Source organism: Lissotriton vulgaris, chromosome 3_1, assembly GCF_964263255.1.
Source record: "Lissotriton vulgaris chromosome 3_1, aLisVul1.2, whole genome shotgun sequence".
NCBI classification, from domain to species: Eukaryota; Metazoa; Chordata; class Amphibia; order Caudata; family Salamandridae; genus Lissotriton; species Lissotriton vulgaris.
In genome coordinates, this window is record NC_141689.1 from 1,205,998,635 (window position 1) to 1,206,286,992 (window position 288,358).

Here is a 288,358-nt window from a genome sequence, read left to right on the forward strand (position 1 = left end):
GGTGTGACTCAGGTCCATGGGAACTGTTTAAAAAGGAAAAAATGTTTTAACAAACGGGGTCCTCAAGCCAAATTAATGTTTAAAATGTACGCATCATAGGATGCGGCATACCTTGTGTAATTCTTGCCCAAGGATGCACTTGCTTAATGGAATCGTCTATGCCGTGGAAATGAACTGCAACAGAGTGAAGCCTGGGTCAAACAACGTTATGGCGGGAGCAGAAAATTACTCGCCTAGGTCGTTGTGCGGGAAGGGAAAAAGGTATTACCTTTACTCTTCATGATCCGGCGGCGGGTCTGCCGTGGTCCGGATAAAATATTTCTTTGTGGACCGGGTTACATCTCTAAAAAAAGTACTTATCAAAATTGAGGATTAGTGTAAGTCCGCTATCCTATTGAAACTGGTGTGTGTGCACGGTGGAAGGACTTACTTGTGTCAGGGTCTGCCGGCGCGGGAAAAATATCGCTCCGGTGTTGTAATGGTTTCTTTCTGTGTGAAACAGAAAAACAAGGGGAAGAGAATCACTCGGCTGATAATTTTCTTGTGGAGTTGCGTGAAATGAGCCGTGTTTTAGTTCCGAGGCTTACCGTTCAGCTGCTCGGTTGTCACCACTCGTCAATGTCACTGCATCACGGCGCACTGTGATTGTAGGTGTCCGCGGCAGTTCCGGTTGATAAATACATATATCATGTGATTTTTGTGTGGCCAATCAGGGCCTCCGTGACCACGATTACGTTGTGGTGTGTTAGACGGACCTGGAGGGTCGGCCGAGGGTAGAAGGAGAGGTCTCCGGGGAGAGCCGTCTCCAGCGATCGTACAGACAAGTAACTTCCCCCCCCCACAGACGTACACCACACAAGGATAAGGTTCAACGTTACTTTATAGGCGATTCTTTAAGTACGGTGGAATGGTACAAGGAGGTCTGGACTCAGGGGTCCCCTCTATTCTAGTCTCTTGGTCGGGTAAGGGGGTAGCGGGACAGTCTTGTTACCAATTGGTTGGATGAAGTAGCTCTCAATCCTCGAGCTCGGCGTTCTAGTTGTTCGGGCCGCGGCCGAGCCAGCAGGTCCCGAGATGGTTGAAGGCGACGGTCCGCGGCGGAGCCAGCTGGTCCCGATGAAGGTAGTGGTTACAAACGGTCCGCGGCCACGCCAGCAGGTCCCGACGACGATGACGGTTTCAGAAAGTTGCGGCAGCGCCAGCAGGCAGGACGGTAGTTCACAAGGCAGGGCTACGGCAGCGCCAGTAGTCCGTCAAGGATGAGTTCTTCACTGCGTCTCTCGACTCCAGGATACAACTGCCCTCCTGCTCTGGAGCTGCCCCAGTTATAGGTCTGGTGCCCTCTGATGTCCGGACCCTCGCACTTGGGGGTCGGAAGGTCCGGGATGTGGGAGGCCAGACACCCAGCAGGGGGGTGGAGCCAGCGCCCGGGGGAGCTGGGGTTGATCGGCCCTTGGCGGGGGATAGCCATCGACACCTCTTTCTCCCATTGACCTGCCAAGTAGTCCGCTCACCTCCTAGGTGGATGGTGGTGCCGGGATGTCGGGGCCTGGCCAGGCCCAGGGTTAGGGTCGATCGGAGGCCACGCGGCCTCGTGGTGCTGTGTCCAAGATGGCGCCCAGGTCGGGCGAGCAGGCCGGTAGGAGATCGGGCCCACGAGGTCGAGATGTTCGAAGGCAGGGGTCCCAGAGGGGACGGAAAACGAGTAGTGGTGGCGGGTAACACTTGGGGGACCGGGCTCGGGCCTGGTCGTGCGGGGAGGGAGCGAGCCCTTCATGTGGCCTGTCCAACATGCGTCCCCCCCAGCTGAAGGCGGGGAGAGTCACCCATCCTCTTGGGGACTCTCCTCGTCGAGGCGGAAAAAGCGTGACAGGCCATCTGCGTTGGCGTGGTCTTGCCCAGGTCGATGTTCCACAGTGAAGTCCATCCCCTGCAGGGAGATGGACCAACGTAGTAGTTTCGGGTTTTCCCCCCGCATCTGCATTAGCCACTGCAGGGGCCGATGATCGGTCTGTACCCGGAAGTGGGTGCCGAAGAGGTAGGGCCGGAGCTTTTTGAGGGCCCATACCACGGCGAAGGCCTCCCTCTCGATGGTGCTCCAGCGTTGTTCTCGGGCCAGGAGTCGCCGGCTGATAAAAGCCACAGGCTGGTCAAGTCCTTCCGGGTTCAACTGGGAAAGGACTGCCCCAATGCCATGGTCGGAGGCGTCCGTCTGGACGATAAATTCGCGACTGTAGTCGGGGGCCTGGAGGACCGGGGCGGAGCACATGGCGGCCTTCAGCTTCTCGAAGGCCGTTTGACAGTCTGGGGTCCAGTTGACCTTCTTTGGGTGGTTTTTGGATGTGAGTTCCGTGAGGGGCCCCACAATACTGCCATAGTCTCTCACGAACCGCCGGTAGTAGCCTGTGAGTCCCAAGAAGGCGCGTACCTCGGTCTGGGTGATGGGGGGCTGCCAAGATTGGATGGCAGCGATCTTGAGTTGCAGAGGGGCCACCAGACCGCTTCCCACCTGGTGTCCGAGATAGGTCACGGACCCCTGGCCAATTTGGCATTTGCTGGCCTTGATCGTGAGGCCGGCTCGTTGAAGGGCCTGTAGTACCTCCCGGAGGTGGTGGAGGTGGTCGGACCAGTGGTGGCTGTATACAGCGATATCGTCCAGGTAGGCGGCACTGAATTCTTCAAGCCCTGTCAGGACTTGATTAACTAGCCGCTGAAACGTTGCTGGGGCATTCTTCATGCCGAATGGCATGACCTTGAAGTGATAGTGCCCATCAGGAGTGGAAAAGGCAGACCGTTCTTGGGCCCGGGGTGTGAGGCCGATCTGCCAGTAGCCCGCCGTCAGGTCGAAGATACTGAGGTAGCGGGCAGCTCCCATGCGGTCGATTAGTTCATCTGCCCGAGGAATGGGGTGGGCGTCTGTTCTGGTGACCGCATTCAAGCCCCGGTAGTCGACGCAGAACCGGAGTTCTGGGGTGGCGCCGGGGGCGGCCGCTTTGGGGACCAGTACTACTGGGCTGGCCCAGGGGCTGTCGGAGGGCTCGATGACCCCGAGCATGAGCATCCGGGCCACCTCCTCTTGGATACAGGCCCGTACCCGATCTGGTACGCGGTAGGCCCGGTGGCGGATAGGGGGACTGTCTCCAGTGTCCACGTTGTGTACGCACCAGGGGGTGATCCCTGGGGTGAGGGAGAACAGGCTGGCGAACTGTAGCAGGAGGTCTTGGCATCCCTGGCGTTGTTCCAGGGTGAGGGCCTCCGAGAGTCGGACCCCATCCACGGAGCCGTCCTTCTCCCGAGTCCGTAGGAGGTCAGGGAGGGGTTCGGATTCCTCCTCGGCTCCATTGTCTGTCGCCATCAGGAGGCTGAGTTCTGAGCGCACAAAATGGGGTTTCAGTCTATTAGCGTGGAGGACCCGGAGAGGGTTCCGTGAAGATTCCATATCGATGAGATAGGTGACAGGGCCCTTGCGCTCGATCACTTTGAAGGGCCCCGTCCATTTGTCTTGCAGGGGGCATGGTTCGGTGGGGGACATTACCCATACTTGTTGTCCGGGTTCAAATTCGATGGAGGAGGCATTTTGGTCGTACCACCTTTTCATGTCCTCCTGACTGGCCTCCAAGTTTGCCTTTGCCATCTCTCTGAATCGTCGGGTCTGGTTGCGGAGAGTTAGGAGGTATTTGAAAACATCGGGAGGGTTCTTCAGAGGGGGCATTTCCCAGCCTTCTTTGACTAGGCTGAGCGGCCCTCGTACCGGGTGTCCATACAAGAGTTCAAACGGGCTGAAGCCGAGGGACTTCTGGGGGACTTCTCGGTAGGCAAAGAGAAGGCACGGCAGTAGCACGTCCCATTGGCGACGGAGGGGCTCTTCCAACCCCCCGATCATCCCTTTGAGCGTGCGGTTGAACCGCTCAACGAGTCCGTTTCCTTGAGGGTGATAGGAGGTCGTGAATCGGTAGGTGACCCCACACTGTTGCCAGAGGGACTTCATGTATTTTGAAATAAAGTTTGTGCCCCGGTCACTGACGACTTCTCGGGGGAAGCCCACACGGGAGAAGATCCCCATCAGGGCCCGGCCGACTACCGGAGCTGTCACAGTTCGCAGGGGAACAGCCTCAGGGTAGCGGGTGGCGTGGTCCACCAGTACCAGGATGAACCGATGTCCTTGTGCTGTACGGGGGTCGAGGGGCCCCACAATGTCTATCCCCACCCTCTCGAACGGGGTGTTGATCACTGGAAATGGTTGCAGGGGGGCCTTTAGCTTGCGGCCGCTCTTCCCACTGGCTTGGCACGTGGGGCAAGACCGGCAGTGCTGGAGTACATCGTTCCTCATTTTAGGCCAGAAAAAGTGGGTCACCAGGCGACTGTAAGTTTTATCTTGACCCAGGTGGCCAGCCAGGGGGACATCGTGGGCCAGGTTCAGCAAGAAGTCTCTAAAGCGGAGGGGCACCACTAGCACTCGACTGGCCCCTAACTCCGCGATTCTCTGTTCGCTGTACAACAGGTCATTGTCCCAATAGACCCAATGTGTCCCGGAAGTATCCCCTGCGCTCTGAGCGAGGGCTTGTTGGCGGAGTCCCTCGAGGGAGGGACAGGTCTTCTGTTCTTGGCGAAACTGTTCCTGGGTGGGCCCCCCCTCCTGATGCCACTGATCCAGGCCGGAGAGGTCCTGAGGCTGAACGGGCCCCTCGGGAGTTTGTTCTGGGGGGACGGCCCGGTCGGCGCCTTCTACTGGAGCAACCGGGGGAGGAGGTGCTGGCCATTCAGGTTCTTCGGGTCGGGGGATGGCACGGGCGGCCATGGACCGGGTGGTGACGCACGCCCAGTCCGGGATGCCCAACATCCCCAGGTGCTCTCTCCTTTCGAAGGCGGCCCACGGGGAGCTTTCCAGGTCATTCCCCAGGAGACAGTCTACGGGGGCGTCATCTCGGACCGTTACTTTCAACATGCCGGAGACTCCTCCCCACTCGAAGGGGACGCAAGCCATCCGACATAGACTCCCCGAATTGTCGGCTGAACGGACAGGGCAGAGAATGTTCGGCAGGATCTGTTCTGGGGTTACCAGGTGACAGCGGACGGCTGTTACACTGGCCCCGGTGTCACGTAGGGCTTCGGCCCGGCGTCCATTAATGCTCACCCATTGACTGTACTTCCGGGTGTTGGCGGGCAGGGGGACCCGCGGGACCATGTCTCTTCCCCCTAAGCATGCTAGAGCCATGGCGGCTGGCTCCAATTCTTGGTGTTCTTGCTCATATTCTTCATGTTCCTCGGAGATTTGTTCTTCCCCCAGGGCGGCGGCAGCCATCTGGCGGGGCCTCGGAGTCTGGCTCTGTGGACAATTTGGGTCGTTTGCGTAGTGGCCGACTCGCTGGCATCGGTGACACGTGACATTGGCTCTGTATCCCGGCCGCGCCGGGGTGTTGCCCCGGTTGGCCGGGGGTGGGGTGCTGGTAGCGGGGGCGGCCGGGGTGTTGTCCTTTCCTCGCCCTTGGCCCCCTCCTCCTTCTCGGGGACGGTGCTGACCGTGGTGGTTCCGGTTCTGCTCATAGGACCCATTCCGGCCCACTCGGGTGATTTCCCACCGGTCAGCCTCGGCGGCGAGCTGCCGTGGATCAGTCAATTTGCTGTCGAGGAGGTGCTGCCTGAGCTCGATGAAGCAGTTGTTTGACAGATGTTCCCATACCATGAGATTGAAGAGTTGTTCGTAGGTCGTTACGTGGCTTCCCTTGATCCAACCCTCGAAGGCTCGGCTGAAATAGTTCACGTATTCCACCCACGTTGTACCCGGGATCCGGGTGCAGTCTCGGAACCTCTGGCGGTACATTTCAGGTGTGAGCCCATAGCGGGTGAGGAGGGCAGCTTTCATGTGGTCATATGATGTCATCAGATGGTCTGGGAGCTGTAGCAGGGCATCGCGGCCCTCATTGAGGAACCTCCCCCATAGTCCGGCTCCCCAGTCGCTTCGATCGATCCGGTGGGAGGTCATCGCGATCTCGTAGGCCTTGAACCATTGCTGGATGTCGTCCTCTCGAAAATATTCTCGAACGACATCCTTGGGAATGTGTACCTTTTTCTCTGTTGCCCCTGGGGTGCGAGGTTGCTCGGGCACCCCTAATTCTTGGTTCTGCTTGCGTAAGTCTATCTCAGCTAATTTGCGCTCATGTTCATACGCCAGTCTCTTTTCCTCGAGCTCTCTTTGTCTCTGCTTCTCTTCCCGTTCTTCTCGGAGCCGCAGATGTTCTAGGTTTAGTTTCTGTTCGGCTAACTTGAGTTCACCATCCATTTTGAGCCGGGCCATTTCTAGTTCATGTAGTCGGGTTTTCTCTCGTTCTTGGATCTCATCTTGCGAGAGACCCGTTCTTTGTTCCTCGGAAGCCGTGGAGTTTTTCTCTGCTGCTGCGACGTTTTGGTCCGGGGGTCTGACGGCCCCGGTTTCTGCCCAGGACTCAAGGGCGTGCTTGAAATCGTCTTTAGTACTTAGACCGGTGGTAGCGATACTTAGTTCAATGCAGAATTGTTTCAACTCACGATGGCTATATTCTTCCAGTTTCTCCATCTGGAATTTCTCGGTGGATCCGCTTTCTTTGGTTGTCATGGTGATTTTGTCGTGGGGTGAGCTACTCTCTGTACGATTATGCGGTGATTCGGATCCCGCCGCTGCCACCAATGTTAGACGGACCTGGAGGGTCGGCCGAGGATAGAAGGAGAGGTCTCCGGGGAGAGCCGTCTCCAGCGATCGTACAGACAAGTAACTTCCCCCCCACAGACGTACACCACACAAGGATAAGGTTCAACGTTACTTTATAGGCGATTCTTTAAGTACGGTGGAATGGTACAAGGAGGTCTGGACTCAGGGGTCCCCTCTATTCTAGTCTCTTGGTCGGGTAAGGGGGTAGCTGGACAGTCTTGTTACCAATTGGTTGGATGAAGTAGCTCTCAATCCTCAAGCTCGGCGTTCTAGTTGTTCGGGCCGCGGCCGAGCCAGCAGGTCCCGAGATGGTTGAAGGCGACGGTCCGCGGCGGAGCCAGCTGGTCCCGATGAAGGTAGTGGTTACAAACGGTCCGCGGCCACGCCAGCAGGTCCCGACGACGATGAAGGTTTCAGAAAGTTGCGGCAGCACCAGCAGGCAGGACGGTAGTTCACAAGGCAGGGCTACGGCAGCGCCAGTAGTCCGTCAAGGATGAGTTCTTCACTGCGTCTCTCGACTCCAGGATACAACTGCCCTCCTGCTCTGGAGCTGCCCCAGTTATAGGTCTGGTGCCCTCTGATGTCCGGACCCTCGCACTTGGGGGTCGGAAGATCCGGGATGTGGGAGGCCAGACACCCAGCAGGGGGGTGGAGCCAGCGCCCGGGGGAGCTGGGGTTGATCGGCCCTTGGCGGGGGATAGCCATCGACACCTCTTTCTCCCATTGACCTGCCAAGTAGTCCGCTCACCTCCTAGGTGGATGGTGGTGCCGGGATGTCGGGGCCTGGCCAGGCCCAGGGTTTGGGTCGATCGGAGGCCACGCGGCCTCGTGGTGCTGTGTCCAAGATGGCGCCCAGGTCGGGCGAGCAGGCCGGTAGAAGATCGGGCCCACGAGGTCGAGATGTTCGAAGGCAGGGGTCCCAGAGGGGACGGAAAACGAGTAGTGGTGGCGGGTAACACTTGGGGGGCCGGGCTCGGGCCTGGTCGTGCGGGGAGGGAGCGAGCCCTTCATGTGGCCTGTCCAACATGGTGTCTTCTGGGATTTGTTGTGCTATGCGTGAACCTTTGATTCTCAAGCCCTGTTGATTTCCTTAAACAATTTAGGCCCTTATTGACACTGTCGAATTTCAGAATAAGATATGCCTCTTTGCGCAATAACATGGAGTCGACATCAGACTGATGTTTAGAATCTATCCAGACCAATGTTGTCCATTTAAAATCATTTTCACTGTGGTTATTATTCACGAAATGTTCAACCATTGGTGCGGACAATACTCTTTTCTTTATTCGCGAACGATGTTGGGTTATTCTTGCATTAATGGGTTGGCTTGTCTTGCCAATGTACACTCTGTTGCACGGACAGACCACGGCATAGACCAAATTTCTGGTCTTGCAATTTGTGAATGCTTCATGTTTCCATTTAACTCCATTGTGGATAAACACATTGCCTTCTAGTGTTGTTGAACACGATACACAATTGCCACATTTATGGTGCCCACATATGGGTTTCAAATTCCACTGTGCTATCAGGTCCCTTTTTTGTTGCGGAATGTAACTGTCTGCTTTTATAAGCTGTTGCCCTATACTTGTGTTCTTCCGCATGGCAAAAATTGGTTTTGATAGGGGGTACTCTAGCGTGTCCAGTAGATACCAGTTTTTTAAGATGATACGTTTGAAGACACTAGAAGGCAATGTGTTTATCCACAATGGAGTTAAATGGAAACATGAAGCATTCACAAATTGCAAGACCAGAAATGTGGTCTATGCCGTGGTCTGTCCGTGCAACAGAGTGTACATTGGCAAGACAAGCCAACCCATTAATGCAAGAATAACCCAACACCGTTCGCGAATAAAGAAAAGAGTATTGTCCGCACCAATGGTTGAACATTTCGCGAATAATAACCACAGTGAAAATGATTTTAAATGGACAACATTGGTCTAGATAGATTCTAAACATCAGTCTGATGTCGACACCATGTTATTGCGCAAAAAGGCATACCTTATTCTGAAATTCGACAGTGTCAATAAGGGCTTAAATTGTTTAAGTGAAGTCAACAGGGCTTGAGAATCAAAGGTTCACGCATAGCACAACAAATCCCAGAAGAAACCACAACGTAATCGTGGTCACGGAGGCCCTGATTGGCCACACGAAAATCACATGATATATGTATTTATCAACCGGCACTGCCGCGGACACCTACAATCACAGTGCGCCGTGATGCAGTGACGTTGACGAGTGGTGACAACCGAGCAGCTGAACGGTAAGCCTCGGAACTAAAACACGCCTCATTTCAACCAACTCCGCAAGAAAATTATCAGCCGAGTGATTCTCTTCCCCTTGTTTTTCTGTTTCACACAGAAAGAAACCATTACAACACCGGAGCGATATTTTTCCCGCGCCGGCAGACCCTGACACAAGTAAGTCCTTCCACCGTGCGCACACACCAGTTTCAATAGGATAGCTGACTTACACTAATCCTCAATTTTGATAAATACATTTTTTAGAGATGTAACACGGTCCACAAAGAAATATTTCATCCGGACCACGGCAGACCCGCCGCCGGATCACGAAGAGTAAAGGTAATACCTTTTTCCCTTCCCGTACAACGACCTAGGCGAGTAATTTTCTGCTCCCGCCATAACGTTGTTTGACCCAGGCTTCACTCTGTTGCAGTTCATTTCCACGGCATAGACGATTCCATTAAGCAAGTGCATCCTTGGGCAAGAATTACACAAGGTATGCCACATCCTGTGATGCGTATATTTTAAACATTATTTTGGCTTGAGGACCCCGTTTGTTAAAACATTTTTTCTTTTTAAACAGTTCCCATGGACCTGAGTCACACCGCCCTGATGAGAATCCTGTAAATCACTTAACGGGATTCGAAACGCGTCTGCATTTCTCCCTTTCTTGACATTCAATGCCAATGATACTGGTGCAGAAATGGGCATTCTTTCCTGAGTTGTACTAATTCATTTTTTCTCAGGTTTTGGGGTTTGATTTTGAAAAGTCTTTTACTCCCCTGGTTGTACATTGACTATTGTGATTCTTTCAAAGTTTATGATCAATTTGTCCATGTTATGAACACACTATTGATGTATATGTATTCACAAGTTCACTGTTGTGTTTTCTCACTGTAAATATTCACAATTTGTTTTTCAAACTGTATATGGCCATACATGAAGTTGATGGCGATCTTTGTTTTGTGTGAAAAAAAGAAAAAAACAATTTGATAACTGAGTAAAAAGCAAAAGACATAAATCATTGTCGGGGTAAACTAATAAAGTTTCGTTTATCCTCTAACTAGCATCCATTGTTTCAATCAACACTTGAGGTTTAGATAAATCCCCAAAGTTCACATTATACTGTGGCCCTACCTACCCTCTGTCCCACTGGGCCCAACCACCCTTGTTTTTTTGAACCGCATAGGCGCCACACTGTGCCCGCTTTCTCTCTTAACCAGGGAGGAAGTTGACTGAAGGGTAACAGCCCCAGTCTGTACTTCATGAAAGCAATTTTTATGTTCTTCTCATACCCCAGATTGAAATAGGCTTGGGCGGCCGAGTCCGTATATGTCTTTAATGTGATCCAGCCATGGGCCCTTTTTGTCAATGTGGCCTTGTCCTCCAACATGGAAAGATGTTTCACTGTTTTCCACACTAGTTTTTAGGTTTCGCTGGTGAGCGGAGCTAGGCTCCGCCTCCAGAGAAATCTAATGAGTATAGTAAGCACTATGGAAGACGCCCCCCCGTCCGATTGGCTAGCTCCATAAACGGAGCCTAGCCATTGGACGAGGGGCCTGTCCGTCAATGCCGGACCAGACACGGGGGCGTTCCCGACATTCTTTGGCTTTTGCCGACGTCACGGGACGCCGGGAACGCCCCCGTGTCTGGTCCGGCCGGCCGTGCTTGCTGCTGTCCTCCCTCCTCCCGCCGTCCCCACGTTTCCCTCCTCCCTCCCGACGTCCGTGTCCTTTCCCGCCCCCCTCGTCCTCTCCCGCCCGCCCCCCCCCCCTGTCCTCACAAATTGTGGTATCCCGCAGCTGCTCGGCACCTTGGCCGAGGCACGAAGGGGCTGCGACCGCATTGGTGGCTTTTTGGAGGCTCGTCGGCAGAGGCGCGCTCTGATTGGCCGCTCGCCGTCCGTTCCGCCCCCCTCCCCGTGTGAAAGGGATTTGTTTCTGTAGCTCGGCTCGGGTCCATTCCCGCCCCCTCCCGCCCCCCCCCCTGTCCTGTGCCCGTTCCCGCCACCCTCCCTCCCTGTGCTCGTGGTGCTTGTTATATCCATGAAAGACGTGCCTGCAGTAGCTTCACTAGCGTCTTACTATCAAATTGTACGAGTTTCTGGGTTGATTGACGGCAACACACTGGGCCTTCGTGCTGTGACTCCCGTCGGCAGAGGCGCGCTCTAATTGGCCGCTGCAGTGGGCCTGTCCCCGTGAGCTGCGCCGCCGTTGGTTGGAGCCTCGCCGCGTCATCAGGATGTGTCCGTTCCGCCCCCCTCCCCGTGTGAAAGGGATTTGTTTCTGTAGCTCGGCTCGGGTCCATTCCCGCCCCCCCCCCTGTCCTGTGCCCGTTCCCGCCACCCTCCCTCCCTGTGCTCGTGGTGCTTGTTATATCCATGAAAGACGTGCCTGCAGTAGCTTCACTAGCGTCTTACTATCAAATTGTACGAGTTTCTGGGTTGATTGACGGCAACACACTGGGCCTTCGTGCTGTGACTCCCCCTCCTGGGACTTCCGAGGCAGAGATGCAGGTAAGTGCGAATCGATTCTTTTTATGTTTGGTGCATGCGTGTATATTTGAATTTTTGGGAAGGAGTGTTGTGAATGATGTGTGTGTGTGCACGTGTGTAAATGTATGGGTGTGAATGAGTGTATGTGTGCGTGTGTGTCCCGTCCACCCTCCTCTCTGCTAAAACCCTCCCTGGTCCCTGATCTAAATACTGGCTAGGGAGTGTAGTAGGGAAGACTGTTGCCCTAGGCTGTTGTAGAATCCTATTTGGACCTGAAAGCAAGCGGTGTGCTTGACACTTCAAGGCACTAGTCCATAGCTGCACGCCTTCGAGCGGAATTCAGGACGGCGCCTGTCTATTGGGATAGGAATTTACATGAATAATTCTGTCTCACTGACTCCGCCTCTCATCATTCACTACACGCCTGCTTACAAGCTGCAGCGACTCAGCCTCTCATCATTCACTACACGCCTGCTTACAAGCTGCAGCGACTCAGCCTCTCATCATTCATACACACCTGCTTACATGCTGCAGCGACTCAGCCTCTCATCATTCACTACACACAACGCACAACTTGCACTACGCTCAGCATCTCTGGCACTTAACAGTAGGAAACGGGAAGTATGGTACAGGACGTGGCGTTGTGGCCCGAGCTATCGCCGCGGGAGCCAGGATCAAATTAGAGGGGGAGGGGGGGGGGGGTGACCTTGTGTTATGTAACTTATGCTCTCCGATACCTGCGAGCCTCGCCGCGTCATCAGGATGTGTCCGTTCCGCCCCCCTCCCCGTGTGAAAGGGATTTGTTTCTGGAGCTCGGCTCGGGTCCATTCCCGCCCCCCTCCCCCCCCCTCCCCCTGTCCTGTGCCCGTTCCCGCCACCCTCCCTCCCTGTGCTCGTGGTGCTTGTTATATCCATGAAAGACGTGCCTGCAGTAGCTTCACTAGCGTCTTACTATCAAATTGTACGAGTTTCTGGGTTGATTGACGGCAACACACTGGGCCTTCGTGCTGTGACTCCCCCTCCTGGGACTTCCGAGGCAGAGAGATGCAGGTAAGTGCGAATCGATTCTTTTTATGTTTGGTGCATGCGTGTATATTTGAATTTTTGGGAAGGAGTGTTGTGAATGATGTGTGTGTGTGCACGTGTGTAAATGTATGGGTGTGAATGAGTGTATGTGTGCGTGTGTGTCCCGTCCACCCTCCTCTCTGCTAAAACCCTCCCTGGTCCCTGATATTAATAATTCTGTCTCACTGACTCCGCCTCTCATCATTCACTACACGCCTGCTTACAAGCTGCAGCGACTCAGCCTCTCATCATTCACTACACGCCTGCTTACAAGCTGCAGCGACTCAGCCTCTCATCATTCATACACACCTGCTTACATGCTGCAGCGACTCAGCCTCTCATCATTCACTACACACAACGCACAACTTGCACTACGCTCAGCGGTGCGTGTTTGCTGCTTTAATGAAGTTAGTAAAGTATGATTTGTGTTGTGCGCACAACTGTTTATTTCACACATCGCTCCCCGCGCTAAAGTGTTGCTGGTTTCTTAGCGACACTTTTTTTGTTATTTGGTTTAGAATAATGCCAGCGGTGTAACTCCCACGCACGTTTATCGATTTTATCATGATATTTGACATTTCTTTCCTCTGAATTGTTAATTGTGTTGTGTACTTTCTGTGCTGCTGTATACGGACGTTTGGCCGGACAAACAGCACACTTACCGTGTCTGTGTTGTCCTTATGCCTCTTGTGCGGCACGCGCTGATGCCCTTGCAACTTTGAATGAGAGAGCATCTCTGGCACTTAACAGTAGGAAACGGGAAGTATGGTACAGGACGTGGCGTTGTGGCCCGAGCTATCGCCGCGGGAGCCAGGATCGAATTAGAGGGGGAGGGGGAGGGGGAGGGGGGGGTGTGACCTTGTGTTATGTAACTTATGCTCTCCGATACCTGCGGGTCGAGCTCGCGCTATGTGCCTTCTCTGCTGCATGCCATCGCTGAACACTCGTTGCCCTCTCTGCCATTTCTGTTCACAAACTGCCCCCGTTCATACACTGCCTCTCTTCTGGGCCCCATCTGAAGACTTAATGCTGTCTCCACTCGCAACCACTCACACACTGCCCTCACAGCTCCCTGTCCCTTCTCCTCACACACTACCCCTTCTCCTGTGCTCCTTTTTGTCTCTGATCAATCACTGCCCTCGCAGCTTCTTGACCCTTTAGTTCACACACTGCCCTGCCCCTCGCTTCCTTAGCTCCAGGCTATATTTCAAAAACATTAAAACCAGCATGGCATTTAGATGTGGGAAAAGTATTTTCCATTCATAAATATCACACCACTATTCAGCTAGGGTGACAGATTTTCCAATGTTGTGAATATTAGTTATAGCCTAGGTTTGGATAATTTTAGCATGATCTACCTACCCCCCACAAATAGACGAATACTTGCAAACATGTAGGCTTGTATATTTTTAGATTTCTTCAGCATGTGGGCTTGCACACAGTGCATTAACACAGGGTTACTCTAGTGACAGATACAGGTGACTTTCTTGGGTGAATGGAAGACGCTTGTCTCTAACAGAGGCGTAGGTGAAGCGCTTTTCCCTGGGGAACCATATTCTTTCTATGGAAAAAGAACAATTGTTACATTTACAATTTCACATGATATTCTCTTGTTTTCCACCTCCTGGAAAGTCTGCACGAGTGAGTTGTGCAGGTTTGAGCTTTAAAGAAATCTATGATGGATTTTATGGAGCGATTTACGGAATTTGTGGTGGGAGAAATAATCCACTAATTTGCCATATGGGTGAAAGCTGACCATTTTTCAAATCACTGACATGCAAAGCAAAATTACGGTATAAAAAATGCATAAATTGACTGCAAGTAAACCTTGAGAAGCAGGCAGAATTCAGGTGTTTTGGGCAGCTCATGTATTTTATTGTGGGTCTTCCTGGCAGCAGGATCATGGAGACTCACGCAAACAGCACATCTTTTACAAACTGCCCACAGAATAGGCACTTGTTTGCAGTCTCAGACCTTAATTTGTACCTATGGCAGGCATACAAATATCAGCACGGTGTGATCCGGAAAAAATGTCTGGCCTTAACCACTTTTCCTATTCTTTGTATAGTGTCAATAAATATTGCTGTGCTCCTGCCCTTGCTGTTCATGCTTTGCCTGTTACTGAAGCTCGTTGAAACATTTTCAGTATACTAAAGTCAAATGCCTGATGAGAATGAAATAATGTACTCCAGTGAAACTGATGGACAAGGTTTTAATTTAGTATTACATGTGGCTCAAGCAGTAACCAAATTGGTAATGGAGTGGACCATTTTGTAACATTTAAAAACAGAGCAACACAGTGATTGTATGGCACAGGTGACTACTTAAGGTATTGATTGCTGTACTTTTCAGTCCACATTTACAATGTTAAAAACACAAGTTCCGCAATACGAAATGCTGCTACATGAAAAGCCAGCACTGCCTGAAGGCAGGGAATCTCACAATAGGCCATGTGATAACTTTGTTACAAAGTATTAGAAACACGTTTCAGTTTGTGACTTTAGGCCTTTATTCTTGAAAGCAATCAATTATCGAAGTGGGAAACAGGCATAGATTAAAATTCTAGTGTAAGTCTTGATAAAACATTACTTCCTAATGCACTGAGACCCTCTTGGGTTCTGACTAATGTTATATAGCGCATCCTGCAAATTCTCCGCTCATGTACTTACGCTGCAGAGAAGCAGCAACTGACCGACTCCGAGCAGAATACAGCAATCATGTATGAAGTTTCGTTCCTTAGCAGTTCCCAAGCCTTTAATGTGCTTTCAACTGCTGCAAAGTGGAGCTAATCAGCTGAAATATTGATTGGGCCCCACAGAAGTTGGCGCCCATGTTCAGGGCATGCACACATTTATCTTTACACATGACCAGGTGACTCCGGGCCTTTATTGGGGTTACTTGAATGGGTGTATTTCTATGCAGTTCTTGTTTTGGGCTGCTGTATAACCACCATGTGTTTCTGTTCTGTATACTGCTGGAGTATGCTGTTCTGTTTGCGAGGGTTTACCTTCTCTGAGTGAGTTCTGATGTACATACTGTAGTTCTTCATACAGACTTCATCTTTGTAAACCGCTTGAACCCACTCTTATGTTTTAGCATTTGCGCTTTTGGCATAGCAAGCTGTTTGGTATACCTTATTTGCTGTTTTGTCGTTGATTTCTCCCTGCTCTGTGTCACTTTTTTCTTCTTTACACAGCAGACTGGTAAATGTCATCGTACCACAACATTATAGATCTTGTGTGAATGGTAATAGATTTTACTGCATATTTGTGGCTTGGTGAGCACCAAGCTTCGGTGCTATGAGCATAAAAAAAATCATTACTAGAACACCATGGTTTGTAGTAGTATGAGTGGAGGAAGTGTTTGCGTTCATGCTTTTGTACATGTACATGTATGCACACGTTAGTGACGCCATGAGTTGTTGTGGTGCCAGGGTATGTACCTGTGGAGTTACATGTTCAGTCTGGGCATCCACTTTTTTGTTTTGACGTAGCAATTATATTTATTCCCCATGTTTACATGCTTTTTACTAAACTCATTTTCCTGCAAGCTTGTCTGTGAACACCCTCAATAAGACAGTGGTAGTGCTCTTCGGAAAGGATTCTCCACTCTGTCCCCAGCCTGCTTATCTGAACTTGGACCCATCCCGTGCTGCTAGGCCAGGAACCTGGGAATCATTGTAGTCAACAAACCAATGTCCAGTCACCTGATTACCTCTTCCTACTTCCACAAGACTTCCCTCAACACCCGTATCCAAATCTTCAGATGCTTTCCTTCTACACCCAGGCACCCAACCAGATTACCATCCAGGCGCTCAACAGCAATCTAGTCTAAAGAAACACGCTGTATGTCAGATTCTCCACCCAGCTGACCAAACTGCTCCAGATCATTCAGAATGCAGCAGCCAGGCTCACTCAACCACACTCCACTCGCCTCAATGACCTCAGCTGGCTTTCCATGCACACTAGTGCACTGTTCAAATTACACACACATATAAAGCACTGCATAATCTAGACTCCTCTTACCTGAATAGCCACAGCAGCTTCCACACCGCCTCTAGACACATCTGCTCAGACAACCTTCTACTTGTTGCTGTCTCGCATCCGACGAGCTAGAATCGGCGGTCCGCCCTTCTGGTACCTGGCTCCTAAAGCCTGGAACAAACTCCCACCTTCATATTAGGGCTGCTAGCTCAGTCCTTGAATTCAGGAAGAAACTGAAAACATGAATCTTCACGTAGGCCCTGTTAGACCTGGCACCATTGGCCTGGGTCTTCCTTCCATTTTTGTTGTTGCCCCATGTATTTTTGCTGGTATTAGATGCTTTGGGCACTGTGCCACTGCTATTCAGTGCCACAGTGAAAGTGCTCCCTATTGTAAGTTGATGTACTAATCGGTGGTTCCATGTTTGGCTATTTGGTTTACTTGTAAGACCCCAGTCTAGTGCACGGAGTGCCCAGGGTGTGTAAATCCAAATGCTGCTGGTGGGCTTGCAGCACTGGTTGTGCCACCCACGGAAGCAGCCTTGTAAAATGTGTCTGAGGTCTGCCATTGCAGAGCCTTCGTGCAGGCTGGTACTGTCATGCTGACTGGGCAAGTGCACCCACTTGCCAGTCCCTAAACCTTCCCTTTTCTTCATATCAGTCACCCATATGGTAGGCCCAAGGGCAGGGTGCATTGTAAGTATAAGGTAGGACAAGCCCTGCTGTGTGTTGCTCTGTTTGTGTGGCTCTGTGTGTGTGGCTCTGTGTGTGTGTGGCTCTGTGTGTGTGTGGCTCTGGGTGTGTGTGTGGCTCTGGGTGTGTGTGTGTGGCTCTGTGTGTGTGTGTGTGTGGCTCTGTGTGTGTGTGTGTGTGGCTCTGTGTGTGTGTGTGTGGCTCTGGGTGTGTGTGTGGCTCTGGGTGTGTGTGTGGCTCTGGGTGTGTGTGTGGCTCTGGGTGTGTGTGTGTGTGTGTCTCTGGGTGTGTGTGTGTGTAGCTCTGGGTGTGTGTGTGTGTGTGTGGCTCTGGGTGTGTGTGTGTGGCTCTGGGTGTGTGTGTGTGGCTCTGGGTGGGTGTGTGTGTGGCTCTGGGTGTGTGTGTGTGTGTGTGTGTGGCCCTGGGTATGTGTGGCTCTGGGTGTGGCTCGGTGTGTGTGTGTGTGTGTGTGTGTGGCTCTGGGTGTGGCTCGGTGTGTGCGTGTGGCTCTGGGTGTGTGTGGCTCTGGCTGTGTGTGGCTCTGGGTGTGTGTGGCTCTGGGTGTGTGTGTGTGTGGCTCTGGGTGTGTGTGTGTGTGGCTCTGGGTGTGTGTGTGTGTGTGTGTGTGTGTGGCTGGCTCTGGGTGTGTGTGTGTGTGGTAGTAATTGCTGTCTGCTGAGCTCGTCAGTAGGGTACAATAGGTCTCACATTTGCGACAGATTAAGCTAATGGCAATGTAAATGACAATGCCACTAATTTATCTGTTTTCAAAACCAACACATAAATACAAAATTTGTCATTTACAATGCCAATAGCTCTAACTTTTCCAAAGGCGAAACCATTGCATTGTAAATGCTTGTTTGAAAATAGTGGTAGTTGTTGGTGCTTCCCACTTGGATGGGCTCATCTGACTTCCTCCAGTCGCAAAAGGATTCTTATTTTTATGGGGCCATGTGTTTCAAACACATGGCCCCATAAAAACAAGCTCCGCGGTGAGTTTATTTTTGCATTTGGCTTTAACTTTAAAGTGAAAGCAAGATGAAAAAATAAACCATGGCTGCCTGGCGAGCAATTGTTTGTTTCTTATTTCCAGGGACAAGTAAAAGGGATCAACCCGTCCTAATCAGTTTCAAGGTTACACTATTAGAGCACACCGCTAACTATGTACTATTAAGGCCGCACCGCCAAGAGGCTGGAGGAAATTGGAACTGGCTATCCTCCATATTAACAACTTCAACTCATTCCTAACACGAGTGAAGCAGTAATAACAGCACAGACAGAAAGAAGACACCTGAAGGTTATCTTCTGGAAAGTTGCTGTTCTAAAACATTTTTTGAACAGACCGATGATGTAAAAAATGTAACAACCAGGAGACCCTCTGCTTACAAGAGACAAGTCTGACTATTACGTGCAACATTCCGTTTTATCAGTTCATGCTCTTTATCACCATCTCCCAGTCTCACCATGTTAGGCTCAGTAACACGCTCAAACATAACCTGCTTCAGTTTAACCAGTGCATGCCTGGTTATGCCACCGGTTACATCTTGCCTCTGGTCGGGTCTGGGAGCGCTTTGCTGTAGTGAGTGCTGTCCTAGCCACCACCTCCTTCCGATTGAGTGCGGCCACCAACCGGCCATTGCCTGGTGGCTGGCAAGGAGGGGAGGGGAGGGGGCAAGGCTCCTGGGTATACTCCCACCCATCGTGCCTTAAAGTCGGTACTGAGGCTCGGGTAGGTTTTTATGGGTTGCATGGTGTATTATGAGCACGGACATAAGAGAGCTAGAGGTGGACTTGCCAGCCATTCTGTGGAGCGCAAACCGGACCAGATTCATGCCGGCCGCCTCCGTGCTGCACTGCCCACGCACAACCCTCCCTAGTCCACAGTGTTCCCAGGTCGCTGTGTGTCCGCCACAGGGTCACTACATTCTGTATTCTGCGCCTGGTAGCTCCTCAAACCCCGCCTCACCTCCGTGCTGCCTGCTACCTCCAACTTGCCGCCCTGGTTGTTGCCATATTTTGTGGCCATCCCAGGTGCTGGTTTTACCCCCCTTCTCCTCAGCAGTGGGGTGGGCTCAGCAGGCAGCCGTTGAGTTGGAAAGGGGGAGCTTGCATGCAGCAGGCTTACCTCATCTTGGAATGGTGGGGGCAGCACACCATGCTGCTGTTGCGGGTCCCCAAGCCCAGTTTGTGCCTCTGCGACCCTAAGTGCTGTGGCACACCAGGGCTTACTGGCGCGGCCGAATTTAAGCAGCAACCATCGTCATAGGAGCTGAAATAAGGCAATTAAGTAAAGGTGAAGGGACGTCGCCTTATGGCTAGAGCTGGCAACTTTGGAGCTAAGGAACCGGGTTCGAGCCTCAGTGTCTTCTCAGCATCCAGTGATGCTGGGCAAATCCCTAAAATTTCCATGCACTCACCATAAAAACAACTATTTGCAGGGCAATATGTCGCCCTTCTACCCAGTTTGCACATTTTCAAGGGTTGCTTATTTTCCCTCAGGCAACCAACATCCATTGACAAATACAATAGGCTGGCGCGCTGTGATACTTTGCAGGATGCCCGTGGTCCCTGCAGGGGACCCCATAGGAGGGCAAGCCCCATAGTATCGCCGAGGGCAGCAGACAAACAGCCCATCCTGGGGGGGCGGCGCGAGGGACAGAGTTGGTGGCGGGGCTATGGGTATATAGGGGTGGCCCCTCCTCCCTCACGGTCTCTTTGCCTGCTGCCCCTTCTCCCGCCAGGTCGCAGCCTTGACTGCTACCAGGCCCTTTCAGCCGCTGCGGCTGTAGTCAGTCCCCGTCCAGGTCCCTTAGATCCCCCTTTGTCATCTCCTCTCTGTCGAGCACCGCCGGGATCGAGGTAAGCGGTGACACTCTTCGCCTCCCCCCTGGCCCCGCCCTTGGGCAAAACCCAAGTTGTACAGGGCTCCATGGTCAGAGACCACGGGGAGGTGGAGGCGTCCGTGGAGGGGGCGAGTGGCAATGGGTTCGTGCGGGGGGGCTGGCATTGAGAAGGGGTATTTAAGAGTGGGTACATGGGCAGGCTGAGGCCACGCGGCACTGTGCGCGTTAACAATGTGCGTCGCAGTTCAGGTGGAGTAGGCCATTAGATGTGGGGGTATATTCTGCAGCATGCTGTTCTCGCCCTCTGTAACAGAGCCGAAGAAGTACTGTCCTCGCGCACGTTGGTCAATGATTGGGCTCCTAGCAACCGAGACATCTAGGAAGCCACAAGGGCTCAGCTTTGGGGAAGTGCCACTAGTTGATTTCAAATCATCGTAATTAAACAACGACGGCCGCCATTCCAAAAAGCCGGCGCGCAGGCCACGAGTGCGAGAACTGCGCTGATCGCGGGCCCCTTTCGCGCTACAAGCATCTGACCAAATCCAGCCCGTCTGATTTGCAAAGTTAACACGGTCTTTTCGACCCCCCCCCAGCCTCACACCTTGCACCAAGCACTTGTTGAGTATTATAACATAATTCTTTCAAGCGTTTCTCTAAAGCCAATCTTCCAAAGTGCGGGCTGCCTGGTGAATGGATGAGGCATCCCTCATTAGTGATTTACCACTCATTTTCTACGGGACAGCATTGGGTACATAAAAGTTCAGGAAAATGTTGTCGTAGACTGTAAAATGTAGATCACAACATGCACATATGGGCCCAACGGCGCCCAAGTCTTCTTACCGATTAATTTAAATCGACTCATGCTGCTGTTGGAGAGTCGTACAAAAGGGGGTGATGATGGACGGAGCATCTGAATAAATCAAACCCTCACACCCAGTCAAACGATCTGGATTTAATCCATCACCGTTCTTTAGCCCACTCTGCCACCCCAGTTCAGACATGGCCATATGCAAATCAGTCTGACTCTGTGCCTCCTGAGAACAGCCCGGCCCGAACTGCCAAGCCATGTCTTCCCTGGACCGGAAACAAGCTTCCGAGGACCTGTTTCTGGCATTCCAGCTGTCTTCAGCCTGGCTTGCTTGAATCCAGTGGCAAAGTGAGCAAGGGACTAATGTCTGAGCATACCCTGCCACACTTATGGCGGCCAAAAGCGGAGGCACCATGCTGATGTCCAGATAGAGGGAGAAGAACCGATCACTAAAAGTTCTGTCTTGCTCCCATTGAGGCGGAGGCACTTGCTCTTCATCCAGCCAGCGAGTGCCACAAGACAAGGGGAGAAATTATTTGCTGTCTCAACTGGGTTGTGAAATAGAGTAACCCCCAGTTGGGTGTCATCAGCATATGACACAATATCCACCCCATAGGATTCCACCAATCTTGCCATGGACTCCATATACAGATTAAACAACGTAGGGCTCAATATAGAGCCCTGAGGAACCACTTGTCTAAGAGACCGCGCCGTGGATTTAAAAGGGGGGCAGTGTACTTGAAATTTCCTATCCGCCAGAAAAGAGCCCATCCATTCATAGGCTGAGCCGGCTATCCCCGTCTCGCTCAAGCGGGCAAGGAGTCTGGAGTGCGATGCGGTATCAAAAGCTGCACTCAAGTCCAGCAATATCAAGGCAGCTGTATGACCCTCGTCAACTTTCTTACGAAGCAGTTCTGTGGAGAAAAGAAAGGCGGTCTCCGTAGAGTGTTTCGCCCTAAAACCAGATTGGGAAAAGTGTAGAAGATGATTATCCTCCACAAATTTAACCAGCTGGTTATTAACCAATTTCTCCACAACTTTGGCACAGAAAGGCAGGAGGGAGATGGGGCGAAGATTATCCAGCTGGGTAATACTCAAATTGGCCTTTTTCTTTATAGGAACCATCTGGGCAAGTTTCCATTCCTCAAGCACCTGACTTTCTTGGTAGGATAGGGCGGCCAGATTACCTATATAGTTGCTCAGAAGGGGTAGATGGCTTCTGAGAATCTTAGCAGGGGCGACGTCCGTAGGGGATCCAGAATGGATGCCCGTAATTAATTTTATCAACTCCTCCCTCAGAGGGACCTCGAACTCCATGAGACATGTATCCTTAATAAGCCTTTGGCCCGTTTCCCCAGCGGGATGTCGTCGGCTGGACTCTGCTGAAAAGACATATATATCTTATCCACTTTGCTCACAAAGTGGTCAGCAATGGATTTGCATATCTCGATAGAAGAGAGGTCTTTGGTCACTGTTGTCGTAAGTGACGTTAGCTCCTTATAGATTAAGAACAGCTCTTTGGAGGAATTTTCGGATAATTCAACCTTCTCATTAAAGAAATTCTTTTTAGCCTCAGGCTGTTCCTGTATGACTCTTTTCGGGCCAGATCATAGTCTTTGCGCCAGAGGCGTTCCAGGCCCTTGCATTTAGCTTTGGCTGTGCGCAAATCCTCATTATACCATGGGGCTGACCTAGTCCTCCGTACTGAGGCTTTTTGAGTCCACGGGGCCACCTTATCTAACGCCTTCGATACCCATTCCTCGTAGTCCTTCCGAGCTACCATAAGAGACTTACTAAGCGGGGGGGGGGGTATCCTGATTTAGTGCAGATTCGAATGCCCCATGGCTGAATTTTTTCCAATTCCTGCGCTTGGGTAGGAGAGGTCTCTTGGGAGTTTCCCCTCTGGGCATCACTGTAACAATGAATGGAATAAGATAATGGTCAGACCACAGGATTCTGATGGGATGGAGCACCTTAATATTGTCCCAATTAGAAAAGATGGGATCCATAAGATGTGCAGCTTGGTGTGTTGGCATCCTACCAGAGAGTCTAAACGTCAGGGATTTCAAAGCGGGAATTACTGATTGATCTTCTGCACAGTTAACATCCTCAAAATGTAGGTGAATATCACCAACTATAAGGAATTTACTATACCGTAAGGCCGGCTGAGTCACCGTTTCCAGAAGGCTCTCAACAAAATGTGTGCAAACCCCTGGGGGGCGATAGATAAGATAGCCCTTGATAGTACACTCAGGGGAGATTTTGATAGAAAATAATCCTGCATCACAGTTACTGATTTCTATTTGCTCCAAGGAGCACTCGAGCTCCATTTTATACACCATAGCAATGCCACCTCCTCTTTGGATTTCCCTATCAATTCTTAGAAGGCCGTAGGCCGGTGGGAGGGCCTCTAAAATCTCTGGAGCAGAGGCCTCATCCAGCCAAGTCTCCGTTAAAAACAACAGATCCGGCCGATAATCAATAAGAATATCATAGATGCCCAATCTGTGTTTTTTGAATGAACGACAGTCATGGCGAGCTGGTCCGCTCTCCTCACGTTCTCCGGGGCGGTCACAGGGTTAAAGTGACATACCCTGCACTTTTGGGGCATATATTCCGGCTGCATACTGTGTTTACAGGCTGCACTGGGAGTAGGGGGGAGAAGAGTAAGCTCTTCACACGAATATCATAGGTCTTTTACCATCTCACTGGGGTCCGGAACAGGGGTACTGGCCCCTGGCCACGTCCAGTCACGGACAGGCGCAGACGGGCTTGCCTTGTGCGCGCCTTAGGAAAACTAGAGCGCTAACACGAGCCCTGATGAGGCAGGAAGTGTTGGGTTCCTCACCCTCCGCTCAAACGCCCACAATGGGCACGGCGGACCGGGGCGGGAACACGAAGTAGCTAGGAGATCGCAAGTTAAACAAGCATTGGAAATGCAATAAGGCTCGCATTAGGAAAGTTTGAGCTTTTGGTATAATAAATGAAATTTATTTTATTTCTGCGTTATTTTTTTAAAATAGCTAAATTAATAGCTTTGTCATTTACAATGCCAATCGTTATAACTTTCGCAAATGTGACACCTATAGCATTTGTAATGCAATATGTGTTGTATTAACGTGAATTAGATGTATTGATATTACAAATAACAATGGCTTTTAATTGTTTTAAATAATTAATACTTAAATAATGAATTTAATGTGTAATGGCAATAGATTAAACTTTTGTAAATAACTTTTGTGAAGATTATGCTCAGTGTTTTTTATTGTGACGAAAATCCAAGAACAGAAGTGAAATATTAACATCTTTATGTGATTTGTAATAAAGCTTGAAACAATGACAGAACAGATGTGAACCAGTGCTGCTGAGTGGTGCTGCAGAGTGGTGCTGCTGAGTGGTGGTGCTGTGGCGGTGCTGAGGTGATGCTGAGTGGTGCTGTGGTGGTGCTGTGGTGGTGCTGTGGTGGTGCTGAGTGATGCTGTGGTGATGCTGAGTGGTGCTGTGGTGGTGCTGAGTGGTGCTGTGGTGGTGCTGAGTGGTGCTGTGGTGGTGCTGAGTGATGTGGTGGTGCTGAGTGATAATGTGGTGGTGCTGAGTGATAATGTGGTGGTGCTGAGGGAGTGAGAGTGTGTGAGAGGGTGAGAGAGTGAGTGAGGGTGTGTGAGGGTGGGGGGTGTGAGGTGAGTGAGGGTGAGAGGGTATGTTAGGGTGAGAGGGTGTGTGACGGTGAGCGGGTGTCTGAATGGTGAGCGGGTGTCTGAATGGTGAGCAGGTGTCTGAGAGTGAGCGGGTGTCTGAGGGCGAGCCGGTGTCTGAGGGTGAGCGGGTAAGTGAGGGTGAGTGGGTAAGTGAGGGTGAGCGGGTAAGTGAGGGTGAGCGGGTAAGTGAGGGTGAGCGGGTAAGTGAGGGTGGGAGGGTAAGTGAGGGTGAGAGGGTGGGTGGGGGTAAGTGAGGGTGAGAGGGTGGGTGAGGGTCAGGGGTGCGAGGGGGGGTGAGGGGGTGTGCGAGGGTGCTGAGTGCTGCTGTGGTGGTGCTGAGTGGTGATGAGTGATAATGTGGTGGTGCTGAGTGATAATGTAGTGGTGCTGAGGGGGTGAGAGTGTGTGAGAGGGTGAGTGAGGGTGTGTGAGGGTGGGGGGTGTGAGAGTAAGGGTGAGGGAGGGTTAGGGAGGGTGAGGGGTGTGTGAGGGGGTGAGGGGGTTTGAGGGTGAGGGTGTGTGAGGGGGTGAGGGGGTGTGAGGGTGAGGGGGGGAGAGGGTGTGTGAGGGTGAGGGGGTGAGAGGGTGTGTGGGGGTGAGAGGGTGTGTGAGTGTGAGGGTGTGTGAGGGCGAGCGGGTGTTTGAGGGTGAGCGGGTGTCTGAGGGTGAGTGGGTGTCTGAGGGTGAGTGGGTAAGTGAGGGTGAGCAGGTAAGTGAGGGTGAGCGGGTAAGTGAGGGTGAGTGGGTAAATGAGGATGAACGGGTAAGTGAGGGTGAGAGTGTAAGTGAGGGTGAGAGGGTGGGTGGGGGTAAGTGAGGGTGAGAGGGTGGGTGAGGGTCAGGGGTGCGAGGGTGGGTGAGGGGGCGTGCGAGGGTGCTGAGTGGTGCTGTGGTGGTGCTGAGTGGTGCTGAGTGATAATGTGGTGGTACTGAGTGATAATGTGGTGGTGCTGAGTGATAATGTGGTGGTGCTGAGGGGGTGAGAGTGTGTGTGAGGGTAAGAGGGTGAGTGAGGGTGTGTGAGGGTGAGGGTGTGAGGGTAAGGGTGAGGGAGGGTGAGGGGGTGTGTGAGGGGGTGTGGGGGTGTGAGGGTGAGGGTATGTGAGGATGGGGGTGAGGTTGAGAGGGTTTGAGGGTCAGGGGGTTTGAGGGTGAGGGTATGTGAGAGTGGGGTGTATGAGGGTGAGTGAGGGTGTGTGAGGGGGGGTGAGGGAGAGTGAGGGTGTGTGAGGGTGAGGGGGTGAGAGGGTGTGTGAGGGTGAGAGGGTGTGTGAGGGTGAGAGGGTGTGTGAGTGTGTCTGAGGGTGACCGGTGTCTGAGGGTGAGCAGGTGTCTGAGGGTGAGCGGTGTCTGAGGTTGAGCGGGTGTCCGAGGGTGAGCGGGTAAGTGAGGGTGAGCGGGTAAGTGAGGGTGAGCGGGTAAGTGAGGGTGAGCGGGTAAGTGAGAGTGAGCGGGTAAGTGAGGGTGAGCGGGTAAGTGAGGGTGAGAGGGTGGGTGAGGGTCAGGGGTGCGAGGGTGGGTGAGGGGGGGTGTGAGGGGGTGTGTGAGGGTGCTGAGTGGTGCTCTGGTGGTGCTGAGTGGTGCTGAGTGATAATGTGGTGGTGCTGAGTGATATTGTGGTTGTGCTGAGTGATAATGTGGTGGTGCTGAGGGGGTGAGAGTGTGTGTTAGGGTGAGAGGGTGAGTGAGGGTGTGTGAGGGTGGGGGGTGTGAGGGTAAGGGTGAGGGAGGGTTAGGGCGGGTTAGGGAGGGTGAGGGAGTGTGTGAGGGGGTGTGAGGGTGAGGGTATGTGAGGATGAGGGGGGGTGAGGTTGAGGGGGTTTGAGGGTGAGGGTTTGTGAGAGTGGGGTGTGTGAGGGTGAGTGAGGGTGTGTGAGGGGGGTGAGGGTGAGTGAGGGTGTGTGAGGGTGAGGGGGTGAGAGGGTGTGTGAGGGTGAGGGGGTGAGAGAGTGTGTGAGGGTGAGGGGGTGAGAGGGTGTGTGAGGGTGTGTGAGGGTGAGAGGGTGTGTGAGTGTGAGGGTGTGTGAGGGTGAGCGGGTGTGAGGGGGTGAGAGGGTGGGTGGGGGTAAGTGAGGGTGAGAGGGTGGGTGGGGGTAAGTGAGGGTGAGAGGGTGGCAGAGGGTCATGGGTGCGAGGGTGTGTGACGGTGAGGGTGTGTGTGAGGGTGAGAGGGGGTGTGAGGGTGAGGGGGGTGAGAAGGGGTGTAAGGGTGAGAGGGGGTGTGAGGGTGAGTGAGGGTGTTTGAGGGTGAGTGAGGGTTGTGCACAGTGGAGACGAGTAGGGTGAAAAACTGAGCCATTGCTGGGACTTTTCTGGTAAAATACTTGATGAGAACCCAGGCCAGTATAATGCTGTCTTCTGCGTGCAATTCTGTGAAGTCATGGTGTATTCGGCAGTGGTGCAAGTACGGTGAAAAACTGAGCCATTGCTGGGACTTTTCTGCTCGTAACTCCCAAAAAAAAAACTCTCGGCATTGCTGTGGCGGGGGGGGGGGGGGGGGGGGTGAGCTGCAGCCTTTGAAGACTGATGCCTAGTGCTAGGCAGACAAATGGTGGTGCGCGAAATGCACGTGGGGGAATACCAGAAACTAACCACTGAAATCTCATTCAAAGAATGAAGCAGTGTGCACAAATAAGAGTGAGCAACCCTGCAGCAGGCAGTTTGACATGGAAGCAAATTGCTGTAGTGTGAAAATATTTCTTGTGAAGAATCATGCTGTTTCCCCTAGTTATTTGAGAAATTGACTATAATAACATACTGCTTATTAATTTATAAAATGAAGTTAGAATATTGTAAACTAGGTGTTATGAGTTTGTATTAGTTTAGGTTGTGTTCCGGAGTTTTTAACAAATATACATAAAACTAAATAATAAAGCAACATGTGCATTGTTGTCGCCGCTAATTAGCTCCTGCTGCTAAAAAACTATTTCCCGCTTTCATTACCATTTTATAAACTTGCTATTCAGAGCGCACTTCCAATGAATGAAATGTATATGTTCACATTGCAAGCCTTTAGGCTATTGCTATTCTAAGTGAATACATAAGTGAATACACTGAGCATCACTGTTTCATCATGTGAAAGTGAAGCATCAGTGGCAACAGATCGCCAGCTGTTTTCCACATAACGCAGAGTCAAGGGGCTGGAATCAGTCTAGTGTGTTTTAAGTAGCCGTTTCGTTCTGCATGGTTGTTTGTGTTTCAGAAATAGTCTGCGAGATGAAATACTGCAGACTGGCGGTTCATTTCAAGGAGATGGGATTACACATGGAACGAAAACATCCTGCCTTCAATGGCTGCGTGCTGATTTCCTTTCTCATGGCATGGGCGGCAGTTTTGGGTCAGATTCGCTATCCTATTTTGGAGAAAATTGAGACAAGCAAAACAAAATGAATATAGCGACAATCAGAAGCTAAAGCCAACATGTAGGCACTCTGTTACATCAATGACTGCAAGCAACAACTGACTAGGGTGAAATAAAACAAGTTAAAAAAAATTACACTGGGGGAGGAGAAATGCGAGACACTGCATCAGAGAGCATAAAAGGTGACACGGCCTAGCGGCCGTGAAACGGAAAGTACGGCCGACCGGCCGTGAATAATTAGGGGGTGAGAAATGTGCTGGGAGGGCTGCCTTTGATGTGGTAATGCGAGGCAGGCAGGCAGGCGGCTGGTGGCATTGTGCACGCGCTTTTTAGGGCTTGCTCTTGCGCAATGACCTAAAAAGCACATGCACTGCATGGAATCGCCAGTGGAATCGCCAGGGTTAAACTCTGGATAAGCTACAATAGAGCTTCGCCAGCTATGTGCAAGCGCATCAGCAGGCGAGCCCTAAAAACAAACGAGCTAGCATCAATATACAATTTAAAAAGAACAATAGACTTTTAGCAGCAATGTCTTTAAAAACGTGCCCAAATCGCACCGTGAGCCTCCCCTTCACACCCCACTCCGTGACTGTCCCCGAAGTTCTCAAAGGATGTGTCTGTCACTGCCACTGACAGCCTAAAATCCGCAACATGTGGGTCAACATGTAATGTTGACTGTCCCGAAAAAGACTGCTTAGAATGCCTGTTCCACAAGAAATGTAATTCGCATGTACCCTCAAAAACGGCATCCGTTTGTCTGTACTCAGTTTTTGCCTGAGATTCCTTTGCTGCAGTGGGGACTGAGCATGGGGACTGAGCACGCATGCGCTAAGCGAATCCATGGCTGCCTCCACGTGAACGTCTTGCATGGCCGCTTGACCTCTTCTTCTTATTTTCATCTGCTTCTAATCTTGAATTGTCTGTCTGAACTGTTTTATTAGACACTGCCGGGGTCACTCAAAACACAACCCGATGTCCCGCTCACATAGCAGATGTCACCAATAGCCCAAATAGACACTGAGTTCTCCCATCAGCAAGGGCGCTCGAGGCAAGTATGTCCCGCCCCGTTTGGGAACACGAAAAGTTTTGTAAGCTTCGGTAGTCACCAGGGGCGGATTGGCAAGGCGGGCATTCCGGAATGGGCCGAAGGGCCGGTGCCTCAGTGCCCTCTGTGGGCCGTTTTTTTCTCCCCTGTCCCAGTCCACAGAGAGTGGACTAGGAAAGGGGAGAAAAAAAACGGCCCACAGAGTGCACGGAGACAGACAGAGAAAATTAAAGCAGTCTCGCTGTGCGGCCGGACAGCGATTGTCAGCTGTGGCCTCTCCTTCACCCCTGCCCTGCCAAGCAATCAAGCTGAGGCTGGGCTGGGGAGGGGTGATTGTTAGCAAGAATTGGCCTCCCTGGGGGCCAGGTGTTTCTCAGGCCTTTGAGCCATTTTCACCTCGGGCCTCCTGGGGCCCATGCAGCCCAGAAACGGTGTTAGTCTTAGCACCGCGCCCACAGCCCTTCACATTCAGGGCATAGTGGACGAGGAAGAATGGGTCTTGCTGTGGGGGCAATGTTTGGAATGTTTTTTATTTTATTTATTTATTTATGCGATTTTATATAGCGCAGACTTTACCCGAAGGTGTCAGAGCGCTTCACACAAGGAACAGCAATAATACATGAGGAGAAAAATTACAAGTGGACAAATTACAAAAGCAAACGTTAAGTTACATGAATCAAAAGTGACGATAGTGAGCAACCAAAATACATGAGGTAGCAATCGGTACATTACAGGAGGAAAAAGTGATATGTGTGCAGGTTACAAAAGCGTACAAAGTACAAGTAGAGGTATAATACTGCAATAAATGGCAGACACTCCAACACAAGAACAAACGTTACATAGGCAATGGTGGCACTTGTGCAAGTATCTAAAGCAAACAAACGTGAGAGGTAGCATACAGTGTGATACCAGAGAAAAGTGACGTGTGCAAGTTACAAAAGGGTACCATACACAGGTACAAGGGTAATACTACAGTAAATGGTAAACACTCAAACTGCCAGAAAACACTGGGAAGGCACTTCCCATGCACCAGCTTCACCTCAGCCTCCCCCTGGCTACCTGGCTACCTTGGATGATCCAGAAAGTTGTGTTTTGTGCTCCCCTGCCAGGACATTTTCGCGAGGCCTGGAGGGCTGAATAATTTACTAATTGCAGGGGCCTTACCTGTTCATGTGCTCCTGAGCTAAAGGTCTGGGGAGGGCTAAGTAGGTTAGTAATAACAGGGGCTTTGCTGCTTTTCAGGTGCTCCGGTGCTAGAGGGCTGGAATAATTTTGTGACAGAAAGGGGCCTTGCTATTTTTTTTTAGTTGCTCAGCATGTAGGCCATTGGCACCTTTGCCCTGTGTCCTGTGCAAGAACAGTATCCTCCCACTTTCATTCCTTGTCTGTGCAAATAGTGTTTCATGAAAGGGCACGCCCATTGAATGTGGGCCACGCCCCTTAAATATGGGCCACGCCTCTTGAATGTGGGCCCCTTTTTTCGTCAGTGCCCGGGCCGAATTGTGATCCCAATCCGACCCTGGTAGTCACAAACATCTACGCAATCTAAAATACTTGAAACAGTTGATGACTTATTCACTTCCTGAGTAAGATGGGATTAAAAAACATTCAAAAAACAAGGACAGTGACTGCCCGAAAGATTCCTTCATGGGCAACAACATATGTTGCTCATGGAGAATTAAAAATAACTAAATGGGAAATGTAATTCACGTTACTACCCTTTCACATGCACGGCTGTGCACCATTGATGGTGCAGTCTGCAGAACAGTAACTGCGTAACTATAATTGGGAATTTACACAACTTTGCCAGGGGTACTCTTGGAAACGATGATGGATTTTACAGCAGTATTCTTTGAAACATTTTTAAATCCTAAAACTTAGTAGATCTGTCCGCATTATACGGTGCAAAACTGCAGGTGCAGCTTCACAAATTGTTTGTGAAACATGCTCCGTAAAGCGCCCAGCACAACAGCGCCTTGTGAGATGCTTATTATTCCACAGAGCAGAAACTATCCAGACAACCTGGCATTCTGACTCGAAAAGTGAGTTGTTAGTACACATCTTCACATTTACCAATGTGGGTCATTTAATGCTAAAGAAGGTGATGGCTTAAGTTCACTTTTAACCCTGCAGACAGTCCGGAGGAATGGATGAGGGGCATGCGCCTGGGACACTGACGTGCAGAGCTTTGTTATGTTAATGCAGTGAGGTCATTGTAGGCAGAAACCTGCGGGGAAGGGGTTTTCACATGTTTTTCTGATGTCGCGGGCCCTCAGTGCTGGTGTTATTTCAGAAGTTCCTTTTGCATTCCAAACACATGGACGCTAAAGGGTTAACATCCTCCGTGCCTATGTGTCATGACCCACAGCGCTAGTTTTGGAATTTTAGAAATGTATGTTTTGACGTAACGTGAGAGCTTGGAGACGCAAAAACTACTTGTTGTACCTACCAGTGCGCTGCAGGCTCTGGTGATGTGTGGCTTGGTATGTATTTTTATATGACAACAAACCCGAAATTCGCAACGCTAGTGTTTCTGCGTCAAAGACAATTGGGACAAACAAGATATGTTTAATATTGAAAACAACTAAAAAAAATCAGCTGGATTATCCATAGGAATAAATATAACAGTGTCAGGAAATAATATGATATATTAAAAAACAGTGGAACACCTCAAACATAAGAGCGGGTTTTCCTACCCACACAACATCCTGAATTCACCTGCTCCCAATTACACAAGCTCCTGCACCTCCTAGGTCATCTTTTTAGGTCTCGTCTGCATGGGCTGCGCACATGCGGAGTCTGGCTGGCGATATTTTATGTTTTTTAGGAGCTTTCAGTAACGGGCTTTAAGCCCTGCCCCTCTTTCGCACTGGCCGGCATCACCGTTTATGCTAAACGGTGGGCAGCCATTGGGAAAGCGGTTTGTATGAAGTTGACTTTTATCTTTGTCAGACTACCCACTTGGATGGTATATAAGTGGTATACGTTAATTTGCATAGTTAATTAAAACTGTTGCAAAAATGCCATTATCAAAAGATAAAAAACACAATTTATATACATTTACAACCCATTCCTTCATAATTATTAATTTTAAAAGCTTCTTAAAAATAAAACAGAATGAAATTTCCAATATGAAGCAGCTTTAACAGCAAAATGTATAATTTCAGTCCAGTTGCTGCCACCGCATTCCACACTATCCAGCCAAACTTTTTGCTGACCATTAACAAGCCCTTCTGACCTTGGCGAAACAATCTTTCTTTTCCATATACCATGCCCTCAGGTACTGTACTGTCCGATCTCCGTGTACTGCAGATGTAGATGTTGATTTCTTTGAGTGGAATTTTCTTGAGTACGCCTTGGAACGTTTGCCCATGTCTTCCCCTACAAAAATTCCTTAGGTCTCTATTTCAGGCATTTTACTATCGCACAATTTCAGATACTTCACCAGGCTGCAATTCAATTGTGGATCGTTCGGTGCAAAGCATGCCAGTAGAGCTTGCCTCCTGGTCGAATCCCTTGCGGATTAAAGTGTCGCCTCAACAGTTGTTTATTTTCTTTAACCGCATCGCTGCGGCGGCTTTTCCCGCTGTGTGCAGCAATTTACGAAAAGCCGCGTTACGTGACGAGCTCAGCTCGTCATCCGCACACGACTACCTTGGCTGATGACGAGCTGAGCTCGTCATTAGCAGCGAAGGGGTTAAGCAGTTTTTTTACAGGAGCACAGTAAATTCAGAAGATCTTCCGATGCTGAACCGCATAGGCGGCACACTGTGCCCGCTTTCTCTCTTAAAAAGGGATGAAGATGTTGACTGCAGGGTAACAGCCCCAGTCTGTACTTCATGAAAGCAATTTTTATGTTCTTCTCATACCCCAGATTGAAATAGGCTTGGGCGGCCGAGTCCGTATATGTCTTTAATGTCATCCAGCCATGGGCCCTTTTTGTCAATGTGGCCTTGTCCTCCAACAAGGAAAGATGTTTCACTGTTTTCCACACTAGTTTTTTAAAAATAGTGGTAGTTGTTGGTGCTTCCCACTTGGATGGGCTCATCTGACTTCCTCCAGTCGCAAAAGGAGTCTTATTTTCATGGGGCCATGTGTTTCAAACACATGGCCCCATAAAGACAAGCCCCGCGGTGTGTTTATTTTTGCATTGGGCTTTAACGTTAAAGTGAAAGCAAGATGAAAAAATAAACCATGGCTGCCAGGCGAGCAATTGTTTGTTTCTTATTTCTAGGGACAAGTAAAAGGGATCAACCCTTCCTAATCAGTTTCAAGGTTACACTATTAGAGCACACCGCTAACTATGTACTATTAAGGCCGCACCGCCAAGAGGCCGGAGGAAATTGGAACTGGCTATCCTCCATATTAACAACTTCAACTCATTCCTAACACGAGTGAAGCAGTAATAACAGCACAGACAGAAAGAAGACACCTGAAGGTTATCTTCTGGAAAGTTGCTGTTCTAAAACATTTCTTGAACAGACCGATGATGTAAAAAACTGTAACAACCAGGAGACCGTCTGCTTACAAGAGACAAGTCTGACTATTGCATGCAACATTCCGTTTTATCAGTTCATGCTCCTTATCCCCATCTCCCAGTTTCACCATTTTAGGCTCAGTAACACGCTCAAACATAACCTGCTGCAGTTTAACCAGTGCATGCCTGGTTATGCCACCGGTTACATCTTGCCTCTGGTCGGGTCTGGGAGCGCTTTGCTGCGGTGAGTGCTGTCCTAGCCACCACCTCCTTCTGATGGAGTGCGGCCACCAACCGGTCATTGCCTGGGGGCTGGCAAGGAGGGGAGGGGAGGGGGCAAGGCTCCTGGGTATATTCCCACCCATCGTGCCTTAAAGTCGGTACTGAGGCTCGGGTACGTTTTTATGGGCTGCATGGTGTATTATGAGCATGACCAATTACAAAGGAAAGAGGAGCACTCAAATTTATACTACAATCGTACGTTATAGGGTAAACCAAGGGTGCAGGCTGCTAAACTATGTTGGCTACATAATGTGAAAACAACAAGAAAATATGCAAGCAAAGCCTACATGCAGGATGCACTGATCCTAGGAGAATGCAAATTCTCACGATTTAAAATGATTAACAGACTCTATTAAATCAGTAGTCTTGAAATTTATATTGCAGGCATTGATTTTATTTTACAATGTTGCTATTCCAGAACAATACTATGTTCTTAAATTATTTTTTTAAATCATACACCGAGAACATTTCGTATGCCTGTATTATTCCTGGCATTAGAGGAAATCAAATTTATACATATATACATGTAACTCGCTGTGCTGCGTAGTTATTCATTTAAAACATTAACAATGTGTATGGTCAATTGATGTCGCCCAATGCATTTCGGGAAGCCCTGTTCCCTTCTTCAGGGGCGAAAACCTAAACAAATATAATACAAAAAAGTGTATATATCAGGATTATAGTCCAACGGTTAATAAATGATAGTTAGACACAAGGAGGAAGATACATATCAATATCATAGTTACCAGAAGGTAAACTGAGAAATGTATAAACAAAACACATGTGCTTCATGATAAAATCACTATACATAGCACCTACGTGGATTAACAAAAAGCAACTCTCATGGTGATTTAGTACCTTCATACATAGGAACACGGGTTATAGATGGGATGTTCAAAATTGTACATAGTCATGAAACCTGAGGCATTCTTAGGGATGAGTACAATGTGAAACAATAACATCTATATATTAATAGTCAGTCCAGAAGGAGAAAGACTGAAGTTAGGCAAAACACATGCTTAATAGTGGTAACAGTATCGGACACATAATGTTGTAGAACTGTAGAAATATTCTAGAATTAAAAAACGAAGTAATGCACCAACTTGTATACATATAACCACGCAGAGGCTTGCTTATATAGATGTATACAATTGGCCGGTGCGCTGTTAGTTTAAGATACTTTGGGGGCGGCACTATGCTTACTGGTGTAAGACTGTTGCGGGCCTGGGAGGGTCTCTCGCATCTTCCCATGATGTATCTGGATGCAAGGAAGGAAACAGCCAATTACAAATTCTGCGGCACACTAGTCAAAGCACAGTAGGGAAAGCATTGGATAGCGTAGAGGTAAACATTTCTCTTCCCTCTCCAGAGAGTGCAACAGTAGTTAAAGTTTTGGATAGCGTAGGGGTAAAAATTACTATTCCCACTCCAGAGAGTGCAACAGTAGGGAAAGTGTTGGATAGCATAGGGGTAAAAATGACTATTCCCACTCCAGAGAGTGCAACAGTAGAGAAAACGTTGGATAGCGTAGGGGTACAAATTACTATTCCCACTCCAGTAAGTGCAACAGTACGGAAAACATTGGATAGCGTAGGGGTAAAAATTACTATTACCACTCCAGAGGGGGCAACAGTAGGGAAAGCGTTGGATAGCGTAGGGGTAAAAATTACTATTCTCACTCCAGGGAGTGCAACAGTAGGGAAAGCGTTGGATAGCGTAGGGGTGAAAATTACTATTTCCACTCCTGAGAGTGCAACAGTAGGGAAAGCGTTGGATAGCGTAGGGGTAAAAATTACTATTCCCACTCCAGAGAGTGCAACAGTAGGGAAAACGTTGGATAGCGTAGGGGTAAAATTACTATTCCAACTCCAGTGAGTGCAACAGTAGGGAAAGGATTGGATAGTGTAGGGGTAAAAATTACTATTCCCACTCCAGAGAGTGCAACAGTAGCAAAGCGTTGGATAGCGTAGGGGTAAAAATTACTATTCCCACTCCAGAGAGTGCAACAGTAGGGAAAAAGTTTGGATAGCGTAGAGGTAAAATTTACTACTCCCACTCCAGAGAGTGCAACAGTAGGGAAAGCGTTGGATAGCGTAGGGGTAAAAATTACTATTCCCACTCCAGAGAGTGCAACAGTAGGGAAAGTAGGGAAAGCGTTGGATAGCATAGGGGTAAATTTTACTATTCCCACTCTAGTGAAAATAAATTAATATAATTCACATAATTATCAATTAATCAATTAATAAAAAATTATTATCAATTAAGAATTAATTATTTATCAATTAAAAATTAATTAACAATGTATTCAAAATAAATACCAATTAATTAATTAACATATTTAATTAATCATAATTAAATTACTTCCCACCCTATTCCCCTATAAACCCACAACCCGCTACAGAATTAAATTACGCAAAAATTAAATAACATAAAATTAATTACTTAAACTAAATTACAAAAATATATAAACATTTTCACACATATACTAACATACAAAACACTTTAAAAAATTCAATATTATTAAAAATTCGATATTTTTAATAAACTATATTATGTACTTCGATATTTTGACTTTCTATATTTTTAAAATCGATATTACATTACTTACCTTCAAAACGATATTTTTGATGTCTATATTCTGTCCATTGGATATTTTGTCCATTCTATATTTTGGAGTCGATATTTAGGTTAGTCTATTTTTTGGAATCAATATTTTGACCATTTACTGTTGCGATCTTATGCGTTGGTAAAGGGGGGCCCAAATATCTGTCCGTCAATACCAGATGACACTAATAATGTCCAGTAATCATATGGTGGCTATACATGAGCTATAAATTATATTGAGGGAGGAGAAAATGTTTTATTTAAATTATTATCCAGGTGTCCCATTATAGAAGAGCATTGGGCCAAGGGCACTCTTCATTGAGGCCGTTTTTGACCGAATTAAACATAAAAATCCAGAAGACCTCTCTCTTCTTGTGCAAGCAGGTGAGGTCCACTCCAGCCTACGCTAAGTGGGCTCCCATCTGAAGCCCTGAGCAAAATATCTCTTACCGGTGTAAACATCACTATATTTGTTCTATAGGCCTCCATTGAGCGATCCTCAATTTCTGACCGCTGGTGCTATCCCATTGAGGAAAGACCCCTATGATTCCGAGTAACCCACAATATCAGAGCCTTGACACACAAAGCTATTAAGCAAATGCGATATATATGACGGTATCTATTATCAAATGTATGCTTCTTTTTATTTACACTATTTTAATGGTAAAAAATCTTTTATCTGCAGCTTGTGAGCCCCCAACCCCATGGAACATCTTCGCCCTGAAGAAGGTGTGGCCTGAATAGGCCTCACACCGAAACGTGCGTTGGCGTGGTGCCTGTGGATGGCAGAAGTTTAGCCATTGTTAACAATTTTTTCCAACGTATTTTGCCACCACAGTCTCATTTGTGCTTACGCAGATATATTTCATCTTTACTGCAGGCCTGGCTGTACCAGTATGAGTTTAATGTATAAATGTTTGTGGAAGTGATTGGTCTTATTAGTGTGAAAGTGAGTGTGACTCTAGCATGGTTGCCTGGGAGTGTGTGGGACATGTATGTACTTTGTAAATTTATACTATGAGAGGTATTTCTTTCCTCTTCTTAATAAATATATCATAGGGATCAGACTGTGACCCATGCTACTTGAAAATATTTAAACAGAATAACAAATAAACAAGAAACAACAAAATGAATATTGTGTGATGTGTACTTGGCTCTGATATTTATTTGTCACCTTTTATTTCAAGTGAAGGATCCCTTATGGGACCGTGATATACGCTCTGGCAGGGTGGCTGCTGATTCCATTGTACTGTTATACACCCTTTTTTGTCTGCCAGCATCCTGAATCCCAACGGGGAACTCCCTTCTATTTTGTTGTTTCTGTACCTACATGCCATGAACAATTCAATTTGAAGGTGCTCCTCGTGATCTCGTTTGGCTTGCGAAATCTCTTTTTTATACTCAGCACAAAGAAATGTAACCTCACTATTTACATTATATGCACTTTGTGATCTGCGTGGTACAAGTTCTTTGCAGCAGGCATATTAACCTTCCTAAGCTACCTTAGAAGAGAAACTTCCGTTAGACAAACATCCGGTCTTTCTTTCTCGAAGAACAACATTAATCACAGGAGTTATCTTCACTTTTAGCATTGTTGCCTGAAAACGGCTGGAGGCCAGGACCAGGGGCAGCAGGTACTTTTCGAACCATAATATACTTGCAAACATGAGGCCCCCACCCAAAGTCCGCGCCCGGTGTTGTCGAACAGGTCGCACTGCTCTAGAGCCAGCCCTCTCGCTCGCCAAAGTTTCTGATTGGCTTTGCCAAATTACACCGTACAACCCTGCGCCTCTTTAAATAGCACTTTTTCTCAGACTACACCTCCTCTTTCCCCCTCCGCTGGCCATCACCAAAATAGAATCTGACATCGGCTGCTACTGCACCCATCCATATTTTAACGAGGCATCAGGACATTTTTCTTTGGTGTAAACATGCCTCTTGAGTTTGAACTGTGCCCTGGGCGCTCCATTGGCGGCGACCATCCCTGCTTCGTCATCGCTGAAATCGGGCAGAATCACCAGGGGGACCTGGAGACAGCCAAGAAAATGATCCGGATGGCGAAGGTAATGAGCGGGGACAAATTCATGATAAAGTGCAGTCGGAAAATCTGACAATTTGTTGATTAACGTGCCTACATCCCTTTCGCCTGCATATTGTCCACCAAGTGTCGCTCTCCCTCCACAATTATGAGTTGCTTCCTTACTTCAAAACTCTTAATCTGGCCCCGCCGCTTTTGGGGTCCTGGGGATATGTCGAGGATGGAGGAATAAGGATAATCTTTGGAAATGGGGCCAAGCAAAAGAACTACAAGTCGATGTGAAACTGCTCGTAAAAATGTTTATTTGTGCCCTTGCCGAATTGATGTTTTTTTTTTAATCAACAGCAGCTCCTTTGAGGAACGGGCTACTTGAAAAACAAACGTTTTCCGTTTGGAAATGCCAATAGGGGCATGATGGTCTGCTGTTCATCGCAGCCCCATCAGCCCCTGAGTGTGTATCCATTCACAGGGGAGTGCAAATTGCAAACTGCTAATTAATATTAATTAGGTAGGTCGCTCTGTCAAAGTCTGTTCACAAAAAGTCGATGCGCAATTTCTGACCACTTTTTCAAGAGATTTATTTAAAGTTTGTCCGACGGGATTCTCAGTCACAAATGTGATGGATAGCAGCCTTAATGCCATTGTCATAAGATAGTTCTCACATGGATGGGACCTATTGGCTTTGGCAATGCTTGTTTTCAGTTTGAAAAACTCATGTATTATCTAGATCACTTCTCAACCATCTTGCCACGCACACAGGACACTCTGCAGGCTGTGTTAACCTAATGAGTTTTCAAACTGAAAACAAGCATTGCCAAAGCCAATAGGTCCCACCTATGCGAGAACTATTCGATCTGCCAACGTCTTTTGGCCATGTTGCAGTGTAGCATGACTAAAAGTTATACCAGAAAACCTTTGCACGCCTTCGTTTTTCCTCCCCGCTTCATAGCGGTTTATATTAATAACGTGTATGCCGTTTTCTAAATAACTTTTAGTCATGCTGCACAGCAGTCACGCCAATCTACGACAAAGCTGAAACACGATGGCAAAAGCCAGTAGCTCTCACATAGGCGAAGCAGCTTTGCCAATGCTTGTTTTCCCTGCGTACAGCGCACAGCATCCTCCAAATCGCTTCAAACTTGTTTTGTATATAATTATCGTGAGCGAAAAGAGAATCATCCTGCCGAACCAGTCCCGTTAAACTCTGAGGAATGCTGTAGGGGGGACCTCTAGGTGCAAGCGTCAGTCTGAGGCGAGCCCACACCCACTCGATTGATTCTCCATAGAACCAGTCAGTCGTGTATCTCCTAAAAGACAGTTATTCCCTTCGGGCGCTGTGCTGTCTGTCTAACAGTTCGATTACAGGGAACGACCAAACACACCCAAGCATACTTCTCTGGGTTCATATTAAGAATTTTAGCCAGCCGAGTAAGATGGTTATGGCTGCAAACAATGCACGCCCATTTGGTGGCGTATTTTTCAAGGGGCAGTGCAGTCGCAGCCGCCCCTGCTGGTAAACAACATTTCGCTTTTCGTTTGGGAATAATACGACAAACTAGCTTGTATAGGGTACACTGGACTGGCTAGGTTGTGGCGAGTGTTATTAGAAATCACCCCAGGGCAGGGTACGAGTGGGGGGCTACACACGGGGTAAACACGAGTGGACGGCGTCCACCCACTTTTTTCACCGGTTGAACGCCGTCTTCCCAGCTAAAAATTTGGGCCCCACTGAATATTGGGCTGAACTCGTCCTGATGTAAACACAGTACACTTTCAGCAGCGCCCCCCACGTTGTCTGCTTTCCATCTGCAACAAGCAACCATGTGCAGTCCGGAAGAGGCTTTCTTATTTAAGCCTTCTGCTAGGCTCATAACAAAGGCAGAATTGGAGGTGTCATCAGGACTCCTTTTGTTCCAGGCTCTTGGCTGGGAGCAGTCAGGAGCCTCACACCTGATGTAAATGAAGCAGAGGGGAAACAATGGCTCACAACTTGTTAGCACTTCACACATACTTAAGAGAGGCAGCTTTTCACTTTGTTCATTCCCTTTTTAGGAGATAGGCATGCACTGTAAGAATATCAGTTGTGTTCGTCTTTCCAAGTATTTACACGAAGCAAATTGCATTTATATAGAGCTTACTTCACTGAGGAGGCATTGAAATAATTTAAGTACCACTATTTTTTCTTGTGAGGCCCTACTCATTCCAATGCTGGGCGTCAGAGTGCTTTACATCAACATGTGCATATTACATGTACAATAAAATATATAATTTTGAGAATTAATGTACATGATGTGTTACATAAAACTGGGGGATTGCAAGGTGTAGAAGTTACGTATCATCTTCCATAGCTCACTGTGCTATTATCCTTGCAATGCGCTCAAACGTACACATGAAAGACCTGCTAAACATATATGTGAGGGCTTTAGATCTGTTATTACTTCTTGTGATGCCACTTCCTGTAAAGTCGCGGCTTGTGATACCACTTTCTATGATGTAAATTCCTGTGATGCCATGTGTGATGTCATGCGCCATGATGTTGTGTGCCCTGATGTCATGCGCCGTGATGTCACTTGCCGGGCTGTCACTTGCATACTGCCTAACTAGGTTAGACCCCCCCCACTTCTTTTTTTAGGACTTGTGCTCTGGCACAGGGGTGTTATTTTCAAATGATTAGGACAGAATCACCCCAACAATGCAAATAGAAATTGTAGAATGTTTAATACAGCCATCAACAGCCTCCTGTAGCACCACAATCACCTCTGGCAAGCCAATATAGAAAACCAAAAGAAAGTGAAATGCGTTGCTGTGCTTAAGCGCTGAGTTCCTGGCTTGTAAATCAAGGCATGCGCCATGATAAGGGATTTTTTTCAGCTGTGGTGTTTCACCTTCTGGCGAAATGTAAACGATTCAGTGAGCGTAATAAAATGTTCATTTAATAGTCACTAAATATATTCCTGAAGCCGACACCGCCAACAGCTAGAACATTTGTGGGACAGCTCGTGACCAACGCCAGGACGTCCGTGAATTCTTCATGTCCATGTGGCTTCAGAGACAATCTTCACCTCATCGCCTGTTTGCACCCGACATCGCCTGGTTCCATCCTGGTTCCACGGTAGTCACTGGCTAGTGACTTTGAACATTGTCCCCTCTGCTTTCAGGTCTTCACCACTTCAGATCCACCCTTGGATCCACCGGAACTCTTCTCGTCTCGACGCCTGCAGCATCTTCAGCTCCAAGCACCATCGACCTGTGTGACGAAACCCAACACTACTTCGCACCTGTGCACCCGCTTCCTGTGGGTAAGGTAACTCAGCAACGCCAGTGTTCCTACACTGGTACACACCTCTAGTGCCTAGTTCTAAAGTTTTGTCCTTCTAGGTCAGCCCGAAGGATCCTTAATCACTAACTTTGTAAATTTTACGCACCATTGACTTTACATTGGTATATGCGTGCACTTTCCGCACTGCACCCGAGTCCCGCGGGCCTTTCCCGACTTCTTCACTGTTAGTCCCGAACAGCTCCAGCGATTCCCCAGGCCCATGGCCTACTTCCTTTCAGCTAGGTGGTTCTTATACCACTATTTTAGTATATGGTTTAGGTGGCCCCTAGGGCTCATCCATATTGTGCAACTTTGTATATTTAAACTGTGTTTTGTTTTAACGCATTTGCTTCTGTGCTCATACAGAGTATAGGGGATTTTGTAGTAAATAAATATATATATTTTCAATATATATCTGTGTGGTGTCCTTTCATTTGGTATTCAAGGGGATTGTGTATGGTAAAACAGCTTGCTTCACATGCCTTTACAGAGTTTAGCCTAAGACTGCTTTGTCCCTCTAGGATAGCTGGTCTATAAGGTTGGCTTACAACCAATCATCATAAGGGTTGCTTGGCATGGTACAAGGTGATCACTAGAATTAGTGAGCATCACATATTAGGCCAACTTCTCACAACTTGGAATTCCGTTGCTGATACTGTGTGCATGTGTCTTTGTATGCTCCTCTCTTTCAGATGGTCTCTTCACAAGTGTGACCCTTTCCTAAGCAGTGTTTATTTGTTATGGTGTTTAGTTTGGACGGTTGCTGTCGAAAGGCACATTAACTATCCTTTTCAAGTATAAAATGGAAAGAAAACGTTTTACCTGATTTTAAGATGCCACTTCTAAAAACTACTGTGTTTTAATGGAAATTGAGCGCCTTTGCAAAAGTTTAAACTATTAGTTTTGTAAATGACAATGCCTTTTAATATCATAAAAGGCATTGCCATTTACAATGCCAATAGCTCAAAATCAAGTAATTGCAAGACCTATTGCATTGTAAATGCTTGTTAGCATTAGGTGTAAAGGCACAGCCTTAGAGAGTGCAGTAGCTTACAGAAAAAGAACACGTGAAACAGCAAGGCTACAACAGACTCTCCACTGTCAATCACCTGTACGGATAAGTCACCATGACGTGCCACATACAGAAAGAAGGGTGGTTATAGTAAGCAAGGATCAATTAAGGAATAGGGACGTCATTCTTAAATAAAAATCTGCGCACAGGAGGATTATTTAAGAATGACGGTCCTATTCCTTAATTGCTGAAGCCCCCACTGAAACACGACTATCATTCCTCGAATTCACACCACCCGGGCATTCCAGAGTTTCGGCTCCTACTTAGTCGGACCTTTGGCTATACAATCTTTATAATTTATGATACTTACGTGCGCTGGATATTTAATGCTAAACAGGTGGTTCATATCCTTATTTACAATAAATTTTTTCACAGTCACGAATTCTATGACTTGTTGTATGTCATTGTATATTGTTTATAAAAGGACAGGCACAATTTCCTTGTGACCTGTTGTCAGTCGTGGCCAGCATGACTTGTGGGCGGGGGTTCGGGGGTCGCGCATGGAGGGAGTCGTGCAAAGGGTTAGTTAAAAAAAAAAACATTTTTAAAATGTGACTTACCTTCGTGGCCTTCTCTGGTCTGGTCCCGCGTCCTTTACACACAGGAAGCAGGCAGCCTCCCTCCCCTTCCCTAAGCCAATCACAATGCTCCAATGGCAGCGTTGTGATTTGCTGGGACTCTGACGGCACAGGGGTCTATGGGGAGGCCGTTTTCTCCAAGTAGGCTGTATGCAGCCTGCATGTAGTCTACATGAAGAAAACAGAGAGTGTGCATGACTGGTTTGGTCCGCCATGGGGCCGAACAAAGAGTCAGCACACACAACAGTGGGCAAGCCACTCCTCCCTTGCCTGGAGCAAGACCGCCCCCAACCAAACCTTTTTTATTTCTCGCAGTGAAAGCGCCACTCTCAGAAGTATTCACCTTCTTTAGCCTAAATTGCAGATCATTTCCCAAACATAAGGAAGGTATGCATGACCTCTTATGGAACACACAGCCCAACGCCATTTTCCTTACGGAAACATGGCTAAATGAGAGTTCAGGACCAGATGTGGCAATCGCCCTACCCCCCAACAATACAATCATCAGAAAGGACCATATAGATAACATCGGAGGGGGAATTACACTTATTTGAAAAACACTTACACTTGTAAATGGGATGACCTATCCTTCATAGGCTGTGAAGCCAGTTCCTTTAAGCTCTCGCTTACATCTCAATTTACATTCTCTGGGATCCTGATTTATTGACCGCCGGGTCCTGCTGGACCATGGGCATTGATGCTCCCTGAATTCATTGCCCCTCTGTTAATGGAAGCTACGAACTTCACTATTTTAGGAGACTTAAACATTCATTTTAATGACCCTACATGCACTATCAGCTCCACTTTGACTGCTGATTTAGCAACCATGAATGTTCTACTTCATAACTCAGGTCCCACTCACAAGGCTGGATATTTGCTAGACCGTATATTTTCCAATTTAGCTAGCATTGTATGCCAGGCAGCCCTCCCCATTATCTGGTCAGATCACTTTTTGGTTGGTTTTAGGGTGAAATTGGAGATGCAGTGCAAAAACTCGTCTACATTTTCTTCCAAAGTGAGGTTTAGAAATTGGAAGAATCTAGATGTTGAACGATTTAATCAACATCTCTTAAACAACATTCCTGCCCCCCCCCCCCCCCCCCCCCCCCCCAACAAAGATAGCGGATGCGGGCAACGTTCAAGCCTATTTAATGGAATTTATTGATGCATGTCTACCTATGTCTAACAAAAAAGTGAACAATCATCGTTCTCCTTCCCCATGGTTCTCTGATAAATAAAAAATAGTAAAAACCAAATTTAAAGTTCTAGAAAGACGGTGGAGGAAGGACTATGCACCAGAGTCAAAACTTACTTATAAACGGGCAAAAAAGGATTATCATTAACTATGTAAAGCTGCTCATGCTGAGCATGCAAATAACACCAGTTACTATTTAAAGTTGTGAAAAAGTTGTCAGGCGCATCCTGCCAACCCACGCCACCGGAGTTAACCACAGCGCAATGTGTAAACCTGGCTGAGTTCTTCATTGAAAAAATTGAAAAAATGTATACAGAATTTAATATCATAACTACTAATGCAGAGTTGCACTTAAAGCTCATTGAACCTACATCGGACTGTACCACTTCTTCTACGACACAGGCCACCACTGCAACCCCTGGTAAGGCACTGGAAAACTGTCTGCCTCTAGATATACAAGTCAAGTCAAGTCAATAGATTTATATAGCGCGCTACACACCCAGAGGGTCTCAAGGCGCTTGAAGAAGGGTGGGAATTACTTGTCAAATATCCACGTTTTAAGTTGCTTTCTGAATGCTAGGTGGTTCTGAGTAAGGCGAAGGTGAGTGGGAAGTGAGTTCCAGGTTTTAGCTGCCAGGTAGGAGAAGGATCTGCTTCCCATGGTGGTTTTGTTGATGCGAGGTACAGTGGCAAGGGCTTGGTTGGAGGATCGTAGCTGGCGGGAGGGGGTGTAGAAGGACAGTCGTGTGTTGAGGCATTCGGGTCCGCTTTCGTAGAGTGCTTTGTGTGCGTGGGTTAGGAGGCGGAAAGTAATCCTCTTATTGACGGGGAGCCAGTGGAGGTTTTTCAGGTGGTCAGAGATGTGTTCTTTACACGGGATGTCTAATATGAGCCTGGCTGAAGCGTTCTGGATGCGTTGGAGTTTTTTCTGGAGTTTTGCGGTGGTACCGGCGTAGAGGGTGTTTCCGTAGTCCAGTCGGCTCGTGACCAGTGCGTGGGTGACCGCATCCTAACCAGTCTTAGTTCTGGCTCCCCCAAGGACCCTCTCCCCATTCTTCAAAAATTAAAATTACAGCTACTTAAAGGTATTATGGACATGCTTATTTCATCGCTACGTGAAGCAATAAGACCAGCAGCGTGGAAACATGCTATGGTTCTACCCCTGCTGAAAAAAGGGAATGCTAATCCAGCTGAACTTTCTAATTTCTGCCCTATTTCCTTACTTCCAGCCTTTTCTAAAATCTTGGAGAAACATGTCAATCAGCAGTTGTCACAGTTTGCGGACTCCCAAAAAATCCTCCACTCATCACAATTAGAATTTAAAGCCGGCTTCTCTACAGAACCCACACTCTTGGGTGTCACAGAAACCCTTCGCAAACGTCTGGACATGGGAGAAATGATGGCACTCATACTGCTTGAGTTGAGTGCTGCTTTCGATACAGTGTCTCATACTGACCTTCTACAAGCTTTACATTCTTGGGGTATTGTCGGATCAGCACTTAAGTGGCTGTCTAGCTTTCTGTCTGACTGGATTTTTCATGTCTTCTCCTCTTCCGCTAGCTCTAAGGCCCATGATTACCCGTACGGAGTACCACAGGGATCTATACTATGCCTGTTACTCTTCAACATTTATGTTAGCCCCCTGGCCACAATTGCTGAAGAAGCTGGGCTAACCATTTTATCTTATGCAGATGTTACCCAGCTTATCTTCCCCTTGTCCACCAAGGAGACATCCAATGTGTCATCTCTCCAGGTAGGGCTGCAAAAGATAGCTTGCTGGATGCATACCAACTGGCTGAAACTAAACGATGGGAAAACTGACGTTCTCCTCTTCGGCAGAAACAAAGATCTCTGGGGTCCCCAACATTGGCCGCCTCAAATGGGTGATCTCCCCAACCATCTCAATCAGTCCGTAATCTTGGTATAATCATAGATGACCAACTTTCTATGAGGCAGCAAGCGGATAAGGTTGCCTTGACCTGTTTTACAATCCTAAGATGGCTAAAAAAAATGTGGATGTTGCCTAGGTCTACTCAAAGAATAGTTATACAGGCCCTGAATGTGTCTGGGCTGGACTATGGCAACGTCCTATATTTGGGAGCCAACAAAGAGGTGGTTCGTAAGCTGCAAGTCGTCCAGAATTCCACTGCCAGATTACTTTGCCAATTACCTAGAAAGGCCTCCATCCCAGGATTCCTCCGTGACCTTCATTTGCTCAGGGTGGAAAATCGCACTAAAATAAAAGCCCTATACTACATGCATAGGATTAAATCAGGTGCAGGGCCACAGTACCTCAGTGCTCTGGTACACCCGTACCTTCCTACGCGCCTTCTTCGATCCTCTTCTCATGAAGTTCCCGGGGGGAATATATAGCTCTTTTGGTTGAATGTTTGAGCAACATTTTGGGATACCCTCTCTTGGCCATTTCATTACAGAACACTTCAGCGTGCTCTTCAAAAACAATGTTCAAAGAACAATTGCGTTTAAATCTTAATAGTTGCCCATTAAATCCAACAGTGGTTACGTTATATTGACGAGGTCTGGTGCCTATGGCAGGGGTCTCCAGACGAGTTAGTAGCGTTCGATGAATGGCTTAATACACGTCATGAAGAAATTAAGTTTCTGTTGATTACAGTAAAACTTTATTGACCTTCTTAGAGGTTGAGATCTTCCCGATTGAGAATGTGCTTAAGACGTCGCTTTATCGAAAAAAAGACAGACAAGAACACAATTTTACACCACACACGTGCTCATCCGAAAAGTCTCCCAGAAAACTTGCCCTATGGCCAACTAATAAGAATGAAACGCAATTGTTCTTTGAACATTGATTTTTAAGAGCATGCTGAAGTGTTCTGTAATGAAATGGCCAAGAGAGGGTATCCCAAAAGGTTGCTCAAACCAAAAGAGCTAGATATACCCCCCCCCGGAAGTTCTCTTACAGACTAAAGAAAAACCTGCATTTGAAAAACTGGTCTGTGTGTCTACATTTACTCCAGATACTAACAAATTCAAGCAGATCATTCTGAAAAACTGGCATTTGCTAGAAAATCTAGAATGTCCTTTTCAAAAACCCCTTTTCGCGATGAAGAAAAATAAGAGCATAGGCCAACAAATCGTTCGAGAGGACAGTTCATTTCCAAAAAAGAAGAATGATTTCACATCGCATTGGAATTTAAAACCAGTCAGAGGCCACCGTAACTGTGGGAACTGTGTGGCTTGCACCACAACAATTGAAGCTACTGAGTTTATTCACAATACGATCAAATGGAAACACACAAACTTTACCAACTGTAAAACGAAAAATGTAATTTATGCAATTGTTTGCCCGTGGCCAAAAGATCTCTACAGGGAAGACAAACCAACAAATCAACACAAGAGTTACACAACACTGGTCTACAATTAAGAAGAAAATCATAACTGCTCCCATGGTTGATCATTTTGTTGAAAAATTGCATAATGAATACCATTTCAAATGGACTGTATTGGCATATTTCAATACTTCACAGTGAGTGTTTGATATTGAAAATGCTTTGCTTCAAAAAGAGGCTTACTTGATTCTTAAAATGTAATAGTGTACTGACTGGTTTGAATAGCATGACTGAGCTGTTGCAAATTTAATGATTACCATTTTAGAACTGCATATATCAGAATGCACTATGTATACTGAATAGTGCTGATCAGTCATTGGAATCATTGAATTGTTGATTTCTTGACCTTACCTCCCAAACATGCTGCACAGAGCTGATGTCGTACAATGTTTCCACTCAAGTGAAAAGGCTTACCATCACAATAAATTATAAACATCACTATGCACCACTTTCGGTGAGACGAACCACTAAGATATTAAAACGATTCAATAGGCTGAACTGGTTTGCGCTTTAGTGTCCCTAATGGCTTGAACAGTATGATTGAGCTGTTGTGAGTCCAATATTTAAAAATTAAAAACTATATAGACTGGAATGTACTATCATGATTGTAGAATGTGTGTTGGACATCCAATTGGACAACCCTCACGCGCATACTTAAAAACACCTTAGAGAACAAATTTAGTAGAATGCGTCGATTCGCGCTTAAAGGGTAATAATCATAATAGACTGCGTACATCACAATGCATTGTCTTGGCTGTGGGAAACCACTATGAGGTTTGAATGATCTTATTGGCTAACCCGCTTGTACTACAATCCCCAAGTACACCTTCACAATGCCACATTAGCGCCGCCATTCTGTGATTTATATTGGAAGGAAGCTTTGTTGCATCGCAAAATAATACATGAGCAGGTAGCAGCCCACATAGGGTTATCGCACAAAACTTTATTTAAAAATATCTCGAACTTTGGTCACAAACATCAATCGCATTTTCATGCTTATTTCTTCCCAGCAGTTCCGTAAAAATGTGTGAAAGGCTAATTTAATAAGGAAGCTACACGTCGCATCGAGTGCGCGTCCCGCTAGCAAAAGGTATGTTTGCCTTTTCATTTAGCGGGGTGTTCTCTTGAACGAGCATTAATAGTTATCATCCTCTTTAGGATTAAAACACAAGCCCAGCTAATTAGACGCTATTACACATTTATTTGTACAGCGTGTTCTAGAGGCTACAGCCCCGCTGCAAGGGGGAGAAGGCTATTAAACAACACAGGCGGAGGGAGCCAACGCCTAACCGCCAGGTATGTCGCTTCCCATAAAGTGTATGAAGATCATTCGAGTCCTCACTACGTTGAAAACATATGAGTATAATACAGTCTATTTTGTAGGTCCACTAATGCACTGCACCCCCATTAAAACGAGACTTCTTCACCTCTAAAAGTGAAAAAGGTAGGCTATATGGCATTTTGTGCTCTTACAAATATGCGGAGTATAATAACCAAAACGCTAACAAACGAGTTGATTCTGTTCCCAACAGAATCTGCTGTACGGACTCCCCATCTGAAAACTGCGTGGAAGCATTGGCCACTAGCCCTCTATAGTGGGTAACATATACATTTAATATATTTTTAGAACCTTTAGTGGGGCGGGATCCCTCATATTGACTGACTCATAATCTATTTTTTATATTTGTTTGGTACAGACAACATCATCTATTTAAAATTAAGAAGCCCTGATGAGAGCCCCTGTACTTAATGCCCGGGACTCGAAATGCGTTCACAATTCGTCAAACATTGCGGAGTATTGCATTATTTTCCTTTTCTTTTGAGGGTGCTACCATAATTAGATACACCACTTGACCAGGATCTTTTAGGAATGTCCCAATGTTTTCCCTAAACACCTAGTATTTGTTTGCTTAAGGTGTAGTAGGAGTAATAAAGGTTAGTGTGTAAGACACAGTATTATGCAAAACTGCGACACATTCCAAAAGAAAGTGATGTTTCTTTTTCTGTCATTATTTGTTTTTGTCTTTGAAAGTTTTTGTCAAATGTGATATTTGTATTGTCAAGTATAAAGAATTTGATATGGTTTAGATTTTATTGTTAGTGAATGTGCTTTGATCGCATTGTGTCCTTTTTTGTGACTTGTTAAAAAAAGTTTTGAACCTTTTTCAAAAGAAAATTAAATTAAAAATATCATACATCAGTAAATTATTGTTTGATCCTAGCTGTAATTCAAGATACGGATCAAAATTGTTACGACAGTTGGGTTCCACATATGTGTACAAATCTTTCTATAAGTTGCATTTATAAAATTGTAATGATAAATGTAACTTTACCATTAAAGAGGATTTATCATTACAATGTCACAGGTACTAAACATGGCAGCTCTACCTCCTTCCAAATGGGAATAACAACTTATTAGATATAACAAAGAAACCTCAATGTCAACCTATGGGAGGGATAGGCATCACAGTAGTTAAAACAGATTTGGGAGATTTTCGCTTCTAGGACATGTAAAGCATAAAAGTAAATGTCCTACATTTTAATTACACAACCTATGGGCAACCTAGAGCTTACCTAAGGAGTGACTTATATGTAAAAAAAAGGGAGTTTAAGCTTGGCAGGGGGGTTTCAATGCCAAGTCGACATGGCACGGTAAACTGCACACACACAGGCTCTGCAGTGGCAGGCCTGAAACATGTTTAAAGTGCTACTTAAGTGGGTGGCACAATCAGTGCTGCAGGCCCACTAGCAACATTTAATTTACAGGCCCTGGGCACATGTAGTGCATTTTACTAGGGACTTTTAAGTAAATTAAATATGCAAATTGCGGACAAGTCAATCAAACGTTTTTTTCAGGGGGAGAGAGAACACGCACTTTAACACTGGTTAGCAATGGTAATGCTCAGAGTCCTAAAGCCAACAAAAACAAGGTCAAACGAGGATTGGCCTACCCAATGGGTCTTGCTTTTGGGGCCTTCTAAATAGTTAGTTATGCAGCACAATATCCTTGGTGCAAGAACATTAACTTTTGCGTGGCTAAACACTTATAAGGTCCCAAAGGCGAGACCTATTGGCTATGCCAGTGCTTGTTATTTTTTGTTCTTGGGGGAAACCGGGCTAGTGCCAGGAGGGTCAAGGGTGAGTGGCAGGGAGGTGAGGAGTGAATGCCAGGTGGGAAAAGAGTGACTGTCAGGCCATGGGGGTGAAGGGTGAGTGCCAGAGAGGTGAGGAGTGAGTGGCAGGGAGATGAGACGTAAGAGTCAGGAGGGTCAAGGGTGAGTGCCAGGGAGAGGAAGGGTGAGTGCCGAGAAGGGAAAGTATGAGTGCCAGGAGTGAGGGGTAGCTGCCAGGCCAGGGCAGTGAAGGTCTACTGCCACAGAGGTCCAGGTTGAGTGCCAGGTCAGGGGGATGAAGGGTGAGTGCCAGGGAGATGAAGGTTGAGTGCCATGCAGGTTGAGATGTAAGAGTCAGGAGGGTTAAGGGTGAGTGCCAGGTAGGGGAAGGGTGAGTGCAATTATTATTATTATTATTATTATTGCATTTATTGAGCGCACAGCTACCCGGAGGTTTCCCGGCGCTTGCCTTGGGAACCCGTCCTGGCTTTTTTTTTCCTGTGAGATAGCCCCTACAGGGCATCCCCAAGGTGAAAGCCAGGCATCCCGCCGCAGGGGGGCCATTGTGGAGATTAAGCAAGCTTAATGCCCAGAGTTGCAGAGTGAGAACCCATGATTAGAGCAGGCACCGAAGCGAGAATTATCGAGTCCGTGGACATTTTGAGCTCAAGACCCTGCCGCGTCGGGAATTGTACCCTGGTCCCGGGTCTGACCTCAGCTTCCGGGTCTGCCTGCTCTACACCGTGAGCCACACTTCTCCAAGGGGTGAAGGGTAGCTGCAGGCCAGGAGGATGAAGGCCTAGTGCCATGGAGGTGAAGGGTGAGTGCCAAGGGGGCAAGTAGTGAATGCCAGGAGGGACATGGGTGAGTGTCAGGGAGGTGAAGGATTTGTGCCAGGGAGGGGAAGTATGAGTACCCGGAGGGTCGAGGGTGAGTGTCGCGGAGGTGACAGTTGAGTGTCATGGAGAGTCAATGCTGAGTGCCAGAGAGGGAGAAGGGTGAGTGCCAGGTGTTAGGAGTAACTGCCAGGCCTGAAGGGTGAAGGGTGAGGGACAGGGAGGGGAGGGGTGAGTGACACACTGCAAACAGTAGTGAGCTGGGGTCTAGAAGGAGGTGTGGAGATCATCACCCGGTGTGTGCCAGGCTGGGAGGCACCAGTGCCGGGTCAGACTTGGATGGATGCAATAACCTCTGAAAGGCGGGTGCCAGGTCATTCGTAACCTTAGTACAGGAGTGGGGTGCGCAGGAGAGAGTAACATCTTCAAACAAGAAACTATTCAAAATCCTGAAAACTCCACTTTATGGTCTTACAACCTTATGTGGAAAATAATAAGCAAATGAATGGGCTTACGTAGCGGACTTGCAGCTTGTTACAGCAACTTATTGAAATAAAGATTGCATTGCAAATAAGCCAAAGCTAACACAATTTGAATTAGCAACAGTAAGATTCGTAATGAACTAGAGACAAGTAAAAAAAGCACCCCAGAATTGAAACCGAGGATACAGAATAATAAAATTGGGGGCAATATTGGTCTCCTTTTCACAGCTGACAGCCAAAGAAACAGGGTGTTGTGGAGGACTCGAATTCTGGTGGAATCAGAATTTTTAAAAGAGTCAATTTTTCATAAAACTTTTTTTTTAACAACTCTTTTGGACACACTAGCGTGTAATGCCATGCGAGTGCCACTGCCCTTCTCCTAAGACACAACCTCTGGTTGTGTGTGTGGTTGTGTGTGGTTGTAGGTGTGTGATTGTGGGTGTGGTTGTGGGTGTGGTTGTGTCTGTGGGTGTGGTTGTATGTATGGTTGTGTGGCTGGTTGTGGTTGTGTGTGTGTGGTTGTGTGTGTGGTTGTGTGGTTGTGGTTGTGTGTGTGTTTGGTTGTGTGTGGTTATGGGTGTGTGGTTGTGGGTGTGTGGTTGAGGGTGTGGTTGTGTTTGTGGGTGTGGTTGTGTGTGTGGTTGTGTGCCTGGGTGTGTGGTTGTGTGTGGTTGTGAGTGTGGTTGTGGGTCTGGTTGTGGTTGTGGGTGTGGTTGTGTGTGGTGTGTGTGTGGTTGTGTGTGTGGGTATGTGTGGTTGGGTATGTGTGTGGGGTTGTGTGTGTGGTTATGTGTGGTTGTGTGTGTGGTTGTGGTTGTGTATATATGTGTGGTTGTGTGTGTGTGGTTGGTTGTGTGTGGTTGTGGGTGTGGTTGTGTGTGTGTGTGTGTGGTTGTTTGTATGTGTATGTGTGTGGTTGTGTTTGGTTGGGGTTGTGTGTGTAGTTGTGTGTGTGTGCAGTTGTGTGTGTGGTTGTGTTTGGTTGTATGTATGGTTGTGGTTCTGTGTGTTTGGTTGCATGTGTGTGGTTGTGTGTATGTGTGTGGTTGTGTGCATGTGTGTGGTGATGTGTGTATGTGTCAGGTGTGTGGTTGTGTGTGTGTATGTTCTTGTGTGTGTCATTGTGGTTATGTGTAGTTGTGGTTGTGTGTGTGGTTGTGTGTGTGTGTGTGGTTGTGTGTGTGTGTGGTTGTTTGTGGTAGTGAGTGGTTGTGGTTGTGTGTGTGGTTGCGCGTGGTTTGTGTGGTTGTGGTTGTGTGTGTGTGTGGTTGTGGGTGTGTGTGTGTGAAGTTGTGTGTGTGTGTGTGGTTGTGGTTGTGTGAGTGGTAGTGATTGTATGTGGTTGTGGTTGGTTCTGTGTGTTGTTGTGTGTACTTAAGTGTGTTTGTTGGAGTGTGGTTTTGGGTGTGGGTGTGTGTGTGGTTGTGTGTGTGGGTTTGGGTGTGTTTGTCTGTATGGTTGTGTGGTTGTGTGGGTGGTTGTGGTTGTGTGTGTGTGTGGTTGCAGTTGTGTGTGTGGTTGTGTGTGTGTGGTTGGGTGTGGGTGTGGGTGTGGTTGTGTTTGTGGGTGTCATTGTGTGTGTGGTTGTGTGCCTGGGTGTGTGGTTGTGTGTGTGTGTGGTTGGATGTATGTGGGTGTGTGTGTAGTTGGTTGTGTGTCTTTGTGGGTATGGTTGTGGGTGTATCGTTGTGTGTGTAGGTGTGGTTGTCGGTGTGGTTGTGTGTGTGGTTGGGTGGTTGAGTGTGTGGTTATGTGTGGTTGTGGTTTGTGTTCAGTTGTGGTTGTGTGTGTGGTTTTAGTTGGTTGTGTGTGGTTGTGTGTGGTTGGTTGTGGTTGCTTGTGTGTGGTTGTGTGTGTGGTTTTGTGGGTGCATGGGGTTCTGTGTGTGTGGTTGTATGTGTGTGTGTTGGTGTGGCTGTGTGTGATTTTGTGTGGTTGTGTGTGGTTGTGGGTGTTGTTGTGCGTGTGGTTGTGGGTGTGATAGTGGTTGTGTGTGTGGTTGTGGGGATGTGTGGTTGTGTTTGTGCTTGTGGATGTGTGTAGTTGTGTGTTATTTTGTGTGGTTGTGTGTGTGTGGTCGTGTGTGGTTGTATGTGTGTGGATGTGGGTGTGGTTGTGTGTGTGGTTGGGTGTGATTTTGTGTGGTTGTGGGTGTGATTGTGTGTGTGGTTGTGTGTGTGGTTGTTGGTGTGGTTGTGTGTGTGTGTGGTTCATTGTGTGCGGTTGTGTGTGTTTGTGGGTGTGGTTGTGGGTGTATGGTTGTGTGTGTAAGTGTGGTTGTGGGTGTGGTTGTGTGTGTGGTTGTGTGGTTGGGTGTGTGGTTATGTGTGTGGTTGTGGTTTGTGTGCGGTTGTGGTTGTGTGTGTGGTTGCGGCTGGTTGTGTGTAGTTGTGTGTGGTTGGTTGTGGTTGGTTGTGTGTGGTTGTGTGTGTGGTTTTGTGGGTGTGTGTGGGTGCATGCGGTTCTGTGTGTGTGGTTGTATGTGTGTGTGTGTGTGTTGGTGTGGCTGTGTGTGGTTGTGTGTGATTTTGTGCGGTTGTGTGTGGTTGTGGGTGTGGTTGTGCATGTGGTTGTGGGTGTGATTGTGGTTGCGTGTGTCATTGTGTGTGTGTGTGTGTTTGTGGGGGTGTGTGGTTGTGGTTGTGCTTGTGGATGTGTGTGGTTGTGTGTGGTTTTGTGTGGTTGTGTGTGCGTGATTGTGTGTGTGGTTGTGTGTGTGGTTGTGTGTGATTTTGTGTGGTTGTGGGTGTGATTGTGTGTGTGGTTGTGTGTGTGGTTGTTGGTGTGGTTGTGTGTGTGGTTGTGGGTGTGTGTGTGGTTGTGTGTGTGCAGTGTGTGTGGTTTTGTGTGGTTGTGTGTGTGTGTGCTTCTGTGTGTGTGGTTTTGTGTGTGGTTGTGTGTTTGGTTGTGTGTGATTTTGAGGGGTTGTGTGTGGTTGTGGGTGTGATTGTGTGTGTGGTTGTGGGTGTGGGTGGTTGTGTGTGTGGTTGTGTGTGTGGTTTTGTGTGGTTGTGCTTGTGTGTGGTTGTGTGTGGTTGTGGCTGTAGTTGTTTATTGTTGTAGCTGTGGTTGTGTGTGTGGTTGTGGGTGTGATTGTGGTTGCGTGTGTCATTGTGTGTGTGTGTGTGTTTGTGGGGGTGTGTGGTTGTGCTTGTGCTTGTGGATGTGTGTGGTTGTGTGTGGTTTTGTGTGGTTGTGTGTGCGTGATTGTGTGTGTGGTTGTGTGTGTGGTTGTGTGTGATTTTGTGTGGTTGTGGGTGTGATTGTGTGTGTGGTTGTGTGTGTGGTTGTTGGTGTGGTTGTGTGTGTGGTTGTGGGTGTGTGTGTGGTTGTGTGTGTGCAGTGTGTGTGGTTTTGTGTGGTTGTGTGTGTGTGTGGTTTTGTGTGTGGTTGTGTGTTTGGTTGTGTGTGATTTTGAGGGGTTGTGTGTGGTTGTGGGTGTGATTGTGTGTGTGGTTGTGGGTGTGGGTGGTTGTGTGTGTGGTTGTGTGTGTGGTTTTGTGTGGTTGTGCTTGTGTGTGGTTGTGTGTGGTTGTGGCTGTAGTTGTTTATTGTTGTAGCTGTGGTTGTGTGTGTGGTTGTGTGTGGTGTGTGTGTGTGGTTGAGTATGTGGTTGTGTGTGTGGTTGTGTGTGTGGATGTGTGGGTGTGTGTGGTTGTGTGTGGATTGTATGTGTGTGTGGTTGTGTGTGTGGTTGTGTGCTTGTGTGTGTGTGCATGTGTGTGTGGTTGTGCATGTGTTTTTGTGGTTTATTTGGTTGTTAGTGGTTGTGTGTGTGGTTGTGTGTGATTGTGCGTGGTTGTGTGTGGTTGTGGGTGTGGTTTTGTGTGTGTTTGTGGGTGTGGTTGTGGATGTGGTTGTGTGTGTGGTTGTGTGTGTGTGTGTGTGTGGTTGTGTGTGTGGTTTTGTTCGGTTGTAGTGGTGTGTGGTTGTGGGTATGGTTGTGTGTGTGGTTGTGTGTATGTGTTTGTGTGTGTGATTGTGGTTGTGTGTGGTTTTGTTTTTGTGATTGTGGAGTGTGTGTGGTTATGTGTGGTTGTGGGTGTGTGGTTGTGTGTGTGGGTTTGTATGGTTGTGGTTGTGTGTGTGGTTGTGGTTCTTTGTGTTTGAGGTTGTTTGTGTGGTTGTGGTTGGGTATGTGTGGTTGTGTGTGGTTGTGTGTGTGTGGTTGTGTGTGTGGTTGTATGTGGTTGTGTGGTTGTGTGTGTGTGTGTGTGGTTGTGTGTGTGGTTTTATGTGGTTGTGTGTGGTTGTGGGTGTGAATGTGGGTGTGGCTGTGGTTGTGTGTGGTTCTGTGTGTGTGTGGTTATGTGTGTGTGTGGCTGTGGTTGTGTGTGTGGTTGTGTGGGAATTTTTGTGTTTTTGTGTGGTTTTGGGTGTGGTTTTTTTTGTCCTCATATGCCAAAGATATATCCAGAGTCCACTTTGTCCGTGCAACCCTCTATCCGACAGGTGTATACCTTCACCTATCGTGGACTCTGAAGATCTTAATGGATGCACTTTGCGCAGATACCCTCTGACATGGTCAGTTCAGTTCTTCTAACTTATCAGCCATGGGACTGATCCAGCGGGTAAAATTAAACTGCAAAAAGGCATAATCATTGGACAAAACTTGGTCATTTCTGTCTCAGCTTATCCAGCCAGGCGATGCAGGGCAGCCAAAAATGCATTTTTTCCTTTCCAGTTTGTCCTATCTAGATTCATTGTATATTTAATTGCATTTATCCAATCTAAGTAGGATTGTGCAGTATCTTTTAGCCAAGTTTTGCAAATTTCTCTTCGAACAAGTATGATCAAATATAGCGAGAGTTTGTTGACATCTCGAGGAAGAAACTCATAGTTTGGAAAAATGCCAAAGATAATTAAAATTACGCTCACCTGAATTTCAAAATTAAACATGCCTTCCATACCTTGACAGACCGCACCCCAGAAGTTATGTAAGACAGGGCACCTTAAAAACATATGGAGGTCATCCGCTTTTTCCTGCTGGGCAGCCGGGAGTAGCACCTTTTGAAAATTTTGAAAGCTTAGTTGGGGACCAATACACTCTGTGAAGAGAAAACAAATGATTTCTTTTATAAATTGGCAGGAGTTACTGTAGTATGTAGTAAATCATAAGATACTTGCCATAGCTCTTCTGTGTCCTTTTCCGGCAAGTGATCTCCCGAGAGCTGAGCAGGCAAAATGAAATTTCCGTCTTCGACTTCCAAGATAGTCCAGTACAAAGTTGCTGTCTTTACCTTGCTGCTCTTTCCCTGCAGCATTTTCTCCAGATCATTTGTTACTCCGACCACTGAGCCCACACCCTGGCTCCAACTATTGATTTGAAGATATTTGAACTTAGATAAATTCTTCTCTGTCACAATGGTAACTGCGTCCCGTGGTATCAATAAACCCTCAGGCATTAGCTGGGACCAATACTTTATATCTGCATCCAGCAATGGTTTTGAAAGGGCAACCTTAGTCCACTCTGGAGACCCCGGTGAGTCCTAGATAGGAGCCAGAGCACTGTAGTATCCGATGTTTAGAGCTTTCCTTATCCTTGCCCAGGTGAAAGCCATATCTTTCAGCAGCTTTAGAAGAACCTTTTTGAAAAAACGCGGGTCTCCAAACTTGTACAGAAAACATTGGTTTCCTCTTTTGATCTCTCGTAACATTTCCTTAAACATTACGCCCACCTCTGATCCATCAGGCTGGTCCAAAAGCATTTTTCCTGCCTTAAGTAATAGTGTCCAGGCATACAACTTCAAATCTGGGGCTCATAGGTCCCCTTTGCTTTTTTTTCTGCAGTTTCTTCCAGGAGATCCTTATACCCTTTGAAGCCCAAACAAACGAATACATTTTAGCTTGAATTTTTCTTAGCTTCTCTTCCTTAAATGCTAAAGGAATATTCTGAAATACGAATTTTAATTTAGGCAGGAGCATCATTTTCACAATGTTAACTCTTCCTATTAGCGTAGGGGGAAGGAGCGACTAGCCCTTTAAGGAGTCTGCAATTTCTTTATCTATCTTATCCAAATTTCGGTCCGTCATCTGTTGGATGCCCTGTGTGATTTGGATTCCCAAATACCTTATCTCCCATTTCACGATGGAGAAATGAGCATTTATGTTCCAAACCATGCACTCTGACTTCGCCTGATTAATCTCATAGCCAGAGATCTGCCCAAACTGTGAGGCTGCGCTATAAATTAATGGATTTGCTCGTATTGGGTCAGAGGTATAGATCATCATGTCGTCGGCAAGGAGAGATACTTTTTTTCCCAATTTCTAAATTTAAAGGGGGAATATTCATATCCTGCCTTATTTTCTCCGCCAACTGCTCGACAGATAGATTATAAAGTAGAGGTGAGAGGGGACATCCCTGCCTCGTCCCTTTTTTAATGGCTAATGGTGCAGAGAGGTTTCCATTTACCAATACTCCAGCTATGGGGTGGTAGTAGAAGGATGAAATACCTCTACAGAAGTTCTCACCCAAATTGCATCTTTCCAATACTCGCGCTAAATAGGCCCAATTTACTGGATCGAACGCCTTAGTGGCGTCAAGTGTGATAAAGGCCATTGGCAATTTATACAGAGTTGCTAGATCTATAGCGCCCACTAATGTATGAGTCAGGTCTTGTATGCTGCGTCCTTTGATGAACCTCTTCTGATTGCAATGTAATAGATTCCCTACTACTCCATTCAATCTCTCTGCTAAAATCTTGGCAAAGATTTTATAGTTAAGATTAAGCAGAGAGATTGGCCTGTAGGAGTCACATTGCCCTGGTGGTTTAAATGGCTTAAGGATAAGGACCACAGTTGCCTCATTCCATGACGAGGGTATTTTCCCTCCCTCCTCAAAGATGAAAGAAAATAACCTTTGGATCACGGGGACAATAACTGGTGCTAAAACCTTATATAATTCGGCTGGCAGCCCATCTGGGCCAGGCGCTTTGCCTCTCTTGCCCGACTCTGTTGCAGTGGCCCCCTCATTTAGGCTGATGTTTCGGTTTAAATTGTCGGATGCCTCATCCTCAATTCTCAGCAGAGCATATTGCCTAAGCCATTCTTGTATCAAGCTGTCTTGTGGAGATAAATCTTCCTTATATACCTGCTCAAAATGTTTAAAAAAAGCTTCCTCAATATCGCTAGTATTCTCTGAGATCTCACCCAAAGTTCCAGACAGAACTCCTTTAATCCTGTTCCTACTTTGCTCCTTTTTAGTCTTGCAGGCTAGGAGCTTCCCTCTAGATTCCCCATATTCAAAATGTGCGAGAGTGCTAGCCTTTCACCGTTTTCTACCTCTATCATCCAATACCTCTGCTAGTTGTAATTTACGAGCAGAGAGCTCCGTCTGAATGTCTGCCTTGGACAACTGGTTCTGAGCTAAAAGATCATATTCTAGCACACAAATTGTTTCCTCAAATTCGGCTATTGTGGCCCTAAAGTTATTTTGTCTCATAGATTTTTTTAGCAGTGATTATCCCCCTGAGGTAGGCTATGTAAAAGTCCCAAACAAGTTTAATAGACGAGGTTCCTAGATTCATCTCAAAGAACCTCTCCGACTCGTCTAATAGCTTGTTTACCACTTCCTCGTCCAGCAAAATAGTTCGGTCCAAGGTCCATCTTTTAGTGCCCGGTTCCTTAGACAGCTTTAAAGCTAAAGAGACAGCCGAATGATCTGACAGTTGCCCCCCTAAGAGCTTGACATGCACCAGAGCGCTCACTAATTCTTCAGCAATCAAGAAAAAATCTAGTCTGGATTTATGGCCCAGCTTCTTATTATGGAAAGTGTATCCCTTTTAAGATCCCCATTTTTTCCTCCATACATCCGACCAACTCATTTGGTGTATTGCATTTAGTAAGAGAGATCTCATTTTACAATTATGTGGGGATCTGTCCTTATAAGTTTTATCGTTTAAGGGATCTAAAACCACATTGAAGTCTTGAGCCAAGATTAACGGATCTTTAAAGACTAACAATTCTTCCAGCAGCTCTGTTAGAGGGGCCGTATCGTCCAGGTTTGGCCCATAATATCCAGCAACCGTAAAGTTATAAGTATGGTATCTAATCTTCGCTATGGTCCACCTGCCCTTATTATCCACCTTAGAGTCTTCCACTATTTATTTATTTATTTATTTATTTTCTGACATTTATAAAGCGCGAACAATTACCCTTGGGTGTCTCGGCGCTGGACTGCAGTAATGTCATTCCCTAGAGGTAAGGATGCGGCTGGTGTGCTACTTTTATTGGTTAAATAACCACGTCTTCAGCTTTTTCCTAAACTGTAGGAGCGATGGACTGGTTTTAATGTGATATGGTAAGGTGTTCCAGATCTTGGGGGCCGCAACTAGGAAACGGCGGTCACCCCAAGTCACAGTTCTGGTACGTGGGACCACTAATTGGTTAAGTGCTGAGGATCGTAGCTTTCTAGCCGGACTGTAGGGTATTAGGTGATCTTTAAGGAAGCGAGGCCCCTGATCCTGCATTACTTTGTAAATTATGCACATCGCTTTAAACTTTATCCTGTTTTGAATGGACAACCAGTGGTAGGACCTTAGAGTATCTGAGATGGGTGCGAATTTTGGTTTTTTGGACAGCAAGCGTGCTGCCGCATTTTGGACCATCTGCAACTTCTTTGTGACTCTAGATTGTACATTCAGAAAGAGTCCGTTGCAGTAGTCTAGTGAACTTAGAACCAATGACGTGACCAGGGTCTTGGCGGCTGTGTCAGGCAGAAAAGGCAAGATTTTCCTAATTATTCTAAGTTTAAAATGGGCCGTGGACGCTACCTTATTGGCATGAGCCATGAAGTTCAGCTGATTGTCAAAGGTGACTCCCAGATTCCTCACCTCACTACTAGAGCTGCATTGGTTTTAACCAAAAGAGTAACCCCCTTATAGTTACTTGCTGAGTGGTGCATACTATATCCTGTATCCACTTTTCCCTGTTACAAAACTCCCTCAACTCTTTTTCTGTAAGATGGGTCTCTTGTAGGATAAAAATTTGCTCCGGGGCATCTTTAAGATATTGAAATATTCTCTCCCTTCTATGTTTTACCCTCAAACCATTTAGATTCCACGTTAACACCCTCAAGTATATATCCTGAACTGATCTAGCTTGTGACATTGTTGTCTAGATACAAAGTATGTTACTTTAAATGAACTAATTTGGCGAATCGGATATATACTTTTCTTTTTTTCCCATATGCTTCCCAACCAGTGGCCACCACCCTCCATTGACCCTCCCTAGTGCTCCCCTGGAGAACCCCCCTTATTTTTCCTATGGCCCCACTCTGGCCTTGAGGCTCCCCTCCCGGTATCCGGACGGTGTGTATTAGATTCTATATATGTCATTTCTTTTTTTTTCTTGAGTACACTGCATGACATGACAGACAGGGTAGGCGGATAAAGAAAGAATAAAGATTAGGATGACAAGAAAAAAAAAAGCAAATGGAGGAGAGACATTACCCCACTTTTACCCCTCAACCTGCTTCAGGAATCAATTGTAAGTAGGCTTCTGTCTTCTCCACTCTCTTGAAGACCCTCATTTTATTATTGTACATTACTTTTAAGGATGCAGGGAATTTCAATTGTGTTGTTGTGCCCACCTGTCTGAAGGGGTCCAAACGTTTCCCTAGCTCCCACTGTCTAGATGTTGTTATTGAGAAGATGTCTGACCTGATCTGAAAGGTGATCCCCTCAGCAGTTAAGGAGCTGCTTTTTAGAGCCCTATTAAGAATATCGTCCTTTAAGGTGTAAGTTAAGAAATGTATCAAAATCTTCCTCAGTCTGGTTTTGTTTGGATTTAATCTAAGCAGGTCACTATGAACTCCTTGTATGTCCCTGATAAGTTCTTGCTCGGAGGGCTCTATTGCAGTTGCTTGTTTGATGAGTTTAGCTATAAATTCTTTAATATTGCTCCCTTCGGACCCTTCCGGGATTTTCAAAAGGCGAAGATTGTTTTTTCTCTGAGAGTTTTCAATATATTCTATTTTCTCCTGAAAGCCCTGCCCGCGTTCCCTTAGATTATTAATTTTCATTGTGTGTTGTAGAGCCACGGTTTTCAGATCTGTGACTGTTGTTTCTAGGGCTGTGGTCCTAGCCGCTAATAAATCAAATGTTTCTTCTAATTTTTCACTGAATGACTTTATCTCCTTCTGATTCTTCAGTTGTGTGTGGTTGTGGGTGTGGTTGTGGTTTTGTGTGTGGTTGAGTGTGTGTGTGTTTGTGTGTATGGTTTTGTGTGTGGTTGTGGGTGTAGTTGTTGGTTTGTGTGGTTGTGTGTGTGGTTTTGTGTGGTTGTGGGTGTAGTTGTGGGTGTGGTTGTGTGTGTGTGGTTGTGTGTGTGGTTTTGTGTGGTTGTGTGTGGTTGTGTGTGGTTGTGGGTGTGGATGTGTGTGTGGTTGTGGGTGTGGTTGTGGTTGTGTTTGTGGTTGTGTGTGTGGTTGTGTGTGTATGTGTGGTTGTGTGTGTGTGGTTGTGTAGCTCTACGTTGGCAATCATTGAAAGTATTAGCGAGGTTGCTGTTGTTATCTAAGCGCAGCTAGTGTGGATCGTCGGAGGAGGCATGGAAGCGAGAGAAAAGTGAGAGAGGAGGGGGGAAGGGCAGAGGCAGGGAGCAAGTGAGAGGAAAGACAGATGGCATGGAAAGCTGGTGGTTCAAGCTCTAGGCCAGCCAGCAGCACTTTCAAAACTCCCCTACTAAATGTCTCTCCGAGCAGCTCATGGGCTGGCTCAGCGAGACCTAAAAACCGGGAGGAGGTAGGCAAAAGGTTTGGGGGGACCCTGCATAAAAGGCCATTTCCAAACACCTCTCTTTGTAAAAACCAAATGTTCATTCTCTCACAGACATTTTTGCTTCTGAACACATTTGTATCTCCTCTCACTTGCTGTTTGTGGATTTAAAAAAGGCAATGCATTGGTACCAAGATGAGAGAGGTGATGGCGATGCAAGTTTTTTGCGATGGGTTCAGTCCATGCAGCTGTGGTGATGCATCTGTTCTGCTCGGGATGCACTGCTCAGCTAAGGATATGCACTGGTTCTGCTTGGGGGTGCATCTCACAGCAAGGGAGATGTGTTGGTTCTGCTGCAACTGTCATATAAATAAATAAATAAAATCAATGGCATTGGAAACAGTGAATTTCCTGTGTTTATTTTGGAAAAGTTAAGAGTGAAAGAGTAGATATGGAGATGAGTACAATGGATTGAAGAACAAACTAGACGAAATATATTGGATAAAAATGAGAAATAACAAAGGATTGAGTACGAATTTGATTCATTGAATTCATTAATAATAGGTTGTCGCGGCAATGGGTACCGGAAATTGGTCCGCCTTGTGTTCTTACTATGTTGCAGCGCAAAATGGGCAGAGCGCCGAGATGCCAGCACACCGACAGAGTCTAAAACAATTGAGTACAACGCACGAGAGCGCATTGGTTAAAATAACGTGTTAAATAGGTGTGCGTCTCACCTATACTGTTTTTTCATGAATTGAACTCTGCCCTAATGGAGAGACAGCACCCGAAACGAAGCCCAGAGAGTACAATGAGCAATTTTCATGAGCATGAGTATTTTGGACGCAGGATACCTGTTTCCCGGTCAGATTTTTATGGATAAAATGACTCATGAACAATGATTTGATTTAAAGCACAAAATACGGGAACCGTTGGTTAGATTATCATTTTTAACTCTGTTACTGCACTAGATGACACAGGTTCATTTGTCGAGGGAAATGTACTTGTCGAAATCGTTCTGTAATATTAGCAGTTGCATTCTGGTTAATTAAGCACAATAATAATGTGGATTACGGTATGCTAGCAATCCAGTGCTGAGTTTAGAGTGAGTTTTACACCACGTGACATCACAGGTGAAGGGCACTGATTTAAAATGAACAACTGCTAGCACGGGCTGGTTGATGTTTTGCTGCTTTGTTCACGAGAGGAGTGGGAAAGGGAAAACAGCTCCCTAACGTGAAAATGAAAGTTTAAAAGAGAAATGTTTCAGATGCTGGGGTAACTGCTTGGCTAAGTTTTATTCTGTTTGGTGTAACGTGACAGAAAAAATAGGGCTTAAGAAAAGTGTGGGAGGCAGCAATATGCATATAGTACAGGATGTTTAGATAAAAGAGGGGTTTTAAAGTCCTCACGTCGAGACAGGGAGAAGGGAGATTCACAATTGAGTTATAGGTGAAACGAGCGCACTTTATTGCACCAATGGTTTGTTTGAAAATGTAAAGTTGAATTTTTATGAATCTTTATGGTTTTGAGCTTGCTGGAACATGGCTATTAAATATGTTGTGTTCTTTTTGCATTGTAGAAACCCCTGAAGAAGGGTTGTACCCGAAATGCATTGGGTTTCCAATAAAATCAATGGCATTGGAAACAGTGAATTTCCTGTGTTTATTTTGGAAAAGTTAAGAGTGAAAGAGTAAATATGGAGTACAATGGATTGAAGAACAAACTAGACAAAATATATTGGATAAAAATGAGAAATAACAAAGGATTGAGTACGAATTTGATTAATTGAATTCATTAATAATAGGTTGTCGCAGCAATGGGTACCGGAAATTGGTCCTCCTTGTGTTCTTGCAACTGTCATAGGCCCACTTCAAAGGGCCCATGACTGGAGTGGCACCAATTGGCAGCATAGACAGATGGCAGAGTCTAGGCGTCACCATCCCATAGACATAAGGAATGTGCACTGTAGTAGTAAATTTATATTTACAAATATGTAATTAAGTAATCTAAATCAAAGACCTACGTACTATAACTAAACATGTAGCCTTCCAAACTTTCTAGTTATATAATGCACAGTGATGAAAAATGTAAGTCATGTGTGTTTAAAATGTGCTGCTATGTCAGTGAAGAAGTGTGGCACATTACAAGCCGCCTGTATGTTGAGAAAGTGGTGACTTTTATGATGTCTATAAATGTTGGAGGCTTGGCAAATTAGGATTTTGGCTTCATCCACGCATCCAACAACAATTAGAAAATCATGAATAGTATAAAAATCTACCTTTGTAGAATTTAAAAGCATAGGGAGTGCTATGGAAAAATATGTACATTTAATCTTTCCAACATAACATTTAGAAAATTGCAGATTATTCATAAAAAGCAGATTTTCCTAACTCGATCATTAAAGGTAATCCCTTATGTTATTAAAGACACGGTGGCGAATATTATTCCACCACAGAATCTTATAAAATATGCTTTTTTGCCCTAGTTCCCTATTACTACATGTGTATATGTTTTCTAATTTTATCTCCAATCATCTCCACTGTTTTCTCGTGGATGAGTTTCTTTCTCGTTCTCCACATCTTCTAATTTGATGTAGCTCAGGAAGAAAAGACATTGTTTGATGGTGCTGGTTCACCCACTTCACTTGTCTTGCAGTCCTTACCTAAGTGCTGCTGGACTCTGTAGTGGCTAATCTAACCCTGCCTGCCATGAAAAAGTTGCACGATTGGGAAGCATATTTGCCTCTGTGTCTTTATTATAATTATTTATTTCCTGTGTACTGGGGCACAGACAAGAATTCTGCTTCTTTCATAGGAGTTGAAATTCCTTTGTCAGCATCTCTTTAAAACCAAAGGTTTGAAACGTGAAGGGACGTATTTGTGGCATTGTCAAGGACAGGAATCTCTATCAAGAGGACATTTTAAGACGTGTATTAACGCTTTTGAATGAAACCTTATGTAATTGGAGTATTACATTTTTTTTCAGGATTGTGGTGCAGACTGTGCCAAGTTCCAGAAGAGTGAGCTTGAACACAGGTTCATAAAAAAGGCCTTGGAGAGACCATACACATCCAAACACTCTTGGGGGAAGACATATGGAGATCACAAGCGTCACCTAGAGTTCAGCCATGATCAGTACAGGGAGCTGCAGAAATATGCCAATGAGATTGGGATTTACTTCACAGCTTCTGGAATGGATGAGGTGAGTTATTGAGATTGTATTTGCATGCTATCACTGAATTCTACGTGACAATCTTTCTGAAAAGGCCTACTGGAGTAAGGTTCCTGTCTGTGACAGAATCTGGCTGCATTCTAAGGGGGATATTTATGAGCCCCTGTGTCACTTTTGCACCAATTCTGCGTCACTTTTTGTGACGCACCAGTGACGTAAAAAATGTGCCATGTTGCGCCATATCTACGAAGTGATGCATCTAGGTAGATGAGTCACATCGTAAACCCCTCTGCTGCATTATACCTACCCCAGGTATAATGTATGCAGGGTGGGTGTACCCCCGCAAGAAAGGGTCGTAGGAGTGGCGCAGCATAATGTATGACATTTTGCTGCACCACTTCTAGGACGCCAATGAATCAAAACCTTACGCCTGCCGCATGGCAGGCGTAAGAACATTGCTGGAGTTGTGTCAAGCTTCAGATACAACTCCAGTAATGCGCCACTTTTTGCTCTGACAGATACGTCAGTTATACTGAAGTATCTGTCCTTCCTTGCGACATGATGTGTCATATTATAAATATGACGCATCATTGGTGTCGCAAGGAGGGCGCACTAAGAAGTGGCGCATCGTTGCTTTCATGCAGCGATGCGCCACTTCTCGTAAATGAGACCGTATGTACTCACTAAGGACCTTCACTTGAAAAGGTACATACAACATTTTGAACACATCTTAAGCAGCAAAATCACATGTAGATAAGCCCCATGTGCAAGGTCCAATGCTCTACAATGCACGCAAATCAACCTTCAGGGCAGAACACACTCTGGGGCTTTTTTACAAGTTCCGTGCGCCACTGTACGTCACTTTTTTCCATATTAAACGTGTCGCCCAGGCAGTGCAAGGTGCTTGTAAATAAGCCCATCTGTTCTCTCGAAAAGGCCTTAAAGCTGAACTGCTTAGGCAAGCCTTTAAAAGGGTGCAAACGCTACAAGGCATAGGCCATCGGATCATAGCATGAGCAAGCAACATCCGCATGAAACCACAGGGTAAACTAATCTCCTCACAAGCATCAGAGTCAAGCCATAGCAAACAGAACCTATGGAAAAGAACAGGTTGAGCATTTGATCAATTGACCTGTGGATTGCAGCGCATGTTGTGGCATCCACTAGGCTGACAAGAAAAATATGGCTTCTGGCCTACATTTGTATCCTAACCACTGCAACTTTTAAATATGCAGTTATACCTGTCAAAGTATTCCTTTTTGAAATGAGAGAAACCTACTTTAGAATATTAAGTAAGTCGTCCGTCAGTATGCCTTGCAGTCCATAGGATGGGGTGCCTACTATTTAACCATGGAGCATGTAAGAATTTAAGGTTGGTATTTTTCTGCGGTGTCTTGTCCCAAAAGCTATTTTTACTGTATGAATGTAGTGGCTTTTTCACAGAAACACTAACAGGCACATGCATCAAGCTAGGATTTTGCGAGTCCTTAATTGCGATTATTAAGGATTCGCAAAAGCCTATGCATGTAGGAATCGCTATAAAAATAGCGATTCCTACATATTCCTTACTTGCGAGTCTCAAATTGCGATTTTCAAATAAGGAATGGCTTCCCATTCATTCCTATGGGCCTGGAGGTCCAGAGGAATGAATGGGAAATTGCGCATGCAATTTCAAGTGTGCAAGGGTGTCAAAAGGACACCCTGTTGCACCCCTGAAACTGATCTGTGCACAAATGTTGCGCACACATATGTCCCAAGGACATGTGTGTGTGTAACCTACAACTTTGAAAAATGCACTTTAGGCATTTTTCAAAGTTTTTGCAAATTACCATGAAGTTCTAAATCGCTACGTAAAAGTGGTTCTTGCATTGCATTTAAGGAATCACCAGTATGGGTGTTTCCGGTCCAGGGAAGACATGGCTTGGCAGTTTGGGTTGGACTGTTCCCATGAGGCATAGGGTCAGACTAATTTGCATATAGCCATGTCTGAACTGGGGTGGCGGAGTGCGCTAAAGAATGATGATGGATTAAACCCAGATCAGTTGACTGGTGGTGAGTGCTTGCAATGTTCAACACTCCGTCCATCATCCCCTTTGGGTTTGCCCTAATTAAAAGGTTAGAAATGTATTTATAAGTTTTCCATGTCCTGGTAGTGAAAAAATTCCAAATTAGTTTTTCACTACTGTAAGGACTACCCCTCTAGTAGGATAATATTGGAGATCACATTTTATGTTTAGTAAGGTGTGATTCCTAATTGGGATCCAGTAGATATGTCACGTTTGGTACCTATGAAATGGCAATGATGAACCATCTTTATTGGTAGAGTCAGATTCCTCATTACAATTTAAAAAATGCTACTTTTAGAAAGTTGCCATTTTCCTGCCCTTTGTGCCTGCAGCCTGTCTTCGGGAACATGACTGGGTGCAGCTGACAGCCTCTGTGAGTGTCTCCCAGACAGTCACACAATAGAGGGATTAGCTGTTACTCAATAGGCCATCTGCTGGCAGGATGGGGGTTGGGGGCAGAGTGAAGCACAGACCAACGTTCGGCCGAATAGCCTGTGCTCGGTCTTCACACAAAGGGCATAACAACCCTTTATTGTCAGTGCAGCCAGCTTGGAGCCAGGGCAGGGGAGTCAGGAAATTCCTTGCACTTTAAAGAACCTTTCCAGAAGCTTCTTCTTCCTCCCAGAACACCAGGGTTTTAAAAATGTGACATTCAGACTCACTCTTCCGCTCACTGCTGGGCTGGCGGAGAACTCTCAGAGGACTGCCTGCTGCTGTGACTTGCTGTGTGCTCATCCAGACTGCAGGGGTACCTGGAAGGACTACTTTGCTGCCTGGATTCTGCCTTGAACCATCAGAGGCCAGCCCTTCCGTTGAGCCCTGCATTTTCACCTGCACCAAGGATTACCAGAAGTACCTCTGCGATCTAGTTTGATGGCCTCCTGTTCAGAGCTGCAGGGACATAAAAGACTCCAACCTTCTTGAACCCTCACCTGGACCCGGTCTGAGTGAGCCTTGGACCCCCAAGAGGTGTCACACCAACCCTGGACCCCTGGTTCTAGTGCTAAAGGTGCACAGATGGTCAATTTCAAAAACTGAGGACAAACAAAACTTGGCCAGAAAGTGCTGTGACAACTTTGAAGGTACTGGGACAAACCTGCTCTTCTATCCTCCCGAGGTGTATCGCCGGTTGGATTGACTTTGCAGCTTCCACTGCTATTTTCTTCTTCACTATTAATAATGGGGCTCCCCTGTGTTCCTCAGAGCCTGGGTATACCATTTATAGAGCTACAGTGAGGTCTGTTGGGAAACACAATTTATTAACGTAATTATGGTGATAATGTTATACACCTACATATGGTCAAACAAATGATCAAAATAACAGCTACAATTCAGGGCTTGTGCTGATTGACTTTGAAAAAGATCAGTTAATGATATGCCACAACACACAAAAGACTGCAATTACTCAGTATATTCATAATCATAGATCCAAGTTATACACAAGATAGAGAATTGTAGACTCATATGTGGCTGTTATACAAAGTTAAATGAACAAGTGACTTTGTGACAAGGTGAAACAAAGTGAACAAATAAATCTAACAACAAAAATCAACAAATGACCTACACAAGTGTAAAAGAAATAAAGATGTTCTGGAAAAATTTCAGTTTTTTCAATCTAATCAGCTGAACACGATAAAGTCTACTGTAATAATAGCACTTTCTTGAGGCTTGTTGGCCAAGGGTAGGGATCCTTTCTTTTAAATTTATTTATGACATTTTCAATCAAACATACAGTCGAGAGGAGAGAACATTGGAGAGACATTGCATATTACATATTGAAAGAGGACTAAAAAGGTCAAATCATAATATGCATAGACACATTCGTCTGCTGGTTATGAATTGGCCCAAGTTTCAGTATATTACACATAATGTAAAGCGAAATCGTAAGTTAGCATTGATTTCTACTGGATCAAACACAGTACACATATCCTTGACTTTTATGTCTAATAATACATGTAACACAAGTCAGTGGGGGAGGTTTCATCTGCCCCATGCCCATCTCGCCTTTTATAGCAGCTCATTCCCCAGTATGTATGCATACGTGTTCACAGCTAAATATGACATCATTCAGTAGTGTCCTTTAAGTAGTCCATTAATGACTCCCAAATGTCTCTAGGACAGGATGACAATGAGCAGGAGGTCAGCATATGTCGTTAGTTGGTCTCTGCAGTATACAAAGTCGGAGAGACATTCCTTAACCCCTTCGGCGCTGCACACATTTTCGCCCTGTGCAGGCGATTTAAATAGTGGGGAGGATTCGGACGGCCCCTGGCCATCCTCCGCACATGCCCACCGTGACACATGAAAGCCGGGGCAGTCATGCACACTGAAGGCGTTAAACGTGGGGGCTCGCCCCCTTCCCCACCTGCACACGTCAAGTCAATATCCCACTCTTCTCTGGCGCCGTGAATCGTTTGTCGCCTTTCAGTCAATGCAGTTTGGTAAATATGGGAAACAGCATGTGCCGGCCTCAACATTTTCAACGCCGAGTGAGGACTTCCAGTGTGAGCGGTTCTATTAGGCAGCCAGGGACATTGGCCCAAATCTCGTGTTTGAGCCTTATATATAGAAACACTTCCAAGGGAGTAGTCCTTACCTACACTAGCAGTTTCTGCTGGGTTTGAAATCGCCCCTCACGGTATAGGTGCCCCCATACAGTAAGATTTTTCTTCCTGAACATTTCCCGGCATGCAGCTTCCTGGGTGACCGGTGCGATGTGCAAGTCCGGGAGTGGCAACAATGGGGAGTATAGTACGGATTATTTTGGACAATCTCTTCAATGCAAGGTTGGTGCAGCTAACAGTAAAGTGAGTGACCCACTCGCCCGGAACTGTGTATCCCAAGAAGAAGTTTAGAGGTGTGGGCCACATGTACCCCTGCTCAATAGCCAGATGCAGCATGTAAGGGGGGGATAAAGCCAATAAGTAGCGTAATGGGCCTGAGTGCCAAGAAAATACAGCTCCATGTCCGGATCCTCAAAAATCCCACTAGAGAATGGTTGTCTCAGGACTTTCTATCCCACTATTGGTTGCTTTCCACCCCATGCGAGTTTAATGAGCAAGGATTGGATAGTATTGAAAAAGGGATGGTCAGGATTATAGGGAATGTTGACGAGCAAGTATAATAAATTGTGTGAGATGTTCATTTTCATTAGCGCCACCCTTCCTGCCAGGGAGAGTGGCAGCGTGACCTACCTATCTATCCATGATCGAATAGTCTCAATCGCTGTACCATAATTGGCTCGGAGGGTTGTTTAACTATCTCTGGTGATGACGACACCTAAGTATTTTATTTACTGATCGCACCAGCTCAGCAGGAAATCAGGGGTAAATTGTACAGTGGTGGGAGTGAGTGGAAATATTTGAGATTTATTCCAGTTCTGTCTTATACCCGAAATGTTGCCAAACCTTATAAATTCCTGAAGAATTGGGTTAAGGCTGATGCTGGGATCCCCTAGATATAGGGTGATGTCAAAGGGGAAGGACCCTTACTGTTAATATCGCCAATGTTACGGCCCGAAGGTATGTGTTTCTGTAAATCATCACAATGGATATTCTTCAGGACTATAAGTGTGTTAAGAACTCTGTTTAATGAAAAATATTCAGAGTCAGACTGTGTGTAATGTTAACTATATGTGAAAATCACAGGAGAGCACAAATGGGACTCACCTGGCTAAAGAACAGCCTATTAATTGATGTTTAGAAGGAAATTGACCCCTCCTGGTCTGGATGGAGTCAGCAAAATGGATCAAACTTATCCACAGTCCTGCATGGGAAATATTATTCAAACAGTTCAATGTAACTTAATGAGGAAAGCAAAAAGCTCTAGTGGAAAGCGCTCTTACCTATCCAAGACTGCTTGAATGTAAGTCATAAGAATATAGATGCATGGAGATTACCAAGAGTGCAAAGTTCCAAAATGAAACTCAAAGGGATGCCCTGTTAAAAGATTAATTAAATAAAAAATGTGCACATTCCGTGATCCAGAAGTTGTATACAAGTCACATACAAGGAAATTAGACATGTTGCTCACCTTAACATGCAGCTGCCAATGTTCCTTGTTTCTAAAATGAAACCTGTTACGAGGGCAAAGTTTCATCACAATCCAAAAGGGATTCACTAAGGAATAAAATAAATAAATATATTTGTTTTAGAAAAATTATTTTGTTAGACTAAGCATGAATTCCAAAAGTGAGAGCAACTCAAGTAGCTCACCTCCAGGGTTGCTAGCTGCAGAGTTTTCTTCCTTTCACGTTTCAGAAGCAAATGTAGAAGGGACTACATCATCAATAAAGGCGGGAATGAACTGACGGCTGTGTGAGCCTGTCTACAAATTTACTTTAAGATGGCCGCACAGTGATTACTGGTATAGTTGGGAAAAGTTCTTCGTAAACAATGAGGATACATAGTAATCTTGTCTGATCCATCCAGGCCGGGACGTCATATGAAAACCCTCAAAGGGGCTGAGAGATACAAAGGTTTCAAAGTGTGTATCATGCGGTGTCATAAATCAACAGTGAACCATTTAATAAAACTGTCGACGGTCAAGTGTGCTGGTTTGGAAATGCCCTACAAGGAAAGTGGTGTCATGTATACGAGTCCTTGTAGCAAACAATGGATACAAGATGAAAAGCTGTGAGGAGGTGATCAAGGTGCGGGCCGTCATGTAGGAGCCGTCAAGTATCAAACGTGTTGTGCCTAAAATCAATAAAGTTGGTGGATTTAGAAAAAGATACCTCAAGGACTGGTGTGACAGCAATGCACCTACCTGAAAGATACAGTGTATCGGAAAGCTTTGCCGGTGTCGGAGACCGCACATGTGAAGCAAGGCGCACAGCAGTAGGATTTGATTTCCAAAAGTCAAATTAAAGATAGAAAAGCAGCACAAGGTCGGTGCTTGAATGTTTTTCAATAATTGGTCACCCTGGGGTCCAGGGTCTTGTGAGTGTAGAGCGCCTGAAGCGGGCAGTCGTGGTAAAAGTCAGATGTGAGATGTAACACGTGTATTATAGAAACGGTTTACTCAAAAACTTAGACATATCATACTTGAAGCATAATGCTGCTTATAAATTAAAACTGAATCATCAAGATTGCATCATATATTGTATACCCCACGTATAACATACTCAAAGTCAGTATTTGTACTACTTGCGGTGTCTGAGAGGTATTACAGCACCTGAATATATGTATCCATCCAGTAAACCGCTCATTGTAGCTGGTCATTTATTTAACACCTTGGGTGCTAAGGGTTTTCCCCCTCCGGTGCTGATTATTTACGAACCCCATTGTTTGTGACAAGGTCAACTCGTCATAAGCACAGGGCAGGTAAAGCCCATGACGAGTTGACCTTGTCACTAGCATGGAAGTGGTTAAACATGGTTAATATCTGGTTTGGAAGCTAACTTATATTAGCTAGCTTCTGCCATTATTTTCAAAGCTTAATAATGTATCAAATGAGGAATATGCCTAATCAGATTACAGCGTTCATTTTAAAAGTTTTTATATACATATCGGTACCTACACCTTAAAAGACAATGACCCATACAATAAAGATTAACCATTGTTCAGTATGGCTGCTTGTCTGTTGATCTCCTCAAACTCATTGAGACCATGATTTACAGTATCAAGTGAAGGTATCCATTTATAATACCTTAAGCTCAGAGTGGATAAAGGTTACCACCCCTGGGATTGCGGATTAATTTTTCTAGGGCCTAACATCTCAGATTTTCGGCCTGGTGTTCCATGGCATTAAAGTGCCCAACCAAGGGGGTACCCTGTTCCATGCATTTTATATTGTTATAATGCTGGAGGATCCTGGCCCTTCACTTCTGGCATGTCTGACCCACATACAGTCTGTCACATGGACACTTAATTACATAAACCACATTAGAGCTTTTGCAGTTTGTGTGGTGCTTCAATGTGTACCTGTGATTGGCGTGGGTTAAGGCTTTTCTCTCTATGGAGAGTTCACAGGCCTTACAGTGTCCACACTTATAATGTCCCAATACTGGCGGTAGGCTCAAATGCTCTTTCAAGTGAGGGGCCCGTGGGTTCTCAAGAGAGGACCGAGGACATATTCTCTGACATTCCTTCCTCCTTTGAAAACTAAGAGTGGTTTCTCATCCGAGTCCACTTCGTCTGCTACCAAATCTCAATACTTATTGATCACCTTTTTAATCTTGAGACTTCTCATGCAGAATGTGGTGACACAGACTAGTCTACTCTTAGTGGCATCTGTTCTCTCATGTATCTCAAAAAGGGCATCATGGGGCAGTACCATGCTCTCTTTCTTGCTCTGTGCAATAGCCCTTTGGGGTACCCTCTCTCTCTCAGTCTACCAATCAGTAGATCAGTGTCCCTGAATAAATCCTTTCTTGGGTGCAATTTCTACAGAGCCTGAGAAATTGTCCATATGATAGGTTGTCAGGTAAGTTCCGCGGTTGGTGGCTACTGTATCTGAGGAGTCTGTTACATTCAATTCGTTTTATAGTACAAAGTGGTTTACAATTGCATGCAGTCTACTTTTAGGTTCAGGACAAGGAAACTGATCTCTCCCTTGCTATGTGTGCTGGTAAATTTTATATCTGGGGATCTTCCATTCAACCACACAAAGATATCTGTGAGTCTTTCCTCATTGCTGGGCCAGATCATTGGTGCATCATCAATGTTACATTTCCACATTGTGATGTTGTCAAAAAAAAGGTTGACCAGATTGTGTATGTGGGCACCTTCATACCTGTCCATGCAGTGATTAGCCAAGTCTGGAGTACACCAGGCCCCCATTGCTACTACTTTTGTCTGGAAGAAGGATCCACTGCGGAATACAAAATCATTTTTATTCATGGCAATATTTAGTAGCTCCAATATGATGTCTGTGGGGACCCATATAGGGTTTGCGCTCTTGTTAAGAACTTCACCTACGACCTCTAGTGCCTGATCTTGTGGTATGCTAGTGTACAGAGAAGTCACTTTGAGGGTTAGCACAAGTTGGCTTGCGGGATCAAATGGTTGATGTTCTATCATCTGAATGATATCCATGGTATCCCTCATATATGATTTTGTTTCAAGTGCCCATGACTTAAGGAAAATGATTATATATTTCCAAAGAGGCTCAAGTATAGAGCCTCAGCCAGACACCATTGGTCTTCCAGGTGCATGTTCAAGCTTTTTATATACTTTGGGGAGGGTGTAGATCATAAGTATTCTAGCACTTTTCTTGTTCAGCAAGTAATTCTCCCTGTTTTTCATAAGGTCCATTACATCCCTTAGTACCACTTGTTCAAAAGCCAATATCTTGTGTGACATAAAATGGACAAGAGGCGTGAATGTGAATGGGGGTCTTAGGTCAGTTGCAGTGTTTGCCTGTGATTGTGAAGGTTTAGGGTTCTTTGTGAAAAAAATATTTCAGGTGTACCTTTTAAAAAATTGCTGTATTTCAACCTTAATATTGAAACTATTGGGTGGTGAGGTAGGCACACATGACAGCCCTTTTGCTAAAATATCCTGTTCACCCTTAATGCGCATGTAGTTTGAAAGTTTAATGATTGGATTTTTTAAGTCGGTGAGTGAGGTCAGCATCTGTAAACCTGTCTCCAGGTGTGTATCACCCGTGGATCACCCGTGGATCACCTGGGGGAAGAATCTGAAACCCCTCCTCCCTCTATGCATCTTTCTCCCTCTGTTCCAACCCCTGTCTCTGCCCCTGCCCCGTCCTTTGGACCCTATTGTACATTTGTCCCCCTGTGCTAGTACTTGGTTCCTCTGTGTCACTTTCTGAACCACTTGCTCTTTATGTACTCGAGGGCCATTTCAACCCCCAGAATTATTCAATGTGCAGGGTAGTTATTCGTACCAAAACTAAAAACCTCAGGGAACCTGGGATCATCGCCAAAGATTGCAGATGTGTTTCTAATGTGGATGCCTATAGGAATGATATTGGATTTTAAGTATTTAGTTAATAAGTGTCCATGTAGCCTAGTTTGTACCAATTGTTTCTCAAGTTTTAACAATTTCTCTTTTAGAGTAGTGCCCAAGGGTGCAGTTGTGGAACCTAGAAAACAGAGTTTCCCCCGGCCCTATATGAGTTTATTAATGTATTCTTCACTATACGCTAAATCTTCTTTTCTGACGCATCTCAATTGGATATATGGCAATACAAACGTGGAGACAGGTTTACAGATGGGAACCTCACTCACCAACCTAAACAATCCAGTCACCAGTCTTTCAAACTACATACTCACTAAGGGTGAACATGATACTTTGGCCATAGGGCTGTAATATGTGCCTATCTTGCAATCCAATAGTTTCAATTTTAAGGTTGAAAAACAGCAATTTTTACTAAGGTACACCTGAGGTACATTTTCACCAAGATCCCCAACCCTTCACTACAAATGACCTAAAATCCGCATCCATGTTCACAACCCCTGCCCATCTCATGTAACACAAGATATTGGGTTTTGAACATGTGATACTCCGGGATGTAATGGACCTTATGAAGAACACGGAGTACAATAAGTACAATATCAGTAAGGATGAACGACAGAGTTAGGAATCTCTTAAAAGAAATGCTGATATTGATATAAAGGCTGCGGTACAAGGGTGGAGCAATAGTCATACAAAACACTCAGAATTACACCAAAGAAATATTAACCTAACTTGGTGTACATGAGAGGTATTGCAAGGTACAGCGGGATCCCACACATGACGTCACAAAGTTAATCTCACAACTGGCACAAGAGGGACTGTTTGAGGGTTATCTCAGTTAACATGATTATGAATTTCTGAAAAAGAAATCTCTAGCATACCTATGATCTACACCCTCCCCAAGGTACATAAATACCTTGAACAACCACCTAGAAGAACATAGTGTCTGGTTGTGGCACTATACTTGAGGCTCTTTGTAAATATATCAATATTTTCCTCAAACCATGGGTACTCGAAACAAAATCATATGTGGGGGATACAATGGATATCACTCAGATGATAGAAAAAAAACAATTGATCCAGCAAGCCAACTCTTGGTGAACCTAGATGTGGCTTCACTGTACACCAGCATACCACAAGATGAAGAACTAAAAGTCATACATGAAGTACTTAACAAAGAGAGCCAACTCTATGTGGGTCCCTACAGACTTCATAGTGGAGCTAATAAACATTGCCATGAGTAAAAACTAATTTGTATTATGCTATGAATTTTTATTCCAGACAAAAGGATTAGTGATCTATAGACTGGGTCCCACAAAAACACATTCAATACCAATACTCATTCAAGATTCCAAAGATACATACATACACAGGCATCACTAGACAATCAAGCACATGCAGGCAGAAAATACAAATTCATACATTCACAGAACAATCAAAAATCCGATACAGCCAGATGATGTAGGCATGGGGGGCTCTTGCGGAATTTTCCCAGTTGTAGATAGTAGTAGAATCCAAATACACCAGGTTAATTCGGCGCCAACGCAAGTTTCGGTGTATGACCCAATGTGGGCTACACCTTCCTCAGGGCAGCACAGATATATAGTGTGGGACTCACAGGACAACAACCTGATGAGGTGGGGGCAAGGGGAGGTAAATGAAAAATAGACACACAGTCAATATAAATATTGTATAAAATTACAGTCAACATGTCCAATACAAATTATAAAGGGTATACGGTATACATTGTTTTTAGATAACATACGTTTTCAACACATAGTGCCTCAAAGAGGTGCATATGTCAGCCACATGAATGCCTGTAATAATAAATATGGTAAGGATTAGAGATACATTTTCAACAAAATGAGTTGGGAGAGAGTGCACCAACATGAACAATCGAACCAGAAGAATAATAAAAGAGTAAGATAATGCCAACATTAAAGAAAGAAAGAGCCCAAGATGTTGTGTGAAGACCCTAAAATCACATACAGTGGTGACCATGCAACCGAGAAAAAAATATATACATATGTACATGTGAACAAAATCTACTGTAATGTAGGTTATCCCGTTAATTAGGAGAACACCATGTTGAGTCCAGCTCAACAACAGATAACTATCAGAATAGATGTAGATATCAATCAGAATACTTGTGAGGGGACCAGGGGTCTAGTTATAATGGTAGTCCAACTGAGGACCTTACCTGGGAATTGATACAGAAACAGAGTTTCTCAGCACAAATAAAGATCAAGCTGCGGAGAAAGCAAGCTGATATTCATATCCAAGGTCCGAGGGTCATAGGGTTTTTCAGCGAATACTACAGGATTTCCAAAAGGATCTACTACGTCAAACGGGGGAGAGGGGTCATAATACATCACAGAAAATTAACAGACAAAGGGATACAGACAAAAGAAATGAACAGGTCAAAGCAGTGACACACATTAGGCCTCAACCTAATTACAAGACTGATAGCCTATGATTACTCTACCACGAAGGACAATGACCTGAATAGGGGATGAGGTTAAATATGTAGCATGGATAAACCGCTAGCTGGGAAAGGATATAACTGCTCAGAATGTCGATTCCAAGAGGGAATCGTGAAAGTCCTGCATAGCGGCTATCTGAAGTTGGAAAAGATGCCGTCCATGGAACACTTGGGATGTCATAAATAAGTCCACTAATAGAATACATAGGGACATGGGGGTATTTACAGGGACGGACTAGTCAGGGAAGTGCTCACTTGCACAACAGGAGAGTAAAACCATGCAAAAATGCGTCAGGGCCAACATAGGCATTCATAAACTCACCGAGAAACATGAGGATGCCAAAATATATAATCTAGACAACACGTTTCTTGACAACACGCACTGTGGAAATGTTACGTTGATGATGTACTAATGATCTGGACTGGCAATGAAGAAAGACTCACAGATTTCTTTGTGTGGTTGAATAAGAGTTCCCCAGATATAAAATTTACCATCACACATAGCAAGGAAGAGATCAGTTTCCTTGACCTTACCCTCAAAGTAGAAAGCATAAAATTGTACACCATTCAGTACTGAAAGCCAAGTGAATGCAGCAAGCTTCTCAGATATAATAGCCACAACCTGAGAAACGTACAGGACAAACTACTGTATGAACAATTTCTCAGGCTCGATAGAAATTGCTCCCAGAGAATAGAGTTCTTCAGGGAAACTGATCTACTGATTGGTAGACTGAGAAAGAGAGGGTGCCACAAAGAGCTATTGCATAGAGCAAGAAAGAGAGCATGGTACTGCCCCATGTTGTCCTGCTTGAGATACGTGAGAGAACAGATGCCACTGAGAGTAGACTAGTCTGTGTCATCACATTCTGCATGAGAAGTCACAAGATTTAAAAGGTGACCAAGAAGTATTGGGCATTGGTAGCAGATGAAGTGGACTCGGATGAGAAAAGACTCTTAGCTTTCAAAAGGGGATTGAATGTCAGAGACTATGTGGTCAGTCCTCTCCTGAGAACCCTGTGAGCTCCTCACTTGAGAGCACAATTGAGCCTACCACAACTGTTGGGACACTATAAGTGTGAACACTGCTAGGCCTGTTAACTCTACATAGAGACAAAAAACGTTACCCACTCCAATCACAAGTACACATTGAAGCACCACACAAACTGCAACATCTCTGATTTGATTTATGTAATTTAAAGTTTCAAAATATCTTTAGTTCGGTTAAAACAGGAACCATAAAAGATATACATACAATTAAAAAAAACAATGAAGTTGCATGATTCAATTTCCAATTCCGTACCCATATTATCCACAGTTCATTATTGCCAATTGATAATCAATCAGGGGCTTCGGTGATTTTAAAACCATAAATAAAATGTTAAATATAAGAACATGTACGACTCATTGAGAAATGTGCAACCAAAGCATTACAATTGATTTTGTTTAACAGAATTTAATATCAGTGGTAATGCTACTTTTTCCTAGGTAATAAAAAGGAGACTTACTAATTAAAAGTTTTGGGCAGTGATGACACGAGCTCAAGGTTCCCCATCCCATCTCCAGCTGTTTTATTGAATCAACTGAAAATCTAGCCATATGTCATTAAAGCTTAAGACCCCTTCTCCTTCTAACTATCTCCACAGAAAAGAGATATCTGCTTACACTGAAAACAATGGATTGGGTTGTTTCAGTTCTTAAAATTCTTTCTGCCTCACTGAACCATCTAAAGCCCAAGAGGTGGCAAATAGGTTTTATCCCCTTTTTCCTAAGATGTGTGTAAGCAGAACAAAAAAAATAATACATGCGCCTCATCTTCTTTGGCACTGATACTGCACAATTCACATTTAACCAGATCTTCCTTTCCTTCATTATCATCATTGCACACCCATCTCGCAGTATTTACTTTGCTTTGTAGTATGCCATATCGAAAGTTTAAGTACAATGTTTAAGCTAGAGTTTGTAAGATCTCATCCATAAAAGATTCGTATCTGCTCACTGTCTTCATGACAAAATATCCTAGAGTTAAAGTCCCCAGTTCCGGATTATGCAATTTTGAGTTTAGGACAAATTCCCAGTATCTTTCTTTTAACAACTTTTTACAACTCAAAGTGAGAGACTCAGAGTCTGCCCAGAAGTGACTTTGCGAACCAATCCTCGATATGGTTCAACCATACCAACCTTGATCCATTTTTTATTTTAATAATTTCTTTTATGGCTTCTCGATAGTATACTAGTTCAACTGTTGACCACACGCGAATCCAATACAACAAAGGTCGTAAAGCCACGTGGTCATCAGTGCGATGTATATCCAGATCCATTGTAAGTGGAAGTAAGGGGGTGCACCTTGGAATTACTAATATTTTCCTAAGAAAGGCTTTCTCTAGTGTGATAAATGCACATTTAGCAGCATAGCCCCATAGTTCGGCACCATAAAGTGAGGCTGATTGGGCTTTGTATTTATATAACTCTAATGCTGGGGAGACAGCTCTAATATAGCTACTCTTATGGCGTCTCGCTACTGGAGCTAGATTCTGGGTGAGGGTCGTTTTACTTTTAAATATTTCAGTTTTACAAACCATTTTAGTGTCAAAAGTAATACCCAAATAATTAAAAATTTGCACATGTTCTATCATTTCATTATTAACAGTCAGTGTTTTTCTAAAACCTCTATAGGGATTAATCGCCATGTACTTAGTCTTGGATGAATTAATCTCTAAACATTTATTGTCACAGTAAACCTGAAAGGTATCTAATAGTCCTTTTGATGTCTGATTTATGTAATTAAGTGTCTGTGTTACAGACTGTATTTGAGTCAAATCTGCCAGAAGGTGAAGGCCAGGGTCCTCCAGAACTGTAGCAGGATAAAACGTGGGGTACAGGGTGCTTCCCAAAAATCTGAGATGGTGAAGCCTGTAGAAAGTAGTCCGCAATCCCAGGGGTGGGAACCTTTTATCCACTCTGAGTTTAAGGGAATAAAAATGGATGTATACACTGGATACTGTAAATCATGGTCTCAACAAGTTTGAGGAGATCAACAGACAGGCAGACATACTGAACAATGGTTAATCTTTATGGTATGGGTCATTGTCCTTTGAAGTGTGGGTATATGTATATAAGTGAAAGTCAAAAGGGCTATCCCTGGAAAGAATTGTAGACAAAGGAACTATTACCACAACTCTTATAGCATTCACTCACCACAAGCACTAAATGTGTCAACTAAATCACTGGTCACAAACTAGGTCATAACGTTTACAGTCTATTTTATTAAAATATATTCGTTAAAAATTCTGTAAGAATTCAGTTTGAATCTACTGAATACATCAATTTAGAGACATCTCATAGTATAAAAGAATTACTTTTTTTTTTAAAACAGAAGAAAACATAATACAGTTTCATATGTAGAATATAAAAAGGAGACAATGCATATATATAACACATTAAAAATAGAGAACAAAATACATTTTCTTAGTCCACAAGAGTAATCTTACAGTATATCACAAATCAATAAAGAAGAACAAACAACATAACCCCTTAATTTCAATAAAGCACTTAATATTGCTATGGATTAGTCAATTCAAAAACCTTTACATAAATATTTGGGGGACTTCCAGTATAGTACGATAAGAGTATCTCTAGGATCCCCTAGGTTAGTTTGAATTCTGTGTGGAAAAGTGCGTCGACGCGTTTCGGTGTTGTAGCCCGTAGATGTGGTCACACCTTCATCAGGACAGTTTTTTATTAGGGGTCATCAAATTCAAACGACTGTTTCCTCTCTGTATATTAGAATAGAATCAGTAAGTGCATGTATGCAGTTACATATCAACACCCTGATATAATACACCATTCCCTGATCTCATAGACAATTATCTATTTTCACATAAACGATTCTTGATTTGCGGCTATATCTCTGTAACATATCGCTTGTATTTCTCCTACATATTCGTCCCAATGCATTTTATGAATTCACAGTGCTCGCAAATTCCATCGTCTCTGTAGTCTAGTCCCTCCATTATGTTGTAGTAAGTGACCAGCTTTACTATATCACTCGGGCCAAGTGTATATATATATATACTGACCTCTAGAGAGTGTCGTATGGTTTCCTTATGTTCAACAGATCTCACATTTCAATATACGTAGTAGGCAAATGGTCCTGTTGTGTATGAGATTTAATATTAATTCTAATAGATAGCCACGGTTTTATTTTTTACGATTTAAGTATAAGCAGGTAGATGTATATCACCTTTACTTTTCGGCAGAAAAAGACTGTATATGCAGTTCTTTATTACTTTGCTCTTAACGGCTACTGGTTCAATAATCCAGTTTGTTTGTCAATTATATTTCATGTGGATTCCTATTTGAAATATATAAAGAAAAGGAACTGGTTTTATTTCTTATTCCAGGTATTACTGCTATCTCATGGGACCTTTCCCCTCCTTTCTCCCTTACCTTCAAATATTAGAGGCACCTCGTTCCCCGTGGTAAAACTGTCTTTCCGGACCGCCAATCACGCCCTGGTGCAGATTTATTGAACTCGATGGTTTCTACAGTGGGGAAATAATGTGTACCACTATCTGTAAAATATATATTGTATTCGCCTATTATACTTCGACTTTCTGTCTGTCCTTTTCTACTATATTTCCCATTTTAGGATTTACCGGACTCAGATTCTGTATCTGATCGGTTATGTTAACTCCGATACGAGAATAACTATTCTTAGTAGTATCATGGAACTTGTATATATCTTTCACAGATTGTAATACCCGCCATGTTATCGCTGCTTGTTAGACCTATGCAAGCATATAACGGAGATACTCAAATCAACTCTCCCTCCCCTTCTTTTGAGCCTTAACTTCCCCGTTGGTTGTCATAGTAGGCATATTGCGGGGGTACATAATTTGCCTCTCTCTGTCTACGTGTGGCAGAGATTCCCCCCCCCCCCCCACCCCCTCGGGACGGAGTAAGTAGCGCCCTTGGTGAATCCCTTCCCGCTATCACGCTCCCCTCTTATTTCATCGGTTCTTCACTCCCACGGGTACATCACGTCTCTCTTCATCTATTTTGTATGGACGTGTCCCTCTTCTATTTATATTGCACTTGCCTAATTGTTCGCAGCTGAAGTATTGGGCTAATGCTCTCCACTCACGCACGCGTAGAGGACATTGCTTTTCCTCTGTTACGTGGCGGCCATTTTAACACTATGTTTCTCTTTGTTTAAAATAGCATTGAATAAGAATAGTAATCACTTTTAGACCTAATATTAGTGGCCTTTGTTCAGCCGTAACCACGAAATATCCCCGGGACATATCCCTGCAGATTAAAGTATTTAAAAAACACAATCGGTTTCTATATCATCGTGGTAGGTACGATACTATGCCTACTGACGCATGCCTCACGCCTCATGTATATTTTAGTTGTCTTATTATATTTTTAGCAGGTAAGTCTTCCCATATCCTAAATAGTCTTAAGGCATTCCGTTTCCTTTATTGCGTCAATTACGCGGCGGTCCTCCTGACAACGTATATTTTTTTAATTTAAATCGCATATATTACTAAAAATAATAGAATTAGATCAAAGTAACTATGGCTAAAGTGTTGCTCTATCTTCAGGATATTTAAGGGCAATACCCCTACGATTTACGCTCTTATAATATTTAAGAGACCCCATCTATTTCTATACACACATAGACAGTGTGTCAGTTAGTATCCTAACGCTTGCCTCGTGCCTCTTGTGGGTGTCGCAAAGGGCCTGTTAGGATGAGAGATTTTAGTCACTGTATGTCCGAAATCTATTTAAGGGTACCATAACATTATCTCTATAACTTATTGAAAGTCTTTTTAAAGATACTGTAACCTGTTCTTCATAACTGATTTAAAGGCTATTCCTATTATACGGATTATTCAGTTATTCATCGACTTCCTTAGATAAGGGCATCCCAATCTTCCCTTGTGTTTAGCCCATTTTTTATCGTGTTGAACTTTATCATAAACCATTGTTCTTGTTGCTTACGTCTCTTCATGCTATTGCCCATTCTCGTCTGTTCTTTAATCTTTTCTAGGATTACCCATTTTATATCTAACTCACTATGTTGTTTCTCTTGCCAATGCTTTACTAGAGGTGCATTTCTTTTTTAAGTCTGATGGCAGATTTATGCTCTCCTAATCTCACAGAATTCAAACTAACCTAGGGGATCCTAGAGATACTCTTATCATACTATACTGGAAGTCCCCCAATAATTTATGTAAAGGTTTTTGAATCGACTAATCCGTAGCAATATTAAGTGCTTTATTGAAATTAAGGGGTTATGTTGCTTGTTCTTCTTTATTGATTTGTGATATACTGTAAGATTACTCTTGTGGACTAAGAAAATGTATTTTGTTCTCTATTTTTAATGTGTTATATATATGCATTGTCTCCTTTTTATATTCTACATATGAAACTGTATTATGTTTTCTTCTGTTTTAAAAAAAAGTAATTCTTTTATACTATGAGATGTCTCTAAATTGATGTATTCAGTAGATTCAAACTGAATTCTTACTGAATTTTTAACGAATATATTTTAATAAAATAGACTGTAAACGTTATGACCTAGTTTGTGACCAGTGATTTAGTTGACACATTTAGTGCCTGTGGTGAGTGAATGCTATAAGAGTTGTGGTAATAGTTCCTTTGTCTACAATTCTTTCCAGGGATAGCCCTTTTGACTTTCAGTGTTACAAGTACCCTGTTCCCTGGAACCAGTGGTGTCTTCTCTCTTAAGTTTTTTCACTTATATGTATATAAGACCTTTTAAAATGAATGCTGTAATCTGAATATGCATACTCATCTTTTGATACATTATTAAGCTTTAGAAATAATGGTAGACACTAGCTAAGATCAGTTAGCTTCCAAACCAGGGTTAAACCATGTTTAAACAAATGACAAGCGACAGTGAGTATTTTACTGGATGTACATATGTCTTGGCCACAAATGCAGGTTCTCTAATTCCTCTCAGACACTGCTAGTACACAAATACTGACTTTGAGAATGTTATACATGGTGAATACAACATATGATGTAATCCTGATGATTCATTTGTGATTTATACGCAGCATTATTCTCCAAGTATGATTTGTCTATGTTTTTGTTGAAACCATTTCTATAATACACATGTTACATTTTCACATGTGACATTTATCATGCCCGTCAGCTTCAGGCATTCTACACAGACAGGACCCCTTACCCCAGGGCAGCCTGTTATTAGCAAACATTCAAGCACCCCACCTTGTGCTGCTTTACTAGCTTTATTTTTTTGTTTTGAAAATCACATTTGAATGATGTGCACTTTGATTAACACATATGGTCTCTGGCCCTGGCAAGTCTTTTGCATACACTGTATCTTTCGGGTAGGTGCATTGCTGTCACACCCATTTTTCTTTATCCAAATCAGTCACCAATATTGATTTACGACGCAGTATGTTTGACACTTTTCTGGTTCCGTAAGGGTTTCCGCATGAATTCCTGCACCTTGATCACCTCGGCATAGCTTGTCGAATTGTCTCCCTTTTTTGCCACAGGAATGTGTGTACATTACACATCGCCCACCGAAAGTTTTATTAAATGTTTCACTGTTGATTTATGACACCACACATTTATCTGTTTTTATACTTTTATATCTCTTGGCTCTTTTGAGGACTTTCATATGATGGCCCACGCCTGGATTTATTTTTTTCCAGCACTGTGCATCACACAAGATTACTATGTACCCTTATTGGTTACAAGAAATGTTTCCCAACTATACCGCAAATCTCTGTGCAGCCATCTTACAGTAAACTCAAAGATGGGCGTGGTGTGCATGCAGTGGCTGCTAATTAATTCCTGCCTTTATTAGTCGTGTCTTCCCTGCCTCATTCGCTTCTGAAATGCAGAGGGAAGACTACGCTGCAACAAGCCATCCTGGAGGTGAGCTGCTTGGGTTGCTTGCACGTTTGACATTTGTGTTTGGCCTTATGCTATACTTTTTCTAATACAAACGTATTTATTTATTTTATTCTTCAGTAAATCCCATGGGGATCATGATGAAACTTTACACTCCCTGCAGGATTAATTTTTAAACGAGGAATATTGGCAACTGCATCCTCAGGTGAGCAGTATGTCTGATTCCCTTTTATGTTACTTCTATTCCATTCTGGAATATGGAATTCATAATTTTTTTTATTTATCTGATCTTTCCATATATATATTTTCCTATGACTTACATACAAGCAGTCCCGGATAGGTTAGAGCACTTTCCACTAGCGCTTTTTCTTTTCCTCGATATGTCATACGTCTCACACTGAACCATTGCATAATATTTCCCATGCAGGATTATATACACATTTGATCCATTTTCTTAACTCCAACTAGCCCAGGAGGGATCCATTTCTTTCTAATTACCCATCAGTTGGCCGCTCTCTAGCCAGGTAAGTCCCAGTCTGCTCTTCTGTGATACTCACATATAGTGAACACTACACACAGTTTGACTCTGAATTTTCTTTTTTACACAGGCTGTTCACATAGTTATCGTCCCAAGGAAAACCTGTTGTGATGATTTTACAGAAACACATACCTACAGGGCCGAAACATCGACAATAACATTGAGGATCTACACCCTTGGCCAACAAGCCTGAAGAAAGTGCTATTAGTACAATAGGTTCTATTGTGTTGATCTGATTAGATTGAAAAACTGACATTTTTCCAGAGCATCTTTATTATTTTTTGTCCTGTTTATGTTATTTTTTGATTTTTGTTGCTACCTGTGCACTTGTTCATTTATCGTTTTATCACAGCCACATATGAGACTACAGTTCTCAATCTTGGGTATAACGTGGATACATGATTAAGAATATACTGAGTAATCACATACTTTAGTGTGTTGTGTCAAATGATTAACTGGTCTCTTTCACAGAAAACTGGCATTAGCCTTGACTTGTAGGTGCTGTATTGATCATTTGTTGGTCTATATGTTGGTGTATGACATGAGCACTATAATTAAGCAAAGAAATGGTGCTTCCTAATAAAACCCACTGTATCTCTATTTAAAAAAAAAGTTTTTTCCACCTCAGCAAATCCGTTTCAGCGGTCCTTCACCAAAGGGGTCTCGGACCTCATGGAATTGACTACGGCTACAGCCTTGTCACACTGGAGTTTTTCGACTTCAATTTCAGCGACTAAGTCCGAAAATAGAAATCTTGACCATGGCTTCGACCCAAGGCCATCTGATGATGACGCTTCCTTCTCAGACACCTCCTGCAGCCTTGTCCAGCTGAATTTTACTTTCTCAGATATTTTCCGTCAAGACATTTTCTATGTCGAAGGTAAACGCTGACCAGGTCATTCCGCTTCTTGTGTCCAAACTGAGCTCTATTGCTCTTGGCTTTTACTTTTGACTTTGACCCAGTCCCGCGCAACTAGAAATCTATGGTTGGTACTTTGATTATTTAGCCACTTGATTTCACTTAAAACTTTTAAAATTCATAACTCCTGTCCTACTGATTGTATTTTTGTTGTTTTGGTATCAAATAGATGATTAAGGTTGACTCTATTTTTCAAAATTAGTTTAGGGGTTTTCTTCTGTTGTGTTTTCACTTTCTTACTGTTTGTGTGCTTCGGAAATACTTTCCACATTGCTCCTAAGCTAAGACTGACAGAGTTTTGTGCCAAGGTAACCAGGGATAAGCATGTGTTAATTTAGAGTCTTTTTGAGGTTCCTCCTGAAAGGGATTGTGGTTGTTGGTTGACCAGATCACACCCCCCAGTCAGCCAACAACACAGATTCTCGCAAAGCTAATTAGCATTGTCACTGTCATTTAGATTAGCAATCAGAGCCAGACATAAAGACCTGTAGAAATGTGTGGATCACCCCACAGAATGGCAAAAGGCAGTCACTGTTCCAGTTGATGCACACATTAACCTATAAACTCAAAAGCATGTATATGGTGCCAGTCCAAAAGATATCCAGAGATCATAAGCAGAATCTATTAGCTTAAAATAAATATATCTTCAACCTATTCTTGCATTGGGCAAGGCTACAGATTTTCCCTATGCCCAAAGGAAGAATATTACACCAGAGAAAAACCTGTCACTTTGTGAAGTTTGCTACCAAAAAAACTCCTATGGTTACTTGGAATGTCCAACCATTATTTGACCAGAGATAATAGAGGCCTGCACTGCTTGTGGAATTTTAGCTTGACCTTCAAATGTTTCAAATCACTATAATAGTTAACAGAGCAAGTGTCTGAAATTTGACTTGCTACAACAGTGAGAGCCACAGAAACTTCCAGAACTGTTGAAATTTTCTATCGGGGAAATCTGCAGGCTCTTTTGGTGAAAATGCCAGTTACCAGTGATGGTGCAGATCATAGACTCTGTAATATGGCGATTTCTAGTATCCTGCCTGAACAGTGCTCTGCAAGAAGGCAGTTTGGTGAACTTTGCAAAGAGCACATTTCTCTTTTGATCTGACCACAATAAGTTACTGAAGGATGATATTTGATGGCTGAATTTGATTTTTTTTGGAAGTGAAGTTCAGCATCAGATGTATAACCTTTCTGGCTGCTAGGCACTGCTACTGGAAAGACCTAAGATTGTTTTTATTTTTATTATCTTTATGGAGTTTTACGCATAATCAAAAACAATCATCTCACAATTTGTAAAACATATTTGGTAGATACATCATATATCATTCGCTTACATTGTCTGTGTTTAGAATTACATGGTGGGTTTTCCTGACTACACTGTCGATATACAGTCCAGATGCTGTGATGGATTAATGAGGTGTAGATTTATAGACTATAGATTTATAGATTTTAAGACATTATGAATAACTATAAATAACTGAAATAATACTTAAAAAAGAATAAACCCACTCACATTCATAGAGTCCTGCTGCTCCTTGTGTGAGCCACCACACAGCAGGAGGAGCAGTAAATGGCGAGATGTACGACCCACCAATTTGCAAGTCGCAAAGTGCATCACATTTGCGACTCGCAATTTGAGACTTGCAAATTGGGATGCACAAGAGTGCCTGAGACGCCAAAGAGGAAAGAATCAGTTTGGACCCTGTGAGGTGGGAGGAACTCTCACCTAAATAGGGGAAGGGCTGAGGAGTTGAAGTCAGGCCTCCATGGTGGCAGAAGGGCTCGGCCATCTTGAAAAGTGGTCTGGATATTTCTACAGTAAGGTAAAGTGGATGTGGTAACTTTAAGAAAATAGCTAGGGTTGGGTAAAGGAATTGCTCTAATCACAAACTAGTGCACTGGAATCCCATTCCCCACCTTCTCAGAACAATATTGACCTGGGAAATCTGTATCTGGAAAACAAGGCCCTGCAGGAAGAAAGAAGATTACGGACTCCTGTTGGAAGAAGAGGACTCAGTCAAGACTTAAGGACATTTGACTCCTGCTGCCACCCAGTGACTAGAACTGCTCTCCTATGTTCCCGCTTCAGGGACACAAAAAGCGGAAAGACTCCTGAATCTTAGAGGTTCCATCTGACTAAAGAGCACTGTGCCCTACATGAGACCTTGCTGGAAAGAGGTCTGGTGCAGAGAATTGAGCCCCAAGGAACTGGGGGCTACATAACTGATCATAAGGAACTTTCCCAACAGTTGGAGAAAAGTTGGACGTAGTCATTTTTTCCTGTCTTTGGGAAACCAGAATATGGTGCACAGGCTTGCCAGAAAGGTGACGCCCTAAGCAGACACCACTGGGAGCTTTTTGTTACACTGAAAACAGGTTCAGTGGGACCTCATTGTAAAGGCATCCTGCCTTATGGAGCCCTGCCTGGCTAGTTTCTATTTTTGCCCTGCTGGAGGATTTTGACTTCCATACATGTGACTAATGGACAGATGTACCATTACAGCTTGCAAAATACTAATTGCAATTACATTTTTCTGAACAATAAACATTTTTACAAACCTACATATGTACAATTAGGTTGGCTCATAAAAACAGCATCAAAATTTGATCCTCCTAATTAATAACTATTAGGTAGGTCTCAAATTGTGACTCAATCTGATTGACTAAAGTCCCAGGAATTGAGACCTTTGAACTTTTTTTTTAATGCAGAACATTTTCCTTAAAGGAAATGGGAATTTGTTAAAAAGTGTTTTGCTTTTTTAACATTTCGTAATTGGCAGTGGTTCTCTGGGCCACAGTCTAATCTTCAACACACTTTATTTTACATTCAGAAAGAGTTACATTTTACATTCACAATCTTTTATAAAAGGGTTATCAATGGCTTTGAGGTGTAAGAAGATTTGTATTGCTATGCAACTTGATTTCCGTTCAAAATATTAACACTAAAGATTCAGTATTTTGAATGGATACCTACAACATGTGCCTTCCAGATATGGAATCAATATCCATTTGACTCCCAATTTAGGAGCTAGGGCAATCAGCATATTTTATTTAGCAGTAAAACACCGTCGGAAGCCATAAAATTCAGCTTTGTACTGTTCAAAGCTTTTGGCCCAAGCCAACAGTTCCATGAGTTTAAGGATAATAACATATCACATTTTGAGGGACCCTCATCTACTAAAACATTGAAACGTGGCCCACTGAACGATTTTGACTTTCATTTCAGAGACAAAGTCCCAAAGTAAAAACTTTGACTAGGAGGACCCACTTGGTGTATCCAACATCTACTCCATCATGTTGGGCCTGAATCCACACTTATATCCTGATCAACCATGTACTGTTGATTTTCAAAGGTTCTTTCTTGTTTCTTATTAGCGATTGAGGATCTCTGGAAAACAGCAAGCAGTATAGATATAGTCTGACCTTATCCAAAGTGCAGGCATTCTGGGATTGATTCCAAATGGCCTTCTGTTTTACAATTCCTAATGGATTCCAGATGTTCTGGGGTAATCAATCCAGAAGGAATGCAGTTTTCCTTGGAAGACGATGCTGGCAGATTTGGCTAAGACTTGGGTCAGTTCTCAGAAAAAGTCACTATCCTTTAGAGGGGACATTGAAGAAAAGGATTAAGTATTCTGTGAATACCACATGCTGAATGAGCAAAAATTAATCTGTACTGTGATTTGAATGAATGATGTGCAGAGTATAAGTGAATCCTGTTTTACACTGAAAAGTACCTTTATGCAGATATGCCTTTAACACTACACTATAATGAGAAATTGTGAATTGATAATTATCATTTCCCGAGTAACTGGGCTAAAAAAGGGCTCTGTGGATGAGGACTAAGGGTACAATAAAAGCATCCATTGCTTAGTAAACCAATGGATACTTTTGTATTACTATTATTCCTCATCCAGAGAGGCCTTTTATGAATTGAGTGCAGGTGACTTCTAATATTCAATTTATTATGCATTTGTACATAGTGCTTAATAGTACAAGTTTGTTATTTCCAAAAGCTACATATAACAGTTTTAATACCCAAACTAATGAGGATGGTTCTCTGCACTGATTAAAGGAACCTTTTTCACCACTTTAGACAGAAAGCAGGCCACTCAAATGTTGAGGTACAAAATAATGAATTTCTTTCCAAGCACCAATTATTGCTATTTTGAAATGAGGATATTTTTAAGGCTGCCTTCTATGTTTTAATATTATAACACGTTTCTCCTCTTTTCTTTGAAGATGGCAGTTGAGTTTCTTCATGAATTAGGAGTCCCATTTATTAAAGTAGCATCAGCGGATGCAAGCAACTTTGGATACTTAGAAAAGACTGCAAGGAAAGGTAAGTGATCCATTTTTGATGAGGTTACTCCAACAGAAACAATGAAATGATATCTAGTTTTCTTGCTCTTTTTTGTTTATGGACAAAACCACAACATGCTATATCAAGCCTGAATAGAACTCCGATGAACCAGAGACTCTCGGATGGGCTTCAGTGAGATTTGTCTTGGCATGGTTGATCAAACAAAACATACAAACTGTGATGGGAAGAATGCTTGCAATAAGTCTAATCACTTGCAATTGCTCGGGGTAGCATTCCCATCCATCCTTCTTCTGCCCACCATGCCTCTTCAGAGTAGACCCAGACATGTGCGAATCAGCCCTTGTCCTGCTCCAATAGGACAGTCCAGCATGAACTGTTAAAGCTGGCCCACTAGGTAATAGAAAACAAGCAACCCAGGACCAATTTCAACCTGAATCGGCCTCTTCAGTCAGGTCTAGCGTGACTACAGTGACACAGTGAGCGAGGGATCCATGCTTGGGCGTACCCTTAGCCACTTAGTGCTTTACACTAAACACACATAAGGCGATGGGAGGAATGCTTGCAATATTTTTAACCACTGTAAATCACTCAGGATAGCCTTCCAACTCATTGTTTTGTTGCCCACCACGCAAACTTAGATTAGTCCCAGCTAAATGCAAATCAGTCTTGGTCTGTTCCCAATAGGAACAGTCCAGTCAAACTGAAAAGCCAGGTACTCTCTGAATTGGAACACAAGAAACCCAAGACCAATGCAGTTTGAGCTGTTTTTTTCCCATAGGAGCAGGATCCAAACTGATTTGCATATGGGTGGGTGTAATCTGAGGTGGCCAGGTGGGGGAAAGAGCAATTGGATGGAATGCCCCCTAGAGCCATAGCCAGTGGTTAGACTTCTTGCAAACATCGATTCCATCCCATTTTGTGTGTTTGATGATTGATAAAATAGCCATGAATCATTGATGATCACATCCTGTCCTCATGTGGAATTTGAATTACTGTAGTATAAGCATTTACAATCATATATCAGCTGTTCCTGTTCTTCTTCTTGCATGAACCATCACCTAAAGTCTCAGAATTAGATATCTGGGATGTCAACATCCACAGCTAACCAAGCCCCACCCAAAGCTTGGTTATTGAGTGAATTATATGATAGGATTCTGTTAAGTATCACTTTAATTCAGTGGTAGTCCTGTAAGAGGAATGTTTCTCACTGTTGATTTGGGTAACAGTTTTTTAATAGTTAATGTCTTTCATAAGTTGGGTCCCCCTATCATCCAGAGAAAAACAAAATAATTTCAGATGATTTGCAAAAGTCTTAAAGTGATTGCAAGCCAAGGAGCATCCTAATAACATAAGCCCTGACCTCTGTCATTGGAGGACAAGTATATTTGAGAGAAACAGTTTAATGTCACTTAGCTAGATTAAGAATATTAGTGAGCCCAGTCTTATCTCAATAGTCAATCGGATCTGTTATCAGCACCATAGCATATAGACGATAGATGTAAGGATGCTGGAAGGAACAGAATGGTATCTAACCTTTCTACGCTTCTCCACTGGTAGTAACATTCTTCACCTCATAATAAACAATAGAGCAGCAGTGTGATACCTGCAGATGTCAGTGAAAGCTTGATTTCCTTTAGTGATTTAAGTATCAATAAACGGTTTAGGTATTGAAATCCAGCATTCTTACATTTTCTAGAACATTTGCAGATGCAAGCATTTGTGCCTGTGATGTTGGCCATACAATTTAACTTCACCCTCTATTTTACCAAAACAGTTCTATAAAACCTACAGATTTTAAGATACCTCTTACTTCTGTCTGAGATCCTCGGAAATGGAGAGTGAAGTAGCTCACTACCAACACATTGCAACTGGTCACTGACATCGCACCCAGCTACAACCTGGTTTACCAATCTTGTTTTTTAATCAATCTGTCAATTATGAACATTGAAACTGTTTAGCACTGATGTCCTGAGGTCACTGCAATAATGGACCACAAACAAGACACTCAAGTACTACCCTTCAACACAGGATAGTAAGGAAGCATAGGTCAAGGCTAACTCATGGAGGGGATGTTGGTTAGACATTCAGAACACAGATAACACAATAATTCCATTCAATAACCTTGCCAATTCAGCCACGTATTTATTTTATAAAATATATATTTTTGAATATACATAAGGACATACAAAAAGGATTTACAAAGAAAGCCAGACGGTCTAGCTCCTTCCAAGATGCATCCTCTAGCTGAGCAATCTCTGTGTGCTGAAACCTGTCAATACAAGTCAAACAGAAAGACTAAGGGGCACATATGTTAGCTTTTTATAATGTCAATAGGGAGACACTAGTAAAAATGGGTTGTTACTACGATCACATTTCAAATAAGTATACTCAGTTCTTGGAGATGAAGCAACAGGCCAACATGAGTGTATTGCCAAGTTAGTATCTATGAAAGCCTGATTACATTAAACAAAAGAGACTTGTGGCGGTTTCTTAAACAATTGAGCAAAAAAATGGGAAAGGCTATAAGTAGCAAGGAGTATATGAGGATAAAATATACAATGACCCCACCCACTACCTCATTCAGTATAGGTATAATTTAATGTATGCTACATCATTCATGGGCTGATTATGAGTTAGATGGAACAGTATCCCACCCTAGAGACACTGTTCCACCAACTACAAGTGGCCCCATGTTTCCTCTCTCAAAATTATCAGATGCAGGAAAACCAGGCTCAGTTTTACTGGGTTTATAAATACATTTGGTAAAGTCACAGGGACATAGAGGTAGACCAAGAGAGCTATGAAACCGTCCAGCCCGAACCAACACAATGAGAAGAGCAAGGGAGTTTCCCTCGAGTATCCCTAGAGCTTACCCCTTTAGACGCTCCATACTCTACGACACCGTTAGAGTGACCCACTGTGACCCTTAACCCACCCCCTCTAATTCACTACCTTCTCAGAGCAGATGGTAAATATGGTCTCAGACATCACATGGCATAAGGAAATATGCATGTTAAATCCAGCTATTGCCCAGTTCAGGGAATGAAACTTGCGGTTTGCCATAAACACAAAGCTAGGTACCTCCATAATTCCAGTCTTGGGGTCTCCCCACAGAGTTGCCTACCACTATGATTGAGTTCACAAGAAAGGGAGTGTGTCTTTTCCTGGGTTACCATTTTCATAAAATCAAAAAACACTCCGCTGCCCTCTTTCAGATTTGTTATACTTCACTGCAGACCAAAAGCATAGACTCAGTTTGAGGATATTGGCACCCAATAAAAATGCAAGCAGATCCAAGCTGTTGTATTTATTAGATTCAGGCTTTCCTGGAAGACAATGCACTCAGAAAGATTTGTGTCCACTGTTGGTTTGAGTCTTGAAATTTCACAGTACAAAACTGGTGCCGCCTAGCCAATCCAACTTCATAGATTGATTGTTGCGATGAACATTATTCATGGGCTCACATTTCCCTCTATTTTATGCACTCTGTACGAGCCTGTGTGTCTTTTTTCTAGATGCCAGATATCTCAAAGCTACTGGGACATGCTTCACATTAGTTGTAGTTGCTTCCACAACAGAGAGATTGAAGCTAGTAAATCACGGGTTAAAAAAAACACATACCCACTCATGGTGAAGGTTGACTAGTGTCTCATTTCCTGGATATGAGGAGATTAATATTTGTATATAGGAGATTTACCGCTGAGGGTTTCTTTTCACGTTTTTCTTGAAGATGTATCTTTCAACCTTTTGTAATTGTATGTGAGGTCTTCCATTAATGTGGCCATTGTGCTCCCCGCCCCCAAGTATGTGCAGTGTCATTGTGCCTAGGTGATTTTTGCATGCAACAATGCGTAGTATGAGCAGTGTCCTCTACAAGGATACAGTGCATGGTGCACAAAATGGTGGTTCCCAGCATCAATATTAACCGCATTGCTGCGGCGCTTATTTTTCCGCTGGCAGCTTTTTTCTAAAAGCCGCGTTACATGACGAGCTCAGCTCGTCATCCGCACACGACCACCGTGGCTGATGACGAGCTGAGCTCGTCATCAGCATCGAAGGGGTTAAAGCATTTTAGATTCCCAGTCCTTCGAGCTGCCATTAAGGACTGCAACTCTGATATATTGATATATATCTACCCATGTCTGGTTTCTTTCTCAGGATTCATAAGAGTTTTAAAAATGTAATGTAGAGACAAGGACTGTGCCTGCTGGCAAGACTTCACTGCTCCTTTGACTTATCATATCGGTTCCAACTTAAATGATCATATGGGCACAAGACCCAATGAGTCACAACAAGTAAAGCACAAAGGTCACAGAAGCTTCATTTTGTCTTGGTGTCAACCTGTATCACCCATGCTTGAGCCTGGGCTAAAATGTCAGACTTTCAATTTTTTTAGAGTTTTAAATAGCACTAACTAGACCGGAGACACCGAGTATCTGAGCACTTTACATGAGCACCAGTTTCGTTACAGATGCACACATTCATTTTTGTTAGGCACGGGGAGATTAGGTGATTTGCCCAGAACCACAGGAAGTTCAGCCTCGTTGCCTAGACTCGAACCCGGTTCCTCAGGTCAGATGTCGACGGCTCTATCCGTAAGGCTACATCCTCTACATTTCTAATTCAAGACCTCTGCGTTATAATTGCTTCACTGGGAATGGTTGTGCCGTGGTCTGATCGATTAGCATTATTCTTATACGGTTCACCACTTTCACATCATCATGGTTTCAATGTCCAGCGGTACCCTAAACTAACATAGGAGGTCTGGTCCACAATGGTTGCTCGGCAGATGGCCCAGTTTCCTGCAACTAAACCAGAACCCATTCTTGTCTTGTTTGTCAAACCTTGTTCACCTTTGGCTGATGAAATCTTTGGTGTTGGTCGATCACAGAAGCATTGGCACATTCACACTGAGCTATCTTGCTTGAACCCAGAGTTATGTAGAGTTGTGACTAAAAGACTGATATATATTCATTCATTAAATACCTTTATTTCAATCTAAAATACCATAAAAAGTGCATTGTCATAAAAATACAAGAAATATGTATAATTGAATAATGGATAATACATTACCTTACAATTAAAAAAAAGCTGTATATTTAAAAAATATATTGACCGTAGTAAAGTGCATTTTTGATTCTTCTTGGACCTGGTCCCGAGCCAGTAGTAAGGTACAGTACATTCATCTGTTAAAAGACCATCATAAAAAATTCATTTCCAAAAAACAGTTAAAATTGAGGCACTAAAACCAGAGAAGAATGAATGGAAAAGGGGATTAAAATGCTGCAATCATAAACATTAACATAGAAAGGTCCGCCGTAAATGCCACATTGAATTTAAAAAACGAGATACGGCGAAAACAATGGGGGCATGAGTGTCATACTTTAAGCCTCTCAATGCCACAGCGAAGTGCACAAAACCTAGATTCCTACATAATTGGATGAGCCAGTACTGCCGAGGTAGTGTATAGGCATGACAGAAGAAAAGAGCATATAGCGTTGTCTCTTCCTTACAATTACAAGCAGGGCATCCACCAGAGTGGGTATTGTTATGTTATGTTAATTGAATTTTTGAGCGCACAGCTGCCCCAGCAAAGGGGCGTCCCAGCCATTTGTTTGTAAAGACGTGGAGCGGTAGGGTCTCTAGTCTAAACTGCACATACAGTTTCCTGGCCATATTTGGTTGGATGTCATCCAGGAAAGGTTCCAGGCTATACTCTTCTTTAATTTGCATGCAATCGGCTGTCAGACGGTCGCAAGACAAGCTTTCCTGGGTGGCTGAAAGTTTATATGTTCTGTAAGATCTCACTAACTCCAGCCTTGAGATCAATGGACATGATAACTCTGGTGAACTCCATAGGTCTATTTTACCCAGTTTGGTACAAAGGTCCCTTATATGCTTAAACCAAGGTATTTTTGTAGTGCCTGGGAAGCTCAGGAACTCTCTAAGCTCCCATTATTAGGTGGCCAATTCCAGAATCGCCCATAGCCGCCGCCAGAAATTTAAGGGTCTGATATACATACTTTGCTAGATTACGTCTGGAACATAGATCCAAGTGAGAATGTGAGCCTAGGTATAGTAAACCAATTACACCGATAGAAATCCGAGGGTTACCACTGGTTTGTAGCCCCTTTCCATAAATTAGCATTGCCGTAGCCTTGCATTTTAACGTAAGTAAAATAATGCTTAGTGTTGCAGGGTGACCCCTTTTGGCTGGTCACCACAACATTGCCATTTTTCTGGGACTCACCTCTAACACTGGGACACTGCTATCCTGTGCATAGTGACAATGTGAAAAAATATATTTCCTAGGCAATTATGAATAATGATTACCGTGCTCCATGGAGGGCTCAACAAAAAACATGAAAAAACAAATGTCTAAAAAGTACAGCGTATTTTATTATATGTTCTGTACTAACTGTAGTATGTAGGATAGATAAAACAAAACAGATAAAATCTCATTTTTACATACAATACATAATATTCACATAATAAATCATATAAGATTAAAAATACAAAACACAGTAGTAATTATCTACGTGCGTTTCGGCATAACATACGCCTTCTTCAGGAAATTACAACACTTAAAAACTTGAAGGACACACAGCAAGGTATGGATGGCTCTGCTTTGTAGAAAGGAACAATATAATCCTTAATACTTGAGTAGTGATGGTTATTTCTATTTAATATCTCCAGGGTACAGGATTGATAAAAAATGGTCATGAATAAAGACCAAAGGATTTCTTATTCTATGTAGATACGAGCAAGCATCACAGAGCCACGGCAATTGATTTCAGAGACTTAGATGCATAATTGATAGTCTCGAGATATTTTGTGCCGATATAATCACCACAAACCGGTGATGGCATAAGTACAGGATTGTTACTGTGATGCGGATGTTTGATCTAACACGGCTCCGGTCGGCAGCCTTCCGGCATCTGACGTCACGGAAGGAAGAAGGATAGAGACTAAATCCTGTGCATAGTGTACATGCTCTGACCCCTAAAACATGTCAAAATTGCCATAAGAACTTTTGGCACAATTTATCTTTCCCATAAGGTCACTGAAATACACTCATGGCTTTAAAAAGACAAATGCCACTTGTGGAAGGCAGCACCTATTGTGCCATCCACTACAGGGGCAGTGAACACCTGGCTTCAGGCTTACCCTGTGTAGCCTAACAGAAGCAGCTTGAACGCTACCATAAAGACCTGTCAAAACAACCGTTTGACAAGTAGGAAAACCTGATTTTGAATATTAAGTAAGTCACACATAAGAGCACGTTCCTGATCACAAGGTAGAGTGCATAACATTTAAGAGTGAAACATGTATAACATTAGAAATGGCACGTTGCCCCAGTGACTAGACACAAAATGACATTGTCCCTGGTTGGGCTGTAACTGGTACATAGGAATAGTCAAAGTATAGTTTAAATACTTAAACGTAAAGCTTTTAACCTATACCAGCTGCAGACTCTATTCACAGAATTATTTGTATATTAAATATAATTGGATTTGTATCAAATATATTGGAAAGGTAACTTGTAAAAAGTTACTTTTACTATACCTCAAGCTGCTGGAGGCTAATTTACATTGGCTCTCCAGCAATCACGAGGGGCCAGGTGTACGACCATTCCAAATTGCGACTTGCGCTCAATTGCGAGTCACAATTTGGAGTGTACAACAGTGTCAGAGACACTGATTGCAATTCCCAATGGGGTTGCAAAATGCAAGGCTCATGAATATTAATAAACCACTCGCAATTTGCTACCCCATTGGGAATGGATGGTGGCTTGCTTGGCTTAGCAGACCTCCATATCTGGGATTGCTTGTCAATAAAACAGTTTTTTAAATGCAGCCCATTTTTCTTAAAGGAAAATGAGATGCATTAAAAAAGATAATAAATGAAACATTTTCGTTTCCATTTTTAAGGGCAGGTAGTGGTCCCTGGAACCACTTCCTGTCCTTAAAAAATATTTTTAGAGCCACTCACAAATGGGAAGGGGTCCCTTGGGGATCCCTTTCCATTTGCAACTCCAATACCACCCTCTTGAAGAGAGCGGTAATTTGCAAGTGTTTTGCGACCACAATTACGGTTGCAAAATATTCATACATGGCTAGAGACTCACTATTAGGAAGGAAACGCCCCTTCCTGATAGTGAGTCGCAAAACACTATTTTGCGGGTTCGAAAATAATGTTTGTACATGGCCATGTAGGTTTTTGTGTGTGCAAACAGGTCGCAATCCAGTTTGGGCACGCAAAAACTGGTTATACATCTGGCCCCAAGTCTGTACTTGGCATGATTCATGAGTATGAAAATGGTGTGAAAAACGCTCCCAAATCAAACACAATTTTCCTGGAGTGGGTAGGAGTTTTCCTTCCCTGGCAGGAAGACCAGTTGGGGTAAGCCAAGGAACTTAATTAATTTAAAGATGTTGCCATGTCACAAGTAACCTCTAGGAGACACTTGGAAATGCCAGTCTTAGTCTCCATAATGAGCCTGGCACCAACCCTGTGGGAGGAAAGCTGTCTCCCGAACTGGTTTTTAGTGACCACAGAGTAAGGAACTTCTATTTATCCCAGTCACACCTTTAGGGGGCACACAAGTTCCACACTGGGCAAGAAGGATTTCCCCACCTCGGATTTTAAGAGTGATGCTCACTGTGGGATTGTTTGAAGCAGGGCAAAAAGAAACTGCTGAAATGGTGGCTTAAGTTGCCCACAGGAACTTATACCATATTGGTTAGTGAGTGCCTACGAGTAACCCCCATTCACTAGCTGGTGCCAGGCATTAATGTGGCACCCAAATGCATCTCTACAGAACCCTTTCTAGACCTACGGAAGATCAGACAAGAAAGGAGATGATAACACTCTAGGAGTTACTTGTTTAAATAAATCCCAGTTAAAGCTTGTAACATTAAACAATGTATATGATAGAAAAGAATAATATTTGTACTGCAGATTTGGTTGTTGAGTTCTTTTAATCTTGTTCTTTTTATAACAAAAGGTCACAGACAACACCTGTTTCATTCCATCATTCCCTCATGGTGTGCAGGTCTGGGGCTTTTTCAAAGCGATACAAAAGGGGAAGATGGACGGAGAGTTTGAGCAAATCAAACACTCCCCCCAATCAACTGATCTGGGTTTAATCCATCACCATTCTTTAGCTCACTCTGCCACCCCAGTTCAGACATGGCCATATGCAAATCAGTCTGACCCTGTGCCTCATGGGAACAGTTCATCCCGAACTGCAAAAGCCATGTCTTCCCTGGACCGGAAACAAGCATCCTGGGACCGGTCTCTGGCATTTCAGTCGTCATCAGCCAGGCTAGCTTGAATCCAGTGGCAAAGTGAGCAAGGGACTCACGTCTGAGCATACCCTGCCAACTTAGGGCAAAGAAAGCGATACAAAAGGGAATGATGGACCGAGCGTTTGAGCAAATCAAACACTCACCCCCAGACAACTGATCTGGATTTAATCTATCACCATTTTTAGCTCACTCCCCAATCCCAGTTCAGACATGGCCATATGCAAATCAGTCTGACCCTGTGCCTCATGGGAACAGTCCATCCCGAACTGCCAAAGCCATGTCTTCCCTGGACCAGAAACAAATCAAAATTGTCACATTTACTGGGGTTGGAGTATTCTGGGGTGCCCCAGGTAGGGAAACAGCCTAATGTCAAATGAATTAAATTAAAACGAAATCTAGATAAAAGGTGCCGATGAAAAGGACCGGTCACCAGGGTAAGATATGGTTCGAGTCCAGGGAGGCTGACTAATACATAGTTCATTCTAACAGTAACTTTCCTCATTTCCAGCTCCTCTCTCTCTAGGGCCAGCAGATTCAACATTGCGTTTTTTGTCTGTATGACATCTTCTCTTGTTATGATCTCAGGGGAGGAGAAAAGCTCAGGACGCCCTACTTTGGAAAGTGTTGTTTTAATGTACACCAGCCGTGGGATCCTGCTGGCTCTATCCAGTGAGAGACAATCTTCCTGGTTAAGCCATATCTTCAGCCAACAAGTCAAATTAACTGAAATGCAAGCTGGGTATTAACAACCTTTCATGTAAAAGTAGATTAATAATAGTTAAGGATATCTGGTCTGGTCATTAGCAAGTCAGTCTGTGAGAGGTATTCATTAGCAAGCTATTTCTTAGAGGAGTGTAGTCAAACATGGGCACAGTGATAGAGCGGAAAGAGTGGTGGGAAGGAATATTAGGGCCTCCATGGTAGTGGCCTGAAATGTATCCATGATCTATCTTGTAGGAATTATATTGCAGCCTGATATTCATGGGATCTATTGGGTAAGAAGTTAGAGTTAAGGTGAGGAATTTAGAAACTGAGCCCTAAGCTTATGGCTAGAGGTGTTCTGTGATATCAGAGCTAGAGTGATCTACTTTTTATAGCAGAGCGCCTAGTCTAAGTAATAAATATCAATTCGTAGAGAGTGCAGTAGCCTGATACATTGTGAGGGATCAAAAAGTATTAATTGAGGTTTCCTGTGTTGCATAAAGTTCTAAGAGTCAGAGGAAGTAAACAATGTAAGCCAGTGGGAGATAGGTAAGGGGGTGGCAGGTTGGAGGAACATGTTGTCTGCCCTAAGGGCAACTTGGAAAGAAAGTCCTAATGTGGAAGAATGGAAATACAAAAATGTTGCATGCAATATGTGTTACCTCTCTGTAATGTAGAATTAAGGTTAAGAGGAAAGGAAAAGAATTATAAATAAGTATGGGGAATGCAAAGTTCGTACTAAGCCTAACCACTAAGACATAGAAACTACTAATTAGGTTGCGAAGGCTGCATTAGTAAGGGAGACCATACCCTAAAGATTAGGCCAGTGATGTCAAATTTTAGTCCGCAGTCATGGTGAAGATCCAAAAGTTTCTATGTGGTCTGTAAAGTTGGTCTGGTTAGTCTGGGAATGGTGGTTATTGCTGTTTTTAAGTTCCCGGTCCAGGCAGTAACCCAGAAGTGAACTTGCAATGGGCCGTCCAGTCAGTAGATGGTAAGCAGCCATTTGTAGGTAGTGTGCTGTCTCAATGGAAGTCATGCAAAGACTAGACTCATATGGGCAGGAGGGTGGGTAATAGGTCTCAACCAGGAATAAGCAATATTGTTAAAAAAAAAAGGATTGTCTTGATAGTAGAAACGAGGTTAGTGAGAGCTTAGAGTTAGAGAGGCCATTTTGGAGTGTAGTTGTCTCAATGGAAGTCAAGGAAAGATGAGTAAGTTAGAGATCAAGTCGATTTCTGTATGAATATGTCCCTTTTGTGTGAGTTGGAGGTATGGTTCAATCATGTGTGTGAAGGTCAGCAGGAAGTAGTATCAGACCACTAATCACACAGGATGACACATTTCAAACATAACAGATGCATGCATCCCTACCTACTGTTGAGTGGAAATTCACATATAACTACAGCTTAATTGCTTATCCCTGAACTGATTAAGATAGTTTGCCTATTGCTCTATCTCACTTCAACATGCCCGCTGGTAATACTATCCCTAAGTCGACCTTCAAGCACATGATTGAACCATATTCCCAACTCACCCGCAAAGGATGTATTCATATGGAAATCAACTCGCTCTCTACCTAACTACCTAATTAATCTTTAATTGACCTCCCTTGAGACAACTACACTACAAAATGGCTGTCTACAATCTACCTTCTGGACAGCCCATTGAAACTTCACTTCCAGGTCACTGGCTGGTTCGGAAACGTAAAAGCTGCGTTAACTGATATCCCCCACACCAACTTTACAGACCAAATAGGAAGTTTTGGATCATCACCACAATCACTGACATAAAAAGTACATCACTAGCTTAATTTTTGAGGTATGGTCTCCCTTACCGATTCAGGCTTTGGCACTTAATTAGTGGTTATGCTCACTACGACCTAGGCATTCCCTATAGTTATCCCTAATTCTATCCCTGACCTCCTAGCTTTAAGTCTACATTTCTGAGAGGCACTACTTATTGCATGCAAACATTTTGCATGTTCATTCTTCCATGTTAGGACTTTCTTCACAATTTGCACCTAGTAGGGCTGGAAACATTTTTTTCCAACCTGCCACCCGCTTATCTAGTACCCACCAGCTTACACTGTTTACATTCTCTAACTCTTAGAATTTCATTGAACACAGGAAACCACAACTAAATGTATTTGGCTACCCTACTCTCTACTAACAGATATTTACCAATTAGACTATCCACTCTCCTCTGAAAAGTAGTTTACCCGGGTTTAGATATTATAGAACTATAGAACAACACCAACCATATGATTGGGCACTGTTTATGAATTCTTCGCCTTGACTGTTATATTCCTACCCAATAGATCCCATGAATCACAGGCCACAATAGAATTCCTACAAAATAGCTCCTGAAAATCCCAACCACTACTGTGGGGTCCCTACTTTTTCCTTCTAGAACCCCACCCACTCTATCATTTTGCTCATGCTTGACCACTCCTTCAAAAAATACATTGCTAATGTAATCTTACCAAAGACAAAACTTTTCCTTTAACTCTCTCACAGATTGACTTGATAATGACCAGACTGAACTTCCTTAACCATTATTGATCCACTTTTACTTGAAATTTTATTATTAAACATCTTGTGTCTGAATTAATATTGGCTCTATTTGACCATAGGGACACTACATGTTACTCTATTTAATGTGTGATCTCCGATCAACGTTCCCTTCTTCAACTGGTTTGCTCTCACAGTGTGCCTTCACTTTTTGTACGAGACCTACATTTCACATTTTGCAGTATCTCACAGTTTGCTGTGCCTCTGACCAGTCCTAGTTGTCCGATTAGACTCACATAACAGCATGTGCCTTTAAGAGGAGCATGGCCTTCCACTTATCTGATAAACATGTGTGTGCATTATTCAAAGAACATTCCTTATAAATTCCAATGTTATTTTGGAATCTATAAAAAGCCTGCAGGCCTGCTCACCGAACATGTGAAACATTGTTGTTTGTGACCTTTTGATGCGAAAAGAACAAAATTAAAATAACTCAAGCAACAAATCTGCAGGCGTATTGCTATTCTCTTCCATTTTTTAAATTGTTTAATGTTACTGTTACTACAGTTAAACAGGCTTTATTCCCACATCTAACTCCTATAGTGCAAGCATTTCCTTTCATGTCTACAACCTACCATTATTAACTCCATGCTGCTGACGAGCTCAGCTCGTCATGGAGTACAGTGGAGCTGCACTCATGACGAGCTGAGCTGGTCACGGCCGTTGGAACGTTCGCACGCGGGGCTAATTTCCCCGCTGTGCTGAACGTTCCAAAAACGGGTGCGTCCGTGACGAGCTCAGCTCGTCATGAGGACAGTTCCGCTGTAGTCCATGACGAGCTGATCTCGTCGCCAGCATGGGGCGCTGCGCGTGCCCCCCCTCCCGCGCACAGGAGGGGAAAACCCCCCACAGCGAAGGGATTAATAGTGGGGAGGGGGCATTCCTCCAAGGGGTTTGCCATGCACACCCATTTCTACCATTCCAAATCATTAGGCCAGAACCCCTGCATCTCAAGACCCCCACCTCCACAAAGCAAATTGGTAGATCAAAGATCAAAAGAGGCCTGGACCTGCTGTCTGTGACCTGAGAGGAGCTCTGTAGGAATGACTGTCTTTCGCTTGTATCCAGGACATTGAAGTGAACTCCAAGGGTCAGCTGGCTGACATACTGTGTGTCTGCAAGGAGACAACAAGCTACAAGAGGCCTTTACCCTGAAGGGCTCAGCTAACGAGAAGCAACAAGACCTCGAATGGGCCTGTCTGTGTTATAGAATCTTTTAGTAACTTTTCATCCAGGGCCCCAGCGGCACTGTGGGAAAAAAAATCTGACCATTGGTTTCATGGCATCAGGTTGAATTTTGGCTTTCTCCTGCTAAAGGCTCTCAGCAGCACTGAAAAAATGAGTGAGCCCCACCCTGCGTTAGGACTTGGAACATTTTCAGCTAGAAATCTTTAAAGCTCCAGAGCGCCAATGGGACCAAACCAATCTGCTTCAAGTATCCAGCGTTGGGTTCCATGGTAGGAACTACAATTTTAATAGCAGCCCATTATGGGAGGATTGTTCTTCTCAAAAAGTGACACATCATTTTCATTGTTGGGATTGGAAGATATTTTACTACTTGTGTTGAAAAAAAGTGAGAACGTTCCTTTCTGTAGTGGATTTGGAAGTTTTTTTTTAACCTTTTTGACTTCCAGAATTTTCACCAGGACCAATCAATCACCTTGGTGTTTTTAGGGTTGAGCGGAACTCACTGAGTTTTACACCGCGGAATTCTGCAGAGTTACATTAAAACTCTGCCAAATGTCACGCTGTTCCGCCGCCCCAAGCAAGTGGTGTTGGTACAAATGAGGGGCGTGGGATGATGGGTCTAAGCTGCACTTTAACTCACTTTTCTACTTTGCCATCCATTCTGATTGGTGTGCTGTTCACCCACAGCTGTGTGGGAACTAGAACAGGTGTACAAACACAGTGTACTACATGATGCAACTAAGCAGCAAATGCAGAACTGCTCGCAGGTCTCACTGTGAAACCTGCTGCTCCCAGAGCAGCAGCAGGTGCACTCACCTCAGACCCGAGCTGGGAGCTCTTCGTGAACACCTTGAGCTGAGGGTTCCCCACCCTCTCCACCAGCCGAGATAGCCTGTTGAGGTGCGCCTTGAGCCCCTCATGATGCCACGCCTCAGCCCGGATGGAGGGTGCGTTCTGCTGCTTCTGGGCATGGATCCCGCCAGCGAGTACATCTCTGTCCCCGGTGCCAGGTCCTGCACGTCGGTGCCCCGGAACCCGCCAGAGAGCACATTTCCATCTGGACAGCAGGAAATGGAAACATCACGGACGAGGCCCCGAAAGTTTTATATGTTGTCAGAGCCCTGCGAGATGAAGATGTCTACTTAACTCTGTGCTGTCTCTCATTTCTTCGCAGTACTTCCTGACTTAGTGTCAGGTTTCAACTCAAGGAACCTGCAGAGGTCTTCCTTTACCTGACGGTGACACCAGGAAGCGGGGCCCGGCTGTCAAACACCACCCAGGGTGCCCACACGCCAAGATAGGAATGTTTTCAGTTCTTCAAAAGGACCAGTCTTGCCAGTTGAACTAACCTCTTGCCATGTCAGGGGAGCTGATTCTTTAGAGAACAAAACACCAGCTGTGCCAAAATTCAGATGGCCCTGGATTTTCAGACACATGGAATGGAAAAGGGACCAGCATATTCTCGAAACTTATTGTCCTTTTAGGTTTCGCCTGCATGAAGTCTCTTCTATTTCATATATCTTAAAAGGGGGTACTTATCAGTTCCATTAGCGAATTACTATCAGGTACATGCATCAAAGGATTTTGCGATCGCAAACGGTGCGAATCGCAAAAATCGACCGTTTGTGATCGCAAAATCTGCTTTTGGAATGCATGAAGGGTAAAGGCCCTCGCAATTTGAGAATTCGCAAATATTTGCGAATTCTCAAATTGCGATTGCATTTAAGGAATCGCATTTCCTTAAAGGCAATGCATGAAACTTTTAAAAATTGCGATTTCGCAATTAGGGGGAGAAAATTACCATGAGGTTGAACCTCATGGTAATTTTTGAAAACTTTGGCAAATGCACTTTTGTGCATTTTTCAAAGTTTCATGTTGTGCACACACATGCCCTAAGGGCATGTGTGTATGCACAACATATGTGCACAGATTGATTTCAGGGGTGCAACAGGGTGTCCTTTGGACACCCCTGCACCCTTGAAATCGCATTCTCAATTTGCGATTCGCTAATTGCTAATCGCAAATTGAGAATGTCTTCCCATTCATTCCTATGGGCCTCTAAGCTCATAGGAATGAATGGGGAGGTATTCTTTAATTGCAACTCTCAAATTGCGAGTCGCAATTAAGGAATATTAAGAAATCGCACTTTTTTTAGCAATTTCTTTATGCATTGCATTTTGCAATTACTTAATTGCGATTCCTTTTTTTCCGCAATTAAGGAATCGCAAAATGCAATATTGATGCATGTGCCTATGTTCATTAGCTTATGTGTGGAACTTTTTTTTTGTTAACTTACCCTGGCTGCATGCATTTACGATACTTAAACTAAAGCTATTCACGCTTTTTAAGCCCCATTGACTGGCAGGATAAGATCTCTTCCCATGGAAAAGGCAGACCGCTTCAAACAGTATGCTGGAATTCTTGCCTTTTATTACTTAGTTGTGTAAAGCAGACGCTTAAGCCTTGGAACGTTTGTGGCATTTCCTATTCATGCCTAAGTACCTTTCTTTGCACTTTGTAGGCATTATCGGATTGAGTTTTTCAACGTGATCTATTTGGTCATTATGATCAAATTCTAAATGTTGTAATACACATTGTGTGTTAATAATAATAATAATAATAATAATTAATAAGGCTCCTCGCTCAGCCCAACCCTCTTCAACGTCTACATGAGCCCCCTCGGAGACATCGAACGTCAACACAACCTCAACATCATCTCCTACGCCGACGACACCCAGCTGATCCTCTCCCTCACCAACGACCCCGCCTCCGCCAGAGCCAACCTACACGAAGGAATGACAGACGTAGCCAAGTGGATGATGAGCAGCTGCCTGAAACTGAACTCGGACCAGACGGAAGTCCTCATCCTGGGATCTTCACCCTCCGCCTGGGACGACTCCTGGTGGCCCCCCGCCCTGGGCAGCGCACCCAAACCAACAGACCACGCACCCAACCTGGGCTTCATCCTGGACTCCTCCCTCTTCGTGACCAGACAAGTCAACGCCGTCTCCTCGTCATGCTTCAACATCCTGCGCATGCTACGTAGGATCTTCCGGTGGATCCCCACCGAGACCAGGAAGACGGTCACCCAGGCCCTCGTCACCAGCCGTCTGGATTACGGCAATTCCCTCTACGCCGGAACCACCGCCAAACTCCAGAAAAGACTCCAGCGGATCCAGAACGCCTCAGCACGACTCATCCTGGACATCCCACGTCGCAGCCACATCTCCGGACACCTGAGAGATCTGCATTGGCTCCCGGTCAACAAGAGAATCACCTTCCGTCTCCTCACCCACGCACACAAGGCCCTACACAACCAAGGCCCAGGATACCTCAACAGCCGCCTCAACTTATACGCTCCCACACGCCAACTTCGATCGACCGGCCACGCCATCGCCGCCGTCCCCCGGATCCGAAGAGCCACCACAGGAGGAAGGTCCTTCTCCTACCTGGCCGCCAAGACGGAACTCCCTCCCAACACACCTCCGCCTAACACAGGACCACCATCCCCTTCAGGAAGCAGCTCAAGACCTGGCTGTTCGAGCAGTAGCGGACCCCCCCTCCCCTAGCGCCTTGAGAGTCGAGACCCTCCGGGTGAGTAGTGCGCTATATAAATGCTGTGATTGATTGATTGATAATAAAGTTACTATAGATAGCTATGCTATATTTTACTACTAAAAAGGCAGTCACAATTGCAATTAACTTGCTGTTAAAATGGACTTGATTTGAGTGGAGCAGCGGCACCAGGCCCAACGCTCCAGGGACCTCACTAAAGACTTGAAGACAACAAGGTCATGATTTCAATGATGCAGCAGGTGCAGTGACACCAGGGCCAAAAGCTCTAGACAACACACTAAGCACTTAAAATTGCTATTGTTTACTCCTAAACTGGCAGTCACAAGTGCAGTTAACTTGCAGAAAACAGGGTCATGATTTGAATGGTGCAGCAAATGCAGTGACACCGGGCACAAAAGTTGCCAGCACTCCTCTAAACACATAATCTTGCTATATTTTAACTAAACAGTCAGTCACAATTACAGTTATCTAGCAATCACTAGGGTCATGATATGAGTGGTGCAGCAGGTGCAAGGGCACACTGCCAAAAAGTTGTCATAGCTCCTCTAAACATCTAATATTAGTATATTTTAGTACTAAAAAGGCAGTCACAAGTGCAGTTAATTTGCAGGCAACAGGGTCATTATTTGAATGGTGCAGCAGGCGCAGTGGCACCAGGCACAAAAGCTGTCATAACACCTCTAAACACCTAATATTGAAATGTATTACTACTTTAGAGGCAGTCACAAATGCTGTTACCTTGCAGTTAAAAGGGGCTTGATTTAAATTGTGCAGCAGGTACAGTGGCACCGGGGCCAAAAGTTGTCATAACTCCTCTAAACACCAAATATTGCCATATTTAATTAATAAACAGGCATTCACAAGTGCAGTTATCTTGCAGCCAACAGGTTCATAATTTAAATGGTACAGCAGGTGCAGTGACACCGGGCTCACAATTTATCAGAACTCCTCTAAACACCTACTATTGCTATATTTTACAACTAAACAGGCAGTCACAAGTGCAGTTATCTAGCAATCACTGGGGTCATGCTATGAGTGGTGCAGCAGGTGCAGTGGCGTAAAAAGTTGTCATAACCCAGCTAAAAACCAAATATACTATACAATACTAAACAGGAAGTCACAAGCGCAGGTATCTTGCGGACAACAGGGTCATCATTTTAATAGTGCAGCAGGTGCAGTGGCACTGGGACCAAAAGCTCCAGGTACCCAACTAAACACAGATTATTGCTATATTTTCCAACTAAACAGGCAGTGACAATTGCAGTTATCTTTCAGGCACTACCAGGGTCATGATTCGAGTAGTGCAGCAGGTGCAGTGGCACCGGGCAAAAAAAGGTTGTCATAACTCCTCTAAACATCAAACATTTGGTATATTTTACAGCTAAAAAGGCAGTGACAGGTGCAGTTATCTTGCAGGCAACAGGATCATTATTTAAATGGTGCAGCAGGAGCAGTGGCACCAGATCCAAAAGTTGTCAGAATTCCTCTAAACACCTAATATTGCTATATTTTATAACTAAACAGGCAGTCGCAAGTGTAGTTACCTTGCAGACAACAGGGTCATGATTTTAATGGTGCAGCAAGTGCAGTGGCACCGGGACCAAAAGTTCCAGCACCCAACTAAACACAGATTATTGCTATATTTTACAACTAAACAGGCAGTCACGAGTGAAGTTATCTTTCAGGCACTACCAGGGTCATGATTCGAGTAGTGCAGCAGGTGCAGTGGCACCAGGCAAAAAAAGGTTGTCATAACTCCTCTAAACATCAAATATTGCTATATTTTATAACAATACAGGCAGTCGCAAGTGCAGTTACCTTGCAGACAATAGGGTCATGATTTCAATGGTGCAGAAAGTGCAGTGACACTAGAACCAAAAGCTCTAGGCACCCCATTAAACTCCTAAAATTGCTATATTTTACTACTAAAAAGGCAGTCATTAGTGCAGTTACTGTGCACACAACAGGGTCATGATTTGAATGGTGCAGAAGGTACAGTGGTACCAGGCCCAAAAGTTGGGAGAACTCCTCTAAACACCGAATATTGCTAATTTTGACTACAATACAGTCAGTCACAATTGCAGTTACCTTGCAGTTAGAAGAGGCTTGATTTAAATGGTGCAACAGGTGCAGTGGCACCAGGCCAAAAGTTATAACTCAACAAAACACTAAATATTGCTAAATTCTACTACTAAACAGGCAGTCACAAGTGCAGTTATCTTACAGGCAACAGGTTTATTATTTGAATGGTGCAGCAGGTGTAGTGGCACCAGACCCAAAAGTTATCAAAGCTTCTTTAAACACCTAATGATATATTTTGCAACTAAACTGGTAGTGCAGTTATCTAGCAAGCGCTAGGGCCAAGGTTTGAATAGTGCAGCAGGTTCAGTGGCACCGGGACCAAAAGCTCCAGGCACCCCACTAAACACCGATAATTGCTATATTTTACAACTAAACATGCAGTCACAAGTGCAGTTTTCTTTCGGGCACTAGGGTCCTAATTGGAATGGTGCAGCAGGTGCAGTGGCACTAGGCCAAAAACTTGTCATAAAGCCTCTAAAGACCTAATATTGCTATATAATTTACTATTAAAATGGCAGTCACAATTGTGGTTACCTTGCAATTGAAGGGTTTGATTTTAATGGTGCAGCAGGTGCAGTGGTACCTGGGCAAAAAGTTGTCATAACTTCACTAAACACTAAATATCGCTGTATTTGACTAGGCAACAGGGTCGTTATGTGAATGGTGCAGAAGGTGCAGTGGCACTGGGGCCCAAACACTCTATGGACCCCATTAAAGGCAGAATATTGCTAGATTTTACTACTAAACAGCTAGTCACAAGTGCAGCTACCTAGCAGGCACTAGGGCCATGATTTCAATGGTGCTGCAGGTGCAGCGGCACGCAGGTCAAAGTTGTCAGACCTCCTCTAAACACTAAAGATTGCTATATTTAACTACTAAATAATCAGCCACAAGTGCAGTTACCTTGCAGGCATTCAGGTCATGATTTCAATGGTGCAGCAGGTGCAGTGACACCAGGGCCCACAGCTCTAGGAACCCTGCTAAACACCAAATATTGCACTATTTTACTAACAATCAGGCAGGCACAAGTGTGGTTACCTTACAGGCAATAGGGTCATATTTGAATGATGCAGCAGTTGCAGTAGCACCAGGGTCAAAAGTTGTTATACCTTCTCTAAACACTAAATATTGCTGTATTTTACTGCTATACAGGCTGTCACAAATGCAGTTATCTTGCAGGCACTAGGGGCATGATTCGAATGGTGCATCAGGTGCAGTGGCACCAGGCCAACAAGGTGTCAGAACTCCTCTAAACACATAATATTGATATTACATCAATTATATTTATTATTTTCCTCTTTCCTTTCATTTTTCAAAATGTTGCTATAACTTACCCACACTATACCACTAGTAACATAACAATATATTGCCTTTTGGTACATAAACAAGTCATAACACTTTAACAGACTTTCTGTAACTTATATTGTACAACTATTCAGCAAGCTATAACATACAACAAAAACAGCGTAATATTAATCATATAGGCGTAACCTAACGTATTTACCAATGCTTGTTAGTTTTTACCATCTTTGTGCTTCTGGACAAATTGTGTAGCAAACTACAGGGCACAGTCTGAAATAGTAAGGTGCGTTGGGTGAATTCGGGTGACTGGAGTCACAATGTGCTATGATGAATGGAACCATTCCCATGCCTCTTAAAATACCAAATGGAATCTGTGTGGGTTCAGCACCTGCTGCACCAACCTATCTTTAACAAGAAGATCAGATATTTGAAAAGTGCCTTCGTCAATCAAGCCTAATCTATCTACTCTAATTTTGTTAATGGGTGCAGGCTCTTTCTCTCCAGTAGGGTGATGAGGAGTGAAGGGGTAACTAATGACTAATTAGACCCTCTTTCACTGCATTTTTTCACAAGAGCGGCCTCAGCAATTGGTGTCATCCAACCTTTTCTCTCGCTTCTCTTTCTCGCTACAGTAGACAGTGGAATTGGCCTTGCGTCTCAATTAGGGAATTGTAATCACACTACTCACCCGTGAGGGTCTCAAGGCACTGGAGGGGAGTAGCTCCGCTCATTTGAAAAGCCAGGTTTTGAGTGCTTTACTAAAGATGTTCAGGGAGGGGGGGCTCCTGATGTCAATCAAGAGCCCGTTCCAGGATTTGGCTGCGAAGTAGGAGAAGGCTCTTCCACCTGCTCTGGCTCTGCGGATGTGCGGGGTGTCAGCGAGGGCGAGGTTGGTGGATTGGAGGTTTTTCTTGGGTACGTGGAAGTAGATTCTCATGTTGAGGTTGTGGAGACATTTGTAGGCATGGGTGGGCATCTTAAATGTGACTCTCTTTTTGACGGGGAGCCAGTGTAGGTTACGCAGGTGTTGGGCGTTTCCGTAGTCCAGTCTGCTTATTATTAGTGTGTGGGTGACAGTCTTCCTTGTTTCGGGGACAATCCATTTGAAGGTCTTTCGGAGGATGCAGAGGGTGTGGAAGCAGCTGGAGTTGATGGGTTGACATGTCAGGTCATGGAGTTGGAGGAGTCGAGAATGATGCTGAGGCTTTGGGCGTGGTCCGAGGGCGGTGGGCCACTAGGTGTTGTCCCATGCAAAGGGGGAGGGTCCGAGGATGAGGACCTCTATCTTCGCCAAGTTGAGCTTCAGGCAGCTGTTGCTCATCCAGGATACAATGTCTTTCATTTCTTCCTGGAAGTTGAATCTGGTGGTGACTGGGTCCTTAGCAAGGAAAAGGATGAGCTGGGTGTCATAGGCGTAGGGTACTATACTGAGTCCGTGCTGTTTAACGATGGCGGCAAAGGGGGTCATGTACATGTTGAAGAGCGTGGGGCGAGTGACGATCCTTGGGGTACTCCGCAGTTGATGTCCGTGGGTTCGGAGAGGAAGGGTGGTAGGCTGATCCTTTGGGTTCAACCGGTGAGGAATGAGCGGATCCAGTCGAGGGCAGTACTCTGTATGCCGACCTTGTGGAATCTGGCAGTGAGTTTGCGGTGGGCGACTGTGTCAAAAGCTGCCGAGAGGTCGAATAGGATCAGGGCTGTAGTGTGTCCTTGGTCAAGGAGGGTGCAGTTGACATCTTTGGCGGCGAGTAGGACGGCTTTGGTGCTGTAGTTGCTGCGGAATCCAGATTGGGAGGGGTCAAGGATGGAATTTTCTTCGATAAATTTTGTTAGCTTGGCATTGACAATCTTCTCTGTGACTTTGGTCGTGAAGGGGAGGAGGGAGGTGGGTCTGTAATTCTTGAGATCCGTGGGGTCTACTGAGGGTTTTTTGAGCAAGGGTCTGACTTCTGCACGTTTCCGGTCGTTGGGGTAGGTGCAAGTCTTGAAGCTGGTGTTGATGGTGCGTCGTAGGTCAGAGGCGATGGCGACCCTGGGGAAGATGTATGGTGGACAGGGGTCTCTGAAGGCCCCGAGTGTGTGCCTTTCATGATCGAGGTGTTGTCTTCGGTGGTGACTGGGGTCCAGCAGAAGACGGTGGGCTGTCTGGCGTTGCTGGAGGAGGGGGTGGTTTTGGAGTCAGGTGTCTGGTCGTTGAAGCTGTTGTAGAGGCCCTTGATTTTCAGATGGAAGTATGATCTGAGCTTTTCTTATAGGTCCTGGGAGGGGGTGATGTCTGTGGATTCGCTCTGGGTTTTGGTGAATTCCTGGATGACGCTGAAGAGTTCCTTGGATTTGCTGGTGTTGGCGAGGATCTTGTTCTAGTTGAAGGTCTTTTGGTGGATCTGATGCGCTGGTGGTATTCTGTCATGGCGTTCTTGTAGGTGGTGTGGTCTTCTGGCGTTTTGCTGTTTCTCCAGTGTCTGATATAAAGAGATGTGCGGATATGGAATTAGCTGACCTATAAAGTAATCTCGGCTGCGCCCTTTGAATAAATTGTCTGATCCTTGGAAAATCGTGTCTATTTGCTTTATAACTCCTTTATTTGCCACAGACTGTCACTCACCCTTGGCATAGGGCTAATTGTAACTTAAGGTGTCCAAAATACAACTTTAGTATATCAGGTTTTATGATGCTACGGAGGACTTGTGTGTTATACCCATTAACATTCTACAGATACACTGACTGCAGCTTCATAGATCTTGAAGAACAATCTGTATCCTATTTGTGTAAAAGATAGCAAAACAATATGTTATTGTAAAGCAGGGCAAATGGCTGTTTCACTATTGATATTTCTCGTGGTACATTATAAAAACAGATGCATTGAGGATATTTAATTATTCATCAGCGCAGTGTTCCAGTGCGTCTCTGTGATGTTGAGTTGACAGTGACACACCCCTCCTTAATATTTATATTTAATGAATAAATAAAACAACGGTCATATTAGTATAAGACAGTTGGCATGGCTCCCGGTTTTAATTCAGATATTACGAATGTTTCACAGAAATTAGAGCACATCTCAAAAAGGCACAGAACTGCTATATAATGCCGGCGACTCAATGCAAATCAGTTTTAAGTAACACAGCACGTAACAAAATGCAATGCAATATTTCCTGGTTACATTGGGCTTGAAAGGTTTCATAAGTGACACGCGTACAGGTCCGTACCCTCAAAGTGACACGGAAAACAACTATTAGCAAACTGGTCTAGCTTTCCTGTATTGCAAGCATAGACATACAGCACTACAGGCAGAGGGAAAACATTGTCAGTCACACATAATAAGTGCTTTATATGGTCAAGTACTGTCCGGTACAGAGGGAGAGAACCAGCAGTTCTCAGCTGGAACAAAATAGTCTTTCTAGTGTAAAGGTTTGCATAGATAAGAATGCTAAAGACCTTGATATCTTCTCAACATCGCATAATTTGTTTAACAAGGGCATTTACCAGGGGTATATGAATCCACCCACTGCCACCACTTTCCTAATCAGTGAAACAGATTGGTCATGCAAGGCTTCCCCGTTCATTTTACTGGGGCAGTGAATGTATAAAACCCAGAACCATGGACATGTGTCAGGCAGTTGCGTACGGAAGCCAGGGGGTGCTCCCCCACCCCACAGAGGCCTCGATTGCTGGCAACACATTTTCCAGCTTGCTGCTAGGGATCTGAATAAATGCCCAGCTTCTTAACCGAAATCCATTAGCAGAGCACACAATACTAAGAGAAACAAAATTCTATAAACAAATACAGAATCAAGCGTTTTCCAGAAGTAATGTGACCTGCAAACAAATTTCTTGCAATAGAATAATAGACTTCGTAAATATGTGGGAGCCTGTAAGAAGCAGAATTTTTGCCTAACTCCTTGCACCAAGTGGATCGCGGAGTGTGAAAGTTCCTCCTGCGGAATGGAGTTTACCACTAACCACTACTGTGTATCTGACAACAGCTTCATCACGGTCGGCCTCAAATCGTGCCTAAATCCCAATATACCACTTTCAATTACTATAATTGCGCCTAGTGTCTTTTGGTGCTTTTTGTGTCATTTTGCTAATTATATGTTTATCTATTTTAGAAATTGGGATGGGATCTATTGTGCTTTTTTAATTTTTTAACTGTTTTGGTACTTTTATGTAATCTATCTGCCCCATGGCCATATTATCCTTAAAATGGGAGAGGGTACTGGCCTAGAGAAGGGTAATTGTCAGACCCCACATTTCCATAGCCTGCATCCTAAGCAAAGAAAGAGCCAGGAGGGGCAGACCCCCAAGCAACCCCAAAATCAAAGATTTCTAGGGGTGCTGTCCCTAAGCATAAGATAGAGAGGTCCTGGAGATTATTAAGGGGTAGAAGGTGGATGCCATCCAGAGTGGTGAGACCTGATGGCCAATTGATGCATTCTTTGACGGGAGAGGGACTCAAGACTTGCACTCGTCAGGCCACGTCTGTTTTAAAGGTAGTACCTGCACTCTTACAGTGACAGGAGACCGGGGAACTGTGCCAGACAGACTCCTACAAAACACAGAGTGTGTCATTCTTAAAAGGGACAGTGTGTCCAACCTAGAAGTCCTGGACTGCCAGATACATGGCCAATCTCAGAGTATAGGCCCTGAGAATGCAGACATGAGAGTGGAAGGAGGGTGTCTTCTACTTGAGGTTGTAGCCCCCAACTATGAACAACCTAAGAGGACAAAGAAACCTCAGGACTAAGTGTACGACTCCTTGCCAGCCCAACGGCTGCAAGTAAGGTCTTCTTAAAGCACCAGATTAGAGCACCACCTATCAGTAGATTGCTAGGGACCTGTTTCCTGACACTGTCAGTGGCCTGTGTTTGTTGCTTGTTTTTTGGAAGAGTTGACTCTCACTTGGGGACAGAAGCTTAACAAAGGTGGCAGGATGAGCCAAATCACATTGTTGGCCATGCTAGTCCTATTCACAAGGAGTGGGCTTAAATTTCCGCCGCCAGTGGCGGCAGAGTTCACAGGGTTTTGCCCACTCAGCACTCCAATGAAGAGTGGCTGAGTTTTTTTCTTGTGCACGGCTCGCCAACATTACGTTTGCGGGCAAGAGGTTCTGCCCCTAGCGTGATTTTCGAGCACCAGAACAACTTCTGGCAAGACTTTTCAATGCGGGCAGTTGCAGCAGGTCACTACCATTCATGTTGAGAAAGCTGCTACTCAAGTAGAAAATCTACTCGAGCAGCAGAAAGAAGCAGTGCCTTCCGGTGCGCAGCATGGAGCAGTTTGAGCAGTGTGACGTGCTGAAATTCCGCCACTCGCTGAGCCATAACGAAATCTTGCAGTGTTTTTAGGTAACTCTGCAGAATTTCACAGAGTGAAACTCCACAAGTTATGCCCTCCCCTACTATTTACTTGCAGGTGGGCCTCTGAACAAAGGCTAGGGTTAGGTCTGTAGCAAGTGGGGTCTGCAGAGGATAGGCTTGCGGAGCATAGGCCTAAAGTTTGTGAGGGGGTCCATTTCTATGTTTTAAACTTCACAGTGGATGATAATTGCCAGGTGGTTAGCTAATTGCTCCTCACTTTTATTCTGGGGGATGGGGGCTTGTTGCAAAGTTTGGGTGGTCACCCCCAGTTTTTATCATTTTTATGGGACTGACCTGCTGGAATCTTGCACTTGAACACTGATGCACTGCTTTCCAAAGCCCAGTGTGCTTGAGTCATATATCGGATCTTCATCGGGCAACTAACATGTTAAAATTGGCGTAAAACCTGACTGGCACATTTGACTTTCCTTTAAGGCTAAACTATGAGCTTCAGAATTACACCAATGGCATGGAAAGTTTAAAGCCACTTGTGGACTGCAGCACCTACTGTGCCATCCTCTACATTATGCGTGAAAATATGGCTGCAGGCCTACCATGTGTAGCGTAACAGCAGCAGCTTATGTTGTAAAAATCACTTTTTTGATAGGTAGAAAACCCTGATTTTATATATTAAATATCACCTGTAAGCACACCTTGTATCTTTAAGGTAGTGTGTATAATATTTAAGAGTGGACCATGTATACCATTAAAAAGGGCTAAACCCAAAAGAACATTATCACTAGTCAGGCTGTAACTCGTACATAGAAAGAGTCAAAAATATATTTTATATTTAACTCTATGTAGCATTTGTCGACCTGAGTGCTGCATTCAATTTAGTACCGCATGAGCTGCTATGGCAAACAAAGCTTGATCTAGGCATCCCAGTTGATCTGGTAACCTTGATAGCTAGACTACACGAGGATAACTTTGCCCGTGTCAGGTGGGGTAAAAATGGTGAATTAACATAGAGGATACCAATACAGCATGGGGTGCGCAGGGGTGTGTGCTCACCCCCACACTATTTTCTCTGTTTATTAATGACGTGGAGTGTAGACTGCTGGATTGTAGGATTCACCCACCATGAATGGCTCGAAAGTCCCAATCCTGTTCTTTGCAGATGATTCTTTACTTATATCCACAACACCGATAGGTTTACAAATTTTAGTGGATACATTTTTAGATTTATGCAGGGACAGGAGCTTGGAACATAATGTTGCCAAAACCTAATACGTGGTATTTGGGAAAGTACGGGGAGAACCATGCGAGGTTAGCATAGCATGTGAACCTCTCGAACAGGCTAAAAGATCAGGCTAAGATTAAGCGATTCACTTAGCTGGGAACAACAAACAGACAAGAGCTACCTTATCCTATGCCACAGGTCTAAATCAATATTGAGATTCCACATATAGTCTTACACTCAATCCGTAACTCCAGCATTGGAGGTCTACCATGCTAAAGCCCAAAGTGGTGCCCTATGTGGAGCAAATATATGGGGCCACAGTAATGTCAATAAACTAACTATCTGCGAAAATATTTTTGTCAGGTCACTATTTTCAGTACCTACTACCACCCCACTGGTTCCCTTGTTTTGTGATCTTGGGATGAAGAGAATAGGTGACATGGCCTTACTGAAACCTCTTATTTATTGGTTATGTATGTGGACAACTCCCCAGCTTTCTGACTATTAAGACTCTATGAGGGAGGTATTGACGACCAGCGGTGCCAAAAAATGACTGTGATTCAAACATATCGCAGGCTGGTGCAAATTAATGAATATGTTGGATCTATGGGAACAGCCAGAGAAAGAAACCAGAGGCGATCTACCAAAAATTAAATCCAGATACTGGGAGGTAGGGGGTAAGCGTTATGCTACTAGATCATCAAATGGCCATCTAACAATGTTATTCCTAAATGCTTAGCCATGCCGCGATTTGAACCTTTCATGGATCAATTCACACCACCACTTGCCAAAAGTTTACATGCCAGATTTAGATATGGCAACCTGCTCCTAAAGTTTCCCAGCAAGGAGGCCACTGGGATATTACCAGATCCAAGTCCTGCCTGTGCTAGGACTAAAGAGACCGAAGAACACGTATTCCTCTTTTGCGCCACATGCCAACTGATACGCATGAGGTGAATAAGACCGATATCTCAAAATCTTGTAGCTAGGCAATACAAGACTGCATTTAGAATTCTAAAAACAGATACATCTGGGCCAATAGTTTTTGCTGTTAGTTGCTTTTTATTCTCCTTTGGATCACTCGCCAGAAGCTTTTACCCTAGGTTGCACTGATTGCTAGTAATAGAAAACAAATCTTCCTTGACTGTTATATGCTGGCTAATGGAAATAATGAATTTGCTTACTGTATATAGGTTTTTTTAAATATCTTTGTATGTGGTGTGACTCTAACTGGAAGGTTGTTAATCAGAACCTTGTTTTTTTATGTTTATAATGTATTTTTTATCTTAATCTTTGTATTGCATATTTTAAACTTACTCTCTGAAATCTAATCCATTGAAAAAGGACGGAGCTTTTTATCCTTGTAAACTTGATGGTTTAACCCCATGTGTGCTTCGGAAGGCCCCCGGCAATCATGCGTCAAGGTGGGCGTGTGAGAAGAATGGCCGGGGGCCATCCAAATCCAGCCCACTATTTTAAAAGCCTGCACAGGGCAAAAATTTGCGCAGCACACTTGGGGTAAAACAATACAACCGAATAAAGATATTTCAGGAAGATTTTATATTTAAATATATACCTTTTTAACTTTACCAGTTACAGACTCCATTCAAAGACTTGTATATATATTTTATAATAACCCAGCCTAAACGTGAAGTTGAATTTTTATTAAATATATTGTATATGTAACTCTTAGAGCATTACCTTTACTCTGTCTGAAGCTGCTGGAGGCTAATTTGCATTAGCTCTCCAGCAACTGGATAGCTGGTACTTAGCTCGAATTTGGTGTGAAAGATGTGTGAAAATTTCGTCTAGAGTAGAGACATTGGTCTGAGTGTTGGGAGGTGGTTTCTTCCCTAGCAGGAAGACCAGTTGGGGGCACAGAAACTTAATTAACTTCAGATGGCCATGTCACAAGCAAATGTTAGGTGACATTTGGAAAGTCCCAGACTGTATAGCCATAATCAGGCTGGCCCTAAACTTAGTCGGAGGAAAGCCAGCCCCAGAAACGGGCTTCAGGGGCCACAGGAGAGGACTACTCATTGCCCTTGTCTCACGTCTGTGGGAACACACAGGCTCTGCACAAGGAGAGAAGTGCCTCCCCATTTTGGATTTCGAGTGTGAGGGGCATTGTGAGATATTTTGCAGTGGGGCAAACAGTAACTGCTGAAAAAGTAGAGAGGGATGACCTTTCAACTTTTAGTCCATTGGTTAGGCACTTCTCCATGAGTCATTCCCAACCATTAGCTGGTCTCGTGCAAAAATGATGCACCCCAAGGCAATTCCTCAGAACAGGTTCCAGAAGAGGAACAGACTTGCTGTCTATGACCTGAGAGAAGGCCTGGATCTGCTCTCTCCTGTATCCATGTCAAAAGGTGGGCTACAAGGCTCCTGTGGTTGTTTGGTCTTTTCCTCCAGAGCTCCAGCTGAATCCACAGTAAAAAGCATCCGACTAGCTGTTTATTAAATTTCTGCGGTGTCCCGCTCAAGACTCCCCGCATCTCTGAAAAAATGACTATACTCCATTCTAGTTTGGGATGTAGCAAATTTTCAATTAGAAATCTCCAAAGCTCCAGAGTCACAGTGGAACCAAGCTGCTTCATGTATCTGGCCTTTGGTTCAAAGGTGGTGGCTACAATTTCAGCAGGGAGTACTGTTCTTCTAAAAAAGTGACAAAGTTCCTTGCTGAATTGGGACTTAGAAGAAATGTCAATGCTTTTCTTCAAAAAGTGACAAAGTTATTTCTTTTAGTGGAACTTAGAAGCTTTTTGAACTTTTTGACTTCCATACTATTCAATGCAAACAATTCACTTGGTGTATCCGACCATGGCTCTGTCGTGGTGACCTTAAATCGTGCCTAGATTCCAGTTTCAGAGAGTATTACTGGCTTAGTGTGTTTTGGTACTATTTCCACCTAAATCTTGACAAATTCATAATTCTGGATACCCTTATGGGGATTTTTGATGTTTGGCTTGTTAAATTTCCCTATTTGTATAAATTGGTGTGGAATTTTTATTGTGTTTTGTTTTTTACTTTTTACCTGTTTTTGTACAGTGCTTTACACATTGTCTCTAACTAAGCCTATTTGCTCGGTGCCAAAACTGCTAAGGGTTGAGATCAGGGTAAATTATTTACTACTTGTTACATGCGCATCCATTAAAATGGATGCTACCACATGATGAATTTTTAGGTACTACTTGCAAATGGCTTCCAAGTTAAATGAGCACCATGGATATTTCTAAGTAAACAGGTAACTATTATCAGAAAGCCAAAACATTACTCTATGGTTTGATCCTTCACTGTCCCACTAAATGACCACATAATGACATATTTTGAAATTTCTAGATCTCAATTTCTTCACTCCCAAGTCTTTTAACAGACTCTTAAAATGTCAACCTTCTGCTTAATACCCTATTTCCAATTCAAAAAATGATGGGCAAGCCTATTATTCTTCTAGTTCTATATGTATTCCTTTTGCCCCTTAAGATCTCACTGGCTTCTCACTGCTACAATGTTATATTTCCTATACTTTTATTTGTGGAGACTATCAACTTATTTATTTATTACCTACTAGCTTGCTCCTGTCTCTTTGACACCAGGCTCTTAGTATTCAATCATCATAATCCCTGTACCTGACGTACATAAACATGTCTCTAGACAAGGTTGAATGATTCTATATAAGGGTCACCACTTTTTTCATCCTTTGCCAACAGCCAGATGTGCATGATCACATTTGTTTGGAAAAACATTGGTGATTGTTTTCAAAACACTTATGAGTGCTTTGAAAACATATTGCTTCTAAAAAAAAACCCTGAGTGACCAATTTAGTATAAAAGACCCTCACTCACCCCTACAAAGAAGAGGAGAGTTCCTTCCAAGCTGAGACGGGGTCTTGCATGCTGACACGCAGCGGTCTGACATTCTTTGCTGGGTGTCAACCTCAAAGCAGAGACGGGTCCTTCATTATCAACCATCAGGTAAGCAGGTTGGAGCTTCCCTAGGGGTTTTCTTGGCCACATACACATATGCACATATCCATGATACACATACAGGTCTAGGCTAGGTACATTTAGGCAAATTAATTAGGGCGTACATTTTAGGAAAATGCAAGTGGTTCTGTTTTTATATGAACTGCTTATGTTCATATTATTAGCGCTATGGTAGAAATGTGTCTACTATTTACTATATTGGTACAAGCAATCTCTTTCATATGCTTCTGTCTCCTGATTGTTGCACACATATGTTTCAGAGAAGGCTGTAGCTGGACCAATAAATACTTATTGAAACGTCCTAATTGCCATTGTGTATTTTCTGAGAGAAAGCAAGCACCAGTGTCTGAGCAAAAAGTACTGTACTGTTTTCCATGATCCCTAATCCCTGAGAAATCAGGGTTGTCATGTTCAGTGGTTGCCAGAAACTACCTACACTACTGTAGAATACAGGGGGTGGCAGTGGCACTGTAGAGCTAGCTGGTGTAAAGGCTGACATATCTTGTGGGGGTGTCCAGAGTCGGTTTGGACACCAAGCCCTCAGTTTAGGTCATCCAAAATGCACAGGTCCTGGGGACTCCTAAGAACTACACAACACCTTGATTATTTATTGTTATTTGTTTAGCAATGATTTGCTGAGGCCCCAAGTAGTTGACATAAAATATTCCATACCAGCATATTAAATCGTTCACATGTGCTGCTCATGGACTTTTCTGTGTTACAGAATTTCATTCTAGTCTAGTTAAAATTAACAGTAAATAGCAAACCATGTCACACAGAAGTCAACATTCCCTCCTTCAGGGCCATGGGCCTTGGTGACTATAAAACGATTGAATGCTTTGGTTTGGAATAATCAGAGAGGGATAGCTCTGAATCTACAATCCTATGAGATTTTTTGTTGTTGGTGAGAAACATGTCAAATTTAGAACATAAACCTTATGAGAAAGGGTTAACAGCCTTGTAGAGCAATGCGGCTTGTGAGACAGTCAAATATAGTTATGGCCCAACTGACAGTGTTTAACCACATTTGGCACCAAGACATAGGTTTCTGATGACTCCAGGAAACAGCAAATCTCTCCCCCTTCCATATACTTTCGTTAGAATCTCCTCCTCTGGGTCACACATTATGCTATAATACACTGTAACCCCTTCGCTGCAGCGGCTATTCCGCCGCAGCGCTAAGGGGGCGGGTCGGCCGCGCGGCGGGTACATGCTGGTGCTGAAACCGCTCTGTCACCAGCCGCGGTTGAGCTGTGCTGATGACGGAGCGGTTCTGTCATGGCCCTGCCTGCTCCATAGAACGCCCAGCGCAGGCGCGGAATCCGCGCTGTGCAGGCGAGTCGGGCGGGCCATGACGGAACCGCTCCGTCATCAGCACAGCTCCACCGCGGCTGATGACGGAGTGGTTCCATCATCAGCACGGAAAAGGCTAGACTAATGCCTCATGTCTTCATCATTAAACTGTTGAGCTTCAGTATGTCAAGTGAATCCTGAAACACACCCTTTGCCCATTGTACATTCTAATCCCTGGACTGGAAGACAGCTGAACCTTTCTATATGCCTGGTGAGGGTATTCACACATCCCCATTCACGTTTCCTTAACTTTACCTCTCACACATGCTTTCACTGACTCTATACCCTCTGTTGGGTGTATGATATTGTAGGCCCCACATCTATTTCATGGGACCTTTACATGTGGACTGCCATACATTATTTTCTTACCCTCTATCACAAAAGTGTCCAATAAACCTTTGTCCTAACTATTACCATGGTTTTTAGTGTACGAAAGATACCGTTCTTTGAAATGCATCCCTGTCTATCAGTTGAGCAATATTATTTGATCCTCACTCGATAATCTAATACACAATAGTTCCAAATTTTCTCGACCATTCATACTAGAAAAATATGAGTTTGTATGGCCATCCAAAACTTGACCTAGCCCTCACTGTGGAATAAGTAATTCTAAAAAAAATATGCCAACCTATCTAACTTTTGTGCCAGAGCTGTCTTTCATGATTTTAATAACGCAGTTATGTTGCCGCCCCATATATTATTCATATCTTGAGTATAATTCAAGCCCACATGACCACAGTGATTGGTAAAACAGTAATAAATCAGTATCTCAAAAAGTCCATAAATGCCAAATCATTTCTGCACCTTGGAATCAGCAGGCTGTTAATCACACCCGCAAGGGTATCGCAATACTTGTTTATTTATTTATTTAACAGCTGTTTATAGCATACACCACCGACAGCTATGAGAGCAATTTGCATATAACAACAAAGTGAGAAGTCTACAAAGAAAATCACTTATGAGAAGAACAAGATGTAAGTTCTATAGAGAGCATCAGTATAACAAGAATAGAATACGATAGTAACACAGCAATCGCTATTTATTGAGGAGCGATCATAGCAGGTTTTTGTAGGGGCGGGTAAGATATGCATGCACCACACTACCCAAAGAGGTAGTGGTTTACAGCTAGTAACAATTTATCTGGAGCTGGGCACAAAGCCACATTCCTACTTCATAGTGCAAATTATGTTGCCAATACCACAACTAGTGGCAGGCACACATGATTACAGAAAACAAAGGGACTGCACTGCTTATACACCGTAAATATATTTGCCACTATTAACTCTTGCTCACAGCATTAATAAGGCTTTTCAGTCATGAACTCTACATCGTAGGCTCAGGGTTCGAGTAATAGCAGTGTCTTCATAAGGACATCTACTCGGAAGACTTAGAAGAAGACTTCCAGGAGGCCACTGTCAGTGGTGTTGTGCTCCACGCAGTGCAATTTCTCTTTTCTTTTGTGTATCAACCGTATAATCAGGATAGAACCATGGCCTAGATGTATCATCGTTCTCATTTGCGAATTCTTAATAGCGATTTTTACCGAATCGCTATTAAGAATTAGTAAAATGGGATGTATGTAGAAAATCGCTTTTTTTTTGCGATTCCTTATGATTCCTAATTTGCGAATTCGCACGTTGCGAATTCGCAAATTAGGAATAATTTTCCATTCATTCCTATGGGCCAGGAGGCCCATAGGATTGATTTTGAAAAAATTCTCAAATTGCGATTTCGCTATTTGCTAATCGCAATTTGAGAATTATTGCAAGGGTGCAGGGGTGTCTCATGGACACCCTGCTGCACCCCTCAAACTTACATGTGTGTGCATATGGCGCACATACATGCCCTGTGGGCATGTATGTGTGTCACATGCCACACTCAAAATTGGCACATTTTGCTTTTGTAAAGGAATTCGCAAATTAACACGAACCTCAAGTTCGTGTTAATTTGCGATTCCTTAACCTGAATTCGCAAGAAAAAAAAGCTTCATACATGGCATTTAAGGAATCGCAAATTTGCGATTCCTTAAATGCTTAAGCAAAATAAGGAATCGCAATTTTTTGCGATTCCTTATTTTGCTAATTTTACATACATCTCAAAAAGTGCAAAATGTCCGTTTGCGATTCCTTAAGGCCGAAATTCGCAGAATTTCGGCCTTAAGGAATCGCAAAAGGCTTGATACATCTAGGCCCATATTTTTATTTCACTTAAATTATAAATCTCTGGTTTATTGCAATAGGGAAGATCTTGATCTTGCTTAAACAGCAAATCTTTTAAATATGTATTGCCCTATGGATTGAGCATGCTTACCATATCAGAATAAGTTCAAAATGTCTTATTGAACAGTGTGTGTTTAAGTATTTTAAGATTAGGGAAGAGAGGAGATATGAAGATCTACTGAAAGGTGGAAATGTGCACCTTTTCAGCACTCTCTGTTCATCTCAACAGATAAATATTGTTTGTCTGGACAGTTTCTGGAGATCTTTTTAGCAACGTGATATTTTATTTTTAACCAACTTAATTCTCCGCATTCATCCTCTCTTTATTATTATTCAGTGCCTGAATACTCTCAAAGGTGGTTAGCTGTGCTTTACAAATCCACACAACATAACATTCACAACTGTTTGTTCTGCCTGCCTTTATGTTTTTTACTCAAATATTGGTCATTATCGCATAAGCAGAGAGATTTGATAGACAGAGGTCTGGATTCACAAAGGTAAACTTGCGCTTTTGTGTAAGTTTACTATTTTTTTTATATTGACAAACTACGTGCCTATCTTCTTGCGTTTTTTGGCTCTCCTCACTGACTGCGGAGTTATCATACTAATGCTAAAAGCGTATTGCATAGCGGTAGGCAAGTTGGAAAAAATATTTGAAAGTTGAGAGCAAAAGATAGTAATTCCTTTTTATTTTTTTAATCTCAACTTTAACTTTTCACAAGGCTGAACACACATATCCCTGCCCCACCACCTGGACTCCATATTATAGATTTAGGGCAGATTTATGAGGCCCTTGCGCCATGTTTACGCCACTGTTGCGTCACGCAAGGCGGCGTAAACGTGGCGCATCCCTACGAACGATTTACAACGTGACGCATCTAGGCAGATGCGTCACGTTGTAAAGCCCTGCGCCGCTTGTGGGCGTTCCGGCGCAGGGTGGGCGTTCCGGGGCAGGTGCGCCTCGCAAAAGTGGCTGAGTGAAATCTATGAGATTTCACTCAGTCACTTTTAAGCCAATGCTGCGTCAAAAGCCTGCGCCTGCTTGAAGCAGGCGTAGGTCTTGACACAGCATTGTTAAAATGGGGCACCCCCGAGCCTTGCTGGAGCTGCGTCGCGCTTGCGACACAACTCCAGCAATGCGACACATTTCCGGCACAGATGCGTCACGCATCTGTGCCGTTTTTGCACCATGGTGCGCCGCATTATAAATGCGGCGCACCATGGCTGGCGGAGCTGTGGCGCACTGTGGCGCATGTTAACTGGCGCATCCCTGGGGATGCGCCAGTTAACATAAATCTGCCCCTTAGTGTTCCTGCAAAGTGCCTGCACAGTGCACCTGTATGGCAAGAAAAAGTACTCCAATATGGCTTACAGACAGCTTGCACAATAATTTTTCTATTTCTGTTTTCTCATGTTTGATGCAACAAAAATGACTGCCATCCTGTCTTTGTGCAGGAGACTAAATGCACAATGGTGTCTATGTCTGAACCACTAGAACCCGCACTTTGTCAAATGAGAAAGAATAGCTCAATGCCATAGCCCTCAGTGTTCCAGGTCAACAGCCTGCAATACTGCCACTGCAGACCGCAATCCATAACCTTGCATCAACCCATTGTAAGTAGGACGTTTCACTGAGGTTACTGCTGGAACCACAATCATCTGATTCCAGAATAGAGGATCTTTTCAGGCTCACCAGCCTTTTGAATAGAAAATGACCAAGGTACTGTAGCAGAGAACTTATCATGCAGCAGGAGAAGCGGAGATGATCTTCACAGGCAACATGAACAGCCAATGGAGAACCACTGCAGATCAGCAGACACTCACTGTGCCAATGCATTTCACACACCATTGGCTCCCTTCTCACCGTCACACAGTGAGTTGCCGATATAACACAGTGGATCAAAAGGTGGGCTGGAAGCTCCTGAGTAGAGAGGGTTCTCTTCTCATATTTGTACCTTCTGCAAAGCTGATGTACGAATAGATGTGGAAAGACCTGAGGACATTGGTGGCAGATTTAAAAGAAGCCTTTTTTGTGAGGGAGTGGTGAAGAGACTCACAAGCAATCAATCAATCAATCAATCAATCAGTCATTTGTAAAGCGCACTACATACCTGCGAATGTCTCAAGGCACGGGGGGGGCCGCTACTGATCGAACAGCCAGGTCTTGAGCATTCTCCTAAAGGGCAGCAGGTCTTTGGTCTGTCATAGGCTCAATGGGAGGGTGTTCCATGTCTTGGCAGCGAGGTAGGAGAAGGTTCTCCCGCCAGTGGTTGTTCTTCGGATGCGCGGGACGTTGGCGAGTGAGAGGTCGGCAGATCTTAGCTGGCGGTTGGGGAAGTAGAAGGATAGCCGTCTGTTGAGGCAGGCTGGGCCGGTCTTGTGGAGTGCCTTGTGTGCGTGGATAAGGAGCTTGAAGGATATCCTCTTGCTGAAGGGGAGCCAGTGCAGGTCCCTCAGGTGGGGGGTGATGTGGCCTGGTACGCCGAGGATCAGTCGTGCAGAGGCATTTTGGATGCGTTGTAGTCGTATGATGAGCTTGGTCGGGGCTCCCACGTAGAGGGCGTTCCCGTAGTCGAGTCTGCTGCTGACGAGAGCTCGGGTGACTGTCTTTCTTGTATCTGTTGGGATCCATCTGTAGATCTTGCAGAGAATGCGCAATGTGTTGAAGCAGGAGGAGGAGACGGCGGTGACCTGCTTGGTCATTGAGAGTGTTGAGTCGAGGATGATTCCCAGGTTGCATGCGTGGTCGGTGGGTGTCGGGGCTGCTCCCAGAGCCTTCGGGCACCAGGAGTTGTCCTAGGCTGAAGGGTAAGAGCCGAGGATGAGAACCTCCGTCTTGTTCGATTTCAGCTTCAGACTGCTGGTCTTGTTAAGGTCGTGCTGTCGGGCAACATGTGCGAGCGGGCCATGTAAATGTTGAACAGTGTCGGGCTAAGGGAGGATCCCTGGGGTACGCCGCAGATGATCTTGGAGGCTTCGGTCCGGAATAGGGGGAGGCGGACACTCTGGATTCTGCCGGAGAGGAAGGAGGTGGTCCATTCCAGCGCCTTGTCTCGGATCCCTGCTGCCATGTTGTGGTCAGTGTGCGGTGGCAGACGGTGTCAAAGGCAGCGGAGAGGTCTAGGAGAATTAGTGCTGCGGTCTTGCTATTTTCCAGCAGGGTCCTGATGTCGTCGGTGGCGGCAAAGAGGGTGCTGTGGGTGCTGCGGAACCCTGACTGGGAAGGGTCCTGGATTCTGTTTTCTTCGAGGTATCGGGATAGCTGTCTGTTGACGATTTTCCCGATGACCTTGGCCGAGGAGGGGAGCAGAGAGATGGGCCGGAAGTTCTTGAGGTCTCTAAGGTCAGCCTTGGTTTTTTTCAGTAGGGCGTTGATCTCGGCGTGTTTCCAGCTCTCTGGGAAGGTCGCAGTCTTGAGGGAGAGATTGATGATGTTGCACAGGTGGGGTGCAATGGAGCTGCTTGCTTTGTTGAAGACGTGGTGCGGGAAGGGATCTGACGGAGAACTGGAGTGGAATGTGCTCATGGTCTTGATGGTGTCATCGGTGCTCACGCTGGCCCAGGCTAGCAGGGGGTCGTGGTCGATGGTGTGCGGAGGGTCTGTTGTGTTGCTGTCTGTTGGGTCTGCCTGGGTGTTGAAGCTGTGGTGAATGTCTGCTATCTTGCTGTGGAAGAAGGTATTGAGGGAGTCGCACAGGGCTTGTGACGGCGGGATGCCATTGGTGTTGGAGCTGGGGTTGGAGAGTTCCTTCACAATATTGAAGAGCTCCTTGCTATTGTGTGAGTTGTTGTCAAGGCGGTCTTTGAACGAGGTTCTCTTGGCGGCCCTGATGAGGTGGTGGTGGTGGTGGTGGCACCGGATGGCGTCCTTGTGTGCTGCGCGGTTGTCCGGAGTTCGCTGTGCCCTTTCTTCTCTAGTTTCCGGCAGGCTTGCTTGGAGGCTAGGAGTTCTGGGGTGAACCAGCTGACCCTCTTGCTGGTGGCTCTGTGGGGGAGTTTCTTCAGCAAGCGAAGGTGTTGGCGCAGTCTTCGATCCAGTGTCTGAGGCTGTGGGCAGCGTCGTCGGTGTTGGGGGGTTCGTTGGATGGGCTGAGAGCGAGGTTTTCATGTAGTTGGTCTTTGGTGATTTTGCTCCAGCAGCGGCGGGGGATCTGTTGGGTGCGGTGGGGTGTGGTGGGTTTCTGGAAGGTGAAGCGGATGCAGCGGTGGTCGGTCCAGAGGAGTTCGGTGGTGTGGCTGGTGGAAATGTGCGGGCTTGAGGAGAAGATGGGGTCGAGCGTGTGGCCGGCGGAGTGGGTGGGCGTTGTGACGAGTTGCTTTAGTCCGAGGTTGGCGAGGTTATCGATCAGGGTTGTGGAGTTGTTGTCGTTCTCAGGGGGAAGGTTCAGGTCTCCAAGGAGGATGTAGTCGGTGGAGGTCAGGGCGTGTGTGCTGATGAAGTCGGCGATGGAGTCGCTGAACTGGGGGCGGGGGCGGTAGATGAGGGTGCCTCTGAGGGTGGAGTTGGGGTCGGTGTGGACCTGGAAGTGTATTTGTTCGGCGGTGCTGAGCGAGTCGTTGGTGCTAGTCGAGACCCTGATGCTATTCTTGCGGACGATGGTGATTCCTTGTCCAAATCCGTTGGTGGGGTCTCTGCGGGTGATCTTGTAGCCGTCTGGGATGGCTTTGGCGATGTCGGGTGCGGAGGAGTCGTTCAACCAGATCTCTGTCAGGAAGGCGACATCCGGGGATCTTGTGTCGAGCAGGTCCCAGAGCTCGATGCCGTGTTTGTGCACGGATCAGGTGTTCAGTAGTATGCACCGCTGAGCAAGGCACAAAGCGCTGACCTTCCAAAGAGTCTCCACCCCCTCATCTCACATCGTGAAAAATGTTTAGAAGTTGGCAGGTCTGCAGGGCCGGCCTCGGAACCCAAGCAGCCAATGCCAAATTTGTCAGACCAGCCCATGTAAGGTGCAAAGCGAGTGCAGCTAGCGAGCCTGACAAGTACAAAGCAGGGTTCGGGGGGTTTTCCCCCCAAGAAAAATGTTGATAAAATGGTGCATTCTACAACACATTTGTCATGATGGATTCAATTGTATTAGTTATTAAAGCATAGTCAATGATGGCCTTACTATGCACCAGGTTACAACAATCTTTGTTGGGACTATCACCCACCAACAGTGCCTCTCATCTCTCCATAGCCCTTCTCTCACATGTATTTTATTTGTTTTATAGCACCTCTCATACCAGTGTAGGGTGTTGGAGCACTTTAGATCACACACACATTCAGAGAGAATGAATCATACATGTGTAAATCAGTGTGTACTAAGGAACAGGGGACTACAAGGTGTAGATTCACATGAAACCCTTGGGTGTGCCAGCGCTTTAGAAAACTTTGATAACATAACATAACATAACCTAACATAACATAACATAACATAACATAACATAACATCCATATAGGCACATTTTAAGTGTGCTTGGTCTGAAGAAGCGGTACAAAAGGGGGTGGTAATGGACGGAGCAGCCGAACCAATCAAACACTCACACCCAGTCAACAGATCTAGGTTTAATCCATCACCGTTCTTTAGCCCACTCTGCCACCCCAGTTCAGACATGGCCATATGCAAATCCCTTGCTCACTTTGCCACTGGATTCAAGCAAGCCGGGCTGAAGACAGCTGAAATGCCAGACACCGATCCTCGGAAGCTTGTTTCCGGTCCAGGGAAGGCATGGCTTGGCAGTTCGGGCTGGACTGTTCCCATGAGGCACAGGGTCAGACTGATTTGCATATGGCCATGTCTGAACTGGGGTGGCAGAGTGGGCTAAAGAACAGTGATGGATTAAACCCAGATCTGTTGACTGGGTGTGAGTGTTTGATTGGTTCAGATGCTCCCTCCATCACCACCCCCTTTTGTACCACTTTGGTTTGAAGAAGCACACACTCTGGATTTAGAACTTAACACAGTGATTAGGGTTGACTTTAATAATAAGAATGCATTTATACCCAAATGAACATTTTTTTAGCAACATAAGTATAATGAGAAACTGGGAAAAAACATAACTTTCTAACCTGCACCATGAAGCTTGCATGCACCTCTTTAGTGGCAGTTCATAGCTCACTGTGCTAGATTACGATTGTAATCCACTGAGCTATCACATAAAAAATATTCTTCTTTGATATGCATGGTACATGTTCTTTGCAGCAGGTATATTAACCCTCTGCACTACCTTAGAGGAGTCAAAACTGTCACTAAGCAACACTCATATCTCTGTCCAGCAGGTACATTAATCACCAGAGTTAAACTGACACTTTTATTGTTTCCCTCAAAAACATCTGGATATACAAGGAACTCTGCAGTGTTTTTGAAACTGCTGCACTGCTCCAAATCCAGCCCCTCACCCTGCTAGCCTCTCGGGGAAGCACCCGAGCCCGGTACAGCCAGCCAGTCTTTCAGGTCTGCCGCTCCTCCAGATGGTAGTTGGGACAAGAGAAAATAGTGCAAACCTGGAAGAGCAACCATTCCAAATACTGCAATATTTGTCCCACTTACTGGCAGATACTGGGTGCTGCTGGCCCCAAAACTAGAAACACCTTTCCGGATGGAAATACTGCACAAATGTGCTTTAAAACAATAAGTTGCAATGTAATGACTGTACAGCTGAGCCTACGTGCCATTTTTCCGGAGTAGGTGCTCTTCTCCGTTTTGTCCTGATGAAGACTCCATCTTGAGGACTCAACCTACCCTCCTTCCCAGGGGTCGGAACGTTGACTATAGACATCTACTCCACAAGCTCTGATGACAGAATTCTCATTAGTTAATGTCCTTCAGAGTTATGTGTATATATGGGAACAATTGACCTGATTTAGGCTGGAAATGTTATATATTGTATAATTGATGTATTTCTGTCAAGCTACCTCTTTCCTGTCCACCACCTTCACTTACTCACTTGAACCCCAACCCACATACCTCCCTCTACCCACACTAAGAGCAATGTCAATACAAACCGCACTGTCAGTTGTATGAGCAACTGTGTTGCCTTAAATGATCAATGCTTTGAATAATAACTGCATTAGATGCCAATCACTTTGAAGATATTGCATTTTTTGCAGTTCATGCAAGCAAGGTCTCATGAATGCTAATATTCCTTTTTCGTTCGTAAATGTTGCTATTGTGACCATTCTTTATTTTTCTGCAGAAAGCAGGCAGCCTCCCTCTCCTCCCGTGAAGCCAATCACAACGCTGCAATGGCAGCGTTGTGATTAGCTGGGACGTCGACCCCACAGGCGTCTATGGGGAGGCCATTTTCTCTATGTAGGCTGCATGCAGCCTACACAGAGAAAATGTAGAGTGTGCATGACTGATTTCGTCTGCCCTGGGGCCGACCAAACAGTCAGCGCCCATAACATTGGGCAAGCCACGCCTCCCTGCCTGGAGCAGCAACGCCCACCCACCTGTCCCCAACCAAACCCTGCCATCTGCTTTCTCGCAGTGCGAGAAGCAGAAACATAACATGGTATTTAAAGCACAATTTTATATTTCTGCTTCTCACACTGGGAGAAACCAGTGGGGGGCGCCCCTCCGCCCACGTGGAGGAGCTGCCCCTGGTGCAGCATAGAAATAGCATCATGTATTCTTTGAGTGAGTCTCTCATTATCTAAAGTGGTAATTAATTACCACAGAAGGCTGCACTCATTTCACTATGGCAACTTAGGCAAAGCCACAAAGCATAATTGACACCTGTCAAAACACAACAAAGCATAGTCAACAGCTCAATGCATACATGGGCAGCATTGCTTTCTGGTTAGGTTTGGGCTTGACAAACCACACCACGCACATTCAAACTTAACCGATTGCTTAACAATTCAAATAAGCAATCATCTTTATAGTCCTGGTGAATTTTACCAAGTAACTACTATTTTTATGGAAAGAATGAGAATTATTTAAAGAATATCACAATTTAAACTTACCATATGTTGATCTTCTTATTAGTAACATAACGTCTCAATCCCCATTCACAGTCTGTTACGCAGAAGAAACCGGAAAGTCAGAAAGTAACTGTTCTCATACCTCTAATTTGAACATGTAATTGATTTCTATACTCTACTAATCGCCATACATGTTTAAAGAAAATGAGACTATAAGTGCAGAAATGCCTCAAGTGCATCCTCTTTTTCTCACCTCTATCAGCTTTGAAATCCGATCAAAATTTAAGAATGTCTTAAAATAACAAAGTGACAATTAATAATTTGCTTTACTAAGGGTAAGTTGAAAACATACTTTTTTTTAGTAAGTATTGGCCTATAGCAACAGGCTTTCAACGCAAGGTTATGTGCAACATCTAATAGGCATTTTGTCAAATGTGTGTTGAAAATATTGTTGTAATGTGTTTGTGCACAAACATCACTATAACATCTGGAATGATTATTACTCCGGGCATTCATATTTCCTTCCTTTTTTTGCTCAGGACGTCCAATGGTAATCTCTAGTGGCATGCAGTCGATGGACACAATGCGTCGAGTTTACCAGATTGTGAAACCGATCAATCCAAATTTTTGCATCCTCCAGTGCACCAGCGCATACCCCTTAGATCCCGCGCATGTCAACCTCCGAGTGATAAAGGTCAGTGAACTGAAGATACTGCATAATAAAGCAATAATAGATGCATATGCAGAGTTACTATAGGGAGGAATGGTTTTAGTCAAAATTTTTCATCTCAGTCTAAGCAATAGGGCTACGTCAAATTTGTTGAACTTTTGCTTCATTATTGTAAACATTTTGAATACCAAGAGGTTACAAAGGCAGTTAAAAAACTAACTTGTGAAAGTAAAAAGTATTTTTTTGTGTGAAAAAGTCAGTAAAATATAATTTTGGTGATATCATTTTTGCTGGAACCCCACTCTGTCCCACACCCCATAACATGCTTTTGCCCCAAAAAATTGTGTAAGAAAAATGTTTTATTGTTAAAATGTTGTCTCAAGCAAATGTGGGTAATATACACAAACTTTGCAACTTCGTTAAATGCAAATGTTGTGTACTTTGCCCATCTTGTCTGTCAAATTACATATTTGCATGCCCCTTGCTGATATCATGAACATTTTGTGCAGTGGATAAGGGCATTCAGGCACGGCCCATGCTGGGAGTTATACTGGGGCGGTGACACAGGCAGGGGAGGGTAAAATGCGGGACATGGACCATTAGAGGTAAGTACCAAAAAAAAAAAAAAAAATTTGTTGCCCACGCTGCATTGCCAAATATGATGCAGTGTGGGCAACGAAATTTGTTTTTTTTCCCCCGGTTCTTACCTCCAATGTTCCATATCCCGCATTTTACAACCCCCCACCCTGACCCTCACCTGCCTGATGTCACCACCCCATTATAACGCCCGGCACGGGCCGTGCCTGAGGGCATTGGTTGAATCAACTTAGATGATATGAATCACTGACAGAATATCGAATGACAGACTATCGACCTACAGAAATATCGACGCAAGAATATCGAAGTCAAGAATATCTCCCCTACCTCCTATCTACATTATGATAAGTAAATATGTCGAGAAAAAAAATATTGATGTCAAAAACATCGTTGTTAAAAATATCGTTTTTATATAAGTAAAAAAATAATGTCAAATAAAGTAAATAATACATATAATTAAAATAAACATAGTTAAAAATATTTCAAAATGTTTAAAAATTATAAGTAATATATAATATAAAAATTAATTAAACATATACATATAATATATCAAATATACTTATAAATATATTGTAATAATTATTTTAGTAACTTATACATTTTTTAAAAATATCTTATAAATTATAAATACATCTATTCACATAAAACAATAATATAAATTCAAATTAAATAAATATATATAACAAATTACAAAAATGAAAAGAATTTTTAAGCTTCACAAAAAAATAATTATATACTACATTAACTAAAATAATACAAAAAATATTAGAAAGAGGAGGAAATAAAATTACTATTCCAACTCCAAACATGCAACAGCAGGGAAAGTATTGGATAGCGTAGGTGTAAAAATTACTATTCACACTCCAGTGAGTGCAACAGTAGGGAAGGTGTTGGATAGTTAGGAGTAAAAATTACTATTCCCAACCCAGTGAGTGCAATAGTAAGAGAAAGTGTTGGATACCGTATAGGTAAAATTTGGTATTCCCACACCATGAAGTGCAACAGTAGGCAACGTTTTGTATAGCGTAGGAGTAAAAATTACTGTTCCCAACCCAGTGAGTGCAACAGTAGAGAAAGTCTTGGATAGCGGTCTCATACTGCTGCTGCCAAGACCACGACACGCTGCTAAAACCTGCACAGGTCTTTTTCCCTGACCCTTTCGACCTCCTAACACGCTGCCACTTCGCTATTTAGAACATCTCTGGTTATAATCGTCCCAGGTTTTTAAAATTGCTCTGCATTTTCTTGTGTTTTTAATCATCAACTGTTTTTAAGCTCTTTACTGTAATAACTGTGTTTCTTCTCGCATTTTGCACCCACCTGATTAGCGAGGCTTCCCCGGTCCGCCGCGGCTTCACGCTGATTGCTGCAGAGGGAAGACCTCACTCCAGGCATTACTTCTGGGCACTCACTTCAGGCCTGGTTAGCGGTCCAGATTCCAGAGGCACCTATTTAGGTGATTATTGGATCGGACACGCAGCGGGTACGCCGCCGGCACACTGAAGGCGCGCCAAAGGCAAACCCGTCTCCGCCCATCCACGCCTGGACTGGGCCCAGGGACAAGGATCCTGGCCCGTACACTGCATGTAAACCTACTCCATACTACTCAGGTGAAAGCTTAAAAGCCTTATGCCCACCCACGCATCAGGACTGTAATTTACTCAATTGTGAAAACCTAATAAGTCCGGACCACCTTCAATGTTCAGGTTGCGACACCAAACTCCCCATTATTCTAGATTTGTCGTCAAATCTACAGAGAGAGAATCCATGACTCCACATCAAACGTACATCGATTTGCAGTTAGCCCTTATCAATGCTAGGTCATTGATTAAACACAAATACGATATAGCTGACTTTATCATAGATAACAAACTTGAAGTACTATTTGTAACAGAAACCTGGGGTGATGTAACATCTAACTCCAACTTTAATATCACTGTTCTGCATGGCTACAAAGTGTTTAGACACGATATACACTAAATATAGGTGGTGGACTTGCATTGATACACAGGATTGAATTAACTGTTCAATAACCCCCATGCCTGAAAGTGGGGCCTTTCTCATTAAAATTACTCCCTAGGACCAATATACTTTTAAAGGCCTTCTGATCTACTGCCCTTCAGGTCCCAGATACAATTTTCTGGCTAACGTTCACTCATTGTTAGAGCTCAGTCCCCATTCCAATTTTTTTACGAATTTAGGAGATATGAATTTTCACCTAGAAAGAAATGAAGACAGAGACACAGAGGAGTTCCTCAAAATGACATCAGAACTAGGCCTCAGATTGCTTGTTCAAGAAACTACGCATCTTGCAGGGCACACTCTGGATGGTCTTTTTACTAACAACCCAGCCATCTCCAATATCTACCCTTCCGCTAACCTGGTCTGATCACCATGCCATTCTTTTTTGGATATAAGCTCCCTCAACCCAACAGTCCTAATACAGTTGAGTCCAAGACCACTAGTAGAGCATGGCACCAAATTAGCTCCACGACTTTGGTCAACCAGTTAGCACAAAGCCAATTGGACCTGGAGAAGGATGCGGAAACCTCAGTCATAAACTGTACTACATGGCTTGAGACTAATTTCGCAAAGCTAGCTTCTACTACATGAACTAATAAAAATAGAAAAACATCATCAGCCCCGTGGTTCTCAGAAGCCCTGGGAGTAGATAAACAGGCTTGCAGAAGGCAAGAAAAAATCTGGCGCAAAAATTATGAAGCCCGGTAAAAAAAATCCGTACAAAACCATGCTTTTAGATTTTTTTTAAAAAGTTGATTTTGGAGAAAAGTCTTTACAACACAGCGCAGATAGAAAAAGCTGGTAATTCCAGCAATGAACTATTTTGAACCGTGAAAAATTTGACTACAATGACAAAAGACGCTTCCGTTAATCCATTAATACCTACGAAAGTAATTGAGAAAACCATAAATGCAGAGCTTTCTGCATTTGTTGTTGATAATCAGATTTTGGATCACAGTCAGTTTGGCTTTAGAACAAATCATAGTACAGAGACGGCTCTGATTAAAACCATAGAAGAAATTTGTTCCTCATTGGATGGCGGCGGGTTGGCAGCTCTTGTTCTGCTTGACCTATCCGCAGCATTCGATACTGTGGATCAAACCCTTCTGGTACATCGACTAAAATCAAACAGTCCATCTTAAAAAGTTCAAGCCAGCACCTTTCACCCTCCCGTGTGGTGTCCAGCAGGCCTCCTCACTGAGCCCTACGCTTTTTAACATTTATGTGGTGGAATTGATACCACTGATAAGAAGTTTCTATCTGATTCCCACCTCCTATGCCGACGATACCCAGTTGGTAATCTCGACAGTGGATATGGATACCAATCACTCCCTAAAACTTCATGACTGTATGCTCACTCTGAGTCACTGGATGAGCACTCACTGCCTGAAATTAAATTCAAGCAAAAACTGAAGTGATTATGTTCGGTAATCTTTTCCCACCATGGTCCCTAGCCTGGTGGCCAGACAATCTTGGCCCCCACTACTCCTGTGGTTAAAGCTAAGAACCTTGGGGTTATCATAGATGAGAAACTTAGTTTTAAATCTTAAGTTTCCAAGGTTGTGTCTTCCTTGTACTTCACAACCAAAACCGGATGAAACATTTTTTCCATTCATTCCCAAAACTTCCAGAAAGCTGGTTGTAACCTCTTTAATTGTATCTAAACTTGATAATTGTAATGGACTTGATATCAATGTTCAATCTACTCACCTCAGAAATTTGCAGGCGGTACAGAATGCCGCAGAAAGACTTATTCTGGAAATACCTAAACATCAGCCTGTTAGATCAGCATGGCTGCCAGTTGGTCAGCGGGTAAAGTTCAAGGTACTCTGCATCGCCCATACAGCACTACATAAAGAAGGTCCAAAATTCTTATGGGACCTTTTTAGATGGTACTTCCCTAACAGACCTTTGCTTTCAGCCAATGCCAATCTGATGCCTACGGTCAGAATTAAAAAGTCGACTTGGGGGGGAGGATTCCAGCTACAAGACCATCAAGGAATGGAACTCCCTTTATATCTCAGGAAAACTCCCTCTCTTCTTGAGTTTAGAAAACAACTTAAGACCTGGCTCTTTTAGAAGTAGAAGTTCAAAGCATAGTATGTAGCACCAAGACACCTAAGGGTATATGTGCGCTATACAAATTAAATTGACATAACATAGCGTAGGAGTAAAAATTACTATTCCCACTTCAGTGAGTGCAACTGTAGGGAAATGAGTTGGATAGCGTAGGGGTTAAAATTACTATTCCAACTCCAATGAGTGTAACAGTGTGGAAAAAGTGGGATAGCGCAGGGGTTACATTAACATACTTATTAATTAAATAACTTTTGTAAAATAAATAGCATGTTTATAATGAATTAACAAAAAAATAATAAAAAAGACCAATATAATTACATTTATACTTTCTTAAATAACATTAAATTACTTCCTACCCTATTCCCCCATAAAGACATAACGTGCTACACATGAAAAAATAACACAAATAATGTAATTATTAATTAATCAATTAATAAAAATGAATGACCAATTAATACATTTGCAATAAATTAATTGATGATAACAATAAAACCATAATATTAATAAATTAAGTATGACTAATATAATTATAAATTAATCAATTAATAAAACGATTTACCAATTAACACACAATCAATAATTAATAACAATAAATAAAACATAATAATCAATTATTTATAATTAAATTACTCCCACCTTATTCCCCTAAAAACCCACAACCTGCTACCCATAAAAAATAACATAATACATTTAATTATCAATTAATCAATTACTAAACATTAATGAGCATTTTTTAATTAATTAACAATACATTAATTAACAATAACAATAAATAAATAAAATAGTACATTTGTTGTTATAATTAATATCGTGATAAATTAATCAATTAATACAAATTAATTATTACCAATTAATACGTAATTAACAATAAATTAATAATAAATAACAATAATTAAAAACCTAATAATTAATTAATTATAATTAAATTACTTCCCGCCCTATTACCCTATAAACTCACGACCGGCTCTGATACTAAAACGCAAAATTTACTTTAAAAGAATTACGGATTTCTAAACATTTAATACATATATGTAAAAAGAATAAAAATACATTACTACATTTTTTAAACATACATATAAAATACATACTAAAAGACATAACACTAATAGCAATAATATTAACAACAATATTTTTGCTAACGATATTACTTACTTCGATATTACTTACTTTGATATTACTTACTTCGATATAAAAAAAACAAATGTACTTACCTTAAGGTCAATATTCAGGTCACTGATATTCTTGACATCAATAGTCTGTCCCTACGATGTTATAAAATCGATATTACTGTAGGTTGATATAAAAAAAATCGATATTTTGAATGCACACCCCACCATTTCTGAGTATGTACCCTCCCTGACGGTAAAGCAAATGTCACACATATTATAGCAAGTATGGTAACGTTCAAATGTTCAGTAATTTCTGGATATTTATTTACTTATTTATTTGCAGTTTTATATAGCACTAGCAGCCCTTCCCGAAGTTGTCCGGGTATGAATTGCTGCCGGCCAGTAGTATATTGTTTTGTAGGATTTCGTTTTGATAGCATTTCTTATCTGTGACAGGCCTGTGAAACGCTCCGATTCACAGTGCACTGCTGATGCACTTAAGAGTGCGCGTTCTGTAGTGTGTGAACTCGAGTTTCCCTACTTTATTTTTCCTTGCAATATTATATAGCGCGAACTCGACAACATGGCATGAGCACAATTTACATTACAGAAGAACACATTCATTTGTGGTAGGCATGGGGCGACAAAGCGATTTGCCTGGATGTTGAGCTGATGCTGAGATTCGAGCGTAGCTCCCCAGCTCTAAAGTTCGCAATTTTAGAACGTGTGGCGGGAGGTGTGTCTGAAAGTGTATGTCGGTGCTGGTCATCAATGAGAGAGACCTGTGCATTTTCAAATGGATGGTGAGAAAATATGAGTATGTTGCTGGAAATGTGGGCCCCCGTGCCACTAATGTACTTACCGGGGGAGGGTAAACACCCATTATTCCGCAACTTTGTTTCCGCATACCATCACTCCGCATACTTTCATTATAAAAGTACCATGACTCCGCAATGCCATTATAACGCATGGCATTACATTTTATATGCTTTTACCACGCATACATTTACAACAAAATTCGTTGTAAATGCATGAATGGTAAAAGCATGTTTTTTTTAATGTTTGGATAAGGTAAGTATGGGTATATGTTTGGGGTACTGAGGTATATGTTTTGGGGTGTTTAGATATTTTAAGGGTTCAGATATAGTTTTGGGGTATGGGGTACAGGAGTAGTTTTAGGGTTTAGGGATAGGTATGGGTTTTGAGGGTACAGGGGTATTTTTAGGGTTCTGGGCTAGGTTTGGGTTTTGAGGTATAGGAGTATTTTTAGGGTTCAGGGGTATTTTAAGGGTTCAGAGATAGGTTTGGGTTTTGGGGTACAGGGGTATTTTTAGGGTTCAGGGCTTGGTTTGGGTTTTGGGGTACAGGGGTATTTTAGGGTTTAGGGTTAGGTTTGGGTGTTGGGGTACAGGGTTATTTTTAGGGTTCAGGGCTAGGTTTGGGTTTTGAGGTACAGGGGTATTTTAAGGGTTGAGGGGGTAGGTTTGGGTTTTGGGGTACTGGGGTATTTTAAAGGTTCAGGGCTAGGTTTGGGTTTTGGGGTACAGGGGTATTTTAGGGTTCAGAGTTAGGTTTGGGTTTTGGGGTACAGTGGTATTTTTAGGGTTCAGGGCTAGGTTTGGGGGTACGGGGTATTTTTAGGGTTCAGGGCTAGGTTTGGGTTTTGTGGTACAGGGGTATTTTTAGGGTTTCGGGATAGGTTTGGGTTTTGGGGTACAGAGTATTTTTAGTGGGTTAAGATGAGTTAGTGTTTAAGGGTCTTGGGGTATTTTAAGGAGTAAGGGTGGGTTATGATTATGGGGTGCAGGGGTATTTAAAGGGATCAGGGTGGGATTAGCACTAGGCGTGGGCGGAAAATCCGTTCCGCTCGCGGATTTTGCGGATTTTCGGGAAATCCGCAATCCGCGAGATTTGCGAATTTCCCGCAAAATCCGCAAATCCGCGAGCAGCGGATTTTGCTCGCACTGCTCGCACTGTTCGCGTGAGTTCGCGCCCCGCGAATAAGTGCAAAATTGCAGAAATACGATCTTAGCAAAACTGAAAGTAACTACTTACCAGGTTCAAAAGTTCAGGCTCATCATTAGTAGCCATTTCCTGGAGTGCTTCCTGAGGGGCCCCTCCAGAGTTCAGTTGCCAGTTGAAACTATTATGTGACCCTGCTCTGAACCTCAGAATAGTTACACATATGCCACAAAGGTCCTGAATTACAGCTAAGGGAGACAAGCAGGAGCCAGGCTGGAAGTTAAAATCCATTAATCAGCCCCTAATTCATTATTGTCAGTTGGGGCAGGGCAGGTGTTGTAACTAATTTTGCAACAATGAAAGCACTTAGCAAGTGCAAAAGATCACTAATCAGGGCGCACTAAGGAAGCAGGTGCCAGCTAAAAAAATATTCTGTGACACATGAATCAGCCCCAAATTAATTCAGGTCACTTGAGGCAGGGAAGGTGTGCTTTGCTTTGCCGAAAATAATGTACACTGGACAACCAGAGGGTGTGGTGATGAAACAGAGGGTGGCATGGGTGGGCCAGAGGGTGGCATGAGTAGTCAGAGAGTGGCAGTGGTGACAGAGAGTGGCAGTGATGAAGAAGAGTGTCCCAAACAGGCTGGACACGTAGAAACAACAAGTTCGCGAAACTTGCGACCCGACAGGTAAGTTCGCAATTTGCGAAAGTGTACAAAACCCTCGCGAACTGGCAGAAACACGGGCGAACACAAAAAAAAAAAAAATCCGCAAATTCGCGGGAATTCGCGGATTTTGCGGATTGCGAATCCGCAAATCCGCAAAATTCGCGAACGCGAGATCCGCAAAATTCGCTCATGCTTAATTAGCACACAATATGAGACATGGCATGAAGGGCGGCACGTACCACACGCCCCCAGCATTTGTCACGCCCCCAGCACACGCCCACAGCACAACACAGACATGCCCACAAGGGACTACTTTGCTGGCACGGTTCTTTTACCTTTTAAATGTATATGGTGGGCGTCTGCATAGCCTATGTCCTTCTTCTGCAACTGCCCTTTCCAACGCTGTATTGGGTGTTGTGATTGGTGCTGTGGTTCCTGAGATTACCCGCCTCAAAGGTTTGGGCTCTCTCTTTATTATATTAGTATGGATGAACTAGACGGCCATAGCGTCAAAACTTTTTACATAGGACTAAGAGGGACAATATCATCACAGTATAGCAGCAAGACCGAAATATATAGGTTGACCTAAAGTGAAATATCTATGACATCAACATGTATTAGCCCTAGTTTAAAAGTCTCTTCCTGTTTTGCTGGCTCAAGAGAAATGTATAAGGAGGGTTAATCCCAATCACAGTGGGATAATTTGCTGGAAAAGTAGGGCTTTAAGTTCTCACTTGAAGGTCTTATATGGGGAATTCATAAAAATGACAAGAGGGATGGTGTTCCAGATTCTGGGAGCATTACCGGAGAAGGCTTGCTTCAGCGTTTTTGCTTTTTCGATTGAGGGGATTTCAAGTCATACACAGTCTTCTCTTCACTGGAACTGAATGACTAGTTTGTGTGTCACATAGTTAGCGGGACTCTCATGGATTTCCTTGTGATTTTGCAGGCAAACTTAATGACAACACTTGCCTGAATTGATAGCCATTGTGCTGAAATCAGGATTGAGGTGCTATGCTTTGATCTTCTGGATCCGGAGACAAGTCAGGCTGTATAGTTAAGAGCAGCCTTCAATAGAGTCAGGTTAACACTGGAAATTCCAATGAATAAGTGGTTGGCATTATCAAGTATTCAGAGAACTAGTGATTCAAGCACTGTTTTGAAGTTATCTGCTGGGATAAGAGACTTTAGTCCTCTGAGGAGTCTGATTTGGCATTAAGAAACCTTGTTCTTCTGCGTTGATGCAGGCATTCAATTAGTTTTTTTATCCAGAGTATATCCTAACAATTTAGCGAATTCAGTAATGTATGATTCCACTCATGCAAGATATACATATCAAACCAGGCTTGTTCTTTGATGGGGCAGTCTAGTGAAGAGAATGGAAAGGGGCGACCACTCGGTCCCCCCGAACGTATGGTTGGGTGCCCCGATCCTCCCGGGAAACCATTTTGGGCAGGGGCGTGTCCCGGCTGGTATGCCCGAAGCGGCGTAGCAGGGGCGCGCCTTTTCCCGCCCAAGAGGGGTTGTCCTAGGCACCAACACCGATGACCACGCCCAGTAGGCGTACCGGAGGAGGGTACACGCCTTCCCGCAGAAGTATAAATAGAGCGGGAATACGAAGAAGCGTCCTCTTGTTCCTGTGCTCTGAAGGCTGCCCCCACTCGTTGCTCGTGAGCCCTCGACGGAACAAGCAGCAATTTTGAGAACTTGTAATCTTGTTGTTTTTCTTTCAGTTACTCTAAGGCAAAGAGTCCAGGACCTCGTTGCTCGTCTAAAGGAGCCGATAATCGAAACCATGGCTGGCAAGAAAGCAGGAAAGGGTTCCGAGACGGATAAGGTGCTACGCCTGTTGATGAACCGGATGGCTGGCATGGAGCGGAAACTCGGACAAGTCCCATCGATCGGCCGAGGTTTAGCGGACGTCAAAAAGCAACTGGCTGCACTGAGCAATCCTGATAACCCTAAGAAGGTAATAGGCCCGGCCTTGCCAGGAATCGTCCCCGAGGGTAGAGGAAAGCGGGTCAAAAAGAGGGCGGTTTCAGGGGAGGTTCCGGTCCCTGAGGTGCCCCCGGCCTCCCCGGTCATGCCAGCTGACGGCCCGGTACCAATCCCAGACGCGGGTCAACCGATCCCGGTTGTGATTACCCCCGCTAACGATGAGGATATGCCTCCTGAATTGGTCACCCAGTTGGCCGCATGGCTCAATAAAAAAGCAGGGGTTGCCAAGGCGCCCGGAGACACGGCCGAAGAGGCCAAGTTACTAATACAGCAGTTGCGGCAGTCGCGAGATGCCGCGAAGGCGAATCTTCCTCTTGTTTCCCCACAGGTGACACCGGTAGGACCGGCAGTTGGTCTCGAGAAATCGGCGGGAACAACGACCGAACCGGGTAAGCTCGCTTTGCCAATGGCGGGGGAGGGCTCATTACCCTCAAGGCGGGAGAGGGTGGCACAGCACATCCCTATGGCCACAAAAGAGTTGATATGGGGAGACAAGTATGTCAATATGTTTTCGTTATTAACTGACCATCGCGAGATGGAATATGCTAAAACCCAGAAAGATTTGTGGCACCCAAGCGTGTGGCGCGCCAAGATGGCGGAGTTCAGGGTGGATGAAACGATAACGAATTGGGCAAAGGCATTTGCAATATTTACTGCAGTTATGGGGGAATGTAAACCCGAGGTATTAACTGAACTGTCTTGCTATCAAACTCGTATTATGGATTTCTATGCAATGTATGAGGGAGAGGAATGGAAAGGTTGCGACATGAAATTCCGAAAAGCGAAAGAATATGATGCCTCTCTGACATGGGACTGCCTCGAATCGGTCTCATGGCATAAGCAGCTCCTGCCGGAGGCGGCAGGTACATCCTCGCCGGGCGGGAGTGGGTCAGGGGTCTCCCGCCAAAAGCCCGCGGTGCCGGGGGCGATCACCAGCCGAAAACCGGCGGGAATGGTGGAAAGCGGGGGGTCTGTTGGGGCTTCAATCGAGGCAACTGTAACAGACCGCAAGGAACATGTAGGTTCAAGCATGTGTGTGCGGGCTGTGGGAATTCCTCACACCCGGAGAGTTCATGTAGATCGAAAAATAACGGGGCGGGAGGAAAGGGAGGGTCCAAGCAGGAGTGAGGTAGATCGTTGTGACCAATTGCCTACACCCGTTGATCTCATGGCTATGACTCCTTGGTTAAAAAAATACCCTGATTATGTCTTCACTGGGGTGTTGAGGAAGGGATTCTTTCACGGCTTCCACATCCCGGCGGGGGATTTTCGAGGGGACTCCTTTTGTAAAAACCAGTTATCGGCGCGACATAATCCAAGTGCGGTGGAGAGAAAAATTGCGAAAGAAGTCAGCTTAGGGCGAGTGGCAGGGCCTTTTCATCGCCAACCGGTGGCGGATTTCATCTGTTCCCCGTTAGGGGTGGTCCCGAAGAAAGACCCGGGGGAGTTTAGGCTTATCCATAACCTGTCTGCTCCAAGGGATTCCTCGGTGAACGAGGCCATTGACCCAGAAGTTTGTTTGGTGCGGTACGCATCTTTCGATGATGCCGTTGCCATGTTAAATCGCCTGGGCCCCGGGACGCTGATGGCGAAATCGGATATCGAATCGGCGTTCCGGTTGCTCCCGGTACACCCACAGGATCAGCGCCTGCTAGGTTTTGCATTCCAAGGGAGTTATTACATGGATAAATGCATGCCGATGGGTTGCTCCATTTCTTGTGCCTATTTTGAAAAATTCAGCTGTTTTTTAGAGTGGGCATTCACCGAGGCCACAGGGCATAGGCATGTTATGCATTATCTAGACGACTTCCTGTTCTTAGGAGCGGCCGGCGACACAAAATGTGCGCAGGCGCTGCAGGACTTTTGCATCCTCATGAGGGAGTTTGGAGTCCCATTGGCACCAGGTAAGATGGTTGGACCATCTACTTCACTGGAGTTTCTGGGGATTGAGCTCGATTCTGTGGAGGGATGTTTCCGTTTGCCAGTGGGAAAGGTAGCCAAATTTAGGGCTTCCCTGAAGCTATGCCTTAGTAAGGAGAAAGTGACCCTGCACCAGTTACAGCAAACAGTGGGTCAGCTTAACTTTGCCTTGAGAGCTATACCAATGGCCCGCCCCTTCTCACGCTCTATTGCACAAGCTATGGTTGGTCTCAAAGAAGGACACCACCGTACGAGACTGTCTGCAGAGGTTCGCCAGGATATGCGCATTTGGTTTGCATTTCTGGCGGACTTCAACGGGCGAGTAGTATGGAGCAAGCCGCCAGCGTCTTCAGACGAGCTAGGTTTGTGGACTGACTCGGCGGGAGCGTGGGATTTGGCACCATTTTTGGTAACCGATGGTCGGCGCAGATATGGCTGGCGTGGTGGCACTCCAGCGGTCTCACAAGTAACATTGGGTTCCTGGAGCTATTCCCTATTTTTGTTGCTCTGATGGCATGGCCAGACGAGTTCAGAGACCGCTCTGTGGTATTTTGGTCTGATAATATGTCGGTTGTTGAATGCATTAACCAACAGGTAGCACGCTGCAAATGGATCTTGAGATTGTTAAAAGAAGTTGTGCTGCTTTGCATGAGACTGAATGTACAGTTCAGGGCGAAACATGTGCCGGGCGTACTGAATCATGCGGCTGATGCACTCTCTCGTTCACATATGCAGGCGTTCAGGGGTTATCTACCTACAGCGGACCTAGTGGCGGCACCATTCCCCAAAACACTTTGGCTAATCGGTGCCCCGGATTACAAGACCTCGTGGCAGCAAGCTTAGCCCCCAGGACGAGGAAAGCATACGAAGGAGCGTTTCGTTCCTATTGCACATTTTTGGGTCCGACAGAGAATCAGAACTGGGGTCAGGAGGAAGCCTTCCTGGGGTTCTTGGTAGCACTACACAGAGAGGGCCGATCAGTGGCAACGGCCAATAGGCATAGAGCGGCCATTTCATTCATGGCGCAGGTGCATGGCATAAAAGACCCAACGGGTTCCTTTTGATGAGAGGCGCCCGATTGGCTTAGATAGGTTATCCATACTCATGGCGATACTAGTCGAGACATGCTCTTCCCAGTACAAAGCAGTTCTGTTCTGCGCAGCTTTCGCATTAGCATTCCATGGGGCTATGCGGGTGAGCGAACTGGTTGCAAGGAATAAGAAAGACGTTGAGGGAGGCTTGTGCAGGGATCATGTCCTAATTAGGGGTGATTCGATGATAATCACGATAGCCAGGTCCAAGACCGACCAGGGGGCTACGGGAAATAGTGTTGTTGTGCAGCGCGTGCGAGGGTCCCCCACGTGCCCGATAATGTGTATAGAGGAATACTTGGCACTAAGGGCGGCTACATGGGGGGGGAGTTTGCTGAGGCACAATGATGGCACCCCACTGACGAGGTTTCAGTTTCAGAGGGTGTTAGCACTGACAATCGCTGCTGCGGGCATGGACCCGGGCGATTTTGGGACCCACTCATTTAGGATAGGGGCTGCTACTGAGGCTACAGCCAGGGGTCAGAGTGCGGATGAAGTGAAACAATTGGGACATGGTCCTCGAATTGCTTCAAAAGGTATGTGCGATTACACATGTTGTAAAGTCAATGACATGCACTCACGCTTCTTGTCTTTTGTTTGAATTACAGTTTCGCGAGCCTGTCAGGCGGGGCGGAATTTGCAGTCGACCCAGTACCAGGAGACCAGCGGTCATGGATCACCGTCTAGAGAGAGAGTGGTATGGGTCGTGGGCCACTCATACGTGAGGCGCGCCGCGGACGTATTCAAAGCAGGTGACGCGACTCGCGCAGCTGGGGAATACGGGTACAGAGTGGCATTCCATGGGAAGGGTGGGCTCTGTATTGACCAATTCAAGTCATTCGTTGAGGGTCTCTTAGGGCGGCAAAGGTCACCGCCATCTGTGGTCATAGTACACCTGGGGGGCAATGACATGGTGACACTGGGTACACGAGTGTTGTTTGAACAAGTCTTGGCTGCTGTTAGCTGGTTGTCGAAGAGAGTCCCGGGGTGCACGATTGCCTGGTCCCACATGATTCCCAGGAAGGTATGGCGGGGGGGCCTTTCGGTGTCAGCACTGAACCATTCGGTTAAGAGGGTAAACAAAAAAAATTGGTAAATTGTTTCGCTCTGCGCAGTTGCATAGCATTCCTCATGGGTGTATTCGGGGTGATCACATGTATCTCAATGATGGGGTTCACCTGTCCCGGGAGGGGAATGATTTACTCATAGGAGACTTCATAGCATGGCTAAGGGGTTTGAGGAAGCATGACCTTTAGGAGGAGTTGGGGGTGCCGGATACTCGGTCAACTATCCGGCCTGTGGCGGTAAGGTCATGATCGGTGAGCAGTAATTTCAAGGTCCCTAGAGGGGGGCGCCACCCAGAATGGATGGGAGCGCCCAGGGGGAGGCGGCCATTGGCCCCTCCCACGGGGAGGTGGCACCCACTAAGGATGGGTCGCCTAAGGGGAGATGGCCATAGGCCCCTCCCAGGGGAGGAGGTGGCTATATGCCCCTCCTACTAATTTCCAGGGGGCCGGATATCCGCGACGGCGGATAGAGAGTGTGGGGATGGGGGGGAGTCCACGCTGTCCTTCCTACAGATACCTCACACGGGAACTCGGACGACCTTTAAGATGGCGTCGAGTGGAAAGGGGGCCCCCACAACGACAAGGGAAATTACAGTTGGCAATGAGGGTACAGTCCTCTGCGCATGCGCCACTCACACCGTGAGGGCGAGAGTTTGGTAGTAGGGATCTGACACCGGTTAAGACCTTGCCGTTGGCCCTTAATGCTAGGATGTACAATTTTAATTTAGAATGTATGCATTTGCAGGATGTTAGACTCGGCTAGGAAACCTTTGTATTAGAGATCTGTTAAGGTTAGCCAAAGAACATGTCTTCATCGAAATGTAATAAATGTAAAATTGTACATGATTATGAAACTTTTATTTAATGTTTTAAATTTTGTTTCATATTTTAATAAATACGGCCAGGAGGGTGACTCCCTCCCGCCTTCCAAAAGTTCAAGCCTGCGTCTGACTACCCATCCTTGGGGATTGTGTTGGGAGGGGGTGACGGGCATCCCGGCCATACAGAAGGAATTCAGTTTTTATTTATTTTTGTTCAGTTTGAGTTAATTTGTTGCTGAGACTTTGGGGTATAATTGTATCTGATCTGTGTGAAGATAAAGAGAGATGTTTGAGTTTCTCATGAGAGAGCTGAGAGGTTCCATGTACAGATTTAAAAGTGTTGGAGAGTGGATGGAACCTTGGGGTGCTCTATGGTGAAGAGGTAAAGCAATGGAGAGAGAGTTTGGAAACTTTACTTGCTGTGAGTGATTTATGAGATAGGACTCAAACCGATCCATTGAAGCCCATCTGTCATCTGTTCTTCAAGTGTTTTTGAAAGAGAGAGTGATTGACTATGTTTCAGATGCAGATGATAAGTCAAGAAGAATCCCGAAGAAGATTTGTCATTGTCCAGGATATGCACTGTATCATCCACTACAGGTGACCTTTCTTTTTTGTGCTGCAGTTGGCCCTAAAGCCTGACTGGTGGTCATCGGGGAGGTTATTTTTCATGTATGTATTTTATTTAGTTGTTAGCTTCACAGGTTTCAAGAACTTAAGCTAGGTAAGGAAGGTAGGGTAATAATTTTCATTTCCTATTTGAAAAATGTGGGACATTTTCCAGTGTTCTCCTGTGTTTAGGATATCCAGAGATCTTGCAGGGTTGGTGGATTTCCTGATGTGGTTAAAAGGTTTCTAGGCTGATATTTAGCAATGCTAATTCTTTATGAAAAAATTGCTTTGGCCATGTAGATGTGTTGTTGTACTCTCTGGATGTGATTTGTAACGTTTCAAAATCCTGCTTTGATGAGTTCTGAGAGTTTTTCATTGTGTCGACTAATTGGTATTGTGCATTTTTAGTTTTAAAAGGGCAAGGTAATTTGCCACCTCTGTCAGAAAGTAATTTGTATTTTTCTGCTAAGAAGTTTAGATTAGATTCTGTCAAACACGTTGTTAGTTTAGCATTTATTTTAGCTTTTATTAACATAAGATCAATGTCTCTGTAGTCCATTTCCCAAAACGTTTCTTTCTTTGTTAGTCTCCAAGTGTAGGTTTCAATGAGAATAGAGAAAGGGGTATGAGGATATGGGCAGACCAATTCAAAGGTATGGGGGACAGGTTCTCCAAAAGGCAAGGATAGAGTCAAGGATAGAGCCCTTTTTGTGTGTGGGTGAAGAATAAAATGCCTTACAACATTAATGATCAGAAAAATACATCTGTGATGTAACTGTATTGCTCATGTCACTTCAGTAAATATTGAAGTTTCACAAGAAGATGCTATTAGAGTTGTATCTTCCTGATATTAGTTCCATGGGCTCCTCAACAAAGTTACCTCCAGGCATGCAGGAAATTGTGTGAACATCAGTGGTCTTCAAATCTAATGTGTTGAATTAAACTGAAAGAAATTCAAAGGAAGAAGGTTGAGCTATACTTATGATTTTAGAAGAGAAGGAAAAATTGTGGATAAAAGCAACTCCACCACCTGGTTTCCCCTCACAGTTGTGGCAAATGATTGTGTATCCTGGAGGAATCAGAAAGCCTAGTTCTTTTCAGGTATAGCAGGCTTAGGTTTTAAGACTGGAATGTTTCTGCAATTTCAAATCTCTGTTTGCCTGTTGAGTTATGGGAATGTGGCAAGCAATTAAGAGAGGAATTGTCCACTCTTCAGATGGTAGAAAAGGTAATCAGAACCTGTATGAGATCAAACGTGTCCATGTAGTTTATGCTGTCAGTGTCTAGAGGAATACAGAAGGAAGATTCTGCAGGTTCTGGAAAAGGGAGCATATCGTAGCATAGGGTCAGATTGTTTATGTCTTCCTCGAATCCATACTAATATAATAAAGAGAGAGCCCAAACCTTTGAGGCCAGTAATGGAACCACAGCACCAATCACAACACCCAATACAGCGTTGGAAAGGGCAGTTGCAGCAGAATGACATAGGCTATGCAGACGCCCACCATATACATTTAAAAGGTAAAAGAACCATGCCAGCAAAGTAGTCCCTTGTGGGCGTGTCTGCGTTGTGCTGTGGGCGTGTGCTGGGGGCGTGACAAATGCTGGAGGCGTGTGGTACGTTCCGCCCTTCATGCCATGTCTCATATTGTGTGCTAATCCCACCCTGCTCTCTTTAAATACCCCTGCACCCCATAATCATAACCCACCCTTACTCCTTAAAATACCCCAACACCCTTAAACACTAACTCATCTTAACCCAATAAATATACCCTGTACCCCAAAACCCAAACCTATCACTAAAGCCTAAAAATACCCCTGTACCACAAAACCCAAACCTAGCCCTGAATCCTAAAAATACCCCGTACCCCCAAACCTAGCCCTGTACCCTAAAAATACCACTGTACCCCAAAACCTAACTCTGAACCCTAAAATACACCTGTACCCCAAAACCCAAACCTAGCCCTGAACCCTTAAAATACCTCTGTACCCCAAAACCCAAACCTACCTCTGAACCCTTAAAATACCCCTGTACCCCAAAACCCAAACCTAGCCCTGAACCCTAAAAATAACCCTGTACCCTAAAACCCAAACCTACCCCTAAACCCTAAAATACCCCTGTACCCCAAAACCCAAACCTAGCCCTGAACCCTAAAAATACCCCTGTACCCCAAAACACAAACCTAGCTCTGAACCCTTAAAATACCCCTGTACCCCAAAACCCAAACCTACCCCTGAACCCTAAAAATACCCCATATACCCCAAAACCCAAACCTAGCCCTGAACCCTAAAAATACCCCTGTACCCCCAAAACCCATACCTATCCCTAAACCCTAAAACTACTCCTGTACCCCATACCCCAAAACTATATCTGAACCCTTAAAATACCCAAACACCCCAAAACATATACCTCAGTACCCCAAACATATACCCCTATACCCATACTTACCTTATCCAAACATTAACAAAAACATGCTTTTACCATTCATGCATTTACAACGAATTTCGTTGTAAATGTATGCGTGGTAAAAGCATATAAAATGTAATGCCATGCGTTATAATGGCATTGCGGAGTCATCATACTTTCGTATTGAAAGTATGCGGAGTGATGGTATGCGGAAACAAAGTTGCGGAATAATGGGTGTTTACCCTCCCCTGGTAAGTACATTGGTGGCACGGGGGCCCACATTTCCAGCAACATACTCATATTTTTTCACCATCCATTTGAAAAATGCACAGGTCTCTCTCATTGATGACCAGCACCGACATACACTTTCAGACACACCTCCCGCCACAAGTTCTAGAATTGCGAACTTTAGAGCTGGGGAGCTACGTTTGAATCTCGGCATCAGCTCAAAATCCTGTGATTCCAGGCAAATCGCTTTGTCGCCCCATGCCTACCACAAATGAATGTGTTTTTCTGTAATGTAAATTGTGCTCATTCCATGTTGTTGAGTTCGCGCTATATAATATTGCAAGGAAAAATAAAGTAGGGAAACTCGAGTTCACACACTACTGAACGCGCACTCTTAAGTGCATCAGCAGTGCACTGTGAATCGGATCGTTTCACAGGCCTGTCACAGATAAGAAATGCTATCAAAACGAAATACTACAAAACAATATACTACTGTCCGGCAGCAATTCATATCCTGGCAACGTCGGGACGGGCTGCTAGTAGACTATAAAGCGGCCTTTGACAACATTAACCGGAATCGTCTATGGTCAAAATTAAACGGCTGGGGGATCTCAAAACCACTGTTGGACCTGTTAATAAACTTGCACAAGGAGACCTGGATACAGATAAAGGTGGGGGACGGCTCATTGCTGTCGAGGCGCATGCCGACAAACAATGGCCGCAAGCAGGGCTGTGTCTTGGCCCCAACACTGTTTAATCTGTTTTTGGGCGACCTGGCGCCAATTTTGACCAACTGCAATTCACATGCTCCTAAACTAGGAGGGTTAATCTACCATGCCTCTTATATGCGGACGACATTGTTTTAATAAGCCACACTAAAGTAGGGCTTCAAAACCTCCTGAACACCACACAGAGCTATTCCAAGGCAAATTATCTAAAAGTAAACCTCGAGAAAACTCAAACTATGACTATTAGCAAAAGAAAAAGAAAAATCTTCTTGTGGTTTTGGAACAACTCTCGCATCAAAGACACGCCAATATACAAATATCTAGGTGTGAAGATTGACAACAGTGGTCGATTCAGTGTACAAAGGTCTAGCATTAAAGGCAAAGGACTTGCTCTGGCAATTGCTTTAAAAACACTAAATAACAAGTTATCTGGTCCATCTTTAACACCTTTGGTACAAGTTATCCGAGCCAAATTACTACCTACAATAACTTATGGAAGTGAGGTCCTACGAGGTGGAGATGCAACAATACTCGACAGCACAATCATAGCCTCACATAGAATTATTTTTAGCCTTCCCAAGCAGACCTCCCCACTACAGATTAGGCTGGAGTTTGGCATTCAACAGCTCCAGGCACGTCAGGGGGCTTATATCTGTGTATGGGACAAAGTGAGGAAATCTGCACAAGGAACACTGAACGAATATCTGTGGAGGGAGATAGAGCAGTCTCCGACTTCGCCTGCAGCTAAATATTTAGAAAAAAGTCTTGTAAACACCGGGCTGGAACAGCTTTGGGCTTCCTCCTCAGATCACAAAACGTTTAACAAATTGGTAAAGAAATCTATTAAACAACAGTCGTGGGTACAAGATAAAGCAGATTTCTCAAAAAGAACGCACGCTTGGATGATTTTGAACTCATATTCAGCAAAAGCTCTCCAGAACTATTTTGGTCTGGGCTATGCCAAAAAGTCCAAAATGTGCTTCTTAAGATACAGGCTAGGTTTGTTGCCCTGCATTCAGCATCTCCCACACTGGCTAAAAAAGAAAACAGGTACGCTATGCCGGCTATGTGGTAACATGCAAGAAGATATGCTTCATCTGCTATGCTCTTGTGAGAAAATGCAAGAGGAGAGGAAACTCCTTTTGAGACACCATTTTATTCGATACGGGACACGTACACGAAGGAGTGCAGTCCTTACCTGCTTCTCATCTCAGGACCATCAACTGAGCTGCAGCCTTGTAAAATTTGTAAAGGCTGTGGAGGAAAAAATGCCAGGACTAGAATCTTGAACCGATCTGATCTTAACCTGTTTTATAATAAAAACTATGCCTACTGTCTAAATACTGTGTGATAAATGAAAGGCCAATAGGATTTTATAATTAGGATGAACAGAACAGCAATGTTCACACCATGATGTTTTTAAAACATATGTGATTTTATATTGTGTTTTACATCATTTCATATTTTGTATTGTATTGCATTGGTTTTATTTAACTGTGCAAATAAAATGTACTTACTTACTTACTTAGTGATAGCTGTAGCACAATACTACTAAAAGCAGCAAGGAAGCCCAAAATAACTAAACTGCATATGTAAAGTTTCAGATTTACTACATAGACAACTGAAAGACCCATTTAAGTTTACATGCTAATGGAAGCCAATAATCAAATGCATAACAAATAGAATACATCCTAATCTACATAACTTTTCTTCGCATGTTCTCTGGTTCACAAACTAAAACTGTGCTCAACAAGCCAATCAAAGACCATCTTCCTTATGCACTCCTGTGCAACAAAATGTAAATGTGGCCTATCAGTGAGATACACAACTACTGTATGGAGGACATGATAATTGACCACTAGGGAAACACTATACTCAATTTTTATACCAACTATTGGCTTTCATTCACTTTGGACTTCATAGTAGCATTATACGACTATAAGTAGCAAGGAAACCCCATAAATAAACTAGGCTGCATATGTAGAATTTCAGAATTACTACAAAAACAACTGAGACACATTTATGTTCTCATGATTATGTAAACAAATGAGCAAATACAGAACAAATACAATAGATAAAAAGAAAGAAGTCACATTAAACCTGATTTCCACTCTGGTTACAGCCAGGATTCCCGGGGAAATGAATTTCTCAGATTTCTTCTTCCTAATTACTTTCCACCAATTTGACGAATCACCACAGAGCTTTCAAGACCTATAGCATTTTCTACATTTTATGATGTTATCTTTTGTGGTGATTCGTTAAGGGGGTGCAAATATAAAAGAGCATCCCAAACTACATTTTTCCACCGAATAATTTTCCCATTGATTATTTTATTCAACGTAGTCTGAAAACGACTGAAAAGATTTGCATGAAATTTGGAAGGATTATACATTATGGTGTACAAATGATCTTTTTTGGGTACTGCAGGTAAGTAGGATAAGTATTTTTTAAGTTACAAGGAATTTAAACTTAGTTATATCTTTGACCACTCCAATGTGCTCCACTCCACAGAATTATATAACACTCCACCCCACTCCACTACATGCTACTTCAGTCTACACAACCTCACTGTACTCCACTCCAATATACTCTACTCCACTATACACTATTACACTCTACACCACTCTACTGGACAACACTCTACTGTATGCCACTCTACTCTATGCTATTACACTGTACACAACTCCACTCTATGTTAGTTCACTCTACACTATTACATTGTATGCAACTCCATTCTATGCAATTTCAGTATATGCCATTCCACTGTATGCCACCCCACTATACCCTACTCCATTATATGCTATTCCACTCTACACCGTTCCAACCTACACCATTCCATCTATGGCACTGCACTGTACCACAATCCAAAGTATGCTAAACCACTGTATGACACTACAATGTATGCTACTTCACTCTGAGTCACTCCATTCTCCAAGTACACTATTTAATTGGACGCCACTCCACTGTACTCCACTGCATTGCATTCGATTACAAACCACACCACTCCACTATATGCCACTTCACTGTATGCTACTCCACTATACACCATCAAACTTTACACCACACCACTGTATGCTATTCCACTGTATGACAATACAATCTAGAACACATCACTGTATGCCCCTACACTGTACGCTACTCCATTCTATGCCATGCCAGTGTATGAAATTCCACTGTAGGCCACTCCATTCTACACAATCCCAGCGGTAGACACTCCAATATATGCTATTATACTCTACCCCACTCCAGTTGACACCACTCCACTAAACGCCACTGCACTGCATGCTACTTAATTATACACTATTTCACTCTATGCCACTCCACTGTACATCACTTCACTCTACACTATTCCACTGTATACCATTACACTATATGCTACTTCACTCTATGCACTCGTGTGTATGCTTCTCCGCCCTACTCCGCTCTGCACCAGTCCATTGGACGGCACTCAATGCCACTCCACTCTACTGTACGCGCTTCAGTCTACACCACTCCACTGTATGTCACTTCACTGTATGCTATTACACTGTATGCCACTCGATTGTACACTAGTACATGATACCCCACTCAACTGTACGTCGCTCCACTGTACAATAATCCTCTCTACTCTACTCCACTCAACTTCACTCCAGGATATTCTACTCCACTGTACTCTAATGCACTATACGCTATTTCACTCTATGCCACTCCACTCTACCTATTCCACAATATGCCACTCTACTCTACAACACCAAGTGTACGCTTTTCCACAATATGCCACTTCACAGTATGCTACTCCACTCTGTGTCACTCTAGTGTACCCTCCTCCACTCCATATAATTTTACTCTTCAAAACTCTACTACACTGTATACCACTCTTCTAGACTCTACTGCACTCTATCCTCCTACATTCCACTGTCCAAATCTGTACTCTACTCTATGCCCAAACACTCTATTGTAAATTCTGCAATAGTTTTCATCACTGTACAACACAGCATTGCACTCTACTGTATGAGAGGCCACTCTAATTTTTAAAGTTTTGCTTGACTCTACGCTATGCCACTTTAATGTACACCGCTCCACTCTCCTATAAACCACTATATGCCACTCTACTCTGCTACACCACTGTACTATATTCCACTGTAGGCTATTCCACTGTATGCTACTCCACTGTAAAGTAATCCACTCTTAGCCACTACAGTGTACGCCTCTACAGTCAACACGGCTCCAATGTACAAAACTTTCCTTCCCTCTATATATCTCCACTCTATAAATGTCTACTACACTTTATTTCACTGAATGAAACTCTACTCTACTGTATCCCCATACAATCCACTGTCCAACTCTATACTCTAATCTGTGCCCATACACTCTACTGTAAAACACTCCATTGAACTATACAACACTTTTCCATACTCATTGACACATCACTCAGCTCTACTGTATAAGACCGCACTCTAATAAATGACAGTTTACTACCTACACTACACCACTACAATCCCCTCCATGCCACTCTATGACACGCCAATACACTCTATTATACTGTACTCCACACTACATTATGCCACTTCACCCCTCTCTACTCCACTGTAGTAGACATTTCCTCACTCTGCGCTACTGTACAAAAATCCACTTGACTCAGCTCCACTGTTTGACACACTACTGTACTCAGTGCAGTTTCACTCTACAACACTCTACTACACTGCATGCCACTCTCCAACACTTTAGCCCAGTCCATACTCAATCACTCTATGTCACTGTACAATACTCTACTCCACTCTATGCCACTATAGTCCACTATACCACAATGTGTGAAACTCTTTGCTTGCTACTGCACCCCACTTTACTCTAATGTACTCTATGACACAGTACTCTACTGTGCTTCACTACTCTGTTCTAAGCCACTTTATGCCATTGTACTCTATAACAATGTATACCAATCCACTCTACCACACTCTACAACACTGTACCGTACACTACTCCACTGTACCAAACTCTACTGGACTGGATGTCACTCTACTCTGCTGTTGTCTACAGCACCTTACAATACTGTACAAAACACCACTACACTCTACTGTACTTGACAATATGCTATGCCACTCAACTCTACTGCACTTACCGTCACTATAGTCTGCGACATGATACTTTACTCCTCTCTACACTACCCTGCTCCAGTGTACTCCACTTCACTATACTCCATTTTACTACACGTTATCCCACTCCAAGCCACAGTGCCATACTCTGCTCCATGTCTCTCCACTGTCCAGTACTCCACTCCACTGTATGCAACTGCACTCTACAACAACACTGTACTACACTCTGTGTAAATCTATGATATTCAACTCCACTCTATGCTCATCCACTCTGTGGCACTGTACTAAATCATATGACACTCAATGACCTGCCACTCCACTCCTCGCAATGACATGCAACTCCAATATATGGCACAGCTCTCCACTCTACAACACTCTCTTCCACTGTACTCTACGACACTCCACTCAATGATACTCCACACTATGACACTCTACTCCCCCCTACGCTGCTCAAAAACACTGTACTCCACTCTACAACAGTCTGACACCCTAGTCTACTGTACGACACGCCAGTCCACTGCACAAGTTGCTGCTCCACTCTATGATACTTGACTCTACCACATGGGGCAACATGCCACTAAACTATTTAACACTTTACTACACTCTATGCAAATCTATTCCACTTCACTCTAATCCCCTTTAATTCTACTCTATGACAACAGGCTTTACAACACTCTCCTCCACTGTAATGTAAGATACTCCACATAATTATACTCCACTCGATGACATCGGACTTTACGAGTTGAAGAATATTTTTAACAAAAAAATTTAAAAAACATTGAAATTCAGTGAAAAAACCAAGGTTACAACTTAGTTACAGTTAGGAAAACTTTACAACTTTAGAAATTATAAAGGTATAGTTAGAACTTCATTTACAATGTATCCACCACCTTCAAACTATTATAAGTAGCCCACCTCTTTCCAAACTCCTTTCAGCTTGCTAAGCAGACAACACTTAGTATAACTCGCCACTACACCATGCACTATCTTCTCACAAATAATGACACTCCATTGTATGACACTACACTGTACGATACTCACCGCAACTCTACTGTACAACACTGTACTCGACAACACTGAACTGTATGTCACTCTACTCCAATGAACTCCACTCTGTGCAACTTCACTCTACAACACTCCACTGTATGACACTTTACTCAATGACACTTCACCACACTCCAGTTCCCGACACTTCAGTTAATGGCACTCCAATGTACAACACTCAACTCTACTGGTCGCACACCACTACACTGTGCTACACCCCGCTACACTCTACGATACTCCACTCCACTCCACTCCACTCCACTCCACAATACGGCACAAAATGCCACTCCACTGTATAACACTTAATTCCACTGTATGCTACGTCATTACACTCGACTCAACTCCACTCTATTCCACTCTACAATACTCCACTCTATGACTCCAGACTTTATAACACGCTCCTTCACTGTACTGTACGGCACTCCACTTAAGGACACTCCAATGAATGACACTCCACACTACGATTTGAAACACTTTTGTATTGAAAAATTAAAACCGTTAACATACAATGAACAAAACAAAAGGTTAAAGATAATGTATAGTTAGAAATACTCTATTTCTATACAAACCCAACTTAAAATGCAAAAACATTAAAAATGACAAAGTTATAATTAGAACTTCAATTTATAAAGTACGCACCACTTTCAAATTTCTATAAGTTGCTCACCTCCAAACACAGTCTTGCCACCTCATTCGCCATACTACATTAACTATAAATCATGCCTTTTCCATGCACTGGTTATACCCTTGCATACTGCATAACTTATAGCATGTGAAATCATAGCATTCATAACAATACTTGTCAACAACAGGTGTCATCATGTATCACAACACAGTGCATGGTAGTGCGGCGATTACATTTAGGCCCCGCTTAAGACTTTTGGTGGAGCGGTGGCTCGGCGGTGCAAACTGCCACGCCACCGCTCTGAAGAAGGTGGCCATTGCCTGCCAGCCAGATTATTAAATTTAAGTAGTCTGGCAGGTGGTCTCATGGCGGTGCCTCTTCTAAAGGCTGCAGTGCCTTTGGAAAAGACACAGCAAGGGGGTCGCACTCCAAGGTTCCTGCACAGCATGGACTCAAAAGTCCATGCCATGCAGAAACCTATGGGCATGCACACAGGGGGGCACACGTTACCCCTCCCTGTCTGCATCCACAGGCTGTTGAGGCACATGGGGCCCTGTAGGACCTCTTTGTTTCCTCTCCTCCAAGGATTACACAGAGAAAGAACCTCCATATAAACCTTGAAGGAAAGGAAACTCATAATAAGCTTGGCAGGACTAAGCGGTCCCGTCAAGCATAATGGTCCCGCCAAGCATATTGCCGCCTCTGTCCATTCCTAATGGGACGATTGGACTGCCAGTGAGGCGCTGGATGGACCTGACACTTCCGCGCCACCACGAGACTGGCGGTCCTCGAACCGCCAGACTACTAATTGGGCCCTTAGTGTTGTCTGGTTACCAAGCTGAAAACAGTGTTTATGGAGGTACGCTACTTATAATAATTTGAAGGTCGTAGATAAATTGTAAATGAAAGTTCTAACAATAACTTTACAATATCTGACTTTTGTGTAGTTTAACTTTTGTTTGTGTAGAGAAAAATAACTACAACTAAGCTTAAGATTTGTTTTCCCATCAAATATTTATATTGAATATATATATATATATATATATATATATATATATATATATATATATATATATATATATATATATATATATATATATATTTCAGTGAAAAAAACAAATGTTAAAGTAACATTATAGTTAGGTGTGATGAAAATATCTGTTTTTGTTATAAAACAAAATCCTTAGAAAATCACTGAAAACCCCAAAGCTTAAACTAACTTTCCTTACGTCAATATGTCAGTGACAACATTAATGTTTTGAACTCAACAAAACACAGAAATTTAGCAACAGAGGTAACTATAACTTGCGCTCCCGCCATGCACTGCTGATTTACTTTTTAAATTATATTATTGAGAGTGCAAGCATTAGAATACGAAAAAACCTCATCATATTACATAGATCAGGAGAACGTTAATTCATTATTTATATCATGAACACTTTACAAAACTCACTAAATCATTGAAAATAACATAACTAAAATAATCAACCATATCTACGCTGACGCCAAATAATCTCTCATATTCTCCTATATGCATTGGAATTTCAAAGTAGATCACCTAACCTTAGCTATCTGGTCTTCCATTTTGTATGTCTCCATTACTTCTTTCTACCATTCCTCATACTTTGACCGATGCAGATTTCCAATTTCTGGCAACATTTAGTCTAGCAATGGAAAGAATGTAAAAGACCCTATCATTAGTCCCTGTGCCAGGCAGCATCCTTTTTGGAGTAAGTATCCCTTTGTGATGTTGTACCATAGATATTTGTCACTGGACTGAATACCAAAATGGTATGAGTTTTGGGCATGTAGCAAACATAGTGGCATTATCGACTGCTTCAACTAGGCAGCATTGGCAGCTGCACGAAATATTATACCATTTGCACAGTTTGGAGGGACTAATATGGAAATCAAACATTGTGCAATAAATCTGCCTCTCAATCTAGTATAAGTGACAACCTTGCAGAATTGTGCCAGGATATTGGAGATTTCTTGTACCGTGACCACCTCGTCTACACTGCGTGCCCATTTATCAGCCCATATTCCCAGATGATTGGAAGAATACTGAACAAGACAGCTGTACTTTACCGAGATCCAAGATGAATGATTGCCGAATATCAAATGTGCAAAATCAGGCTGGGCTAGTGGAGTACTGATGTTTATACTCCCGCTCTGTAGAAAGATCTGAATCTCTAAGCAATTAAAAAAATCACTGTGGTGTATCCCGAATTCTCCCTGTAAGTACGAGAAAGAAAAAAGCCCAAAATCATCCATCAGATCACCTAGCCGCTGAATTTCAGCCTGGGACCAAGCACCAAAATAAGAAGAGGTAGGACATTCGTGTAAGTCAGATGTATCTAGCAGTGTATAGCCGTGGAAAAATGTAATTTTCAAAAACCTTCCTCATATATGTCCAGATCTTTTCAAGAACTACCAAGGTCTTTAGTCTAACTTTTTTGAAAAATGTACTCCTTTTAAATGTAGTACTGCTATTGATAGGATCCTTCATGACTGAGATGGTGTGAAGCCAATTATCTGGGGACGAATCACACAACATATAAATACAGTTAACCATGCTATCCCCATAATAAAAATGGTAATCCGGAAGTGCCCACCCAACTTCAATTAATGGAAGTTTTAAAGGTTTTAGAGATCTCCACTCTTTCTTCCTCTGACATATGAATCTTATAATTATGGAATCCAGCATTTCAAACTACCTAAAAGAGATTTACAAAGGTAAAGATCAAAAGAGATACGAGATTTTGGGAAGAATATTAATTTTCAATAAATTAATACGCCCAATTAGGGAGATGGGTAAGTGCATCCATTTATCCAACAATGATCTTGGCTGCCGTAGTTGTGCAGTAAAATTGTATTCATACCATACTTTACTGTAGGTGGCAAAATAATGTCCAAATACCTTGCTCAATTTGCCACCCTCTGATCACAACTAACCGCTCTACTCACTAGGATCAGTTGTGTTTTATGAGCATTTATTTTGTACCCTGAAACCTGGCCAAAGTCTAACACAGTACGCTAACACACACTTAATCATTGGCTCAGAGCATTGATAGAATATTAATATGTTGTCTACATAGACAGCTATGGGAGAGACAGGTGACAGATTTGGATTACTGGGGATGTTTCTGCGTGAAATGCCTAATATATGGATCCATATATAGTGCATGCAGAGTGAGGTCGAGCAGCCGGTCTTTTTGAGTGCCATGTGAAATAGGAATATAACATGTTAATTTCTGTGTATGTTAATCTGAGCTCTAGGAGCCCTGTAGATGGGTTTAGCCATATCAATACATTTGGAGCTAAAATTAAACTGCACATCTAACTCCAAAAGAAATTTCCAGGATAAACAATCGAATACTTTCTCAGCATCAAGTAAAATGATGTTAAGAGTTTCCTGGAGAGTCTCAGCTCCTAAAGTTAGGTCTCCTAACTTCTGTGAATACCGAAATGAGTAAGTGCCTTCTGTGAATACCAAAATGAGTGAGTGCCTTCTGTGAATACTAAAATGGTAGTAAGTTTAGGATTTGTCTCAAGTTAGTTCTGTGAATCGGGCCCTAAAATATTTACCAAACCACACCAGTGCCTTGAGACCCTCACGCGTGAGTAGTGCACTTCACAAATCCCTGATTGATTGACCCAGTAGCCATTTGAGTCAATACAGTTATATTTAAGCTTGAATTGCCTGAACAGCATGGCTTCATTCCACTGAAGGATACAACCTTTCATACAAATGGAATTATCACATGAGCTGAGACTGAGATCCTAACTTTAAGACTTTCGGTATTCACAGAAGGCATTTAGGAGTCCTAAAGTTAGGACTCCTAACTTCTGTGAATACCGAAATGAGTAAGTGCCTTCTGTGAATACCAAAATGGTAGAAGGTTTAGGATTTAGTCTTAAGTTAGTTCTGTGAATCGGGCCCTTAGAGTTGGTGTTAAAAATGATATTGCCTGTTAGGAGCTACATTTTGTTGGAATTTTACCTTTTTTAGAAATATTGTGATAATGCCTTCCTTCTAGAAGGCTGAAATCCCACCTGCAATCTGTATTTCTTTTAACTCTTCCAAAAGAAGTGGAGTGATTATGTATGCCAGAATTTTATATATTTTAGAAGGAGTATAATCTGGCTCTGGCACTTCTCCTGTTGGTAAACTAAGGATGGCCCTTCTAAGTCAATTTGCTGGGAATTCATCATCCAGCATGTCATTGTTACTCCTTGCTAGTGGGTCAAGATAATCCTTAATGTTATCAGGGCTACACTACAGCTCCTCTTGGTACAGCTCAGAATAATAGGCCATAAAGGTGGATAATATCTCGGAGTTTTGAGTATGGACCCATTCGGAGGCTTCTTTTATTCCTTTGATAGCAGTTCTTGGCATATCAGCTCTTCACAGACAAGCCTGCAGTTTCAATGACTATCTCACAGTTCATGGCTCATGACTGAAAAGCTTTTCTATTTCTATGAGCCATCAGTAAGGCAGAAATGAAGTCTCATAGACCCAACATTTTCAACTATGTGGCTTGAGCGGGCACTGAGCAAGATGTAATCTGTGTCATGTGCAATTGAATTAAATTCTTGATTTGGCCTCTAATGGATCTCTCATCTTTGCTATATGCCCTTGAAATATGAATGCAAAAACAACAATTGATGGACAGAATGCAGAACAATGTCATACATTCACCCCAGTACAGCGATCTGGGCCTAAATCCATTGTTTTTTTGCACTCCACACCACCCCAGTTCGGACATGGCCATATGCAAATCAGCCTTGACCCTGTGCCTCATGGGAACAGTTCAGCCTGAACTGCCAAGCCATGTCTTTCCTGGACCAGAATCAAGCATCCTAGGATCAGTTTCTGGCTATCAGCCGTCTTCAGCCAAGATAGCTTGACTCCAGTGGTGTGGCGAGCATGGGACTCACGTCTGAGCATACCCATCCCACTCGGGTGGCAAATGCAAAAACAACAATTGATGGACAGAATGCAGAACAATGTCATACATTCACCCCAGTACAGCGATCTGGGCCTAAATCCATTGTTTTTTTGCACTCCACACCACCCCAGTTCGGACATGGCCATATGCAAATCAGCCTTGACCCTGTGCCTCATGGGAACAGTTCAGCCCGAAATGTCAAGCCATGTCTTTCCTGGACTGGAATCAAGCATCCTAGGACCAGTTTCTGGCTATCAGCCATCTTCAGCCAAGATAGCTTGACTCCAGTGGTGTGGAGAGCATGGGACTCACGTCTGAGCATACCCATCCCACTCGGAGTGACAAATGCAAAAACAACAATTGATGGACAGAATGCAGAACAATGTCATACATTCACCCCAGTACACTTGCAATATGAATAGCAAATGATTGGGAGATTCCCTTAATATTGGTTTAAGCGTGTCCAATGTCACAAAGGGGTGGGCTGACCATTGTTTGCTTGCAAGACATTCCTACATAAGTGTAAGCATATATTTGATATAATCAGCCCAATCTAACACATACATGGGAAAATAAGACCTGCGTGGATTGATATTAGAACAGCAATTGCCTTCCCATTATGGTTAGATGGTAGAATGATCAGAATGTAATAAATGTAAAATCTCAGTTTCACATATTGAGTAAATTGGGACACTGCTCAGGCAGAAGTCTATGTAGGAATATTGTCAGTGGGGCTGAATTATAAATGTATATTTCCAACGGTCAGGATTTTTCTCTCTCCAATATCGAGCAAATTCAGGTTGGCCATCATATCTAATATGCTAGCTCTAGAACTGCCCATTCAGACTATATGAGAAGCATTGATTGTATTAAGAGCTGGGTTCAGGATACAGTTGAAATGGCCAGTTATACTAATAGGTAAATTGATATGGCTAGGTTCATTATCATAGTGGCAAAAAAGTGCAGGTTCTGATTGTTCGTTGCATAAACATTACCCAAGACAAAATGGCTTTTACTTTGTTTTTCTGCTATCTCCACCCTTGCCCACCTGCTCTTGTGATCAACTTTAGATAGTATGACTCTAAGTGATTTATTAAAAATAAAGATAGAGACTCCTCACTGGCCTGAACAGTACATGGCATTTATTAGATCGAGTATTCTAGGTGTGATACACCATTGACAGCATTTAGATATACAATAAATATTGGCTTCTTTTTTGGTGAGATGCATCACTCAAAGAGCCAAAATATCAGGTTTCACATTGGACCGCATAGAACAGCTTCCTAGAATATCTTGGCCTTCTTCCTTCTCCCTTTTAAACCCTTTATATTCCATGATATAACGTTAACAATTTTTCTTTGTTTACTTTTTGTTACTCCTGACTAGTTTCCCAAACATAAAGCATGTATTCACTCTCGCTTTTTGGTTCAAACCTGATCGTCCTCGATTCCCACCCCTTTCTTCCCATTCCTCTTCCTCCCTCCCTGCCTCCCCCTATCCACCTCCCCCCACCCACTCTTTCTTTCCCTCCCTAAAACCCACTGGGCCACCAGACAACTCCTAACCTGGCACAGCTAGGGAATGGAGACCACCCAGACCCTTGAGACGTCACATCTGACATCCAGGCTATAGTGGGAGTATCAATGCTCACTCGTCATCAAATAATCCCAGAAATGTGACCCCCCTCCTGCCACCTTCTAGTTGAGTAATTTGAATTTTTGCCATGCAGCAATGGCATTGTAATCAAAGTAAAGTGAAGGAGGTACGCGTAGCAGGCAGGGGTTTAATCTGCAGAGAATCCCTATCTTGATCAGTCTCTAGTCTTCTTCTCTCAGCACATGCCACTTGGGGAGAGGCTGGTAAAGGCCAGCTAGTTTCGACCTTGGTTCAAGAAATGCTGGGCCTTATTCACAAAGGTAAACATAGACCAAAAGTTTAAGTTTGGACCTGAAGTCTAAGTTTAGACCTAAAGTCTAATGTTACTACTAGTAAAGTTAGACTTTTGGTCTAAGTTTGGACAAAAAGTCTAACTTAGACCAAACGTCTAACTTTAGTAGTAGTAAAGTTAGACTTTTGATCTAGGGTTAGACTTTTGGTCTAAACTTAGACCAAAAGTCTGACTTTGGTAGTAGTAAGGTCAGAGTTTTCGTCAAAGTTAGACTTTTGGTCCAAACTTAGACCAAAAGTTTAACTTTACTAGTAGTAAAGTTAGAATTTAGGTCTAAATTTAGACTTCAGGTCTAAACATAAACCTTTGGTCTAAGATTACCTTTGTGAATTAGGCCCGCTGATTGTAGATGGCAAAACATACAGGGGTGTTTGAATTTGACTAAGTGTCTTGGTGCTGGTGCATCCAGATCATGTTATCCTGGGCTTTGGCTTTAGATAGGATATAAAGAGCTCTCTGAGTGCATGGCTTGGAATTCTCAATCTCTTCCAGAGTGAAGCACAGAATATTCGGCAAAAATGTCTCAACAGGAGAAGATTAGTACTTCCGATGCCTCCAGTAGGTCTAGGCTCATGAGTGACCATAGCTTCTGAATGATCAATGTTATCAGTGACTTCCCTCCCCCTCAGAAAAAGTCAGTGATGGGCAGTACAGCAGCTGTTGTGGCTTTGTGTTCCTGGAGACCGCTGGCTTCGCCTTCACAGTGGACGTAGCTGCAATATTATTATCAGCGTTCGTTATCGCCAGCTAACCAGGAGCATCTACTTCTCCTGATATTGCCTGATATTGCCACCTTATATTTGGAAATGGTGACTAACTGATTTGGCGACCCTTGAGAGGTGCGCTGAGGGTTTAGGTTTCCAGGAGAAGCTCTAGCCACACTAGACTCATTGAAGCCTTGGCTCAGTAACCCAACTGTAGGAGCAGTTGAAGTAGCAAGAGAACCAGGAGCGCTTGAATCAGACTATTTACTTGAGACAGTAATATCTATGGGAGCATTAAGTATATCAAGCAGAATCAGCGTAGAACATGCGTTCACAGGCACTGTTTTTAATAAATTAATAATAGGACTTATTTTTGGATGGTGCAACTGACATCCTGATGCTCCCCCGCTGGAGAGTATTTTGGCCTTATAGAAACCATGGAGGGCATCTCCACCATCTCCTGCATCCCTGGTGAGGTTTGCAACAAGCCACTTGGGCTAACTCTGTGCCTTTCTTGTCTCCCACTGCCTCTGGCTTTGTCTAGGCTCAACACCAGCCAACACAACAATCAACAATCTGACAATAGCTTTAATATGCTGCATCTTTTCGCTGAAGCGATTATGCAGACAGCCAATGCCGCTCCCACTTAAAACAGGAGTTGTTTAAAGTTTTCATAAAACCCAAAAATAACTGTTGCATCTTTTCCATGACAAGGATACATCACTCAGTTGCTCAAAGCTCCAGCATTGCTTGCAAAGCTACAAATCAATCAATGGCAGACCAGCCTAGCCAGTAATTAGGAAACTCAATCGATTAGTCCCAGAAAGAGCATTGCAAATATTAGTGCTGCTGATCAGATTTGCAGCTGCAGCAATTGCAGGCAGTTTCAAAAATTATATGCTGACATTGAAGAAAAAGTAATTTGTGCTCAGCCCTTGACAGTAGAGAAGTCTTTTACACACTTCTTCAGTTCTGCAAGAAGCTGAAGACCTGGCTCTTCATACAAGCACCTTGTCGCCACATAACTTTCCCAAGTGCCTGGATACCCTCTTCAGTGACTAGTCCTAACTTTACTACTCCTAAACTGAGAAAAATCCTAACTTTAAGACTTTTGGTATTCACAGAAGGCATTTAGGAGTCCTAAAGTTAGGACTTCTAATTTCTGTGAATACCAAAATGAGTAAGTGCCTTCTGTGAATACCAAAATGAGTAAGTGCCTACTGTGAATACCAAAATGGTAGTATGTCTAGGATTTTGTCTTAAGTCAGTTCTGTGAATCGGGCCCTAAGTCACAGCAGTGAAATGTAACAAACCTAACAACAAAATGAAGGGTCTAGGCACACTAGTCCAGCACTTGTCAGGGTACTAAAAGTGATGATGAACTATACAGTGGTGCAAAGAACCAGAGATATGACCCCCTACACCTCTATATAGGAAAAACACTTTGCTAAGCAAAATGCTCAAAAATGGTTCAGCGCACAATTATCCAGTCACTAATATATGTGACACATGTTCTTTTAGTAACTGTGTAATCCCAGTGCACTCTGTGGTTCACAAGAGGATTATTGTCGATCTTATACTTGGATCAGGTTGGCGCTGCATTCGTCGCAGGTAGTCTAACCGTGCCTTATACAAAACGAATCAATGTTGTGGGTAGAGAGGTCTAACCAGCAGAATATGCGCACTATAAACTTGAAACTTATGTTTCTTCACAAAGTTCCATTTATTGGTTTCAAAGTTCGTTTGTCATTTCAACAAAATTGTTTTCCAAACCATGTGGAACAATGCATCTGTGCAAACATAATGGAAATCTTATGGTGCAATTTTCAATGCTTTTTGTCGATACATTTGCATATATACCCAATGCATTTCGGGTCGACAAAACGGGGACCCTTTGTTAGGGGTCTGTAAAAGAAGTTAAACAGGACTCATCACGTGACTCCGTAGCGTAGACATCCTCCAACCGGTAGCCTCGTTAGGTAAACCTTCTGAATTTCGAAACCTGAGCAACGCGGCACAGTCCGGTCCGACGTAAGTTTTCCTAATGTAGTTTTGTTTACGTGTTTGCACATTGTACCGATATCACAGCATTTGTAAATATTGCATGTGGCACTTTATTGATTCTAAGACACTCCACTCACATTTCATGGTTACGTTTCACTAGTATGTAGGAAATGCACCTTGGTTCTCAAATTCTTCTGTTCTCTTTAACGCATGCCGATTCACGTGCATTCAGCTAGCAATCTAAAGCTTTATTTATTCTTTGACTCACACCTTTGACCCATTCGGTTCGTCTTTTTGGTATGCATGCAGGTCTTCCAATCTCTTAATGTATGATATATCATTGTGATATTATTCCGTGGAGGTTTTGAATTGGTCCTGTTTAACTCCTTTTACAGACCCCTGACGAAGGGTCCCCGTTTTGTCGACCCGAAATGCATTGGGTATATATGCAAATGTATCAACAACAAGCATTGAAAGTTGCACAATAAGATTTCCATTATATTTGCAAAGATGCATTGAAGCACATGGTTTGGAAAAAATATTTGTTGGAATGACAAACGAACTTTGAAACCAATAAATGGAACTTTGTGAAGAAACATACGTTGCATGTTCTTTTAGTCCATATTATGCAAATAAATAGAATAGAACAGTATCATGTTGGACAAGTGTAGGGTCGTTCCTTCTTCCAAAATTCCTTTTATTCTTTATTCATTTGTTTTTCTTTAAAATCACAGTATGAGATTGGTAGCCAACGCGTTTCGTCCATTACAGGTCGGATGAACCAAGATTGAACACCTTCATATAAGTATATCCATGAGGCGTAAAAGGTGTAGCATTTTTCTGTTCCACTACTTATAACATTGATTTTACATTGGATCCAGGGAGGGGAAAAAAGAAAATAAAAAGAAACTGTTTAAAGAACTGTGATAGAGAAAGATTTTGATTTGGTTCTTCTTTTTTCTCTGAAATAATTGATAATTGTGGATTTGTGCTCGGGGACATTTATCTTGTTGCATTCTTTGGTTTACAGAGGATTTTTGGGCAGGTGAGTGGCTGTTTTTCCCTTGTTCCCTTGAGACACCTAATTTGAAAAATAAATTACTAATGTTAGTTGGTGTTGCTCAAAGCTGACTCAGCTACTAGATTGCAATTGTTCGAATTTTTTCTGTGGATTGCCCTGATGAAAGCTGTGGACCCATAGTGGCCGTGCACTGGCTGAAACATGTTGGCAATGTTTGTAGGGTCTTAGGTCCTTTGTATCTTTGGGAAATCCTATCATTTGTTTTAATATCCTGCCAATACTCCATATTAACGGGATACCTGGAGTACCTGGAGGCTTTTTAATCTCTAACCCTCCTGGCCTAAAGTGCTCCCTGGAATATGGTTGAGCTTACCCTGGCCACGTATCCCCTCCGTCCCTCTTTCAATATTGTAGAAGATCCTCTCCACCCTTCGGGCCCTTGACCACTATTTTCTACAGTATTAGTGCAGGGCACAGCTGCAGGGTATTTATGATTCGGTAATTCCAATACACACCCATAAGATATATAAGTGAGAGCCTTTTATGTCATCTGAAATTTTTATGTACCCAGTTCTATTAATATACACACTCCATCTAATTTTGGAAATGACGAAAATGCTGGGGTTTGGGTACACTGACGGAATGGCATCAGCCATATTAGCAGCCTGTCCCTGCTACCAGACACTAACATCACCCAATGCCTTAACCAGTCTTGGAATTGGGATGAATTAATGGAGCTCAAAAGGAATCAAATTTAAATACTCCTCCACGGAGCGATAATGACCGAATATTTGCGTGACAATGCAGCACCAACTGGAATTTTCGGTCAACAATGAACGTCGCATATTTCAGTAACCAACGCGTTTCGTCCTTCACAAACTTCTTCTTCATAAATGCCATTACGGAGGACGCCACACCATGGAGCCGGGCGAAACCCACTTTTAATGCACTATTAAATGCAAAATACAAATCAGGAGTGATTCAACAACGTGAGAGCAGTTCATCATCTGTGTTGAGAAAATAAAAAGAAAAGAAAAGAATACTGTCAAGATATTTTTGATCAAGCCGAATCTGAAAGAGGATGTACTGAAATTGACATATGATAATGTTATAACACAAGCTCTTTTTCTGCCCTGAAGAAGTCCGTGAAGGACGAAACGCGTTGGCTACGGCTACAGTCTTTTACTGAAGAATAAATAAAGAATGAACTTCAAACAACACTACTGATTCTGCTATGAATGATTTTTATCTGAGCACAATAATTATGGTTATTGTTGAATAATTGTGACAAAATTAGTGTGCTGGACCAATTTGTGTCAAATTTGAAAGTAAGGACAGTTTCTGTCCTAGGAGATTTAGGGGATTTTGAATCTCCGGTCCGCGGCACCTATAGGATTATGCAAGGCAGCACTAAGGATAGGTGCAATTGTGCTTAACCCCATTCCCCTGTTGCGTTGTTTCTAATATTTTGGAAGATCCCATAAAAAAAAATAATGATCTCTAATCGCGTGGAGATGCACGTGAGATTGGTTGATTTTAATTATGAACACGGCAAAACGTCTCGCGGAAGCACTAATCATCAAAATCAAGACCAATGAAGACTTCTTGAATACACAGATCAAGATATCACTTTTCAAGAAAACATTTGTCAACAAAGATATTAATGAACATAAAGAATGTTATATGCAAAGTAAAATTACTAAGTTGCAGAAAGATCTGAAGAAATTTTCTCACTAGAAAGTATAACCGTACTACATTAGGGATGATTACAAGAGTCAACAAGATACAGAGACTGAATCATCCAACAGAAGTGAATCCGTGTCTTCCCGGTCAGGCTCAGATGAATGGGGAATAGACAATTCGTCCAACGATTGAGGGGCAAACAGATGGAGGGGCAAACAAAGACGTCAACGGGGAAGGGGATTCAATCCTACCTACCATCCCCGCCACAAATGTTTGGCTGGCCAGGACCATATGGCCCACAACAATATCGAGGACCACCCACCTTCCAAAATATACCTTTCTTTGACCCACATCAACGCCAACAATATTTTTTAGGCCGTGGAGGAAGACAAGGATGAGGCAGGCGGAACAACAAACAAATACAGTGGATCGACCCACAAACAGAGAGGGTAAACACGAGAAGCCGGACCAAGGACTAACAGCCAGGACTGAGCTCATTGCAGACCTGGTTGTGAACCTCACTAACGAGTCCTTTACCACTGAGGAACTGGCAGTCCCAAGCTTCCTTGAGGTAGATCCATGCGGCTGAGTTTACGTTATTATTTATTTCCATCCATAGTAGGTGTGATATCTCATTTTCATGGTCATTTTTTATATTGTTGGTTGGTTAATCCAAACTCCAACCTAATTTGTGCGGATGACGCATTTCCAGGGAGTTGAAAAAGTACCCTATATGTTCTTGTTAGGGCCTTATTTATTGTTTCCGTATCCTTTCCCATTAGTGCCTCACTACCATACGTGATAGTTGGGAGGAGTCTTGCCCCTATAATGCTCAGGAGTGGACCATATGTGAGGTTACTGAATGACTTCTGTACAATTCTAAATGCTGCAGTTAATGCATTAGCCTTTCGTTGTATATCCTTTTTATGAAACAGGTAATTACCCTTTTCATCAAATAACACCCCCAAATATTTATATACCTCTACTTGTTCTAGTTGGGTCTTGTCCATGTACCATTTGGTTTTATATCTTATCTTGTTTTTCTTAGTGACTACCATAATCTTGGTTTTTGCTTCGTTTATCACCATCCCGTTTTCCTTTGCACACTTTTGCGTTTGACTGATTAGGCGTTGTACTCCAACTCTAGTGTGGCTTAGAAGGATAACATCGTCGGCATACATACATTAGTAATGTGCTTATCACCTATTTTCGGAGGGTGGGCGTTTGTTTCATCAAGTATCCCAGTTAAATCAGCCAGAAGCAAATTAAAAAGGAGAGGAGCTAATACACATCCTTGTTTTAGTCCTTCAGTTGCTGGGATCTCCTTTGATAACGTTTGTCCATCCCCCATCCTCACCCTTACCCATGTGTTACTGTATAGGAGACGAATGAGCATCAATAAAGCCACTGGTATATTCTTTTCCTGAAGTTTTTTCCATAATAGATTTCTTTGGACACAGTCAAATGCAGATTTAAAATCTACAACACATAGGTAAAGGGGTTGCTTAGCTCTAATTGATTTGCTCATAAGCAGGGACAGCACCAATATGTTTGTTGTTGTCCCCAGACCTTGTATGAAACCCGTTTGGTTCATAGGCAGAATCTTGTTTTCCCGAACCCATTCACTGAGATTTATAAGCAAAATCCTGGCAAACAACTTGGCATCGGTGTCTTGAAGCGTGATTAGCCTATAGTTTTCTGTGAGTGCCCAGTTGCCTTTTTTGAATATTGGCGTGACGAAAGATCCTTTCCACGACCCAGGTATAACACCTTTTTGAATGACTTCTCCATATAGTTTTTCTAGATGTAATGCCCATAGTTCTGGATTTTCTTTATAGAGTGCGAACGGTTGAATATACATCATTGTTCATGTGGATAACCTCTCCCTCAAAGTATTATATTGTCTAGCAACGTGTTCACTATGTCCTCATGACCTTAACCCGCCAGGCATCCTAACATGTTCCTTGGGGAGCTCGGCAGAATTGGAAGCCCCATAAACTATTATACAAATTCAATGACTCATTCACTTTGTAAATTGTAAACATGACGCCACTAAGCGGTATGTACCGACTTTTGTATTTTTTTAAGTATACCCTACGTCTCCCATTAACTTCGGGGTAACTCTGTTATTGTTGGAAGGTTTTAACCTAACGTTTGTTATTTTGCTACAAGGAAACCACAACTCCCCTGATCCTCTGGTGTAGTTGTAGTTTTTTAAGGTTTGAAAATGATGTGCTTCCTGTGCGCCCTAATGGGTGGGGCCCAATTGACTTGCAAACGCGGGCCCGGTCACCCACAGGATCCCTTTAAATTGACGCAGTCCCCATCACCGGCACACGCGCCGGGAGAGGTGGTGTTGCGTGGCCAGGATCCTTGATGAGGTGAGTTTGTAAGAAAGCATAAATGGTAATACGATGTTGTCCTTCCCGCACATGAGAAACTTGGCCACTACGTGCCTTGATAGTATAACTTTTCCTTGCTTTTCTACCTTGTTTTTTATTCTTTGTGCATAGTATCTGACTACAGGACTGCCCACTCTCTCTGCACTCTTTGAGACTTCTGTAGTCTGTCCAAGTTGGGTAAGAACTATGTTAATAATTTCGTCTTACTGTGCACAATGAGCTCTGGGCTTCAATCCATGGCGGGTGCTCTTCATTTTTGCTTGCTAAGAATTAAATCATGCGTGATTGTGTGTGAATATTAATATGTGTACATGTTCTCCGAGAAACGAGGGACTCTTATTTCACTGTGGGTGTGCCTATTGATACCTTCATGTCACGAAAACTGGTTATATGGGTGATTCCATTGGGGTAATGTTTCCTTCTTAATCTCTCTATACATAACATTTGGAGTATGCTTATTTAACATACCCATAAGTACTCTAATGGTGCACAGCTCACTATACATGGATATATGATGTTACAACGCGGACTTTTACTCCGCATACCGTTACAACGCGGTTTTTACAACGCGGATACTGTAACAACGCATGTATTTACAACGCATTTTTTTACAACGCAGGTACCTTTACAACGCAGACCATTACAACGTAAGTATTGGTAAGTATATGTTAATATTAATAATATAATAGTAACTTAATTTTAAAAATATAATTTAATGTAATTTTAAATAATTTAATTTCCGTTAATTATTTTAAATTTAAATTAATATTACTTTATTTTTACCATGTACCCCTGTACCCCAGAAACTGAAAACTGACCCTAAACCCCAAAAATAAATTAAAGTAATTTTATGAAATATAATTTAAATTAATTATTGAAAATTAAAAAAAATATAACTTTATTTTTACCCTGTACCCCTGTACCCCAAAAACTCAAAACTGACCCTCAACCCCAAAAATAATGCAATGTAATTTAATTTATTTTATTTACTATTAAATAATTTAATTTAAAATTAAATTTAATTTATTTTTACCCTGTACCCCAAAAACTGAAAACTGACCCTGAACCCTAAAAATACCCCTTTACCCAAAAACTGAAAACTGACCCTGAAACCTAAAAATACCCCTTGACCCAAAAACTGAAAACTGACCCTGAACCCTAAAAATACCCCTTTACCCAAAAACTGAAAACTGACCCTGAACCCTAAAAATACCCCTTTACCCAAAAACTGAAAACTGACCCTGAACTCTAAAAATACCCCTTTACCCAAAAACTGAAAACTGACCCTGAACCCTAAAAATACCCCTTTACCCAAAAACTGAAAACTGACCCTGAACACTAAAAATACCCCTTTACCCAAAAACTGAAAACTGACCCTGAACCCTAAAAATACCCCTTTACCCAAAAACTGAAAACTGACCCTGAACCCTAAAAATACCCCTTTACCCAAAAACTGAAAACTGACCCTGAACTCCAAAAATACCCCTTTACCCAAAAACTGAAAACTGACCCTGAACCCTAAAAATACCCCTTTACCCAAAAACTGAAAACTGACCCTGAACACTAAAAATACCCCTTTACCCTAAAACCCAAAACTGACCCTAACCCCTAAAAATACCCCTTTACCCCAAACATATAACATTTAAAAAATAACTATATACTTACCAATACTTACGTTGTAATGGTATGCGTTGTAAAGGTACCTGCGTTGTAAAAAAATGCGTTGTAAAAACATGAGTTGTAACAGTATCCGCGTTGTAATGGATGCGTTGTAACAGTAGTGCGTTGTAAAAAATGCGTTGTAACAGGTGCACACCCTATACATACACTGGATGGGTAGGCCTGCACATTGAGGCAGGCACATAGGCTCTTTTTAGAGTCACTGCACAAATTGTGCCTTTTCTCATTACATGTCGGATGAACCAAGATTGAACGCCCTCATTTAGGATAACTATATCCACAAGGCGTAAAAGGTGTAACAGTTTTCTGTTCCATTACTTATAACCTTGATTTTACATTGGATCAAGGGAGGGAATTTTCTCTGATGAAAGCCATGGACCCATAGGGGCCGTTCACTGACCAAAATATGTTGGCAATGTTTGTAGGGTCTTAGGAGCATTGTATCCTTGGGACCTCCTATGATTTGTTTTAATACCCTGCCAGCACTCCATATTAAACGGATACCTGGAGAATTTTTAATCTCTAAACCCCTGGCATTTTTCTCCAAAGTGCTCCCTCGAATATGGTCGAGCCCACCTGGCCTTTAGGAGCCAGGGTAAACCCAATGATGAAGCATGCCACAACTTGAGTGTGTGAGGGTTACCTTACAAAAAGTAATGCTGCCATGCATAGTAGTAACCTCTAAAGAGACTTCCTGACTAGAAAACTGAGCCTAGTTCTATTGGGCAGGATACTTTTTTGACTTGTGGTATTTAGTTGGGCGAACGTATCCCCTCTGTCCCTCTTCCAATATTGTGGATGATCTCCACCCTTCAAGCCCTTGTCCACTATTTTGTACAGGGAATGCCTAAAGCCCAGCTGCCACCCACTCCAGATGTGCATTCAGAGACAGGCAGATGGCACAGAATGGCCAAAGTAAGAAGAAACCAACTTTTTAAAAGTGACATTTCAGGCTTGCAACTTAAAATCCAATTTAACTATAAGCTGTGGTTTTAAATTGTGAGACCAGAGATACCAAACTTGAAATGTCCTTCTTTACCCAATTGGAAATTATACTTATAAAATGTAATAAGGTCATCCTAATGTTAACCTATGGGAGAAAAGGCCTTGCAGTAGTGAAAAACAAATGTAATCGTTTTTCACTTCCCGGGAATGTAAAACTTAAATGTACAGATCCTACTTTTTAAATACACTGCACCCTGCCCTTAGAGCTGTCTAAGGCCTGCCTTAGAGGTGACCTATATCTGTTATAAAGGACTCTTTGGGCCTGGCAGAAAGGTTAACTTGTTATGACAAAGTGTTGCAACCAGCACACCTAACTAAAATGAATATGACTACGTTTTTGCGATAAACGTTTTGAGGGATCTGCCTATGACCCTGCGAACTGAAATACTAAAGCATAGGATGCGGAAAACCCTTGTTCCTGCTCACAGCACACTTCAAAATGTCCCCAAGTTTTCTATGGTAACATACACATTTCATATACAATACAGTGCTTGTTACCAAGGGAGACACGTGATTGAATCCCACTTGACGTCATACGCCGATAACTGCATAAGGTAGAGCCGCATTCTCAGGATTCCTGAGTAGAACAGTCATCTTTGCATTTTTGCGCAGTTCCGGCCTTTTTATTTCTTGAGGAGGCTATTGAAGACTGATAAATACTTGTGCATTATTGTATTACTATTCCCATAAACTTTTCCCCTGAAGAAGGTTATTCAACCCGAAATGCATTGGGGTTGCTTTAAGTTTGGTTGCCTTGACTTTAAGCACACTGTGACTCTTGTGAATTTCAAAAAGCACTGTAATGTATATGCATAGTTAGTTTTAAGTTCAAAAGTTTTTCTGATACAAAATAATTAATGACATAATTGATTTCTACTTTAAACATGTGTGTAATTTGGTATTATTTTTGCAAATGATTTGAAATGTGTACTTTATCATAGAAACGATAGGGACATTTTGCAGTGCACTGTGAGCTGGAATGGAGGTCCTATGCTTTTGGAAGGTTAACTTGCCAGGTCGATATGGCAGTTTAGAACTGCACACACAGGCTTTGCAATGGCAGGGCTGAGGCATGTTTGAAGGGCTACTGAAGTGGGTGACACAATCAGTGCTGCAGGCCTACTAGTGGTGTTTAATTTACAGTCTTTGGGCACTTGTGGTGCAATTTACTAATTAAATTAAATATGCCAATTGTGAAGAAGCCAATTTTAGTATATTTAGACCACAGAGTACATGCATGTTAGAACTGGCTAGCATTGGTAAAGCCCCAGAGCTCTAAAGCCAGTAAAAATGAAGTCAGCAAAACAATGGGTCAGAATGCAAAAAGTTGGGAGAACACCAACAAAGATGCCAGGTCTAACAGTATTGGTTGTATTTTTCGATGTTTGGTGTGGTATATTTTCTTTTTCTTTTCATGCTTTATGCGTTAATAAAGAATGACAACAAGCACTAAATTAATATTAGAATGCAAAAATATACATTGTGTTAAGTACATGTATTAGCGTTAGTTTCTCTTGTTCAATATGGGGTTCCAAGCGCCCTTAATTGTACAATGTGAAAGTCAGCACAGTTTTAAACAAAAAGGAAGATGGTACTGCAAAAAGTTAATAGTTTTTTCATGACATTTGAATAATAATTTAACGTGCATTTAGAAAAAAGATGTTAAAAAACTGTCACAATGAGGTATCATCCGTGATAAACTGGAAAATATGTGCCACGGCGTTGAAGATTTATGTTTATTTTGTGCGCTTTCAAGCACAAGCTTGTATTGGATATTTTTCAGGCTGTGGGCCTAATTTAGAGGTCACAATAAAATGGAAAAAGAGAGCAAACTGTTTTTGCACGTTTTTATACTTCCATCTATTGCTTATTGTGAGGAAACTGTTCTCTTATGCATGTTTTTGCACTTCGTTTTACAGACAGCTTTCTATAAGCTACCGATGAAACATGGTGAACAACAGAACCTGTGACATAGTACAGAATCACTTACACCTCGCCATCCTCCTGCTGTATATTTTGTTGCCTCTCTTCCTGGGTCAGCTCTGACCCAGCTGACTGGGTCAGCTCTGACTTCACCATAGCGCTTTCTTTCGACTGACCCACTGCTGAGGGTGTTGCCACCTCCACACATCCTCCCCCATTGGAGTTTCCTCCTATCCTTTCCTCTCTCTAGCCTCATCAACAATTATTTTTTAAATCAATCAATCAATCAGCGTACTTGTAGAGCACGCTACTTACCCGTGAGGGTCTCAAGGCGCTGAGGGGAGGGGGGTGCTGCTACTGCTCGAAGAGCCAGGTCTTGAGGAGTCTTCTGAAGGCAAGTAGGTCTTGGATCTGCCATATGTGGGTAGGGAGGGTGTTCCAGGTCTTGGCGGCGAGGTAGGAGAAGGATCTGCCGCTGGAGGTCGTTCGTTGGATGCGGAGGGACAGCGGCAAGGGCGAGGCTGGCGGAGTGGAGCTGGCTGGTGGGGGTGTAGAAGCTCAGTCTGCTGTTCAGGTAGGTTGGTCTGGCGTTGTGGAATGCTTTGTGTGCATTTGTGAGGAGCCTGAAGGTGATCCTCTTGTCTACTGGGGGCCAGTGTAGGTCTCTCAGGTGGGGGGTGATGTGGTTGCGGCAGGGGATGTTGAATGATCAGTCAGGCGGAGGCGTTTTGGATGCGTTGTAGTCGTCATAGGTGTTTGGCTGGGATTCCTGCGTAGAGTGCGTTGCCGTAGTCCAGTCTGCTGCCGACGAGGGCCTGTGTCACTGTTCTTCTTGTTTCGGTTGGGATCCACTTGTAGATCCTGCGGAGCATGCGGAGGGTGTTGTAGCAGGAGGAGGAGACAGCGTTGACCTGCTTGGACATGGAGAGGGAGGAGTCAAGGATGAATCCTAGGTTGCATGCATGGTCGGTGGGTGTTGGTGCTGTTGCGGCCTTGATGTGGCCAGCACTAGTTGCCTGATAGCACTTAAAAAAAAAACTTTAGCCATGCTGCACAACATAGCAAAACAAATATTGACAAAACCAATAGCTCTCGTAGGCGAGACCTTTTGCCAAAACCAACTAGGCCCCAGTGCATGCACTCTGATGTCTAAGACACGTGGAGTTTGTCTATTGGCACATTTAACTTATCTGTAAGTCCATAGTATGTGGTGCAAAGTGCCACCACTAAAGTGACAGTACAAAACATGACTGCAGCCCTGCCACCAATAACCTACCAGTGCAAGTTTAACCTGCACATTCAGACTGTTAAAATAACAACTTTTGACACACCAAAATCCTCCTTTTAAATATTAATGTCTTTCATAAGTAGGCCTAATGCCCAATACAGCTGGGTGTATAGGGTTTAAAAGCAGGACATGTAATTAAATAAAGTTATCTCTATCTAGTAACCAGCTACACATTACATTTTTGGTCATTTTAATATATTCATTACAAATGCAATTCATTGGTAAAGTTAGATGTGTGCTAAATATTTTACAAAAGTTACTTTTGAAAACTCAACTTTTGCCTGCCTACGGCCTCTAGAAACCCATTTGCAGGAGCTCCTTGATGCAATGTAAACTTGCTCGCAGAGTTGAGATAAAGGCATTAGGTGTGGGAGGTGTTCTTTTCTTCGACCGGATGATCATCTGAGCAGTGGCAAGCAACTTAATTATCTTCAAAGAGGCCTACCCTGTTATACACATATATAGCTCCTGCATGGGCCTGCCACATCTTTTGTCCTTCTAGCCAGCCAGGCACCAATCACAGTGAAAGAGGAGCTGCTATAAATAAACAGTTTTGAGTGACCACAGAGGAGGGTTTGCTCAATTCCATGGCCACTCTTCTAGGGTGAACACAGGAGCTCTAAACTTGGCAAGAAAGGTTCTTGCATTTTGGCTTTATTTGGAAAGGAGCACTGTGGGATTGTTTGCAGTAGGTCACACAGTAACTGCTGCAAAAGTGAGGCAGAGTGACCCCTGGGACCTTTCTCCATGTTGGTTAGGGAAGGTTAGGAGTCACACCCCACCCAGATGCAAGCACCAGGCATAAATGTGGCACCCCTAGGCACCCTCTTCAGATCACTGTTGGACCTATGGAAGCCAGAAGAAGGACTGCACCTGCTGTTGAGACTTTTGAGGCAACCCCTAAGAGCTAGAGCTGCTCCCAATGGTACCCAAGACAAAGAAGTGGACGTCAAGGGTCAAGTGAGCTGACCTCCTGTTAAGCTATAGGGACACAATAGCTGCAAGAAGCCATTTTCTGGGAAGAGCCCAGCTCAACAGCTTCCATTGGATCTTCCCAGGACCTTGCTAGTGGCTTCTGTTGAAGTGAGTCCTAACCCCCGCCCCCAAGTACTCTGTCAAAGATCATGGATACCTTGGCTGGTGTCAGAGTGTACTCATCCTTCCTAAATCTAAAAGCTGGGACTTAGATACATTTTGCCAAAATTATGACTGGAGAAATGTTGTGGGACCAGGTCTGCATTATATTCAGAGTGTAATCCAGGACCTATCTACCAGCCGATCTACTGGGGGTGCATTGTCAGTGGGCCTGACTTCAACGCAGCTCCCCCTATGCTACTCTCTGCAACAGCCAATCCTGTTCTGCGGGTCTGACAATGACCAGCAAATGATGATGTTGAATCCTCTTTGGCCACAGCCCGCAGCCTTGGCCTACTAAGGAAATCTCACTTATAGAAAATGTTCACTTGGCCAGACTTCAAGCCCCATCCAATCGGTGTTAATGACCTCCTGAGCATAAACTCAGGACTTCTCAGAGATTTTCCGGCCTACAACTACAGCTTTACTGAGACCTCATTGTTCATCAAACCATTGTTGATGAGCCCATTTTCCAATCCATTTGCAGGTTGCCCATCTGAGGACTCAACCATCTTGAAAATGTTCTAAGTGTGAAGGGAACTAAGCAATCAAGGTGAAACCCACCAGTGTATCCACCCTGTGCTCCATCTTGGTCAGTCTTAAACCTTACCCTTGTTCGAGGCTAATACATCCAATTGCCAGCGGTTGGCGTTTTGAGCTTTTGGTGCTATTTTTATTTAAAACTTTAAACATTCATATCTTTTGTTCCCATATTGGATTTTTGTTGTTTCAGTGTCATTTGGTTCTTTAAAATATTCAATACGTTTTTACATTTTTATTTTGTTGTGTTTTCAACTTTTTTACTGTTTTGGTATTTTTAAATGCTTTGCACATTTCCTTAAATTAAACCTGTTTGTTCTGTGCCTTAGCGACCAGGGTTTGAACCTAAGTTTAAATCACTGAAGCTTTTACTGGACCTAATAAGAATAGTGACATTATTACTTGTGGCAGACTACCATCCACCCCAACTAACAACCCACTTTCTCACATGTTTATTTCAAGGCACTTCAAGAGGAGTTTCCTGACATCCCAATTGGATACTCTGGCCATGAAGGTGGCATCGCCATTTCCATTGCAGCAGTAGCATTGGGGGCCAAGGTAGTGGAACGCCATGTCACTTTGGACAAAACTTGGAGAGGAAGTGACCACTTGGCATCTCTGGAGCCAAGCGAATTGGCTGAGCTTGTACGATCAATCCGCACTGTGGAAATGGCCATGGGATCTCCGATTAAACATTTTTTGCAATGTGAGAAAGGATGCCATGACAAGGTATTTTCACCTTCGTCCTTAGGAATTAAACATTTTAACTTTTCACTTAGTTCTTAAAAATTCAAAAAAAGAGACAAATGTGTCAGAGTATTGTATTGTCATACACATGTAAATATGAAATGTGTAGAAATGATCTTTTAATTGCTACAAAATCTTTGTTGAGCATTTTCCTTCTAATTTCATCCTATTTCCAAATAAGTGCCCTGTGAGAAATCTGTTGAGCAGTTAGCTCAATGCTTTGTACTTATGTTCTGCAATTCGTTTTACTTTAGGTTTGTAAATCTACATAAATGGTCAGTTTGACTGCCAAAATATGAACATCAACAGGCAAAGCTTTTGTTTAAAGTGAGGCATAGGAGAATAATTTGTGTTTTCAGGAGTCTTTCCTTTCAACACTACATGCAAATAACACCTTATTTAAAGGGGCGTCTGTGCTGCGCAAATTCATGTGACCCCAGAATTTAACAAGCACTGGCAAAGACAAAAGATTTAACGTTGACTAACAGCCTTTTGGCTTTGTCACAGTTTGTTTTATTTTGTAATGGTATTACAAAAACCTTATTTTTAAAGAGCTGCTGAGCCCTTTCAATGGTTAAAATGAAAAAAATGTTTTAATCTCACAAAATACCCTTTGCCATAGCAGTCCATGGTACTAATAGGAACTACTTTTTGGGGAGCGGGAATGCCAATGGCTGAAGTGGGCTGACCTACTACCCCTTGCTATTTGCTGTAGTGGGCAGAAAACAAATATGAAGGACACAATAAGAGACTAGAGAATGAAGATTGATAAAAGCCTCTGTAAGTAAGTATTTTATATCTAGTTTTAGTAAAAGCTAAAGGTCTTAGCTAACTCCTGACTTAAAATAGGCACTCTCGTTTTGACGTATTTAAATACAACCCTGTTAGAACCACTCGTAGAAAAAGAACACTGCAATGTTGCTTATTGCAAGGGCAAATAAATAATACCCCATATGTGGTGATAAGGAATTGCAAACTTGTATACATTGTCAATTGGTACAGAATAAATCCTTTGAAAGGCAAAAAAAGAAATAACCTCATTAAAATTCCAAAGGGCAGTTGAAGATGTTAGTATAAACTTTAGCCTAAAAAGGGAAGTGACATTGCTTATAATAAAGCATTGTTAACCTCCACAGCATGTACCAATACGATGGCCAATGGTCAGTATTATTTACATTAGTGTGGACATTTCTAAAGTGCGAACATAGGATGTATCAATATATTGGTCATAAAAAGTGGATTCAGTTGCAGCCAGTTTTTGGTGACCAGTATTGAATTTTGTGAGCCAAACTTTGTTCTAATATATCGGTTCACAAAATTCTCAATTGGAGTTGGTCGCAGTTTGCCGTACCTCAATAATATCATCATAAATCTTTATTTCGGCCCTTAAGAGCCATAAAAGATGCATAAAAACAACAGTACATAACATTTGTAAATAGAAGAATAAGTAGATTTACATACAGTTGGATGGGGTTAAGAACTAAATACAATAATCCATAATTTAGTTAAAAAGGCAATGTATAAAAACATATACAATATAAAATCAATTTTCACAGTTCCAATATTAAGTTCATCTAAATAGAGTCATATTTGTACAGCCATTTCATAAATCAGAACAGCATCGAAAACAGAGTACTAAAACACATTCCTTATCACTTATTAAGTCCAGACCCCTTTTTTTTACGTTTAAAGCTTACTGCCAAAAGGAATCTGCTGACGCCAAAGACAATCACTTGTCTGGTGTCCGTTTTTACAATCCTAAATGCTTCATTATATGAGCGTACGCCTATGGTGTTGCACAGTGGCTTAATCCATCTTTTCCTGGCAGTCACATATGTTGGACAAAAAAAGAGGATATGGATGTCATCTTCTTTAGTACAGTTCTGACACCACATGCATGTCTCACTTGTTGTCTGGCCCAGGGACTTAGACCACTTTACTATAGTTACATTAATTTTCAGAATTCCATACCTGAATTTCAAATATAGGCTTTTGGCCAAGGGCGGTCTGACCTTGTCTAAGAAGTCCTCAAAGTATGGAATATCCTAATAGGTCAAAAAGCTGTTTATCATTGATCCACCGGGATGGCAGTTAGAAAGATTGCATATTATATAAGCCCAGAAATTAGTTTTAACCAATTTCTTGGAGCTTTGCATTAGGCTTGAGGGCTCTTCCCAAAAATGGGACAAGCCAATTCTACACAACCATATTCGCACATGCTTCAACCATGCATTAAATTTATGCAAATCCAATATCATTACTTCAAGAAGGCCATCTCTGTAATCTTCAAGTTCTGGAGTCTCACCCAAAAGGATAATGTCCGTAGGATTGCATAATGGTCTGTGCGCTTCATATTTAGGTCTAGCATTAGAGGTAAAAGTGGGGTTCGTTTAGGTAATCTTAGTAGGCTTCTATAAAAGTTATTTTCACTTCTCGTAAAGTATTCCCCGCTATTGGCCCCCATTTTTCAGCACCGTATAGCGCTGCGGACTGGGCCTTGAACTTAAACACTTCTAATGCTGGGGATACTGCCTTACTCTGACTTGCCCCATGTTTCTTTATAATAGGAAAGGTGTTCTGAGATAACATCATTTTACTCTTCTCTGCTTGAGTTTTCCACGAATGCTTTGAATCTAAAGAAACACCCAGGTAGGTAAAATTCGACACTAGTTCCAATTTTTGATCATTTAAAAATAAATTCCCCTTGAAACTTTCATAAGGGTTCATGGCCATACATTTTGTTTTTTTCGTATTGATCTCCAAGCCTTTTTTATTACAATAGAGTTGGAATGAGTTTAAAAGGGATTGCAGACCTTTTGGTGTTTGCGGGATTAAAATTGTATCGTCTGCAAATAAGAGGGTTGGAACCCTTACTCCATTCAGACTGGGGGATTCATTGTTACAATCCTCCAAGTGTGCATGAATGTCATTAATAAACAAGGAGAAAAGCGTGGGAGCCAACACACACCCTTGGTGGACACCACGCATTATCGGGATAGCTTTTGTCAGTTCACCGTTTGGCCCCTAGCACACTCTCGCATAATTGTGATCGTGCAGCCTTATGATCTGTTGCAGTAAGCAGACCGGCAACCCCTGTGAATACAGACAGTCCCATAAAAGATCTTGCGAAACTAAATCAAATGCAGCCCTAAGGTCTACAAAAGCAACATATATGTGCCCTTTCCTTAAGTGAACATATTCCAAACAAGGCAACATAGTCTAAAAACTTGATCAATAGTACTTATACTACTCCTAAAACCTGATTGGAATTTAGTAAGTTTGTTATTCTCAAGAATTCATATGTATTAAAATATGCCTGGCAAATATCTTTTGTAAAACATCCATTAAACTGATCGGGCGATAGTTTGACGGGTCATTCCTATCGCCCTTTTTAAAAATCAAAACAATTTCTGCGCCCCTCCTACTGTCAGGAAAATCTGCACCCGCTACTAGGGTATTAAAAAGATGGTTAATATAGGGTGCCCAGACGTTTATCTCGTGTTTATGTAAATCACCTGGGACTTTGTCTAGGGCTGGTGCCTTACCATTTTTAACCATGTTAATAGCTAGCTCAGTTTCTCCTATAACAAACTCTAAAGTGCAAGTGCATGGAGAAAGCCAGGGCTGATCATTTTCTCTTGACCCGGTATATTCTGGGGCTTTAAATAAATGCGAGAAATGGTCGACCCAGGTCTGCTCATCAAGGAACACATCTTGAGCCACTCTTCCTACATGGTTCCCATTTGACACCAATCTCCAAAACCCAACATTATCCTTATTCTTTGCTGCCAATAACATATTTGCCCAACTTTCCTCTTCCCAGTCTGATCTAGCTTTTGCCTGGGTCATTTTATATTCTTTCCTTGCCACCTTAATCACTTCCGGTACTTTGCTTTTATCGCATCTAAAAGAATAGCCTTGCCAATACGGCAGTCCTTGCCGTACCAAGATTGTCTGCCAGCTAAGCTATTGTTCTTTTGACAGTGTTTTTTAGGCATTTTTGTAATGTAAGGTAACAATGCTTTAAAAAACCCGTTATGTAGATCGATAAAAGTATTATCCCCTGCTGATAGATTTGTATAACTGGAGAACGTGTCTGCTAAGAGTGAGTACATACACGCTAACACTTCTCCATGATCCAGTATTTGAGCCCATTTGAGTGATCCTCTATTATTACTTACTAATGGAGCGTCATTTTCAGAGGTAGACGTAATGGGGGTTCCAATCACTTCACTATCATTGGGAAATAAGCACGGGCGATTATCAATTGAAGTGGACGATGGTCTCTTTTTAACCTGGGCATAATCTCTAGGTCAATCAAATATGGCCAGATATCAAAGGTTGCAAGGATATAATCAATTTTACTTTGGGAGTAGATTTTAACAAAGGTCACAGCCTTATGGGAATTAGAGGGGAGACGCCCATTACAGGCCCTCAGCCCATATACAGTTGCCAACCTCATTATTTGGGCTGCTAGAGCAGTACACCGCACTGCTTCAATGTTAGATAAGGGTGGGATATTGTTAGCCCTGTCCTCTTCATCAAAGACGTCACCGAGACCCACAATCGGCTCATAGCTACAGTTCAGGTCTCCACCTAGAATTATACTCAGTATCTCTTCCAAGCCATTTATAAAGCTATCTAATTCCTCCAATGTTGGAGACTCCCTAGAAAGGCTATATGGTCTGTTATAGAGGTTAAATAGGAAGAGAGTCCTACCATCTTTTTTATTAACCTTCAGGCCAAGTATGTCCACTAAATCAATGACTAATAAGGTTATGCAGATCTCCAGGGATACCTTTACCCATATTGTGCGTCCCCCAGAGGGCCTACCACTAACTGAGGGTACTGCCTCAATGTTGTAGGTCCTATATCCGACTCTATGCGGTGTTTCCAGAGCCCAAGTTTCCTGTAGGAAGCAGATATCGTTAGAATCTATGTAATTGCTCCACTCAGAATCACACAAATTTTTCATAAGGCCCGCTATATTCCAAGATGTTAATTTTAGGTTTCTATCCCTTGAACATCCAAATTTACATCTTGGATACCTACATTAGTGCCAGTAATGGCCTTATATGTAACATCCGTTAATTGAGGCAGATCCTGGCTCACCTTGACGTCAATTCCTATTGCCTCCCTATTCAACACTTGAACAGTGGTTTCTTGTGGAGAAACATTAGGCTCTTTTCCCTCACATATATCGCTGCCTACCTCTAAATCAAGATTTACAAGCGTAGGTGGAATTAGTCAGTCAACCATCTCCAGAGTTGGTAAATCCCAGAATCTATTAGAAATGTGAAGAGGAAACGGGGTAACCGGTTTCCTACCTGCTTCATCCATTAATGGTTTCTAAAAGTACCCTAGAGGGAGAACATGAATATTAGTGCGTGCCTTCTGGGACTCATCACAGACCCTCAATAGGTGACGTACTGTGTTAGGGCGATTAAAGTTTATGACTATACAGTCCCCTTGTATGTCTTTCTTTTGCTCACCCATCCAACCTACACTTCGAACCATTATAATCTCATTCTTTTTATGTGGGCTGAGTCCTTTATACTTTTGTAGCCAGTCCACAACCTTATTCCTAAGACTGAGCCAGGTTTCTGTTTGATCTCTCCTCAGTGCAGGTACTCCAGTTAAAACTAAAACATATGGGCATGCTGCTGGAGGTATTCTTAAATTGTCACTATTATTACATCGGGATCGTTAGGCTTTAAAATGGGTTGGGGCAAATTACTATCTCTACAATGACCCAAATTCCCTGATGCTTGATCGAGCCTTCTACGCCCTGAACCAGAGATATCAAATCGAGGTTCAGTCATATTTAATAGTCGAATGCTCTCACTTGGGACGGCTGAATCAAAAGAGGGAGCTAACGCTGTCTGTGACATAGTATTCACGCTTGGGATCCCTTCTGTGGCTCTAACATCACTTAGTGTTTTTTCCACAAGTATTTTAGCACCTTCTTCAAAGATGTCTTTCCCCTTTTTAATCATAATATCCAGATCCATTAATGCCTGATTTATGCCTTGGATTTTATCATCTAAATCCTTCATCCTGGAAACCATAAGATTGTTTATTTGCGCCTGTACCGATTGAAGAGTGGATTTGAAAATATCCGCAACAACAGTTTCCAGTGACTCCACCATACTATCAGAACCTATGGGCAACGGAGAATAGGGCATCTCAGTTTTTGTGCCAGAAGATCTACTTTTGAGGCTACAATTATCACCTGGTTCATTCTGACTATTCATGGATTCAGTTTCACACCCACACCTCCCTTTTTATTATATGTCCTTTTCCTTTGCAACGTAGGTTTTGCTTTACTTTGTTCCTGAGTCCCTTTCCGTGACCCCCTCTGTCTAGTCACCATCAGTGGTGATGGAAATACTTCTGAGTCCACCTGCGTACTATCAGTAGCTAGGGGAGGATCTAATATTGCACTCTCTGGTGTATGTACAAGGGATTAAGTATTTCCACTTAGAATTAATTGAGGAGGACTTGGGCAAACTATTGGGCTGAGTGCTTTATGTGAATGTAATGTTGAAGGATCCAATGACAACCTTTTTTCCACTAGTGCTATCTTGTGATTTATTAGTGATTCAGCACGTATGATAAACCCATCTGGAGTTCCCGTTATACATTTCTGTTTGCTCAGTTTGATATCCAGTTCGTTGGGTATTCCCTTGATGGTTGACCTCACTGAAGTATCACTAAGGGTCGCCACGTTTCAGTGTATACACACTTTACAAATCCTCTGTACACGGGCAGCTATCTTATCAGAGAATAGCTGTAATTAAACAATAGCCACCAAGCTTCTAGGCATTCCCAGATTATTCAAGATTATAAAAAGGGGATTAACAGGGTGACTGTGCCCGACCAGTCGGAGCCCCTAATAAATTTTAAAGAGACGGCCGAGAGCAGCACAATATGATGCCTTGTACCCTGGTCACCCTATAATGGGATCGCTCACACTGGGTTGGGTAATAGTGGGGTCAAATCAATAACACAATACAGTCAGTGATAGTATTCCATACCCAGTCGAGGCTATATCGAGGTCCTTTTTTTTGTGAGCCAAGGGGGCTAGCCCGGCCCGGCCTCTTCCGGCCCCGGACGGCCACAGACGGCTCGCCCTTTGCCCGGACTTTCCCCGGGCTCGCCCGCGCGCGTCCCGCTGCGCGATGGTTAGCCCTGCAATTTGAATGCCCGGGGGGCGGGGGGAGAGTCACAACCAACCACGGGCGATCTGTCACAACCAACAAGGCAACATTTGCAATTTAACTAATGGCAACACACCTTAACATGCTAAAGTCTTGCAGTTGCAAGTAGCAGAGTGCTTGGGTTTAGACAAGGCAGATTAATTCTTAAGGCGAAGTAATGGAACTCTTTTCAGCACCTGAAATTTCCATTTGAAAGTCTAGGGCAAAATGACAAATTACTGGAGGAATGTAGCCTAGATTAATTTATGCCTTTGGGAACTCCCCTTTTACTTTTAGACTGTTATGATTCAACTTTTAATGGGGTAGATGTTCCCCATCCCTGTGGTTACTAGTACCAAAGGTATCAGTTACTCTGGGATGGAAAATCCCAGCCCAGTTTCCCGGCCACTAGTAATTAGGGCCAATATGATCAATGTATCTCTGCATATGCCTAGTGGTTGTCATAATGAATGCATGGTTAATGCAGCGATTCCATAGGCTCATATAACTTTAGGAACAGAAGAGCAAACATTTGGGCATGGTAAAATGCCCGATAATCTCATCATGTAAACACATAATGCACTCTCTTTCTGGCAAGGGGCAGTGATCCCTGTGACAGCTGCTAACCTAGCGCACAAGAAATCGTGACATGCCAGAACGGATATTTTGGATGAAAAAGTATCTTCTCTGTCACCGCCATACTACATGTATTGTTGTCTAATCAAAATACTTCTCTCAGTGATGGCTGGCATCGACGGGCAGGCGGGTGGGGCGTGCAAGCGCTAAATATAATTAAAAAAAAAAACCTCATGTGACACGACGTCCTCGCTCCGGACCTCTTCTTCATCCAGGAACTGGAACTGGATGCCGAAACGTCCTTGCCCAATGCCCTGATTGTAGGGAGAGTCCTCACTCAGCGCTCCTCAGTGCCCAGGAGGCCTGCACTTACTGTCAACCGAGCTGTCTTAAGACAGCTTGGTTGAGCGGTTTAAAGTGTGTATATGTGCCGGCCGTCTGAATACGGCGGGCCACTGCCAGCCAAAAAGACATGCGCACTTTAAACAGCGCATTACAATGCCCACCCTCCACCCTGCTGCTGTCAGTCAGCAGCGCCCCCGTCCTGACACTTGGCTCGGTCCGGGGATGGAAAAAAAAATGGTAAGGAACTACCATTTTACCTTTCATCTCTGGGGCTTTGGGGTATTTCAAGTGGGGCGGCGCTCCTCCGCTCTAACAGAGGAGCTACCCCTGACTACTTTCAAGATGAGCAGGGACTCACTTGACCATAGTGATGACGTTGGTTGTGGCAATATACACAATGAATTGAATGCGAATCAATGTAAATAGAGGCAGGAAAACAAAGCATGATAGCAGAGATAGCTGTATATTCCTGGTTTATGCAGTGATGAATGTGATTATATAATCATTCCATTGTTATGCAGCAGTGACTCCTTGATTTGAAACTCAGAGGTGCACTTAACCATCACGTCAACTCAAATTAATTGTCTGATATTTATACAGTACTTATAAGCACTATCGAGAACAAAGAGAGTATTTTCCCCTCTACATAAGCACACTAGGCTGAGCATTTCTGGTAAGATATAATGGTCTGGTTAGCGTCTGTGCCCAGCAACAAAGTGGCACATGGGGCCCCTTTAAGAGGGGGGCCTTTAACAAGCTCAGGGGATGCACTCAAATGAGTGTAGAGAACTGTGCTCAATTGGAAAGAGTAAAAAATCCAAAAGTGTATAAATATATATCATTTGAAGGAACTATAGATCAGAAAAATTTCAACAATAAACAAATGCTTACTAATCATACTGTACATTAAATAGCACTGGTTAAAGCATGGATATGTAAGAAACTGCTAATATGAAGTGTATATTAGGGAACAAGGTCGATATCTGCTAGTTTACATTTGTTTATGGAGACAGTATGCCCTAAAGCCAAACAGCTGCAATGAAGTTAAGATTTTATTTTCTGAAAGGTATGCAATCTTTCATATACCAGGTATAAACAAGCATTGGCAACGTGAACAGATCCCGCTTTTGTTTCTTAAGAAGGATCACTGTTGGACCTGGCCCTTTCTTCAGGGTCACCCCCTCACTTTTTGCCTTCCTCCTCCCCTTTTGGCTGAATTCATTTTTGCTGGCTTGAGGAGTCTGGGCACTTTAACACTGCTAACCAGTGCCAACGTGCATGTGCTCTGTACTTAAAACATGCTAACATTGGCATAGCCACAATGGGCGCATGTGATGTACTTATAAGTCCCTAGTGAAGTGCACAACATGGGTCCAGGGCCTGTAAACTAAATGCTACTATTGGGCTTGAAAATTGCAAAAAACACAGTTGATGGACAGAATGTAGAACAATGTCATACATTCACCCCAGTACAAGGATCTGGGCCTAAATCCATTGTTTTTTTGCACTCCACACCACCCTGGGTTAGACACTGGCTATATGCAAATCAGCTCTGACCCTGTGCCTCATGGGAACAGTCCAGTCCGAACTACCAAGCCATGTCTTTCCCAGACCAGAATCAAGCATCCAAGGACCAGTTTCTGGCTATCAGCCTTCATCAGCCTGGATAGCTTGACTCCAGTGGTGTGGAGAGCCTGGGACTCACGTCTGAGTATACCCAGCACACTCGGGGTGAAAATTGCAAAAAACACAGTTGATGGACAGAATGTAGAACAATGTCATACATTCACCCCAGTGCAAGGATCTGCGCCTAAATCCATCGTTTTTTTGCACTCCACACCACCCTGGGTTAGACACTGGCTATATGCAAATCAGCTCTGACCCTGTGCCTCATGGGAACAGTCCAGTCCGAACTACCAAGCCATGTCTTTCCCAGACCGGAATCAAGCATCCAAGGACCAGTTTCTGGCTATCAGCCTTCATCAGCCTGGATAGCTTGACTCCAGTGGTGTGGAGAGCCTGGGACTCACGTCTGAGTATACCCAGCACACTCGGGGTGAAAATTGCAAAGAACACAGTTGATGGACAGAATGTAGAACAATGTCATACATTCACCCCAGTACAAGGATCTGGGCCTAAATCCATCGTTTTTTTGCACTCCACACCACCCTGGGTTAGACACTGGCTATATGCAAATCAGCTCTGACCCTGTGCCTCATGGGAACAGTCCAGTCTGAACTACCAAGCCATGTCTTTCCCAGACCGGAATCAAGCATCCAAGGACCAGTTTCTGGCTATCAGCCTTCATCAGCCTGGATAGCTTGACTCCAGTGGTGTGGAGAGCCTGGGACTCACGTCTGAGTATACCCAGCACACTCGGGGTGAAAATTGCAAAAAACACAGTTGATGGACAGAATGTAGAACAATGTCATACATTCACCCCAGTACAAGGATCTGGGCCTAAATCCATCGTTTTTTTGCACTTCACACCACCCTGGGTTAGACACTGGCTATATGCAAATCAGCTCCGACCCTGTGCCTCATGGGAACAGTCCAGTCCGAACTACCAAGCCATGTCTTTCCCAGACCGGAATCAAGCATCCAAGGACCAGTTTCTGGCTATCAGCCTTCATCAGCCTGGATAGCTTGACTCCAGTGGTGTGGAGAGCCTGGGACTCACGTCTGAGTATACCCAGCACACTCGGGGGCCTACAGCACTGATTCTCCCATCCATTCAAGTAGCACCTTAAACATGCCTTAGGCTTGTCATTGCAGAGCTTGTGTGTGCTTCGGTAAACTGCTATTTCGACATGGCAAGGTAACCTTCTTGCACGACTCAAGACTTCCTTCCTAAAACATATAAGTCACCCATACAGTAGCCCATGGACACCTCATGGTCAGTGTTTTTAAAACGCTGGAGACGTACTTTCATGTTTTTCATTCCCAGGTAGTGTTGAACAAAGAAAGCTTCTCAGGGGTCCCATTGATACTTGGTCCTTTTAAACTCACAAAGAAGAAATTGGCACAGAAGCTGAAATATCAAAGAGACTCTTTTGTATTCCAATCCAAAGGTTCTTTATTTCGGCCAACAAGGCCATAAAAGATGCAATAAAAACAGTAAAATCCACGTGCATAAAAATACAAGTTAAAAAGAAGCATTAAGATACAGTTGAATACCAAATTTACACCGTTTGCAAGGAAACGGAAATTAACTTCATTATTTGTCAGGGTCCAGGGGAATCAAGATACTATGTAATGCAGTTCTTCTCACAGTTAGGGATTAGCTTTCAGCAATTTTTTCCTTTTCAACCACATAGCCTATTATTATTATAAAATGAGTGAGACTACGTCACACAGAAGCCTTAGCAACTGAATGAGGCAGTCTGAGGAGTGCAGAAAACAGAGGCCTTATATATGCTTAAGGTTACATACTCAGCATAAGACCAAGGGGCAGTCCTGGCTCATGTAAGCATGCAAAAATTACTAAGATGGGCATACAAGATCTGCTTGCTCAGCAAAGTGGGAGGAGAGTTACTTCTCCATGCAGCAGCAAAAATAGCCTTACAGTTATACTAGAGCAGCAGGTGCATTCTACTAAGTAGGCCCTTCTGGACATGTGCGAAGGTGGAAGATGCTAAACATAGTTTGTCTCTAGGCAGACTGCAAGAGCAGTTAACAGAAAGGTAGGGCAGAGCACATGGCAAGCACATGACAAACAAAATGGCTGCCAGAAATACAAAATGGCTTTCACAAAGCGGATAAGATATCTTCTAAATACAGGATGGCTTCTGTTAATGCTAACCCATTTCTGCCAATTTACAACAGACAACCGTTTTAGCATTAGCTGAAGACATTCCTATGATCCAGTAGGAACATAGAAAATATTTGCATGTTAATTTTTCATAAATTTATCAATATCCTAATTCATTGCTAGGTGGGCATTTTCAATTCTAAACATTTCATTAAGCGGGTATAAACAGGAATACAAAGGGAACGGAGCATCAGATCATAATTAACATTCAGATAGCAGGAGAAAGTAATGACCACTATCACAAACAGAATTATAATTTTTCCTAGTCCTAAGCAAAAGCAAATCCTAAAATCATCTAGTAAACATTTTCAGGGCTCCTATACATTTCAATGACTATTCATTTTACATTTCAGAATAGCCACCAACACATATCTAATAAAAACATTTTCCAATTGACTTTTACATTTTCCTTTAATGAGGGCTAGAACATCAATTTAATACATTCAAGGAAAGGGCAAAGTCACATTTTTCAATTGCTCAGAAACATGTTTTCCGTGCATAATAAATATAACTCGCCCTCAAGGAATTTTAAAATCGATTCTGCATTTGGCAGATTACTTGCCTCTGCACGCACGTACTGGCAGAGTTAGGGCCGGCACTACTGAGGGACTGGGACGAGTACTCAGTGGCGGCCATCTTTGTGAGGGCTTTCATACTTTGCCCCTCAGGCGCCATATAAAAACATACAGAGATGGCTCCGCGCAGCGGACGCGTACAGCGGGCGCGCCGGTTGCGCGCCGGAGTCAAGCCAGAGTCCTGCCCGTCTGCGCCCGTCCGCGACCAGACGGGCCTAGGGGCAGGACTCCCTGACCCAGCCAATGGTGAGTCACTGCAAAATAAGTCCACCCATCAACTATGCTATACTAAATCTGAGTTGCTGTCACTGAATCAGAAATTTGGCCTCAGCTGTTTTCATACATTCCCGGCTACTTCATTACCCCCCTACTGTAAAATGTGCAAGTCTACACTTTCACTGTTCAGAGAAGAGACTAAGGAAATAGACAAACTAAAGCTGCTATTACTGAATTGTAGGTCCATGAGGAAGCATAAAGTCGAGATTTACGACTTACTGCAAAATAGACAAACGGACGCCCTGTTTCTCACCGAAACATGGTTGGATGATTCATCCTCCCCGGAGGTTCTTGAAGCTATCCCCCCGAGGTATAGTCTACTAAGATTAGACAGACAAAAGCAACGTGGTGGGGGATTAGCTATAATCTACAAACAAGAACTAGACTGTGCACTTACTAAAGCTACCATACCTAATACTGAGTGCGGCATGTTCACCCTTAAAATACACCCCAAAAACACGGTTAACGGCCTACTGATATATCGCCCCCCAGGCAGTGCAGCCAACTTCGCAAACCAACTCCTGGACCTAGTACATCAACCTGCTATCAGACACAAAAAATTCCTGGTCTTGGGAGATCTTAATCTCCATTGTGAAGATAAAGAGTGTAATGAGGCACAAATCGTGATAACAGCACTTAACTCTGTCGGGCTTAGGCTACTATCCACTGCTTCCACACATCAGATGGGCCATACACTGGACCCCATTTTTTCTAATTGGGAAGGTGTTGTGGTCCTACTCCCAGTCCAGTTAGTCTGGTCAGACCACTGTATTGTCCCGTTCGAAATAGAAGCTACCCCCTCGCCAATTAAATCTAATAGAGCCTTACCTATTAAGCGCAGGGTCTGGAAGAAATTCTCTTATGAACTATTCGAACGTGCCTTACTTAACCATTCCATGCCTCAATGTAACACACTTCAGGAAACATGGAACAGTTATGAGAATTGGATGGCCATGGCTCTGGATGAAGTAGCTCCATGGGTGTCTAAACCCCCGACCAGGCAATCTAAAACAGCTGCGTGGTTCTCTGAAAAACTTAGATTGGCTAAAGCCAAATGCAAAACGCTAGAGCGGAGGTGGAGGCTGAATTATGCCCCTGAACTCAAAGAAGAATATAAAACAGAGATAAAAAAATACCACAAGCTATTAAGGTCAGAAAAGGGCATCTATTTTAAAAATAGAATCGAATCAGCAGACAACCCCACCAAAGAACTTTTTGGTATCTACAGAGAACTCACGACCCCATCCAGGCTTGAGGCTCAAGACGTCTACTCTAATGAATTATGCGATCTTGTAGCCGATTATTTTGTGGACAAGGTGGACAAAATTCATGACACCTTTACAGCTAGTAACAACCTGCCAACCAGTCTTGGGACCAATGTAGCTGTTTCCACACAAAAGTCGCGGCTATCATGCTTTACAACGCCAGAAAGAAACGAACTTCTAGGTATTGTTAAAAGCATACAATCCGGCTCTCCATCTGACTCATGCCCAGTGGTGCGGTGTAAAGGTGTTATGGAAAGCATGCTAATCGACCATATTAGCCACATGATCACTCTGTCCTTTCAAGAGTGTCATGTACTGGAAGCATGGAAGACTGCCCAGGTCATTCCTCTAAAGAAAAAACCTAACATCCCCATTTCACAACTGCAAAACCTTCGCCCCATCTCCCTTCTTCCTTTCTGTGCAAAGATTGTGGAGAAAATTACTAATAGACAGCTTATGAAACATCTAGAAGAAGAAACCCATCTCCACTCATCCCAATCTGGATTCAGAACCGGCTACTCGGCGGAGTCAGCCGTTCTATATTCCACTGAGCGCATAAGGCAGATAGCGGATGAAGGCGAGACAGCAGCATTAATTTTATTAGATCTGAGTGCAGCGTTTGACACCGTGCTGCACTCCACGCTGTTGTCTCGCCTGATGGAGATGGGGGTGACGGGGTCAGCGCTAGCCTGGCTGAAGTCCTATCTAGCTGATAGAAGCTTTCAGCTACATTGTCCTCCCTTCAGATCATCCCCACGCAAGGTAAGCCATGGGGTTCCCCAGGGCTCAAGTTTGAGCCCCACCTTGTTTAACATCTACATGGAACCCCTGGCTCGCGTGGTGGAGGCGTTTGGAGTGGACATTGTTAGCTACGCTGACGATACCCAGTTGGTGTTTAAACTCACACCCGACCGTAGTCAAGATGCCATCAACTTCTCGAACTGTATGTCAGCAGTGGCGGTATGGATGAATGACAACTGCCTACGCCTTAATGGCGAAAAGACAGAGTTGTTGGTGGTCGGGAGAGCAACATCCTCATGGTCAAGGCTATGGTGGCCCAGTGAACTTGGGGACCCCCCGATTCCGAGGGAGTCGGTACGTAACCTTGGTGTTATGTTAGACACCAACCTCTCGTACAAGATCCACGTTAATAAAGTCACAGGGAGATGTTTTGGCCTACTCAAAGTTCTTCGTAAGTTCTTAGACCTTCTACCTGCAGTAGCCAGAAAAACCATTGTTCACGCCTTAGTGACTCCTCACCTTGATTACGGCAACGCCATGCTGTTAGGGCTAAGCCAAAAAGCACTTCATCAACTTCAATGCGTGCAAAATGCTGCTGCACGTCTAGTGCTTGGCCTCCCACGCAGAGCATCAGGAAAGTCTGCATTGGCTAAACTCCACTGGCTCCCCGTCAGGGAGCGTATTAAATTTAAAGCCCTCTGCTACGCACATCGCATAGCCCAGAACAAAGGTCCGGATTACCTCTAGAACCTCCTGACCATACATCGCCCTACTCGCAATTTAAGATCTTCTAGTGCGATGTTGTTTAAAACACCTCGTATTCATAGGGCCAGAATGGGCGGACGCTCATTTAGGAACTTAGCCCCCAAATACTGGAATGCTCTACCACTGAATTTGAGGATGGAGCCATCCGAAATAGGATTCCGGAGGAAATTAAAAACATTCCTCTTCCCCATTTCATAATCCCGTTCTCTCAGGTCCTCTGTTGAATTTATCAGTGATTAGCGCGGGGACACACTGTTCTATGTGTAACCAGGCGCTCTATAAATGTTGCATTATTATTATTATTATTAACTAATGCAAATATTAAAGCTACTAAACAGATTATTACAAAAACAATCCTGGCTCCAAGGGACCAGGAGGACCACCCTGGGCCAAAGGAATTTAGAACAAAGAGCTGCAAAGGGTTGCTCCTCCTTAAAAATGGGACGACTAAAGCGGTACATTATTAACAAGAAAAAGAAGAAGCCCTTGGGGAAATTGAAGCCGCTGTACAACCAACCAGAGGGGAGTCTTCTCCCTGTGTCCGTTTGAGCCTCACAGGCAGTCTCTTGTTGTTTCCACGGTGGAGCTACACAACTCGCAACTCAAAAATCAAAGCCCAGTTTCAAGGAAAAAGTCTCTTCTTTCAGGATAGGGCAGTCACCCACCAGGCAAATGCTCTTAGCGATCCTGTCCAGTGTCTCAGGCAGTGCACCAGTTTTCTTCACTTCAATCTAACAGGCATCAGAGACACAGCACCTGTACCCTAATCTCAAGTCCTTCCCTAACTCCTGTATTGCTCTGCTGGCGCACTGCTCATTCGTTGGGGCCACACATTGTATCCAGAGTACCCGGGTTTCTCTTGACCAACAAATAAAGGAGCAAACTTTCATTTACTTTAGGACCAGGATTCAAAGGCCTGGTGCTAGGATCTCTCACGCAACCTGTCAGGACCCTAGCATCAGCCACCTGTAGCGTTATTCCCCCACCTCCAGCCGTTCCTGATGTCAGAAGAACCAAGACCTGGTCAGCCTGGGTTGGCCTATGGAGAAGCAAGTTGGCCGCCGGTTCGCCCCAAGTCACTGTGTAAGTGGGCGTTCTAGTCTGCCGGCTCACAGCTGAACGGAACTCAGGTGAAGCGCGTGCCCCCTTTCAACTGCGCACTTCACCGAGTTCGTTGGCCGAGTCAGTTAAGGATTAGTTAGTCAGAGCAGTATAATTCCAGTTCACGGGTTAAGATTGGATATTCTTCGTAGTTTTAGGGCAAATACACGGTGCACAATTCCAGCGCGTGTGTTTTCTGTCACCTGAGACGTCTCGGAAAATAAACGGAGCGCGGAGGCGCTTGTGTTTATTTTAGTCTGCGCTCGCCAGAGTTAGAAAACTTAGCCTGTCAAAGTTCTTGAGAGCAGTTTTCTCGACGAGGAGCGGAGCCCACAGACACCAGAGGAAAGAGGCAAAGGACTTTGAGAGCAGCCTTCTCTACGAGGAGCGGAGCCCACAGACACCAGAGGAAAGAGGCTAAAGACTTGCTGAGCTAAGTGTGGCGTTTTCGTTTTATTTAGAATTCAAGGAAACAGTCAACTGTCTTAACTCGAGGTTAAGAAGGTTATTTCCAGAACAGTCAAAGGCAAAGTTAAAGTTTGTTCTAGTGAAAAGGAGTTGAGTTAGAGATAGTATTTCTTTAGTATATAGAGAACTGAAGTATAAATGTACATACTTACCTGGAGTAGAACAGTGGAAAGCTAAAGGTCCACCTGAAAATATAAAAGAAGAAAACACATAAATAAGGAGATTTGACAATCGACTAGAAAGACACTTTTCAAGTAATCTACAGAATCCAATTAAAAACAGCACTCTTTCAGTTAGTGAAGTAAGTGCATGTACCTTAAAACAAAATTCAAGGGTAGGTTTAGAGAAGAGTTTAGTTATTAACTATTGTTTGTTCTAAAATATTAGTTACAACTAGCAAGAAGAGAAGAAGCTAAAACAACAATACAGAAGAGAGGCACAAGTCCAGTTAAGCCTGGGTAGGTGAGATACATGTTCCCAGTAATTTAGAGAAGCAGGAAAAAGAATATAGAAATGTTATAGCTATATGAATGTGTTAATTTCCAGGTTCCTGTGAGCAGAACAGAGAACGTGTTTTCAAGAAGCAGACAGAAGGAACCAGAACTGGACCAGTCTCTTCTTTGTTTATTATTTTATCCAATTCCCCGTCCCTTAAGGTAATGTTCTGAGGTTCTGTATATTAGATCTTGGGTCATTGCTAAGAGGGATTAGGGAACGAGCATCTTGTTTCCGAGTTTCTCTGTTCCCGTGCAAGATCCGGTAAGACTATTTATAGAAATAAATAATTGAAGGCCCTGACACAACCCTTGTTTCAAAAGGGGTCGCCTCAAGCAAAGTCTCCTCGCCATTCTGGTTGGTCTGTGACTCTCAGCTGGGCATCAAATACAATTTCTCCTTTCTGATTTGTGACCCTGTCTTTCGCTCAAGACAGTGGCAAGGGTATACACTTGATCACAGGGCTTCCGCCTTCACTGAGGTCCTAGTTGCAAGCAATGCCTGTGCTGGTTACCTTCACTTTGGCTTCAAGCTGGACTGGTGCTGACACTGACTCCCCAGGCTGAATCTGATGTCCGAGCCCCTCTGGCAATGGTTGTAAAGCAGCAAATATCTAATGGTGGATAGAACAATAGGTCTTTAGACAAGGCACAGAAATAGTCTATCAACAGAGAGGATAGTTTCAAAATACTTCCTAGTCTTGGGACGCCCCTTATATTAGCAAGGCACTCAAGAACCACTTTCATCTATCTATGAGAGAGTTAAAAAAAAAACAGCCTGGACCTATTGGCAAATATAAAAGGAACATCACCCAATCCCAAGCAGCCAAGGAAGTCTACTAAACTCAGAGGAAAAAGAGAAAAACAACACAGACATACCCTAAATCCTTACATCGGTGTATTTCTGTGTACTAATCTGAAAAACCCTAAAAAAAAAAGGAAATGTTCTACACTTTTACTCATAAACTTTACATTACTTGTACAGGACTGCAGACACTTCTAAAATGATTCTTCTTATTTATTTATTTTAGTGTCTTATAGAGAGCATACTTGACCCATGAGGGTATCAGAGTACTTTACAGGGTATACAAGGTCTACAAACCAACATAAAATGCAGAGAAATACTAACACATCTTATTCTTACTCCTACATGTAAATGATTACAATCATAGTTCGCTTCAGTGCTCAGAACCGAGATAGGTGTGACAGATTTGTGGGCTATACCTACATTGTACGCTTTAGGACCTGCTCTCATGTTATAGGAGCAGCAGGAAAATCTAAAACTGCTAATTTAGCAGGGTTTCTTATCTATAAAACAACATTTTCTTCAAAACATTTTTGCTAAGGATCACATGGGCATCTTCCCTGCGTTCTACTTTTCATGATCCAGACTATGCAACATCAGCTCTAATAAGGACTGTCAGTTTATTTACACAGACTAGCTCATAAAAAACTAGCAATGCCCTTGCAAAACTACAATAATGGTGTTATCACCTAAGACTTGTAGAACAAAACTACCCACATCTAATTCCTCTTAAAGATCAAAATAAGGGAACAACAATCTAGACTACTAATCCTGTCATTATTTCATCAAACAGGATGGGCAGTAATAAAACCTATATATTTATTCATTTTATTAATGCTAACAATGTTTAAAACAGTATTACTGAATAGCCAATCAAATGTCTCATTGCTTTTTCACAGACAGTTTAGACAGGCTAAAAAAAAATTGAGAAAAGGAGAGAGCAATCAGGAAGATCAGAAATATACTGGGCTGCAGAGACTGAGAATCCACAGAATCTCCGTGCACAGAGTACCTCCTTAGTAGAGTCCTGTCCTGTCCTCCTCAGTACATTTCTGTCTCCTGACAAGATCACTCCCTCAGATAGCCACTTCTCTGATGAGGTCCACGTTGGAGCGCCATTCTGTTGAACAAAGAAAACTGCTCAGGGGTCCCACTGATACTTGGTCCCTTTAAACTCACAAAGAAGAAATTGGCACAGAAGCTGAAATATTAAAGAGACTCTTTATTTTTATCAAATGGGTGAGACTACGTCACACAGAAGCCTTAGCAACTGAATGAGGCAGTCTGAGGAGTGCAGAAAACAGAGGCCTTAGATATGCTTAGGGTTAAATACTCGAACAAAAAACAAAACTGCCTTAACACTCTTTGTTTCTACTACAGTTATTTTAAAGACCAAATAAAAAATTCCTTAAATCTGATCAGGTACTTTTATTTATACCTATCACTTCTGTTTTTAGTCGCACATTTTTGGGGGGTTATTCTTTTTGGCAAAAAAAGAGGGATACATATATATAACCAATTACATTACATTACAAACAGGGCAAACTTTACAAAATTCACACAAAGCAAAAAATACAAAAATACATCCAAATGACAATAAACATTAAACATTACAATTTCATCTTATCACTGTTAATACATCAATTTCTTATACCAAAAAACAAACAAAGCTAATGTCTAATGACAAGAGCAAAATAGCATGTGTTTATTTTCTTGTAACAATTGATGAAATAGTTAGCTCTTGTAGATTGGCATATCTACAAGAGCTAACTATTTCATCAATTGTTACAAGAAAATAGACACATGCTATTTTGCTCTTGTCATTAGACGTTAGCTTTGTTTGTTTTTTGGAATAAGAAATTGATTTATTAAGAGTGATAAGATGAAATTGTAGTGTTTAATGTTTATTGTCATTTGGATGTATTTTTTGTATTTTTTGCTTTGTGTGAATTATGTAAAGTTTGCCCTGTTTGCAATGTAATGTAATTGGTTATATATAGGTATCCCTCTTTTTTTGCCAAAAAGAATAACCCCCAAAAAATGTGCGACTAAAAACAGAAGTGATAGGTATAAATAAAAGTACCTGACCAGATTTAATGAATTTTTTATTTGGTCTTTAAAATAGCTGTAGTAGAAACAAACAGTGTGTGGGCAGTTGTGGTTTTTGTTCTAGTTATAACGGTCCAGCCCACCCTCCGTCCTGACAAGGACCTAACTACTTTGTGTACAAAAAATAGGGTTAAATACTCAGCATAAGACCAAGAGGCAGTCCTGGCTCATGTAAGCATGCAAAAATGGCTAAGATGGGCATACAAGATCTGCTTACTCAACAAAGTGGGAGGAGAGTTACTTCTCCATGCAGCAGCAAAAATAGCCTGACAGTTATACTAGAGAAGCAGGTGCATTCTACTAGCTAGGCCCTTCTGGGCATGTGCGAAGGTGGAAGATGCTAAACATAGTTTGGGGCAGATTTACAAGCCCCTTGCGTCTCTTTTGCACCACCTTTGCGTCACTTTTGTGACGTACCGGCGGCGCAAAAGATGCGCCATGGTGCGGGTTATTTACAACGTGACGCATCTGGAAGATGCTTCACGTTGTAAAGCCCTGTGTCTTAAGGAGGAGTTCCGGTGCAGGGGGGGTGGCTGAGTGAAATCTACAAGAAATATTGTGTAATGTCAGTTCTAATCTCTTCTCTGAATGCAGTGTCAATGTGCGCGTGTGGTGGTAGGCGCCAGCTGAATGCACGGGCTAATGTTTGTGGTATCTTCCAATGTAGTACCACTGGGGCGTGATTGGATAGCGTGTGTGTGAGGTGTGGAGTGTCTATGGTAGATGACGCAATATTGCATATGACTAGCCAGTAGTCTAAAGCAAACACAAGGAGATAATGGATGGAGCGCTGAAACTTTTCAGACACTCACCCCCAGTCACAGATCTGAGTTGAATCCATCATTGTTCTTTCGCTCACTTCACCACCACATTTCAGATACAGCTACATGCAAATCAGTCTTGACCCTGTTCGTCCAGCCCGAACTGCCAAGCCATGTCTTCACTGGACTGGAAACAAGCATCCTGGGACTGGTTTCGGGCTAACAGTTCTGTTGGTATTTATTGTAGATGCTAAGATCCTGGCCAAACTAATAGCCAACAGACTGCAGCCAATATTAACGCTCTACTCTAGGCTAGACCAATCAGGATTCATCCCAGAAAGGTCAACGGCCCACAATCTGTGCACATTCTTCGCCAATGTACACCATATTGATCCCCAATTACCTGCAGTGTTTCTTGAAGCCACCAAGGCGTTTGAGTCCTTGGAGTGGCCTTCTTGTTTACTGATCTACCTAGATTGGGATTTAGTCCCAATTTTATCAAACTAATAAGCCTGCCCTCTCCTAAACCTACAGTCCAACTCAAAGCAAATAATGTAATATCGGAACCATTCTATATAACTTGTGGTACTAGGCAGGGATGCTCGCTTTCGCCACTGCTGGTTGCAGTGGCAATGGAGCCCTTAGCGGCCAGAATTTGTCAGCACCACACCACACGGGGTCAGGGATTCACAGACAGAAGGCTCCTAATTTCAATGTATGCTGACAATATAACATTATATATTCGCAAATCAGATGAAAACCTTAACCCTATGCTGAGAGAAGTCCTTCTTAATGGGGGGATGTCTGGCTTACAGATTAACTGGTCAAAATCCTCTATTCTACCTCTGACTGATGCCCCGCTGGAAACGGACTTGGAGTTCCGACTTAAATGGACAAATGGGGCTGTTAAGTACCTAGGGGTGTGGCTGAGTAGAGACTTGCAGGACATATGGAGAAGAAACAGTTACTCGACTGGCTTGAGTGTAGGTCGAAACTCTGGGCTGCCCTGCCTTTGTCACTAGCTGGCAGAATTGCTATCACCAAGATGATAGTTCTTCCTAAATTGTTATACCTATTCGTTAATATACCCATACCTTTAACCAAGGCCTTTTTTAAGGCCCTGCCCTCTATTGTGATTGCCTTAGTTTGGGCCGGCAAACAACCTCATGTGAGCTGAGACCTGCTTACATGCCCGCTATCCGAAGGTGGAATTGGTGCACCTGACTTCGAACTCTGCGCACTGTGTGCGCACGCTCAATTCCTCCATTTCTGGATACATCCCATCCCATTTCAGCCGCATGTGGCCATTGAAACTGATTTAGCTATCTCACCCCTCTACACATGACTGTCTATAAACCATATCACAGATCAGCAAACAAAATAAATACAGTGGAAACCTTTGTCTGGGTCTGGGAAGATTTAAGGAAACATGTCGGAACTCCACCGCTTTACGCGCCCTCCACTTCAGTTGCGCACCACCCACATTTTCCTTTCCTAATTGATAAGGGTTCTATTGAATAGGCACGCAGCATGGGCATTTCCACATTAGGTGACCTGTACCCACAGGATACCTTTTTAGAACAGCCACAACAACAGGAAGACACTCAAATACCATTTCTAAATGTATTCCCATATTTCCAACTCCCAGCCACTTGCAAGGCACTGCACTCGACTTTCCCCGCCTCCACAGATATAATGAAGCCGCTAGAACATCTATTAACTACACCATCACCTCGTAGATTAATTACTAGATTATATAACCTCACACAAATAAACACCCCTTTGGTTGCCCCTAAGGCACTAACACAATGGAGAAATGACCTAGAAGAACTGCCTACAGATGAGCAATGGTCATTTTCTTGCTCACAGCTAGATATCTATCCCCGCACTATAAGCTGAGACTTATTCATTTCAAATTCATACATAGGATGTATTGTACTCTCATGCAGTTACACAAACTGGGGTTGCATCCGAATTTGCGCTGCTGGAAATACAGACGTGAAGCAGCTGCCTTTCTGCATATTGCGTGGAGTTGCCCACCCATTGCTGAATTTTGGAAAGGGGTGCATGATACTATACAAGCTGTCACTGGAGTGTTGCTGGAATGTATCCCAGTGGTGGCAGTGTTGGGTTATGTGGGGGAGATTCCACCTGAGAAACGCCCTTTGGTGGCCATGATGCTACTACTCGCAAAGCGTAGAGTAGCCATACCCTGGGGTGCCCCTACAGACCCCCGGGTGGCTGCATGGGTGCGAGATATTGCTTATTGCCAGAAGCAGCTAGCAGCATTTTGGGACCTTATGCCGACAGCTTCTCACCCGAGGGACATATGGGAGCCTTTCAATGCTGGCTCAGAGGACATGATGTAAACGTCCCAGATTATTCTAGTTCAGTGCAAGTTGTCTCCCAGTAAAGACTGCCCCAATAGGCACCTCAACACTAGCCTCTTTACAACAATATATGGATCTGCCTAGACCGAAACATGTGATAAGGTCAATCATAGCCACCCTTCCCTTCCCCATTTTATGAGCCTAAATTCTACATTTGTTTAGCCCAAAGCAGACAATGCTATGTTCCAGTCACTATAACTGTGAGCAATGTGGTAATGTATTATATGGATGTATCTTTTTCCCTTCAAAAGAAAAAGACGCACTGGGGTAATATACCTGATTGTTATTCAGTGTTGGTGTTTCATAATTACTGTAATGATGTAATTCGGAGAAATGCTGAGTAGTATTAACATGCAAATGTGACTATGTCATATACATGCCTGAACAAAATCTCAATAAATAAAAATAAAATAAGATTCCAAAGTTTTAAAAAAACGAATAGAAAAATTAACATTGACAAACAGGTGCAAGTAAGTTCGGTGGCCTCTGTTGTGACTTACATTCCAGTGTCCCTGCGAGGACACCGTAATTGCTTATGCTTACTGGTGTCCCTGCGTGGACAACGCACCATCTGTGCTGTCACTAAGCCGTCAACTGACGACTCTGACAGTTGACAGCTGATGACTGACAGAGCAGCCTCGTACTTTGCGCTCTGCCTACAAGGAGCTTGTTTTGGTAAATTTGGACAATAAAGAACTTCATGGAACCGAACCTACCCGACTGCAGAGAGTTCTTTACAAACTGGCGACGAGCACCAACACGAGAACCCAGCGTGTATCTATCTCAAATAGAGGGAAGTTTATACTACGCTTCGAAAATACACAACAAATAATTAATAATACAGGAAGACTAGAAGCACACGCAACAACAAACAAGGCAGAGCAAGAAAAGTCCTACAAATTTATAAAGTGGAAACCTTACATTCTAGAAAAAAGGTCAGTCTAACTGAACGCGTTGAGTGTATCTGTGCATAATGAACTGAGTAATTTACGATATGACTGGAAAAGTATGTACTGTGCACGATTAATGAACAATCTTCTGACTGTGTACTACGAAACTTAAGTCTCATATCCACTAAAAAAATAGCTACAGGAGCGTGTGTGAGACTGTATCATCAGCATTGGATTCTGTGCACCGAAAAAAATACAAAAAATAAAAGTGAATCGAAGACAGCTCCATTCGCCCAAAATGATTCACACCAAAAGAGAAGAACAACATCATTTTAGCAGAAAAAGGCCGCTTTATTTATAAGATCAGGCAAATTTCTTTACATATCCATAACTTATATCACATGCTTCTTATATTTTCCAAAACCGTATAAATTTTGAACGTTTTGCCAAAACCATATAATTTCATTTTAAACATATTTCTTTATAACAGTTTTTCCAAAACCTTCCATGTTTAATTTCCTTTTATTAAATGACCCCATATTTCAACAGTTTTCCACTTCTTTTCTTCTTCCTTTTCTTTCTCCCCATCCTGATCGTTCCCCCCACCCTCTCTCATGAAGGACGATCAATGTCCGCTCTAGACATTGACCTCCCCCTCTTCCGCCTCAGAAACATGGATTAACACGTTTTTTTTTTTTTGCCTGTCTTATCGCGGCATACCTTTTAACGTAAGCACTTCATAAATTAACATCTCCCCTTTTTTTTTTTTTTAGGGATGGGTGGGTGGGCCTCACTGAAAATTCTATGCTCCCTCACTAAGCGCCGTTCAGAAATGGCGTTCACGCTCCCTACCTGCCTACGTCACACACCGTGCACTTCCCCTGCCGCCCAGCTCGCGCTACCTTTGGCCCGAACCAATCGGGCGAAAATCCCCGGGGGGAGACCGCTTGTTGCTCTGCTCCCCCCGAGGATCCCATTAGATGCGACGTTAGAAAAGTTTCAGTCAGCTTACTTCAAGTAAAACAGGCTCTACGTAGCACTGTGTAACTCCAACAGTTCGTCAAAGTGACAGTTAAACGGTACCAGACACCTTAAACGATTACATCCAACCGTCAGCTGGATCTGTCATCATCATCAGCTGAAGCAGGTAATGGAGTGACAGCGCAATCACATCAGCATGAGGGCAGCCATTTTGAAGTAACAAGAAATCTTCAATCTAGTTTATTGTTGACGTGACACACACGTAAGCAGAGCCATTTTGGGAACAGGAAAAGCTTTGAATCCCTTCGGGAAAGGACATCGGAAAATAAACAAAGCAGAACGTTTCCTAGAGCCCTGCATGCTGCGGTGCTACAAAAAAAAAGGTACCTTGTTGCATGTTCAAATAAATATTAAACGCCACATACAAAGTGTAGAACAAAACGGGCTACTCATAAAAGAGTGCACTTTACTAGCACGTTTGTCAAAATAGCTCATAAGTTAATGTTAGACAGAATAGGCTACTTTTTGGCAAAGATTGAGGACTTCTCCGACAAACATTAACTGGCATTAAGTGTTATTGCACAGGTGCACTTTTTGCTAGTCAAGCATACTCCTCTTTCGTCATGGCATCAGGGTATATGTGGAACCTTTAGCCTCCCGAAACATTCTTGAGAGCTGGGGGCGAACCCTCCCTCAAATGGAAGGAGTGGAGAGAGTACTTCATGAATTACATTTCCACATTGGAGGAGGATGAGAAGGTAAAGGCAGAAAAAAAATACAAAATGCTTATGCATTCACTCGGCGCAGGCAGAATAAAGGTGTATAATACCATAAACAAGAAAGTGAGAGCTGAAAATGAAGGGGATGTATACCTAAATGTTATAGATGACCTCAACACTACAAACCCACAGTCTGCGTGGGTGTAGACAGGTATACATTTTTCCACAGGAAACAAGGCAAGGAAGAATCGATCGATGACTGTGTATCCACTCTAAAAAACCTAGCCCTCAATTGCCTTTTTGGTGGCCTCACAACGAGTTTATAAGAGACCAAATAGTTATGCAAGGATCAAATAGCGTGGAAGGGTATACTCAGATGTGAGTCCCTTGCTCATTGCACCATCAGGATTCAAGCAAGCCGGGCCGACGACGGCTGAAATGCCAGAAACCAGTCCCCGGAAGCTTGTTTCCTTCCCAGTGTAAGAATTGGCTTGGTAGTTTGGTTTGCCCTGTTCCCATCATGCACTGGGACAGGAACAGACTAATTTGCATATAGCCAGGTTCTGAGCTGGGATGGTGCAGTGAGCTAAAAAACGGTGTTGGATCTAGCCCTGATCTCTTGACTGGGTGAGAGTATTCTGCTTAATTCAGAAACTCTGTCCATCACCACCCCTTGTTGTTAAATGTTTTGTCCACCATAAGCGTGGAAGGGTATACTCAGATGTGAGTCCCTTGCTCATTGCACCATCAGGATTCAAGCAAGCCGGGCCGACGACGGCTGAAATGCCAGAAACCGGTCCCCGGAAGCTTGTTTCCTTCCCAGTGTAAGAATTGGCTTGGTAGTTTGGTTTGCCCTGTTCCCATCATGCACTGGGACAGGAACAGACTAATTTGCATATAGCCAGGTTCTGAGCTGGGATGGTGCAGTGAGCTAAAAAACGGTGTTGGATCTAGCCCTGATCTCTTGACTGGGTGAGAGTATTCTGCTTAATTCAGAAACTCTGTCCATCACCACCCCTTGTTGTTAAACTTTTTGCTAGTCAAGCATACTCCTCTTTCGTCATGGCATCAGGGTATATGTGGAACCTTTAGCCTCCCGAAACATTCTTGAGAGCTGGGGGCGAACCCTCCCTCAAATGGAAGGAGTGGATAGAGTACTTCATGAATTACATTTCCACATTGGAGGAGGATGAGAAGGTAAAGGCAGAAAAAAATACAAAATGCTTATGCATTCACTCGGCGCAGGCAGAATAAAGGTGTATAATACCATAAACAAGAAAGTGAGAGCTGAAAATGAAGGGGATGTATACCTAAATGTTATAGATGACCTCAACACTACAAACCCACAGTCTGCGTGGGTGTAGACAGGTATACATTTTTCCACAGGAAACAAGGCAAGGAAGAATCGATCGATGACTGTGTATCCACTCTAAAAAACCTAGCCCTCAATTGCCTTTTTGGTGGCCTACACAACGAGTTTATAAGAGACCAAATAGTTATGCAAGGATCAAATTCAAACAGTCAGGACAGTCTGTGGGCAAAGGGTGAATACCCTTTACAAACTATAATAGATATTGCGAGAAATTCTAAGATCACGGGCCAATGTGCAAAAGCAGTCCTGACAGAGAATAAGGAGAAGAAGGAAGGGAACACTGTTAGTTAAGTAACAGTGCACAAACTGAATCCAAAACAAACCTGGAACAAGAAAAGTTCCAGGCCAACATACAATAAGTATCAGCCAAGTAACAAGGGGCGTTGCTACAGATGTGGGAGCATGTCTCACATGGCAGATGACATGAAGTGTCCAGCACGCGGAGTAAGGTGCTCATATTGCGGAGTCATTGGGCATTTCCTCAAAGCATGCCGTAAACGAAACACATGCACAGTAAAACTGGTGAATGAAGGTGAAACAATTTACCAAGACATATCTGATGAAGACGATGTCAATATGTTTTAAACATAGATGGCGAGCAAGTAGATAGAATCAATGGAACTAGTACCACCAAGTCTAAGAAACCAGTATCCAATATGAGCATTGAAGGGGTTGACATCAGTATTGTTGATGACTCTGGTTCACCATATTCAATTGTAAATAGGAAGGTCTGGGAAGAGAATTTCAAACCCAACATAGGTGAATGACTTCATAAGGCTAACATCACCATCAAGTCATTCACATGTGACCCCATAGATGTTTGTGGTTTCAGAGAGCTAAGCTTTGAATTCAAGGGGAGAGAGTCTACAGGAGCATTATATGTGGCGATAGTGGATCCCTCTGTACTTGGGTGGATGAACCAGGGAAATCTGGGAATAATACTCGACCCAAGTAAAGATGACCCAGTGTTGGTTGTATCAAGCAATGAAGACTATGCCAAGTCCTTATTGAGCAAATACCCACAAGTATTTGGTGGGGTGGTGGTGCGGTTAGAGGGTACCAGCATAGGATTATGGTTAAGCCGTTTATCTATCATGTGGTACATAAAGCAAGAAACCTACCATTTTCAATAAAATATGAGGTGAAGGCACAACTATACAAACTGCTAGAGGTCGGCATCATCGAAAAGGTTGAAGCTTCGGAGTGGGTAGCGCCTTTAGTTGTAGCCAAACGACCAAATGGAAAATTGGGGTTATGTGTTGACCAGCGCGACCTCAACAAGTTGTGGAATAGTTTCCTCTCCCCAAAATCAGCGAAATATTGTCTACAACTAAAAGAGTTCAATGGTTCTCTACAATTGACTTGAAGTCGGCCTACCACCAGGTGCCTCAACATAGTGATAGTAAGAAACTAACCACCTTCATCACACCGTTTGGGTGTTTCTGGTTTACTAGGGTAACATTTGGCCTGGCTTCTGCTGCTGCGATGTTTGAGAGACTTATGCACAACGTATTTGAGGGTGTTTCTGGCATACTATTATTTCAGGTTGATATCCTTGTGATGGGAAAAACTAGAAAAGAACATGACAGTAAAATCAACAAAGTGTTGACAATCCTGGATGAAAAGGGCTTGACGGTGGAGCACTTGAAATGCAAATTTTTTGCAATTCAGTCAGCTATCTCGGTCATGATATCACTGGCTATGGCATCAGCCCGAAAAGCGAACTCTTGCAAGCTATTAAAGAAGCCCCTATCCCCAATAACAAGGATGAGTTGAGATCCTTCCTGGGACTTGCTGAATTCTAAGCTAAGTTTATCAAAAACGTTTTGCACAAGACTTTTGTGTTGCATCAACTTCTCAAACTCAAAAACAAGATTGAATGGTCAGGTGAATGCCAACAGACTTTCAAGTCCCTCAAGATGGAAATGTGCACAGCATTACCCCTACGGGGCTTCAACCCTTTACTGGAAAACGATGTTACCACAGGCGCAAGTTCAAAAGGTTTGGGTGCCATACTTACCCAGAGAGATGCCAAAGTTATGGATTATACTAAGCTTTTGCTTCACGTTCATTGACCCCTGCGGAGCAAAAATTCTTGGTCACTGAGCGTGAAGCACTAGCGTGCGTATGGGCCTTGGATCATTTTAGACAGTTTGTTTGGGACAACAGAGTAACCTTATGTATGGATCACAAGCCTCTAACGAAAGTATTCACTACTAAGGGACTTTATGCAGCTTCACCCAGATTGGCAAGGCTATCTGTACGCTTGTTTGATTATATGTATAATATCCAATATGTGCCTGGGGTGAGAAATGTTGTGGCAGACTTTTTGAGCAGAATGTAACCGCATCTCGAGAGAGGAATGACTCACAAAGCAGGGCAAGGACATTGTTATATGCCAGGTCATAAAAATGTTGACCCAAGGATGGTCATGCAAGAAATAATTAACAGAATCTTTACAACACTTTTGGGAGGTTAAAAATGAGCTATCCTATGAAAACGGATTGTTATTAAGGGCAGGAAGAGTAGTCCCACCCAGCAGCCTTAGAATGAGGATACTTACTTTGTGTCACGAGGGCCATTTAGACATAGGAAAGACAAAAAACAGGGTCAAAAACATCTACTGGTGGCCCAGCATCAGTTTAGCAGTAGAGAGATTGGTCAGAGATTTTACCCATTGCCTCAATTCTGATAAAACCCAGGTCACGTTTAGACTTCCGCTGCACCCCATTCCTTGCCCATCCATGCAATGGGAAAGGATTGGTATTGATATCATGGGTCCTATATCAGAAGGCGCTGAGCAGTGGTACGTTATAGTTATCATCGACCATTTCACCAAGTGGCCCGAGCTAAAATTTGTCATCAACCTGATGCCTTGAGCTTAGTCAAGTTTCTTGACGAGGTATTAACGTGAGAGGGCCTTCCCAAACAGATAGTCAGTGACAACGGGGCACAATTCATGCCCCATATTTTTAAAAACTACATGCAAAGAAACCAGATTGAGCATAATACTACTTCAGTTTACCACCCAGTGGGCAACGGTGCCATTAAACGCTTTAGTAGAGTCATCAAAGGCATAGTTCAGTTGGCCAGCAGCAGCAACCTTTGCTAGAAACAAGAGATACTAAAAACACTTTGGGCGTATTGTATTACACCTAGCGACACCACAGGTCACAGCCCATTTGAACTTATGTGGGGCAGGACGCCATTTTTCAAAGTATAATGTGTTTTGGGCCAAAACTGCCAAAAGGGTACATTGGTCAGCCGACCCTGTCAGAGAAAGGTAAGTACTAGCACAGTCTAGTTGCATGGCTAGGTACGACCTTAAGCATGGGTGTAAACCAGTGGAGCTCAATGTAGGAGACACTGTCAAGGTCAAAAGAAGTGGGAACATAAGCAAGGGGCAAGACAGATTCACTCCACCCCTATCTGTGCGCAATGTGTACTGCAATTCTTCTCTGTTAAGCGATGGAAGGGTTTGGCATTTCTCCGCCCTTTCCGCTTGCAGATAGACTAGGAAGGACCCCAATGAAATCTTACCTTTTGTTCACTCAAAAGAGTCTTCCCCTAACAACAAACACAGCAATCTGTGCCGTTGCGCTTCAAACTATGATTCCGTCTATGAGCTTCCCACACACCACACCATGGCGCACAGCACCATCACGCAGCACGATTCTGCACCCGTGCACGCTTTGCCAAATCGCGACACTGCAGAAAGAGTCAGAAGACAGTTACTATCCACACCCGTGCATTACACTCCTCTTCCCATTAGCACAAGCAGGGCAGGTAGGAGGTTGTTGCCACCGGTTCAACTTTCAGATTACGTATGTGAGTAACCCTCACCCATGTTCTCAGTCAACTGTTGTTTCACATGTTCCAGGGTATTCTTTCTTTCTTTCTTTCTTTCTTTCTTTCTTTCTTTCTTTCTTTCTTTCTTTCTTTCTTTCTTTCTTTCTTTCTTTCTTTCTTTCTTTCTTTCTCTCTCTATCCCCTGTTTATTTCTCTCTCGCTCCCTCCGTCTCTATCTTCTCCAACGTGGGAGGATGTGTTGTGACTTGCATTCCAGTGTCCCTGCGAGGACACCGTAATTGCTTATGCTTCCTGGTGTCCATGCGTGGACACCTTACCATCTGTGCTGTCACCAGCTGTCAACTGAGGACTCTGACATAAGACAGCTGATGACTGATGGAGCAGCCTCGTACTTTGCACTCCCCCTACAAGAGGCCTGTGTGGGTGAAGTTGTACAATAAAGAACTTAATTGAACCGAACCTACCTGACTGCAGAGAGTTCTTTACAGCATCATCTTGTATATTTCATTTTGTAAGGGATTTTGGTCACTGATTCTAGTTTTCTGGGAATTGTTTCAATATGAAAAAATATCCCCACCTCCACCATTTTTGTCTGTTCTTTGTACTCCACCTATGGCATGCGAAGGATGGCATGAGGCATTTGAGGCTTACTTGGAAGCCATTGATGGGGATTCTTTTCCTTCAAAAAAGAAAAGGGCATTATTGGTACACAATCTGGGTGCGTAGCTAGAAGTGGGCTCAGAACTCTTCCTATGGAAACTGTTGATCCATGTTGGCTCTGGGGATAATGGAGATGCTGCTGTAGTTGACGAGTATGCCTCTGTAGTATATACTTTGAATAAAAGATTAAATCCCAAAAAGAATGTGGTGTTAGAATGTCACAAGTTTTTGCAGTGCCGTCAGGCTCCTGACGAACTGGCTGCACTACATAGTACTGTGACCTCAGGGACAAAATCATACGCGACAAGTTGATTGAAAAAAAGAGCACAAAAATGTGAAGGAACATCTGCTGTCTGCAGAAGATCTTAGTTTGGAAGCAGCACTGGCCATCACAAGGAGTATAGAACATTCTCTATATTGTATGAAGGAGATGAGTGGAACTGGTGTGAAGAGGGAGGACAATCAGATAATGAAACTAGCGAACAAAGGAAGTGAAAAAGACAATGAAAAACCTTGTAGAAGTATTGGTCGGGGTAATCTCAAAACAGCTTGGGAGCATGCCGAGTGTGCTGAAATATCATGTTTCAGACGTGGAAGTAAAGTACATGTGAGCTGTGCTGTTTTGTCCTGCTACCAATAGTGCTTTTGCGACTAGGGTATTTTGTGGATCTGAATCAACGTATTGCACTATAGAGGAAGAATGGTGAAATCAAAGAATTCCCTAGGCAAGATTACTCGCTAATCAGGCCCAAATGTTAATATTGGACGTTCCTATTGGACAAATATGACAAAACATATGTAATAATATATCAAAATTATACCAAATTTATTATTATATTAAAAGCATAAAAATACACCATAAAAACAATTCCACATTCTATTGGCATATACTACTAAGATTGTCACAGTTCTAAATCACATGAAAATTATGGACATAAGATACCAACTTAAAAAAAGAGACAATACCATACAGTTTATCAATTATAAAAACACAAAGAGGGGGAGAGACGAACATAAGACAATGTAGTTTGTCATTAAGACTTTGCACATTAAGTATCCGAAATTCAAGAACCCGATCCTGGACAGATTAAATTCTTGCGGTACACAGGAAAAGCTTGATTACTCAATTGTGCAGTTTGTTGGGCGTCGACGCGTTTCGATAGCTTAGTTATTACGCCATCTTTCTAAAGACTGAATTAATGATCTCTCCTAATGAACGGCACTGGATGGTTGCCTTGTGGTTAAAAGTCCTGTTGGTAAACATAATACAATCAGTATCTTTCACAACATTCGCAGAATTGCATTTCTTGATATGACATTTTTATAAAACTTTCATTACTTGTCACATTTGTGTGCTTTCACAGGCATCAATTATATTGCTTACACATCTTTTTAATTTTTGAACCTCTCTTCTATCTAGAGTTAGGATCATCTACTTTGTATACCCGAGCAATTTTGATATTTTTGGGGAACTTCATTTTGCGTCAGGCCATAGCAGAAAAGGCTAGACCTGATGCTAAGAGAACAAGCGAGGGGCTATCATTTTTTGTCAGACCTGATTTCTGCCATGTTACGGTAGAAAGGCGTTGGAGGTTACGCCAACTGATTAAGCCCTTCCAGGATAAGAAAATTCAAGTCTATCTTATAAATCCGGCCCAGCTCAAAATAATCCATCATGGGAAGACATTGTATTTCTCGTCAGAAATCAAGGCGCAGTAATTTTTGGATTCCATATAACTTCATATAACTTCATTTTGAATTGTTTTTTTTTGTTGCTGTGGTTCTGAGTACACGGATGGCTAGATATTAGGTTGTATTTGAAGTTATTCAGACATGATGGGATATAATGTTAGAAGACGCACATAGTGCAAGACGGCGGTAATGGAAGGTAATGGAAGGGAGCATTTAAGGTCAAGGCAATGAATGGAATTGCTAAGCGTTTGATACCTGTTATTTTTGTTAGGTTATTGTAAACATGAGCTCTGAGGCTAAGGCCATTATGGCCAGTAAGCAGTATATTTTGAGTCCTCGCTACGACGCTGCACCCATCACATGCCCAGACTTAGTCTGAGCACCCCACAGAAGAAGGTGAGCGGCCGAGGGGCCAGGGTGGGGGGGTAAGGTCTGTAAGGGGGGAGCAGGAGGGGGGGAGGGGTGGGTTGGGGGGGAGTAAACACAAAATAAAAGAGAGCATGTGTCACTAATTCACACACAAATACAATTGTAAATAGGTGAAAAAAGAGGTTTTGTAACTTTGGATCTAATATGTTTCTTTGTCATTTGAAAAGTTGGCAATGTCTGGTCCAGGAGTATGCCTAAGCTTAAGATTGGTTCTATAAATATTAATGGGTTGAATGACTGGAAGAAGAGGGGTAGATTTGAGAAATATCTTAAAACAACAGGTATAGACATCCTTGGGATACAAGAGACTCACTTACCATGGAAGAAAAAGCACTGGCTTAAGCTAAAAGGGTTTGAGATCTTGGCATGCTCTTCTCAAACCTCTACCACAAGGGGGGTAGCTATCATTGGGAAGCTGGGTCTGGGAGGTATTAAGCGTTGCAAGGCAGATGCCCTTGGCAGGTGGGCTGTATGTGAAATGAATATGGGATTTACTGTCTGTTCAATATATGGAGACAATTCGGATAATCCTGAGACCTTCGATCTTATAGAGAAGGAATTGATAGATTGGCCAGTCCCAATAGTACTTTGTGGGGATCTTAATATATTGGCCGACTTTGCTAATGGTACCCCATATACAGGACGCAAGCCCCGGATATACAGAGCTATATCCTCGCTGTTGCAGTCATACGGGCTGAGAGATGTCTGGGGTAATAAAGAAGCAGGGGATACTGGGTTCACCTACTTCTCACACCCCTTTAACAAATATTTAAAACTAGACTACTTTTTTGTATCAGCCACCGAATTGAACAAGGTTAAAATCTCCAAACTCCCAATGATAATGTCCGATCATAACCCTCTGGTAATGACAATGGATGTCAATCGACCTACGAAAGGACCTAGACCCTGGACTTTTGATAGAAAATTATTAACCGACAGTGTATACATAGAATATATTAAAAATTGGTCACAGGCCTTTTTCGATGCCAATAGATACAGTGCCTCTCGAAGTGTAGTTTCGGACAGTTATAAGGCAGGGTTAAGAGGGGAGACCATTAGCTATACTAACATGCAGTGGAAAAGGATTAATCTGGAAAGGGAGCAATTATTGAATAGATTGACTGAGACAGAAGAGCAACACCGAAGAGATATATGTCAGGGGCGGCAAGGATTAGAAAGTCTCTAGAGGATTAATACCATTAAAGCGGGATTGCAGAACCAACTGGCTAAAAAATCAGCGGCAGAATATCATACACAGAGAACCAGGATATATGAAACAGGGGAACAGGCCGGGAGGGCAATGGCACTGCGTATCAGACAGGCCACGTCAAAAAATGTAATCACACAAATAGAAGAACAGGGGAGAGTATACGAGGAACCATCCGAGATTCTGGAGGCCTTTAGAAGGTATTACCAAGATCTATATCAGGAGGAGGTGGTGACAGATGCTCCAATTACCAACTGGGGAAGTACAGGTGTAAGACTGGGCCAGGAAGAGAGGGATATTCTCGAACAGGTTATCACCATGGATGAGGTAATAGGAGGTTTACAAAGTTTGGCATTAGGAATGGCGGTGGGCCCGGACCGGCTACCACTCGAAATATACAAGTGCTTACGGGAGGAAGTATCCCCACTCCTTCTAGACCTGTTTAATGGGATTATGATTACTGTGAAAATACCGGAGTCATGGATGAGTACCAACATCGTGGTGTTCCACAAAAAAGGCAAACCTAAAGAAAATCCAGGCTCCTATAGGCCCATCTCCCTAGTAAATGCCGATAATAAGCTGTATGCTAAGATCTTGGCCATCCGCTTTGGGAGGATCATCGCGGCCCTAGTTTCACCCTGGCAGCACGGGTTCATCCCGGGGAGAGGTACAACGGATCATATTAGAAGAGCGATTACCGTATTTGATATCTGTGCTGCCGGGGGGGAGGGGACCGCGATGGTCCTCCTTGATGCGGAAAAGGCCTTTGACCGGGTAAGGTGGTCATTTCTGTGGAAGGTGCTGGAGGAGAGGGGGTTCGGACCAAGGTTCCGACAGGCTATCCAGGCAATGTATTCTACTCCTACAGCTAGGATCCAGTTGATGGGGGGGAGTTCAGAAAAAATTAGTATAACGAGGGGGACTCGGCAGGGTTGCCCATGTTCCCCTATCCTATTTGCTTTCTATATCGACCCATTAATAACTCAAATAATGTCTAATACGGCGATAAAACCTGTAGTTATAAAAGGCTTTCAAACAAAATTGCTCGCATACGCTGATGACCTAGCCGTCATTACGACTGATCCGGAGTCTGCTATGAGGGAAATAGTGACTATGACAAGTCTGTTTGGGAAACATTCAGGATATCGACTAAATGAGGCTAAGACCCAAATTCTGTGCTCCAAGAATATAACCAAGCAGGATGCTAGGTATGTTAATTCGGTGGTGTACCTTGGTATAACACTTAATTCACATCCAGAGAATATAATCAGAGATAATTTTACACCGCTTCTGAAATCAATAGAACAGGATCTAAAAAGGATGGATACACTTCATTTATCGATAATAGGTAGAGCCAATGTCATTAAAATGACGATGTTTCCTAAGATTTTGTATAACTTTAGATCTATCCCATTCAAAATAGAAGATAAACTAATAAAGGAAATCGAAACCATTTTTATGAAATTTCTATGGCAATACGGCAAGATCAGAAGGTCAAACAAGTTTATGTCTCTACCTCAGGAAAGGGGAGGGTTAGGTATGCCAAATATTAGGAATTATCACTGGCCCTGTCTCCTCACAGAAATGGCAATACTCTTTGATCAGGGGGGGTCGGGACAGGGGATGGGTCAAGATGACATCCCATCCGTATTTCAACTGGCATTGGGTAATGAAGCATTTGGGGTACTCCTGAGGAGGACGGAAAAAATGTACTATAAGAAAACACAATATAAACTGCTTGAAGGTATAGTGGGGGTATGGGCCTCAGTGCAGAAAGTAATGGGAGTTCCCAGGTATAATCATCATACTCCTCTCTGGAATTCGGGACTTTTTCCAAACTTGTGTAAGGATGGATTCTGGAGACATTGGGGACATCAAGGCATTGTTACACTCGGGCAAATAATGGTGAAGGATGTTTGTAGATCACTGGAGGATTTATGCGATACTCATTACAGGAAGGGCAAGAATATAAATATCTTCAGGTGGTCAATACAATTAGATCAGTAAGACCTCGAATAATTCTGGGAACAAGAAGTGTATTTCTGGATTATTTGAAGGGAGGAGGGCGTAGAATTAAGGGACTTTATAAAATCCTTATGGAAGGGTCCCCAGATGATGTGGTTAAGACTGAGTCAGCCTGGGCTATGAAATTGGGGGACCCAGAGACAGATCTGGATAGAGCCCTTTCATTTGATAAAAGATTTCTGCGCTACTCCAATCTTAGAGCCCAGCATTTTAAAACTTTATTTAATTTATATTATACGCCCTCCAAGCTGTTTGATTGGGGGAAGAGGGTGGATAGTGATTGCCCTAGATGCGGTAAAGGACCCGCAGATATCGTACATATGTTTTATGGGTGCGAGAAACTGGAGCTAATCAAAACTGAGATTGTGGCATTTTTAGAGGGGCTGCTAGATGTCAAAATAAATCTATCCCCAACATTATTGATTATCGGCTGCGATATTATACTAAATTTAAGGATCGAGGAGGAAGCTTTAGTTTTCATAGCAGTAGCTGTACTCCGAATACTTAGCTCAGCCGCCTGGAAAGATATAGAGGCTCCAACATTCCAAATGTGGCTATGCAGGCTCCTTGGCATCCATAACATTGAGGGAGCCCTATATGAACTCAATGGCTTAAAAACAAGAGAGATGGGGCTAAGGATTTGGGCACCAGTGGCCGCTTGGAGGGCGGCAAGGATGAGGGGTCAGTCGAGTGGGATATCAACTGTTTAGTCATAGGCTTTTTTGTATCGCATGCTAAACCTCCCCTGGGTTAATACTTTTTATAGTTCCCCATTATTTAGAACCTGAGTGTGAAGATACGAAAAGCAAGAATGGTTACTTTTTATCTTAACTAGTTAGAGTTTTGCCTTTCTCTTCTTTCCTTTTGGTAACTAATGATGCACTCGCAACCATTATTATTTATTTATGTATGCCGGATCTGTATCATGTATTTTGTATCTGGAATTAAATGAATTTTGGTGTGTGATATGTGTTCACGAACTCTCAATAAAAAAAAACAAAAAAAACAGAAGTTGGGGCATCAATAGTGTTTTTTTCCGATGCTGGCCATGCCTAGATATCAGTGGTTGCCTAGGGACCTGGGATTTTGACACCAGCAGTGCAGAATGTGTTTGGTACGATTATGCTGGTGGACAGGAACAGGTTGTTGAGATGGAGTAATGTCCTTTACCTAAAAGTCCTCTTCAAGATTGGAGCCTGAACTTTTATTGACAGAAAAGGCACCCTCCTCGGTGACCGATGGCTGCTCCTGGGCATCCTCCTCTCCAAAGATGTTGGGAGTGTTGCCGGTGGCTCTTAAGGACATCTCGAGGTGATTAGCTCTCCAGTCCTGAAGGGTTTTTTGGGAGTGGAAGGACTTGTAGGCATTGCAGACCGCTTTGTTGTGTTCGTAGACAAGCAAAAGTTGGAGGGACTGAAGGTGAGGGTTAGGCAGAGTTTCCAAGTTATCAGTGCCAGATGTGATAGGCTGCTTCATAAATTGGGTTTGTACCGGCTGTGGTTTCAATCTCTTTTTAGGAGGTGAGCCAAGGACCTGTGCGGGGACTTTGAATAATAGAATCTGTTCAGGCCTCTACTGTTCTGGCCTCTACTTGGCCAGTTGTATTATCACCTCCAGTAACATTCAGAGAGTCTGTAGTATTTACTCCTAAATCCGAAGTAATGGGGTTTCACTCTGGAGTCCAACCAACGATGAAGCCGTTTTGATGTTTACCTCAATTTTGGCATCAGCATTACTGATCTCTTTCTTCAGAGCCCCACATTTTTCCTATGTCCCAGCGCCCTTCGTAGAGATTGTAATTTGCTTCTTCTTACCCATATTATACAAGTATGGTCAGTCAGTCAATGCAGTATCCCACAAAAGATTTAAGCCAGAGCAGCACACTGTGTTCAAAATTACTGCCACCCAACCTTAAGACCCTCAACAGGGGTAAAAGAACAATAGCATGGTTCACTAGTAGATATTCTTCTTTTCAACAGTTTATAAATCCATCTCCTCATTCATCCACCCACTCATTCATCATCATCCATCCATTCAAGCATTCACCTACACCCAGTCATTCATCCAGACACTTGTCCATTCACTTACTCATCCATCCATTCATTTCCCCACTCTTCCATGAACTTTATTATTTATTAACTTACACTTAACATTTCTGTGCATTCACCCACTTTACCATTTATCCATTTACCCACCTGCCCATTGATCCATTCACCAACTTATCTTTCTATTTACTCACTCACTCCCCCATCTATCCACTCATCTAAGCAAGTTCCCATGTTCTAGGTTAGATTGTCATAGTGTGAAGGGAAGAACCTTTACGCAACATATGCATATGCCAATAAAAAATCTATCATTTCCAGTTCTTTACTATACAGTAAACTGACAATGGTAAAATGTTCACAATGTTGTTAAAAATGCATGCCTCTTTTTGAATTTACGTTGTTTCTGTTTTGTTTATCTACAGCTGGGCAAGTCAGTGGTGGCGAAGGTTCGCATCCCTGCGGGCACTGTGATAACTCTTGATATGCTGACAGTGAAAGTGGCTGAACCACATGGATTACATCCAGAGAAGATTTCCCACCTAGAGGGTAAAACAGCTAAGAAGGACATCGAAGAAGATGAGACTCTTACAGAGGAAGTGGTATTAGAGGAAATTTGATCATATCCAGAATAGAAAATGGACTAGAGCGCACAATCTCTTTTACATGTTGTGAAGTGGGTTTCTGAGGAGATACTTTTTTTGTTAAATTACATTCTTTATGAGGCTAGAAAAAAAGGTTTGTGAGTGGATCCATGGATGGAATAATTGATCAACAGGCAGATGGATGGCCGGATAAAAGGATGGAAGTCACTGTTTTGATCAATTTTCAAGGTTTATAATTCAAACCAGGGGTTAAAAACACAATTCTAGTTTATTTTGCAATGTACTTGGCATTTTTATCTTGCATCTTTACAGAAATGATGTGAGGGCAGGTCAGAATTCAGATGACAATGGCAGAGGACACAGTTGTTCTACCATGCTCTTTGATGAAGGTGGTTTGCAGGGAGTGAAAATTAAAGTGATATCCTCAAGTACTAGAACTGTGCAAACACTTCTTTATTGGGTGCTTCAACGAATATACCTCTGTTCACCAACATTTCAGGCATTTTTATTTTTTGTCTTATAATTAATTTTTGATGATACAATAAAGTAAGCGTAAATGGTAGCATGGAATTGAGAACACATTAAGATCTGCTGATCTTATGTCCATTTAACCCTACTGGATGCTGTTCAGATGACTACAATATTAAACAGGACTTCAACTTGTGGAATGTAACAGGCATCTCGAACAAATGTGCATGATGTGCCTGTGTGTTGTGATGTGCACATACAATTGCGGGTCCTGCAGTTGATGTGATTGGCTGAGTTAACATACAATGACACTTGAGCCAGTTGAAAAAGTGAAACCTTGAGGGCCTTTTCACTAAATGATTTCACCATGAAAGAAACCGCTCCACTATTAGCCCCATTTTATATTCATTTCAGAAACATCATATACATCCAAAACCATAATTCAAGGCCTACACCAACAATCAGACATTCTAGTAGATTGTGTCAAGGTTTCCAAGAACTGCAGACTAGTCAAGAAGACATACAGCTGTCAGTTGACAATCACCCTAGACTACCTGGCCCTATTCCAGCACAGACACATAGTGGCACAGAACATCAACAATCTGACAACAATGTGCTGTAGAACGGAGAACATAAGTCAATTTGGACTCCATTAATTCCCAGATTAACTTAGACATGACTAACATAATAATAGTTCACTAGTAATTTGCAATAAGATTTGAATTAACCTATTTGATCAAACAATTAAACACCTATCCAAATTATATTTTTAGATCATGTCCAATGGGTGGGGAAAAAAAGGTTGGCTAAAATATGAAACATGTCCTAATAATTCCCACTTACAAGTACTGAAAGTTTCATCCATTGTAAAAGTTTAAAGGTTTTCTCCTCTGAACGTTTGGAAAAAGGATCCTGTTAAGATTCTTCAGAGGCAGTTATCCATAATGAGATGAAGATAGTATGGAAGAGTCATATAGTTTGCTGGATTCATTTCCTAATAATCTTGGATGACTTAGGAAAAACACACTACATTCTAGTGAGTTTGATATGGATTTTTATATAAACAATATTTTAGCATTTACATAATATTAACACATTAACATGCAAACGTTTTTTGAAGAATGCAATCCGGTTTATTCCAGCTAGACTGGCATTAAAAGGCTAATGTTTGCTGCCATCTTGCTTAATGACACATGAATGTTTTTAAACTGAACTTCCAGTGCTGTCGAACAAGTTTGCTATTGAGAACGTCTTTAGAATCTGTTGACTGTGCAATTGTATCATCTTGTTTTATTCTGATTGTATAGGTTTGCTGAGAACAGCGTGTAAGTGTGTGAAATGTTTAAATTATGCTTTAAATATAGTCCAGAGCTGAACTGAACACTTCAAATTCAGAGTACCTTGAAACTGATTCAGACCTGAGAACGGGATAGAATATGTTTTAGACTTCCCTTTCTCTTGACTTTGAGACATCTTTAACTGGGTTGTATTCTCATCTATAAAGACTCTAATAATTTATTTTGCCTATTACTGCATATTAATCAAAGCTTACACACCCAGATTATGATTTGCCAATAACCTGATTTGACTCTTCACTTCTGTAATCAATTAACTTTAATAAACTTTCTTCGTTTGAAACTAAATAAGCTCTGTCGTTTTTTGTGGAGCATAATGTGCTTCATATATTATTGAATGCATTTTGCTTTGTTGACCAAGTTTGGGTCCTGATTTAGATCTTGGCGGATGGATTACTCTTTCACATGGGTGACGGATATCCCACCCACCAAAATATATATCCCATAGGATATAACGGGATTTAAATTTCTGCAGACAGGATATCCGTCACCGTTGTGACGGAGTAACTAGTCCGCGAAGATCTAAATGAGGCCCTTAGGCTTGGAACTTAGATGCGTCCGAAATGCTTTATGGTCCCTGAATTTTCTCCTTAGTAAAGCGCTTACAAGTTGATGGTTGAAGTCGCCAGGCACCTGAGCATATATTCCTTTAAATACCTTTTATAATTGTTTGAGCCTCTTTTTTTCCCTAATAAATAAAGAATTTACAGTTCGTCAAGAATATCTTTATTTTCAGTGTCTCTCTGACAGTTCATTCTCATATGATTGCTTCCCTTTCTAACAATTTTTGAGATATTAACTATTGTAATATTGTATTCACATTCCTGATAGAGCAGTTGGTGAGAGTAAACTGTATGTATGCAAGTCAGTGAATTTAGTGGAGAAGTGATTCTTTTTTATCTAAGGTAATCATACAAAGCATGGCTAAACAAGTGGAGGGGGCACTTGAAGGGTGTCAAAAGGGATGGAATTTGGTTAGTACATTTACTTCTTGAAGCAAACATCTCAATCAAAAAGTTATAAAACAGGATAAAATGAGATACTTAGCCGTCCTGTAGAAGTATCTGCAATTCGGGCTACTTTATTATTTTGGCCAAGGGTTATACCACTTTAGAGGGTGATTACTTAACGTGAAGGGTGCAGGGCATGATCAGGCAGATAAAAACAAAACAGGAGAAGAATGAACAATCTTTGCCATGTAGTACCAATCCAGTGATACACCATGAGAAGGGAGCACAAACACTCTATAAGTGGTAATACGAGACCCCCAGGCACAGATCATGTTGCAGTTTTAGTGTAAGTAAGAGAAATCTGTTACAGCAGAATATCTTAAGAAATCTTGATAGAATGTGAAGATATACTCCACAGCCAAGTTTAATCCTTCCCACTGCATTGGCTCATTGGAGTGCAATAATATAACCTTAAGTATTCTGTGATTCTTCTTCTGATAACAGGGAATAATTCACAGCATGGGAGTCAGGTTAGACGAATCTTCACAAAGCTTTCCAAAAAATAGTTCCTCCACCTCAGCTCCTTCCTGGAAAGTTTAGGGGAGATCTGTCAAGCAGGGTCCAAGAAAAGAGGCGTCCCAAAACACCAAATCCCCATGCATTTTAGATAGACTTCTTGAAGACTGGCTACAGCAAAAACTTAAAGGAGGATCGGGTCCAGAGGCCCTAATGAGGCCTGTTGAGGGGGGGTGCATGTCCCCCTTCCCTTTAAAAAAAGACTGGGGGACGTGGTCCCCAGTTCCAGGCCCTGTAGCCAACTCTCTGCAGAGCAATTTTCGAAGGCCTTGTGCAGTGTGGGGTTGGCTGTCTTTAGGGGGGTTGGCCAAGGGTGCTGGCCACAGGCCTGTCCTTATGGGCACCCACAGTGCGCCACATGGGGCTGGCTGCATGTGGGATATTTGTCACAGGCTGGGGCAAACCCTCTTCCGTGCATGACCAAAGGCCCTGCATATTGTGGTTGTTGGCTGTCCTTAAGGGTACTGCCATTTGAGATGCAATCAGTGATGTCATAAATGATGTCATAGAACATGTCATGAGTGGTATTATATGTAAGTAGTGCATGGTAGATGAAAGTTATAGTTAGCTTTGCTAACCATAACTTGTGAATTTTTGTGTTTTTTTAGGTCAAAACTTTTATCTTGTCAACAATCAGTTTATTTTCCATGACGTGTTTCGGCTGCGCAGCAGCCTTGATCACATGCATCATAATCAAGTGCCCGGAGCCCTAATGACTCCCTAAAAGGATATAAACAAGGGACTGGTAATGTAAGGGAAAAAATATAGTAGATAACTGTTTCGGCCATTTCGAAATGCCGTAGAGACCACAGTGTCAAGGAGTGTATGGCCAGAGAGGAGCACAGAATTAAACAAATGCACTGGCCGGAGTGTGCGGAAGTGGAGTATACATGTCGTACATTGCCAGCAGTGGTGCCACACGTCTCCTGATTGACAAAATATACATAAATATCACATTTGAAAATCCAATAAATATACATACGGTACAAAAATACATGTAGATACCAAACCAAATTCAGAGAAATGCATTTCACTATAGATGTACTGCAAGAGCAGTCTATGGGCAATGTAAATACATCTGGTTAGCAAAACCTAAGGTGATAACATAGTGTCAGAGTGGTCTTGCATCAATAACAATGTATATGAAGGCAATGTAAATGCAGCTGGTTAGCAAAACCTCTGGTGATGACATAGTGTCGGAGTGGTCCTGCATCGGAAAAAATGTATATGATGGTGACAGCGTGTTGCTGCGTCTTGTTCCCGGTCGTGGGAGGCACGTGATGGCAAGTGCCAGATATAATACCACCCTCCCAAAAATTTGCAAAGTGTCAGCCCTGTTCTGCACGAGACCTCCGGTATGTAACAAATACATTTCACATGTCCCCTGATCCTAAAGAAAAGGTAGCACAAGTCAAATTGATGAGTACACCTGCGTCCTGTGCATAATGTCCGGAAATAAACAAAGTAAAAAGAAAATGGTGTGAATCTTATATGAGAAGAAAGTTCCATGGGTGCCTTCAAAGAAAAGTGCAGCGAACCAATGCTGGTGTTTCTCAGGAATGAGTGGGTCCCTTCCTTTCCTCCTGTGGAATAAAGAGAAGCAAAGAGGAGCTGGCCTAACAGCTTGGACGGTAGACCTCGAATCTGGGGAACCGGATTCAATGCTTGAAAATGACGCTGAACATCCTGTGATTCTTGTCAAATCACTTAATCTCCCTGGGGCCGATTCGTAGAACTAATCTGAGATCAAATCCAAAATGTACTACTTTTGGTATTCACAGAATGCCTTTAGTAGTAGTAAAGTTAGGACTCCTAACTTTACTACTACTAAAGTGGGATAAAATCCTAAACATACTACTTTTGGTATTCACAGATGGAATTTAGTAAAGGATTTTATCTCAGATTAGTTCTGTGAATCGGCCCCAGTGCCTAACAAAAATGAAGGTTTCCTCATGTAACGCAACTGGTGCTATGTAAAGCGCTCTGATACCCGATACCGGGTCAAGTTTGCGCTATATAAACCTCTGTAAAAAAAAGAAGCGAGTCAGGGTGCAAATCATGACATCACATATAATTTAAAAACAGTAAAGCAAAATTACATCTTGAATATGTCAGATCTGGAGGGATAGAGAGAATTCAGTAAGTGGTGGGGGAGGGTGGAGAAAAAATGGTACAGGAAATTGCAGGAAATTACTCTTCTTTCAGAAGAATACCCAATTCCTCATCCAGTTTCAACGCCCCTGGGCTCTTGGTTTGGCGGTCAAGAGTCCTGTTCATGATATATAAAACCTTCAAAATAAATAAATATGTTTAAGGACCCAGTCATCCCCTCTGCTGTTGGTCATGATTTGTTCTATGGGAAAGTAGGACAGAAGGGAAGTGTTGGAGAAGTGTTTGTCTTGGAAATGGCGGGCAACCGGATAGTGGGGGTCTTTGTTTGTGATGGCCGTCATGTGTGCTAATATTCTTTTCTTGGCCATCCGAGTCGTACTCCCTATGTACCACAATTTGCAAGGGCCCTCAAATGCATATATCACAAATGTTGTGCTGCAAGTGAGGAACTGGGAAATGTGTTTTGTGGTTTTGCCAACAGTGAACTACTTACGCATGTAGCTATTTTTGCCATCATATACTTTTTTTCCGATTCAGGACCACTCTGACACTATTTCATCACCTGAGGTTTTGCTAACCAGCTGCACTTACATTGCCATCATATACATTGTTTTTGCTGAAGGACCACTCTGACACTATGTCATCACCTGAGGTTTTGCTGACCAGCTGTATCTACATTGCCCACAGACTGCTCCTGCAGTACATCCATTGTGACATGCATTTCTCTGCATTTGGTTTGGTATCTACATGTATTTTTGTACAATATGTATATTTCTTGGATTTTCAACTATGATACTTCGTATATATTTTGTTAATACGGAGATGTGTTTTCTTCTTAACTTTCTACATGATATCCTAGCCCCCTTAAATGACCAGATAAAACTACCAATCTTCCCTTGAACTTTCCCTAACTCTTCGATTTCAAAAGCAAGGGGATAGTATTAAAGAAAAAAGTATTTTTTGGGAGAACTACCGTTTTGATAAGATTAACCCTACCATATATATTTAATGGTTGCTTTGACCACCTAATCAGTAGACTTCCTATCTCTTGACTGAGTTTTTTCAAATTAATTTTACACATCTCTTCAAGCTTCTGTGTGATTTTAATACCTAAATAGCGCATTTGATTCTTCACCCCAATACTCTGATTTCCTGGTTCCATTCCATTATTCCAGTTTTCTCCCTATTTACCTTGTAACCGTATATGGACCCAAAATTTCTAGCCAGAGCCATTAACTTAGGAATTGCCACCTCTGTATTAGTTGTATACAAAATAGGATCATCCGTGTATAAAGCCACCTTGGCTTTAAACCCATTCGCTTTCAAATGGGAGAATAGTGAAATCCAATCCAATTCTGGAAACAAACGGCTCAATATATAAATTAAACAAAAGCGGAGAGAGAGGACATCCCTGTCTAGTTCCTCTAAAAACATTAAACCACTCAGACAACTTGCCATTTACCAATACTCTAGCATTGGTAGCTGATATAAATTTTGGATCACTTTAACCATGTTTTGTGGGATCTCAAACGATTTAAGGACCTCCCAAAGGTACAGCCAATGTACTCGATCAAACGCCTTAGCGGCGTCTACCGCAATTATGAACATTGGAAGATTCTGTACCCCCACCATATCGATAACCCCGATCATCAGGAAAGTAAGCTCATTGAGCTGTCTCCCAGGGATAAACCCTTTTTGATCTTGATATAAGACCCCCTGAGCCACCTGGGCAACCCTCGCAGCTAATATCCCAGAGAAAAATGTATAATCGGAATTTAAGAGTCAGGAGAAAGTATGGAAGCCGCTGGTGGAGTGGAGCCAAAGACAAAGGAAAACCACAACATTCTATTCCCAATAACTTTGGCCCCGATTGACGAATCTTCGCGCAATGTTCAAAACAAATTCTTTGTTAATATCAGATCCTATGTTGAAAGTTTGGGGGTGATTCGTCAAGGAGGGGCCAAGAAAAAAGGGGGTCCCAAAACATGCTTTCTCCATGTTAATCTCCATAGAAAACTTTAGACAAGACTGCAGGTCGAACTGGTGAACGGAATTACCTCAAATTTGGCAGGGAGAAGGGTCTTGGTCTAGAAAGCACGCTTTTGTTTATTTGGTGTAAATCCGTTCAGTAGTTTTTGAGAAGTATAAAAATTTTCAGATATTGATATTTGGGAATTCTGCAATCTGATTGGCTGAGACGTTACGAGCACGAGCTTGCTGCTGATTGGCTATGAGCGCTGCGAGCGGTTCCAACTAGGAAGTGTTGGCTGCCATATTGTGATTCTGTTAAAGTGAGTAATGGAAAAAGGGACACAAAAGTTGGAAAGAGGAGGGTTTGAGCTCAGTGAGCTCTCTAGGGTGGTTAGGGTGTGCTATAGAGGGGGTGCGAAGCGAAGTATTCACCCCTACCAGTGAAAAAGTGCTGTTTTGCGCACTGTGAGATGGTGCTGAGGTGAGGTGCAGGTACAGTCCAGGATGAAAGCGTGTGTGTAAACAGTGAGCAGAGTGCTGTAAACAGATGTGCTCTGGGCGCTGTAGCCTACTGGCCGAAGCAAAGTGTTTACCCCTACCAGTGTGAAAGAGCTGTTTTGCCCACTGTGAGATGGTGCTGAGGTGAGGTGCTGGTACACTCCGGGATGAAAGCGTGCATGTAAACGATGAGCGGAGTGCTGTAAAGTGATGTGCTCTGGGCGCTGTAGCATACTGGATGAAGCGAAATATTTACCCCTACCGGTATGAAAGTGCTGTTTTGCCCACTGTGAGATGGTGCAGAGTTGAGGTACCGCTAAACTCGGGATGAAACTGTGTGCCTAATCTGAGCTGAGTGCTGTAAAGTGATGTGCTCTGGGCGGTGTAGTATACTGGCTGTTGTAGCATATGTGTGCAAGTGGTGTTAGTATGCCTTTAGAGTGTAGCGGGAGTGGGAAGCAAACTACTCACTGGTATCGGTCTGAAAACTCGGGGATGAAACTGTGAGCCTAAGATGTGAGGTGATTGCTGTAAAGTGATGTGCTGTGGGCGCTGTAGGATACTGGCTGCTATAGCATACCTGTGTAAGTAGTGTTAGTGTGCATTTATACTATACAGGGAGTGGTAAACAAACTACTCACCCCTACCGGTCTGAATGCTCAAATGAAGTGTTTTAGGAAGCAGCAATAAATAAATAATCGTGAAAAATATAATGCAGAATGTTGCAATGCCACAGAAGAAAAATTGTGAAATTTGGTGTGTCTAAGAAAGTGGCTGTGTGTAATACAGGGATGGAGTTTTAAAATTATATAGAAAGTGTCTTTATTTAAGTGACATAATTGGACCCACTGGTGCAAGAGCTAGGGCATCCCGCTGATGCAAAGTTGAACCACTTCTGCTGTATTCAAACGTAAGCTCCTGCATCAGTGAATTGCACATTACATGTTACAGTTGCATGTGGCATAAACAATAACCATTACACTTGAATGACTCTACAGTCTATAAGGAAAGTAAAGGTAGGATACGATTACTACATGTATCCTTTAAGAAAAGAAATAAATAAAAATGAAATTGCAAAATGTATTCATCAAACTTTTTAGGTACCTTGCCAGTGCTTTTTTGTAACAGAAAATAATGAACAGTAGAACAGTCAGCAATCTGTTGTACAGTTGATTCAATGGGGTGCGTGTCAGAATTGGTACTAGTTCTACCCACATTGGAACTTTGCGAATGAATACAAACATTGCACTTCGGAAAAGCACATTCAGTACCTTTGTAGTCAAATCATACATTATTGTCTTCAGCTGTTTCAGAAAAATATTCTTGTGTAGAGAGCTAAGGCATCGAGCTGAGACAAACTCCAACCACTTCTGCTGTAGTCAAATCTAAGCTCCTGCATCAGTGAATTAAACATTATATGTTACAGTTCTATGTGACATACACAATAGCTATTAGACATGAATGAATAATTTGTATAATGAAAATAAAGGTAGTTTACGATTACCACACTGTGCCAACCAGTTCCTAAACAAAGTCATCTTTTTTCATTGTTATCGTGAGGTTCTGAGCAGAGGCTGACTTTGAGTACATTTGTGTGAAAGGGCTTTGTGAATAACAAGCAGGCGGAGAGGCGTGTGTACAAAGAATAGACGTGGTTTCTAAATGGGTGTCAGGTTTAGACTAATTTAGGAAAAAATAGCGTATTTGCATAGGCCATACATCACCGATCCATGGTAAGAGTGGAGACGTAGAAGGCAATAATGAAGATAGAGTTCAAATGTCTGAGAATACTTAGAAAGTTATTATATCAAAGTAGTAGCTTTGAAGTGTATTATAAAAAACTTAAAGGAAAAAGTAATAAAAGGATGGGAAAAAATCCATTCAAGAATAACGTGAGTTTCTTACAAGTCTTGGAGATTCCAGTCCAGAAGTTCTTCAGCGGCTTGAGATGCGTAATGTTCTAAGAGGCTATTGTTGCCATTGTGTGAGAAAAGGGAAGCGATCCAATTCATATCCTTGAAGGGACAGTAATGTTTATCGAATGTTGGAGTGACAAATTGAATTGGCAGGCAATCTGCGATGTTGTGATAGGTTGCACATCGCAGGAGATCTCTCGCAGCTGCGCAGAAATCCTATTCCTCTGCGATTCCTTTTTGCATTGCATTCGCCATTTCTCCACTGCCAGAACAATCAAGTTCATGGTTTTCTAGATAATGCATTACCTGCTGGATATAGGGAGAGATTGTTGGGATCTTGGCAAGGCATACATTCATTTGCCAGTCAAATGGGCACGTTTTGCAATCAAACGATGGTTGTACGCATATTGCATACATATAGATAAATGTTATGTTGTAGCTAGCTTGGATAATAGATAGAGGCAGGTAGCCGAAAAGTTTTTCAGTTTTTGTACAGTATTGATGTAGCTTGGTGTAGAGTCGCATTCTGTCGGACATAGTTGTTACCACAGAGAGCGTAGCCATTTCTAGAAGTAGAATTAGTAGTAGGATGGCCGCAAAGAGAGCGAGAATTATGGGCACTGTTCCTGTTATTCCAGAGATGATCGAATGAATGTAGACTGGTATTAAAAGAAGAACACTTTGAAAGTGTGCTAGAAGGCTGTAGGAGACCGTGTTAAAATAGAGTGCCAGACCTTGAGTGGGACATGTGTTGAAAATAGTGTAACAATTCACGAAGTGTAATTGGCGGTTCGTATTTAAAAGGGAGTGTATTTTATTTGAAGTTTGTGGTATCTGTAGTTGATACATTTCTTTTGCAGAAGTGAGGGAGACTTCTGTTCTGAACAAAAGCGCTTTTAGTTTGGTTTGTTTCTTGAAACTGTTTTTAAACTAGGAATTGAAGGCCAAGTAGAAGTTTGGGGGTTAGTTTGTGTGGGTGGGAATAGACCTTGCCACAGGAAGTTACTGTGTTTGAAACAGTAAGGGCATGTGGTGTGCCAGCTCACATTCCGTAGGAGTGCATGTTATTGAGAAGCAGATAACTGTCATTAGAAAGCTGTCTGAACGTTTTTCTCATTGTGAGAGTTGACATACTTTTTATAGGGAAGCATGATTGAGGGCTGTAAGCTTAGAAGCGCCGTGCAGTTGGACATTCTTGGATAGTAATGAATGACATTGTGGTTGCACTATTCACCTGTGAGAAAAAACTTCTGTTTGCTCTTTAAAACAGCGATATGTAAATGGGAGAAACCACTGCTCGTGAATAAATGTGGTACCTTATATAATCACATTCAACATGACAAACAACATGTGCACCTAGGAGACACAACAAGACTACATACTGTGGGAAACCTGTCTAGCTATGTACACAAACTAAACATGGCATGGCACCTCTGCCTCACAATGCAGAATGCGGGGAGAGATGGGAGCAACGTATTGGCGAAGGTGTCAAGTAATTATAGATTATAAAAGTATATAATGCAAAGTCTTGAGGGGATGTGCCGGACAGACTTGAGTATGCCGAGCACAGACATGTACATGTCAACATACACTGATGGTCTATTGATTGTAGTGGACAGTGGACGCAACCATGATAGTACAGTCAGTAGGGAAGATTACGGAAATGTAGCGTGTACGTGTCTCCTCCCCCTCCAAATGTTTAGCGTAGTGGGCTGGCTCGGCGTACGCAAGGCTAGCGTAGGGGTTTGTAGAAGAGGCATGTTTTTCTGGGTGTGGTTCTCATCCGGTATGGCGAACGTGTCTGTCAGGTCTGCGCAGCTTACACCGCCATGAGGCTGACGCTGTGAGCGAAGGTGGCTGTGTGAATTATGCTTTCAGTGTGCTGGTATCTAGAAAGCGTCATGGCCACTGCAAAGCATATATGCCGCATAGTTCACCTTTTGACACTACCATATGCGAAAGAGGGTCCACCACGTGCCGGCGGAAGCTCCTGGGCCGAGGTCTGCCAACTCGGAAGGCTCCTGAGATTAACGCTGGCTACTGCGACACAGCCACACAGCACCCAGCCTGAGGCCCAGGAGCGTGGAGTGCTCTGTATACTACTAACACAGTAGTGCGACAGGAACCAACAGTGTAACAGTGTTTTTGATACCATAGTGGGCAATGCTAGAACTATATCTGAGAGTGGAGATAAAGGTACTCCCTTCTTCCAGGTGCAATGAACTCTAGGTCTCAACAGTGGAACAGTGTATTGATCCCACAATGGACGATGTCCGAAATTACCTGCTGCTTGCTTTTCACAGACCTCCCTCCGTTGATGTGCATCAGACTCTGTATTGCCATAGTAAACTGTTGCATATGATTATTGGGCTTGATTTACTGCAGTCACTGGACCACACCACGGTACAGCTGGTCCGAACAGTGAAACGGGGTCTTAATTATATGAATCATGATATCAGCTGGAACGGTGTCTTGATCCAACAATGAACGATGTTAGAACTGCATCTGAGAGTGGAGATGAAGGTACTCCCTTCGACCAGGTACAACCAACTCTAGGTCCCAATAGTGGAACGGTGTCTTGTTCCCACAATGGACGATGCCATTACCTGCAGGTTAATTTTCACAGAGGTCCTTCTGTTGAGGTGCATCAGACTTTGTGCTTCCTTAGTTAACTGTTGCCCATCAGTAATGGGCATGGTTTACTGCAGTCGGTGGACAACACTGTGGTACAGCAGGTCTGAACAGTGAAACAAGGTCTTAATACTATGATTGAGGATGTCAGAAGTTAAAGTCTGTGATGATTTCAGTGTACCCCTTCCTTATCACTCACATCTGGTTGCAGTTCATCAGTCTTCTTGTACTCTGCTGGACTGGGCTGCTTCTTTCCAGAACAACAGAAGAGAATGATGAGGAACACCGGTAGAGTAACAGTCAGCACATAAACCACCCCGAGCCAAGGTCGTTCCACTGCAGCTGCCATCATCTGTCCAAGCATACCAGGCTCTGAGGCACCATCAGCAGCTTTCTTGAGACCCCAGCCATCATTGGCACAGTCGTCCACCACAGACCGGTTAGAGCAGATTATAAAATTGTCCAAAAAGATGTCCGATGTCATAGACCACATCTCAAGTCCAACTGCACTGAAGGGTGTCATCCTGAATGGCGCAATATCCTCAAAGTAATCTGGGTTCTGAATTTTTCGTGGCTTCCAAACACCCTGATAGTTGGGGTTGTCGATCATAGGTGCCTTCCATTTGCCCTTAAAATTAGGGTTGTCAATCGTCGGTCTTTGCAAGGCTCCATAGCCAGCAGCAGCTTCACATTTGGGGTTTGCAACCTGAGGCGCCTCCCACTCGCCATCCATGTCCTCATCCCAGTCTTCTGGCTTTTCGGCATCTGGATCGGCCACATATTCAAGTTCATCATCAAGCCAGCCTTCCGGTTTCACCGCATTGTCATTTGGGATTTTGGCAGGAGCATCCTCATCCCATTCATCAGGTTTCACAGCATCAGGGTCTTGGATTTTGGCCCTCTCATCCCAATCCGCATGCTTTTGGTCCTCTGGGTCCTCGATCTCTTTAGGTGGATTTACAGGTGGGGTCATGTCATTTAACAAGTTTCCCAGATTTACAACTGTCTGATCGATGAGGATTTCAAAACTGGGGTATAGAGATGAGCCTTCTTAGTTACATTTTATAGAAAGACATAGTCATGGGATTATGTCTTCAGTGATGTCATCAGTGATGTCACTTGAGATGTCATCAGTGATGTCACTGACCATGTCTTGAATGCTGTAATATGTGACATCATCAGCAGTGCTTTGCGGGGGATGCGAGTTATAGTTAGCTCAACTAACTATGGGGCCGATTAGGATGGCGGACGGATCGCCACGGCCATGCAGGCAGTGAAGATCCGTCCGCCATCTGTGTAAGTCCGCCACCGATTTCCCCCGCCATATTACAATGGCGGTGGGACCGTCGCGGACAGAAACACCATCCGCCGCTTTTCCGCCCAGTCACATAGTGGCCGGAGCGGAAAAGGGTTCATATAGCTGGCGGTGTCTTCCAGACACCGCCAGCCATATTACGATGGCTGGATGCAGATGCCTTTCCGTGGCGGCAATGCATTTTTGACATTGCGGCGGACGGTGCTTTCAGCACCGTAGGCCGCAATGTTTAAAATGCGGGATGCACCCGCCATTGTGGCGGGTGCATCCTAATTGGGGGCACTCTACCTTTGCCCTTGTGGTGGACGGTCCCTGCCCCAGACAGGATGGCGGACGGACTTTGTCCGTCCGCGCCATCCTAATCGACCCCACAGGCGGGGGAATTTCTATCGTTTTGCATGAGTGAAATGTGCAACTAACTATACCGTCCTCGAAACCTATGGTTTTTTTTGTGAATCTCTAAGGTCTTTTAAATGCTAATTCCTAACTATAACGTCTGTGAAACCTATGTTATTTTCAGTGAATATATATATATATATATATATATATATATATATATATATATATATATATATATATATATATTCACTGAAAAAACCATAGGTTTCACACCGGTTATAGTTAGGAATTAGCATTTAAAAAACCTATTAAATTCACTGAAAAAACCATAGGTTTCACACCAGTTATAGTTAGCTGGAAATTTTACTGATATAAAACCATTGAAATTCCCACGTTATAGTTAGTCGGACTCACTATAACTTGCGCGTGCAATGCACTGCTGATGACATCACATATTACATCACTCATGACATGGTGAGTGACATCACTCATGACATCACTGATGACACCATCCAGTGAATATGTGTCTTTCTGAAAAATAAATATTAGTGAGTTATGTTTAAATATTTAAATACATATATTAGTGTTTCACATTGTGTAGAAGTGGCTACATGTGTTGATAAGTAGCTACATGCGTATGTATATGGGTTATTTGATATTTTTATTAGTATCAGTTTGAGTGTCTATATGGTTTGGTGGGGGTATTACTTAGCACATAGATGCATGAGTGACTGACTCTTTGTTTGTATGTGTTTTGAAGACAGCATATGTACAGGACTGTATGGGTGGATGAGTGTCTATATGTGTTTGTTAGTGAGTGAATGACTGTCTCACTAGTGTCTTTATCAGTAACTACATATGTTTTAATCTAGTATATATGAAGATTGATGTATATAAGTGAGTATATGTGAGAGTAAGAGATTGTAAGAGTTCCTGTTTAAATAAGTATGTGTTTCTATAAGTGATTGTTTAAGAGAATAAATATGTGTAATTTTCAATAGAAGTAAGGTGGAAGTGTGTGTATAACTCTATATTCAAATAAATGGTTGTTCAATGGTTTATTTGCACGTGTGAATATGTGTGTGAATAACTTTTGGATGAATGTCGGTGTGTAACAGGATGTATAGGTGTATCTCTTCATATGATGAGTGAGTATATGTTTGAGTGACTATATAGAACTGTTGGTGAATGAGTGGATGTGTATATAGATAGTGGAAGTACAGAATTGCTTGTTGTAACTGATATAGGTATGTCCATTTTTTAAAAATTTCAGTTTCTATTTTTGAATATGTGTCTCAAGGGTTACTTTACACTGAGAGGAGGTCTGTCACTGTGTCACAAGGATGGTGTCATCAGTGATGTCATGAGTGATGTCACTCACCATGTCATGAGTGATGTAATATGTGATGTCATCAGCAGTGCATTGCACGCGCAAGTTATAGTGAGTCCGACTAACTATAACGTGGGAATTTCAATGGTTTTATATCAGTAAAATTTCCAGCTAACTATAACTGGTGTGAAACCTATGGTTTTTTCAGTGAATTTAATAGGTTTTTTAAATGCTAATTCCTAACTATAACCGGTGTGAAACCTATGGTTTTTTCAGTGAATTTCATAAGTTTTTTAAATGCTAATTCCTAACTATAACTGGTGTGAAACCTATGGTTTTTTCAGTGAATTTCATAGGTTTTGTTAATGCTAATTCCTAACTATAAGTTTCACTTTATAAATAAGACTGTTAGCACTCTAGTTGTTCTTTTTAACACTCTGGTACATTCTGTCATTGGGCTACAGTTGGGCTACATCTAGTTGAAATTTGGGCTACATTTACAATTTTTGGTCTCTGGTGGCCATCTTTGGGCTACATTGGGCTACATTTGGGCTACATTTTGGCTCTAACATATATTAAGCCCAATGTAGCACAATACATATTTTTATAAAGTTAATTTTTTTACAAACCACTTCAGAATAGGGCTACCTGTCCCTACAATTATCCCATTTTTTTTTTTTAATTTTTGGGGGGAGCGCTCCCAGAGCGCGCCCCGGAGTGCGCCCCGAAAAGCGTATTTCTGAAAAGCGCCCCCTGGCGCGCTCCGGGGAGCGTCCCGTGAGCGCCAATATCGCAAACGAAAACATGATCGTGACGTATCGCGTAGCCGCGTAGGCGTGAAACGCACGACGTAAGCGCACCGACGCGCTTACGCTACGTGACCCGGGGCACGCCCCCGGGCACGCCCCTGGGCGCGTAGCGTAAGCGCGTCGGGTCATGTGCCCTAAAAATAACACTTTTGATTGGTTCATAACAGTTTTGGTTTCATAATGATAAAACCCCTAGTCATGTGACCTAAAATTAATACTTCTCATTGGTTCAGGATATTTTTTTTTCAAAATGAGGAAAGCCCCCACCTTTTTTCCTTATTCTACCTTTTTGCTTTGAGAGAGGAAGACCTTTACTTTTATCTATAGAAAATGGCTACATTAGCTGCAGCTGCTGGATCTTCTGGACCACCACCACCACCACCACCACCACCACCACCACAAGGACCTCCTCAACTTCACAGTGGTGCAGATCCAGAACAGGAGGAAGATGAGGACGAAGAGGACAGTAGATTCGTCCCAGAGGACAACATAACATACAAACCAAAAGAGCACATCATTTGGCAATTTTTTTCTATCCCGAGTGACAAAAAAAAAGTGAATGCACCTAAAGCAACCTGCCTTATCTGTCATCAGGAGATGTCAAGGGGGAATCCCAACAAGAAGTACTCCTTCGGCAACAACACAATGATTAGGCATATGCTAAGAAAACATCCCAACAACTATTCTAGGGCAGAGGTCAGGGAACTGGCCAAAAACCCTGTACAATCTTCTGCCAGCACCTCCAAAACTACTGTTCCCACCCCATCAGGACTGGAAGTTAGGGAGACATGCTCCATCATACAAACCAACTTTTCAAATTTTAAAATGGTTTGTAAATTTTGTGGTCAAATGATTTGCTATGGTGAGCAATGCATCACTCTTATTAATCGTGCTTGGGAAAACCACAAGTGCCAAAGGAAATATTAATTTGTTGCCCTTTTTTTTTTCTCCTGTTGAGCCCGTTTGAAATGCTTGGTTTTTGTTTCTCTCCTTAAAAAATACAAAAAAAACAAAAAATGTTCAGAAAAACCAAAAAAAGCAAAAAAAGTTTAAAAACTCCCCAAAAAAATATAAAACAACAAAAAGAATAAAAAAACAGTTCTTTTCAGAACTACCTCCCATTTATATAAAATGACTTAAATTTTAAAATTCTGCCATTCTCTTTTCTCCCAGGAGCGCTTCCCGGTGCGCGTACCATGCGCGCACCCCGCGATAATCAAAAAAAATATATTTTTTTTTGACCCCGCGGGGCCCTTTTATGGCCCCCACATTAAACCTAGGGGGTCAGGGGGGGTCTACCCTGCCCCCTTATGGTCAATTCCCCCCTTTGTTTTAGCCACCTCTTATGTCTCGATTTTACCGAGACACAAGATGGCGGCCGCTCTGGACTGTTTCGAATGTTTACAGACACCCGAGAGCCAATCAGCTTTCCATGCGCACCTCGCGTCACGCGCCCGGAGCGCTCCCTGGTGCGCGCACCGGTGCGCAGCTATAGATATATATATTTTTTAAAACTTAAATTACTCAAATTCTACTGGAGCACATATCTTGAGACATAGCAAAGGCACATCGGGCTACCAGTCCCTACAATTTTGCCAAGTTTGGTGGAAATCCATTCATCCGTTCGGGCTAAAAGTGAAATCGACCGCCCTATGGAAATTAACATGGGGAAAACGCGTTTTGGGACCCCCCTTTTATCTCGGCCCCCGCTTGACGAATCCCCCCCAAACTTTCTGGGAAGGACCGGAGCTCGACGAGGCCATTTTGTGGAAATTTTCAGGCAGATTCGTCAACCGGCTCCAAAGGTATTCCAAATAGAATTTTGAGATTTAACATTGAAAAAAATCCTAACTATAACTACCTACTGGCGACCGCCATATATATATAACAGCTCCAGCGCTTGCAAGTAAAAACACACAAAGGCACTCCGGGGTAGCAGTTTAAAACACCTTTATCAGCAGATGCGTTTCAGCATTGAGCTTTCTTCAGGCCTAAAGGTATCAGCGTCTTATGCACAGCTTTGTTTTGAAATAGATTTTCCTGATTGGCGCTTGTATGATATGGCAATTAAAACACGACTTGCGAAATCCGCCATACTTGAAAGGTAATGTTCCGTTTTGTAATCTCAATACCATGCCGGATTGAAAAAGGAAAAGTTTGTGATTCTTCCTTGTGGCTTGTATGAAAAATATTCAGTCCGTTAGAATGCCTTTAGTTACCAACACGCTGTGCATTTTTCCCCTCACCAAGTTTTGTGCGGCCTGCCTGAGCCCCGAGAATGACCCCGCTGCGCCCTGCGCAGATCAGCTGAGATGCCACAAGGTATTTCAGTGCTTGAGCAGAGGATTGTGATTCAGCACAACAAGCAGCAAAACATTATTCAGCCCTTCGTGTGCACACCCACTTGGGATTCATTTGATTATTTTCGGTTCGAGACCTGGCTACTCACTGTAGAAGCACAGCAGCACTACATGGACCAACAGGCAACAGGGGTGGCCATGCCCCTCCGGGCGGGGTATTACTACCTAATGAGTGCGCGAAAACAGTCGGTTTCACACAGAAATTCCCCAACACCCCATGAAGAAGTGCTCTTCACAGCACGAAACGCGTCGGGAGGGAGAAGTAATTTGCCGCGACGCCTGTTAATTGCCTTTGCCTGTGCTGAATAAATGGTGAACAGAATCTTGAACTCTCCTGTGTGGTGTCATCTCTTCTGCAGGCAAACTTTCGTCTGGATTATATATATATATATATATATATATATATATATATATATATATATATATATATATATATATATAACAGCTCCAGTGCATGCAAGTAAAAACACACAAAGGCACTCCGGGGTAGCAGTTTAAAACACCTTTATCAGCAGACGTGTTTTAGCATTGAGCTTTCTTCAGTGCCTAAAGGTATCAGCGTCTTATGCACAGCGTTGTGTTGAAATAGATTTTCCTGATTGGCGCTTGTATGATATGGCAATTAAAACAGGACTTGCGAAATCCGCCATACTTGAAAGGTAATGTTCCGTTTTGTAAGATGTTTCTCATTGCCATGCCGGATTGGAAAAGGAAAAGTTTGTGATTCTTCCTTGTGGCGTGTATGAAATTTATTCAGTCCGTTAGAATGCCTTTAGTCACCAACACGCTGTGCATTTTTCCCCTCACCAAGTCTCTCAATTAGGATGCAAGCACAGGTAGCGGTATATGACGGCTACCTTGAATTTGTATAATGCAAGACCTTCGGTCAGCGGGAGCAGCCTGGAGAGACGGTTCAGCTTCTGCTAACTTCGCTCCAAACTCCATCATAAACAGTGAATATATATATATATATATATATATATATATATATATATATATATATATATATATATATATATATATATATATATAAATGTAGGTATTTGTTTGTTCAAAATCTCAAATCTCCAAAAGTTCTTCGCCGATTGCGTTGAAATTTTGATCTCCGAAAGTTCTTCACCGATTGCGTTGAAATTTTGACACAACGTTGAATTCGAATACGCTCGTGTTTTGTATATACACAACGTTGGATTTGAATACGCGCGTGTCGAATACGCGCGTGCTTTTAATCTAAAGGACGAACAGTCCCTAATGATTGGGTTGCTGCGCAACAACTACAATAGACACAAATAGACAATAGTCTACATATATTAGGATGGAGAGTTGGTGTCAGGATGGCAGACCGGGAAGTGGGTGGAGGGAGGGGGGAGGAGTTGGTTCAATTTGCAACATTAAGAAAGGCCGCATGGAGACAATAGTCTAAATAGATTAGGATGGTCAGTTGGTGTCAGGATGGCAGACCGGGAAGTGGGTGGAGGGAGGGGGGAGGAGTTGGTTCAATTTGCAACATTAAGAAAGGCCGCATGGAGACAATAGTCTAAATAGATTAGGATGGTCAGTTGGTGTCAGGATGGCAGACCGGGAAGTGGGTGGCGGGAGGGGGGAGGAGTTGGTTCACTTGGCAACATTAAGAAAGGACGCATAGAGACAATAGTCTACGCATATTAGAATGGACAGTTGGTGTCAGGATGGCAGAGCGGGAAGTGGGTAGAGAGAGGGGGGAGGAGTTGATTCACTTTGCAACATTAGCGCTTGTTTATATATATGCACAACGTTGGATTAAAATACACGCGTGTTCAATACGTGTGTGTTTTTAATCGAAAGGCCGAACAGACCATATTGATTTGGTTGCTGCGCAATAAATACAAGGGAAGCATATAGACAATAGTCTACATATATTAACCCCTTCCTTGCTGCCGTCGGCCATTGGCCGACGGCAGCACTACCTCCCCAGTGCTGCCGTCGGCCAATGGCCGACACGGCTCGCCCGTTTTGCGGAAGTGCCGCACTGCGGGGAAATCGGGGCCGCAGTAAATGGGTTAAGATGGACAAAAAAATATTATATACCCACACGCATTGTGAAATTAAACATATTAGAAACATGCGCTTACTCTTTTATTTCTCTTCCATTTAACCAGACTGAGCCACAGCAACGCGTGGCCGGGTACAGCTAATATATATATATTACCTACTGGCGGTCGCCAGTAGGTATATATAGTTAGGATTTTTTTCCTATGGGATTTCTGAAAATTCTATGTCGAATAACTTTAGCGTTTGTGGATGGAATTGGCAGAAATTTTCAGGAAAATGGCACATTTTGTTTCTGAGCAGTCCCTGAAAATCTGGGGGGGGTTTGTCAAGGGGGGCCAAGAAAAAAGGGGGGTCCCAAAACTCGTTTTTCCCATTCATTTTTCATAGGGCGGTTGGAATCACTTTTAGCTCGAACGGCTGAATGGATTTACACGAAACTTGGCAAAATTGTAGATATGGTTTGCCCGACGTGCCTTTGCTATGTCTTAAAATATGTGCTCCAGTGGATTTTGAGAAATTAACGTTTAAAAAAAAAAAACATATATCTGTGACAGCGTCCCGGTTAGCGCCCCGGTTCGCGTACCTGACGCATAACGGAGCTTCGCGAGGAGAAGCAGATTGGCTCCCCGGTGACTGTGAACATTCTAAACAGTCCGAAGCGGCCGCCATCTTGTATCTCGGTAGGATCGAGACACAAGATGTGGCAAAAACAAAGGGGGAAATGAGCTTAAGGGGGCAGAGTACATCTCCCTGGCCCCCTAGGTTTGATGAGGGGGCTTTAAAAGGGCCCCGCGGGGCAAAAAATAATAATTTTTATTATCGTTTTTTTTGCAGGGGGAGCGCTCGGTACGTGCACCGGGAAGCGGTCCGGGGAGCGTAATATAGGGAAAATAGAATGAAAGAATGTTCAAATAATGTATGTATATTGATTGTTCTTTTTGTTGTATTTTTAAAAAAAAATTTTTTATTTAAGTACCAACATGTAGGTACCAATGCAGAGTCTAAAAATAAAAATACACCGTTTCCTTTGTAGATATCTTGCATGTTGTTTATTTATTTATTTATAGTCTTGTAGCGCGCCTGAATCAGCCCCGAGGGGGTATCTCTGCGCGTAGCTTCTGCAAGAGTGGGCCAAATTGTAGTGATGGTGAGATAGAGAGAATGGCCGGATTATTATTGTGCGAACAAGTGAGTCTTTAGTTTTTTCCTGAAGGAAAAGAGGTTAGTGATCAGCCTCAGTTGGGGTGGAAGAGAGTTCCACAGCATGGGGCCTTTGAGGGAGGGTGCTCGCCCCCCCTGCCTAGCTTTAGTGACTTTGGGTACTTGCAGCAGCATAGTGTTGCTGGAACGCAGAGCACGACCAGGGGAATAGGGAAGAAAAATCTCTTTTAGGTATTTGGGACCCGACCCATATATGCACTTGTGCATGATACAGCAGATTTTGAAGTCTATTCGTTGTTGCACCGGGAGCCAATGAAGGTGGGAAAGAAGGGGACGAGAAGGGGTGCGGGAAGGGGCATTCAGGATGAGTCTTGCTGCAGTGTTCTGCATTACCTGCAGTTTGCGTAGTTGTTCCTGGTTGGCGGAAGTGAGTAGACTATTACAGTAGTCCACTCGTCCAAGAACTAGTGCCTGTACCAGTGTCTTCCTATGGGTGTTGGGTAGGAAAGGGAAGATACGCCGTAGAAGACCTATTGTACGGAAGCATGTTCCCGTAACCTGACTGACATGATCTTTCATGATCAGGGCTTGGTCCAGGCGCACTCCCAGATTTTTAATGGTTAGTTTGGGCACTGGGACAGGTCCTAGCTCGAGTGGCCACCAATCCGGCGACCAGAGCCTGGTGGCCCCTCCAAACAACATGACTTCCGTCTTGGACACATTGCATTGGAGGAAGTTCCGGGCCATCCAACCCGCCACCGCTCTCATTCCATCTTGGAAGGATTTCAAGACTGCAGGTGTTATGGTCTGAAAGGGGAACAACAGCTGAGTGTCGTCAGCGTAAGAGATTGGGAAGAACCCATATGATCTAATAATCTCTGCCAAAGGGGCCACGTATACGTTGAATAACGTGGGGCTCAGACATGAGCCCTGTGGTACACCCTTGGTAAGCTTCCTGCAGACAGATTTATGGGAGCCCAGTTTGACCCCTTGCTGTCTGTCTGCAAGAAAGCTTTCAAGCCACGCAAGGGCGGTCCCTTTTACTCCCACTGCCTTCAGACGGTCGAGGAGGATTTTGTGCGACACCGTGTCGAAGGCAGCGGACAGATCCAATAGCACCAGAATCACTGAGCTCCCCCTGTCAAGTGACATTCTGATGTTATCTGTCACTGAGAGGAGGGCTGATTCGGTGCTATGGTTGGGCCTAAAACCAGATTGCGCGTGGTCTAGGCCGCCCGCTGCCTCGATGTAGCTGGACAGGTGTGTATTAACATGCTTCTCGGCCATCTTGCTGTAATAAGGCAGAAGGGAGATGGGACGGAGGTTGGAGAGCTCCGTCCACGGGAGCGCCGCATTCTTGCGGATGGGGTTCACTACTGCGTTTTTCCACTCAGCTGGTACTTTTCCCTCTTTCAGAGACTGATTGATTACATCCTGAATGTGGGGGGCTAGCAGGGTACGGAGGGAAGTTAGAGTCTTAACAGGAATAAGGTCATTCGGTGATCCAGATTTTACTTGGGTCATTATTGTGTAAAGCTCTTCAGTATTGACAGGAGGGAATGTAGTTAGTGTGGAATTGGTATTTTTATTTGGGGAGGGAATATTCAGGATATCACTATTTGGTTGGGATACAAGAATTTTTTCGTAGATGGCTTCTATTTTGTTCTCGAAGTATGATGAAACTTCTTCACATAAACTTTGTGAGAAGTCATCTGGGCTTATACAAGCCATGGGTTTTGTAAAAGTTTCAAGGATCCTATACAATTCTTTAGGAGAATTACCGGCTTCTATGAGTTGTTGAGCGATACTGTTTTTACGGGCAGCTTTGATATGTTTGTAATAGTTGTTTTGCGCTGCACGATGTGCCTTTTTGTTCTCCTCAGAGTGTGATTTCCTCCATCTTTTCTCTATCCTCCTGCATTCTTGCTTCTCTTTCCTAAGAGCCTCGGTGTACCATTTTTCCTGTTTGGCTACGGGGTGCTGTTTAAAAGTTTTCAGGGGGGCAATATTATCCATGGCTACGGTGAGAGATTGCTGGAGCATGGTAAGCTTGTGTTCTACTTCTTCAGCATCACTGATCTCGGGTTTTTCCCACACCTCTAGTAGCATCTCCAGTGTAAGTTTGTGCCACTGTCTGCGTGTGGTGGAGGGTAGAAGTTTCTTATGGGGACCTACGTTAGCTTTAAAAATAGTAAATTTTAATAAGAAATGATCTGACCAGTTGACTTGGGCGGGTTTATGACACAGTATGTTGTCAAAGTTGGTGTAAATCAGGTCAATACAATGTCCACCTTCATGAGTGGGATCCTGATTTTTTTGTGTCAAACCGATGGTATCCATGTCAATAGACAGGCTTTTTGCTCCTATGGAGTCAGGTTGGTCGGTATGAATATTAAAATCTCCAAGAAGGAGAAAGTCCTCATTGGCCCGTAAATGAGGGCCTAACATCTCTAACAGAGATGTGGAAAAGGTAGGACCTGGAAGGGGTGGTCTGTATACGAGTGCGCCTTTACTGGTCTTTCTGTTTGAGGAAATAATTCGGAAAATCATTATTTCCATTTCCTTGCAGCATTGTTTGTCCAGAATGTCTAGTTTAAGGGACTCTTTATAAATTATGGCGATACCGCCACCAGTTTTATCAGGGCGGTCAGAGTGGTAAAATTTATATCCCAAAGGTATTCCCAATGTAATGGCAGATACCGTGTGGGGCTTCAACCAAGTTTCGGTAATGAAACAGAGATCTGGGCTCAAAGAGTGTATTAAATCCCAGATTTCGATTTGGTGCTTGGGCATGGAGCGAACGTTAATAAGGATACAGTGCAAATCATGTGCTGACTTGCTAGGGTCATGAGAGTCAGTAAAAGGTATGGAGGAGTAGTGGCATTTTTTGCAAGAAAACGGTCCTTCGAAGCAAGGTCTACTATCCTCAGAGTGACATGGGGCAGTGTGTTGCTTTAAGGTTTTCAAATATGAAGCCTCATACCTGATTTGTTTATCAGCACGAAGGAGCGGCATGATGAAAGTGTCGCGCCCCGTCGCCTCGTCCTGTCGCGGACGGGCGCAGACGGGCAGCTCTTTGGCTGGTCTTCGGCTGCTATGAGGCTGCGCGCAATCGCTGCGCGCTTCCTGGGAGGCGATGGCTAAGTAGCCCCCAGTGGAGAACTAGAGCGCTGACCGCTCCCGGAAGTGCCTGGCCCTCACCTGTCCGCCCTCCGCACAACGGTAATTAATTACCGAGTCGGACCGAGGCGGGCAGGAAAAGGAATCGGGTCAGCACTCCGGTAAAGATGTTACTTTGCTTTTAAAATGGAATTAAACAGTTATGAGCAGTGCTCTTTTAAGATATGTGCACAAATGATAATAAAACGACCATTAGTCTAAAATACGCTAGTAATTTTCAGCGTTCTGTCAGTCACTCACTCGGATGTTTGGTATCCTCGTACAGCAAGCTAGCTAGCGGTGTGAAGACACTGCCACCGTCTTCCACTGTTTCAGAAGTTATTGTGGTATATGGAATTCATAGCATAGTATGTGAGGAAAGCAGAAAGAATATGGAGGCAGGAGATGAAAAAGAGATGTTAAATACACATTGGAGATAAAATAGTGGGAGAAAGGAAGTAACTATGAGCAAACTTACTATGTTACACAAAAAAGTTGCACAGTATTTTTAAAGTCTGACTTTACATTATAATCAATTTGGTACTAGTTTAAAAAATACATATAAAAATGAATAATGTCTCAAACAATTTTTGAATTATTAAATATAAATTTATTTCTCAGATTCGTTTTCAAAATTTAAAAGAACTTCTAATATTTGTCAGATATGTCCTCATTTTCAATCAGGAAATCTACTGATTCTACACATTGAAGAAGTTCATAGTCCCGTGATTCATCAAAGAATTCAGAGTCATTGGGTTCAATATCTGTATCTTTGTTGCTTTCCAGAACAATTTCGATGGTATTTTTTTGCTCTCCTTCCATGTTTGTGCTGTAATTTGAATTTTAAAAAAATATATCAGTAGAGATAGGACACTGTTGGGTTTAAGTTCAGACAGGTAGTTTGGTTTTTTTGACAGTGATTTTATCTTTGGGCAGTGTATGGTATCAGACTGGAAGTAGAAATATAAAAAAGTGTATGTGATAAAGCCTAAGTAAATTCATAATTATAAAAGACAAGCCTAACTCCATCCATAACTATAACAGAGAAGTCTATCTTATTCTATAACTAATACATAGGGATAGTATATAACTATCAGAAAATGTTTTCCTAATTAACTTAAAGTGCACAACATACTTCAGTTTTTAAAATAACATCTTACCTTTCAAAAAGAAGTTTAAGTTCTCAGTTGAAATGCACTTGAAATGTACTTCAGGAAGTAGTAGTCAAAATGGCTGTGTTTCTCTCTCTTTCTTTATATATATTCAATTACATAACCAATCAAATGTCATGAAATAATAGAAGATAATGAAAGTAGCATTTTAATTGGTTGTCAATTCTAATACTTCATAAGTGTTTTGTTAGGTAATTTACCTCAGGATATTTAGTCAGGCCTACAGCATAATATTCTCAATGGAATTCCATCAAATTTGGGTAAATGGTAGGGACTGCTATGTAGTAGGGCCTATTCTATATTTGATGAAAGTGTCTCTAGTGGTTTTTCTGTAAATTACTTTCCCACCTTTTTTTAGCGAGCGCTCACCGGTGCGCTCCCCGGTACGCGAACCGGCAGCGTTACGGGAGTCCTCCATTTTGTGTATCGGTAGAATTGAGACAGAAGATGGAGGACAAACAATGTTCGGAATGGGTAGAAGGGGGCACGGTAGACACTTTGTGACCCTCTAGGTTTTCTGAGGGGGGCTTAGGACGCTGATATATGCAAAAATAAAAAATAAACATTTGAAAAATTTCGCGGGGGAGCGCCCGGTACGCGCACCGGTAAGCGAACCGGGGAGCGTACTTTGGTGAAAAAAAAAAAAGTTAGAAAAAGATAAACGTTTTGAATGATCAGAGGTAGGGAAGCAATAAAAAGAGCTATTGGGTTCTGTGGCTAATTAAGGTACTTACAAGTAGGTTCCAATGCACAGTTTTAAATTCAGGAGGAATATTCTATTCCCCTCATCGGAGAAGTACACACCATCTCCTCTGTAGATGTCTTGCATGTTGTACCGCAAGTTATTGTTGTATATTAAACCCATTGTAAATTCTCTCATGTAAGCAGAAACAGATTTATTCACATGTTTCCGTGCTTTCTCAAATTGTGGAAAAAATTGGTTGGACCACTTCCATTTCTGTCATTGGCATATATTGGAATATACCAAGGCAGTTTGGGGAAAAAGTGTCATCAATTGATGAAAGGTGTCCTTTGAAAGCATTTCCAGACAAACCCCAGTCATAGTCCCAAAATCAATTCCCCCACAGTGCACTATTAAGAGGTTAGGGTTTGGCAGATGCATAAAAAAATTATATTACAAACATATAAAATATATTTTTCATTTAAAAGAATAATACATTTAACAGTTTTTTATATTTGCAATAAAAAAAATGAAATTCACTGAAAAAACCATAGGTTATAGACCATATATAGTTAGGAATTAGCATTTACAAAACCTTGAAAATTCACTGAAAAAACCATAGGTTATAGACCATATATAGTTAGGGATTAGCATTTACAAAACCTTATTTTACTCACACAAAACCATTGAAATTCGCATACATAGTTAGTTGCACTAACTATATATCGCACACCCGCAATCCACTGCTGATGATGTCACATATTACATCATTCATGACATGGTCAGTGACATCACTGATGACATCACTGATGACAACTCAAATGACATCACTGATGACATCACTGATGACATCTCAAATGACATCACTGATGACATCTCATTTGACATTACTCATCACATCACTGATGATATCATTCATGTGATAATACGATGAACCTCTTCAGATTCTAATATAACCTTAGATACAATCAGTGTAAACAGACACTCACAGACTGTCACTCATCCATGGAGTTACTCACACACCTAGTCAGTCATGTAAAAAATCAATCACACCTCCATTTCCTCAACTATACAGTTATACACACCTTACTTATTCAAACATATACTAACACATATTTACTCTCTTATACAATCCCTGATACAAGTTTACAATGATCCATACAGCCACTCACACATTCACTGGCTCTTATGCACAGTTATTTATATATGTCAACTCTTACATGTACTGTGTTTTACATATGTTCTTACTTTGACATGTAGCACTGAGATATCCATTCCCTCACCAATACACTCATGCACACAGTCAACCGCCCATACAGCTGATTCCACATGCACTTTTGAACCCATACATCTAGTGAATCAACTGTTCACACATCTATGTACAGAGTCACACACCTCACAGCCACCCACACACACACACACTCAGTCTTCCATACAAATACTTGGGCAACCAATCAATAACCCATATAGTTACTCATATAGCTACTGATCAACACATGCAGCAGTTTACAGAACAACAGACATAATGATGCACAAATTAAGACAGTTTAGTCACTAACCCATGCACTCAGTGAGACACATTTAATCACTCACTCATACAGTCAGTCATGCACCTACTAAATCCTTCATCCAGACACTTATACATCCACTCATTCTTCAATATGTAAGACATATTTTAACTTTACAGAAACATACAGTCACTGGATTTTGTCATCAGTGATGTCATCAGTGATGTCACTGATGTTAGAACCTGGGTTGGTACAATCCATCCACCCCTTCCCCTTGACCCGTTTGAAAATGGTCAATGGTGGAGTTGCGACAACATTGTGAAAGTGCTGCCATAACCTTTCCCTACAGGAATTACTGTTATCCCCCTGGGAAGCCTACTAGTCTGTTTTGTACACCAGTAACCTTTTGGGCATGCCTAGTGGGAACTCTTTGTAAGGAAGGGAGATGTGTTAGAACCTGGGTTGGTACAATCCATCCATCCCTTCCCCTTGACCCCTGTTGGGTTCTCCCACTGTGAAGCTTACTATAGAATGTTCAAGTGTTCTCCAGTGAGGAGAGTGGATGACCATTAAACAAGTTGTACTGCTTCAGCTGTGTCTTGTGTCCTCAGTACTTCTTTACTTCCAACAACTGACCATGTCATGAATGATGTAATATGTGACATCATCAGCAGTGGATTGCGGGTGCGCGATATATAGTTAGTGCAACTAGCTATATATGCGAATTTCAATGGTTTTGTGTGAGTAAAATAAGGTTTTGTAAATGCTAATCCCTAACTATATATGGTCTATAACCTCTGGTTTTTTCAGTGAATTTTCAAGGTTTTGTAAATGCTCATTCCTAACTATATATGGTCTATAACCTATGGTTTTTTCAGTGAATATATATATATATATATATATATATATATATATATATATATATATATATTACCTACTGGCGGTCGCCAGTAGGTATATATAGTTAGGATTTTTTCTCTATGGGATTTTTGAAAATTCTATGTCTAATAACTTTGGCGTTTGTGGACGGAATTGGCTGAAATTTTCAGGAAAATGGAACATTTTGTTTCTGAGCAGCCCCTGACAATTTGGGGGGGTTTCATCAAGGGGGGGCCGAGAAAAAAGGGGGGTCCCAAAACGCGTTTTTCCCATGTTAATTTCCATAGGGCGGTTGGCCTCACTTTTAGCTCGAACGGCTAAATGGATTTGCACGAAACTTGGCAAAATTGTAGGGACTGTTAGCCCGATGTGCCTTTGCTAGGTCTCAATATATGTGCTCCAGTGGATTTTGAGTAATTTAGGTTCAAAAAAAAGATATATATCTGGGCGGAGCCTAACCACACATCTGATCTGATTGGCTGTCAGCACTTCATCCAAGAAGTGTTGGCAGCCATCTTGGGACCAATATACATGATAGCACCTCATTAAAAAGCATTGTAGTTAATAGAGGGTTTTAGGACTTTAGTTACATTATAAATCATTTGTTGATGGTACCATACTCGTTTTAGGAATTTTGGTGGGTTCTAAGGTGATTTTACCATGTGAAAAAACCTTCTGCTGTGATATCATGAATATTGTTTGAAAGAAAACTAATATCTCATGATTTTCCCACAGTGGTTTGGAAGGGGATCTATAAGCTAAACTGAAAGCATATTTTCTGAAAATTCACATTATCTTTCTCAGTCATGTGAAAATGAAGTCTGACATTCTCAGTAAAACATGTACATCCAACAAGGACAGAGACTGTCAGTTGATTCCTTTGTGTTCTACTGCAGCCTCCTAGAGTGTTCTAAAGAACAACTAGAGCGCTAACAGTCCTACTTATTACAAAGGTATGGCACACCTGAAGCCATCTTGATTGGAATAAAGTGGTAACTCTTAAAACATTTAATTTAAAAAGAAACAACATGAGGGGGTATATTTTGCCATAGAAAGTATGATTAGTGCTGCAGAATGAAAAATTAGGGCACATTTTGAGTGACTTCTCAAATCCTTTTCTATTTCATTAAAACATTCTGACATGCAGTCTCCCAAAATGGCCACCAGAGACAAAAGAGCCCAAATGTAGCCCAAATATCACCCAGATGTAGCCCAAGTATAGCCCAATGACAGAATGTCCCAGAGTGTTCTAAAGAACCACTAGAGCGCTAACAGTCCTACTTATTACAAAGGTATGGCACACCTGAAGCCATCTTGATTGGAATAAAGTGGTAACTCTTAAAACATTTAATTTAAAAAGAAACAACATGAGGGGGTATATTTTGCCATAGAAAGTATGATTAGTGCTGCAGAATGAAAAATTAGGGCACATTTTGAGTGACTTCTCAAATCCTTTTCTATTTCATTAAAACATTCTGACATGCAGTCTCCCAAAATGGCCACCAGAGACAAAAGAGCCCAAATGTAGCCCAAATATCACCCAGATGTAGCCCAAGTATAGCCCAATGACAGAATGTCCCAGAGTGTTCTAAAGAACAACTAGAGCGCTAACAGTCCTACTTATTACAAAGGTATAGCACACCTGGAGCCATCGTGATGGGAATAAAGTGGTAACTCTTAAGACATTTAATTTAAAAAGGAACAAAATGAGGGGGTATATTATGCAATAGAAGGTATTATTAGTGCTGCAGAAAGAAAAATTAGGGCACATTTTGAGTGACTTTTCAAATCCTCTTCTATTTCATTAAAAAATTCTGACATGCAGTCTCCCAAAATGGCCACCAGAGACAAAAGAGCCCAAATGTAGCCCAAATATCACCCAGATGTAGCCCAAGTATAGCCCAATGACAGAATGTCCCAGAGTGTTCTAAAGAACAACTAGAGCGCTAACAGTCCTACTTATTACAAAGGTATGGCACACCTGAAGCCATCTTGATTGGAATAAAGTGGTAACTCTTAAAACATTTAATTTAAAAAGGAACAAAATGAGGGGGTATATTTTGCCATATGAATTATGATTAGTGCTGCAGAAAGAAAAATTAGGGCACATTTTGAGTGACTTCTCAAACCCTCTTCAATTTCATTAAAAAATTCTGACATAGTCTCCCAAGATGGCCACCAGAGACAAAAGAGCATAAATGTAGCCCAAATATCATCCAGATGTACCCCAAGTATAGCCCAATGACAGAATGTCCCAGAGTGTTCTAAATAACAACTAGAGCGCTAACAGTCTTACTTATGACAAAAGTATGGCACACCAGAAGCCATCTTGATTGGAATGAAGTGGTAAGTCTGAAAACACTCAATTTAAAAAGGAACAACATGAGGGGGTTAATTTTGCCATAGAAAGTATGATTAGTGCTTCAGAAAGAAAAGTTAGGGATCATTTTGAGTGACTTCTCAAATCCTCTTCTATTTCATTAAAAAAATTCTGACATGCAGGCTGAAACATGCACTTTGAATACCAGCAGCAGACGTCCCTGGTGAGCAGTAGCTTTACTACAGTGATCTAATGTGCAACTAGAGTGCTAACATTCAGAATTTATGGCAAATGTGTGACACATCTGAATGCCTTCTTGATGGAACCAAAGTAAACAAGCATTGAAAATGCAATAGATCTCGCCCTCGTTTAAGTTAAAGCCATTCTGTTTGTAATGAGGTGGCTTTTTAGCTTTGCTTTTATTAGTGTTTTTTCAACTTTCATGTAAATAACGCACCGTTTTCACCAAATCGACTTTGCCCAAGCACACCCTTCCCTTCGGCCAACAAATCCCAAAAATTCGGCACACCTGCCGATCCACTCTCCCTACAGCTCACCCAAGCCCCGTCCCTCTAGCGCAACTGGAACACCCCAAATTCACCTTCTCCATGCGCACCAAAAACTCCCATTGAATAACATTGCAATTCGCTACTCCGCACAAAAATTGCTCTTTAAAGCACTTCCACTGCTCCGATCCGCTTCAAACTTGGCTGGACACTAGTTCCAGCGATTCCCTAACATCTCACCAAAAATCAGCCCAATCCATCCACTGGAACGGGGACGAATTTCAACCCAAATACGCGCCCCCCGCAAACACAAAAAAAAGCCATAAAACGGCCAAATCTCGACCAAAAACCGCCAAAATCCCTCAAAACCTTGCCAACACCAATACGCACGAAACTGAACCGGCCCCTCAGCCCTAGGCTCCGGGAACCCTACTTAATTGACCCAAAAGCCCTAAAAAAGCAACATAATACACACGAAAACGCCCTAACAACCCTAAAATGCATATAAGTATATGTATGCATGCATTTATCTTTGTATTTATATAGATATACAGATGATATATGTTTATATATGTATGTATATATATATATTCACTGAAAAAACCATAGGCTATAGACCATATATAGTTAGGAATTAGCATTTACAAAACCTTGAAAATTCACTGAAAAAACCATAGGTTATAGACCATATATAGTTAGGAATTAGCATTTACAAAACCTTGAAAATTCACTGAAAAAACCATGGGTTATAGACCATATATAGTTAGGAATTCGCATTTACAAAACCTTATTTTACTCACACAAAACCATTGAAATTCCATATATAGTTAGTTGCACTAACTATATATCGCGCACCCGCAATCCACTGCTGATGATGTCACATATTACATCATTCATGACATGGTCAGTGACATCACTGATGACATCACTGATGACATCTCAAATGACATCACTGATGACATCACTGATGACAACATCCAGTGACTGTATGTTTCTGTAAAGTTAAAATATGTCTTACATATTGAAGAATGAGTGGATGTATAAGTGTCTGGATGAAGGATTTAGTAGGTGCATGACTGACTGTATGAGTGAGTGATTAAATGTGTCTCACTGAGTGCATGGGTTAGTGACTAAACTGTCTTAATTTGTGCATCATTATGTCTGTTGTTCTGTAAACTGTTGCATGTGTTGATAAGTAGCTATATGAGTAACTATATGGGTTATTGATTGGTTGCCCAAGTATTTGTATGGGAGACTGAGTGTGTGTGTGGGTGGCTGGGAGGTGTATGACTCTGTGCATAGATGTGTGAGCAGTTGATTCACTAGATGTATGGTTTCAAAAGTGCATGTGGAAACAGCTGTATGGGCGGTTGACTGTGTGCATGAGTGTATTGGTGAGTGAATGGATATCTCAGTGCTACATGTCAAAGTAAGTACATATGTAAAACACAGTACATGTGAGAGTTGACATATATAAATAACTGTGCATAAGAGTCAGTGAATGTGTGAGTGGCTGTATGGATCATTGTGAACTTGTATCAGGGATTGTATAAGAGAGTAAATATGTGTTAGTATATGCTTGAATAAGTAAAGTTTGTATAACTGTATAGTTGAGGAAATGGAGGTGTGATTGATTCTTTGCATGACTGACTAGGTGTGTGAGTAACTCCATGGATGAGTGACAGTCTGTGAGTGTCTGTTTACACTGATTGTATCTAAGGTTATATTAGAGTCTGAAGAGGTTCATCGTATTATCACATGAATGATATCATCAGTGATGTGATCAGTAATGTCAAATGAGATGTCATCAGTGATGTCATCAGTGATGTCATTTGAGATGTCATCAGTGATGTCATCAGTGATGTCACTGACCATGTCATGAATGATGTAATATGTGACATCATCAGCAGTGGATTGCGGGTGCGCGATATATAGTTAGTGCAACTAACTATATATGGAATTTCAATGGTTTTGTGTGAGTAAAATAAGGTTTTGTAAATGCGAATTCCTAACTATATATGGTCTATAACCCATGGTTTTTTCAGTGAATATATATATATATATATATATATATATATATATATATATATATATATATATATATATATATATATATATATACACAAAACGAACTCCAGACTCCACCGCTCCAAAGCGGCTCCAAATCAGGATGCGGACGACACGGCAAGTTGGTATTAAAGTGCTTTTATTTTCCCTTTAGGCAAACATGAGGTGTTACGTCTGGTAACCCCCGGACTTGATCACATGACATGTCGTGACCACCATAGTGAATAAATACGGTTTCTCAAGAGCACCAGCTCCTCCTCTTCCTTGATGGGACTAGAAAACAGACTTTCCGATATAATGTATCTATGTATGTGTCTCAAACGGGTCATAGTAATTTCATTTTTTGCAGAATTTAACATTTTCTACAAGAAGACTTTTTTTCCCCTTTAAAAAAAAAAAACTTACAGTTTAAACATAATAATGGGCAAGTGCCCATATTTTCTAAAATGTTTAAAAATTACATTTTTGAAACCATAAGTTATATATATATATATTTTTTCACTGAAAAAACAAAAACTATGTATATATATGTATATATATATATATATATATATATATATATATATATTCATCAGGAGGTGCCTGCACAAAGAAAGAGACCACCATCAGGTAATTCATTTGCCTCACTTTATTGGATCACAGGAAGCGATGCGGGGGACAGCCAAACCCGCCGGAATCACATAGCCCTCCCAACGCGTTTCACGAATCCTCGCTTCTTCAGGGGCTCAGGCTAAGGCAAGGAACTCGGCGGCAAATGTTTTTCGGCACCTGGTAAGTCTCAAATACTCCGCCCATGGTGGGCGTGGCCACCCCAGTGGCCTGTGGTACTTGTGGTGCATTCAGTCTCCAGTGAGTTGCCGTCAAAGTCCTTGATTAATAAAGTTCAATATTATCCAAGTGGATTGCGGTGTTCGGATGTCATGCACCGCATCAACTGTTCACTCCTCCAATCCGGCTCCCAACGTCCCTTGAAGACCCACCGGGTGGCGTGCCTCCGGGACTGCTGTAAACAGCAGCCGGTCTCTTCCCGCGGCTCAGGCTAGCCGCTATACAATCCATCAGAAGGTGCCTGCACAAAGGAAGAGACCACCATCAGGTAATTCATTTGCCTCACTTTATTGGATCACAGGAAGCGATGCGGGGGACAGCCAAACCCGCCGGAATCACATAGCCCTCCCAACGCGTTTCACGAATCCTCGCTTCTTCAGGGGCTCAGGCTAAGGCAAGGAACTCGGCGGCAAATGTTTTTCGGCACCTGGTAAGTCTCAAATACTCCGCCCATGGTGGGCGTGACCACCCCAGTGGCCTGTGGTACTTGTGGTGCATTCAGTCTCCAGTGAGTTGCCGTCAAAGTCCTTGATTAATAAAGTTCAATATTATCCAAGTGGATTGCGGTGTTCGGATGTCATGCACCGCATCAACTGTTCACTCCTCCAATCCGGCTCCCAACGTCCCTTGAAGACCCACCGGGTGGCGTGCCTCCGGGACTGCTGTAAACAGCAGCCGGTCTCTTCCCGCGGCTCAGGCTAGCCGCTATACAATCCATCAGAAGGTGCCTGCACAAAGGAAGAGACCACCATCAGGTAATTCTTTAACTTTATTAATCAAGGACTTTGACGGCAACTCACTGGAGACTGAATGCACCACAAGTACCACAGGCCACTGGGGTGGCCACGCCCACCATGGGCGGAGTATTTGAGACTTACCAGGTGCCGAAAAACATTTGCCGCCGAGTTCCTTGCCTTAGCCTGAGCCCCTGAAGAAGCGAGGATTCGTGAAACGCGTTGGGAGGGCTATGTGATTCCGGCGGGTTTGGCTGTCCCCCGCATCGCTTCCTGTGATCCAATAAAGTGAGGCAAATGAATTACCTGATGGTGGTCTCTTCCTTTGTGCAGGCACCTTCTGATGGATTGTATAGCGGCTAGCCTGAGCCGCGCGAAGAGACCGGCTGCTGTATACAGCAGTCCCGGAGGCACGCCACCCGGTGGGTCTTCAAGGGACGTTGGGAGCCGGATTGGAGGAGTGAACAGTTGATGCGGTGCATGACATCCGAACACAGCAATCCACTTGGATAATATTGAACTTTATTAATCAAGGACTTTGACGGCAACTCACTGGAGACTGAATGCACCACAAGTACCACAGGCCACTGGGGTGGCCACGCCCACCATGGGCGGAGTATTTGAGACTTACCAGGTGCCGAAAAACATTTGCCGCCGAGTTCCTTGCCTTAGCCTGAGCCCCTGAAGAAGCGAGGATTCGTGAAACGCGTTGGGAGGGCTATGTGATTCCGGCGGGTTTGGCTGTCCCCCGCATCGCTTCCTGTGATCCAATAAAGTGAGGCAAATGAATTACCTGATGGTGGTCTCTTCCTTTGTGCAGGCACCTTCTGATTGATTGTATAGCGGCTAGCCTGAGCCGCGGGAAGAGACCGGCTGCTGTTTACAGCAGTCCCGGAGGCACGCCACCCGGTGGGTCTTCAAGGGACGTTGGGAGCCGGATTGGAGGAGTGAACAGTTGATGCGGTGCATGACATCCGAACACCGCAATCCACTTGGATAATATTGAACTTTATTAATCAAGGACTTTGACGGCAACTCACTGGAGACTGAATGCACCACAAGTACCACAGGCCACTGGGGTGGCCACGCCCACCATGGGCGGAGTATTTGAGACTTACCAGGTGCCGAAAAACATTTGCCGCCGAGTTCCTTGCCTTAGCCTGAGCCCCTGAAGAAGCGAGGATTCGTGAAACGCGTTGGGAGGGCTATGTGATTCTGGCGGGTTTGGCTGTCCCCCGCATCGCTTCCTGTGATCCAATAAAGTGAGGCAAATGAATTACCTGATGGTAGTCTCTTCCTTTGTGCAGGCACCTTCTGATGGATTGTATAGCGGCTAGCCTGAGCCGCGGGAAGAGACCGGCTGCTGTTTACAGCAGTCTCGGAGGCACGCCACCCGGTGGGTCTTCAAGGGACGTTGGGAGCCGGATTGGAGGAGTGAACAGTTGATGCGGTGCATGACATCCGAACACCGCAATCCACTTGGATAATATTGAACTTTATTAATCAAGGACTTTGACGGCAACTCACTGGAGACTGAATGCACCACAAGTACCACAGGCCACTGGGGTGGCCACGCCCACCATGGGCGGAGTATTTGAGACTTACCAGGTGCCGAAAAACATTTGCCGCCGAGTTCCTTGCCTTAGCCTGAGCCCCTGAAGAAGCGAGGATTCGTTAAACGCGTTGGGAGGGCTATGTGATTCCGGCGGGTTTGGCTGTCCCCCGCATCGCTTCCTGTGATCCAATAAAGTGAGGCGAATGAATTACCTGATGGTGGTCTCTTCCTTTGTGCAGGCACCTTCTGATGGATTGTATAGCGGCTAGCCTGAGCCGCGGGAAGAGACCGGCTGCTGTTTACAGCAGTCTCGGAGGCACGCCACCCGGTGGGTCTTCAAGGGACGTTGGGAGCCGGATTGGAGGAGTGAACAGTTGATGCGATGCATGACATCCGAACACCGCAATCCACTTGGATAATATTGAACTTTATTAATCAAGGACTTTGACGGCAACTCACTGGAGACTGAATGCACCACAAGTACCACAGGCCACTGGGGTGGCCACGCCCACCATGGGCGGAGTATTTGAGACTTACCAGGTGCCGAAAAACATTTGCCGCCGAGTTCCTTGCCTTAGCCTGAGCCCCTGAAGAAGCGAGGATTCGTGAAACGCGTTGGGAGGGCTATGTGATTCCGGCGGGTTTGGCTGTCCCCCGCATCGCTTCCTGTGATCCAATAAAGTGAGGCAAATGAATTACCTGATGGTGGTCTCTTCCTTTGTGCAGGCACCTTCTGATGGATTGTATAGCGGCTAGCCTGAGCCGCGGGAAGAGACCGGCTGCTGTTTACAGCAGTCCCGGAGGCACGCCACCCGGTGGGTCTTCAAGGGACGTTGGGAGCCGGATTGGAGGAGTGAACAGTTGATGCGGTGCATGACATCCGAACACCGCAATCCACTTGGATAATATTGAACTTTATTAATCAAGGACTTTGACGGCAACTCACTGGAGACTGAATGCACCACAAGTACCACAGGCCACTGGGGTGGCCACGCCCACCATGGGCGGAGTATTTGAGACTTACCAGGTGCCCAAAAACATTTGCCGCCGAGTTCCTTGCCTTAGCCTGAGCCCCTGAAGAAGCGAGGATTCGTGAAACGCGTTGGGAGGGCTATGTGATTCCGGCGGGTTTGGCTGTCCCCCGCATCGCTTCCTGTGATCCAATAAAGTGAGGCAAATGAATTACCTGATGGTGGTCTCTTCCTTTGTGCAGGCACCTTCTGATGAATATATATATATATATATTACCTACTGGCGGTCGCCAGTAGGTATATATAGTTAGGATTTTTTCCCTATGGGATTTCTGAAAATTCTATGTCTAATAACTTTGGCGTTTGTGGATGGAATTGGCTGAAATTTTCTGGAAAATGGCACATTTTGTTTCTGAGCAGCTCCTGGAAATTTGGGGGGTGTTCGGCAAGGGGGGGCTGAGATAAAAGGGGGGTCCCAAAACGCGTTTTTCCCATGTTAATTTCCATAGGGCGGTTGGCCTCACTTTTAGCCCGAACGGCTGAATGGATTTCCACCAAACTTGGCAAAATTGTAGGGACTGTTAGCCTGATGTGCCTTTGCTAGGTCTCAATATATGTGCTTCAGTGGATTTTGAGAAATTAACGTTTAAAACAAGATATATATCTGTAACAGCGCTCCGGGCTGCGCTCCGGTTCGTGAACTTTTCGCGTATCGGAACTTTGCGAAGCGAAGCTGATTGGCTCTCCGGTGTCTGTCAACATTCTAAACAGTCCGGAGCGGCCGCCATCTTGTCTCTCGGTAGGATCGAGAGACAAGAGGAGGCCAAAACAAAGGGGGAAATTACCATAAGGGGGCATAGTAGATCCTCGTTGACCCCCTAGGTTTTATGTGGAGGTAAAAGGGTCCAGGAGGGTCAAAAAAAATTTTTTTTTTTTTTTTTTTTGCGTGGTAAGCGCCAAGTTCGCGAACCGGAAAGCGTTCTGGGCAGCGTACTATAAGGATAAAAGAATGATAGACTTTTCTAATACTGTATGTTAATTATTTGTTGTTTTTGTTGTTGTTTTTTTGTTTTCTTTATTTTAATTTTTTTTTTTTTTGATTGTGTGTCATAATTCATTAAACTTTTAACATTCAATAAACATATAAAAATAAATAATGTGTCAAACAATTTTCGAATTAAGAAATTAAAATTTATTTTTCATTTTGTTTTTCAAAATTTAAAAGAAAATCTAAAAAATCGTGATCATTTTTTTCTTCATTTTTTAGTAGAAAATCTACTGCATCTACGCATTGCACAAGTTCATTATTTATTGTGTCGTCGTAGAAATCCATGTCATCTTGTGTCTCAATTTTTTCTTCTGTTTCAGTTTTCATGTTGTTTTGTTGTTCTTCCATTTTCAATTCTGAAAAATGAATTTTTAAAAAATATATCAGTACAGAAAGGGCATTGTTGGGTTTCAGTACAGATTGGCAGTTTGGTTATTTATATAGTGTTTTTTTCACAAAGAAAGGTGTCGCCTGCAATTAAGGTCTATTGCAGGGGGCCCCCTCCTTGGGCCTCCCATGGATGGTGTCAGGAGGTATAGGGGAGGGAGAAGGAGACGCTCCCTCAATTGCAAGGAGACCATTCACAGGCACTGAGGGGGCCCATTGTCCAGCATTTTTGCGCCCCCACAGTTTTAACTTTTAGACCACAATCAATTCTCACACCGATGAAGGTGTGAGATATGCGTGTGGATTTAAAGTTAAAACTGTGGGGGCGTCAAAATGCTGGACAATGGGGCCCCCTCAGTGCCTGTGAATGGTCTCCTTGCAAGGGGCCACTTATGTAAATTGGAGGGGGCTTTGCGCACGTTCCTTTTTAGCCTATGGTCTTGCAAATTCTTGGAATGGCTCTGCCATAACTAAAACAGAGTAGTCTATTTTTTTCTATAAGTATTACAGAGTGATAGAATATAATTCTCAGAAAATGTTTTTCTAATTAGGTTTCAGTACAGAACATACTTAAGTTTTATAAATAATATCTTACCTTTTAAATATAAGTTGAAGTTATCAGTTGATTTTTTGTTGTGCACTTCACGAAGTAGCAGTCAAAATGGCTGTGTTTCCTTCTCTTCCTTTATATATATTCAGGTATATAACCAATCAAATGTCAGGTAATAAAAGTAGAAAATGAAAGTAACATTTTCATTGGTTGTCAATTCCAACACTTCAGATGTGTTTTGTGAAGTAATTTACCTCACGGTACTTAGAGAGGTCTACAGGCTAAATGGCTAAATGAAATTTCAATCAAATTTGTGAAAATGAAAGGGATTGTTATGTAGTATGAGCTAATCTATATTTGGTGAGAGTGTCTCTAGTCGTTTTTCTGTAAATTACTTTCCCACCTTTTTTTAGGACCGCTTCCCGGAAAGCGGCTCGGTTAGCGAACCTTAAGCGTCACGGGAGTCCACCATTTTGTGTTTCGGTCGCATTAAGATACAAGATGGAGGGCAAATAATGTTTAGAATGGGTAGAAGGGGTCATGGTAGACTTATCTTGACCCCCTAGGTTTTCTGAGGGTGGCTGAGGAGGCTTATATGTGCGGAAAAAAAACATTTTAAAAAAAAATTCTGCGAGGTTAGCTTTCGGTTAGCGAACCGGGTAGCGCCCCGGGGAGCGTATTTTGTGGAAAATTAGTGAAAAAAGTTAGAAAAAAATAATAATTGTGAGTGATCAGATGAAGGGTAGCTCTGAGAAGAGCTTTTGGGTTTATGGTACATTTAGGTACTTATAAGTAGGTACCAATGCACAGTCTTAAATTCAGAATGAAAATTCTGTTGCCCTCATCTGAGAAGTGAACTCCATCTCCTCTGTAGATATCTTGCATGTAGTAACGCAAGTTATTGTTGTACAAGGAGCCCATTCCATGGTCTCTCATGAAAGCTGAAACAGATTTGTTTACATGCTTCCTCGCTTTCTCAATTTGTGGACAAAATTGGTTGGACCACCTCCATTTCTGTCTTTGGCATATATTGGAATATACCAAGGCAGTTTGAGGGGAAAAGTGCCATTATTTGCTCAAAGGTGTCCTTTAAAAGCATTTCCAGACCTACCCCAGTCAAAGTGCCCAAATCATTACCTCCACAGTGCACAATTAACAGGTCAGGTTTTGGCAAATGCATAAAGGTTTTCACCAATGGTATCAATTGGTGATATTTTAATCCTCTTTGGCCCAACCACTTAATTTCCACATCTTGTAAATTGAGGTTAGGTAAATTTCTGTTCTCAGCATACCTTTGAGCCCAGTGGATGTAACTATGTCCAACAATCCAGTCATTAAACATGATGGGAGAAGTTTGTGCTGCAGTCAGATGAAGTGTGGTAATGAAAGGGCAGTTGAAACAGTAGGAGTTTGTAAAGAAAAAAAACTGTGGATTTCCAATGCTAATGATTCATTAGCAGTGATTGGTGCATTTCCATTTCTGAAAACAGAAAGTTAGGGTGCATGGATGTGTTCTTTGAAAGATGTAATTTGAATGGTCAAGGAAGAAACATTTAATGAAAGATTGCACTGGATACGCAGGTGCACTGAGAGTTCAGAGTTCAATTGAAACATTGTTGTGTGAATTTGCAAACATGAGAGGTCTTCCAGGAGGTGGTTGCTATGGAAAAAAGGCAGAGAGGGCAGAGGGGGGAAGGATTTTGATTTGAAAAAAGTGAGGGAAGAGTTATGATTGGCTAATATGAGAGATATGTGAAATGAATATCTGTATTTCTGTGCTTTCAATAGCTGCAGCCTCTGGAGTGCATCCTTTTTCTTCTGCTGAAGACAATTTGGTGTATTTCTGAGACGGTTTTCAAAACTCAAAAAGTATTTGCTAAGGTGAGAAAAGATTTATTTAATTTAGATAGAGAATAGTATGATTTAAGAAGAAAATGATGAAGAAAGCTGTGTTTTTAAAATGTGGCTTTGTCTCTAGTGATATACAAATAGATTTTGTTTCTTTGAGAAATTGTAATTGCATATTCGGTGTAGCATTCTGGCATGCAGTAACACAGGTTATTGTTGTACATGGAGCCCATTCCATGGTCTCTTATGTAAGCTGAAACAGATATGTTGTTTTTAAAAACGATTTTTGAAATCAATTAAATTTCTGGATATGTACTGCTAGAGCTTCATAGGTTGTTTTGGGTCATATTTATAAGGCATTTGAGTGTCTTTGATGTTATTTTTTCCTTTTTAAATGGAAAGCATTCCTCATGGGGCAAGTGTCTTGTAAATACGCTCCCACCTGTGCTTTGCAAATTTAGATTTTGATTATGGGAGTTACATAGCCATGTTAATAATGTCCAAAAAATGGTGCTAGGGCATTCCAGAAAACGCTTTCATGTGTCTCAAGGACATTTTCAGTCATTTCCTCTTGAATGCAGGTATACAATTGATTTATATGCCGTGTTTAAAAACGATTTTTTGAAATCAATTACATTTCTGGATATGTACTGCTAGAGCGTCATAGGTTGTTTTGGGTCATATTTATAAGACATATGAGTGTCTATGATGTTATTTTTCCTTTTTAAATGGAAAGCGTTCTTCATGGTGCAAGTTTCTTGTAAATACGCTCCCACCTGTGCTTGGCAAATTTAGATTTTGATTATGGGAGTTACATAGCCATGTTAATAATGTCCAAAAAATGGTGCTAGGGCATTCCAGAAAACGCTTTCATGTGTCTCAAGGACATTTTCTGTCATTTCCTCTTGAATGCAGGTATACAATTGATTTATATGCTGTGTTTAAAAACGATTTTTTGAAATCAATTACATTTCTGGATATGTACTGCTAGAGCTTCATAGGTTGTTTTGGGTCATATTTATAAGGCATATGAGTGTCTATGATGTTATTTTTCCTTTTTAAATGGAAAGCGTTCTTCATGGTGCAAGTTTCTTGTAAATACGCTCCCACCTGTGCTTGGCAAATTTAGATTTTGATTATGGGAGTTACATAGCCATGTTAATAATGTCCAAAAAATGGTGCTAGGGCATTCCAGAAAACGCTTTCATGTGTCTCAAGGACATTTTCAGTCATTTCCTCTTGAATGCAGGTATACAATTGATTTATATGCTGTGTTTAAAAACGATTTTTTGAAATCAATTACATTTCTGGATATGTCCTGCTAGAGCTTCATAGGTTGTTTTGGGTCATATTTATAAGGCATTTGAGTGTCTATTATGTTATTTTACCCTTTTTAAATGGAAAGCGTACCTCATGGGGCAAGTTTCTTGTAAATACGCTCCCACTTGCGGTTGGCAAATTTAGATTTTGATTATGGGAGTTACATAGGCATGTTAATAATGTCCCAAAAATGGTGTAAGGGCATAGTCAAAATCTAAATTTGCCAACCGCAGGTGGGAGCGTATTTACAAGAAACTTGCCCCATGAGGTACGCTTTCCATTTAAAAAGGAAAAATAACATCATAGACACTCATATGCCTTATAACTATGACCCAAAACAACCTATGAAGCTCTAGCAGTACATATCCAGAAATGTAATTGATTTCAAATAATGACTTACTTCATTGGTAGGCCTTCACATGTATTATCTCCTTTGTTTTCTTCAGTGAAAATCTTATCTGCAACCATGTGTTGGCCTCACCTCAAACAAACAAAACAGGTGATGGACCGAATGTGGATCAATGACACACATTCACCCCAGTCCAAAGATCTGGGCCTAAACAAACCTTTAGATAGGCCATACCTTATCGTCATCCTGAATTAATCATTTAAAATATTAGGGAGAGATTTATGATTGTTGTATGCCTGTTTTGTACCACTGTGTGTCATTTTTGTGATGCAGTGCTGGTGCAAAAGATTTGCTATGTTAAATAATAAGTAGGGCATTAAGTTTTTGATGACTGTTATTCATTTACTGTTTGGTAATAGTGGTTAATAACATTTTTTATTATATTTTTCCACAGATTCAACTGCAGATCTTTTCTTAATTTGAAAAATGCCAACGAAAAATCGAATTAGAAAGGCTAGAAAACGTCAAAGACAGCAGGATGATCTTTTATTGCAGCAGTCCTCTTCCCCAAATACTTTTCAAAACACCAAGAAAGCTCCGGGTAAGAGCACAAAATCATTCTTAAGAAATATTTTTAGTAAAAAAAGTATTTATCCAAAAAATGTTTCAGTTCAGAAAAAGAAAAGCAATTTAAATGGAAAGGAAAGACCCATCAAAAATGTTACTGGTAGAGGAAGAGATAACTCTGTGCATGATAGTAGAAGGAAACAACAGTTTAGGGACATTCGAAAACGAATGTTCCGTAACAGGATAATAGTTAATTTATTAAAAAATATTAAGAAAGGCCAACAGAAAGTGGCATTTTATAAGAAGAAGAAAAATGTAGAGAAAATCATTGATCATGCTTTTGAAATTAAGCGAAAGTTGTTTATTTTGGTAATCAATAGAATTAGGAAACTAAGCAAGGTAATTTCTGATTTCAAAACAAAAAGTAGATGGAAGAGAGTAGTAAATCGTAGTAACTTTTGTGAAGTTTTTTCCGGAGAATGGATGCATAGTTGTGAGGCATTTTTTAATGAGGAGAGTTATTTTCAGGATAATGATTTGGTGTTTGCAGTTGACACCAGTGGTCGAGCTTATGAAGTGAAGGATGGTTGTCCAGTTGAAAAAGAAAAACTTGTGACAACAGAGACAGAAGAGGCGCTAAGTGATGAGGTTTTAGGAAGACGTCCTAAGGGTCCTGTGTACATTTGGAAGTGTAGTTCTATTTGCAGTGTGCGACAGGTTTCCATCAATTTGCTTTGTGATTTTATACGGACATTTAATAAGAAAAGTTTGAAGCAGAAAATGAAGTTGTTGCAAGATTTAGATCCTTGCAGAGTGAGACAAATGACAGGTTTGCTTGGTCATTCACTGGCTTGTCTTTCCAGGAGAGTATGCCAGAGTGTTTTTCATCATTTCAGGATAATAGCAGTGCATCATAATAAAGTGAGAAAATTAGTGAGAATGTTGTATTATGCTAAGAGTCCAGCAATTATGCTTAAACAATTATGTGCTGCTCTTTTGCATGGTTCTGAAATAGATGTGAAGAATATTTGTGAAGAAATTGAGTTTTGTTACTTTGGTAGTAAAGATGAGAATGTTCAAATTGACCCAGAAGTAGAGGGTAATGTTGAAGATAATGTACAGGTTTCCAGTACAGATAATTTTCAGAAGGAAATTGCCACATTTCAGATGAAATCAAGTGAGAGGCCTAATTTCACTTGTGTATGTTGTCGACGCACTTATTATAAGAATCAGACTAAGTTAGTGGATTTATATGCAAAAAGTGAAAGGGAAAATAATAGTGAATGGAAGGATTTTGCCACATACTTGATGGTAGAAAATTATTTTGATTTGGGATCGGATCAACGTGTGTGTACTTATTGTTGTAATAAATTAAACCAAAACCGGATGCCTGCTAGGGCAGTTCACAATAATCTGGAATTGGTTGAGATTCCTTCTGAATTGAAGGATTTAAATACTTATGAATCTATTTTGATTCAAATTATCCATCTCTTTCAGGCTATTGTAAGAATGGAGCCAAAGACAGGGAAGTTGCCTCCAGCAGATTTACAGAGAGGATTAAAGGGAAGAGTTGTTTATTTGCCTCTAGATTTGAACAAAAACATTAACACAATTGGAGTAGAAAAAGTGGAAGAGGAACCTCTGGTTATCTTGGTTAATGGGGTTCCGACAAAGAATAAGAAAATATGGCAAGATTTAGTGGATGTTAGGAAAGTCAAAAAGGCAACATTGTATTTGAAGAAAAATAATAAGTACTATAAGAATGTATATGTTGCAGAAGAGGAAGTAAGTGATGAAGAGGATAGCGATTTGTGTGCTGGCCAAATTGAGAAAGTAGAGGCCTCTAAAAGTGAAGAAATATATGAACATTATAGTGTTCATCCTTTGCATTCCAAGGAAGTCATGGGGAATGCTATTGAGTTGTTTCAAATGAAACAAGCCAAAGGGAGTCCCATTAGTGTTTGGGAGGAAAGTTTGGAAGCTCAGTGTTTCCCACAGCTATTTCCCACAGGTCGAGGAGGAAGATATGATGAGCGACCTCATCAAATTCCTGCGTCTGAATACCGGACTTTACGATTGTATGCAGAAGATCCTAGGTTTCGTCAATGCATTCCCTATTTGTTTCATCTCCTGTTTGAAAGCGATCTGTCTGGACTGTCATATGCAGTGAACCACATCTTAAAAAGTGGTATACAGATGCGAAACATCTCGGCAAGTGATTTTATGCATAAAGTCAATGTCCAAGACAGTATTTTGGATTCTCACTTAATTAATCTCATGGCGTGTCAGCGTGGTACTAATGAGTACTGGTACCGTCGTCATGGTGATTTAAAATGTATGCTGAGGAACTTAGGAACTCCGACATGGTTCCTCACTCTGAGCTGTGCCGAGTATGGCTGGGAAGACTTACTTGAATTTCTACGAGAGGCAAATGGAAATATTGAAAACATTGAATTCAAGACACCTGGAGAACTGTGTTCTTTGGATCCAGTGAATGTATGCAGGTACTTCAATCATAGATTTGAAGCTATGATGTCTTTCATCACAAATAAGAAGAATCCACCTCTTGGAGAGGTGTTGGATTTCTTCTGGAGAAAGGAGTACCAAGCAAGAGGTGCTCCTCATATACATATGTTGTTGTGGATCAAGGATGCACCTAAATTTGGAACAGATCCGGATGACTTAGTGATGAATTTCATAGAACAGTATTCTACGTGTGCTGTTCCAAACGCAACGGAGAAGAAAAGCCTAAGAGAACAAGTTCTACGTTTCCAAAGCCATCGTTGTGGAAAGTACTGTCGTCGTAAATTCAGAAACAAGGACAAGTTCTACACCAAATGTCGTTTCAACTTTCCACGACCGGTGATTTCTAAAGGAAGAGTGAACAGTTTGATGTCTTCACTGCGACATAATGTGACGAGGAAATCACCCAAAAATACATACAATTTGAAAAGGAACGAAGAGTCCAAGTACATCAACGACTACAACCCAGTGATTTTGTCCATGTGGAATGCTAATATGGATATACAGTTTGTGGCTGACATCTGTATGGCTGTGGCTCGGTATGTGACATCTTACATCACCAAAAAAGAAAAGACAGAACTGAAGGATATGTGGGAGGACATTTCCCATGAAAAGAGCCTCAGCAAGAAGTTGTACAGTTTCAGTCTGAAAATGTTGTCGCATCGAGAAATCGGAGCTTACGAATGTTCTGATCGATTGTCTTCAGCAAGTCTCTATGCCAAATCCAGGAGTATCGTTTGGGCGAGTCTTGGTCTTGCTGCAACGCAAAATCGAGTTCTAAAACCTGTCCGGGAAATTGAGTATTTGGCAGAAAAGGAACCAAACAGTACCGACATTTTGAAGACCAACATGTTGGATACATATTATCCAAATCGAAGCAGTCACCTTGAGAATGTTTGTCTATATGAGGTTCTACAAAATTATATATTCAAGAGGAACATCAAAGAAGATATTGAGAAAGGAGTGTATGCTGTAATTGGAAGTGAGGGATGCCTGGTCAAGCAAAGAAAATGCCAATTAGTAAACCATCGAAAATTGAGTGGCGAATCTCCAGAAAAAAAGGAGTTTTTCTAATTAGTACTTTTGCAACTTTTCAAGCCTTGGCGTGCAGAAGAGGAACTGCTTGGAGATTTCCTCTGTTACGAAGACTCTTTCACTGCTGCTAAGGAGACCATAGAATGTCCTGCTTTTCCCAAATATCAAGAAATGCTAACTTTGGAAATTGAGCAGGAAGCAACGATTGCAGTCGAGATTGCCAGAGACAGTTCTCAGGACAGTCAGAGTTCTGTTTCATTGAGTCAAGATCCACTTGGAGGACCTATTATCGAAAATGAAGCTGCCACTGCTATGAATGAAGTGGAAAGAGCCATGGCACATGCTCAGGAGGATTCGGTTAACTTAGAAGACTTGGAAAAACAACTCAACGTTGAGCAGAGGAAAATATATGATGAAGTTACCAAGCAAATTGAGCATGGATTAAGTCATGAGAAGAAAGAGTGCTCATGTACATCGTTGAAGCCTGTCCGACTGTACGTGAGTGGAGAAGCGGGAACTGGAAAAAGTTTCCTCATTAAAGCAATTTCTTGTTATTTGCAGGAAAGGACTGAGTCATCGCTGTCTTGTGTTGTCACCGCTCCTACTGGACTGGCAGCACATAACATTAAAGGTATTACTTTGCATCGTCTACTGATGCTGCCAGTGGAGCATGACAACAAATTACAATACCACAAGTTATCTGGGGATGCTTGCTGTGAAGTTTCAAGAGTCTTGAGGAAAATGAAACTACTTATCATTGACGAAGTAAGCATGGTTTCCAATGTCATGCTTGCCTTTGTGCATTTGAGAATGCAAGAAGTACTTAAAACTGAATATGATGTGTTATTTGGTGGCAAACACATCATTGTTTTCGGAGATCTTCTGCAGCTGACACCAGTAAAAGGTCAACCTGTGTTCAAAATACTCACGCATGAAGATACCAGGAAGTGCCTAGGGAGCATTGGCAACGTCAATATATGGTTAAACTTCAATTATGCTGAACTGCATGAAAATATGCGTCAGGCGAAGGATGAAGATTACAAGAATATTCTACAAGATATTAGAATTGGAAAAGTGACCGAGCATGGAAAAGAAGCTTTAAATGCACAATTACTTTCAAATTTAAATCCCGAACAAGAGATTGTGCCTGAGAATATTTTTCAGAAAATTACTGAGAAGAAATCCGGAATATGTTTGATGCCAACTCTTGCAGAATGTGCCATCTTCAACAACAAAATGTTGAATTTAGAAAAGCAAGAGATTGTGAAACTTGAAGCTATTGACAAAATCGAGCATATGGGATCAACAATTATTTTGTCAGAGAATTTGAAATCAAAATTGGATTCATTAGAGAAGACTATATCTAAAACAGCAGGTTTTGAAAAGACTTTGAATGTGTGTTTAAATTGCCGAATCATTTTGAGAAGGAATTTACATGTTGAAAGAGGTCTGGTAAATGGATCAATGGGTAATGTTGTTGATTTTGAGAAATACAGAAATAGAGATGGAATAGAATTTTTAAAAATTAAATTTGATGGCATTGAGGAAGTACAGCTAATTGGTCGTTGTTCTGCTAGGTTTTTGCTTGTTAAAGACTTATATGTTCGCCGTAAACAGTTTCCTGTTTGCTTGGCATATGCGGTGACAATCCATAAATCGCAAGGTTTAAGTGTAGATAGTGCATTGGTGAATATTGGCAGTTCTGTGTTCAAGGAGGGTATGGCATATGTGGCATTGTCACGAGTTAGAACTTTATCGGGATTGTACTTGATTGACTGTGATGTCACAAACATTTGTGTGGATCTAGATTGTGTTAAGGAATACAATAGGTTAAGAAGAGAGTATGCGCCACATTTGCCTCAATATCCTTTGTTTGAGAAACGTGTGGTAGGCCGGAAACGTAGAAATATCAGTAATAGTAGGGAGGTTGTAGCAAAAAGACCAAAAGTCAATGAACCGAAAATTGTTAGCAGAAAGAAAGTGGATTCTGTTGAAGATTTTGTCGGTTTTCAATTTGAAAACAGTTCTGGTGTCAACTGCTATGCAAATGTAGTGGTTAATGTTCTCTTTTCACTAGAGAGTTTAAAAGAACAGATTCTGTTGAATTCAGAACAAATTTTATGCTGTTTGTTGAATTCTGTTTTCGAGAAAAGTAGCACTGATCGAACAAAAGTAGAAAGTGTGTCTGAAGTTCGTTATCTGTTAGATGAATGTTCAGGTCAAACAGACTTCTCTGAAAATAATCAGCAAGATTGTCAGGAGTTTTTAATGTATATGCTTGATGTATTGCAAGATGAGGGTGTAGATGTAGATCACCTGTTTGGGCTTTCTTATTAATGGCAGCATGACTGCGAGAACTGTATGGTATCAAGTACTACTAGTGTAGACTCAGAAAGATTTATATATTTAACTTTGCCAGACAGTAAATCAGTCTCCTTTAATAAGCTAGTAAATGCAGCGGATCACAACATGGAGTGTAGCCAATGTAAATCTGAAATGATGTCAACATTATTTATACGTAGATATGGCCAGTATGTCATTTTAATGATCCAACGATGTAGGCCTGATGGATCAAAATTGTCAACTTTAATAAAAAATGTTGTGGCTTCTCAGCTGTCAATATCAGGAAGGACTTTTGTAACTGTAGCAATTATCTATCACGATGGTCCTTCAACAACATCAGGACATTATACAGCTTATTTAAAGTCTCGAAACGGCTGGTCATTCTGCAATGATTCCGTTGTAACTTTCAAAAAAAAATTGCTGTTTGACCTTAAAAATTCTTACCTGGTGTTTTTAAAACCAAAATTTTAAAGAAAGAATCTCGGGATTTCCTGTGAGGAATTGCAAAAGGTTCATCAAGTAGAGGGAATGTAAGTCTGCAATGCTGTCTAGATTATTGGTCCAAAACTTTTAATTATAATGTCAATTTAAAAATCCAACTATATAAACCTGATGCAAGTAAGTCTGCTTCATAGTAAGCAGTATCAGTGTCATAGGAAAAGGAGAACATGAGTGACAAAGAAGGGTAAGATATTAGTAGTCCAGGATTGTGAAAATAATCTTAAATGTTTTCTTTTTGAAAGTTGCGAAAATAGAAAATGACGGGATTTGATTGGAAGAATTACAAGAGTTGTGAATCGCTGCAACATGATTTGGCCTAGTGGAAACATGTGGTAGAATGTGAGAAGTCTTTTCTTGTATGTAACATATTTTTCAAAACGATGGAGGTTTTCTTTCAGAAAGTGGCGGGCTGAAAATATTTATAGCACAACAGAGTGGACGCTGTTCATAGGACATCCTTCGACGTCATTGAAAGTAAGTTAATTTTAAGGAGTTTTGAATTCAGATTTCTTAGGTTGTATGGGTTTTTTAAACACAATCATTTTGATTGTGTTTTTTTTTCCCCGCTGTTACATGATGAATACCTTCAAGTCACTGATTTAAGTGAAATTTGATACATTCTGAGAACAGCAAAAATAAACCATTTAACATGTATAATTAATGTTCTGCTTTTTGTACTTATGATATACATTTAGAAATGTGAGGTAGATATGGAGAAACTGAGTCTTCTTTAAGTGTCAATTTCAATGCTTACAGTGCTGTACTTCTGGGTACTGTTTTTTTTTTAAAAAAAGGAATAGGCCTCACCTCAAAGAAAGCTCTTGAAAGCACACATCTTATTTGCATCCTGAAACAATCATTTAAAATGTTAGACACAATTTTATGATGGCTTTACATCTTTTTTGCGCTGCTATTGCATCACTATTGTGAGACATCAGCAGTGCAAAAGAAGCACCATGTTCCAAAATAGGCCTCAGTTCATCAGCATGAAGATACTGTTTGTTTAAAATATATATCTTTAGGATTGTGTAGGGGACGTAGAGAAGCAGAGGCTTCTGTAAATGTCAAAGTTGTTGAAAAACTGTTTCTTCTTGAACCTTTTCCCTTTTCTTTTCTAATTTTTAAATACATGTTTTAATATTTTTGGAAATGTTTGTTCTCTCTTTTACAGATTGCAAGTATGAAAAAATATTTTAAAAAGTTAACAAGAATTATAAGGTAAATGTTTTCTACTCTTTTTACCCGCAATGCACTGCTGATGATGTCACTGACCATGTCATGAATGATGTAATAAGAGGACATGACTTACTTCATTGGTAGGCCTTCACATGCATTATCTGCTCTGTATTCTTCAACAAGTGTAAAATTGATCTGTAACCCTGAGTAAGTCTCACCTTAAACAAACCTCAGGAGAGATCACACCTTATCGTCATCCTGAATTAATAAATAGATCTATTAAACAGTATCTCTGGTTTACTCCCTATAGCTGTCTTTCTTTTAACATTACTCTCTGTTTACTTCCCTTATACTAACTCTTCTTTTTTTTAAAAAAATATTTTTTTGGTTCGCTTCAAGTTCGCGAACCGGGCAGCGAACCGGAAAGCGAACCAAAAGAAATAGAGCTTGCCAGAGTGCTCAACATTCTAGCAATTTTATTTGAAAGGGGAGGTAGTTCTGAAAAGAACTTTCTTTTATGTTTTTGTTGTTTTATTTTATTTTATTTTTTTTCTGAACATTTTTTGTTTTTTTTGTATTTTTAGAACAGTTTTATGTTTTTTTTGTGTTTTTCATGGAGGGGAAACAACAAAAAACAGGCATTGAAAAGGGCTCAACAGGAGCAAAAAAAAAATTACTGTTTGGGTGGGTTAGGGCAATTGTGGTTTTCGTACGCAATGTTGATTAATTTCACACTCATGTTCCCACATGAGAGCAGAGCACCACAATATATGCAGGTAAACTTCATGTGTTTGAAGTTTTGCTGTATGTTTGGCACAGTTTCCTGTGCCTCTCTTCCTGTCAAAGAGATAGTTGACGTTGACCTGGCCACAGGAGTTGTCGGGGGATTATCTTGCAGGTCCCTTAACTCTGCCCGGCTGTAGTTTAATGGATGCCACCTGGCCATATGGCGATGCATAGTATAGTTGCCCATACGATACTTTTTATCAGTGCCTCTAGATAATCTGTATTTGCAAATGAGGCAGGTGGCATACTTCGCATTGACCTTCTTCTCCCCTTTAGGGATTGAAAAAAACTGCCATATGAAACTTGTTTTCCTTCGGGAAACACGGGGCAACTCCTGTATAAACTGTGGTTCATCTGTGTCCTCTTCTTCTAGGTCCTCCTCTTCCTCCTCTCTGTTGGAGATGAATTGAGATGATGGTCCTCTCTTCTCATGAGGAGGTTGAGGTGGTGGTGGGGGTCCACCAGCTGAAGCAAGGATAGAAGCCATTGCTGAAATACTGGAAAATGGTCTTTCTCTCACCAAGATGAAAGTCAGAGTGAGGAAAGAAGGAGGGGTTTTCATGATTTGGGAAAAGCAAAGTTCTGAACCAATGAAAAGTGTTATTTTTAGGTCACCTGACCTAGTCATACATCATTTGGAAACCAAAAGTGAAATGAACCAATGAAAAGTTTCATAAACAAGTCACATGACCTGTTCCGCTTACGTTACGCGGTGCGCGCCGCGTCCCGGATCGCTTCCGGTTCGCTGTCCGGAGCACTTCCGGGAGCGCTAACGCGGCGCGTCATAAGACGCATTACGCGACAATGATACGTCGCGCTTCCGCGACGGGTCACAGTTGCGCTAACGAAACGTTTACCGGTTCGCGGACTAGGTCGCGGCATCAAGATGAGCTAACGGAAAGCTTCCCGGTTCGCTTACCGGAAGCGAAGAAAAAAAATATTTAAAAAAAAATTATCAATAAACATCTAAAATATATTTTGGGATTTAAAGAAGAATACATTTTACAGCTACAGATGTTAGCTTTTAAAAAACCAATGAAATTCACAGAAAAAACCATAGGTTATAGACCATATATAGTTAGGAATTTGCATTTACAAAATCTTGAAAATTCACTGAAAAAACCATAGGTTATAGACCATATATAGTTAGGGATTAGCATTTTCAAAACCTTATTTTACTCGCATAAAACCATTGAAATTTCATATATAGTTAGTTGCGCTAACTATATATCGCGCACCCGCAATCCACTGCTGATGATGTCACATATTACATCATTCATGACATGGTCAGTGACATCACTGATGACATTACTGATGACATCTCAAATGACGTCACTGATGACATCACTGATGACATTATCCAGTGACTGTATGTTTCTGTAAAGTTAAAATATGTCTTACATATTGAAGAATGAGTGGATGTATGAGTGTCTGGATGAAGGATTTACTAGGTGCATGACTGACTGTATGAGTGAGTGATTAAATGTGTCTCACTGAGTGCATGAGTTAGTGACTAAACTGTCTTAATTTGTGCATCATTATGTCTGTTGTTCTCTAAACTGCTGCATGTGTTGATCAGTAGCTATATGAGTAACTATATGGGTTATTGATTGGTTGCCCAAGTATTTGTATGGGACACTGAGTGTGTGTGTGGGTGGCTGGGAGGTGTATGACTCTGTGCATAGATGTGTGAGCAGTGGATTCACTAGATGTATGGGTTCAAAAGAGCATGTGGAAACAGCTGTATGGGCGGTTGACTGTGTGCATGAGTCTATTGGTGAGTGAATGGATATCTTAGTGCTACATGTCAAAGTAAGTACATATGTAAAACACAGTACATGTGAGAGTTGACATATATAAATAACTGTGCATGATAGCCAGTGAATGTGTGAGTGGCTGTATGGATCATTGTGAACTTGTATCAAGGATTGTATAAGAGAGTAAATGTGTGTTAGTATATGTTTGAATAAGTAAGGTGTGTATAACTGTATAGTTGAGGAAATGGAGGTGTGATTGATTCTTTGCATGACTGACTAGGTGTGTGAGTAACTCCATGGATGAGTGACAGTCTGTGAGTGTCTGTTTACACTGATTGTATCTAAGGTTATATTAGAGTCTGAAGAGGTTCATCGTATTATCACATGAATGATATCATCAGTGATGTGATCAGTAATATCAAATGAGATGTCATCAGTGATGTCATTTGAGATGTCATCAGTGATGTCATTTGAGATGTCATCAGTGATGTCATCAGTGATGTCATTTGAGATGTCATCAGTGATGTCATCAGTGATGTCACTGACCATGTCATGAATGATGTAATATGTGACATCATCAGCAGTGGATTGCGGGTGCGCAATATATAGTTAGCGCAACTAACTATATATGAAATTTCAATGGTTTTATGCGAGTAAAATAAGGTTTTGAAAATGCTAATCCCTAACTATATATGGTCTTTAACCTATGGTTTTTTCAGTGAATAAATATTACCTACTGGCGGTGGCCAGTAGGTATATATAGTTAGGATTTTTTCTCTATGGAACTTTTGAAAATTCTATGTCTAATAACTTTGGCGTTTGTGGACGGAATCGGCTGAAATTTTCAGGAAAATGGCACATTTTGTTTCTGATCAGCCCCTGACAATTTGGGGGGTGTTCGTCAAGGGGGGGCAGAGAAAAAGGGGGTCCCAAAACGCGTTTTTCCCATTCATTTTTCCGTAGGGCGTTTGGCCTCACTTTTAGCTCGAACGGCTGAATGGATTTAAACGAAACTTGGCAAAATTGTAGGGACTGTCAGCCCGATGTGCCTTTGCTGGGTCTCAATATATGTGCTCCAGTGGATTTTGAGAAATTAACGTTTTAAAAAACAGATATATCTGTGACAGCGTCCCGGATAGCGCTCCAGTGCGCGTACTTTTCGCGTAACGGAGCTTTGCGAAGCGAAGCTGATTGACTCTCCGGTGTCTGTCATTATTCTAAGCAGTCCATAGCGGCCGCCATCTTGTCTCTCGGTAGGATCGAGAGACAAGAGGAGTCCAAAGCGAAGGGGCAAATGATCATAAGGGGGCATAGTAGATCCTCCCTGACCCCCTAGGTTTGATGTGGAGGCTTTAAAAGGGCCCCGCCGGGCAAAACATTTTTTTTTTTTAATCGTTTTTTTTCGTGGGGTGCGCCCGGTACGCGTACCGGAAAGCGGTCTGGGGAGCGTACTATAAGGAAACAAGAATGATTGACTTTTAACTTATTGTATGTTTATTGATTGTTCGTTTTGTTGTTTTTTTTTTAGTTTTTTTTATTTACGTAGCAACATGTAGGTACCAATGCAGAGTCTACAAATCAATAAACGCCGTCTCCTTTGTAGATATCTTGCATGTTGTTATAGAAGTTATTGTGGTATATGGAATTCATACCATAGTCTGTCAGGAAAGCCGAAACAACATGGAGGCAGGAGATGATAAAGAGATGTTAAATACACATTGGAGATTATATAGTGGAAGAAAGGAAGTAACTATGAGCAAAGTTAGTATGTAACACAAAAAAGTTGCACAGTATATTTAAAGTCTGACTTCACGTTATAATCAATTTGCTACTAGTTTACAATATACATATAAAAATGAATAATGTGTCAAACAATTTTTGAATTATGAAATAAAAATTTATTATTCTGATTGATTCTCAAAATTTAAAAGAAATTCTAAAAAATCATTATCATTTTTTTTTCATTTTCCAGTAGAAAATCTACTGCTTCCACACACTGCAGAAGTTCATTGTTCAGTGAATCGTCATAGAATTCATGGTCAATTTCCGTCTCGTTTTTTGTTCCTGCTTCAATTTTCAAGTTATTTTCCTGTTGTCCTTCCATTTTGTATTCTGAAAAATGAATTTTTAAAAAATATATCAGTAGAGATAGGGCACTGTTGGGTTTCAGTACAGACAGGCAGTTTGGTTATATAAACAGTGATTTTTTCGTTGGGCAGTGTATGGTATCAAATTGGAAGTAGAAATATGAAGAAAATTATCAAATAAACTCTTAGTCAATTCTGAATTATACTAGACAAGTCTAACTCCATCCATGACTATAACAGAGAAGTCTATTTTATTCTATAAGTATTACAGAGTGATAGAATATAACTGTCAGAAAATGTTTTTCTAATTAGTTTACAGTACAGAACATACTTCAGTTTTTAAAATAATATCTTACCTTTTAAATACAACTTGAAGTTATCAGTTGAATTTTAGTGGATATGCACTTCAAGAAGTAGTAGTCGAAATGGCTGTGTTTCTCTCTGTTTGTTTATATATATTCAGGTACATAACCAATCAAATGTCATGATATAATAGTAGAAATTGAAAGTAATATTTTAATTAGTGGTCAATTCCAACACTTCCGATATGTTTTGTGAAGTAATCTACATGCTAAATGGCTAAATGGTATTCCAACGAAATTTGTGAAAATGGTAGGGATTGGTATGTAGTATGAGCTAATGTTTAATTGGTGAAAGTGTCTCCAGTGGTTTTTCTGTAAATTACTTTCCCACCTTTTTTGAGCGAGTGCTTGTCAGTGCGTGTCCCGGTACGCGAACTTGCAGCGTTACGGGAGTCCTCCATTTTGTGTTTCGGTAGAATTCAGATAGAAGATGGAGGGTAAATAATGTTCAGAATGGGTAGAAGGGGGTGCTTTAGACGTATCTTGACCCGCTAAGTTTTCTGAGGGTGGCTGAGGAGGCTCATATATGTCGAGAAACAAAATTGAATTTTTCACGTGGTTAGCTGCCGGTACGCGAACTGGGTAGCGAACCGGGAAGCGAACATAAGTGAAAATTAGTGAAAAAAGGTACATTCGAAATTTCAAAAGAGTAAATAAAGTTAAGGTAGCTCTGAAAAGAGCTTTTGGGTTCTGTGTAAGTTCTAGATACCTATAAGTAGGAACCAATACACATTCCTAAATTTAGTATGAAAACTCTGTTCCCCTCATCTGAGAAATGCACGCCATCTCCTCTGTAGATATCTTGCATATAGTAATGCAAGTTATTGTTGTAGATGCAGCCCATTCCATGGTCTCTCATGTAAGCTGAAACAGACTTATTTACATGCTTCCTCGATTTCTCAATTTGTGGACAAAATTGATTGGACCACCTCCATTTTTGTCTTTGGCATATATTGGAATATACCAAGGCAGTTTGGGGAAAAAGTGTCATCAATTGCTCAAAGGTGTCTTTTAGGAGCATTTCCAGACCTACCCCAGTCAAAGTGCCCAAATCGTTTCCTCCACAGTGCACTATTATGAGGTCAGGGTTTGGCAAATGTAAAAAGGTTTTCACCAATGGTATCAATTGGTGACATTTCAACCCTCTTCGGCCAATCCATTTGATTTCTACATTTTTTAAATTTAGGTTGTGTAAATTTCTGTTATCAGCATACCTGTGAGCCCAGTGGATGTAGCTATATCCAAGAATCCAGACTGAAAACATGGCTAGAGGAGTTTTTGCTGCAGTCAGATGAAGTGTGGGAATGAAATGGCAGTTGAAATAGTGAAGTTTGTAATGAAAAAAAACTGTGGAGTTTAAATGCAAATGATTCATTAGCAGTGATTAGTGTATTTCCATTGCTGAAAACAGAAAGTTAGGGTGCATGGATGTGTTCTTTGAAAGATGTAATTTGAATGGTTATTTAAAAATGTTGTTATGAAACATTGCAGTGGATTAGCAGGTGTACTGAGAGTTCAGAGTTCATTTGAAACATTGTTGTGTGAACTTGTAAACATGAGAGGTCTGGCAGGCGGTAGTTGCTATGGAAAAAAGGTAGAAAGGGCAGAGGGGGGAAGGGTGTTGATTTGAAAATAGTGAGGGAAGAGTTTTGATTGGCTGACATGAGAGATATGTGTGATGAATATCAGCATTTCAGTGCCTTTGTTGGTGCCAGCCTCTGGAGTGCATACCTTTAATTCTGCTAAAGAATAATTGGTGTGTTTCTGAGACTGTTTTGAATTTCAAAAAGAATTTGTAAAGGTGAGTTATCGTTTCTATATTTTAGATAAAGACTAGTACGCTTTTTTGCGTAAATAAGAAAGTCAGCTGTGTATTATAAATGATGTTTTGCGTCAAGTGTTTGCATTATGCTTTCAAAGGCGATTTTGCATTCTTTTACCAATTGTAATTGTAGATAATGTAAAGTATTAGTACTGACAAGGTGTGTATGTACATAGGAGCTGTGCTGTGTTTTCAAATTATGATCAGAAAATCGTTTTTAAGGAAAAGGCATGCTTTAAAAAATTATGAGAAATTATTTACTTGTGATGTGACTCCTGCAATGCGTTGGTTTTGCGGAACAGATGTATGATGCATTTGTGTTGTTATTGTTACGGTGTATATGTAAAAAATGATGCATAAGTGTTGCACGGGCATTGTAAATACTCTCCTATGTGTGCTTAGCAATTTCAAGTCACTTCCCCCGGGTTCAAGGGCCTTGTAAATACGTCCCCATGTGTGTCTGGTCATTTGAAGTCACTTTCCCCGTGGTGCAAGGCCCTTGTAAATACGCCCCCATGTGTGCCTGAAAATTTTTGATTTTGATTGTTTGAGTTACATAGCCATGTTAAAAGTTATTGAAAAAAAGGTGCAAGTACCTTAAAAAAACGTTTTCATGTGTATTAGGGCATTTTAAGTCTGTTCCCCATGAATGTAGGTGTATAATTGTTTTACATAAAAGGTTTAAAAACTTTTTTTGAAATCAAATGCATGCACACTTAGGGCCCGATGTAGGTGGTCGTTTCAGGCCATTTACCGACCGGTTACTGCCGATTTCGGCCGTTTCCGACCGGTAAATGGCCAATCGGTATGTAGGGGCCTAAATCCAAGATCACATGTAGGTAAATCTACATTTACAGAATCGGTAAAATTACCGATTCGGTAAAATACCGAATCGGTAATTTTACCGATTCTGTAAATTTCATATGTAGGTGGGACTCTTCTGAGTCCCAAAGGCCTTAACGAATCGGTATTTTAGCATGAAATCTAACTTCATGGTAAAATACTGATTCCGGTGTGCATGCACCTGTGTGCATGCACACCTATGTCATGTGACAGGTAGACCTGCCCTTAGGGCAGGTATGCCTGCCACATGGCACCTGTGCCTGTTTTAGGGATGTCAGAGGGTGTCAAAGTGACACCCGATGCACCCTTGTGAATTCTTTCATTACCGATTCGGTAAATACCGAATCGGTAATGCCTAATCATTCCTATGGGCTTCAAAGCCCATAGGAATGATTGATTGTTTGAGTTACATAGCCATGTTAAAAGTTATTGAAAAAAAGGTGCAAGTACCTTAAAAAAACGTTTTCATGTGTATTAGGGCATTTTAAGTCAGTTCCCCATGAATGTAGGTGTATAATTGTTTTACATAAAAGGTTTAAAAACTTTTTTTGAAATCAAATGCATGCACACTTAGGGCCCGATGTAGGTGGTCGTTTCAGGCCATTTACCGACCGGTTACGGCCGATTTCGGCCGTTTCCGACCGGTAAATGGCCAATCGGTATGTAGGGGCCTAAATCCAAGGCCACATGTAGGTAAATCTACATTTACAGAATCGGTAAAATTACCGATTCGGTAAAATACCGAATCGGTAATTTTACCGATTCTGTTAATTTCATATGTAGGTGGGACTCTTCTGAGTCCCAAAGGCCTTAACGAATTGGTATTTTAGCATGAAATCCAACTTCATGGTAAAATACCGATTCCGGTGTGCATGCACATGTGTGCATGCACACCTATGTCATTTGACAGGCAGACCTGTCCTTAGGGCAGGTATGCCTGCCACATGGCACCTGTGCCTGTTTTGGGGGTGCCAGAGGGTGTCAAAGTGACACCCCCTGCACCCTTGTGAATTCTTTAATTACCGATTCGGTAAATACTGAATCGGTAATGCCTAATCATTCCTATGGGCTTCAAAGCCCATAGGAATGATTGATTGTTTGAGTTACATAGCCATGTTAAAAGTTATTGAAAAAAAGGTGCAAGTACCTTAAAAAAACGTTTTCATGTGTATTAGGGCATTTTAAGTCAGTTCCCCATGAATGTAGGTGTATAATTGTTTTACATAAAAGGTTTAAAAACTTTTTTTGAAATCAAATGCATGCACACTTAGGGCCCGATGTAGGTGGTCGTTTCAGGCCATTTACCGACCGGTTACGGCCGATTTCGGCCGTTTCCGACCGGTAAATGGCCAATCGGTATGTATGGGCCTAAATCCAAGGCCACATGTAGGTAAATCTACATTTACAGAATCGGTAAAATTGTTTTTGATGGTAAAATACCGATTCGTAAAGGCTCCTGGCACTCTGAAGAGTCCCACCTACATATGGGTGGCGTCAAATCGGTATATTTACCGATGTTTTATTTTACCGAATCGGTAAAATTACCGATTCGGTAATTTTACCGATTCGGTAATATATTGCCCCCTACATAACAAATTTTGTAAACTGGTCGGTAATGGCCGAAAATACCGTTTTTCGGCCGATACCGACCGACCTACATCTGTCCCTTAAAGTCTTAGGGAAAGATTTATGATGGTTGTGCGCCTCTTTTGTTTTGCTGTTGCGTCACTTTTATAATGCAGGAGAGATTTACAAGATGCACCATGTTGCAAAACAGCAGCCGAGGGTCGTGGAGGGAGTCACGGTGGGGCAGGCAGGCGGGGAGGGGGAGGGGCAGGGTGGAGGGACGTAAACACTGGCATATGGATTATTGCAGGTAAGTACACAATTTAATGTGCGTAAAGTTTCATGTGGGCTTTTTGTTGCAGGGTGGGCAGTCATTTGCATGAAAGCCCTGTAATATTATCACTATCACAGTAAAATAAAAAATATTTTATTGAATCATTTTTATAGCATTGCTGAATCTAATTCTTACTGTTATTGATGTACTGTTTGGTAATAGTGGTTAATAACATTTTTTATTATATTTTACCACAGATTCAACTGCAGATTATTTGGAAATTAGACAATGCCGTCTAAGGATAGAATCCGAAAGGCTACGAAACGTCAAAGACAGCAGATTACTAAATGCTTGCAGCAGTCCTCTACAATAAAATCACCTCAACGCACGAAGAAAGCTCCGGGTAAGAGAACGAAATCATTCCTTAGAAACATTTGTAGAAACAAAAGTATAACTACAGAACAAGTTTTAGTCCAGAAAAAGAGAGCCAATTTAAATGGAAAGGAAAGGCCCGTCAAAAAAGTTTCTGCTAGAGCAGGAGATAACTCTGTGCATGGCAGTAGAAGGGAAAATACATTCAGGGACATTCGTAGGCGAATGTTCCGCAACAGGGTAATTGTCAATTTGCTAAAACAATTTAAGAAAGGTCAACAGAAAGTGGCATTTTTATAAGAAAAAGAAAAATGTAGAGAAAATTATTGATCTGGCTTTCGAAATTAAGCGAAAGTTATTTATTTTGGTAATTAATAGAATTAGGAAACTAAACAAGGTAATCTATGTTTTCAAATCTAATAGTAGATGGAAGAGAGAAGTTAATCGAAATAATTTTTGTGAAGTTTTCTTAGGAGAATGGATGCATAGTTCAAATAGTGAGGCATTTATTAATGAGGAGAGTTATTTTCAGGACAATGATTTGGTGCATGCAGTTGACAGCAGTGGTCGAGCATATGAGGTAAAAGATGGTCGTCCTGTTGAAAAAGAAATACTTGTGTCTGCAGATGCAGAAGACGTGTTAAGTGATGAGGTTTTAGGGAGACGTCCTAAGGGACCAGTGTACACCTGGAAGTGTAGTTCTATTTGCAGTGTGCGACAGAATTCTATCAATTTTCTTTGTGAATTTGTACGGACATTTAATAAGAAAAGTTTAAAACAAAAAATAAAGTTGTTGCAAGAATTAGATCCTTGCAGAGTGAGACAAGTGACAGGTTTGCGTGGTCATTCACTGGCTTGTCTTTCTAGGAGAGTGTGCCAGAGTGTTTTTCATCATTTCAGGATGCTAGCAGTGCATCATAATAAAGTGAGGAAATTAGTTAGAATGTTGTATTATGCTAAGAGTCCTGCAATTATGCTTAAAAAATTAAGCAGAGCTCTTTTGCATGGTTCTGATGTAGATGTGAAGAATATTTGTCAAGAAATTGAGTTCTGTTACTTTGCTGGTAAAGAGAACAATGTTGATATTGAACCACTAGAAGAAGGTAATGTGGAAGACAGTGTACAGATTTTCAGTACACATAAGTTTCACAAGGAAATTTCCACGTTTATGGTGAAAACATGTGAGAGGCCTAATTTCACTTGTGTGTGTTGTCGACGGACTTATTATAAGAATCAGACTAAGTTAGTGGATTTATATGGAAAAAGTGATATGGAAAACAATAGTGAATGGAAGGATTTTGTCACATACTTGATGGTAGAAAATTGTTTGGATTTGGGAGCAGAGCAACGTATGTGTACTTATTGCTATAACAAATTAAACCAAAACCAGATGCCTGCTAGAGCGGTTTATAATAATCTGGAATTAGTTGACATTCCTTCTGAATTGAAGGATTTAAATTCTTATGAATGTATTTTGATTCAAAGTGTCCATCCCTTCCAGGCTATTGTACAAATGGAGCCAAAGACAGGGAAGTTGCCTCCATCAGATTTACAGAGAGGATGAAAGGGAAGGGTTGTTTATTTGCCTTTGGATTTGAAGAAAAACATTAATACAATTGGAGTAGAGAAAGTGGAAGAGGAACCACTGGTTATCATAGTTAATGGTGTTCCGACAAAGAGTAAGAAAATTTGGCAAGATTT

General features: G+C 42.9%; 2 protein-coding genes across 2 annotated transcripts; one reads left to right on the plus strand and one right to left on the minus strand.

Moving 5' to 3' along the window:
• Nucleotides 1–38,097: 38,097 nt before the first annotated feature.
• On the plus strand, nucleotides 38,098–227,052 carry LOC147727647 (N-acetylneuraminate-9-phosphate synthase-like). The gene is made up of 6 exons (XM_086961660.1): nucleotides 38,098–38,340; nucleotides 65,982–66,197; nucleotides 92,254–92,353; nucleotides 135,613–135,767; nucleotides 184,541–184,807; nucleotides 224,759–227,052. The coding sequence occupies exons 1-6, from the start codon at nucleotides 38,209–38,211 to the stop codon at nucleotides 224,951–224,953; spliced, it is 1,065 nt and encodes a 354-aa protein (XP_086817786.1). The 5' UTR covers nucleotides 38,098–38,208; the 3' UTR covers nucleotides 224,954–227,052.
• A 10,535-nt stretch (nucleotides 227,053–237,587) lies between these two features.
• On the minus strand, nucleotides 237,588–238,438 carry LOC147727648 (calnexin-like). Its single transcript, XM_086963667.1, has one exon. It carries the CDS (start codon nucleotides 238,386–238,388, stop codon nucleotides 237,588–237,590), a length of 801 nt encoding a protein of 266 aa, XP_086819793.1. The 5' UTR covers nucleotides 238,389–238,438.
• Nucleotides 238,439–288,358: the final 49,920 nt, after the last annotated feature.

Excerpts from the sequence above, each read along its gene's own strand:
- LOC147727647 (XM_086961660.1), top strand. The coding sequence starts at position 38,209 with ATGCCTCTTGAGTTTGAACTGTGCCCTGGGCGCTCCATTGGCGGCGAC. Across the intron at positions 38,341-65,981 it reads AAATGATCCGGATGGCGAAG|GATTGTGGTGCAGACTGTGC; the intron begins GTAATGAGCGGG and ends ATTTTTTTTCAG. Across the intron at positions 92,354-135,612 it reads AGAAAAGACTGCAAGGAAAG|GACGTCCAATGGTAATCTCT; the intron begins GTAAGTGATCCA and ends TTTTTTGCTCAG.
- LOC147727648 (XM_086963667.1), bottom strand. The coding sequence starts at position 238,388 with ATGACCCCACCTGTAAATCCACCTAAAGAGATCGAGGACCCAGAGGAC.